Below are 288,358 nucleotides of genomic sequence, written 5' to 3'. Positions count from 1 at the left end.
AAATTATTACTTTCTCAGGTCCCAATCTTTAAAACGTTCAACCCATCTGAATCTCTGAAAAGTGAACTTAAGGTATGTGCTCCTTTTCTATCAATATTCTTTTGCTGTGGTTACTTGGAATGGGACACCTTCTTTGGGCATCTAGCCTTTATAGTACCGATTTTATCAGTCACAGAAGGACACTCGCACCTGACACGAGCTTACAGCTCATGCAGCGACCCTTCGAGAAAATTAGCTGTCAAGTTCATTGGTGCCTGAGAGATATCACCCATGACATTGGCAGGGGAGCTTAAAAGATCAGTATTCTTTCTTAGTCGTTGAATTAAACACACTTCATCAGTTAAATGACAGCAATGTGTCAACAGAAGTTTCAGGATCAGTACAGAAGAAAATTTTATTTTCAAGCTCCTGCAAAATGGCCACATAAATGTACATATTTACTAGGAGAGGGGGATTAGGCCACAATTTTGCTTTTTCAATGTTTAAAGAAGTTTTTAATGAGTCTTTAATGTCTTTATAAGCGCAGCTATGTCTTAGGAAAGCTACAGCTATAATTTTTTATGAACAGTCACATTCATAACTTTTTTGCTGATATAAATCTCTTCACCAGCGCATACATTTCCAGTATGGGACAACAAGCAGAGGCTAGGGTTAAGATTAGATGGCAGAGAATGTTAACCTTTTCTTATTTTATCCCAAATATGGCACAAAGGCTTACAAAGCTCTTTGCCACTTTATTGTTTTGATTTTCATTTCACATTCATTCTTTCTGTTTTTTTTTTTTCTCCTAACTGCTTTGTTTAGATGAGGGTCATATTCTACTGTTTACCCATACGTATAGCTCCCATTGATGCTCTATTTATCAAGACGGGACAATGTATTTAAGAGTTAAACAACTGAGATAACGGTTATTCACATAACCTTCCTGCTCACTGGCTACCCCCACACCCACACATAATTTTCCCCTTCTCCTTCCCTGTAGCTTTTCCCCTCCCTCTTTCTTTCTCCCCAGTTTTCCTGTCTGATTCCTTTTATTGTCCCATTTTACCGTTCTCTCTCACTCACTCTCAGACTTGTTTTGTGTCAGTGACTAGTGAGAAATTATTTGCTGCTTATCACTCAGGTGCTTGTACCTTTGACTTCAACAGAGCCTTAAACTACCAGTGGCCACTTGGAAGAAATAGAGACTTTTGGTGGAAGAGGCTCCTCAGCCACTGTAAGCAAATGTTCAGCCCACACAGTCACCACTTCATATCAGTGACAGATTCAGGCTTATATTATTAAAAATTACTTTGTTAATCCAAAACTGCTTGCCCTCCCAGAACTCCCAGTCCAGCAAAGCATGAAATTATCCAAAACAGAGAGTCGCACAAAATAGATTCGCACCGCCTAATCTCACTCCTTAGGGCTGGCAGCAGCCACTGGGAATTATCTCCCCATACTCTAGCTACTATGTCAGTTATTTCTTCACTGAGTGCTGAAGAACCAACAGCTGTAACTTGTGCATGAACAGCTCTGAGGATTTTTGTTGCGGAACTTAGAAATAAAGGGGTGAGTCGTTTTGGTCAACTATTTTTTTGCAAAAAATAGACATCTGCAGCCATAGTAAAGTATTAAGTGACTTTATACTTCATAAATGCGATCCTTCAAAAATAAAAGACAAAAAAACTTAAAACCTGAAAAAAAAAGTTTCACTTTTAAAAATAGTATCACTACACCTCTATGCTGTCCCCTTTTTAACGATTAAGCATTGTAAAATTTCTTATGTTTCTTTTTAAAGGTTTGTTTTGATTTTGATGCTCAAAACCTGGCAGATTCAATGACCATCTGAGCTTGTCTCAAACAGTTTTGGTTCTTCTATTCTCAGATAAATTTCTTCTCTTCCTTTCATTCCACTCCACAGTTTTTGAATTCTTAGCAGTTACAAAAAAAAAAAAAAAAAAAAAGGTTACATAGTACAACCTGGTAAGTCTGTGATTGCACTGGAAGGAAATTTGAGGAGCAAGGTTCTGCCCTGTGCATGTGTGCATGGATGTGAGCCTCTCACCATACGTCTGACCAAAAGACATCATGTCTTAGCCTCTTGAGGAATTCAGCACCCTCACAGTAGTGCTCAGCCCTGAAAGCTGTATAAATAGCAACACACACGGGGCTGTCAGCGACCTGGAAGGACACGAAAGAGGTCTTGGGGCAGGAAAAGAGACAATTCTGTGCTTGAGTCAGAAAAGACTGTAAAGGAATGAAAGAAATAGATATTTTAGCAAACATAGGGCTGCCTCTGGTGATTATGGTTAGAAAACAAGCATGGGATAAGTAAAAATAGCTTTCATTCTGTACAGCTTTCCTAAATACAGGTTTTGCCATACCCAAAAAAGGACTGAAAATTTACCTCAGTCACATGTCCTGTTCCCTGGTGTTGTACATGAAGGGCACAGGCAGAGCAGGAGTGTATATGTTTTGACCTGTGAACTCATTAGTCAAGCAGGGCAAGTTGCTGGTGTTTCTCCCTCTCCCTGCCTACTTCGTGACAGCTGAGTAGTGTAAAAGTCAACCTTTGTACACCATGTAGGGTGCTGCTGCTGATACTGATTGTGAGAGAAATCACAAGCACAGCCAACTCTGAAAGAACAAATTTCCTACTTCCATGGGTTATGCTAACCACCAGTCTGCAACTATCACTGTCTATGCAATTGCAATGTATTTATCTGTAGCCTTTTCTACAAAAGGCTTCTTTTCCCATTCTCTTAATGCATTACCAGGTTCATCACTGTCATCTTCTCCTGTGAACTCATACCACAGCCTTTAGCTTATATGTCCCTTCAGTGTCTATTCCTGTCCCAACCCAAACGTTAACTCTTTCACCCGGGTCACCAATCGTCTTCACTCCTTCTCCTCCCTTCTCCTGAACAATATCCTTCCGTGGACAGAACCACCCCTAAGCTCTTTTCTACACTGAAAGAAATAAAATCAGCTGGCATCCAGCAAAGACAGACCCCAACTGGGGCTGCACTACCTCAGGTGTTCTCCGCTGGTCGATGAACCCCTGCTGGGATTTAGTCACAAATTGCAAAAGCTCAGCACTTAGGTGTGTGGGGATCATTAAGGTCTAGATCCAAAGATCATCAGCCAATTAATACAAGTATTTCCCCAAAGATGCCCTGCTTTTTTTCAAGCCTGCCGTTCTGTTGTGGTCTTATCGGAAAACCTTCAGACACGTTACAGGATTGGAGGTGCTCCTCATGGGGGCCCGCTCCCTGTTAGGGTTCATCAGGCTGCCACAGAATTCAACTCCCCTGCTATGCTGTCTGCCCAAAAAATGCTGCCTGAGGTCAAGTTTCAGCTGAAATGCTTGCCAGAAGATGAGCAGAAGAAAAATGTGCTCTGTGAGTACATTATGTTTATTGGTTAGATTCAGGTTGCACTAGCAAAAAAAAGAAATAGCCCCAAAATCAAAGATAAGATTAATCTTTATATGTCTCTCTATATATGAAATAGATTTGAAAACTTCAAATATATAATGAAAGCTTTACACAGGTTGGACAGTATTATTTCTAGTCTTGTAGACTGCTTTCATACTGTAAACATTTGCCTCCCTTGTTGCGTCTCTGACAGTAAATCACTTAAAATATGACATCATCTCCAGCGTTAACAATCCTCTTTTTCTATTGTATGGATGGGAGGGATTTCCTACATTTGATGTAACCACATGCAAATTTGAGAGCTTCCCCTAAAATCCTGCAGTAAACAGGATATATTTACTCTAAACAGATTGAATCCAGTAACAATTCACTATAAATTCTACTAGCATCAACAAACTGTTATTTTCCCTTAGGTTCCTCTAATTAATCTTTTTCCTGGTGTAGGACCACAGGAACTTGTTCCTCCTATTTGTACCCAAACTGTAGCGTTTAAGTAAAAGCCACTACCTACCAATAATGTAAGTAAACAACATTCTTTTTAATTGTAACAGGAAGGTAGTAAATGGAATTACAATTGGAATAAATTTGGTTCAGTAAGGGTACTTAATAAGTATTACAGAAAATTGAAATAGGAATAGGTTTTTAGAAGTTTATTACTTGAGATAAATAATAATTTCACTGAAGTTATGTTTACTAAAGTGCAGTAGTAGAGTGTAGGTAATACAGACTTTTTAGTACATGCTATAAAAAAAAATGCAAAAGATTGACCCTGCCACTACATTTGAAAAGCAAGCAAACAAACAAACAAACAAAAAACCCCTTTTTCAAATTTAAAGTGAAATTAACCTACATATGCTGAAATTCCTACCTGTTAGCTTTCAACGCTGAGGATAGGGATAATAAAAGGATAAGGAATCCATAAAATTAGGGGAAAGAAATCTTCACTCAACAGGTATAATGCCATATAAGTTTGGGATGTGACAATGAGTCTCACTAAGCATTTACATAACACAGGTTAAAATAAATGCTGTCCTGATTCGTAAGCTGCTTTGTCAAGAGAAACACTCCTAGGATCATGTTTTTAGGCATCTGAGTAATCCTAGTAAGAGGTAAAAAGGCAGACAAAGTAGATGCTCAAAGATAAATGTCAGCACTGACTTGGGCACTAAACAGGCGCCACTCTCAAATGGTCTGAGACTGGGATCAACAGTCCGGGGAGCAAAAAGGACGAAAATACAGCTTGCTTTATTTTAAGGAAACCTAAACATTGTGTTAAGGTTGACAGGGAAAACGGTGCTGAAAAGGGAGTGCGACACACGGAGGTTTTCTCGATGGCCACAGGATGTCCTTGGAACAGAGTCTGCATCTCAATGAGCTTGACTCCACTCACAGTGCATTATAAAGAAATTAGTGAGGGCTGAACATAATTATAACGTCAGGGTAGTTTCTAGTCCAAGATGCATCGTTCCATTTAGGAACCATGTCATACTCAGGAAAAACTGGCTTGCTTACAAAAGCACAGCAGATCATTTCCAGACCAAACATGACTCTCCCCTCCACCTTTTTCCCTCCTCCCACTCTTTTCTTTTTGTTTAAAGCACAGCTATAAAGATTCGCATCTCATCTCAGCTGCTTTTGTCAGGATGGCTAATGAGCTGGGGTGGGACTAGAAAAAGACACAGTAGAAACGGGGTCACAGAGAGGTTAAACTCCATGAATTTATTCATTGGGATTCAGCTCATGCCCTCCTGAAATGAGTTGTCATCATTAAAATTGTGGATGACACTGTTGCACAGTACTGCTTCATGAAAAGCTCTTAAAAAGACATGGAGGAAATTGTTTTCATTCAGACTTTAATACATCACTGTGAGCAGAGCACCAGCCCATGTTGAACAAGCAGTGTCAGGAAAGGCCTGAAAACAGTCTGTGTCCATGTAGGATGTTTGCAAAAGAGAAATGCTCCAGTTCCATGAAAAAAAAGGTGTCTCGGCATTCTTTTCTTTCTTTCTTTTCTGGAATTAGCAATTATTGTGAGACACGAATACTACCAGTTTCTTGGAAATAAAAGGATTGTTCACTTCACCCCAATACTTTTGATATGGCAAAAATGTTGGCCATGTGCTTTTTTTAACAGAAGTGGAGAAAATATTTTTTGAAAAGGAAGAAAAATAGAGTTACAGTCAATTCTGACAATGAAATCTGAAAAATACGGGCTAGTTGAAGTTGTGATCAGAAGCTGAGCTAGCCTCTTTTCGAGTGTGGGCTCACAGTGCTGAAAGGTGACTCAAAAGACCACCGTTTCCCCTGACTCATGGTAGAAATTGTCCATATTTGGGTCAATCCTGACAGATGCTCTCAGGATTCTTCTTAAGGACTCAGCATCCTCTCCTAAACATTTATTTCAGTGCATCATTATCCTTTACTATTAGATGCTTTTCGAATGGCTAAATTAAATCTTTCTTGCTGTAACTGAAGATCATTATGCTTTGCCTTATCTTATATTTGTGTAGTTGGGCACTATCCTGCTTAAGTTAAGAGTTAACTCATCTCTGTTGAACATCCTCTTTATTTCCTGAAACTATACATCCACTTTATGAAGAACATTTTGAATTCTAATCCCATCCTCTAAAATGCTTGCAGCCAGCTTGGTGTGCCCTGCTAATCTAATAAACCTGCTTTCTATGCATACATCTAGGTTATTATAACTGGATGTCTAAGTTATGAATGGTATTTTTCCAACTATCTTTGAAGACTGCCTTTTTTAGAGAATTTATGAGACTCTGAAGCTAACCAAGTTGCCCTCAGCTAGGTTGCTGGCTCATCAGTGAGATTTACAGTCTGCTAACTACTCCATAATAAGATAAATACAGACCTGCTGGGCCATCAGGGTGATAGAAGAAAATTGACGGCAGTTTCTGCTCCTTTCCTCTGTCCTTTTTTTCCCGATCTGAAAACATGCTCAGTCTGTGATTTGAAAAGGGAGTTATGTTGCAATAAATTGGAAACTTTCCCTTTTAAGATAAAGCTCAAGCTTCTAGTGCTGCACTCAAAATGTAGTTAGTTCCATTAAAGGAAGTCAGGTCTGAATAAATACTGTGGAACTCTAAACAGGATTTCTATCAAACAATAACAAAATACCCTACAGAAGAAAGCCAGCTCTCTGATTATTCTCCTGTGCTGTATAATTACCATCTATTTTATCATAGCTCTCCAATTTGGAACAGCCTTGATTTTACAACTGAGAAAACAATATATAGGAGAAGGCAAAGTCCCATGTGATGCTGATTGTGTTGGCAGGGAAGGGAAGCATGCACATGTGCAGTAGATAAACTGAGTTGTAAATTAATTTTAATGGAATTGAGATTTCCTGGAAAAATTCTTATCTTTTTCTAGCAGAACTTACAGCACTTTCTCTGCTATACATATGCAATATCTTTGCTTCCACTTTTGCATTGCTCTGGAATAGATTAACCTTTTGGATAGCCCTCATCACCACATTTCATCATGTCACAGCATTTTTGTAATACTAAACTTTCAAAGACATTGCTGTACAACTACTGCTGAATCTCTTTTGCTCTAATCACTTCCCAAATACTCAGGGAAAGTTGCAGACTGTAAATAATTTCTTCTTTCCTCTAATTAGAGTCAAAACATATCTTAATATGAGGAAATTAAACTTTTGTATTCATCTATGATATAAGCTACTAAATGATAATGTATCTAAATACAGAAGAAGAAGAAACTTTTTAATCAGAGCCCATGTTAGCAGAACTCCAACACTGATAAGTACAAAGTACGGGAATGATCAATCCTGCCTTTGGAAAAACACCACCCATTGAAAAGAAACTAATCTTTTCCCATCTCATTTATATGCAGCTATAATTGCATAACCTTCTCAGGTAAGACAACCACAGTGAGGCAGGTGGTAGTATTCTGGTGTAGGTGACTTTTTCAGAATACTATATAATTAAGGTAGGTGATTGTTTAGTCTAAAGTAAACAGACCAAAAAATTTGACGCGGAGAGGTAGAAATAAAAACTGACCTAGAAAATATCACATAAATGGAACTGCAAATACTGCTCTTAGTAAACATCTGGAGAAAATGTCAACCAGAATTACACATTACCCTAAAGGAACAAAGCAAATATATTTTCCTAGTACTACTGAAGTACATATTCATGACCTATAGAAATACGAAGTGTTTTGTATCTGAGTTGCCCTCAGTTCACTTGCTTCACTACTAAACTAAGACATTCCATCTGCAATTTTTTACATACAGGTGGATGAGTGCAAGCAATAGAGTTATGCTGACACCGACAAATTGGTTCATTTGCTTGCAGTTGCCATTAACTATTACTTGGAGGTTGAGGCAGCTGGAAAGCGGAACGATAGGGATATTCCATGTAAATGGCAAAAACTTGCACACAGAAGAGCACAAAAACTGGATTTCCAGATAGTAATAGTAGACAAACTGATATTCAAAAAGCTGAATATAACTAATACTAAGGAAAAGGTCGTGTGGTGAAGAAGAAAACAGGAAGGAAAGCTGAGGCTGATTTTCTCTTGGAAGACTAGTTCTGCCAAAGACTCTGCTCGATGCGGTCATCTGTGAAGTACTGTTTGAATCAGAGTGATGTACAGATATATCATGAAATTGCTTTACTTTGAATAATTCACTGTTCACTGTGAGGGTGGTTGAACGGTGGTTCACCATTCCCTGTTAAACACTAGAACAGGTTGTCCAGAGAGGTTGTGGAGTCTCCATCCTTGGAGATATTCAAAACCTAACTGGACTGGTCTGGGTAACCTGCTCTAGGTGCCCCTGCTTGAGCAGAGTGTTGGACCAGATGATCTCCAGAGGTGCTGTCCAACCTCAATCATTCTGTGATTCTGTGTGATTCTGTGAGTAATATCCGTTTTGCACAAAAATGACAGCATTTTCAGTGCAGCAGGAACTCCTACATCTAGTTAGCTCTGGAGCTGCCAGTTTTCCCAGAAGCAAGATTCTGCCAGTGAGCGGACGGGTGGTTTCTCACCTCTGGGAAAGCGGCAGCTACAGGGTCTGTGAGCGCCGTGCCCAGCACAAGCTGAGCCGCTTGCACAGGCAAGGCACCAGGGATGTTTTGGGGCTGGCCTCTGGGGGAGCAGGAGTTCAAGACAAGCGCTGGTGCATGGGCTGCTGCCCCAAACCAGAGCAAGCTGCAGTCAGCAATAGCCCAGACCCTTCTTCTCTGAGAAAGGCAAGATGCTGCTTTTCATAACCTAGTATAGTCACCATCATCTTGTCTCTGTGAAGACTTTTCTTGTTTCTTTTGCATATGAAACCATATTCTTATATCAAGCGTGGGCTATGGAGATAGAACTAAGGCATCTGTGCTGAAGGCTGTAATGGTAATGCTGAGTTACTGTTTTCTGTTATATTGCTTGATTTTGTCAGTTCCTTGCTTTCGTGCATTGGTATTAGGCATGGAACATGTATACTAACATTAATTGTAACTCTTTCACAGTAATGCCCTTTCATACATCGCTAGAAATTACATCTAAAGCTCCTGACCTGAATCCATAAGCCTGATATGAGTTTCCGCAACAAAGGAAAAATGTTTGCTTAATGAAGATATGTCTGACCTCAGATCTTAATCTGGAGAGACATGAATCAAAAGACAGGGCTCTGGAATGACAGGAACTGGGTTATTTTCTCTTTTTTGCCAGTGGTTCACTTTGAAATCTGAGGGAGTCATTTCTTTTCTGTCCTGCTTTCTCCGTGTAAGCAGAGGTAATAATCCTTTGCCTGACAAAGGTAATTTGGGGTCCATCAACAAAGGCTGATATATGGATTTATAGCTGCCTGGGAGAGGGGTTTTTTGTTCGATTTCCTAGATAAGAGTCAGGATAGCAACTTCTGTGTAGGTGTGATGTATTTACATTTGGCCATCCAAATCAACTCATTGCTAAGAGAAGAAGGGAAAGAGAGGTCTGAGCAAGGGCACAGTTTCCTACAGCCCTGCTATGGCTCTCTGTTTTCTGCTTTTTTTCTCTATCTGCTTTTTACTTGTAAGGTGAGAAGAGTCTCAACATTCAAGATATTAAAGTGCCACCTTCTTCATCTGTTCGTGCCCTCGGCTCTGCTCTGAGCACCACGCTGTGCTCGTGGCACAGGCAGCCGAGCCGAGCTGAGGAGGTGCAGCTGGGCATACAGGCTGCCAGCACTCATGGCAGAGGCTGATCCCCAATCCCATGCCGTTTCCTCTGCAATAAGAAGGACTTCATGCTCCAATGCCCCAAGCCACCTCTTTCTAAGTTTCACTAAATTATGGACCCTCTGGTTCCGTTTCCCACTTGATGGCTGCCTGACAATGCAAGCACTGTAAGATAGAGACTCCGCAAAGGCTTTTCCATGTTTATACACTTCCGTCAAAGTCACAAGCATACGAAGATTAGGAAAAAGTAACAAAAAGTCTGAAAAAAATGTTCTTCCTAACTCTAAAGGCCCTTTAAGTTTACAGCAGTCATTCCAGAGCATCCATTTTGTATATCTCTTTCCTTACTCAGTCTTAGCCTTTGGTTTACCTTTTATGTTGAGATAGACCCCCCCTTTGTAAAACTTTGCAGTGCCTTTCCTCAGATAGGACACAGTCATTGCAAGCCTGTTCAAGTATTCCAGAGCTTGGTTGCTGGTGGGGAGGGGGGAAAAAAGCAGAGAAAACCCAGCTTCCTAGGGACACATTGAGCAATACTGACACATTTGAATATGCGGTCTTCCAGGTTCATAACTCTTGATCTCAAGCTCCAGTTCACGTCCATAAATAAGTCGAGGAGTCTAGTCCAGCAAGAAGAGAAAAGAAAATGGAAAACAATATAGCTGCCCAATTGAAATACTGCTCCCAGACCAAGATGGAGCTTTTAATCCAAGGTACAAATGTGCAGGCAAATACTAAACCTGCTGTATAGCAGGTCACTGTTTTTCTAGCTGTTCATCTAAACATAAGGCACCACCTCTATCTATATAGTTAGTATTTATTATTTGTATTATTGTAGTGCTTAGGGATCTAATCATGGACCAGAAATGCTATGGTAGTCCCTGAGCAAATACACAGAACCACAAGGATGCTTGCTGCTGCTAAGAGCTGGTCATAAAGGCTCAAAGTTAAAAGATGAAAACCAATAAATTACATTTTATTCAGGATCTAACTCTCTTCTAATTCCACTATTTTTCTCATTTAAAATGTATGAGAACTGGTCTCTTGTTTTATGTAGCTGATTCGTAAGTGTTTCTACCACCTTGTAATCAGTGATGTGGTGTAGATTTATATACGAGAATGCTGTACATTGGCTTTGTGCAATCTATGTGCATGAAAGCTTAGAGTAGATTCATGTACCACTGGAAGATCAAATTGTCTTCAATAGGACTAACAAGCACACAGTGACTAGAAAATCATTCCACCTGATTTTCGGGACAGTCAGGTTTTTGCACATCATTTTTCTCTCTTTCAGTCTGGTTCTTCTCCACTTTTTTTTCCCCCCTCCATTCATTAGCTTTCCCTCCTCCTGTCTCCTTGTCCTTCCCTCAATGCATTCTGTCCTCTCAGCTTTTCCTATTTGATGGCTGAAATACCACAAGGAGCAGCTGCTCTTACTGTATTTCTGACAAGTAAAGGATGATCAGGCTTCAAATAACAGCCACCAGTGTGAGGTGATCTTTTATTTGTTTGCTTGTTTCTCTTTAAATCCAAATCAAACAGCCCAATGCATCAGCATTCACTCAAAAAGAAAGCCAGGTGGAAAGACACTTATCCAGGGTAGCATGGACATAGCTCCACTTGCAATATCCTAGATCCGGTGCTGAACAAGGGCCGAAGATTGCAGACAAACCACATACACCCTTCGTTGTAGAATTTCACAAGCGATGCTGTGTCCTGGGGGTTGGACAAGATACTGCTGAAAAGCGAAAACAAGTCACAGCTAGTTTTCCCATGCCAGTGGCTGCTCGGTGTGGCGAGGGAGGTAAGGTGGAGCGATATGGGTGGTGGTGCTGTTCGACACCTCTGTGATACTTCACAGTCCTCGCTGGGACACCCGCTGAGACAGCCCTTACTTGCTCTGAAAGGTTAAGCCTTCTTTATCTTAAAGGTCCTCTTGGTGAGAGATGTCTCTTCTAGCAAGATCATTTCTTTTACTATGATACTGAATTACTATCCGTGCTCCTCTAATTTGAATGTATTTACTTAAAGAATAAAAACCCTTAAGGTTCAAGTGCTAAATGAGCTAGAAGACCAGAAAGCTTGCTAAACAGAAGAAAGTGATATCCTGGTAGCACTGAAGGTTTCTTTCCTGCTGTACAACGAACATGGTAGTTTTTAATGTTCGGAGTCCTGGAGGTTCACATCTTCTGTTCACCAAATGGAAAACGTATCTGGAAAGTTACCTGCAGCAACCTGGAAAAACTCTCACATACCTCCACCAATGGACCAATCTTGGTCTCCAGCAAGAAGGAAGCGTCTCCAAGCACAGCAAAACTAGTTTACAAGATGGCCTGGCATGGCTGTAGCTGTCACTGAACAGCAGCAGCCCTAAAGCATTGTTCTGGCTGAGATCCAAGGTCCCTTTTAGAAAGCAGAGATCAGCTTACCATTGCTACAGGCTATTCAAACCCAGAAATATTGTATGTACAGCAGGGGCTGCCTTCAAGTACGAATTCAGGGCCCCTGTCCTGGACCCACTCTGCTGTCTCTTATCCCAGGAGGACGAAACTTTGGTCTTTCTGCCTGGTTAAGCCCCGTATGCGGAGGCTATGTGATAACTGCTTCCATGACTGAGCCTGGGTTTGCCTCTGATATGCAAATGTTTCTAGGGTTTGAACCATCTCGATTACTAAAGCTGACCTTCCAGTCAAAACCAGCCACTCAGAGCCATAGTGCAGCAATGAAGAACTATTTATTACAAAACCACATTTTGCGAATGCTCTGACTGTATTCTTTCCAAGGCAAGGAGGCTACTCATCTTTAAACGGGACTTTGAATTGTAAATAATGTCACTTGTCTTTACAGAAAAGATGACACTCAGTTAATAGGATGGTGAAGTTCATATGCTACCCTATAATTAAAAAACAAGGGGAAAGAAGGACCACTTAAAAGGGTTTCCTGCTGTGACAAATTCTGTGGATAATAACGCTTTCACACAGTTGTAAAAAGCTACTGCTTTGGCTGTAAATTCTCCAGCAAGGCTAATGAGTAATGCAGTTGCCCTTTCATTTGTTTTGTAGTCTGATGCCCAATCTCTTTTGAAAATGAAAGCACAGTGTCTGCACAATTTGATCAATTGATCCAAACTATATCTTGAAGAAACAGCTTTGCTTCTCTTTCAATGTCTAATTTCACTTGTCTAATTAAAAGAATATCATTTGCTTTTCTGAGGTATGTGACTGTTGGTCAGCACAAGTAAATCTCATGTCCATGATTTATTCTAATCTTTATTGTCTAGTGGCTCACTTTTCATTTCTTTCTGCACATTGGCCTTCATTTTGTTTGGTTTTGGTGTTGGTTTTTCTGTTTATTTTTAAATTGAGTGTCACAAACACTCCCATTCCTGCCTTCCATCATAAATTACTGTGGCAGGGACAAACTTCTTTCCTCTGCTACCAGCAGTCTCTTAGCAAACAACCCTAGATGAAGAGCTCTTCACAGAAGATAGCATTTCAAATCTTAATAGGCTCAACCTTTAAATTTCTGTTGCACCTTTGTTAAGCTCAGGACAGAAATAGAGTGAGTTCACAGCATTTTTGTCTCAAGTATAATGAAGGAGACCCCTCCTCCCGTCTTCCCATTTCCTCTTGAGATTAATTGAAATGCAGCCCTCTAAACCTCTACTAATTTGTTTTGAAGTCAGCTATTTCCTCAAAGAGTTGCAGACGATGAAAGTTGTTGATAGGAGCTGCAAATTTTGGTTATTCCATTGCTACATGGCACTTAAATCCCTGGCTTTTCTCCTGGATCTCTTGACACATGTATCTGAGCTACCCTGGATAAACACCACAAGGTTCAAACACATGCTCGTTTGACCCGTGAGAAGCTTGGTTTGTCCTTTTGCTGAACGCTTTGGTAATGGGCTGTGAATGCAGCAACAGAGTAGGTGGGAGCAGGGAGCAGGGAAGTGGGGGCTTTTGCATTTAAGGTTATCGTTTCGTATGCTACTTCAGAGGTCGGATTTTTCCACCCTTTCTCAGCCTGCGCACTTCAAAGCAGGCAATGCCTTTGGCTTTCGAGTCAGCACTTGCAGAGTCCAATGCTGTTCTGCATGTGTGAAGCTGGCAGGATGGAAGATTTTCCACGCGTTTAAGTGTAAAAGAAATTGCAAAGCCCACTGCTATTTGAGCTGTGGAACCCAAGGCAGCGTTTATATGGAATTGCTTTACCAAGTCATTGATCAGGAGATTAAAATTTTCCTTTAATATATGCATGGTAGTACTAGTTAAACGTATTCTCCTCCTGAAGGCTGCACATGACTGGCTTGTTCAGCCAAAGCTCTTGCTCTTTTTTTGGCACTACAGTTAACTTGATTTCATTGGGGTCATTCTCATTCTTTGGATGTCATGCTCCTTGTATGCTTGCTGGCAAATCTACATCTTAAGATAGTTGTGTCACAGCCGTCTTTACAATTTTGTTCTTTCTCAAATGTCAACGTTTTTTTTCTGGGACTGAATGCCACTATCCTTCTGGGTATTGTTGTCCTTGGTTTCCTGCCTGTTTGGGGAGGGGGAGTTTCCCCTGTTCTGTCGGTGCTCAGCTGGAATCGATCTCATACTTGACTGATGTACTATATTTCTATTTCATCAGCTTTCCACACAACTGACCATGCAATTAAACCTGTATTTCTAAAGCCTTTCAGGGAGTTGTAAAAATTACCCATTATGACTTTTTTTTTTTTTGTGCTGATGTAGTACTTTGCGTCCCGATGTTCCTGTTAGTAAAACATGAAAGGGACATGTAAGGGCCACATAGGCAGGGAAGTGTGTAGCCACCAGGCTCTGAATCATAGGGGTTTGGGGGTTTTTGTTTTGTTTTGTTTTGTTTTTTGCTTTTGTTTCCACTGGCATTGACAGTGTTCATAGCCCAATAGGGTGTGTAAGAAAACGTCTTCAAAGTGCACTTCTGTTGCTGCTTGACTGCATTTGTCTATGGGGTTTTTGGCTGTCACTGAAGCATTGATTTAAGCATTACTGAAAACTACCATCATTTTTTAATGAGTAAGACTTTGCCAAGCAGGTATTTAAACAAAGAACAACAGAAAAACCTCACTTCTCTCCACCCCAGCTGCTCCTGATCCTATTGAATGCTGTCAAATGAGTTAGAGGAGTCATGCGTGAAGCTTGTCACTTCTGAGTTGCTGACAGTACCTACCTCAATGCTGCTGCACGCTATGCATTTTAAAGGGTATTTTGCTGAAATAAATTGAAATTTGTGGAAATGTTGCCTTCTGTTATGTAACACTATTCTTTCCACTAGCAACAGGGAAAAGCAAAACAATGCCTCTACATTTTGCCATTGGAACTTTTGTTTTGGGGAAATGTGGACGTTTCAATGGCTGAATAAAAGCAAAGTCACTATAGTATATTCAGCCCATCTATTCCAGCATGAGTCTGGTATCAAAATATAACCTCCCACTTAGGGCTGGCTGTGCTCTTACATGCATACGTATGAAAGAGGAGTAAATTTTCTGTAGGAGAATTATCAAGCAGAATACTAGAACTCTTGCCAGAAATCAATTTTGAGTCTCAGAAATATGCCTTTATCACGTATTGGGAGCAACGCTTACTATAAAACACTGCACCAAGCCTCACAGCATCACAATTTCAAAATGTGTTTTAGGCCATTTTTTCTAAGATATTGCCATAACTAAGAAAACATACTCATCATCACTGAGATAAGATTTTAAGTGGAGTTACTTTTTGTTTTGCTTTTAGCCATCCAAACTTTCACTGCAAGTCAAGGCATGATATCAAGTGTCGAAACGGAGAAGGCCAGCTGACAATGCACTCAGCACAATTACATTTCTTACCCCTGTGGCTCCCTCACCTAGAAGCTGTAAATCATATCTCTGAGGCATATCTCTTAGGATTTATAGTCCAGTAAATAAGATATTTTCCACTGCTGCTAGGAGATTGCAGGCTTTGTCCTGGCCTGGCAGTACAGGGTTTGCAGTGGCTGCAGAGCTAGGCAGCACCTCCCCTGCAGGTCCAGGGCTCCGGCAGTGTCAGCAAAGGATAAAAAGCCCGACAACCCTACGCAATAAACAATTTAAATTGCATTTATGATTAAGGATTTTTGCATTCGTTAGGTAATTTGGACAATATGTGCACAGCACTTCAGCTAGACTTATAGTAACTGTTAGATTACTAAAGCACTGACTGGTATAACAAGCAATTTTTAACTCCCTGTGTAGGGCTGTTATCTTTCTTTCCATAACAAGATTTTGTGTGAAACACGTTGAACTAGGGTTTTGAGATGCCCCTATTACTCTGATTGGTCCACCTGATTGTATATTTTAACACGTTTAATACTCTGTTTTGAAATTCAGGCCTACTACTTCAAAAGAAAATGGCCTAGAAAGACAATTTAAATAATGATTAGTCATTTACCATTCATTATTCAGGGGAGACTGTGGCACAGAATATATCTGAACACCCATAGGGTTTGTATAGCAAAACTATTGCAGCAATAATATGATCATGACAAAACTGCTGGTTAACCCTATTTATTTATTTTTCTTACTATAAATGCATATAAACTAACACTTTCCAAAGATCCTCCATGTGGCTTTTATATGATGTGACTTAACCATATCCTGCCTTTACTGATTAGCAGATACTGATTTGCAGCTCTACCATATTTAAACTTTAACTTTTAAAAGGTTGTCTAGTGTATCTGTGAGCATGTTCACTTAATGTGTTTTTATCAGACAAAATTAGCCCAAAAGAGGAATCGCAGGAACAGCACTCTTGGCTCTCGCAGTCATTAAAGCTTGACCTATGGCACTGTGGCTCTCCTCCCGCCGCTTATGCAGTCATCGCTTTGCTCCAACACAAACTGCTGGTTATTACGGTAGCAATGGCCCATGGCTTTGGTCACCTGCCTTGCAGGGCACTTGCTATATATTATTTTGCACACTGTTCCGGCACAACTACCTAAGGAAAACTTAGAGTTTTCCTTAGCCTCCTCCCAGATCAGTATTCTAGTCCATGAAATGAAAAAAAGATAAAAGTTTGGGCATTATTATGACAATGTCTGCAGAAGAAGGAAGACGCTCAGCTGGTAGGAACCATACGCCTGCCTCCAAGGCACAAGGACAATGACCAATAGGAGGATTTGCCTCACAAGCTAGGGATTCGCAGTACTATGTTACTGTTACTACTACTTAGTTGCTCATAGGAAAGGTGATGATTATTTGTTTTTTTCTTAAACACTGCAAACAGAAATCCTTGTTTCCATTCCTGAACTGATCGCCTCTAGTGAATACATCAGTTTCAATTGAAAGACTTATCCCCACACTTGTACCTTATCTTGTGTTACATTTTTTGTACTTCTAATTTATACTTTTGAAATCCTTCATATATTTGCATGGATATTTACCATATAGTAATTTATTTTTCATAAGCATTTTGCTTTCATTAATTTTTTACCAGTACCAGTTAGCTCTGGTACTTCATTCCATGAACAAGATCTTATAAACACTACTGAGAAATAAAGCAAACCAAAACAAATTACATTAGAAACTGGATTTTAGAAGTGCGTTATCTGTCTATTATTTACTATTTATAAAGTAGTAGACTATTTTCTGCATTGCACAGGCAAAGTTTTCCTAATTAATTAAGAACAAACACCCACACAGCAAAACGAGTTTCCAGAACATGAATTTCAATTCCTTAAAGCTAAATAAGACCAAACAAAACTGTTCTTTTGTTGGGCAAACTGCTGGGAACAAATGCCCCCGTTCCTCTTTATTTCCTGGGATGAGTATCTGCTCCTGCCTGCACTCCTCTCTGTGTCAAAGGAAATCTTTTGGGACAGGAACCGCACCCCACCCTGGTTGACCAAGGCCCAGTCTCATTTTTTTACTATTTTGCCATTGTAAGGTAGGACTACAGCAGCTTTACTTACAAAATCCCAGCTCCTACAGTGCACTGTAGTACATGTCTGCAACAGTGCAAGCTACCACAGGACCTATGACATGCCTGTGCTTTATTTTCTTCAACACCTTCCCACAGAATTTCAATTCGAGTTCAAGACCCTGGTCCGTCCTGGTTTTTACGTGTCATCTGAATACATACGAATACATAAGAATGTACATCTGAATACATAAGAAACAGTGGAGGATCTGCCCCAGGAAACATGATGCCTTAAAAATCTTGTAGCAATCATCTGCTCCATTTTTCTACTCTTGCCTGTACTATTATGTATCCAAAAGCATATTGTCTAATGACCTGAAGACAGATAAGACAGAACATGACCATGCTCGTGCTTTTCCTCTGGGTAAGAAAGCCAAACAGTATAAGATGGATGAATATTAACACTGCTCAGTAATCTTCTGGAAGTCATCCATATGTGTGGTCAGGAGCAGAGGAGAACACTGTACATACAACAGAAGAGAACAGGCTGTTCACTTCTCTTTTTTTCCTTCCTAGTGTTTCTCCTATTTCACGTACTGCAGAAAATGCTCACTCACATTTATATATCAGAGGGAAAACAAAACTTTGTTACCCTAAACATACAAAAGCACTGCAGAGGAAATATAACAACCTTAAGCTGTTGCCAGTGGTTATGTTTTCAATATGACTGACTACCTTATTTCTTGGATTTCCTTTTTTTCAGGAAGTTCTTTATATTCAGACCACCCTTTCAGGTACAGTAACCATGAAAAAAATGAACTGTCCTTGCCCACAACCCAAATACTCAAGCTACTTCCCCTACAAACTGGGGCAGAAGAAAGAAATGGGTGATAGCGGCTGTTATATCCAGTTTTTAACAACTCAGAAAACTCTGATATTTACATGATTTATAAAGAAGAAAACTTGTATTAGGTAATTTACCTTCGCTAGATTGTCTAAAGATACTATGCACAGTATTCTGTCCTGACCTTACAAACACGTATGTTGGTGGGTCTGTATGATCTGTATGATTCATCCAATAACCTTCTTCCTTTTCTCTTTGTCTTAAAACTGAGACCTATGGCTGCACCTCTGAATTACAAAATTTAAAATTAGCTATTTTTGTCTACTTCATTCTCATTTGTAAAGAGTTCACATTCACTACAGATTATTGATGCATACAATTAGTGAACTGAGTCTACATTTTTGAAGAGCTGCAAATAGTTGCGATTTTTCTTGATAGTATTTAAAAATATATTTACTGAACCTGTAAGCTGCCCATAAACAGAGAAAATATTGCCACCTTTTTTCCCGCAAGCCATATTTTGTTATGCTCACACTGAGGCTAAGGAAGGGAAGTGGAGAAAGCAGAAGAGCATCGTGGTTTGAAGGAGTGAAGACTGATGAAGGCCTCGTGGAGGTTCACTGCAGCAAAGGACACCGGGGAGGTGGTGCAGGGAGAGGCGCTGCATGCCATGAGGGCGCATGTGGAAACACGCTCTCAGACACAGCCATCTCTCCCTGCACAGCCAGTCTAACAGACATGTATCTGGCTAAACTCTAAACAATTTTTCTCAGCTAAGTACAGCTTTGAAACCTGCTGGGTTTATATTCAGACCTGGAAATGAGCAAATAAACCCCCACCTTTGCCTAAACTACACAGGGTAACTATTGTCATGACTGGAGATTTGCTGGTGACCTTTCTATTATTTCGTGCCTGAGCATAGTGAACATGCATTCAAGATACTTTGGCCTGCAAGAATTTTGCATCTAATAATTAGGTACAGTTCGAAGGCTAAAATGAATGAGCAGGGGAAAACTTCTTTCACGGTACAGTATCTTCCTGCTGTCTACGGAATTGTTTAAGAGCTTTCAATATAGGTTTTAGACTAGCCTGGTATGTAAAAGCAGTTCACAGCTCTCACTGAGAGGTGCAATCTGCACAGAGGGCTCTTCAGGTCAGACACAGGGTCCTGGGATGCAATAGGCTTTGGCCCTCCACCCTACAGCTCCCAGCTACCTTAACAAATAGTGCCAGAGAGCTCATTTCTATTGCTGCTAGAGCTCAACTGTTCTCCTGAAGCAGAACATCTGGCTAGACTGTTTGGAAACTCAGTTTTCATGATTTGATAGAAAACGTTACTCAAAGTAATGCTATTTCCAGAGACTTTTATTACATTCTGGTTGTTTCTGTGCTGTCACTTGAGAGACTAGCTGAGATTGTCTTTGATGGATGAGCAGAGGTTTATAATCCAGGATCTGCATTCCCTTTCAGGTTTGAAAATGTCAGCAGTAAAATCTCCTTGGAAGTCTGTGGAGCCATTCCAAGTTAATATCATAAAGGCAATTACAGTATAATACAAATTTACAATATAATACAATATTGCAATAACCCCACATTGCCAGGGTTTATTCTTAAGACGTTGCCATTGCTATTTCCTCCAATGAGCGGTGATGGCAGCGCACCTGCCAGCCGCACAGCGACTCGCAAGGCCTACAGCCAGCAGCAGGACACACCAGGGGACGTTTTTGGCCTGGGATATTGCTCCCTGGTGCTCTTGGTGGCTCCAATTCCCTTCCCTGTTTCCCACACGGCAGCACGGGCCAGGTAGCTGGTGTAACGCTACTGCAATCTGAAAATGGCTGTTAATGTTTCCTCGTCGAAGCGTGGGTGAATCGTGCATGGAAAGGGATGTAGCTATGGCCTCTTCTCATACCCCACGGAGCCCCGGCCAGCACGGTCTCTGCCAGCACGGGGCACTCAGTAGCAAACTGGTGGGTGTAGGGCAAGCAGTGCGTTCACAGAATTGGCATTGGCATCACGAGGGGAGCGAGGCTGTCGCCTGCCAGTTGTTACCACAGACGGTTCACTGAGATTGGAGGAAGTTTCAATGCCTGAGGAAGAAACACCAGCCACCAGGAAGCCTTGCTACCAGATAACGTTCCTATAAGGCAGGGAGACAAGATGGTCCATGTGAACAGTTTTGAGAAGTTAAAGACTAATTTCCTCACAATATAAAAGAATTACTTGCATATCCTTGAGAAAGGGGGTGTTTAGAATGGGGAACACAGTAGTTTGCCTAGGTATCTTGCAACAATGAGGAAAAAACGAACCATTTTTTTTAGACCAAAAAAATAATGATGTCGGCTTGGCTCTCGATTTAACGATCACACTAAGAATCAGGAACCTTCTGTATTTCTCAATCTCTTTTAAGGCTCTGTGCGTTTGTCACAGGGTCAAAGACACTTTCCATGATTTGATCCTGACGTTGCAAACCCCGTAGCACTCCCTGTAGCCAGTGTTACCTGGGAGGTCAGACATGGCCATCACAGCCATCCCTTCTGCCTTCATAAATGACAAGTCAGTGAGGCTGGTGATGTGAGACACAAGTATTTAATCTGAGTATTTAATCAAAATTAATTCTCTGGTTGACGCATTAAATATAGATTCCTAAAAGCAGAAGTACAAGATTTCCTGAAGCAGTAAAAGAGATTGGCTCTGAAAGTGAGGACTAAGTATTTACATAAACTCACTCACAAACACGAGTTTGCTCACTCGTGTGAATAGCTGCTCGTACGAATACACGTGAGCTTATACACCAGCATACATGCACGTTGGCATATACTGTGGTTGGTGTCTCACACACTTGGCTGCCCAGAACAAATCGCTTCGGCATTCTCACAGTGGTTGGTGATAACCGAGCCGGGGTGTGAACCACTGATATACAAATACGTAGCTCGAAATTCTCTCCCTCGCCAGTAACAGAAACAAAATAATCTAGTTTAAATAATTCACCGATAGCACACAGGTCATGCGCAATGACCTGTTTGCATACTTTCACTAAACCACTTTTTGCACAATAAAATACATGTTTAAATAAGTTGGATTGCTAACAGTTAACAGAAAGTAAAATCAATAATAATAAATAAAAAATATCAATAAAATTATTATGAACTATTCACGGAACTTGGGTTAGGAGAAAGGACACAATGAAGAAAATTTTATTTGAAAAGAGGACTGGCTGTAAATATTTGTGGATATCTTTGGTTTTAAACATCAGGTTATCTGCATTAACTTATATTGGAAAGCTGTTTAATTGGTAAAATAAATATTTTAATGAAAACAGTACTAGGTGTGATAAAAACATGAAATTTTATATAGAACCCAATAATACATTTTTCCCCTCAGTGAAAAGGAAACAATGCCTGCCAGAGGCCTGTGCTGAAAACTGTTCAGAAAAGATGTAAAATTCGTACCAGCTTAGTGCTTTGCCATGAATGCTGCGATTAAAAAATAATAGAGGATTAATGATCTTTGCTATTTCAGTACCTGAGAACATTTTATTAACTGAAAACATTAACTTATTTATGAAGTATGTTACAGAGGGACTATCTGTCCTCAAATTAAACTGATGTGTGAGGGATTCTGTTGTCTAAAAGCCAAAACCCATTTCTTTTAACCAAACTGACGCTTAATTTCTATAGAGAGAATCTATTTAAACCAGTTTCATTTCCATTTCTCAGTATGCTGGTCACAAGGGGCTGAACTTCTGTAGTGTTGAAAAGCTGGTAAAGGTGTATATCTCTGCAAAGCTTGTCACTAGAGCGTATCATTATATTGGGCATGTTTTGCAAATTTTCTACCTCTTAATCTCTTCCTGTAATTGGGGGGATAATTACATTTGCCCTTCTCTGCACAGTACTTTCAGACCTAGAAGTGAAAGTATTGTAAAAATATGAAGTATTTATTATATTATTAGAGGCAGGTGTATTTAAAATTACTTCAAATCTTGCATTGATGAACTATTGCCAAATTTGAATGTAATTTTTGTTGTATCCCCTTCACACTACGTAGGAAATAATACATCTCTAATAAAGCTGAGACGCATGAACTTTTTCTTTTTTTTTTTAGGATGCAATTTTATAGCTAATCCCACCGTATAGCTCAGGAAACAAGCAAGAGTGACAATAGTATCTAGTAGTTTTACCTTCAGCAGGCAAGATGTGACAAACATCAGCGAAGTGAATTTGTACCCCCCGAGACTGCACACAGGCCACAAACCCCTGGTGCGGGTCGCGTTGCCGGAAACGTCGCTCTGGCCTCGCGCGGAGCCTCCCTCCGAGAGCCACGTAACGCGCCCGCGACGTGAGCTGCTTGCTTTTGGGCTGCTGAAAAGCGGGAAGAGTTGGATGCGGACTGGAAACGTTTCCAAGAGACAAAGTTAGTCGTAAGGAAGGTTTCAATGTGATAACCGAGAGGAGGAAAACCTATCGGTATGAGCAAGAGCTAGAGTAAACAAGTCGCTACAAATACTTCTTTCCCCTTTAATAAATATTTGGCTGAGGTCATCAGCCTTGCCCACGCTGGAGCCGCGTTTGGCAACACAGGCCGTTCCTCCATCCCAGAGCTGAAAAATGGGTTTGCTCATTTTGGAAGTCAGAGCTTTCATATCTGCTGTTACTTAGGTATGTCATCAAAATCTAATTATGTCGCCTTTGTTCTTTTTAATTAAAGCTACTTAGAGAATACTCCTTGTCTATGTGGCCCGCCCTGCCACTCAAAATAATCTCCGAAGAGCAATGGTGTTCAAAGCGTCCACAGACACGTGCCCGGAGGTACAGACAAACTAAACTTCGGCAGTCTGCAGCTAAGCCACAAGCCGAGCTTGTCATAACGATTCAACAGAGCTTAGGTGACTTTCCTCTTCAGTTTATTCATCTCAAAGACTCTATTTTCTGTATAGGGAATAACTGATTCAATTATTCCTCAGTTCCCAAGTTCTCATTTTATGTTTAGGCATGCTCACTATCTTAAATATATAAGACAAAGAATGAAGACAAACCTGAGAAGCACTGAAAATGGCTATTAACAGTTACAGTGTATTTCCAATCACTTTTGCTTTCTGAGCTTTCTACCTGAACAACTGGCTCTGTTCCCTGGTGTTCTCATTACCTGCTATTACAAAGGCTCTCTGGCCAGCAGAAAGCACCAGGACCTTTCCAACCCACACTTGGCTTTAAAATATTTTCATGCATAGCAGCAACTTTGACGTTAGCTGCATGAGCATTCCCTTGGACAACATATCTAAAGTGCTTGGTCTCACTGTACTCTGTTGCAAAAATACAAATATCAGAATATTTGAAGCCCAAAACAGGCAGCACTGTCTGTCTCTGGAGTTTGGAGGAAGATGTGTTTGATTTGTAGGACAATTCCTTTTTGAATCATGTAAGTTGACATTGCAAGTGCGCAAAATGTGCTCTGCTTCACTGCTGCATTTCCAAAGCAGCTGACACCTCACACAGGAACTGTCAGGATGCCCTGTAAATAGCAGCCACTGCTGCCTCGTTTGCCCCACACTTGATGCTCCTGAAGCACCCGCTTCTAAAAGTGACAGTTTTCCTTTCTGCAATGCAACGTTCAGCTCAGCCATCTATTTCATGGAAAACGTGACACAACTTTTGTTAACTCTAATGTTAGAGAATGAGTGAAATGAATTATGTCCTGAAGGCTAAACAAAACAAATGGCATGTATTGCTTAGCTGTCTCAGAGCCAAGGTGTGCAGTCAGTTTCTTACCTCAACTCCGGTCCTGTAAAATGGGCATAAAAAGGACTCAGAGATTATCAGAGAGTGCAGCTGAGCTTATAGTGTCACTGCCATTTACCATCGCTCCTTTGGACCAGTCAAGGGAGCGCAGCAGGCAAGCTCCCAAAACGTGAAAGAATATCTGAAAATATACAACTCCAAACTTTCACTAAGTCATGCATGTTTCAACCGCTGACATATCACCTACCGTGTCTGGCCTTCTCCAAGCCATGGCAGCATGCCCACAACTGCACTGTTTGGCTACTTGAGTCACCAGTAATATACATACGGAAAAATCAATACCTATAAGGTCGCATAGAGAGACAGTGGCATATATCTAGCTTTCTTTTTACTAAAGCCAAAGGAGGTTTGACTTCCACTGCCTGTGGCACATGCGTAGATCTGGATGTTTAGGAGAAGCAAGCTTTCTCAGGTATTTTTCCACTGTTATATTCATCATCATTTTCAATCTGTTTCTCAACATGTTCCCAGTGCATCTGAAGAACAAGAGCAAAGTCCTTCAGTGGCTAATCTGGTAACTATAAATTCTCAGGCTGTAATGAAAGCTTGGGTGACCTCATGGATAAAGCGTTTGCCTCATATTTTGAAGGTCATAAATTCAAATCCTGTTAAGAGTCTCCCTTTATTAAAATGTCTCATAGCTTATTTTCATCAGTGTAATTACATAGTATGTCAGTTAATTATTACTGAATTCCTCCAGCAACAACAAAAAGGGCGAACTATCCACTAAAAACAACTTAGAAAATAATACTTACAAAATGATTAGCTATTTAAACAGTTCAATTAAATGAGACACAATTAACTTTAAGTAGATTCCTCATTAGAGTAATTTTCTATACTCATAACTGTACAGGACTCTTATAAGGCTTTTTGGGAACTGGGGAGTTGGATGCATTTCCATGGATCTAAGTGTGCCATGTTGGAACTCATATGTACGTATCTGATGAAAGAATTTGGCTGGGAGATTTATAAATGCGTGTATGGGAGCTCTTGGTCAGAAAGAGAGATCCAGCTTTCCTTAATACTGTCTTGTTTACCTTATTGAAAGATATACCACAGATATACCTAATAAACCTGAGTTTATTAGGAAGAAGTGTCCTAGTCTGCATCATAAGAGCAAATGACTCCATAAACTTGTTTTGAACTAATATTTTTAGGAAACATGAAAATATAATATAAACAGAAATAACCCTCTGTGGGATTTTATGATTATGAATCAAAATTAAGGTACTGCTTCATTCAGTAACTGCAATATTTTGAATGGAAACACCTTGCCCTTCCTGACTTGGGAGAACATCAAGGCTCAGTGATGATTCTCTTGCTTACATTGAATAGAACCTGGCACAGTAAATCATAAATAAGTCCGTAAGCGTCTTTGCCCTTATCCTAAAGGAGCGAAGCTCTGCTGGCAGCACTCCTGGCCCCTGGCAGACATGGGCACCTGCAAAACGGGGACAGAGCAGGGGGTGGCACTTGCCTGCAAAGGCAAATAGCGAAAGAGCTGGCGCAAGTTTGAGCATTTCACTGTTTCAACGGCACTTTGGCAATCCAGTGAAGGGAGGACAACAACTCTGGTTTTAGAGTGCCACCTGTAAACATCGGACCACCCAACACTGTCAGTTTAATGATCATGCTGACAAAGGGCTGAAAAAGCATAAAGAAAGCAGGAAAAGATATGCCCTCATCTTTACACTGCTAAAGAAATAAGGGTTTTTCTCCATTCCTTCTTCCTCCAATGGCTGGAGTGCCTTTTTAATAGTGTTCCAAATAAAAATCATTAGCATATGCTGCATAAAAAGCCAGTAAAAAAGTATATGGTTTTGTATTTGAAGTACAGGGTTTGATTTGACAACTCTATCTTAACATGTCAGAATTTAAAAGAAAAAAACAGTAAGAAGTGACGTAAATTAGAAGACAAAGGAATTGATTCCGGAGGTGACTTTCAAACTAAAGCCAGGCCGTTTGTCTTGACGCTCATTTCACATTACGATGTGTGTATCACAGTATGTTAGGCCCTAAGGGGATGCTAGAAGAAAAGTGTTTTAATTATTTTGTATGAGTTAAATAAAGAGACTTGAAACTTTATCTCTGCTTTCTACAGTTACCCATGCATGAAGCAATAGGAGTTATATAATACACAAGCAAGAGACATAAAGTACCAACAGTACAGCTAAGTTCAAATCCAGCACAAACTTCAGCACTGGGGCAGGCAGGCAATAGCTTTTATATATAGAAATAACCCCATAAAATTCACTGGGAATGTTTGTGTACAAGAAGTTACACAAGTGCATCTTTGCAGATAAGGTATCCTGTAAAGTACGGATAAAATCAATTGCCAATAGCAGATATGAATATATCAGAGCAAGCAGAGTGTGCCAGTGGTTTCACACTTTTTTGTCGATCATTCCAATGGTGATGATTTATTTTCCGAATCTGCAATACCATTAAAGTCGCATAAAAATGCACAGCTGTCACCCCCATCATATGCAACATTATATCTGAGGCTAGCAAAGACATGCTATGAAGTAGCCTGATGCGTGCTTTTCTTTTGATGAAAAATGGATCTCTGTTATTGTCTCATTTCACCCTCCAGTAGAGCTCTTGCTAAGGTATGACTAGTTGTTTCCTCCTTGGGACCACTAGCCAGTTTGGCAGTTTGGATTGACCTTATACATAGAGAAGAGGGTGAAATAACACTTTACAAGCGTTTAGTGATGAAGAATTCATCATGCTGAACTGTGCTATGGAGACTGAGGTCTTGATTTGAGATCTAGAAATAACGGCAATGGAATAGAGATGGGGCGGAGGATACTGAGCAACACTTAGGAGAGATCTCTTGGAAGAGAGACACGGATTTTCTGACACATCTCTGTATCCTGTCATACGTTACTCTGCAATCAGTAAAGGCAACCTTAGTGTTGTATTTTCACTGCAAATTTGAAAGCAGCTGTTATATCCCACGTGGATAGAAAAGAGCCTGTGTATCTGATGAGGATTTATTTAGCCTGTGCACTAACGTGCTCTCTGATCTCTTACACTTAATTAAAGTGTAGCTTTATCAATGAATAAGTTATTCACAAAATCCACACTCTCACAAATTTTAATTTACAGCGTGCTACTTACCAAAGGAGTTTTCTTTGTTGCTTACGTGGTTGAGTGCCTAAAGATTGCTCTTCAGTTTACAGAAGATGATTTAAAAGGAAGAAATTACAGGTGATAGGCTAATAACTAAATAGTGTTCATGAGTAACTACAAACCAGAATGGTGCATTGGGACATAAACTGTGAAAATTATTTATCTAGTTATTTTACTGGCCATTCAACTATTTAACAAAACTATACAAGGTTTTTTTATATTCTGTTCCTCCATTTTATTCCTCTTGCTTCTCTTTTTTTTCCTAAACTATAATTCAGAAAGGCTTAAAGTAAGAAAGTTTGGCAAAATTGATATGCAAGCATATTATACAGAAGCATTTTGGAGTATTTCTGGTTTCTTTAATTTTGGCTTGGATGATCTTGGCTGAGCTTATAGAACTTATCAGCCACTGGAAAAAGAATCTAAAAGCTGTAAATTGGGAGAATAGCATCCTCTCCCCATTCTTCTCCAAGCTCCAGAAAACCCAAGTAAAATCCAGAGTCACCGTATTTTCTTATGAAGTAAAAGTCTGAATATTGGTTCTATCAAAGTCAATGCTTATACTCCTCTGTCAGACTATGGTCATGATTAGGGCTCCCTGAGAATAATTTATTTGCAGTTTTGTATAACCTGTGTTTATCTGTGAATTCACTTTGAATCCGGTGAATGGTTTCAAACAAATACAAAATTATAAAAAGTTAATTAGTCTGAGCAGTGACGAAAAGCAATTATCACCCCAGGGCTCCTTGCAAAAAGAAAAGTAGCAGCAAATTAGAGTTTCTAACATATTTACCACATAGGGAAAGAAAGCACACCCAAACAGATAATATCAATGCTGCAATTCAAAGAATAATTGCATGTAGGCTTTCCAACTGTTGCTCTCCTTTATTGTAGGTTTTTATTTAGCCTGTATCCACTAATAGTACTTAAAATCTTCTTGCCTAAAACGTGGAGACAACAGTTGTCATGTTGATGTGGGACACACTAGATGGAAGCAAAGAATGCAAGGTGGGAGAGGATCAGGAGCACTGTGCTTTACAGTCGTGGTGCAAATAAAGGTAGAGGGACACCTGCATATGCAGGTATGAGCTCGGATATGCCCGCTGCTTTAAAAACATTGACGTGAATGAATACAAGATGATAATAATGCCAACTACTGTGCACTGAGCAGAGCTTTGCTCAGGCTAATTATTTACCCAGGGATGTGGACCCATCGCATTTCCCTTTTGAGACTGACAAATTGAGCAGGTCTCACTTCTGTAATCACCTCCAGGTTTCAACCCCAAATCAGTTCTTTTTTCTTCTTTTCATTATAATTGCTAATCCCTTTCCCTCAGTGTTCACAGTTTTCAGGTATTTGAAAAACTTTACAGGTGCCTGACATTAGTAAAAGAACAGATCTGTAGACAATTAGTAATTGTTGTACTTGAACTGTTTATTTTGTTTCTGTTTTGCTTACATGTTTTGCTTACATTTGCTTATGTGCACTGCTTTGCTTTGGTGCCACCCATAGAAATCTCTCTCATCTGCCATCCCTGAAGAACCAGCAGTGTAGCAAAGCAAATATGTAACACAAGAGGAAAAAATGAAACTGGGAGAGGCCACAGACATATCTGATATAAAAAAGTGATCTTGAGCTGAATTTCAGTTCAGTGAGAGTACTGCTTGCCTAGCAAATGCCTCTGACATGGTGCAGTGGATTTTCAGTCTAAAAGTGGCCACCTTTCAGATAAACTAAACTCAAAATCTGCTAGAGCAGTAATTCTGCAGTGTAAAAATGAACTGTTTATAAACTAAACTCAAAATGTGCTAGAGCAGTAATTCTGCAGTGTAAAAATGAACTGTTTAAGACGAACTAAGAGTATGTCCAAAACAACAAAGGAAAAAATAAGGACTGAAGTGCACAGGACAGGATGAGAAGCCCCCAGAAATGGGAGAAGCAGATTGCCATTTTCACGGGGAGCGTTTACATGCTACATACCTGTAGCTACATGGAAAGCTAGAGGTGAAGGTTTTGGACCCTGCCAGAGACTTTTGAGGGGGTCATACTGGGCCAGCTAAAATTTCCCATATGGGCATTTGTTCCTGAAAGCCTCATGCTATCAAAATTCCCAGTAGTTTCTATAGATGTTTCAACAGTATGGAAACTATAGGATTAGCTACTCAAGAAGTGAGAAATCTTAGTTCTCGCTTAGTTCTCAGGAAATGCTTTGGGAGCCAAACTGGGTGATGTTGAACCTGGGCTCACTACTAGCCTCAGAGGCAGAGTGAACTGTATTTACTGCTGCTAACTGATGAAAAAAAAAATCCCAAGAAACAGGCAAAACACCCATATAAATGGGCCCTAGGAGTCAGGATAAACTGAAATCCTGATAAAACTGCTCCTGAAACTGATAAACTGCTCCTACTGAAATCAATGGGCTTGATGCCATTAACTGTATTTTGGACAGGTCTCCACTACTAGAACAAGGGAGTTCAATCTACTTATTGACATAACAAATATTAACTACTTAATTATATTAATGAATTATATTCGATTATATTGATGTTCAAGGCTCTATTCATGGAAATAAGGATTGTAAAGCAGCTGTATCTAATGTTGTTCATAACTAGAGGGTCCTAAGCTCACTAGAAACTCACCGTCCAGGCACATTTAAATCAGCAAGAGTCTGTAATTGCACCGGAGCTCTCAGTGGGCTCTAAATAGGCGAGAGGGAAGCACGTAGCACAACCAACAGAGCTGCCTTTTTGTAGTTATGGTATTAAAATATTCAGTAATGGACAAATAACAGAAATTAGGGTAAATGAGAGTATGCATTTGTAGAGGAATGTACTATGTGCCTCAGGGGTGCTGTGAAATGCAGAAACGAAGTTCAAGTGACTCGGCACGTGAGACAAGCGTACTTATCTCTGCGACTGCACACACTGCTCATTATGCTACTTGCACAATAGCATTTTTGTTTGAACTTATATTGGGAAGGCCATAGTATGGTGGAAGTACTTAAATGCTTTTAATATATACAGTCCTTTCATGTAGTAAGTATTTCATTGTTTTTGTACCTGACAATGAATACAATTACTTTGTTAGGATTGTTATTTCTCCGTGGTGATCTATAGTTCAGTTTTGAGTTTCAGTACATATTTCATGTAGCGACTGCATTCAGTAGTATAATCAGCTTCTTCATTACCTCTTCATTAACTTTTAACCTTCAGTTTCCTATTTCCTATATATCTGTCAAAGAATAAATACCAACTCCACGGCCACGTCTATGTAATAACCCTGGCACCTTTTGGTGTGCGCTGCTAAAATAAAAGAAAATATGTTTTTAACTCCTGAAGAACTGAACCACTGCCACCCTAAGAAAGAGTAAAAAAAGTTAAAAATCAAAAGTAAATTTACAGAGGCACAGAGAGACTACAAAGCAATGAACCTGCTTAAGAAATGAGAGAACCTAGAAAGACCGACATGTCAAGAGGTAGCACGGAAAAAACAGCTTGAACAAGGCTGTAGCAGAGGAAGGAAAACAAACCAGTTGAAACTAGTGTTTTCCACATGCCAATTATGGGAAAACTGCTTTTAGAGGACTGCTTTACTCAGGAAAATTTTAAAATCTGATGCACTTTAAGCAACAACCATTTAAAGTAAACTTGAACTAGTAGTTGAAAGCTGAGGAATGTAGAGGCCCAAATTAAAATTTTGGAAAGCATGTTAGACTAGGTCAATGACACATTGGCATCTAGAAGATACACACTGCTTGCAGATATCTGTTGCAAAAGAATAAGCATGATGATAGCTTGCAATAGGGTACTTCCATAGGGGATTGGAAAGGAGGCTTCCAGCCCCAACTCCTCAAGTTTTTCAGGCATTTCAGTCAGTGACCATTTCATGCAGCCTGGGTGACTGATCTTAGAGAGCACAGGTCCTCCTCTGAGGGCTGGGACCCAGACAGTAACATACAAAATCATCTTCTCATTTGCTTTCTTTCCAGGTAAATGAGTCTTGGGGAAAGAGCACGCAAAGGAACCGTTATTGCTGTTGCCGGATTTTTTAAGCTTTGTAGAGCAGCTTCAGCAGTAGAGCTCTCCTAAGTTTCAGAAGCCAATATACACTTTTTGAGCTTCACTTCAGAGTTACCCCAAGAGCACTATTATTAGGTAGAAACAAGTAAGAGAGACTTGCTTTGCTGGGCAGAGTACAAGCCACCGCTAAGAAGCTACATAACTCCACAAGGAACTTGCTTACTAGTCACTAACAAGAAAAAGGCAAGAAACTGCCTCTGCCCTGAACGCTCCTTTTAAGGATTTTAACTTCCCCTCCCTCCACCCACCATCCCAGGTGAAGAGAATAAATTCTGAAGTCACAGAGCAGCTGTTGTGATGTATAGTGCACCTGGGGAGGGTGGGAGAAAGCATGGCACTTATGCTGAGCAGAGAAGTTGGAGATGTTTTACTGCATAGTAATACTTCCAGAGACAGGATATAAGGGGATAGATGACATTCTGCTGTTTTAACAGCAGGGCAGGGGGAGAGAGAGAGAGAGTGTGAAAAGATATGTATTTCAAGCCACTTTTTCTAGCAGGAATGAACTTCAGGACTGGAAGAGGGATTTTATATTTCTTGGTGTGTAGTAGTAGCAGCAGCAGTAGTGAGTATTTAGTGAGACTCAAAGTTGTCTTAACGCATTGAGGAGTACCTCATGCAACTGCTTTCTTTTGAGGGAAAATAGAGAAGAAGCAGGGACTAGTAGCAGAATGGGGGTGAGACTAGTAATCTTTACAGCTCTCTAAACTCAACTGATAGGTTTGTGCTTAGAGGTGAATGTAGCCTCAGGCAGTGACTAAAGACTGTTCTGCAGATCCAGTCAATAATAGTGTACCCTACCATAACTATTCTTAGGCTATGCAATAACTTTTAAGGTTTCAGCCAAAATGTAAAAAGATTAAATGTGGGAGCTCACTGGTGTAACAAAGGGCTGTACTGCCTCTTCATCGTTCCACTACTGATTGCAGTTTGCCTCTTAACTTTAGCAATGAAACTGCTTCTGTTACAAACCGGGATATAAACCTGAGGAACTGCAGGAGAACAAAGCCATTTCTGTAACTTTAAATATCTGATTTTTCTGCACTGTGCATAAATGGTTTTTTTCTTATGATCCAAAACATGTGTGGAATAAAAGATGACAATTATGGGAAAGGGCCATTCTATTAAAGCCACACTTCTCCAATAAAATATTTGCATAAGCATGCCAGGAATTCAGTGAAGTTCAAATGCATATGATCATGAACAGAGTAATTAAACTACAATTTAAAATATGTGAACCATCTGCACTGTAGTGCTACATTGGGAATATTGATGATGAGTTTTGTATTATGCAGTAAAATAAAATCTACCAAAGCTCTGCCTATTTTCCAGTCCCTTCAACATTTCCTATTAGTAGGGCATTCCCCCTGGCCTTGTCTAACTCTTATTACTGAATGTTACACTTGTACTGCTCCATAATTGCTTCAAAGACCTCACAATAGCTGAATCTAGCACATTTTATCATGGGTATGTCTTCTCTAAGTTCACAGTCAAAATAAAAGGAGTATAAAAGATAGTGGGGGAGCTGTGCGAACTTGCAGGAGGCAGCTTTAAACTAGGCAATTAAAGCATACTGGAGAGTATTCAAAATAAAATAAATGTTCCTACTGGATTGTCATTTTTAAGTTTGTAACAAATATATGAAAGAGTAGCAGCTGAACCTAAATTAGAAGTCCCTTGGAAATATGAGTTTGTCTCTGATGCTTTGATGATGAGTTCTGATGGTTTTTTGAGCCTGAGAGAATGCTGTAGGAAACACTGGGGAAAGATACCTGACTAAGTAACCCAACAGGTGTTTTAATCTCATCTATTGAAAAACACTGGTTTGGGTTAACAGAGGAAATATGTGAAACTTCAGGGGTAATTTTCTCCCCTACTAAAAATAATATATAGCAAGATTCCTGTTGCTGCTGCCTTCAGGCCAAAGATCCTATGAAAACTGATGGGATTGGGCTGGGAGGTTAGGAGGTTATGCTGTGGGGTGCTCCAAAGGCCCCCCCTGCCCAGAGATGCTCTTCCCAACCATGCTCCCATCCAGACCTTTTCCACTGAGTGGAACAGAGGATGGGGCTCGCGTTGCTCTTGCCACCACCCCGTGCTCCTGCCTTCCCATGCCCATGTTGTGCAAGTGAAAGGGAGCTGAAAGGTCTCCTACGGTTCATCCTCATTTCTTGGCTCATCCTCACACGCAGCATGGAACAAAACAGCACAATAACAAAGCCTCACTTAACGGTGAAGAGCTGTCACTTCAATGCACGGCGTAGGGCTCAGGGAGAAACCCCAGCACCTAGGCTCTTGCAGTGGGGAGGAAGAGATGGACAGCTGTTAAACGTTAGCTGCACTAAACGCGCTTGGGTTACCACCCCAAAACCATGTCAGCTGAGCACATTTCTTCTAGCTTCCTTGCAGGGTTCCCTACCTCCCAGCTGGCAACAGCAGGTTTGGGCTTCCTTCCCCGCGGCCTGGCCGGCTGCCTGCTGGCCCCCTCCCACTGCCACCCTGGGACAAGGACAGACCCCATGCACCAGTCTGTCAGAGAACACTGCCCCGAATGGGCTGAAACACTCCACTATCAGGGAATGAACCTTTCTGTTATTTCCTCCTTTGGCGGATAATAGCATGCTGCCCTTTGCAGTTTTGCTTGGGTAAAAGCAGCTGTAGAGGAGTGAAATTCAGCATAATGGGGGTCCGGTGGCACGTTGCCCAGCAACGTTACAAGGGAGCCTCCTGCTCCCGCCTGATCCTCCTGCAATTGCACAGCTGATGGCTCTGAGCTGCTGCAGCAGTGGGGTTTCAGCCTAATTTGTGGGGGCTGGGGTGGAGGGGAGGGGAACTGAAGGGCCATCAGGGGTCTGGCAAAGAGAGACAGAGGAAATTGAATGGGAGCAATCTCTGAAGGGAATAATCGAGAAGTGGTAATATAGGGAAAAAATATTGTTTAAGTGTTCTAAGAATGAAGTGAAAGGGATAGAAATAATTGATTAAGCAGAACGAGCAATGCCTTTTGAAAGCCTGTTAAATCAGACAGATGGGCAAACTAAATTGATATGACACAGGATATTTCAACGTAATTTCTCATTCCCTCCTGTATTTTCCCTTTAAATATGACCATAAGAAGACTTTGTTTCTTTACTGACCAAGGTAAAGGGAGGAAAACTCTTGATTGTTTTATATCATTTGTGTTTTGGTGATACGAGTTCTCTGGAGAAATGATGTCTCTTCCTGGACAGTGACACAAACAAACAGGAGCTACATGTCTGTTTAGCTCCTGAAAATCTGAATACACTTAGGAATGGACTTGTCATCCCACGCTGTTGTAGACTTAAACCAGGGGAAGGATTAAAAGTTGGGCGGAGGGGACAGGGACAGATGGTTTTCATCAGTTTCCCTTACAAAAAAAGGGCTTTGCAAAGAAAGAATAAAGCAAGAGTGAAGAGCTGTATTTGTTGGACATCTGATGCCAGCATAGTTTCAAAAGGAAAGATGATAAAGAACGAGAATTCTAGAGAACATGTCACAGCAAAATGCAGTAAGAAAAGAAACTCAGATTGGCTTGCCCAGGAGTGAGGATTTTTTTGCCTCATACTGTTCAGAAAAAAAATTAGTCTGTGAACTTGCATAGATTTTTCAGGGCTAAGTAACCTTATAGATGCAAGCGAGATCTTAATTGTGCTGAATGAGCACACAATCTTTTCCAGTCACTCCCATCCGAAAGAGACCTCTTGAGAGGACCCCCACTTTCTGACTATTCCCAGAAGGGTGAAAGGAAACAGAGTTTTTACAGGATCCATGTAAACTATGTAAAACAAAGCATGACTTTTCAAAAAAATTGGAAGTTGGCACTTAACTGAGATACTGGATCAGATATCCTTCTGTCTTATGCAGTAACATTACAGGACAGCCTTGAATCAAGAAATTTAACACCAAAGCTATGAGAACAATCCTAGATGACTGATTCTCTCTCAACTGTGGAGACTGCATCTGGATCAAAACTTCATCTCCATTCAAAACCTGAGCAAAAGAGAAATGATATACTAGGCAACTTTCTCCTAGTAAGTTTTGAGTACACTGAGCAAAATTAGTCACAAGCAGAATTCTACTGAAGCGAGAAAATTGCCATAAGATACTGCCAGTCCATGAATAGTGCTGCGTTGCTAGTGCAGTTCCTTGAGCACGTCCCTGCAAGAGGCAGCTCCAGCCCTGCTCCCTGCGAAGGAGCCCCTGCGACCCGCCTGCCTGGGGGCTGCCTTACTCCGGGCTGCAGGGCCATTTGGGCTGGATCTGTAAACCACCCATGCACCTTACAGAGAAAGTTAAAAATACTCTTCTACGGAGAAGCCCAGGTACATAGCTTCTTGTTTAGAATCAAAACAATAGCATGTGTGGGCAGATGTAGGATGTGAAAAGGAGTATAATAGTTATTGCTTCCTACTTCCTATAGAGTAGTATGTTGGCATGAAAGTGTATGGTTGTGGTAGGGTTTTTTTTACTAGTTATAGTCCACCTGATGTTTCGTCCTCTTGTATGCATTTAGAAATATTCGCAAAAGTGACCATTTCCTTACACCTAAAAGATTCTATTTTGCTGGAATAAATGTTACTTCCTAGGAGTAGGGGTTGTAGAGTAAGTCCCATTCGTGTTATTTCTCCTACTAGAGTACCCCCAAATCTGCATTTTATCCATTCTTAAACATGAGTTGCGTGCTATATATTTAATATTCCTAACCTGTGAACATCAACTAAATAATAATAATGATACTACTACTAATAATACATTGAATTGGCTGTTTGAAGTCTCTTTCACTATTATACCCAAAGAATAAGGAAATCTGATGCCATTCTTCAGCATGAAATATGGAGATGTTGGTCCAATTTTTAGTAAAATTTATTGTGTTTGTCTTGCGCAATTATACTTTCTATAGCTCACTGAGATTATCATGCATGATTTGCATGGCTAATAAATAATGCATATTCCACCTAATCTCAGTTGATGAAACTCCCAGAACAAAGACGATAAACTCCCAGAGGAGGACTGCTGGTAGACAGAAATTAAATACGAAAGATATATAAAGATATGTCATGTAAGGAAATGAGGATCATACCTTAACTGGGGTATCTGAATGAGGTCCACAAATGCCATACTTCTTGATGCTGCTCAGATCTCACTTTTCAACATTTCTCTGAGCAAAAGTAGCAGTGTAATATAGCTCTGCTTGACAGAAATTCAGGATTAGTTCCGTCTGTTTTCCCTAGGTTTAATATTCAGTGTAATATTAAATCATGCAATGATGTTTGTTATCAGTTCAGTTAAAAGAAATGGAGAGGAAGGGAAGAGAGCTGCTGAGGCTGGCTTATGTGTGCTATTCAAATCATAAGTTTTCTTTTCCCATATCTGGGAAATGCACCTCAAAAAAAACACAAGGGGCCAGGATGTGTAAATACATGGCCTCCTGGGCAGGTCTAAAAGCATTTTCCATACCCTGGCTAGGCTTTCATATGGAGGTTCATATCATTTCTTCCTGCAGAGCCCAATCACAGCAGGGACGTTCGGTTGTAACACAGTACTTTTAAACCGTTTTTTGACCAAGGCTGTTATTGCACCTGCACAGGGAGGCTGAGACATCAAAGGCAACACATGAAAGGGAGAAAAAACAGTAAATGTAGGGATTTGATTATTCATGTAAATCATCATAGATACGGCATCTTTCTTTGATGTAGCCAGCACAGCCAAAGGTTGGGGGGTCGTGTTAAAATGTAAACTGCTTCCCAGGTGCCTGCTTTGGTCGTCCTCTACAACAGGATTTGGGTGCAATACAGTCTCTCCCCCATTCACTTTTTTCCCTTTTTGTAGTTTGCATACAGAGCACTGGCTCATTCGTTACTTGTGTGACTGCTAGAGCAAGCAGCACCAAAGGATGTTAATGCACAATGCTGTTTCCATTTGCTGGCTCTCCAGCTAGGGATTGTGAAAGCGCATTTCAGTAACGCTGAATCTACCTGCTGAAATCTCCCGGAAACCGGGCCGGAAGCGCCGCACTAGAGAGTGATGGCCCTTGGGAAACGGGGCTCCCACTGCGGGCACCGAGACCGAGGCGAGCGGGGCTCCCGCCGCGCGCAGCAGCAGCAGCGTAGCGCTGCGCGTCCCTGACGCTCCTCCGAATCATCACCTCGCCCACGTCAGGTTGGAAATACCTGTTCAGCTTCAATAAACTGTAAAATTGAAAACCCTCGTGCTACTCAGGAGCTTATATAAAAAGCAATTGCTGTTTTAATGGTATTGACCAAGATAACTGTAGCTCATTTCCTACAAGCCAGTTAGCTGGGGTAATGTTAAGAGCGTCCAACAAAGGGCAGGGAGCTCTGTATAGATGAAGACGTCCGTCAGAGGAAGTAGGGAAATACTCACACAGCTGGTTCACCCCAAAATAATACTGCTAAAAGTGCCTGACTTAGCAAGTTTGATACAAGTATGTTTACATGAGCTGCAGTACTTCTTTCTCTTTGGCATTGCATCTGGCATACGATCCACGAGGTGGGAGCAGATTTGCTAAGGCAACCTTAGCGAGCAACAATCTGAGACTGCAACTGGGGCATACCTTGGACTGACTCCTGCAAACTCCTGCTCTTTAAAAATTGCAGTGAAATGAGGAGGATTAATTAACTGAAACACAGGCTTTTCCCATGCATATTTTAGTATTTCAAGGCCAATCTTGTCTGCCATTTTTCCCCCAGTAAAATGAGGAGAGGATTTTAGGGCTGTGGACTTAAAAGAATAAAGACGTTCATAAAATGGGACTCTCTGGCCTCTGCTGTTGTCATTATTGGAGATAACACTTCTTTAAAGAGGGAGATAATCACTTTGGAGAAGGAGTATTTCCAAGCTCCAGTCAAACTGTTTCCGTGAACTGGGCAGGCAATTTGGAGAAAAACATAGGCGTACTGGCAAATTACCCACAGAATATCACAAAGTGATCTATCCCATGGGGCTGTTGAGTGGATTAATTAGTAATGCTTGGTGAAATAGTCACAATTAGTGTATTTTATTAGCTTGAGTCCCCCACCTCCCCTTTTTTTTCTCCCATGAAATTGCCTGGGAGAAGCCTATGGATTTTTAAAAATGCGTGTAATTGGGATAACACTCCATCTGGATTTCAAATGCTTATCCAGCAAAGCAACCTTTCTGTCTGTTCCCTTGCATGAAGATCATGCAGGCTGCAGTCTCAAAGCGATGATGAAAACACGTCACTTTGCTTCTTCACCTTCCGAAGATGAAGGTGGTGGTCTTCCGCATTAGACGGCTAAACAGGGGAGCGGCTCTACCCTATCCTGGATTATAACAGCTCCAGGTTTGGCCAGCTCCAGGACACGCTGTGAGTGTGTGCCTCACTGTCGGAGAGGATGGTTGTTCATTCACCCTGTAGAGTTTGTCGTGCAATGCTCTACCCCCAAAATTTGTGCTGTCAGGGGCTAGAAAAGTATTTGGGCAGCTTGTGCATCAGAGACAGGTTTTTGCCTCCAGCGCATCAGTGATCGCCTGTTGCAGGCAACAGCTTAAGCATTTAACTCAATTAAGATGACTCGAAGGAAAAAAAAATAGCAGTGCTGATTACTTCAGATAATAATCTTCATGGGATAGTATTTGAGTCTATATTATTGAGGGAAATAAATGATCTTTCAGATCAGATTATTAGTAATTTAGAGATACCGTCATGTTAAAATCCAGAACTGCAGACAGCTTCAAGAGAGGAAACTGTCATTTCCTATGCCGTAATAGTGCATGACTACTCTAAAAATATTTCAAATGCATCCTGACACATAGAAAATTGTCCCATATCTTGAATATAGATAAACTGTATAGAGTAAGACAAGAAATATGTGTTCTCTGTAAAGCATGTTTCGTATGCTTTTGTTTCAGTGAAGAAACTAGATTTTCTGCTCTTCGGCTTTAATTTTAATTATGCTGATCAATAAAGATTGCAATGCATATGGAAGCTTGTAATGCTCTAGTGAGACAGAGGAGAGTTAAATTACATTTTCTTCATAGGCTTGTGGTATTCTAAAGCACAATACCAAGAAAGAAAGCAATTACACCTACATCACAGATTTTATATTTCATAGCTGCAAATTGGGGCTCTGCAGTGTTCATTGCACTCCAGGTTTCATGTGGTGGAGGAACGAATTAAATGATATGCATGAAAGCAAACCAGTCGCTATCATTTCAGAAAAAATATCCATGATGATTTAAGAAGGAGCCAGACTCTCTAACACCTATGGGCAGGTGCTGTGTCGGAGGGATTAAATTCTCAAATGAGTCAACTGCTCAGGATTAGCTTTTAAATTCCATGAAAATTACATCGAGGAGAAATGTGATATGGCATGTTTGTTTATTTCTGGCAAAGCCATTTACTCTCATGCGAACGTCTCATTAAAGGTAAAATCCAGGTATAATTCCTGGAAGATTGGAAAGGAATCGGCACAAATAAGGCATCTCGCAGGCGCGCTCTGCCCCAGCCCTAGGAAACAGCGAAGCGGCGCTGAGTGTGCACGTTCGAAACCCTTCTTACTTTCATCAAAAATCATCTGACTTAATTCATCATGGTGCATTGTGCAAAACTGACAATATCAAATAAAGTTTTTAAAATTATGTTAGCTATACTCCAGGTAGCAGCTTTTCAACTCTCCAGTGACTGACACGTACAAATGACTAAAACCATTAGCCTTTCCTGCTAATATTTCCACTAATGATTTCCAATAGTTTTCGCTAACAAGGAAAGCCACAAAAGGGAAGCGAAAACAAAACCATTCAGTCGGTCTGTGCTATCTAAAGCTCTTCAGCTGGAAAAAACATTAGTTTTAATAATTGGATCTTTTTTCTTTTTTTTTCCCTCAAAAAGGATACAAGACAAATGACAAAAGAACCCAAATAATAATTGGCTTTTTGTCAGTGTTTTGCATGTAGCACTGAAGAGACAAAATGCTTCTTGAAAGCCGCAAGGCGAGCTGTGGGGATGCGGCAGAGCCACTTTGTGTCTGCTCCCGCCGCCCCTGGGCCGGGACAGCAGCTGGTACCTTGTGCATCTCCCAAGAAGCCTTTCCCAGCTAATGGTTTTGCATAAACACAAAGGGCATTTCCCTCAAATTCCCCCAAAGGTCGCCTTTTAAGAGCTGGCAAGAAGCCCACCTCGGCACCGCAGGCGACGCTTTGTGGACCCCCTTTCGGCTCCGCCAGAGATGTACTTGTCCAGCCCGGCAGCCCTGTGCCGCGTCGCTGCGAGAGGCACCTCGCTAACCTAGCTCCGTTGTGACATCTTTGGGGTTTTTTTGTCTTTTTTTCATTCAATGAAACTCTGCCAGCTTCGGAAAAATGGTTTGGTCGTGGTTAGGTCTGTGTTCAACAACTAACCGTACAGTCTGCTCTGCTGTGGGACTTTCTAGGTGCAAAAATGCTTTCAGAAACACCTGTGTATGTATTTCTGTCTCTAAAAAGCTATTTTTCCAAAGACCGGCTTTTATTTGTGCTTAACAGTATCGCAAGCTGAGCGTTGTGTTTGTGCCTTGCATATATTTCTGTACAAAAAAGCTGTATCCAATTCCTTTCTTCTCATGCAGATGTAACAGAAAACTCAGTTAGGAGTTAATCTGCTCCATGCAATGCCTGCTTTCCGAGGTAGCAGGTGTCGAGTTATTTTTAAGTGACTACAACGTTCCCTTGAACCCGCAGTTTCCCCCTGGAGAAGCCTGTGGCTTTTCTGAGGCATCCTGAGGGTTACGCGGCGGTCTGCAGCGCTAGCCGAAACATCCGCATCGGCAGGTTACGGGCTTGCTTTTCCCCAGGGACACTTGTTGCCTCTGTTTTTCTTCCCGGCTTGCTGCTTCCCCTTGAGCTTTGCCAGAGGGTTGTGGGGCGACAGGTTTGTGACCCTGCGCTGATCGGGGCTGTGCTGCTCACAGACTTCAAAGCGAAATACTACGCACTGCATTTTTTCAGGGCTCTCCGTTCCAGGAAAAGCCCAACCAAACAGAAAGTGATATTTAAGTATCTTAATCCCAGCCTGGATGAAAGCAAATATAGAAATGCTGACGTTTGAGGCAAGGCGGCATTTTTGACTTCTCCACCAGCTGTACAGCGTTGACCATGCTGCCGCCACTTCATAACCAATAAACTAAATGTTAAAATGCCTATCTATCTCTTTCACGCGACCTGGTATCGTCCCAGCCTGCATCGGTTTGCTGCCCTGTAGTCCACGCACGCACAGGACAGCCAGATCTGGTAGCCACAGGCGGCGAAAACGAAGGCCCTGGCGGTCCGGGTCTTGAAGCAGGGCTGTTCAGCAGCTCGTCACAGAGGACCAGATCAGGGGGAAATTAAGGGGCGTGCGTGAGAAGCAGTGTGCTGTCCCGGGGAGCTGTGGGCGTGACAGGCGTGAGACCGGGGGCACAGGAGCACAGGGTTGCCCTCTCGCCGAGCGCTTGGGCTGCTGCCCGTGGGCGAGGACGGGGTTCGGAGAGGGGAGCGGGGCTCGGCTTTCTGCAAACTCTGCCCCGCACAAGCAGCAACCCGCCTCCGCTCCGTGCTGCGCTGCCTTCACTGCTCCCACCCGCTCCTGCTCCCCGGGGCCTCTTCGGCAACTCATTTAATTTTGCCTCGCAAGCCAAAAGGAGGCCTCTGGGCTGCTGCCTGAAGAGCCCTGTAATAAGAGACTCCGTGATACTTCTCCCAGGAGCAGGAGGTGGCGAGCCAAAGGGTGCTCTGCCTACCCTGGCTTGAGAAGTCACTTCTGCCTCCGCAGAAATGAAGGAAATGAGGAGTCTGAGTTTTTCTGCTGCTCCTAAAGGTGCTTGTGGGGTGTACTTGACTCAGGTCAGTGCTTTATTTTCTCTCAGGACAAATACTGTTGAAAGTCGCTGCGGGGCAGGCGCTCTGCAGCTTGCGCAGCTCTTCTTTTAGGAAGGAAAGTGCCAGACGAGTGCCAAATTATTATTTGTTTGCCCGTGTGATAGGTTTAATTATCCTGAGTTTATCATCTGGCCCTAGTAGAGGGAGGTGGTTTAAAGTTTCTACCTTAATCAGCCATTCGTTAAGACAGCCTTCCTTTCTGACAACAAAAGGAAGTAAAACCTTCCCCGAGCTGCGAGTAGGCAGCACAATATCAAATACACTTTGGTAAAGCCCGCGCAGAGCTGCACACTCATGCGCGGGGCGCAGGCTGCAACGGATACTCTTGTAGTCTCCGCGCTGTTGAACAGATGCTGCTCTGAGAGGAAACTTAAGAAAGGAAGCGATATGGATCCACGTAAGACGCGAACGATACGGCAAGTGCGGAAACGCTAAAGGCCAAGCCCCGAGAGTACATTAAGGCCCACCAAAGCGGCGCCGGGCGCGCGCGGGGCCAGGCCCCGGCGGTGCGGCCAGGAGCGCAAGGCTGCGGCGCCGCTCTCCTCCCAGCCTCCGCTTCCTCCTCAGGAGAGACGGAGAGCTCCTCGCGCCGCAGCCAGCCGGCACCGCCGCTGAACGGCCCTCCGCCTCGGCGGGAGGAGGCGCGGGCAGGCGGCGGGCCCCTCTCGCCCCGCTCCCGCAAGTATCGCTGCTTCCCCCCGGCCGGGGCAACGCCGTCTCCGCGCCGAGACGGGCCGCCCGCTTCTCCGGTTGCCCCGTGTGCGTGCGCTCACGTCTCGGGAGCTGCCGTTTAAAAAAGCGCCGGTATACGTATCCAGTTCATCTGATAAAATGTCAAAATACCTCTGTCTGCGGGATAATCATCTTCATGGTGCCCACGAGCGCTCTCTGCGAATAATGGCGGCCTTGTCTGGAGAAGCAAGCGGGAGGGACAAAGCAGCGCCCTTCGAGGCAGGTGATCTTCGGGAAGACGCTCTGATAACACAACCTGTACGTTAGAAGTGAGCGGTAGCTCTTAACCACACCAAACTCCCCCCGCACAAGCGTTTGCATACCAGCATCCAGCCCCTGAAACTAAAATGAGCATCCAGCTCTTGGCGCACGTCAACCGATGCAGGCTCACGGCCTCCAGCACCGCCGTGTCACCCCACGCCAGGCAAGGCTGCGCGCTGGCGCAATTAAAAACTGTGCCTCGAGAGGCGCTTTTGGGCACGGCCAAAAGAGATGGGTGGTCGCGCTGTCTCTCCTTACGTTTGCCAAGCGCCTCCCATTCCTATGGTTTTCCTTCCTTCTAAGAATATCAAACTTAGGAAAAGAGCTGAGGTTTTCCACGTTAGATGTCACCTTTCTGGTGGTTTTATTTACTATTTATTCCAATAGAAACACTTCAGCCGCTCTGAGCGGGAGCAGGCCAAAATGCAATATTTCACCTTTGTTAAATACTTTTGGCAGTCCCCTTAAAAAAAAAAAAAAAAAAAAAAAGACTAGCAATTTCTGTTTTGAGGCAGAAAATTCACAGGATGAATCATCTTTATCAGAGGAGTTTGCTAACAGGGAAACTATTCTATTTTGACTTTACAACATCCATAGTATTACAATATATCATATTATAATGTTATCTATATAGTATTTATAATACTATTATCATAGTATTATTTCACTTCCATTCAGACTGTTTCTCTTTGCTAGTTTTCGGCGCCTTCTGGACAAAAAGCTACAAGGGGACAGGCATATAGGAACTGTAAGCTGAAAACAAGTCCTTGCTGTAAGGCATAGATTCAAACATGACTTCCTCCGTTTCAGCCTCAGACTGTTTTCATCCCACTTTTTCCCTACGCAAATTGTTAACAAGAGTAAGGATAAAAAAACAAAAAGAAGGGTTTCAAAAAGAAGTGAGCGTTTTGCTTCAGGACATACAACTCTCTCTAAAGCACAGATCGCCTCGCAGGCATTTCGTAATTGCCTGTTGTGGGTTTCTCCGCGCCCTCCTCTGTGCCTTTGTCCCCCACCAGAGACAGGGTATGATTGATCAGGACCAGCAGGATGATTGCATTAACTGTATTTTGAAGCTCGGTTTGAGCTGGAAGTGGAAACTCCAGACAATCCTCAGGTTATTGAGAAAGCAGGTAGAGTCAGTTTATAGAACTTCAAATTGAATTTCAACGCTGGTCTCTTATTTTTTAAAATGTCATTGTTCCCACCACTTCTTTTTTTTTTAAGGAAAAAAATGTTAGGTGCTAACTCTTAGTATTCAGCAATGATTCTAGAAGGATGATATTTCAGTGTCAAATTTACTACTCAGAAGTAAAAAATATACTCCAATGAAAAACCTTATTTTTCAAATTAAAAACAAACCTTTCCCTGGACACTTGAGGAGGAATGGCTCAATTCATCGCATGGGAGAACAGCATCCCTTCGGTATTTTAGAGGTACTTATTAAGAATAGATTACGAGCCTAAATCCCACATGATTCTCACACCTGTGTTATTAAAGATGAAATCTCTCAAATCAGAGGCAGCAAATTCATAAATTTCATGTGCGCTGGAAGTTTCGGATAGTCTGGCCTAGATGCAACTTCTTTTTCTTTGTAAGAAGAGCTTTCAACTCGTGGCTGAGGGGAAAAAAATTTCACATCTTTCCCATGCTGTTGTGGATTTTCTCTGTTTCCTTTTCGTTATCGCGGTCACCTAATTACTCCCCGTACACGTGTGCTTCCTCTTCACACCCCCACCGTCTCCCGGCTGCATCCTTTCTGGGTTTCGCCCGACTTCATTTGTTTTCTGCTTCAGCCCCACTTGTGGGCCTGCTGATCCCGATGTCCTTGCCCTAATTTCTTTTCCAGACTGAACTCATTTCCTTTCTTGGCCCTATTTCTCCTGACCCATTCCAAGCTTCCTTTACACCTGCCCGGAGCTATTTTCCTGCCAAAACCAAAAGTACAGTAATTGTGCTATGAAAGTCTTTTAGCCAGGCCAGACCCTGGAGGATGCAGAAAACGGGAGGGTTGTGTGTGTTGTGTGCTGTGCTGCGCTGCCTTCTGGACAGCTGCTGGTGACCAAGGCTCACGGGTGCCAGCGAAGACCCTGTCGGGCGCTGGGCAGCATGGATCTCATACATATTTCTGAGCATTATGGGAGAGATCCAAAATTTCAGCAGATTTGTGTAGCTCAGTTGAGTGAATAACATGGTATTTTATGCCAGCTGTGAATTGGAGCCCTGGAGCGCAAAGATGTTAGAGTTTATGAAACAAAACACGCTGGTTTTGCTCGTTTTGTTTGTTTTTCAGTGCGGTAAACTCCCAGACCCTTGTTCTGCATTGCAGTGACATTGCTGGCACGTCTGTCCTTTATCCCATGAAACAACATCTGCCAGTCTGTTCGGTTTTGTTCTGAGCAAGAGATTCCCCCACTGATGCTGCCCTTTCTTGTTTCTTGTCTCACGCTTGGCTCTTTGGTTTCTTTACTCCCGTTAATTCAAATGTCCCCCGAAGGCTGGTCCAGCCCTGCACATCAGCCCTCTTAAGATCCAGGTTTGGGCAGAGCTTGTAAAGGTTCATTCCTCACAGCCTTTCTTGCTTTAAAATTAGCTAGCGCAGGGTTTCCGACATCGCCTCTACTGAAAAAACATGACAGCGAATAAGTTACTACCAGGCTTCATGGTGTTCACACTGTGAAAGGAGTCTAAAGGCAAAGATTAACTTTTGTTTTAAAACTGGCTGAGCTAACACAAATACAGAGCTAACAGACACATAGAAAATAACCCTTTCCACCCCCGCATACTCTACTGTATATGTAATGCAATGAGTGGTGATGGCTGCAGATGGTAATGTATGCTGCAGCCGCGCTGTCTCAGGCTGCGATCTTGCCACATCTTAAAGTAATGTAGCATTCAGGCCTGGTGTGCCGTTGGGAAACTTCCAAAGAAAACCTAAATGTTATAATAAGTGACGCTGGTGATTTAGGAGGTGGCATTTTCCTTTCTGTGTTAATGTTAGACCAAAGCCCCAGTATGATGCTAAGCAAATTATGTTTCTAGAGGTGTTACGCCTTGGATGAAATGCAAAATCAGGATCTGCTGCACCTCTTGATTTTCTGTCATTGTGTGATGCCCTGTGTAGAGGGTCTGCTCCTTTAAAAGGCAGCTTAGAAACAGTTATATTTCCATAATAATTTGTTTCATGCTCCTATTGGGTCTTTGGAATGTGTTAGAGAAATGTTATTTTCTTACAATATGTCCTACACACTAAATGTGGGTTATTGGCCGCTGTTTCTTGGTGATTTTTAATAAAATAGGGAGAACCATCAAGAAGACTAGCTTCCAGAATGCTGGCATGTAACCAAATGCTTTTGCTACCCTTACCTTTTATTCAGCAAGCTGAAGTTTCAAAACTTAGTTCTTGCATTATTTTCCCAAGGTATTCATGAATGCGTGCGCAAACCATGCTTCTGAATGCAAATAGGCATTTCTACAAGGAAGTGGTTATTTTGACTTGGTGCACATAAATGGTCTTTATGCACTATGGTTTCAAAATGTGCCTGATAGCTTTGTCTGGGAATGCATCCTGGCGCATTGTGTGTGTCTAGAGATGGATACGCACAGCAAAAACACAGTGACTTATATAAGGAGTCCGGTAACTGTTCCCTGAAGATGGCATCCGTCAGATACAGATCTGGGAAACAGCAAAAGGTCCTAGCTGATTGTGGCAGAGGGATAATGACAGAAATAAAGGTAGTTACAAGCAAAACATTGCTTTCGCTGTCTGAAAGGATGGAGTGTACTACTGGCAAATACTGAATGACAAAGTCGGGGAGACACTGATTTCACACTTATTTCTGGCTGTCATATAACATCGAACATGGTCACGTTTTAAGTATTCTCCTTCCCCACCTCTCCCCCAAATACATGTTGAATATCTTCTGCTGGATGGCACGTTGTCCTGGCACGTTCCCTTAGCTGCATCGACACCTCTCTGGTGAAGATCAGCCCTGCCGGTGCCTGGATGACTGATTTGCCAGCATCTTGCTCAAAACTCCATCCTTCCTCTTGGCACTTTGAGGGCCAGGGTATATTTTGGAAATTGCTTTCTCTCCCTCAGATTACAGATGAGCAATTCTCTTCCAGTGCTTGGAAATCTAGTTTTTCTGAAGCTAGAAGTCACTGTAGTGAGGGGAAACTTTAGCTGTAAAACCGCAGCCGGCCAGGGGCTTTGTGTGCTTCATATTGCAGAGACTTCCCCCCACGTTAGGGTTTCCCTGGGCTAAGGGCTACAAGAACAGGGCAAGGCAGGTCAGAAGGACAAGCAATTGCAGAGTCAGCTGTAAGATTAAAAAAAAGAAAAAGCAGTGCTGCAGCAAAGATTAATCAATCAGCAGGCAGTAATCACAACTGTTATATATGAATGCAGTTTGCATAAAATGGAGCCATGGCAATTAAGCCTGCAGCTTCTGGGTTTTTTTAATGTGGCTGGAGAAGAGGTTTTAAATTGTGGTATTCCAAAAAAAAAAAAAGTCCTTCCGTTTTTAACACATTTTCTTTCCAAAGCTTTCACTTCTTTCTCCAAAACTGGGTTTGCCTCCATATGTCATAGCCATTCCTGAGGAAAGATGTCTGATAGTATTAAAACGTGTATATGAAATATTTGGGCTGTGATACACATTTGAGTATCATACAGTTTAATACCTTCAGTCACCATGCAAAACTGTGACAATACTTTGTGATGCCAGAAAGCCACAGTACAAATGTCGTTTTATTGCCCTGCCCCAGGAGCAGAGGCCACTTTGTCACCTCTTTTCCTTGGTACAACAGCACTGAATCTGTAGCTAAGAAGTGCTGTGATATACTTACCCAGATCTACTTTCTGTTGCACTGCTGGAGGGGAGTAAAGTCCTACTCTTTTTTCTGGTGTGATCACCCCTCTCCTTACTGTCCTTATCTCTCTTATAATGCAAGAAGGAAATACAAAGTAGAAATTCACTTTTGCACACTACTCTGCCAGCAGAATGGACAGGCCGTGGTTAGACACTAAAATAGACATAGCACATGTTATACTTAATAACTAAAAATGTTATGACACCTTCTTTTTGCCTAGAGACTTTAATCTTTTGGTTCTCAAAAGTCTTTACAAAATGAAGGTTTTATTTTGAGTGCCAACCAAATCACATAGAAACACTGGCTGTTAATATAAAACAAAATGTGATGTAAAATATTTTATTGCTTCCAAGATAACATAATAGCTATGTTTATAATAGTAACACTGCTCCCCTCTCCCTCAAACCCTGTGTTTATAAACCTATGGCTAAAACTGAGAAATTTCTTGATCACTCTTAAGGCAATTGCAGATATTCAGATGTCAGCCTCCTTTATCCTGTTTCTTTTGCTGTAGGAAATTCCACTTACATCATTGACTTCCTGCCGCTGTGGAAAATAGACCCTGGTAATGACTTAGAGTCAGAATTAGCCCTGTCGTCTGCCTTGGTCTCGACCGTGTCAGTTTAGTTACGCAGAAATTATTAGTGCAATCTTCTTTTTTTCCCCTTTCTTTCCCCAGCGTCTCCCCTCTGTTAAACAAAAGCAAGCTTTCGCAAGCCCGGTAAAAGTAGGATTTAAAGCAGCTGATGCTGCTCAGAACAAAAGTCTCCCTCAGCCTCAAAGCTACAGTAGATACAGGGAATCCCAAAAGTGCAGGGGAAATCACTGCTTTTTGCTGTGAAGGAGGACGGCAGTATGGGGTACGTCAGGTCAGGAAGGCGACCGCGAAGGGTCAGAGTGCCGGGTAGGAGCTGCCCGTCTCTGCCGAGCAGCTTCAAACCGTTCCCAGGGGCATCGAGCTGCCGATGCACCGGCGGGAAGTTTCTGCTGGTTAAGGATAAGGCGATGACCTTCAATGGACTAGTCTGGGTGGTGTTTTCAGTCCCTGAAGGACATACGTGACTGAGACTCTGGTGTGGCTCAAGCATCTTGAATTCCCACTGGTGTTTTAGGTCTCGCGCTGCATCTCATCTTCCTCCTCGCGCTGCATGCAGCAAGGTGTATTTGTTGCTCATGTCTGACAAGCATAGGACACAGGAAAGGAGATGATCCCTATGCTGCTGGCAACAGTGTGCACTTTCTGATACGTTTTGCATATTTTCACTATGTTATCAAGGATATTATCCTAAGACAATACAACAGCAAGGGCAGCTCATCCTCTTATCTCTTTGTCTGTTCAGAATGCAGAGACGCAGAGTCTGAAATGGTAACCATCTTTTTTTTAGGAGTAATTGCTTTATTGGCTTTACATTCGTGCCCCTAACGACGTATTTCAGGAAGGTAATGGCTCCTACCTTAGCTCTGGAATATATGTTTGTGGGTTTTTTAATGAGCTTTTTAAAAAGCCCTTTCCTCCTTCTTCTCGCTCCCAAGTGAGTGCACTTCCATAAGGAGGAGGTGTCAGCCTCATCCATTTCCACCCCCCTTTTTATTTTCTTTTTCATCTGACATGCTTGCCAGAAGCTCATTACAAGGGCAGAGATTTCCAGTCCAAGGTAAATTCTTGTTTACTCAGATTATTTTGCTGAGAGAAATGCCCTGCTGTGATATCAAAGGAGAAGAAAACAGAACAGGAGATTTGATTAATGAGCTGCCCATTGATATGCGGATGCACAGGCAGATTAGTCACAAGAGTAAAATTAACCAGCTAAACCTAGGTGCTGTGAGGGCTTCTCATAGTGCTAAGATGTTTGCATGGGTTTCATTCCTCACAACAGCATCTTAATTTAGGCTCTTGGATGCAGCTCATTAATAGTGAAACTGGGAGGCTTTGCCATTTGTCAGCTTACATGGGTAGTAATTAGCCATTAGGGCGCAGTCCTATTTTTTGCAATTAACTTCACGTCAAAATTTCTTTGTTCATTATCTATGGAAAACACTCACAAAACAATCAACATCCATTTCACTACAAATGCTGTTTGATGTCCTTGTTTTCTTCTAGCTATTCCTTTCTGATGTTACCACAAACCACCCTATGACTCGCTATCTCCCTCACCATATTGTGCTTTGCAGAGACTGGTTGAGGATGGCATAAGTTTGAGGGCTTGTCCTTTTTTATCATCTCTTTGACCACACCTGATTGCTTACCAAATCTCATCAGTGCAAATAAATAATACATAACTTAAATATCTAATATTTGTGCTTATAGTCATACCTACAGGCTTAGCATATATCTGTATTTCAATAACATCAATATATGTTATTGAAGCCTCGATATAGGAGTTGGTTGGGGTAACATATAGCTCTTTGTGGTCTGATGTACCCTGCCTGTTGATGTTACCCTAGAGAACACACAAAGATTGTTACCTTCAAAAGGTGAATTGCCAAGATGCTGTTTTGATCCAGACCACCCTCCTTGTTTGACTGCGGGGAGGGGGAATAAAGCTTCGTTTGCAAGACCTGACTGAGGGTGATGTATGGTAAATATTTTTCTTCCATATCTTTTGATTCCCAGGGAAGAGAATTTAACACACTAATTTCAGCTTTCATACAATGCTGTAAACACAAAGGAGGGAATGAGGTCTGTTAGATATGATGATCACAGACAAACACTCATGGGAAATGCCTCTTTCCAGTGAACCTCCTTCCATGTCCTCAGGCATTGGGGAGGTATAACATGTTTTTAGGAATTCAAAAGACAGCAAAACCCATCTCACTCTCAAACTTTATTCTTTTCACTCCACTCTCACTAGCTGGAAATAGATGGATCGCTAGCTTTGATGTGTAGGTGGTGGGAAAATATCCAGCTCTGCAAATACAGACAGGGACAGACCTTCACAGGAAGACATGGACGTTCACCACCAAGCAAGACAGATCAGTCTTCTCAATGATCACTCTATGGCTGGAGAACAAGTGTTTTACCAGAAGAAGGACTCAGTGACAAACAAGACAGAAATGCGCTAAGGGAAAGTCCTGTTGTCTTAAAGGACATTATTCTTCTGCCAAATCTGAAATGAGCTAATGAAAGTCCCTCAGGAGGATTCCCTTCCATGCAGAGACGTGTGTACTGGGTGCTATAGCAGGACACGGGCCCACGGTATCCACGGCTGTGGATTGCACTGCCTCCGTTTATTCAGGATCGCGTGCCATTGCTAGGCGATACTTGGAGCAAAGGTATATATAGAGATAACTTCTGTGTTTTTAACAGCCCCACACGCAAGAGGGCATTAAAAGAGGAGGCAGTTAGTCAGGTAACGTTATTTCCTTCAAGGTTGCTCAAGAAACCTGCATTGCAGAGGTGGTCCCTAAACACTCAGATGGGAAAGCCACAGAGACTTGGTGCTGCACTTGCATAAAGCCCTGCAAAGCGTAGCGACTTCTTGTACGGTACAGGTTTGCTGCAAACACATATGCTCAATGCAGACCTTACATTAGGCTAGCCCTCTAGTGAGGTTTTAGCTCCTTCCACGGAGCAGCTGTTTTTCACTTTTCATCCTAAGAGCGACTGAAAAAGGTAGAACATAGGGAATTTTTGCTTTCAAGCAAATATACCATCTCTTTATGAAATCAAACCAAATCTGTCATAGAGCTCATCCCCTTTTATTTCAACAACAAGCAGCTACCAGGTACTGCATTACTACTTGAGTAACTGCAGAAAAGCTTGCATAGTATAGCATAAATTGACTTCCAGGCGGCGCAGGGACTCAACGCCATGGTCCATCAGCTTTAGTTTTCTTAGAAAGTGGTTGGGATGGACTGCCTTAGAGGAAGGAGTTAACAATCCTGCATATACGCAGCTGTATTGGTAAGAAAGGGAAGCCTCGCTGGCCTCCCTTACTTCACTCATCACCGGCCCCAAGGCACTCGCCTGCTCCAGGTGTGCCCCATCTCCCTGTGACCCAAATTGCTTTGAAATCAGAGTGAAGGAGCAATTTCTTCTCATGCCTGTTTCTCAATCTGTTCTTCTAGCCAGCATGACATTTGAAAAGAGAAGAATCACTTCACTTGAATTATGGCTTTTGAGGTGAGTAATATACAGATTATTTTGTAAAATAGCACAGGAGACCATAAAGCTTTAGAACAAGTTTTCCTATTTATTGCAGAACACCTTGTTTTCCTGTTGCTGCAAACAGGGAAAGAAACAAAGACACTCTTTCCCTCTAATCAGGTTACGGCATCACAATATGGCTCTCTTCATAGGGGTCATTGGGTCTTTTATTTGGGGAAGAGAGTTCTTTCCATTGCCTTGGTGAATTAACTCTTTTGTCTGTAACAGAAGGTGCTTCCCTCAAGTAAGCTTCTTTAGGCTCTGCAAAGCCATCTCAGCTGCCTGCAACCTGCATATTTATTTTACTCCCTTTGTTTGTAGAAATATTTATTTTTCTGAAGAAAACACCACACAAACTTCAGGCAACTTCAGGTGTCTCTCTTTAGATGCTGGAATGCTGTTGATATGCCATTAGACCACTAAAGACTCTTAGAAAAACTGTTACAATATTAAAATTGTAAAACTTTTCAGGAAGGCTACAAATGAAAAACTCTCTGGTGCTTGTTACCTAAATTCTGTAGAGCAAAAGGCATGTGTTTGAATTTCTATCCACTGAAGTATCAATCCAGTCCATTAAAGCATTATCCAAATGAAGGAGCTTTTCCAATTAAGGGCCTGTATTTGTTCAGTTGTATAGACCATGTATTGGTCAAAGTAATATGGGTATGTTTCTGATTTGCATCCTCTTTTCACATCAGACTAGTTGCCACAAGTGCTGGCATCGCCTCATGGCTAGTGTCAAGCTCTAAAGCAGAGATATATACATATTTATATATAAATAAATTTATATATATAAATATGTATATATTTCACATTAGGGGAAAATCCCTTTGCTCCAGCTTTCAGCCAGGGAAACAGGCAATGCAAAGTTGTTATTATCCAGCTCACATTCATTGACTTCCCCTGTCTGAAGAACTCCTCTACAAAAACCGTTGTTGCGTTGAGAAATGTTAAATATTCTTCTGAGTTGAAAGATTTGCATACTCTAGTAAAAAAATCTGTATTCTTTTCATCTCAAGGCTCATTCGTTGCTGAAGTGATGTCTCCCCATGAAACAAAGTGCAACAGGGAAGCAGTTCCTTTCCTAAAAGACAGGAAACAATAATGCGATTAAGCCAACAAACAAATTGTTTGGAGTCAGCTGCAGCGACCTTGGGATATGCTGTAGCCTAAAGGAGGGAAACAATCGAATCATCTCGCCAGCACGTGACTGTGGCAATTAACAGATTTTACCATAACCCCAGATGTTATCTACTGTGGGAATAATAGTTCATTGTATTATACCCACTGGGTATAAAAATTAACTCATGGCATCAATGCAAGTTCACTGTAGCAAACAGGGGAAGATTCAAGCTGCTAAAAATCTGTCCCTGTGGACTGTTACTTACAGAATTTGTAAGCAAACTGGTATGGCCCCAGATGGTGAGGAAAGGGGTGCCTGGGGGGGTGAGGGAGAAGGTTGAGTGCCAGGAGGTTACCCTGTTCAGCGCACAGGAGGCATGAAGGGGTATCATCACTGCAGGACCATGACAGTGAACAGGGCTGGGCATAAACATGCAGGAGCCCGTCCCTGTCCTGGAAATCCCGGATAAGGGAGTCTGGACATGCCTGCCCATCCCAGCACCTGCGCCAGCTGCCCTCTGTGCCTCTCTTCCCTTTACAGTAACAGACCCAGGCACACTTCTGAAGAGGACATGCAAGGATCATTTCCCAGGAGTACCAGGCTCTTAATTCCCCTTTTTCCCCCCTCTCTCTGGCAGGAAAACCTTCCATTGCTAGTTTCTGCCTATCACATTTTATCTGTTAGCCTTTGCCCATGGCAAAATAAGCCAAATGCTTCAATCGCTGCAAGAGACCAGAGGTGAGAGGTGCCCTGCCTTCGTCCCCGCTTCGGCCACCCGGCAGGGACAGTCTGAGATGCTGGCAAGGAGGCTTCACAGCTGCCTTGCTGCGGACCATGGATGAGTATGAATGAGTGCCGGTCCCCTCTCGGGGAGGCGTGCAGCCTAGCGAGAAGGCAGCAAGCTGCAGACAGCAAATCTGCCAACTCCTATTATAGGTTCATATTGTTCAGGAGACAGTAAATAAAGGGTTAATTGTACCCAAAAGAAGATGGGAAGGTAACTATTAAAGAAACCAGCAAATCATTTATGTATTATTTATGAGCAGAAGATCGTGCCCACCGAAGTGTTTTCCACAAAGCCAGAGCAAGATGATGGCTTCTAAATTAAAAACTAGTAAGGAGCCATCATTTCAGTCATAAAAATATGTAAGGAGATCCCAGACAATTGTGCTATGCTACCACGTGTGGGACTGCCACTGGCTACAGTGCGCATGATCCAGACAAGCAGCCTGGAGGGATCAGACCTTCAATTATCAGGGTGGGCAGGTCAGGTTTTTGCAGCCCCCACTACTTTTTCAGGTCACTTGGAGTTTATCTGGCTCTGCCATTTTATTTCTCTTTTTTATATATACATATATATATATATAAACAGAGCTTTAGAAGTTAATCGTCATTCCATGTCCCTAGCAAAATAATTATGGATGTTAGAAGAACAAGAATAATCAGAGTCCACAGACTGCTTTTATTTTTGCTGACAGCACTTGGCACAAGTGAAATCTTTTCTCTCTTTGCTTTTTCTCTCTCACTCTTTCTTTCATACACACACCTAATGCATTAGAAAAGATTTTCAGTGTTAAAAAAACCTTGAAGAATCAGTTGATAGTACAAATAGTATGTAGGGTACACATCATTACTGGAGCATCATGACATTCCAGAAATGTTTTAAGCTTGTGAAAAGTATTGGCTTCTACTCAATATTCTGCTCAATTTTGGTACTGCAAGCAGAAATACATGATTTTTCTTCCTTGAAGCCAGTCTAGTTCTACCTGCACTTTATAAGGTATCTTTCCTCCAGGAAACTAAACAAGAAATCTTTGTTCTACTTGTAGAGGAAATTTTCCCCTTCCCAGATCATACTAAAAAATTTAGTGGGTTCTAGAGAATTCCGGGCTCCTACTGCTACACCTGAACTTGAATTCCAGCAATTCCATCAGCTTTCCTCTTTTTTGTCAAGGCTGCAACATCTCTCCTTGTTTGTTTTTTAACTTACTCATTTGAAGTCTTAAAATCACATTTTTAAGGAACATCAGGAGAGCCTTTTTGTTGTTTCTCTTTAAAATAGCTTCATTACAAATCTCCCAATTTCCTCCAGCCTTCCAGGCTGGTGAGCTATTTCAGCCTTAACCAGCCTGTTTCATTTGGGTCATTTCCCATGTATTTGCATTTGCTAAACTGTCTGCATGTCCTCATCTTAATCAGCAGTTTCTGGGCCAAGGACTCTCATAGTTTAACTTATTACTCCTTATGCTTCAGGACTTTTGATGCTGCCTTTCCACGACAGCTGACCTGTGACTCTGCTGTGCACCTTTACAACTAGGGAAAGGATGCTATCCAGATTGTATTCAGGAAGGTAACATACCAGTAGCACCTAGAAGAGCTAGCTGAGATTGAAACTCGTTGTAGGCATTGTTCACAGGTCTCTAAGATGTCTTCAGTTTAAGAGTTTAAGACTGCAAGAGCTGGGCCTGTTCAGCCTGGAGAAGAGAAGACTGAGGGGGGATCTCATCAACGTGTACAAGTATCTGAAGGGGGAGTGTCAAGAGGATGAGGCCAGCCTCTTCTCCGTGGTGCCCAGCAACAGGACAAGAGGCAATGGGCAGAAACTGAACCACAGGAAGTTCCATCTGAACCTGAGAAAAAACTTCTTCACTGTGAGGGTGACAGAGCATTGGAACAGGTTGCCCAGAGAGGTGGTGGAGTCTCCTTCTCTGGAGATATTCAAAAGCCGTCTGGATGTGATCCTGGGCAATATGCTCTAGGTGACCCTGCTTGAGCAGGGAGGTTGGACTAGATGATCTCCAGAGGTCCCTTCCAACCTAAACGATTCTGTGATTCTGTGATTCTGTGAGTTAAGCAGATACATCGTATTAGGAAACAGAGGTAATAAGTGATGTGATTCATGGTTTATTATTGTTTCGGTGAGGAACTGGATATCATTCTCCAGGCGCCTAATTTTGTACCCAGTCTCTTGGTCGCACTTCCTCCCATTAATGGGCTTTGCTAGCAAACAATATTAATTATTATGTCATAAACTAAGCAGCCCAAAGCAAACAGAGCAGATCCAGCTTGGCAGCAGAAAATAAACATGAAAGTCATGGCAACACAACTGAAAAAGTAGTGGGCTGCTCTTCAAAAGTCTTTTTAAAACTGATACTGCCCCGTTGTGCTCATTCCTCATGACCTTTTAAAGATCAATCCTCTTTTGCCAAATATTATTTTGGCAGGAAAACTTAGGGAATAAGTTAATAAATCTAGCAATATCTAAGAGCCTTTTGAAGAGCATTTGCCGCCATTCATGTCTCCTTCTTAGCCCACTCTCTCAATTTACAGTCCTGGCTCTTGTTTATTTCCCATAATAAATAATAGGGTTAATTGGTAGCATGTTATTAGTAACAATTTGATACAGCATCAGGCTGATGTGAGATGTTGACTCAAAACACCTGCTGGATGGAGAATGAGCGGCTCAGTTTCTGGAAGCCCCTCAGAGTCTGCGTGTGCGTGGATGGGTGGTTGGGTGTGCGTGGGTGCATGTGAGAGCATCCCCTTCGTGGTGCGCATCGCAGCTTACGGCAGTGCGTGCTGCACTGGCTTGAGGCTAGCATGTATTGCAAAAATAAAACTACACTGGTCTCTCTCTCCTTCAACACGATGACACATGTAGGGTTTTTTTTTTTCCATTCGTAAAGACATACATTTGTCATTTATATATAGCGTACTGGATATATCAAAATACGTCAAGTACCAGCCACAGCATTTGGAGTCATCCAAGAAATTGAACTGTAGTGTGCAACTGAATGTGAAACACATCCACTCACAGAGAATTTACGAAAAGTCCTGGCACGGGGACAACGAACGCTCGTTCTCCGACTTCCAGATTTCAAATGAAGGCAAGACCACAATATGCATTCAATTCATGAACCTGCTGATCTTCACAATGGTTGCAAATACAATTACCCACCCTGAGATGTACTGCTAACCTTTATAAAAAAAAGGAGAGTAACTATTTCTCATCAACTTAATTACTACAACAAAATTAACTTTAAAGCTATCTTTGAACTTAGGATATTTGACCAGACTAAATTTGTATAAATAAAATATCCATGAAAATATCCTTGAGTGAGATATGTTAGCAATAGAGATTGTTGCAAGGCATGTGTTTTTGGGCTAATAACCTGTTTCAAGAGTTAGGCCAGGGTAGAGATTTCTAGGTCTGAGATTGAGCAGTAAAGGGCAGGTAGAGGGGAAAGGTCTCATCCTGGCGGTAGTTTAACATTGCTTTTTTTGAACAACGCCACACTGAATTGAACTGCGCCCATCTTGGTTCTCGATTGTGGTCATCCTTTCTTATGCTCTGCAGTTTCATACTGTAGTTAGCTGAAGACAGAAATTATCTCAAGATTAATAGGCCTTCATTCCACAGTCCTAGTTCTTGAAACTTGGTTAGAACACAGAAAACAGAATATATTCTACTTTGTACCTGAAAAAAAAAAATCAATTCAAACCAAAGGGAAATGAGCATGCTTTCCTTCATAGCTGCTATCCTCTTTCTCAGTGAGAGAGTTTTACTGTCCCAGTTTATTGAGTTTATTATATTTCCTTGTTTCCTGACTTTCATTCATTAACACAGGTAACCTCAGATTTACCCCGGATGATAATGAGGCAAGCTATCAGAATACCTGGAAAAAATGACTGATCTGGACTTATTTCTTAAATGCTTCTTACGAAATCTTTGCTATTGGTGGCTTTACATCTTTTTGGGAGGAGCGTAAAAATGCACAACACTGATATAAATCCATATTTATCTACCCATCATTCTGAGTTTTTATTAATATAAATAAAATGTTTAAGTGATAGTGAACTGATTTTTTAGCTGATGCGAATAGTCATAGACTGAATTCTGCACAGCTGTCGCTTTCGAAGCCAGCTAACATGCCTGCAGGAGTCATATGATGTGACAGACCACTCGTGAGCTCACGTCTTGGTGCTGACTTAAAATCAGCTGTCCTGTACTTGACCTTAGTAAAAAGATCAAGCAGGAAGGAAATTCTTCACAATCTGGTCAAAGCTTCTGGGTCTGTAACACATCTTATCACCATTCATTTTCTTTGCTCTTTTCTCTCTAAATCAGGCTTACTCTTTCTTTTTCTTCTTCTTCTCCATGAGCAGCTAAAAGCACACGCTTCCTCTCGGGTCCAGGATGGCCGATATTCCTTTTCTGGGGGAACTGCCAAAGTTGGTTACCTGAATTGCGGCAGAAGAGCTGTAGCTAGGAAGAAGATAGTTTTTGATAATGGCTTCTTCTTTATATACAGTATGAATAAAAGATTCACAGCTTCTATTACAATAAAAGATATGTTTGTTGATAGACAAGCAAAAGAGTATCCTTAGTCTGGAAATAATATAATCTACTAGCTATTCTACAAAATGTTACACTAACTGCAGACAGGTAATTGACACTTTGTCTAAGATTTGCAGAATAAAGCAGTTATATTAAAATAAGTACGATATTTTTTCAGATATTTTCATTTTGTTCATGTTCCTTCAATATTTGGTGCCCGTAATTCTAAGGATTCAAGTTAAAAAAACAAAGACGACCAAACTGGAAAGAAGCTAGACAGTAAGTTCCCAAATTTCATCTTAAAAATCTGCTCTATAAAAATAATGTATTGTCCTGCTGAATTATGCAGATGTTGAAAATATCGCGAGTCTTTGTGGTTCCACTGCGTCCTGCTAGGCTGCTTGGGCTCACCTCGGCAGGACTGGGGTTTGGCCAACCTGCCTTTCTTGGGCTCTTTGATGTTCGTATGCTCTGCTGGGCTTCCTGGGATTTGCTCCTTCCTGGTTAGAAAAAATAAGCACTTTCACAAGCCCATCAGTCCCTGGTGCTGCTCTGAGCCGTGAGTCACAGGAGGCTAACTGGAGCCACGGTGTGTGGTCGCCTCCGCGCCGAGACCTGCCGAAGCCAGCGCCATCCTGGCGGATGGCAGCTGCAGGCTTGAGGCTGAGCACTGCTGCTGTGCCAGGTACGTACGTGACAGAAAAAGAAGAGGAAGGAGCCCACGTGAAAAGGAGCGAAAGAGTGACATCTGAGTAAACGCTTAACTGCAAAGAATAGAATAACACACATTTATGAGAGCCGTTCTTTGCATTTTTTCAGACTAGGACAGACTTCGCACCTCCTTGTTTATAGCTCCTTTCCAGATATCTTTTGCAGCCTTTGCCTGAGCATGCCGTACCACCTCCGACTCGCCCTGTCATCCCTCCCGCTTTGCTCTGAATGAGAGAAGAAGGTGTAACCCTGCCAAGAGCAGCCTCCGAAAGGCCAGCAGGAGGCTGGGCTCCAGGATGCACCGAGGTGCGAGAGGCAGGCGAGGCAAAGCCTAGCAAGTTCTCCCGAAAAGAGCAGCTCAGACGCAGCCGGCGGTGCCTTTGCGCGTCAGCCGCTTTTCGCAGCTCCTGGGGAACCCGTGACGCTTTTCGAGAGGATTCAGCATTCCTCCGTCTGGAGACCGAATCGTGCCGAGCCCTGAAGCGGGGACCAGAGCGCAAGCCTCCACCTGCCGAGCCGGGCTGTAACCGCTGGTGGAGGAAGTCATGCTCCTTCTTGCAAGCGCCTGCTTAAGAAGGGAAGTACAGAACGGTTTTGCAACACCTCTGATTACAGTTTCCAAAGTTTACAGAGGAGCCAAAGCATACAAAGCGTATTGATCTACAGGAGAAGCAGAATCTCGATGTTTACTGTGAAGTTTGCGTTGGAATTGTATGTCTGGAAGGCAAATAAGAACTTAAGCATTTTGTGAGGGTGTGTCTGCTTAGCACATTTCCTTTTCCTTCTACAAAGCCTGATTGCAGGGATTTACCAGTCTACATGCAGTGGCTCAGCTTCTTTTTACCGAAAAGCATAGAGGAGAGAAATATGCCAGCTGCGACTCTCTGAAGAAAAGCCCTATTGATTTACATTTAAATGCAGCTGTCACTTGCCAGCTATAGCCAAGGCAGTAGGACACAGCACAAAAGCATTGCCGGGCATTAGTATTTTTATGTGCTTGCAAAGCACCTTGCTGTGCTGTGGACCTATATGAATAATTTGAAACTGTAGGAAGAAAAAGCATGAGAATGAATTTCACCCGTGCAGGAGCAAACACGCAGCTCTCTCCTCTCACCTTTCTGATGGGTATGAGGAAAACCCATCTAGGTCTGTTTCCACTCTGTGGCTCCCCGGACGCTTTTTGTTCAGGCAAGGGTCACTGCCGTAACCACGTGGCCCTCCTCCCCCTCCTCTTCCTCTTCCCGCTCCTGCCCACGCATACACACACGTGCACGCCACCGCCTAAAGCCACACGCGAGAAGAGGCGTGGGGAAAAGCGCTGCTCTCTCGAGGCTGCCCTTCAGCAAGCTCCCGGGAAGCAGCAAAAACGCTTCGTCTCTGGAAGGTGCGGGAAGCGCTGAACCCCTGCCCCCTCCCCGCCCCGAGCGTGTGCGCGGCTGTGTCCTCCAGCTCGTACAGAGAACCTGCGTAGTGTCCCAACGAACAGCTGATATTAAACCATTCGGCTAATTCGCCACGTTTGGTGGTTTCTTTGGGGAGGAACGCCTGGATTTCTCTGTGGGTTTTCGGACCTGCTCCAGCACTTCTGAGCGTAGCGTCGCATGTATTGACAACCAGAGGGAATACTTCCCAAGTGCTGGTTTTTACTTCTGTGTAGAAGAAACATTTCTTTTTCTTAGTATTTCTCTCAACTCCGTTTCTGGAGGTGATTTATACTTGCCTCATTTTTCTTGCTGCAGTTTCAGTCTTCTGGCTTAAATCATGTTCTTCGCCAAGCCAGCCTAGTCCACATGAACCCCATTAAGCCGTACAGGGAGAAGTACATGTTTTCTGGGCTGAGCTTTGTTTGCCAGATCTGGGCCTGTTTTCACAGATAACGGTTTCCTTTTTTCCTCTTCTTCCCTCTGCGTTCTTTTTTCCACATGTGGTCTTTTCAAAATGTAACGTGAACCTCATACATCATTTTTATCAACCTTCAAAACTCGTTATAGCATTGTCTATGATGTATGTAAATTCATGCATCTAGAGACAATAAGAAAAAAAAAAATCCTCCTTTAATTTTCTGTCAGGAACAGTGGATACCTCTATGTCATTTAGAGTCAACTTTTTCTATCAGCTAAGCTATGAGCTTCAACAATACTACATTTAGGACAAAAAATAGAATTGTCTTCTTTTTGAGATATCAAAATGTATTTTTACATTTTTAGAATGGTAAGTTTTTGACATGCTCTTTCAAAGTCACTTTTCATTTTTGAATTGTGTTTATATTATAAAACATGAAATCAAAATAAAAAATTTTCACTGACCATAATAAAAGTGTGTTGTTCTTTTATCTTGCAAAATATTTGGAAGCTTTAGCCAATTCATCTAATTGGTAATGAAAAAATATTCTGGAGGGATGCAGAAATGTACTTTGAAACTAACTCTTCCTTTTTTTTTTAGTGTTCATATCTGTAGTCCAGCCTCTGTGTGCTGGATATAGAGTCATCACCAATGAAATCTCAGTATGCTGACCTTGGCCATTAATTAAACATTAAGCTTTGCAGCAGTAGGCAGTGACAGTTCAATTCTGGAAAAGAGTTTTGTAAGAAGGGAGCTAGTTTAGTTAAGGGTCCTCCCGAAGAATGATGGGGAATTTTTAGAGGCAGAAATTATTCTTTCTCAGTGTGCTGTGAAAAGGCCCATGCGCCAATGAAGAGGAAAAAGCATAGCGCATTACACAGAAGTGAACGGTCCCACGCTGCCAGCAGGTCGTGCAGTGCTGCGCAGAAAAAAATGCGGCTCTAAGTGCTCCAAAAGCACCTACGGCGCACGTGGGGCTATGAGGTTTCAGTTTGTTATGTTACACTCCTGTCTTTTGATACTCCCTGATAGCATCTGGGATTTCTGAGCACTACTGGGACTTCTGTAAATGAAGTAGCCCCAAAGATGTTTGTCCTAGACTGAATATGCTGAAGCAGACAACTGATAAGGGACCTACAAGCTTGACATCAATACACAGTTGTACTGCCATAACAACACAGCTGTTACCTCAACCTCCAGACTACAACTTCCCAGAAATAAGGAATGTTCATTAACACGAAGCATAACTGGAAGCGGTTTCCTGGAAAGGAAAGCTGCTCCAAGAAGCTGCAACCTAGAGAGCACACGTTTACAACAATGGCATTGTTTAGAAGCCATTGGCATCCGCAAACAAAAATCTGCTTAACTCTGTGTTACGGTTTAAGGAAAAAATGTCAGAAAACTCTTCCCTTCTCTAAACAGAGTTGACAGAGATTCAGCAAAGCTATCTACCTTTGTAGATAAAACAGGGTTACATTTCTAAAGGCATTAACGTGAATGCCACAGATTTCTTTTTATACATTTTTGCTTCCTCTAGTAGATCTGTGACTAGAAAATCTTGGCAAATATCAGAAGTCATGTGGGGCCACAGCGGTAGAAATATGTTTCCGCAATGGCTGTAGTGCAGAATACCATGATATCTTTTCACGTTGAAATATTTATATTTAGGTTTAATTTAAAAACATTTGTTTGAAATGCTCCTAGTCATCATTTGTCTCTCAGATTCCTAAATTTTTATAGGTGCAAATGAAGCCACTTGTTTAAAGAGCGCCTACACAGAACTGAAAAAAAAAATCAACTTATAGACAAGGATCTCTACTTATACAGATGGATAGATATGTACTTCTCGCTCAAGAGCTCTTCATTTTAAATCTAAACAGCAAAGTCTCAAAGACCTGCAAGCCAAGCAGACATATTTCAGAGGTTTCATTTTTATTAATAACGATTTTTTCCAGCACTATAGTGGGGCTCCCAGCCTCATCCTTTGGGCCATATCCTGCATTCCTCGTGGTGACCCCATGTGGCTACCCAGGATATTAGATCCTTCACTGTGTGGAAGTCAGAGAACAATTTACATTTTATTGTTGGAAACTTTATTGGCAGAACATATGATGGATGTAAGCTGTTATGGTGTGTCCTGCATTCATACAGATTGCATGAATCAGGGCATCAGTGACAGTATATGAAGTCTTTGACCTTTTGTGTCATAGTCTGGGTCAATACTGACCACAAATTAGCACCTTTGGGGGAAGTTTGCACCGAGAGAGCAATTACAGGGATAACGGCTCAACGCAGCTGCTCTGATTGGCCTCTCCAGAACCTGGTAAAAACATATTTGTGAGACCAGCGTTGACATTGCCAGTGACGCTCCCCATGTTGCACACCTCCCATGAACAGGCAGACCGTCCAAAGCAAAGCAGCCCATTTGAAACTAAGCTGTTTTCCTTTGCCACCCTTGCTATTTTGGCAGAGCAATATTCTTGCCTCATTTCTCATCTCCTACCTATGAAATTTCCACTGCAATCCCCTCATGATTTCTGTTTGAAAGCTCAGTGAAATTCCTTGCTAGAAAATATCAAGACAAACAAAGTCTCTTCACAGGCAGAGGAGCTAAGTCCTGATTCGTGTCCTGTGGTAACGGGAGTTGTAACAACATCAATGTGTGTAACTAGGTACACAGAGCACACGTTTATGTAGGTCTGCTCCATTCTTTTCTAGTTCAGGTGAAGTTGTATTTTCTTCCCAAATGAAAAAAAAAAAAAGGAAGTTTAAAATACACCCATTTGTGTCTGTATTTGTTCTAACTCTTTTTTCTGCTCTTTCTCTGCCTCCTGCTTTCCAGCGTCTCCTCCTCCCCATACCCAAATACTTTCTCTCTCTTTCTCACAAACACGCACGCATGCGCGCACACACACACACATTCGTGATGGCCACAAGTGAGAGGATAGAAGTAAAACAAGCTATAGAATAGTTCTGGACATTTCAACTTGTAAAGTGAAAGGAATTTGGTGCCTTTGTGGAACGAACATGATTTTCACTTTTAAAATTGTAACATTTGTGGATATGTAAGTGTTTCCTTGTCAGCAAAGAACTGTGCAGATGAAAGAAAATCCTTGATAGCCACTGGTTGCTTATCTGTAGCTCCAGTATGTTTATGCCTGAAAAACAGAGAAGTAGAAGTGAGTTGTATGTTGTCCTCTTTTTATGACGGAGCCATAAACGTGAAAAGAAAAGATATTACGGTATTTATGCAATTCTTTTATTTTCTGTCTCTGGGGTGATTTTTTTCTGAAATGAAAAACAAAAAAAAGAGAAAAAATAGTACAAAAGGAAATACTTCTACCTCTTCCTTTCCTTCTAATCCAGTCTGTGTAACACACAATAAATTACTTAAAGTAGTTTATATCTGATATGACACTTTTTCGTTCTTGGGCAGAGAGTTCTGTTGCCTGTGTTGGATAAGGGGGATTTTCCTCTACGGTTGTCAGAGCATGTGCTGACGTTGCCTTACAAAGCCTGCCAGAACAGTGAAATTTAATTCAGAGATAGCTAAAACTATATCTGGAGAAAGCGTATTTTTTGCATTCTTTCAGCTTCCCTTCTGTTAATTATGGATTGCTATGGACTACTGTAGCTAAATCATACTGCTCTTTATGAAAAACAAAGAGAGAAAAATAGGTCCTGTTGTATCCCCAGATGAATTCATCTGAAGAGGTGATGTGTTGAGCGGCAAGCCGAGGAAGCACGGTTTGCCCTGACTCTGGGCCTCCGGCCGCTCCTGCAGTCTCTCCTCCTTGCCCAGCCGCTAGCAAAACATTTTCTTCCAAGACTGCTCTATCGAAAGCAAGGAAAGACTCAAGCTGGAAGACCAATGACACGAAAATGACGCAGACGCCTTTCCATCATTGTCTGTCCCTTAGACTTAGACTGATTTCTCAATCTTCTATCAGCTATCCCAGGAAAAATTTTAGATTTTACCTTTTTTTTTTCCTTCTCAGGGAGTATTGATGGTTACAAAATGGAATGGTTGTTTTCACGGTAACATTGCATTGGAAAACCCTCACTTCATACGTTTCTGAGCAAATCTGGATAGGAAAGCAACTCCTGTCTCTGCTATTTCACCTCCTATTCCCTAACTGCTGAGATAGTCCTCTCCCCTACTGGTTTTATAGCACACACCTCAGCTGGCCATACGTTATTTAAGAGTTCTCTGGCTAAACAGAGGCTACTGCAATCTCCAGCTATACAAAAGACTTTACAGAACTGAAACTGCTGTGACAGCAGCCAACTAACTCTCTTCATTTCTATTTCTGATTCCTACCTGAACGAAAAAAAAAAAAAAAGCCCTTATCATAGCTACAATATTCATTAAGGATATAACCTGTGAACATCGATAGGCTTATATCTCAGATTCAGGAGGGTAATCAAAGCAAGGTTTTCTGTCTTTAATGATGGCTTTTACCTGATCTTCACTGGCCATAAATAAATGTAAGCTGGGCATTAGAATACTCTTACACTGTTTAATGAGACTAGAGACATGCTTAAATCACCTTTTAATCAGAAGAGACGAGGTGAGGATGTGCAGGCCTGTAACTTCTATGGTGTCTGTGACAGGAGGAGATGATAGGAGGAGTTCTCCAGGCTTTAGATAGCCCGCTCTTCAGACTTAAGCATGGCTCTTCCAGCTCAATAATTTAATGGAATCATTGTATTTTGTTTGGCTTCTGCACAAACAGTCAGCATTTCAGCACTGAAGAAATCAATGTCAAATGACTGACAATCAAAAAAATGAATGACAATCAAATGAGTGTCAGCCACAGAAGGAAACTGCAAAATCAGAACCTCTTATGGAGAAAAAAATGCATGTAGATACAGTTGGCTATCAAATGGGAACCATACGGTTATCCCTTTTGCTGTCTCAAAAGAGGGGAAATGAATAAGAAAACAAATAAAAATAAATATGCATCAGTCTCAGCTGACTGTAAAACTGATCAAAATGACTATATTTTTGTCGTTATCTACTGCTGCTCGAGGCTGCATAACTCTTCTGCATATGGCATATGAGCCAATGGACTGCAAGTTTTGTCTAGTCTTTGCTTCAAATAAAGAGTAGAGTATGCTCCTTTCTCGCTGGCTCTCACAGTAACTTAATATGGTCTGGTTTACTGGTTTACAGATGCGTTTTGGTAACTATGAAAACCTACTGGATACATAGACAAGGTGAAATCCTGGGAAATTTAATTTAAATAAAGCCAAGATTGACCTCCATTCAGTGCAAAGAAGATAAATGTTTTATATTCTTAGGCATTTCTCTGTCTTTTGAAGCTTTGCTTCTATCTTCTAGTATTTTACATATACTTATGTACAAAATTTGATGGTAAGCTTGTTAAACATATCTGTACTTTTAATTCCCAATGATTGCATTTGTGGAAATGCTTGGAAATAGATGAACTTGCATAAGTTCAATGTTGTTCCAATTTTTCTTCATGTAATAAATAATAGTGTGCCCATCAAATTCATGTTCAAATAGTATCTGCTACTTTTCTACATTGAAGAAAATGCAATACTCCCTCTCCTATCTCTCCACAGTACAGACATTGATTTCATGTTATTCTTACAGCCTTTATCACTGCATAAGGCAAATAAGGTTTGTCTTCCAGATTCTGAAGCCAGATGCTTTTATCTTGAAAAGCATTTGATACAGATATGTGTAACAGCTGATTTTATAAAATATTTCATGGGTTTTCCATATTTCAGTGCAGCATTGATAACATTTTGCTAATTAGGAAAATCAGTTTTGCCCAGGGAGGAAGAAAAGTTCATCAATATTAATAATGGCAAGATCTTTCTCTCATAATCTGAATCACGTATCAGATAATAAGAGACATAAAGGGATACTTTTGGAGGATAGAAAAAAAAAATCAGTTTTGCCAGGCATACACTGAACGAGGATAAATAGGTGCTCTGCAGAATACGATAAGACATAGTATTTGTCATCTGAAGTGGACATATGGCAGCATAAGCTTTCAGATATGATTTTAGGCTCAAAAAGGAATTATCAGAAAGCTCTATGCTAAAATACCAGTTAATATGGACCTTGTGGTGAGTATGACAGGGCTTTTCAATTCTGTGATACAGCACTCCCAAGAATATTGGAATCCAAGAAGAAATTTGGCTCAGCAGGATTAACTCTAAAATGAAAAATGAAAGGAAGACGCTGATGTCCAATTACCAGACGTGCAGAGGAGGTAGCTGTGTAAAAGAGTAAAAGTCAGGCTGTCCCAGCAGCACAGGAGCTATGCCAGGAATAACAAGGCAGAATAGCAGGGTAGCGCTTTGCAGGGCTAACGGCTGCGAAGCAGAACATCCACAGCGGTGTATGATCATTGGCTTTTTTCTTAAGAGCAGAGCTATCACATGATATTAAGAAGGCTCTAAGGAAATAAGCCCGCTTGGCAAGCAGGCAGGTATCAGGACGCGCTCAGGATATGACACCTTGTCTTTGCAGACGTTTTAGGACGGGTATGAGCAGCGCAGACGGACGCCAAACAGGAGGAACCCTAATGGCAGCATTTCATCCAGCGTTTGCGGAGGAGCACAAACAGATCTTGAAAAATGTCAGCACCTCCCCAAGTAGAGGCTGTTGACAGAGTAAGGATCCGTGCTGTTGATTACCTCCAGACTTCTTTGTTTGGAAACAAAGGGATGTCGGAATTGCCGGATAGCGCTGACACAAAGGCTGCTCTTCACGGCGCTGACGCTGAGTTAGGAGTACCTCTAGTGGACGTGAGACGGAAGTCTTCAAATATTGCAAATGCAGGCAAGCTTTGCGAAAAGTATGGATACGCCGCTTCAGTGGAGAAGATGGCAGTTTCTGCGGGCGCATACAAATCAGCTTGCACCAGCAATCGCTGAGTAAAATGCTATCTGAGTGTGGAGCGTATCAATTTTATGCCGCAAATTTATTTTACCATGAAACAATGCATATTTAGATAACAGTTCATTGCCGTTGCACTTTCTAGCAAAAAAAGGAGTTAATTAAGTCCACAGTAAACCATTATAGTCCAAAGATAATGGGAGGCCTTTTAAACTCCTAACCAAGGATTATAAACTATTGTTCCAGTAATCAGTTATGAATTACTATTTTTCTACATTTAGGCACCGTTCCTTATATCTTGCCTTTTCCAGAATATCACATTTTACAGTCTTGAGAAAGCTGGTGTTCATGGATCTTGCTTGCCGAATATATAATTGTGCCTTCTGGGGATTCCCTTCTGTTAGTGGTTAGCTGGATATTGATCCATGTAACAGGAGGACCTTTTTATTGCTGTTTTTCAAATAATTGATCTATAAGCAGGTATTTGAAAGAAAATGCACTAGGCAAGCACCGCTTTCATCCTTCAAAATTCTGCTAGGCAAAAAGCATATGAACAGCCTGCGGACCGCGTCCTTGGCCTATAGACTAGGTCGAATGTTATTTCAGGGAGCGAGCCGGAGTCAGAGCCGCAATTTCTCTTGGAGCTCAGGTACTTGCCCAGCGCGGGGTACAGAAATTAGCAGCTGACGGGCACCAGTTGTCAGTAACCGCAGTATTTTCGCACGATGTGCCTAAAGACTACGGTAACGGATTCAGCGTAATTCACTGGAGAGCAGCAGGTCCCAGGCAGCTCCCGCCGGCAGTGGCGACGAGGGCGGGCAGCAAGCGCCTCGCCTGCCGGGGACACGTGTCCTTCGGCTCTGCGCGTGCACCGTCAGCGAAAAGGGGAGACAGCGCTAAGCAGTGCAAGAGAAATGACCCTTAGCTAGGTATATGCATAATGGAGCCACCTGGACGATATTTGGACACCTAATTTAAATGACGGCTATTATTGAATTTCTGGCTGCCAGTCAAATATGACTTTTCTGAGGGAGGGGAGAGAAATGGAGAGCCTCCATTTTATCCTGTAGCCGGGGAACGTGCTGAGATGCGGTTGCGGCAGCCAGGTTTCTCCCAGCTGCAGCCTGAAATCACCACACAAATTCGGTTCCCTAAAATCAGGAGTTATTAATCAGCTGGTTTTTTTTTTTTCACAAGAAGTCACTTTATTCTTGTGGGGCACAACAGGTGCAGGGAAAATTATGCAGCCTAGGGCAGAAAGACCTAATCATTGGGCTGTTGTTTAGCCAGTACAACCTTGATTATCCAAATGTCAGGGGGACACTGAACATGTTTGCATAATTAAGGCCTTGGCTAATGGTAATGCTTTTAGATGTAATTAATAGCTTTCTGGGTATATGATTATTTTGAAAAACAGGGAGATCGTGGTAACTGAGGTTCAGATAGCTGTGGGAGAACTAACAAGAGCATGAAATTAGCGGAGAATTAGGTGAAATAGCAATTATGAAGAAATATGAAGTTATCATTCATGTTTAAGGATATTACCCAGGCGCATTAGCAGAAGATTTCCAGTCACATTCTATGTGAAATTTAACAGAAAGGATAAAAGCAAATTTACATTTAAAAACAATTAAAAAAAAATTTGAGTGCTATGTTAGTTCTAGAAGTGCAACAGCCAAATTTATGTCATCGTTTAATAAGACTATGCAGCTTTTGGGTTTTTGCGTGGAGGTCATTCTCATTTTCTTCAAGATTCCTTCCTGTATTTGTAATGGAAATAGGATGCTTTCTAACTAACAGCACAATTTGCATTTTTTCAAATTACGCACATGCCCAGGGTAATGATTCAAACGAGCTTTTATTGTCCTTCTTCTCAAATGTCGGGTAGACTTAATGATAAATATGCAAAATACAGTCTTCTATTAGAAAAGTAACACTGTATCTGGATCAAAACCAAAACAGGGTTGTTTCCCTGCTTGACTAGAAAACTGCAGGACAAGAGCGGCCTCCAGTGCCGCGCGAGTGGCACAGCTTTGCCTCAACAGGGCCGATAGAAAACCTTGGAGGGGGGGAAAAGGCAGCTCAACAGAGCACACTTCTCTGCATCAACAATTGGAAAAATGGCTTTGTGTCTGGAAATATAGCTGAGCTTTTCATATACTTCGCTTTAGGCAAAGACAATTAAAAGGAATTAACATATACATGCCAAGAAAATACTAAGGGTATTAGGTTTTTTTTGCAAAATCTTTAACTTTTTTCTTTGAAAAAAAAAATAACAGAGCGCTACTGTGCCCTGCTGAGACCAACATCTGTGCAGACAATTAAATCCTTTTAGACTCCGAGCAGGGGAGACTCGGAGGAACTGGCCCTTTCTATTACATCCTCTGAAGGATTACAGATAAATAAAAGATTTTGCAAATAGCTGAGCACATGCAATAATTACAAAGAGGTCCTGCTGATTTATTTTTAAATAAATTTGGTTAACAATGTAGTTTTATTTTCTCAAAATACTTCCTGGGGGATATTGGCACTTGGATCTGAAATGCAGCACTGGCATCTTTGCAGTGTTCCACGCTTCAGAGCAAAGCCAGATCCAGCAAGACGGAATAATCAACTGAATAAATCTTTGGGTTTTGTTCTTCCGTTTGCACAGGAAACTTTTTTCACGGGAAATATTTTCACAAAACTTGCCTTGTGATGATATGATACCTCAAGCTCTGTACAGCGTTCTAGCTTTCTTCTTCTTTCTTCTTTTCTTCTTTTTTCGTCTTCTTTCTTCTTTCTTCATTTCCTTTAGCCTTTTCTAGCATTTAGCTGGAGCTGGGCGAGTAATGCAGAATATTTCTGCAAAATACTCTCACAAATTTAAGTACATACCTGGGATTACAGTTGTGACAGGGGACTGTAAACCAGAAGGGATGCCTGTGTGCTATGCACGGCTTGAGTGTGCAGCAAGTTCAGTCCCTGCTCTGAATGGCTTAAAAAAAAGGTGAATGGCGAAAGGGGAAAGTGAGATGAAATGTTCTGTAAAAGGAGGTTTAGTGGAAAAGACACAGTTGCAGACAGCATTTTAATGGCACTTTCTGAAGGAAAATGCCTCTGCTGGAATTATCCTGACCCAGGTTCGTGTATCAGCATAATCCTTAGTGCTGATCACTGTACATATTTCTTAGTGCAGCCACCATTCTGAAGAAACAGAAGTCCATACATTTAATGAGCAGCCATAATTGCTGGGTGATGCCCACCAATAATTTGCAGTTTCTAGGAAAGAGACAAATAGCCGTGGTTCCCCTTTACTACAACTGTCCTGCTCTCCTCACGCCCCTGGCTCTGTTGCAGGAGGCAACTCCACCACTTCTGGGGGCAAGTAACAGGTGAGCTTTCGCCACCCAGTTATTTTGACAGTGTTTGGTCTGCTCTGATATAGAAAGGTAACATGAAGAGAAAAGTGTGCCATGGGAAATATGCATCACCTGAGATGGCAACATGTGACAGACATAGTTCTTACTATAGAGAAGATGCCTTAGCAAAATCTGACCTGTCAAAGTTTAACCTCTTGGCATACAGACAATGAAAGCTGCAGATGTTGCCTCTTATGACACCAACTTAAAAAAAATGCCTGTAGAAATGTCACAGCACCAGGAAACAAGTATCATGCTGTTTCTGAACTGTCAAAAACAGTACAATTCTCTACACATGACTTCATATGACTTCATGCCTGTAACAGCTAGAGAAGCTCTGACTAAACTGATGAGACTGCAACAAGGGTTTGCCTTCCTGCACTCTCTGAACGGAGACTCGCAAAACAGATTTACCCTGAAACGCCAGAAACACAAACATAGCAATGCAATACCAACAAAGCAAAAGGATTCCTGTATACTTCATGCAGAAAACAGAAAATAACAGACGTTAGGACCAGGTCAGGCTACTTTTTGAGAATTTTAAGAAAAATGACCTACAGCTGGAGTAGTTCTCTGCTGCCATTCCAGTGCAAGGGAGTTTTCTCATAACCGTACAACTACATGTTTTGATATTCCCCAAATTCTCTCTTCTAGACAGATTCCTCCAGCTGAGCCTTGAACAGCATGACTCTACTTAAAATTTTATCTTTAAATAGAATTTCTCACAAGTACGAGATATGGCATACTACACTGTGTCTGCCTCTCTCCCACAGAAGACTTTCCCCCTCATCCCAATACCCACATTTCCAGGCAACAGAAATACTGGGGCAGAAGCTAGGAGAGAGCTACAACATTCCCTGGCCTGGGCCTGGGTGACCAACACACCGTGGCCACTAGGTACACCTGTAGCGTGCTTGTTTTATCCTCTGGGCATATGTGGTAGACAGTGGGTGCCTAACCAAAGAGGGCTTCTCTACCTTAATGGGTCTTCTGAATCCTTTCCAGCACCCTAATTAGTCTTTGCCTCCCATGTCGAGACCATCGGTCCGTCAGAGGAAAGTGAATCTGAAGGCAGAACATAAGATAACTAATGTTTTGTTATGTCCATCACGTAGCCTGAGCTGTCACCTAGACAGGGTATATTGTGGGATACTGCTGGCTGCAAGCCTCACTGTCCGCAAACATCAGCTGGGGAGGTCGGAGCACCTGCAGAGACAGCGTAAGTGCAGATAGGAAGAAAGGTATGTTTGTAAACAGGGAGAGACGCCTTCTGTTCTAGAAATATGATTCTGCTTCATATTTAAACACGTGCCCCAAATCCAGCCTGATGTGCATTAGCCCGTAACCAGTGATATAACCAGCGGTTAGTTTCAAGAGGCACTGAAATTGCAGGGATGAAAATACTCATTTCACCAGGCAAATATGAGCTTCCCTACTTTTCAGTGTGTTTTTAAACTTTTATTTCAAAATGCAGCTCATGTTACAGAGATAGAGAACTTAAATATTTGAAGGACAAATAATAGCTTAATTAAATTTGCAGGTTAACTTCACAAAAAGATTTATGAAACTTGTAAGTCTTCTAATACATAAGCATGAAAGAGTGCTCCTGCCAAAGTAGAAATAAGTAAAAGTTAGATACTTGTAGTGCCTCTCCGAGGTTAAGCATCTGCTGCCCATGCTCCTGCATAGGACTTCACCGGCCAAGGGGTCTTCTGCTTTCAGGTACATCAGTGTATGAAAGAACTACGTTTGTTTTCACGAAGGGACTAAAACATGCTGTCCCTTTTTCCTCCTGTGCCTTGAAATAGCGACTCTTAAATCACATACGAGCTTCGGCGCGATGAGTGCGTTACAAAGCAGGTTTCAGTAAGTTTGCTTTGTAAGGAAGCCAATCCTTCTGTTTGCTCCACTGTAGTCAAGCCTCAAAGAGGCCAACAGAAAATCAAAGTCAGTAGAAAAATCTCCAGAAATCGGAGTCAGTATGGCTCCAAGTGCTGCGCGCAGGCCACCGCTCGCTGCTGCGGTGCCAGCTTTTATTGGCTTTCGCCAGCAGTTAGCAGGAAATGGGAGCAGCTTTAATCTTTTCTGTCTGACCAGACTTCAGAGCCAGTTTTGTGTTACCAGTTCGACTGACTCCAGAACCTGACATAGTCAGGAAATGTGATGGAAAACGTCAGGAAAAAATAATAGTAACAGAAACGTCAACAGAAACCTTTTAAGGGGGGGTTTCATTCTCATTAACCCAAAATTAAATTGAAGCTGCTAACTGTAAAACAGAGGATGGATCAAATATAGTGGACAGCAACTCTTCCATTGGATAATGATCCTCAAGAAACTGAAGGAGTTTAGCCTCAAATACATCTTGGATAAAAATCAATTAAAAAGTCTTTGCTAGCGTAGACGATATTGCACCATAGCAAAAGCCTCAAGACAGCATATATTCTGGAATTATGCAAAGAATATCTGCTGAAGTCGGTAAATAAAAAATTCCTTAAAGAAAATCAATGCAGAATTTTTAGCAATTACCACTCCAGGAACATTTCAAATAATGAAGAGGTGTAAAAGAAATATTGGCTATGCTCATTCTCCCTTTTTCTGGTTTTCTCTTTCTGTTGCGATTTCATTCTTTAACAGAGACCACCCAAACTCAACTTATATGTTTTGACTGTTCAAACTGGAGAAATCTCAGCTCACTCTTAAAGGAACATGAAATGTCCATGGTGCATGATTAACATACAGAAGTGATCTGACCTCATATAGAGAACTATGTAATTTCACTGTCATTGATTGCCAAAAGCAGCACTCTCAGCGTGGGAGAAAAGACGTATCTATAAAACACACACACACACACACACACACACACACACACACACACACACACACATATTTACACACATATATATAAAGTGCTGTGCACCAGAGAGGCTTATTGTTACAATATTTAACAACCTGAAACTTGGCATTTCAAAGAACATTAGATGAACTTTGCTCTGTGTTCAACGGCATACTCCGCAATGAGGACTGGACTTATTGCTGAATTTGACACTTCTGCAAGAAGTGTGTGTGACTGTGTGTGTGCGTATGGAGAGCAGGCACTAGACAACACATTAAGAGAGAGGTACCTGAATGCATGAAATCAGCCCAAGTATTCTTTGGTTATGCTTGATTGTAGTTGTGATGTAAGGCACTGAACAAAAGATTGTCATTTTACATATAACAAAAAAAAGTGTCAGGGACTCAAAGAACATTTGCTGGACATTTTGCGAGTTGATGTAGTAGCAGGAATCCATCTGCTGGAAGCTCTGCTCAGTGAAAAAAGCAAACTGGGGTTATGTGCTGCCTGTTAGGACTAAGGCTACAGCAATGGGTTCAACATGTAGAGAGAAAAAGTGGTTTAAAAAGAGGACATAAATACAAAATCTAAGTGCTTTCTTTATGTTTTCTTGGCTCCAAATGCAACTTTTAATTCTAGGTGATTACGCTTTCTCAGACCCTTCATCTGCTCTGACAACCTCAGGAGGACGTACATGGTTTTTGTCGTCTTTGTGTTCCCAATGATGGAAAATACTCTCAGATCACACGGATGTGATCCACATTGCCAGGCCTCGGGTGGGGATGTCACGTGGGGAGCGCGAACGCCTTTGGTTACTAGCTGGGTAGTGTGGCCAGTGCCCTGGAGTTAGTTGCAAAGTCCTCAGAGGATTTCAAGGCTCAGCTAATGGCTTTTCCTGGGAGTTAATGAGTTAGTCTTAACGCTTGTCACTGGATGCAACATCCTGGCAAAAATCACAGTCATAAATGAAGCTGGGGAAAAGTATGCACATCCACTTAATTTTTGCACTCAATCATAATTAAGAATGCATTTCCTGGTTGAAAAAACTAGTGTGACAAAGGAGCTGATTTAGTATAAACACTGGGGAACGCAATCCTGGAGAAGCTCAAAATTTCACAGGAAATTCAAATCCAAATATGTGGGAAGCAGAAGCTGCTTCAGTGGAGGATGACTGATCCTATAGTCAGCAGAGAAGGGCATGTTAAGTGTTAGTACTTTGTGCTTGATGTGGTTCCTTCGGTGGTACAGCAACACTTGACAAAGGCGGGGAGGGGCTCATTACGTACCTCAGATCTCTATTTCTTTGTAATATTTCAATCCTAAATAATATGCTCCAAACCAACATTTTAAGGGCATGCCTGATTTGCAGCGAATACTGCTCCTGAATTTAGTAGCCAACTTGCTGTACTTGTAAGACCCTACTCATAAAACCAATGGCAAAGCATGCTTTTACGCATTAGTTTGAGAGCACGGACCCATTTCCAGCCCGGCGTTATCAATATTGCTTGGGTCACGTCACCGACACACTGAGCTTGAGAGGAGTTAGTCTTGTATCACCGCTACCCGTTGCTGTACCAATAGGTCAGCATGAGCTCATTTATTTGGATTTATACCAGGCTGCAAATAAAGCCCTACAGAAGGGCTAACACAGTGATTCAGACTGCCCTCCTGCTTGAGGAGTTTTACGCCGTTCTCTGAAGCGCCTGGCCCGAGAGTCGCTGGGCGCCGGGGAACGGCCGCCGCTTCTGGCTCGGCAGCTTGGCGAGGCAGTGCCTGGTGGGGACGGCCCTTGGAAACGCATACGCTGCAGTAATGTGTGCCAAAATTATTTCTTTTTTTACGACTAGACTTCTTCCCTGTTTTTTTTTTTTTTTGCTTTATCCTCTAATTGCAGCTATGCTGAAATAGTTGCCATTGCAGGCACGGCTTATACCAAAATTTTCTTCTTCTGAGCTCCAAGTCCTTTTGATATTAATGGATTTGCTGTTTCAACCACTGCGTTGTGGCTGCATTATTTCTCTTCCTTGAAGAAGTCTCATCACGACAAGAGTTAGAAAAGTACCACCGAGCCTCAGGAAGACTTTCAATAAAGCCACAGGACTATGAGAGTCGTTGATTTGCAGAGCTGTTTTATGGGATAGTTGGCTGTATTTCCAATTTAAAGGCAGCTTTTTCATGAAGACAGGGTAAAAGCCCAGCAGCTCCATGGTGACTGACGTACTGAGCAGTATTACAGATCACAGCCTTACTAGGTTCAAGACAAATGGTCTGTTTACTTAACAGCCACCTACCAGAAGTTGCATCCATCAGATGAGGGAAGCCCATCCAGCCGGTATCGTACGCGGGTGCCTGAAAGAGTAATGAGACGCGTTCATTAAGGTGCTTTCTGATGGATAGCAAAGGCCAAATAAGTAAGGAAGAGTCCTCCAAATGCTGACACCAAATATGCAAAAAAGGTTAAAACCGTTCGAATTTCTGCATCATCAGTAAAATTAATTGATAATTACCTATTTAGTTGAGAAGGATACCCGTTCAGGGTCCAGGTAACAGTAACGCTGTGTAGCTCGCGCTGCTTCCTAATTGAGCTATGCCATCTTGTGGGTACCCAGGAAATTACAGTTTCCATACCAGTTGCATCTTCAGTAATTTTTTCAGTCTAAAATTGCTCGCAGCATTGGCATGTTTTACGATTCAACGGTATGCTATGAGCAGATCACTGTTACAGCTTTTCTGTAATTTTCACTCTCCAGTTGTGACTTTCCAAGTCCCAATGATATATGTACTTCTTACTTATGCCAGGATTTTCCAGCTATTTCACAAACTGCTACCTTGATCTGTGGGAATTTTACAGTGAAAATAGAAAATAAGAGCGATACAGCCATTTCTGTTGTTATTCAGATTCGCTAAATGTTGCGACAAGAACATTAAAGCTTAAAGGAAAGAAACAAACAAAAAAGAAACTTTATCAAGTAGCTTGAGAATTCCTTTCTTTCCACTGGCCAAGTACGTTGTAGTCAATAAGTGCTGCAGATCCAACACAGTCTTTTCTGGGAGCTGCAGGATTACTACTTGTTTAGCGCCTTTTTTTTTTTCCTGGTAATAAGAGACGTTTGACAGTAATCTGACTTTGAGTGGGATAATGCTGAACTTAACACCTGAATTGCAGAGGATGTCTTTAAAAACCTTCAAAAACGTGGCAGCTGCTGACTTCAGCAGCGTTTCACTAATGGCCAGGCCACGAGCTATTAAAAAAACAGTAATTTAAAAACAAAAATGCCACAGCCACCATACACAGCTAAGAGCACTGCTGAGTACTCTTGCCGTTAAAGGAAAAAGAAAACATACTGTTGCAGACAGATGTTGAAAAATAAAACTACTGGGTTCAGACCAGTATGTTTTTAGGCTATAAAACATGGATGGAAAAACATTTTCATGCCTTTTTCCGACCACAGCTAGTCTAGTAAGTGCTAAGTATCAAAAGACCAAATCAGCTCTCATTAGTGTGACTGGGAATTAAATCAGACTGAGAAGAACTGATTCTGCTGTCCTTACCTAGGATGACATGAGCCTCATTAATATGTTACTAATTAGCCCAGTCTAAGAGCTTAAATGTCAGAGCGAGTAAAACTTGAGCGTTACCAGAACTGAGGATGGCATACGCACAAGGGGGCTCCGCGATGAAATGCCCAGGTCGTTTTTTAACGGACACCTCCTGCTTCCAGTGACGTGTGAGCCACGGGAAGCTCCTCCGCAGCCTCAGCAGGGCCCAAGGGCGCAGCCGGCGGCTCCGCAGGACAGAGAGGAGAGCAGCGGCTGGGGAAGCGACAGCAGAACCGGCTGCCGTCTCTTTCCCCTATCTGCAGTCTGCAGAAAGATGTCCTGCGGTGAGCTCGTAGCTTTGAGCCCCACGGAAGTACTTACCAGAAGATTTTGAGTAGAGCTAATTATGACGACCTGAGCCCCAGGGAGACATCTGTCCCTTTATTTTCAGGGAAAAATAGTAATCTCAGATTTTTTTTCACGTTTGCAGGTTTTTAGCTATTTATTTTAACCTATGACTTGTGGACCTCAGGAGATCCATGAATGACTTCTGAAAGTCCCCACCGAAGATAACTTAGGAAAAGAAAGAAACCTATCGTCAGGAGGCTGAAATTATCTATAGCTACATCACTGCCTTATTTAATCTTGGCTACAGACTTACCTTAATTCTAGCTCACCTGTCTCCCCTAAGTCGGCCACCTGTGCTCAGACCCTTGACTTCTCCCGTTTTTCTGTAAAATAATAATGAAAAGGCTGGGTTACGTTCACACTGATTTAAATCAACATGATTCTGCTTCAATGACTAATAACCTTCTTCCTGAGAAAAATATTACATTAATATTTCATTCATTGACACCAAAACAGAAAGCAATGGAGCAAAGGTTTCTTCTACTGCACCTGCCCCTTGCTGAAACACAGATTGGTGTTTCAAATTTGAATGCGGTTAGTAAAATGAACCAACAGAGGAAAAGCTCGGTAAAAGCTGAAGAGAATTAATTAGATTTATTCATTGGTTAAAGCAGATGCTACCCTCTCTTAAGAAAGAAGTGACTCAGATGAGGCAGGGGCTGAAGACAAATAAGTCCCTTCGTTTGCTGATAAAGAGCTGGCAAAATATCCTGGGAAATCAAGAAACTGAACAAGAAGCTAATAAGAATAGGTGGGAAATTCTTAAACTTTGCAATTGTATATTTAACAAAATGGATTTAATAAAACCCAGACTTGCCATCAAGTTTTGTAATGGGAAAATCACCGTTCCATTATAGGGCCTGGAGTTGTCGATTACCATGCTAGTCTAGGGCCTGAAATAACACTTTGAGGGGAAGCCGATTCCAAAACGCGCCTGTGATAAAACAGTACGAAATCCGATCTCTTGGGCTGTTTGGAGGACGTTCACAATTCTCAAGCAATTTGGTTGTCATAGCACCTTCAATAAAGTTCTTCCAGAACATAGAAATATCACCTCCGAGGGGTTTTATTGGCCAATAAAGCAAGCTGGCTTCTACTGGCACTAAGACAGGGAGCGTAGGCTTTAACAACAACAACAGAAATAATTATCAAATGTTGTTTTACGTGAGTAATGGCAAAACTGGTCCTGTGGTAAAAACCCCTGGAAAAACTCACATGAGAACATTGATGAGGAAAACATCGGTTTGCTTCAAACACAAAAAAGAAACATAACAAAAACAAATCTTTGCAGTACAAGTCGAGAACCGTAAGCTCTGCTCTTGGCTGCTGCAAAATGTCATAGCTTTGCAAAACACACAAAACCACAGCGAGTTACACCAACTGGCAATCTACCCCCGACTGCCTGGAAACATTCCCTCCCAACACTGGCAAATAAAAACGTAGGTAATTCTGCAAGGGAGCGCTCATCACTGCGGAGGACCCGCAGCCTTTATCGCCAGCCGAGACGAAGCGCCAGCGTGACACGAAGCCTGCCTCAAACGTAGACACCTACAAGTATGACTTGAATCCTAACTCAGATATTTAGTACTTGTCTAAAAGCCTATATCGTATTTTCAGATCATAAAATTAGGCCTACTGAATCCCCTCACAGCACAAAGACTCTAAGAGAGCACGGCTTGAAGAAATGAGTGATCTCAGCAGGTATAAGTATATGCACTGAATTTTGACTGAAGTATAATTCTGTCAGGAAAAACAAATATTTTTGTTAACTGCTTTCAATAGTCTGGAAGACAGCCTCAGTTCTTGGCGGCAGCAATGGACTCAACATTTAATTTGCCTCTTTTCCTTCCATCCTGACACCTGGGTATAGCAATGTCAGCAGAACAGCTATTTGGGGTCCTGAGCATGTTTTAAAGGAATGAAACAAGTATATTAGAATAATGCTCTGCATCCAGGGCATGCAATGCTCATTAGTAATATATCCTTGAATGTATCAGGTGAAATACCAAAAGATAGTCAAATAATGAATACTGTGCACGTACACAGGCTAAAGAGGACAAACCGGTTAGTCCGTTGTCTATCATACAACCACAGGAGGCTGCTGTGGGATGCAAGAACAGAATTAAAACTACAAATGCCAAACTGGCTTGCTGAAAACTATTTGAATAGGCTTTATCTAAAGGAACGAAACAAAAAGTTCAATAAAAATTGAGTTTGATATTGTTTTTGTGAGTAGTGATACTAAGGCTCTGCACACTATTTGGCTTAATCCCCCATGAATTATGATAAAACAGCATGATTCAGAAAGCAGACATGTTCAATAGACTAAAACAGGTAAACTGATAGGCCTAAAAAAATAAGAGTTAATGAGGTGTCCTCACTCTACTATGGTGTCCTCAGTGATTCTGCTAGAAACCACCCACTCTTGGTCGAGTGCTATTCCAAATCTTTGGCAGTGGTCTAGAAGGAAACGAAATTAATTTTGATAAAGATATCAGAGGATAGAAAAAGGTGGAGTATGGCAAAACGATGAGCACAAGTCAGCTTTACAGATCGACCTGGAATGCTTTTTGACCGAGGTATAGCATAAACCACCTGAAAACACAAAATCAAGTGATAATATCCTTGTGTGAGCTGCATTGGTGGCTATCTTTGCTTAGTAGGAAGCTGAACTCAGAGCAACATGCATTTTAATACAGCACAAAGTGGTGTATCTAGGAACAAGGAATGTAAATCACACTTACAGGATAGCTCTTGGTTTATCTCTGAGACACACTAATATTTTAAAAGTTACCTACATAACTTCCTGACTGCAAATTCTCCGGTGCAATGCTAATAACACAGCAACGGATTCAATTACTGCATGTAGGAGTACAGCAATACTGCCTGGAACCGTGTGCTGAAATTACCTCCATACAGCATGTTAGTGAACCTAACACCATCACCGCTCCTGATAAACACACTTCTAGCTGAGGAGCAGCAAAGTTTTCAGGAAGAGCTCCAAGAGGACACTAGCAGAGACTTGATGAGTGTATGCAGAGCTTCAGTCAGGAAGATATTTCTGAGAGACTAAGGTGCTTAAATCTTGCGGGAACACACACACACGCCAATTATTCAACAACTGTAAGTTAAATCCTGAAAATTTCAAGCACGAAATAAGATAAATATTAACAGAGCTCATATAGGGCTGTAATTGCTTGATTTAATATTTCCATACAGTGCATGTGATATCTCAGTTGAAAGTCATGAGCTTAATGAAGAAGTTATTAGTGAGCTCTGCGGTCTGTTATTCTGGGCAGGATAGCTCATTCTCTGCCAATTCTCTTTTAAAGTCTAAATGTCCTTTAATCATATTAATATGAAGCGAAGAAAGATCTATGTCTAGAAACTCAGTCCCGTGAAAGAACAACCTCTTCTCTCCCCAAGAATCGGGCAGATGCCAAGTCCTGGCTCACTGAGGAATGATGCCTTGGTACATCTCCACGATGCTTCAGGTAGATGAGGCTTTTGTGATCATTTAGTCTCGCCTTCGGCACAGCAGTGGCGAAACACAGAGTGCCATCCACCAAATTGGTTTAATTCATAATTGGTTTCTCTTGCTGCTGCGTAATAAAATTCTGTGCCTACCATAACGTCTGTTTGCAAGCCTGAGACCTCTTAGGACTGTGTGGGATAACAGCTATGCACCTGACTTTCTCTTTAGTATAGAAACAAGCTAAAAGAAGTAAGGAGTAAAAAATTGTACTTAAAAAATTCTTACTGTAATGTGTTACACCCAACTGCAAGTGCTTCACGTTTCATTCATCAGCCCTCTTCTCGCTCCCACACTTTCTGTGCGCTCTAGCGCAACGTTTCGGCAGTATCTTTGGCCCCATTGAGGCAAAATAGAATTGGAAACACATGAAACGTGACAGCTGGACGTGTTGATCTGTTGAGACTGGACACTGGGAGGTCACTATTAAGATTTTGCAGGGGACTGTGGTCGGATGGGGTTGGGATTAGATAGTTTTTCTGCATTGGGAGGCGAAAGCCTGATGAAGTGTTGGGCTGCTATCTACGGAATTGCAGGCAACATGAAAAGTGACAGGATGACTCTTTCTTGTCTTTATTTCTGCACTTACAAGGCTATGAATGGTGACACTCTTCCTAGTACAGCCATAACGGTGTCTACATTTATTTGTGCTAATCTCAAAGGGGTCAAAAACTCTGCTCACATTTTTGCTGATGCACCACCAGAATAATTCCCTCGACCCGAGCAAAGCCACTCTGGAGTTATGCTATCACGTGAAGTAGAAGTTGGCTTAGGATGTCCCTCCTTCAGCCTTTGCCGTTGTACTCAAAGGATCAAAGAATTGCAAGGAGAAAATAGATGCACGTTTAAAGCTTGCAGTGGACTTTGGGGAAGAATTTTGATCGTTTCCCCTGAGTTTTAAGACCTCCCTTCTTCTTTCTTTCTTTCTCTCTTTACTTCATTTATGCGAAGCAAAAACTATGCTATCCTGAAGTGCCGAGCCTTTTACTTAGCTGAGTCAACTGAGGTAGCAGCTCCACCGGAGATGGTCATGATTTTCACAAGCTTCCGTTCTTTCCTGTCTTTCCTACGCCAAGAAAATCATAGGCTTGTTTTTCTTGCAGTCTAAATAACGGGGACAAACGCGACTACTGCTTCCTACCTCTTAACCCACTTTTTTTCCAGGCACGATGGGAAGCCTCCGTGCAAAGGGGGTCGTTCTCGCCTGACCTGCTCCGAGGGGCTCCCGCCGGCCGCGGTTCTGCCACGGCTGCCAGGCAAGATTTGTCCCGTTGCCTTTACTGCTCTGTGTCACGGTCTGGCCTGATACCACCGATGCAGAGAAGTAATGCAGCGTTTGTGACATTCACATCCGACTCTTATGATAAGCAAATTGTTCGCTTTTCAGGAAGCAAAATTAGGCATGGCGACAGAGGAGACTAGTGATCCCAAGGAAGTTATTACCTTGTTCCGTTAACTAATTTAAAACACATCTTGATGACAGCAGCAATGGCCAGCTCAGGGAGTTTTGCTTTGCTTTATATCTAGCTTCAATTTCAGGGGATTTTTTTGCTAGCCATTAAAATAACTTTTATTCGAAAATGAAAAAGAATAAAGGAAAATTGTTGTTCTTAAAACATTTCATAATTTTGACGACATTTGAATTAGAAGCTATCACTAAAAATATAATACAGCTGTTATAAGAATGTGACTAGCACTTTGTGCCTGAAATTCTTTTGGTAAAATGAAAATTGGCAGTATTTTTTTATAATTTTTCATGAACATTTTGATTACAGAAACATTTTCTGAATGCTATGAAATGGAATTTTGATATACTAAAATACTTCAGGGTTGTTGTTGTTGTTGTTGCTGTGGGTGGCTCGTATCTAGCAATAACATCTAGGGTAGCTTTACATCTAGGGATACAAAAGGCTTAAACAAATTCTGTTTCTGAAACAGCTTGCAGATATTTAATGTCATGTTAGATCAGTAACATAATTCCAAATATTAAACTAAAAGTCCTGTAAACGACGCATAGATATTGTGTGATGTGTTTTCATATATGAGTTGCAGAGCTTTGCAAAATATCATCTGTGGTTATTCTGATAGCTATATGACAGGGACGATTTGCTAGTTCCTAAAATAGCATAAACTTAATGCCTTTAACACCTACTGTCTAGATATTCTCCTGCTTTCTAGTTAGCCTACTTTCCTTCCATTTGCTTTATCCACACAAATGGTAGAGTACGTCTTGAAATTAAAAATGAATTTCATTCCCTGTGCTTACCTCAGAAGTATGGCATCTAAAAGGCTGATGTTGCGCTCTCGTATATTTGGATTTGCTTATTTTTGCGGCAGTGTTTGAGAGAACAGCCCAGAGGACAGGGCAAACCGTGAGCCCACGAAAACTGGACCGATCTTAGAAGGCGGCTGTGTCAGTTCCGCACATAAAATACTAGGTTGATGCTTCATGGTAATGTATTCACTTAGCGCATCCCTAGCCCATCGTCTAGCCCACCCTTAGATGGACCCCAGCCCTTCCAGGGGGCGTCAGAATCCACCTCACGTTTCTGAGCGCTTGCATTTCCTACCTGGGAGTTCAAATTTAGCCGTCAGATGTGACAAATCCCGTAAGAGTTTTCAGGGAGAAAATTCTCTAGTGATGATGCTGTGGCGAGCGCTTAAAGAGTTATTGTGCCGAAGGCAAATATTGATTTACATTTGTAATATCCCCCCCCCAACCCCGCACACACGCGCGCCCCGATACACTCTTTCTCCTTCGCTGCCACGACAATACTGTTGTTTTCTGCCGAGTCTAAACACTTTGTTCAAACTGTCCCCCTTGGGCAGGAGGGAGGGATTTTTCTCACGCAAAGAAAGACGCAGTTCTTGTGGCATCATTCATCTCCTTCCCTTGAATTTTCTTCACCCAGCTTCTCTCCTCTCTTACTTTTTCATTAATTTCCGTAGCGGGAAGAGCCGCTAAGCTCCGTATCTGCTGCTTGGCCGTGCCAGGCGGTGGGGGGGGGAGAAATTGTGCAATTCCCAGGTCCCCGCCGCCGCTTTCTCTCTCGCCGGGCAGCCGAGAGGCGGCCGCGGTGCACCAGGTGCCTCCGGCCGCCCGGCGCAGGCGGCTTTCGCCCGGCAGAGGGACCCCTCGGCCCGCGCCTCAGCCCCGCGCCGCCGCCGCCGCCGCGCAAGTCCGCTCCCGGCACCGCTCAGGATTTTCCCCAGGAGAAAATGACCCGACCACCGCGGCACGGCCCTCGAGTTCCTTCAAGAACTCGTTTGAAAGAAAAAAAAAAAGAAAAAAGAAAAAAGAAAAAAAAGGAAAAAAGGAGGGGAGAAAAAAAAGAAAGAAAAAAGAAAAAAGGGGGGGAGAAAAAAGGGAGGGAAAGAAGAAAGAAAAAGAGAAGTAAAAAAGAAAAAAAAAGGAAAAAAGGGAGGGGGGATAAAAAGTGAGGCCAAAAAAAAAAAAAAAAAAAGAAGGGAGCAGGCGGCGCCGTGCCGTGCCGTGGGACCCCGCGCTGCCCCGCCGCCTGCGCGGAGGCGGCCGCGGCGCTGCGCGGGGGCGGTGCTGCGCGGGGGCGGGGCCGAGGGGGCGGGGCCGAGGGGGCGGGGGGCGGGGCCGGGGCGGGCGGCGCGGCCAATGGGAGGCCGAGGGGGAGCGGCGGCGGGGTGAAGAGCGCAGGCAGCGGCGGGCGCGGAGCAAAGTTTGAGCCGGGCGGCGGCGGCAGCGGGAGCAGCGCGGTGGTGGCAGCGGGTCGCGCCGCGGCTGTGGATTACAAACCGAGCGGACCCGGGAGGAGGAGCAGCAGCAGCAGGCGGCGGGGCGTGCGGGCAGGCAGGCAGGCAGGCAGCGGCGCTTTCCCATCGCCGCGCCGGGTATGGTGGTGGTGGCGGAGCGGCGGCGGAGGAGGCGCGGAGCGGGCGGCGGAGCGCGGGGCCGCCGCTGAGCGGCGATGCGGAGCGGCGGCCCCGGCCGCCCGGCAGCCCCCGAGGAGCAGCAGCGGCGGCGGCGGCGGCAGCGCTGCTGAGCGGGCTGCGGCGGGCGGCGCGGTGAGTGCGCGGATGCGGGGCGCGGGGCGCCGCTGAGGAGGAGGGCGGCGGCGCCGGGCCCCCGCCGCGGGGGGCTGCCGCCATGGGCCGCCCCCCTCCGCCGCTGGTGGTGGTGGTGCTGCTGGTGCTGCCGCCCCTGGGTGCTGCTGCTGCCGCGGAGCCCCGGCAGGTCTTCCAGGTGCTGGAGGAGCAGCCGGCTGGCACCTGGGTGGGCACCATCGCCACCCGGCCCGGCTTCACCTACCGCCTCAGCGAGCACCATGCGCTCTTCTCCATCAATGCCACCTCGGGTGCCCTGCACACCCGTGCCACCATCGACCGTGAGAGCCTGGCCAGCGACGTGGTGGACCTGGTGGTGCTCTCCAGCCAGCCCACCTACCCCAGCGAGGTGCGGGTCCTGGTGCTCGACCTCAACGACAATGCGCCCATCTTCCCCGACCCCTCCATCGTGGTGACTTTCAAGGAGGACACGGGCAGCGGGCGCCAGCTCATCCTGGACACAGCCACTGATGCTGACAGTGGCACCAACGGTGTGGACCACAGCTCCTACCGCATTGTGGCCGGCAACGAGGAGGGGCGTTTCCGGCTGAACATCACCCTCAACCCCAGCGGCGAAGGAGCTTTCTTGCACCTGGTTTCCCGGGGTGGCTTGGACCGGGAGGCCACCCCTACCTACCAGCTGTTGGTGCAAGTGGAGGACAAGGGAGAGCCTCGTCGGCGAGGATACCTGCAGGTCAATGTCACTGTCCAGGACATCAATGACAACCCACCCGTCTTCAGCCAGACTCTCTACCAGGCCCGAGTGCCTGAGGATGCACCTGTTGGGGCCAGCGTTCTCCAGGTGGCAGCAGCTGATGCTGACGAAGGCACCAATGCTGACATCCGCTATCGCCTGGAAGGAGGTGATGGTGGTGGTGGGGAGGGGGTCGGGAGCCTCCCGTTTGAGGTGGACCCTGAGAGTGGGGTCATCCGCATCCGGGAGCCTTTGGACTACGAGGCGCGGCAGCAGTACTCACTGACGGTGCAGGCTATGGACCGTGGTGTGCCGGCGCTGAGCGGCCGGGCTGAGGCCCTCATCCGTTTGCTCGATGTCAATGATAACGAGCCCCGGGTGAAGTTCCGCTATTTTCCTGCCACCTCCCGTTTCGCCTCTGTGGATGAGAACGCAGCCCCCGGCACCGTGGTGGCCCTCCTGACGGTGAGCGACGCAGACTCCCCTGCGGCCAATGGAAACATCTCTGTGTCGATCCTGGCAGGAAATGAGCAGCGGCACTTTGAGGTGCACAGCAGTAAGGTACCCAACCTTAGTCTCATAAAGGTAGCAGCCGCATTAGACCGGGAGCGCATCCCAGCCTACAACCTTACTGTGGCGGTGGCTGATAACTACAGGGCCCCACCACCACCTTCTGGCTCCCCTACTTCTTCCCTTGCACCTGACGGGGCAGCAGCATCTCCTGTGAGCCGCTCATCAGTGGCTAGCCTGGTGATTTTTGTGAATGACATTAATGACCATCCCCCAGTCTTTGGGCAGTCAGTGTACAGGGTGAATATCAGTGAGGAGGTGCCACTGGGCAGCTATGTGCGGGGCCTGAGTGCCACGGACCGTGACTCTGGCCTCAACGCCAACCTCAAATACAGCATCGTTTCGGGCAATGAGCTTGGCTGGTTTCGCATCAGTGAACACAGTGGGCTGGTCACAACGGCCGGCCCTGCTGGCAGCACAGCTGGGCCTGCTGCAGGCACGTCCGTTGCCCGTGGGCTGGACCGTGAGACTGCTTCTGAGGTGGTGCTCAACATCAGTGCCCGTGACCAGGGGGTACAGCCCAAGTTTTCCTATGCTCAGCTGGTGGTCACCATCCTGGATGTCAATGACAACAAACCTTGCTTCAGTCAACCTGAGGGCTACCGTGTATCCCTGGCTGAAAACTCCCCTTTGGGAACTGAGCTGCTGATCCTGAGTGCTACCGATGGGGATTTGGGGGACAACGGGACCGTTCGCTTCTCCCTACAGGAAGCTGAGTCAGCAGTGGCGGTGGGTGGCCCCTCTGCAGCGGCCCCTCGCCGGGTCTTTCGCTTGGATCCTGTGTCGGGCAAGCTTAGCACCGTTTCACAGCTGGACAGGGAGGAGCAGGCTCACTTCTCCCTGCAGGTCCTGGCCACTGATTTAGGTTCTCCTCCTCTTTTTTCAATAGCTCGGGTTAATGTGAGTCTGCTGGACGTGAATGACAATAGCCCTGTGTTTTACCCAGTTCAGTATTTTGCCCATATCCAAGAGAATGAGCCAGCTGGAACCTATGTGACCACCGTATCTGCCACTGACCCTGATTTAGGACCCAACGGGACAGTCAAGTACAGCATCTCAGCTGGAGACACCTCCAGGTTTCAGGTCCACGGCCAGACAGGGGTCATCACAACCAAAATCGCCCTCGACAGAGAGGAGAAAACTGCTTACCAGTTGCAGATAGTGGCCACTGATGGTGGCCATCTCCAGTCACAGAACCAAGCTATTGTCACCATCACTGTCCTGGACACTCAGGACAACCCACCTGTTTTCAGCCAGGGCATGTACAGTTTTGTTGTTTTTGAAAATGTTGCCACAGGTTACCATGTAGGTACTGTTTTTGCTTCCACCATGGACCTCAACACCAACATCAGTTACCTTATCACGAGAGGTGACCAAAGGGGCATGTTTGCCATCAGCAGAGTGACAGGCCAGATCACCACAGCCAGTGTTATTGATAGGGAAGAGCAAGCGTTTTACCAGCTGAAAGTGGTGGCCAGTGGTGGGGCGATAACTGGAGACACTGTGGTCAATATAACTGTCAAAGACTTAAATGACAATTCCCCCCACTTTATCCACACAGTGGAAAGCGTAAATGTGGTTGAAAACTGGAAAGCTGGGCACACCATATTCCAGGCCAGAGCTCTTGATCCTGATGAAGGTGTTAATGGAATGGTCCTTTACAGCCTTAAGCAAAACCCAAAGGGCTTGTTTTCAATCAATGAAAAAACAGGTGCCATAAGCTTAACGGGGCCCCTTGACATAAATGCTGGGTCTTATCAGGTAGAGATTCTGGCCTCAGATATGGGGGTTCCACAGCTGTCCTCTAACTTCATCCTGACTGTCTCTGTTCATGATGTAAATGATAACCCACCTGTGTTTGACCAGCTTTCCTATGAAGTTACTATTTTGGAGTCGGAGGCTGTGAATTCCAGGTTTTTTAAAGTGCAGGCATCTGACAAAGATTCAGGTGTGAACGGGGAAATAGCTTACAGTATAATGGAAGGAAATACTGGGGATGCCTTTGGCATATTCCCAGATGGTCAGCTGTATATAAAGAGTGAACTGGACCGTGAACTTCAAGAAAGATATATTTTACTGGTTGTTGCCTCTGACAGAGCAGTAGAACCACTCAATGCTACTGTGAATGTTACAGTAATTCTGGAGGATGTAAATGATAATAGGCCACTGTTTAATAGTACCAACTATGTCTTTTATTTTGAAGAGGAGCAGAAGGGTGGATCCTACGTAGGCAAAATAAATGCTGTAGATAAAGACTTTGGGCCAAATGGCGAAGTCAGGTATTCATTCGAGCATATGCAACCAGATTTTGAGCTAAACACAGTAACTGGTGAAATAACAAGCACTCATCAATTTGACAGGGAAGCTCTAATGAGGCAGCGGGGAGCTGCAGTATTTAGTCTTACAGTAATAGCAACAGATCAGGGGTTGCCAAAGCCTCTGAAGGATCAGGCAACTGTACAAATCTACATGAAAGATATCAATGATAATGCCCCCAAATTTTTAAAAGATCTCTACCAAGCTACTATATCAGAATTAGCAGCAAATCTGACACAGGTTCTGAGAGTTTCTGCCTCAGATGTCGATGAAGGGAATAATGGGTTGATTCACTATTCTGTAATCAAAGGAAATGAAGAAAACCAGTTCACAATAGATAGTAGTACAGGCCAGGTGACATTAATAGGCAGACTAGATCATGAAGCTACTGCGTTGTATTCGCTTGTCATCCAAGCAGTAGACTCTGGAACCGTTCCCTTAAGCTCAACTTGCACGTTGAGCGTGCATGTGGTGGATGAAAATGACAACAGTCCTTCCTTCCCTAAATCAACTTTGTTAGTGGATGTCTTGGAAAACATGAGAGTTGGTGAACTTGTGTCCTCTGTCACTGCCACTGATTCAGATTCGGGTGACAATGCTGACCTCCATTATAGTATTACAGGGACAAACAATCACGGGACCTTTAGCATCAGCCCCAACACCGGTAGTATTTTTCTTGCCAAAAAATTGGACTTTGAGACACAGTCTTTGTATAAGCTAAATATAACGGCAAAAGACCAAGGAAGGCCACCACGGTCATCTACGATGTCAGTAGTAATACACGTTAGGGATTTTAATGACAACCCTCCTAATTTTCCTCCAGGGGACATCTTTAAATCCATTGTTGAGAATGTTCCTGTTGGTAGTTCTGTCATTTCTGTAACTGCTCATGATCCAGATGCAGATATTAACGGGCAGTTAACGTATGCAATCATTCAACAGATGCCAAGAGGTAACCATTTCCGTATAGATGAAGTCAGAGGGACGATATTTACCAATGCTGAAATAGATCGCGAGTTTGCTAATCTCTTTGAATTAACAGTCAAAGCCACCGATCAGGCTGTTCCTGTGGAATCCAGACGCTTTGCTCTGAAAAATGTGACCATTTTGGTGACGGATCAAAACGACAACGTTCCTGTGTTCGTATCACAAAATGCTCTTGCAGCTGACCCTTCAGTCGTGATCGGTTCAATCCTAACTACAATTATTGCTGCAGATCCTGACGAGGGCGCCAACGGGGAAGTGGAATACGAAATAATCAATGGAGATACCGAAACTTTCATTGTGGATCGTTACAGCGGAGATCTAAGAGTAGCGTCAGCTTTGGTGCCTTCTCAGCTCATCTACAATCTCATAGTTTCTGCTACGGATCTTGGCCCCGAGCGAAGAAAATCTACAACCGAGATGACTATAATTCTTCAAGGGGTTGATGGGCCTATTTTCACTCAGCCGAAATATATAACCATCTTAAAAGAAGGTGAACCTATTGGGACTAACGTCATATCCATAGAAGCAGCTAGTCCACGGGGTTCGGAGGCTCAGGTGGAATATTACATCGTGTCCGTGCGCTGTGAAGAGAAAAGTCTGGGACGGCTCTTTACCATTGGGCGCCATACTGGTGTGATCCAGACCGCTGCCATTTTGGACAGGGAGCAAGGAGCACGTCTCTACTTGGTGGATGTTTATGCCATTGAAAAATCATCTGCTTTGCCCCGCACACAGCGAGCAGAGGTAAAAACTTTTGCACAGTGATTATTTACACGTTTCCTTCTTAACTACGCCATTTTACATATTTGTTGTATTACCTGACCGCTTTAAAGATCTTAGTGCACAGTAGAAGTGACCTGAAAACTAAGTCTCTTGGTTCATTGGTTCAAGATAACCTTTCAGTCATGCCTCCAACTGTTTCCCTCAAAGCTGCTTCTCTAGAAGTTTGGGAGAGGTTTGGGTGTAGCGCGTAAGTTTTGCTACTCCAGGCACAGCATTGGTCAAATAGGTTTTAGGTACAAAATCTTTTAGCTTTAATCACAGGCATCTCTGAGTTTTGCGTGCCTTCTCATTTTGGCAATCATTAATTAGTTTTAGTCTTTCTCTTCCTGTGTGAGCTATTACTGGACTACTTTTATTACAGTCGTCATGTCAACATATGTCTGAGAATGAGCCAATAGGGGATTGCTGTCTGAACAGTTCGTTTAGTGTCCCAGGTCTGGACATACTTATTCTCCCCTCCCTTGTGGTTTTCCTAGTTAAGTTCCTCAAATGGATCTCCTCATATATCTCAGCTCTACCATTATTTCTTTCTTTATGTTCACATACGAGAATGAGAATGGTCTTGTTTCTGTTCTCAGATGTGCCTGACTTAAAAGTATTAACGCTTTAGCAAGAAACTCCTTATCAGAATGCTATTTGCTTTGCAGTTGCCTGAAAGGTCTTTAAGTGTTCTCTGCGTAATTAGCTTGAGCAGCAAAGGGTGGAAAACAGGTCTGAAACCTCAGCTGTGAGGTGCAAATGTTGTAACTGCCACTTCTCAGTGTACGTTAATTGAGCTACAGAGCTAAAAGCGTATGCCGTTCATATCACCTTCCAGATGAAGACTGAAAAAGCTGTTGTGAAAGGGATCCCCGTTCAGTTTAACTTGCACCGTATCTGGAGCTGCCTTCCGCGTCTTGCTATGAGTCATTTAACTTTCACTGCCTGGCAGTCTGGAGCCGGCAGTGTTGAGCACGTCAACCAGCAGGGGATGCCGGCAGTGCGCAGTGGTCCAACCCTTTTCCTTCACCAGCGAAGCGCATTACCTCAATCTTGTGTAGCCTTTTGCACCCCAGGCCTTACCCCTGTATATATTTCCACTTCAGAGTTAGGTCTTTCAGTTCTGAGCCACCAAGGATGCTGTAGGCGTTTCTTGCTTTGTCTTAGTGAATGTGGTATTTTTCGCTCTGGCACTTGGCATCTGTAGCCTTTTGTTTTAATCAGCACTTTGTTTTAATGCGTTTTGAGTACGATCTGTAAACGCGTGTAGCCTCACTTTCTTGTAGTGGTAGTACTTGACACTCTACAAAACGATCGTTTGTTTTAGGTTGGGAATTTGAGCAGTGCTTGAACTCGGAAAAGACTTCTCGATGTAGATGATGGAGCTTATTTTAATGGTGTACATAGTGTTTTTAGTGGATTATCATGTGAGGAAGAACCATGACATATCTGAACGCTGCCTGTTCTAGAAGCGAGTGCTATTAGTTTGTAACGCATGTTACTTTTATGATAAAAGGTTCCTGTCGTATAGATCTTTGCACCCTTTCTAGTAACTTGTAGAAGATAATCAACTTTTATCAAATTTTGCTTTTAATTATTGGATCATATTTCGTCCCGATGAACAGTTGTTTTGAGGATTAAGCCTTTCTCAGTGGGTGTTTGGGTGACAGTCCCACCACAACTTTGACTGCCCATGAGTGAAGAGCAGCTTGACTGAAGGGCTTATAGGGGACCCTGTGGTTGGTATAATTTCACATATTGTAAAAGTATTTAATAAGAATATTTGAGCAATGGAGAAAACCATTGAAATGTTAAACTAATTTTACATTGTTGAGCACAAACCACTCCTGAAATCAAAAGCAAATGTTATAGTCTGTAAAGACTATTGAAAGCAATAGTCAGGAGCTAGGATTTCATGTTACTATTGGTTGCATCTTTATAGCTTCTAGAACACGTTTTCCCCCCAAACAAACATTAGTTTACTGTGCTGCTTTGAAAGCTGACTATGACTTACAATATATTTCTAACGTTAAAAAAAAAAGCCCATAATCACATGCAGTCTTTATCAACTGATTTAGTTTCTCCCAAATGGCTTTTACTCTCTCACTTTTGAAGAACTACTATACTAATATTCTGTATACCAGCCCACTGTCAGTGGGTGCTGAATGAGCTGTGCAATTTTTTCCCATATTACTTTTAAGCGATAACTTTTTTGTTTGCTGAGTAGTGGTTTGAAGTATTGAGTGCATGCAATTCAGCCTTAAGTTTACTGCCACTCTCCTTTCATGAGAAACAGCCAACGCCCAAGTACATGAGCACTACTTCTTTACCTTTAAAACCCCACCCTAAAAAGCACTCATGCTAAAGTCTTTGTGCATCTGTAATTCAGCAGCTGTAATGTTTTCCTTTAATTCTAATTTGTAAGGTGATGAGTAGAAAGGTGGAACGGCCGGAGCGCTGATTAGGGACAATGAACGTACATGCACCTCTGGAATATTTAACGCCACAGCTCATAAGTAATAGGTTGTAGAGACAGCGTTATAATTCCGTGTTCATGTACACATACATGGACAAGCTAGTATGTCAGGTACCGCTGTATTTGAAGTTGTCACTGTTTTCTGAGCGGATGAACTGTGTGGCCATGAGTTTTGTTAATGGGGAAAAAAAATCGACTCTCTTGCATTTTCTTTCTCCTCTCTCTTATAAAGAGCATGCTAGGTTTTAGTTTTGGATCTGGTTAAGGAGGAAAAGAAGGCTAACAGGATTTACCTAACATCTCCGTTCTTCTTTAATGCCTGCTACACCTTCTGCCTTGACACCCCACATCCACCTTAGTTGCACTTTGGCACACAAGTGAACCAGAGAGTAACAGGAACCACTCGCTGCGAAACTTGCCAGCCAAGATCGGTGAGAGAGCAGCAGAAGCAAGGAAAGGTTACTGAATCTTTTTTCAAACTTAAGCTTTAGGAATGGTTATAGATATGAGCTAGAGGGGTATTTTCAGGTGCGGAAGCAGTTACTAGGCATTGTCTAGCCAGCAGGCACTATAAAAGAGCAGCAAGCTTGTGTGAAACCACTTATTTTATAGTAAGTCTAGTCCATGAATCCTTGTCCTTGGGAAGTGGTATGATGGGGAGCTTTTGCTAGGCTCTGGCACTGAACGCGACTTCTTTTCTGTAGTGTCAGCATATCAGTGATCCACCCAGTGCTCCAGCTGAAAAGGAAGTCTCTTCCCAGTCTTTCCCATCCCTGGGGTTTGCCATATAGGATCAGACTAGATTCATTTATTATGTACCTACTAGGGTTGTATGCTCGCTCTTTCTAAAGACAGAATCCAAGGTTAAGAGCTACGCAATGACAGGATGGTGAGGAAATCCCCTTCTGACCCCGAGCAGTTGACATATGCTCTGAAAATGAAGGCTTACGGTATATTTTCACAAAGCAATGCCAAGTAGTTTAAAGAAGTAAGAGCTGCTTATTTAAAGCTTTTTTTAAAGTACTTGTTTCATACTTTTGTATGTTTCCATGCTTATGATATGTACAGTGTGTGTTTTCTTTAAAAAAAAAAAAAAAAAGCCATTAGATAAGCTTCATGCTCAAAGTACCAAATAGTGCAACATTTGCAACGAAAACCTAAGGGCTCTTTCCATTTTATTTTACTGCCAGATAGTATACTTTTGGATAGATGTGTTATAGACTTGAAAAGATCTGAGTTTTGTTTTTTGTTTTTTTTTGTTTGTTTTGAGTCTTGTAGCCTATTGCTCTCTATGGTCTATGTTGACTAAAACCAGATTATTTGCCCCTCTTCCACTTGTATTAATCATTAGATATCACATCGTTCTTCTGCGGTAAGAGAAAATAAGTGTCTTGATGGGAGACCTTCTGTATTGTTTACCGCTTTGTGTATCTTTGTTCATGTTTCTGCTGGAAAAGAAAGTGATTGCTTAGCTCCCTTCTCTTGGTTCTCCAGCATAAATTCTTTTTTAACCCCTTCAAGCAGGTGTTTGAGGGTTTCACCATCATAATTATAGTTAAGGTAGAAAGACTAATGCATATTGGGATCACACTAAAACCACACAGTTTTATTCAGTCTGGGTTTCCAAAACGAATAAATTCATTTTGTATGATGGCTCAGGTGATGCTATCTATGCCTTGGAACGCTATAGTCACCCTCTATTTCTGGAATGGCCGTAATGAATAGGAACATGAGCACAATACCCAGTCTTTAATCTGCTAGGGATTAAAGAGAATTAGACAGAATCTCTAGTTTGCATGCTTAACCCTTAAGTGGATACCCTCTTTCAAAGGAGCAGCAGATGTGCTAGGGACCAATGGTGCTAACATGTGTACAATCTATGAGAAATGAGAGGGTAGCAGTTTGGGAGTTGGTCAGTTGGACTATTTATTTAAAACATTTAGAAGACATTTAAGTTCATAGCTTCCAAGGAAGGAAGAAAATAGTATAATTTTAAATCAAAGATTGCACACGCAGTGGCATTAGATGCCATCAGGAGCCAATCTGTGCATAGGGACCCCTTGCCTCTTTAGTACTGCTACAGGTGTAGGTGGAAAACGGTAAGGGACTGGATACATCCGTTCTTAAAATAAAATTGGTTTATTTCAATCAGATGTTCATCTTGCCTGCCCTGTCTGTCTCAACCAGTGCCTTTCCTTTGTTCCAGCTTGACTTTCTCTGGTCTAGCCAGTTCCTCTGGGTTGCAGCTGTACAGATTAGACTGCCTGCATGCCCACCCTGCCTTTTCTTGATTTATACAGTCCTCAGCTCCAGCAGCTCAGCCCCTGCTGTTTACCCAGCGCACGTTTTTGTTGCGTTGGCACCTGTTCTTTTCGTTATCCTGTTTTGTGGCTTCACAGCTCAGTCCAGCCTCAGTCCTTTGGCTCAGCTTGCTTTGGGTATCTGAAGTCCCGCGCCACATGGGTCTCTACTTGACCTAAGAGCGAGATGGAGGTATTCCAAAAAAAAGTTTCCTCCGCTGCATGTGTCCAGTGCAGAGCTCCAAAAACCCCGAGTAAGAAAGGGAAGGTGATCCCTACTACGAGTACCGGAATATGTCTGGGTGTAGAGTCGCTGGAGTGCTGTGATTCCCTGGTGCTGTGTGCGCCAGGTGCCAGCCTGGAGCCACGTGGTACCGTAGGGGTTACGTGTGGCAAAGCCTGGCAACATATGGCCTAGGCCTAATGTCACTTTGTCCAAGAAGTGGAATGATGTGGTTTGGTAGGGCAAAGCATTTAAGGTATTATTTTTTTCTAACCAATCTGGGTAACAACGCAGAGCTTTGAATTTAGTAAGAGAACCCGAAACACTTTAGATAGTAAAAGACATACCAGATAAGTATTTACCAGTATTATAAGCACGAACAATGGAGCACTCCTTGTGTTCATGCTACTTATGAATGATTTTGTGTTTTAGTGATACATGCTACATTAATTGTGGCTTGGCAAAGGGAATTACTTATGAAACATTTGAGAAAACAATGAAAATCTGCCTCCTTGTCAAAGTTCCAAAGCCAATTTTTTTCTTAGTGCTGGTATTATTGATTCTGAGAAATGGGTAATTCTTTAACTTATTGCTGTCACTTGCACTCGTCTGAAAAGAAGCTGTGAGCTTTCCGTGAATTTGAGCAGAAGATGAATGTGACCTGTGTCAAAAACTGTTCCAAACCAACTTGTGCTGTTTCAGATAGTTCAGGTTGTCCCTATTTTCATCAGTTTTCATTTCTTTGACTGTCTTGCTAAACACTCTTACTATTTAGAATTTTTCATTTCTTTATTTTTGAAGCCTTATGAAATGACCTTACATGCAAAAATGCACAATTTCTGTTAAGTTGCTAGATCTTTAAAAACAACATTCTTTATTATGGAAAAATATTATTTTTTTCATATATCTCTAAGGCAAACATTAGGAATAATTTCTCAAAAGCAGCGAAAACTTTTCACATGCTTAATTTTGCCAGGTATTAAATTCTTCATAAAAACCTCTGAATAATTCTTAGGTTCTATTGATGTTAATAAGCAAGTATTTTTCCAGGTAAAATGATATATCCCAGTTTACTAGAGTGCAGGTTTCTTTCTACGCTTTAGTGTTACATGAGGCAATCAGTGGCTGCTCATTAAGTTAAAGAACTTACTTCAGACCTTGGTCACCAGAGTTCGAACGGTCTTGCTATCTACAGGTATCATCATTAGCTTTTCTGCGATAAAACTGTGTTGTTGCTGACTCCTTAAATCTTTCTTTGGCTTTTTCCTGTGTGTTTCTTGACCCTCCAGCCAGCCAGTCCCACACCCCCTCAGAGGATGTTCATACCTTTTCAACTGATGGAAGGAGGCTCCAGACCCTTTCATGGTCTCTTTTAAGAGGTTGAATATTGTTGAAATACCTTTTAAGGGTTGTTCCCTCCTTCCTCCCTACCTCCCCCCCCCCCCCCCAAATAATAAACTGTCGGTTTAGCTGATATGAAAGCAACCTCTTGGCATGACAGTTATACTGGTCTAGTTTGTTTTAACTGTGTCTAGACTAGGGAGTAGCATTACGGTTAACTCAGTTGGGTTTGTTACCAGTATAATTTTGTCTGTGCAAAACCTGTGTGTAGACAAGCTCTAATACTCTAGGGCTCTAATTAAAAATGAAATTTATTGCAAATAAAATTGAAGTAAAACAAAGAGTTTTCCTAACATACTTGTAGGCAAGAAATGTGATGCCAGATCAGTATGGTACATCATATGACCTGCTTCAGTAAATTTATAGCCTTACTTTGCTTTGCCAAGAATAATACCAGATATGTTAGGGAAACTGTGTCTTTGTTTTACCATGATGTTTCTCTCTATTCTAATAAATCTTATTTTTAATTAGACCCCTTAGTCTAGACTGTCAGCCAGGTTTGTTTTTGTAGTGATCTATTTTTGTTTACTTCCTCAGAGCAATAACATACCAAAAGGGTAGTTGAGCAGATGGAGACTGATAGCTGTGATTATGCTGTAAAAATACATATATTCACATTAGTTAATGCAAAGGAATTTCAGGGAACCTCTTGTAGAAGTGGTAATTTATGTGCCAACAGCTATGCAAAAAAATAATGCAAAGGAGCGTTTGTCTTGGTATTTAATGTTCTGCAGTCTTCACACATACACACGCTGTTAATAGGCTGTTGCTCGTATTGACATAGTAATCTTGAATTCATCTGTAAGGGTTCTCCTGGACTTAACGCAGCCGTTCAGATCGCCAGAGAGAAGGGCGTTCTGATGTTACCTGGTAAAAACATTGAGCAGAATCTAAGGTTTAGATGGATGGGTGGAGCTGTGAGGGAGGGCTGCTTTTGGAGAAGAGCGTCTTCGGCAGAGTAGTTTTTGAGATGTGCCGTGTACCCAGTATGGAAAGTATCGTCAGCATTAACATGAAACTAAGTTGTTGTTTCAGCTATTGACATTATTCAGGCTCACCTAACGGCCAGTTACTCTCACAGAGGTACATGCGCTTGTAAAAATAATGCTCTCCTCGGGCAATCAGTTGAATGTACTCAGAAGAAAACCAAACTGCCAAACATCGCTACCGTTTTCTTTATAGCGTCTACCTGTGCTTTTTCCAGTGCTCACAAGGTACCCGTGTGTTGGCTGCTCTCAAGCAGCAGTCAGGCCCTAATTTGCCATTACAAGCAGAAGTGTGTGACGGCGAGGGAAAGGGGGCAGTGTGACTCAAGGCTATGGTGTGCTTTCCCTCTTTCTGCTGTTCTTCTGAATCCCCTAAAAGCAAGGGAGGACACAATTGCTTCTTGCCTAGTACCTGTGGCATAAAGTACTTGATGAAGGTTCATCCCAAAGTAGTTGCACAAAAGTTGTCCTGGGTGTGGAGCATCCCACAAAGGCTATGTTACGGCGTAGCATGTCCCCAGGAACCTGAAATCGGGCACGTTCTTGATAAATAAGGCATCGGAGAAAGAATAAAAAAACTACTGTTTCAAGGGCTGATGGTGGTAGGCAACTTCTGGGTCTCTCCTCCTGCTCCAGCAAGGTGAAAAGTAAAGTCAGTCTCCATCTCGCAGAGGCCAGGGCTTTTGTGCTGAGAACTGTACAGCGCAGCCCAGCCTGCTGCGCCCTGTTGGCATGGAGCATGCTGCTCCAGTATTTTTTGCTGCTGTCGTTCATCTGGGAAGCCTCTATTCAGTTTAATATATTGCACGTTCATACCCTCTCCCATTGTCAAGCTATTTTAACTTCAGAGGGATAATGGTGCAACTTACTTCTTATTTAACTGTGTATGAATGGCATTGATGAAACTGATGAGCTGGAGTCTGTGAGCATCCTACAAGGTACTTGTGACTCGTTTCCAGGCCCCTAGTTGGAGTATTTCATATATATGTATGTATATATTTACTGAGATAGCTTATTAGTGTGGACCATAATAATCACTCCTGCTGACTGAGATTAAGAGCGGATTTATGAAGTGTGCTGCAGGAACGAATGAATGACAGTGCCTTTCATGACTTGGAGTTTTGTTGCTGCGCCGCCTCGGAGAGGTGAGGTGGGACGAGCGCCCCGGGGAGCACCGCCGCACGCCTGCGTCGCGCGCTTGGGAGCAGGACCTGAATGCACGTGTACAGTTTTTTATCAGATGTCAACTGTAAAACTGCCCTGAGCCGATTCACAGCTCTACTTTGATATCGCTGCTAACAGGAATTTAACATCTACCATGAAGAGAAAAACGAAGAAAATAGTTTTCACCTAGTGAGCTGTGCTTATTGGTTTCAGTTATAAAATCCCTTAAAGCTTTTCCTGAAGGTTTCCTTTGCAGGTATATTCAATTTTAATGCTTTTGAAGCCTTTTCAAGATTTTTTTTTTTAATTAAAATATGAATGAGTATATTTACTGAAATTTGTATTCATTCTTTTTTGGTTTGTAGCCAGAAAGTATACTAGTTTTATTTCTGGTAGTTGCAACATTTCTTGAAGTTTAATCCCTGGGAAAGCTATTAATTTGGAGAATGTGTATATGATGTTTCACCTACCCAGATCTGTAGTTTTCTTTTTGATTTATATCCTGCTTGTGTGGAATTAATTTAAATAGCATCCAAAACTAGATAATGCTAAATTAAACTCGGCGATAGCAATTGGCTATCGAAACAAAGATTTGATGTGTAGCGACTGGAGAGAGAAAATATCACGTTCATGTCACAAGGTACATAGAGAGGAACACAAATGCTACTTAAAACTTTAGGCTAAAGGTGTGGGTTTGCCACAGGCACTGTATTTGTGGAAATATGTAATTATGTTTTCTTCATAGTGTACCAGGAGATGAATTGTTCCTTGGAGAACCAGAGAGGAAACTCTATGGGGTGAAGGCTGTTCATGTAAACTCCTTTTGGATCATTTTTTGATTAAATTAAGAGAATTCTACTGAAATAGTTGAGAGGAATAAAAAAGATGTCTGAGCTATGGTATATGTCTGTAGTATATCTGCTTAAAGCTTGGTATTTTCCACAGAGGTTTTTTTGTATCACATTACATTGCAGGTTCCCTGGTGCTTTTCCCCATTCCACATTCTTTATTCTTTTCAATGCAACAGATCTCTTTAATCCATCAAAATGTCATGCTGTCTGAAATATGAAGACATGTTGCAATTACAAGACTGGGAGCAGAAGGCGAAGTCTGTAGTTTATTGCACTCTTAGTCTTTAGAGACCTGCATCTGTGTTTATGTGTATATTTACTTAAATCACTGTTTTTTTTCCTTGTGTTTTTTGTGGTGGGGGGTGGTTTTGCATAGCCTCATTCTGTTCCCTTTAAGTCAATGGAGTCTTTATCCCTGTGTTTGGGAAAAGAATTTGGGCCTTCCTGATTTCAGTGAACAAATAAAGGAAAATCTAGGTTTTAACCCTGGTAGTGTTATGTCAGGTGATCTGAAAGTTAATTTGTGGTTGTGGTGGTCTTATGGGAAAGAGAGGTCTTCCTTCCACTGTGCTTCTCGAGCAACGCTCTCAGCTCGTGCATTTCTAACTTGCAGAGAGTCACAGTTTGCTTTATTAAGTGTAAAATTCTTGCACCAAGTGATTCCTATGATCAGCACTGAGAGTTGCACTACTTTTATCATCTGTTTGTTTCTCTGCGCAGTGTTATCAAGTAGTGGGGTTGCAGTTACTCACTATAAGGTTAAGTGATCATGTGGAGATCATAATTAATTAAACATAAGCAATGATGCCTTATTATTTTAAGTCCTGCAACTGACAGATTTAGCACACTACTTGACCCATGTACTGACGGAGAAAGGAGGAAGTGGGAGTGAACATTTTCTTTACAGGGCAGGATGATATTGGGTAGGAGAAAACTGCGCACACGCCTGCCAAAATGCTTGGATCAAACTAAAGGAACACAGATGGCTGAGGCTGATAAAGGTGTCTCTTATTGTGTTGTTTTTTTTTTTTTTCTTCTGCGCAGTACTGTTTTGAGTTTGTGTATAAGAGAGAGGTAGGAAGGGAGGAAGACGACTACATGAATATGTTTATTTTGATACATTTTATAGTTCAAGGAAAGTTGTATTCAATAATCCTGTATGTCTGTGCTCAGTAGGAAGATGCACATTGTGGAGCAAAGCCCTCCTTTTAGGTTTTTATAACAAAAGAATATGTCCTTAGGGACTTATTTTGCAGTTCCAAGTCATGCTGTCTGACCTTCGGTTCCTAGCTGCTAACACAAAAAGTTAGATTGTCATGCTGGAAGCAACCCGTACGAGTTTGACTGGGGAAGTCTGAAAGTACACAGGCTCTGCAGCCAGCTCCGGCCAGCTCGTGGTCAACCTAAGAGCCAGCTCTCCTCTTACCCGGCCCCGTATGTCTCCTTGTTGCGCAGGTTTAGCGTTGCCCTGACTGTTTGTTTTACGCAACAAGTGTGTGTGTGTGTGTGTATACGCATTTACACGCCTGTGTAAGTAGTATCTTGTCCCGCAGAGGAGGTGGTAGGTAGGACCGTCTGCAGCTTGCTTGGCCCAGGCGGAAGCCAAGACGCTGCAGAGCAGGGATGTTTAGGGGAGCTGGTAAGGGAAGAGCAACTCCTGTCCCTACTCTATCTGAGCAAAGTCCAGTTCTTTGTAGCATTTCTGTTAGCTTTTCCATGGTAGAAATCAACCAGTCACCACCCCTAAAAATACCATTTCTGAGCTTTGAAGCACAAATAAGTCATTTTTGCCAGAAGTGGCTGTCCAGATAGGTTGGATCTGTTACCTCCAGAAGCAATGCCATTCATCAGCGCAGAACTGATGAGAAGGGAGCAGAAACACCACCTTTTAGTCTTGCTCTATTAAAGCAAAGTCTTAGAACAGGCAATTTCTTTAAAAGGCATTAAGAAAGATTCTTGTTTTGTAAATGATGGCACTGAAATTTTCCTGCTAGTGACAGCTGGAAATCCACAGGATACTCTTACTAGTGAACATGAAAGAAAAATGGTACTTTAGACTTCATGGCAAGGCAAATCAATTTCATATAGAATATGTTCTTCAATTTGCAGTCATTAAGTTGATGTTGCTGATTTTCATAGAAATGAATATATTCAAAACACAGTTGCAAAGTCATCCTACTAATGGTATACTGTAACTAGAGACCAAATATTATCCCCAGCAGTATTATTTTGGTCAATGGTCTTCTAAATGCTCTTTTCTTCCTTTCTTGATTGTCCCACATATGTTTTTAGAACAGATGCTGAAATAATCTGTTTTTGGCCATGCAAAGCCACCCAGAATTGAGGGAGACAACATTTTGTTCTAAAACTTGATATCAAATGAATGTGCTTTCTGATACCTTGACGTCTCACGTGTGCAAACATTCTAGTCTGTAAATAGAGCATGTTATTATGACTGTTAATTGTAGCTACTACTATAAAAATTGGGAAATAAATGCAGCTCAGCCATGTGCCTTCTGAAAAAAGCCATTCATGTGTGAGGCAGAAAGGATATATTTTCATGGAAAAAAGCAGGATTGTTATTAGAGCTCTGGCTCTGTAAAGGACTTACGTTCATAAGAATCTGGAGTTTGTAAGAGAGAATTATTGCAAACAGTGGGCTGGATTTTCTTTTAGTCATACGAGTTTTTCCATTGCTGTAACTGTATTTTTTTAATGGAATTAGTCTTCATTTACATTGGTGTAACCAAGCAGAAAATGAGGCCCAGAGTAAATCAGAAAAGCTTCTACTTATGCGAATTAAAATCTGTATTAAAAGTGACACAGGATAAACACTAAACATTTCTTTAAGAAAAAATTTGTCTTTGTTAAGGAAATTAAAAAAAAAAAAGCATTCTACTGTCTATAATTAGGCCCTTTACATGGATGAAACCAGTAAAAAGGAAAATAAGGCAATGGTATTAGCGTAATACTCTCTTGAGAAGAACTAGTGATAAATTGTAGTACTAGGGAGGCTACAGTGCAACTTAGTAGAGAACATTTCTATAGAAACCTCAGTCAAGAAGTCAATTAAACTGTAGAAACTCATTAGTAAACATATGTAGGGCCCATTGCACACATGCACACATAATTTAAAAATATGTACATTTATCTAGTATTAAAGCGCTTTTCATCATCGCATAATTTTAAAAAGACAAAAATTAGCTTCTCATCTGACAAGTCAGAGGTTTGGTACTCAAATATTTGCATAAGCTGGAAGAAGGAATGAAAGGCCATTTTAAGTGGTTTAGTGGGACTATATTAAGTTTCTCTTTAAAGAAAAGAAAAAATCTATTACCAATAGATATCACATCACACTTGAGAGAAGCAAAGAACAGGAATAAAAAGTGCAGCACTAAGGGTTGTGTTGATATTTCTACCTACATAATCTTAGGGGTTTTTCTATCTCAATGAAAACATTATATAAAATAATATTTCAGAGGAGAAATAGAAGAATGGGTTTCTTATCGCAGAAGGACTTTAAAATGTTATCATTGAGAAATTTGTTGTGTGCGTGCATAAAGACCTAAATATAAAATCCTGCTCCTCTAACTCATCTGGCTCGTTCCTTGAAGACCAGGAGGAGCACTAGTGTAAGGCAGATAGGATTTGACCTTTTGATAACACTGAGACTCTTTGCAGGCCACATCTCAATTTGCAGGAAAATAAAAGATTTCCCAACTAAAATAAAATGGACTCTTTACTAAAATGAGGAATTCTTGAAAAAATGTTTATATGTTCACTTGGTCGAGAGGAACTCTGCTGAGGCAAATCTGAAAGGTTATTTTTTCCCTTTTCGTTGCCCTCAGGACCCGTGGTCCTTTTGTTTGAGATGATAGTGAGCTTTGGAGACGTTTGCAAGCTCTCATCCTAAGCAAGGTTCCTCTTAGTGTTTGCTTTGCGTGGTATCCGTAGCATTGTGGCTTGGGTATTTCTCTGTTGTTTGGCTCTCCGGATGTGTCTCGCGCTTATGGCTCAATTCAGATCATGCAACTTTATCTTTTTGAGGCTCTAGGCCAGTTGTTCAGCCATCCAGCCTCTCCTTGACAAAGGATGACGGATCCCCCAGAGACCCTCCTTTTGAGGGGAACGGGCAGGGAAAGGCACCCATCTGTCGCGGGACAGGAGAGCACCCTCTCAAGACGGCCTCTCTGGCACAGCGGGGACCTGCGCACCTTAAAGCAGACGCAGTGAGTCCCATCGGAGATGTAAGTTTCTATTTTCATCACAAATAGCAAACAAATGCTTATAGCACTTTATAAGCCGCATTGGTGTTTCCAGCTCTAGTTTATTATGGCCTCCATATTCAACTGCAAGTTGAAGTGCATGAAATAGGCTATATGTTTAACTGTTGGAAATATTTATCCAAGTTTACGTGGTAATTTTCTCTTTAAAAGAAGGACAGTTTATTAATGAGTCTTTCTTTCTTTTTCATCTAAGTTTTATGGGAAATAAATGCTTTTAATAGGCTGAAAAATACTGTTTTCTAGCACTCCAAAAGACAATTTAACATGATTGTAACAAATACCTAGGCATTTTTATCTCTTCATTTAAAAACTTGAAGTCTAGTATTTAGAATAAAGGATTTTGGAACAGAAACATTGCATTAGAGTTCCTTTGTGACTCCCACAGACACTGATTAATTGGGACAGTCAGCATGGCGTTCTTCTAAAAGAAAAAGCCTAATGATTAACTAAGTCTTTTTTGTCCCTCCCACTGAGCATATTAAATGCCTGTAAAAGAATGTAGAAATGAGGAACTTAAAGTTGGTTTTGTGCACAATAGAAATGCAGCTGAATATTTCACAATATGCTATATATAACTAGAAACATTAATTTCCATGTGATAGCTGTCAAGATCTGAGTATAATAACGTATGCTCCAAGTCATTTGGTGTTTTTGGACAGAAAGCTGCCATTCTCCCAGAGGTGTAGATAAAGTAACACCTCTGCTGGACAACTTACCAACAGTTGTTTTTACGTGTGTGGCAGACTTTGGCATTGAAAACCAGGAGTTTGATAAGTTATTGTAGATTCTAAGCCGATTGCCTTTGCGCTAGCTTGACGTTTCTGAAAGCTTAGTGGGAAGCAATGAGACTCGAGACATGCCTGCTGTCAACATGCAGATCCTTTCATTGGTGTCATCTAGGGAAATAAGAGATCTGTACTACACGTAACAGAATTGCAAGTCACCCGTGGCACAGACTGCCATGTTCAACTCGAAATCCCATGATGGTGGTGACAACCAAGAAATGGTTTTCACATGCAGCAACATGCAATTAAACATCTCTTGAATGGTATCTACAGAATATTCATTCACTTACCTAGCTCAAAGTTTGACTCAGTCATAATTGCATTTTCAAACTAGTGATATATGAAACTTGTGCATATGCCTTTACAAAAATGTTCTTGATACTTGTTATATCAAAATTTCTCTTATCTGTCTCTGCATATAGGGATTTTAGCTTTATCTAAAGGGATAGTTGGAGGACAGCTGACCTTCTGTCGTGTTTTAGGAAATGCTTTGCTTTCACATTGTACAAACCGTATTCCAAATTATGTAAGTATGCCTCCTTCATGTAACAGAAGCAGCAGAGTCGAAGTGCCCTCAGGAGGGAACGGGAATGTAAGATTTGTTGAGAGAGAGTCAATGGATTGAATTGGAGTCACTGAGAACAGCCCAAGATGCATAACAGATGCAAAACTTTCAGGGATATAATAATATGTGAGGCACTGTAGTTGGTTTTGCTCTTGTTCGGTGAAATCAGCTGTCCTCTCTCTGGTCTTAATTTCTGTCAAGACTGCTGGTTTACAGTCTAGACATTTAATCTACTCCTCTGGGGAAGAATTTTCCTTGTATTAGCTGATAGCACTTTGTAAATTGCTGTGTTTTTTCCCAGCCATGTGAAGGATAATATCAGGGTGTAGCTATATGATTTGTCACAACCTTGAAAATACTACAGTTTATGCAACATTGTGGTCGTCTTGAATCCCTTTAACAGATGTTGTTTATGTACTGGTGTGAAAGTTACAGCAGGCTGGTGTCAATGTGATGATTTAATTTTAATTTATATATTTTTAAAGTTATACCCTTTGTAAAACTGCTTTGTAAATACGGTTTTTGTGGGATTACACGTTAGTTGCTTGTTAGTGGCTTCCAGATCAATGTGCTCGTCTTACAAATTCTCTAAAAGTAGTTTTTCCTCTAAACTATTATACTCGATCGGGGTGATTTCATTTGCACAGAGGTATCCAATTTGCACATGTCTTACCATTTGAAATTCAGTTTTATCTTTATGGATGCTGAAATTAGTTCTCTTATGGCATGTGAGCAGTGTTATAAAAATTTACAACTTCAAGTTGCAGCCCAACGTATACTTTTGAGGGGGAGTGGTGTTTGTGCTAGAGACTAAGTTTTGTCTGGCTCCACTGGCTTTCTAAAACATTGGTGGGATGATGGTGCAGTGGTGTGATGATCGGGCTGCCTCTTTTCTTTTTTTGAGGACTTAATCTCTTGTGAGGAACGCGAGTTCTGCTCTAGGCTGTTTTTATTTATTTTCTTTTATCGTGATGGTGGTTTTGCTTTCTGAAAGTGGCCTTCACTGCATTTTTTTAGGTCTTTTTCAGAAGAACCTACGTATCATTTTTGAAGGAGAATATTTAAGGATGTGGGCTGCAATTACTTTTTTGGCAATGGCCTATCTGGTTACTGCCCCTCTGCTCTTCTGCCCTCTAGCTGCTCCTTTCTGCCCTTGAGGTGCTCATGTGAGCATCGGCAGAAGCAGTTGAATCAGCATGCTGTAGAATAGCTTGGGAAACTGATCTAGCTGAAAAATAGGCCAGGAAAATAATAATTTTTCCGCTGGGTCAGTTTTCCTAATCCATGTTACAGTGCAGTGATGCAACTGCTTGTGCTAGCTGATGGCAAGGGGCAGCGAGGAACTGGGGATGAAACGCCAGGACCACCAAAGAGGGAGTAACGATGGTTTAAGCGACTACAGTTTCCGGAAATGCTCATCACCTTGATGATTCCTCCCCACCCCAGTGTGTTTTATTACTATTGAAAATTTTACATCTTAGTCTGAGTACTGCTCTCAAAGCTTTTAACAGAGGTGGAAGGTCAGGGCATCTTCAAGGATTTGATTTTGTTCCTGTGTGCCTATTTTGGATGCGAAGGGGTGCCTCTGTAAAGCTTTAGCTTGCTCTGCTCTGAGTAGGAAGGCTGACTGTAAAGCGTATCCTTGAGATAACTGCAGCTTCAGAACATAACCCCATTTTCTGCAGAATGTTCTCTGTACTGTCACTTCCTTCTTTATATTTTTCTAGAGAAACTATTATCTGCCCTTATTTTTTTTTCTTTATAGAGGCTTGTTATCTTTTTCCAGCTTTTTCAAATAGATCTGTCTTTAAAAGCCAGATGGAACATGGTTAACTTCTGGATTGAATTTCTCCTGTTTCGGAGTTGAAAATGCTGTAGCAGTCAGGTTTTTAACTGTGGCGTCGGACTTGCACGGTGGCTTGCAGCCGATCTGCCAAAGAAATAACAAGAAGTGTTACCTAAGGATTACTTACTAGGCAAGCGCTCCCTCACCGCGGATGCAGGCTAGCCTGGGTGAATAGTGGGCTATCGGAACGAGGGGCATGAGCAAACGCAGCCAGAGCCCAGGGCTCCCAGAAGCAATCGGCCTCGTCCATACCGAGGGTTGCAGTGGTCCAGAAAATCCCCGGAGGCACTTGGCAAGTTGCAGAATGGTCTTCCCCGCGCACAGAGCTCCTGGGTATTGGGAGTCCCCATTTAAATACAAATAAATAATAAAAAATTTTTGTTCCCACCCTCTGTGCCGAGGCCACGAGCGAGGGGTACGGAGTCGCTGTATCCGCGTGCAGTGGTACTGGAGGGTGAAGGAAGTTTCCCCAGGGCCTTCCACCGCTGCCTGGCTCACTTTCTCAGCCTTGTGAACTCCTTACTAGAGCAGTTGCTCAGAGTAGACTCAGTCTAAGATAATCTCTAGTGTAAGAATTCAGGATTTGACTCAAGAGGAACACTGGAAAACAGTAAGATGATGAGCCTTTATTTTGGTGGAAAGGTGCTGGTTTTTTTACTGCTCTGCTCTAGTTTTCTCTATCATTGTCTACACCCATGGGTACTTTACTTCTGTGTTAATTTCCAAATGTAGAGTGTTTTTTTTAGTACATAGTCATCGGTATTGTTTTTATTTAACGCTTCATCCTGCTCTTTTACGGGCAGCAGTATTTGATTTATTTCTGTGATTTAATTCTTATCCCTTTTAGATCCATTGAGCCCTTAAAAAAGAAAGAAAAAAAATCTTAACAATAATAGTAGCATTCAAGCTCTTCTATCTTCATTTTGTTCCAGTGCAGTGGTGGATATTCCAAATTCTCCATGGTAATGGCAAAGTATTTCAGAAGCAAATATCTTGCCAGATCTTTGCATTTTCATTACAATTATTGCTAAGGAGAAAGAGTACTTTATCAGACATAGGCTTTGTAGCGCTAGAACACAGATGTTTAAAGCTGATGCAAATTAGTGTTCTCTTTTCACTGCGAGTTTACTGCTGAAGTAGTGCAATTCTTTAAGAACCAAAGACCTTTTCTAAGAAAGACTTCACTGGCATCTCTTTGGTAAGCAAGCAGTGCAATGCATCCCTGGGGTTTCTTACAGGCAGAGCAGAAAGATCTCCTTTACTCTGCCTATTTTGTAACTTGCGGATTATGCGCATTAGCTGTTATCCCATTATATGGTACATTCATAACTTTTCTGTTCAAGTTCTGAAGTAACCCGGTTGCAACTGTATATAGTCCTGCTAACACAACAAGAAGAAGAAAGACCCACAGAGATGCATAGCGGAGTTGGGGGCGAGGGGCGGGGGGCTGAGTGTGTTTGGCTACTGTTAGGACAAGTAATTAACCAAAGATTTTTACTTAAAGCAGTCCAGCATTTCTTTTCTTGTATGTTTACTTGCTGGACTGGTATTCTTAGGCAACTATCTCCTCTCTTTCATTTTAGCGTATCCCCTCTGACTTAAGCCGCAAACAGGGAAATAACTTTTTTTTTTGATGAATGTTCTGCCTAACCTTACCATGGGGCACACAGCGGTTTGTTTCTATGCTGTAAGTCATGTGAAAACAAAGGTTAGAGACTGCAGAGGCTCTCGAAGTTCATCAAAGAACCAGTTGCCGTTCTGTATTGTGGAAAAACAAGTTCCCTAAACTGTGCCCAGAGAGCCTGGTTACTATGATTATTGGATCAAATGTGGAGTGCCCTTGAAAAGCTAATGCAGTGCTCCCTGCTGGAGTGGCTATTGGGACAGATGCTCACCATAGTCAAGCAGCAGTAACAAATACGTTTCTTTTCCTACAGTAATGCTGTATTTTTACTTTGTTTCATTCTCTTACTTAATTTAATCCCAAAATTGAGGTCCTACTTAAGACCTAGTATAAATTAGCCCTTGCAATATTAAACAGTTCTGGGAGCAAGTTATTCTGCTCAGAAAACTTATAGGATGAACAGGCTACTCTTTCAACAGAAATAACTTTTATTTTTGGTGGAGTTTTTTTTGCTTTTTTTAAACTAAACTTTCGTAGATCAAAATAGTTCTTTTTGAATAAAGGGTAAGAATGAATGCAGCACTGTCCTTGTTCAGACTAAATCAGTGAACGTTTCAAATTAAGGTTTTTTAGTGAGTAAACTCCATGAAAGAAGTGATCTAATTAAAAAAAAAAAAGTGTTAAAAAGCTTTCATCTCCAGTGAGATTACTTGCATGAGTCAATCAGAAAACGCTCATCTTTGTCCACTGACACTTAAGAAATTAAGTAGCTTGGAGCTACTCACTAGTAGTAGTTACTTGATACTTGTTTACTTACTGATTGATGCATCTATAATATGTATAATTAATTCCGGGGAAATTATAAGATAGCTACTGATTTGATATTTAAGATTTAATTATTGAACTATATTAGGATTATCCACAGTGAAAAACACTAATGACAATCTTAGTTATCATTAGGAAAACCATGCCTTTTACCTATATAGTACGGTGCAATACCCTATTAACAGTTAGTCCGTCTACCACACTTTGCTTGCAAGGCAATGAAGATTTGTGAGTCTGGGGCAAACATAGGATCCAAGCACAGAATTATGTGTTGGGCAAGTATGAGAATAATGCAAGACAGTGCATGGAATAGTCTGGACTTGAATCTATTTATCAAATGCCAAATTTTTTTTATTAGACTGCTCTCTTCACCAGAGTTTGTTCATTTCCAGCAGCGTTTGGGTGGGAAGAAGGAAATAAGCTATTTCGTGCAAGTCTAAGAGTTGAGCCTAGATTGTGTCATGCTACTTTTGATGCATTATAAGTGTTTTTGAATAAAAGCTGAATTGTTGCTACCTCTTAGATCTCCTTACTCAGTAGCTAAAAGTACCTACTTGGTGCTGATGCATATTAATAACTTGTAAATTAATTAAATCCATATTACTAGATACTGTGCTACTACTAGATATCGTGCTTATAACAGAGGTGGTTCCCACACCAAAAAGCTTAGGAGCCGATATAAAAGAAAGTAAAGTAAAGAAAAGGTCAGTAAACAGGATGAATGGGAACATAATAAACCCTGGTTTCACGGCATCACTTACCATGCCAGTGCTGTGTGGCTCTCAGAGCTTCTATGTGTTTTGAGAAGAAGATGAGAGACAGACGTAGCCCTTTGGTGGTGCACCCAGATTTTTTTGTAGGATGTTTTCCCTCTGCTGCTCCACCCTTGCTGCCTTCAGCCAGAGCAAAGCTTTAAGCAGACAAAAAAAATAATGTTGTGTATTGGAAGACTTTTGCAAAAGGAGGTGTTTGGAGAGGGCAGAGCCTGGTATTTGCAGGTTCCTAGCAGGTGACACAGTGGGTGGAGAGAAGCCCTGCACAGCGTGCAGTGGGAACACAGCAGATGAAAGTATGAATGTGTATGTAGGGATATTTGTGCCATGATGAATGCAACTAGGATAGGTAAGAGGGATGTTAGCGTCACTCGTTAGTACTAGCTTCAGCCTATCAAGAGCATGGGTCTAGTGGGATCTTAGTATATGCTTATCAAGAAGAGCTGCTCATCTTCTCTTGTTTTCAGCACTAACTGAATTCAAGTGTGCAAACGTGCATCTCTGCTGGTTCATTTTGCTGTGCAGGAAGATGTATAAAATAGAAATAAGTGGCTTATTCTTGCTACAGTGTGTTTGTGTCTCCTTATATGAGGAGTAAAGCAATGGTAAAAATTATTTCCATAGAAGTATTTACAAAGACTTGAATAGATGAAACAGGTAGAGGATGCACTAATTAAGATGCAAGATGATGGTGGCCCTAACAACAGTTCTAGCCGTATGAAGGGAGAAACGGCCAGAGCTCGAGGGTGATGAATTGGCAGGAACACCGAGCTATAGGCAGGGTGGGCATGGTATACCTGTGGAGAGAAAACCGAATTGGACATGATGCCTGCTTTATGGACTTGCCTGATAGGAATGGTGATGTCTCGGATGAATGAGTATATTCAATGAACTGGAATTCAGATAACCTTCTGATTAATGATATGACGTTATGTAGATGTTACTTATTTTCAGTGATTGTTTCCAGAGTCTGCCTGTGCCCCCTAAGTCCTGCCTTGGGCCCTCTGATTTAGAATAAACAACATTTCTTGATGAAACTCTTAACGCCATTTGTCCTTATCCTCATGTTTCGTGACTATGATTTGTGGAGGTTAATTTCAAATGAATATTTCAGATCATTTATTTAAAGTTTGTGTGACTTATACAATAACAAATAAGAACAAGTGCTTGGTTGCCCTTTTAGTGGGTTGTTGTAGGTAGTCCTTAAAAGCTTTGTCTTTTTTTTTGTCTTCTGTGAGCCATATCTTATTGTCTTCAGAGTTATAGTTCAGTTGTGTTCTTATGGGCTGCATGGGATTACTAATTTCTTAGAGGCAATGAAGTTTTTCTTATTTAGCTTGCTGTCGACAAGGCTTTTTTAAAAGTAATGCTCTTAGAAGGTCATTTGACTTTTGAGGGTTATTCACTTTGTTAGCCCAAACACTAAAACCTTGTGTCTTTGGGTTCTGATTAGTGACACTTTAATAAAGTCATCTGAAGTTCAGTAGACTGAATTTTCCACCTTTTCTAATGTTTCTATGGTCACAGGGAAGCGACCTGTATTCAATCTTTTAAATGCAAATCTTTGAAAAGTTACTGTGTAATTTTGTGTACCAGAATTCTTCATTGGTTACAAAAAGTGCTTTTTTTTTTTTTAAACAGCTACAGCAGTGTCTTTTCTCTTTCTTTTCTGTTTTTCTCTCCCCCCCCCCTTTTTTTTCTTCCTCTCCTCTTGATGTGACAGCAATTGACTGAACTTGGGTCTTTTAGGATAACAAAGGATTGAGGAAAATCTTAAAGGTTTTTATTGCTGCACTTTTTTTGGCTGGGCCAGGACAGACAAAGGCCTTTCCACTTGATTAGATAATAAGGCTAACCCTAGGCTTTGAGTGAAAAATATCTTTGCGTTCTCCTCTTTTTCTTCTTTCTTTGGTTGGAGGAAAAAGGAAAACTATGCCTAATCAGCCACAATTAAATCTTTCATGGTGAACTCACTTTGGAGGAATTAATGCATTTTGTATTGCCTAACAACTCAAGTGAGCGTTTACAGCACGTGAGAACTGAGGGGAAGAAAAATTATGGTCGCCTTTTGGTTCACAAGAAGCAAGGAAGGCAGGTCATTGACTTGATTTTCATGGGAAGATTGACTCTAGACCGCTCGCAGATTCAGAAGCTGAACAACCTGGTATTGACAGCTGTGGTTTGGGGAGGGGAGTGCCGGAGCATTGTGCCATGGTTTGTTGGGGAAGAACAAGGGAAGATTTAAAACAAAGCACAGAAGGGGAACAGTAGGTCCAGTGTCCCAGGGCTGACTGGCTGCCTCCTGTCAGGGGTTCATAAGTCTTGCTCTTTTACTTCATCAGTTATGGCAAGCTTGTGACAAGAGAAATATTATAATTAATGTGGTGGCCTTTTAAGTGAGAAACAGTTTACTCTTAATTAAAACTGAAGTAGTAGTGCCATTCTCCTTTGCTGTATGCTGTACAAGCGTATAGGAGATGCTCTTTCTGCCCTTTTGTCCTCTTCACTGCTGAAGAACATCTCCTGCGGAAGAAACTTGGAAATCCAGATGTGTTTTCCCAAGATAATCTGTAGCCTATGTTAGAAAAGCAGAAATCGCTAAAGGTTTTTTTATTGTTATTCTGAAGATTTGTTTTTCTTGACACCTGTTTTGTTTGTATACTGTGTGGTTAGAAAATTTGGACAGTTTTACTCTTATATATGCTCACATAAATCTATCAATCCATTCAGTTCACTCACACTCTAACACACGCACACACACACATGTATCTTGGACTTTATCTTGCATGGACATCCAGAGAGACCCTTAGACATCTGTGGAAATGCGAATATTCCTACTTCCTTTTCACAGCTTCCTCTGAGGGAAACTTGCACGCCCCATCCTTGGCTCATTGTGCTGCCCTGCTGCTCCTCACACAGGTCCCAGGCTTTCTTCCTTCTCTTCCTCCAGTCATGCATGCTTATTCCTAAAACAATCACCATCCTATTCACTCACCCTCAAGACCATGAGTCATCATTTGTCTCCTTTTATCAAATTAATCAATTGTCTTTTTCTTCCCTCCCTCTACTGTTTAATTGTTTCCCATGCTCACTGAATGTCAGCAGCTCTACCTGCAGCTAAGTTTCCTTCTAATGCAATAGTCCAACTTCTTGCCTAGTAAGGTGTCAGTCCCATTTTAAGTGTCAGGATATAAAGCTTGTTGTTTAAAGTAAATACACTTTTCCATTAAAAAAAATCCATTTAAAGTGCAGTTGCAATTATGGCAAACTGTTAAAACCTAATCTCATGAACTATTAAAATAACTTAAACCAAACAAAAATGGAAATTGCTTGTGTTCTTGCAGGTAAAGGAAACAGATGACAAGAGCCAAAATAAACAAGTCCAGCTCTTGACTGCTCTCCCTGGTCTTTAAGGCTTTTACCTTGGAACTCCAGTCCCACAAATACAGTTAGCACTGAGTCAAGGCCATCAGCTGGGTCTGAAAGACAGGTACCTCTACATAGCAGGCAAGCTAACTCCCTGTTCAGGCTCCTATAGCTGGTCTTGAAGGTTTCCCCACTGTGTGGGCAAAAATCACCACCCAGAAGCCGAGAACCAGGTTAAATGCTTAACCAGGTTTTGACAGTAGAAGCTTTTTCTGCCACAACAGATGATGTTTTTCTCAGTTCATTCAACGAATCTAAGTCATTTGAACCTGGTCAGAAGTTTGGAGAAAAAAAAAAAAAAACTAGAAAGTATTCTCCTCTCCTTTTCTGAAACTAATGATGAAGTTGTGAGAGAGTTAACACGTGCTAGATTTGGAGTTCTGGAGTGCAGCATGACAAGAAATTGGGATTTTCCTTCCAGTCTGTGAGCCCAAAGGAAAGGTAACTAGTTAGGTAGCTAACTCATTACAGTCTACGCTATAGGTTTGTATTGGACTAGCAAATGAGTAAGTAGATTTTTTTATATTCCTTTGTATTTATCAAACACCTTTCCAGGATTACAGGATTATGACACTGTCAGTGACTGTGACTTCACAGGTGATAACACTGTTAAGTCCATCTTCTGGTCTCCTCTTAGAGCCAAATTTGCATGGATTCATTTAAATATGCATACATATATTTAAAGTTGTCTATCATCCAAGTTGTTTATCTAGGTACATATATGATGTTTCTGTATATGTGAGGATTTTGGATTTTTAGGGGGTGAGGAGGAAGTTATTCTATTTGGCATGTGTTACTTAATTTTCCCCTCATTGCAATACTTATTACTGTTCTTTTATCTGGTTTTCCATAAATTACTAGCTGCTCTTATGCAATTACTTTTTTTAAAAAAGTAACCACTGTTTCTTAAAACTTCTGAAGTTCATCAACTGAATTCTCTTTTTTAGAAAACTTGAATTTATTGCCTATGCGTGTAACCTTCCAAAACAATTTATACAGTTGTTTTGCATTTGAACTGTTTGTACAGTGAATATAATAATTGTCCGAACTAAAATAATCAGTTTTGATGCTGGCTGAAAGCAAATCAACCCACGCTCCCCAGCCTCCAAAAAACCCCAGGGTTAGTGTTGCACAAAGATCACTATAGGAAGTGACTGAGCTTTTTTTTTTTTTACCATTGGCTTTTTATCTGAATCCCTGCTTTGCTGAGCTTTAGAAGTCAAATGAGCAGAAGAAATGCAGTAGATAATTTGAGATGTGTATGGGAAGAATGGAAGCTGAAAGATTGGCTTTCTTAAGGCTTCACTCAGTTCCTGCCTTCCTAAAGAGAAAGCAAGGATGTTACTCTTCCTTTCTTCCTGACTGCGTTTCTACAGCGAAAGAATTGCCTTGAGGATGGCTATGTGGAGAGATACTTATTTCAGACACAATTTATCATTGTTTTAAGTGGGGGAGGAAGTAGAGGTAGGGAATTCGTGTGGGTAAGTTAGTGCTTTATGCGTAATTTAATAATTGAGTGGCATCATTTAAATAAGATAGAAATATGAATTCCTGAACGTGATGGCATTACCTGACATGCTTTATTTTACGTGAGCACATAGCAGCAATGGGGAGTGCTGGAGTGTAGCTGTGCTTTGCAAGCTCCTCATCCCTCACAGAAGGAGGACTCGCTCTTTTTATGTCATGGGTAAAATCATGCCGTTGATGGAGGCGGTTAGATATTGGGAGGTCCAGGAGCACAGGGAGCCGAAGGCAACCTGGCAGGCACCACAGAAGCTGGGCTCTACCACTGACTCTGGCAGCATGTGACTTCCTCCCCTCCTCCTGGTGGTATCACAGCTCTCCTCCACTGCCATCCCTGCTCCCCCAGCGGCTAGCGCGGGTCAGTGCGGAGGTGTGGAAATCCCTCAGTAGCACCATTGGTTTCCTTATCCTGCAGTGTCTTAATCAATTTGTCCTGTGAAACAGTCCAAAATGTAATTGGTTCAATCTGTAATCTTATCACCTCGCCTAGGAGATTATCCATTTTTAGCTATTTGTAGGACAGCGACCTGCACATCCCAGCAAACCAGTGCTGTCAGTTTATTCCTTTTGCTTACAGCCTTTCTGTAGCTGCTTTTTTCCTCCACCCTTAGCATTTCGGTGCCTCTCTAAACCAAGAAAAGAATTGGCTTAAAAGGAACATCGGGTCACGAGAAGGTGGCGTCTGAATGTTCAGAGGAAGCTACTTGTTGTTACACACTCAAGCAAAAAGAATGCACTTCCATTGAATTCAGAGCCAGTGCGATGAGATGTCAAATCATTGTGTTATGACACAGATCAATGTAATGTAGCAATAGTGCATTAAATACAGCAATATCTATAAAGAACAACTGAAGGCACAAAAGGGAAAATTCTTCCTTGCTAATTGACAGTGGCCTGCAGAAATATTATCTTAGTTCCAAAGCTATTTCATAGCTTTGTAGCTGTTACGTTAAATATTTATTAAGTTACCGCCTTCTTGTCTAAAGTTAAATGGAAAACTTCAGATTTACCCATTGTGCGTATTTTAACAAAATGATTCCACCATGAGAGTAGGGTGGAAAGTCACTCCTAGGCATGTTTTCATCATCCTGAAGCCCTGACAAGTAAGTCCAGTTACTTGCCATACCTTCATTGCTGTACTGATACAAAAAGCATGTGAGAAGACACTGTCATTTCCAGTCCACCAGTCTCTGGACCTTACTGTTGGCCTTTCTTCACAGCTTCTGCACCCCGCATTGTGTGCTTATTTGGAAAGTCTGGGGATTTCGCGCTTCTACCCCTGTCATCTTGACCGCTGAGGTGTGATAGCCTTCCCCAGTTGTTTGCCGCTTTTATTAGTGGCTATATGACTGCATAGTACAAAAATGGAAAATGATGAGTTTCTAACCTTACTGAAGGTAATAATAAAAATCCCATTGTCATTAGTTGGGCTAAGATTTCATTATCTTCAAGAGCAGGCTTGGATTCTCCATGTAATTTCTTAACTTCTTCTGTGTACATCCTTGGTATAAAGGCACATATTTAAACTTGCAGTTTGGGATAGACGGTGTTTAGATGTAGTTCTTCTGAGTTAGACTGCTTTTATTTAAAATGCATGCAACTGATTAAGTGGTTTGGCAGCCAGTCAGAATGATTGCTTAAGTACATCAGTTTCACAGTTATTTTAAAACGGAAAAACAGCCAGTAATTTAGTGATATCATTGAGAAACATAACATTCTTTCAGAGTAAACAAAGGGTTTATTCACGAGGGACAGACATTTTTCTGCATCTGCCCATAGTTTTTATGCATTCTTATATATTATTTTGCTCTATGTTAAACAAAAATGAATGCTATTTTCTTTAATCTACTGCAAACTTTACATTTGCTGAAGCTATACAGAATTTTAAGTGCGGCCACCCTAAAGATACTAACTCTTATTTTGTGCTCAGTTAATTGGATTAAATTGTTAATGTTATCTCTTCAATAAGAAAAGATAAGCTCTCTCACAGTTATAGTATGGTATGGTTTGTTAACGTGGAGTGGCTGTGTTTTTATCATCAGTAGGCTAACAGGCAACTCTGGCTTGCTAATGGTGATGTTTCTTTCCACTAACAGAAAACAGTATATATTCTGATCCAAGAAAATATACTGTTCAAGTAGACAAGATCTTAGGAAAGATAAGTAGCAACACGGGAAGATACAAGTACAGAAAAGTGATTTTTTTTCCAAGTCTCACTCCTGTGCTGTCCCCTGGATTACTGAATTTTCAGTTCCTATTAACCTTTTACTAAATGCACCGTGCAGACCAATGCAGTGTAGTCCAGGAATGGTTTGAGATTTTTCTGGTTTGGAAAAGCGACGTGGTAGGTCTGCAGCATACTCTAGTTGCCTACTGTTCATCTCCAAAGGTGAAATGAATCACTCTCAAGCTTGCAAATAATTCCATATTTTGTGCTAACGCAGTAATTGCAGGGTTTGCCTATAAAACGGATAGTTTTTTTTATTGGTGAAATGTGTTTTCTTAAAAATTGATCAAGGGGAAGCTAACAAACCATGGCCTCTTCCACTTTTCTTCATAGAAATACTGATTTAGTCATACAAATCATCTTTTAGGAGCTACTATCTGGAGGCATGCATCATCATACAGCAGTCTCAAGTTTCATACGCTTAAAGGATTGCTGCTGGTATAAGAACGAATGTCTACAAGCATTTGGGGCTGTTGGCCTACTCTTTCCTTTGGCAATGACGGTGCACAGTAGCTTTCCCTAAGAATCAAAGTGACTTTTAGATTTTTGCCTTGCAGGATTCTTGGGTCTCGTTATTCCAGCAACGGTAAACCTATCCAAAATTGGCATGTGTAAGCAGACAACAGCAGGACTGCTTTTTTTTTTTTTTTTTTTTAAAAGAGCTGCCTGCATCACAGCTGCATCCTGTGATTGACTCAGTCATATCCGGAGAGTAGTAGCCCTGCTGTGTTGATCGTGTTTTGTTTTCTGTCCGTCATGTATCGCACACATTCTCCTCGGTGGGCTCAGCAGATCCTGAGCGCAGAGCTGAAAAAAGCTGCCTTGTCACCGTATCTTTCTGTGAATTATTTCAAAGGCCAAGGTAGCAGCTGTGATTGTGTTCCTACAGGCGCGCGTGGTGGTCTGGTGTCTGTGCCCTCTCCGCGTACCACCCCTCCTCTCCCGTGCAGCCGTGCCCGTCAGTAACTAGCATCTCCACCACCCCTTTGCCCAGCAGCGACTGCAAATAGGAATTACTGGATAATTTTGCTTTGTTTGGGGGGGATAATGGACCAGGCTATTAGGTTTTGTGATATTGGCACTAAAGGGAGCTATGAAAGGAATGCCTTTAGGTAGGTCTCATTTAATGTGAATTCAGATCTGCTGACTGAAAGCAGCAGCTCGCTTTCCTTTTCGGTAGGGCTTCCTTGGAGATGGAGCACAGCTCCTGTCCAGAGTAAGGACTTTTTGGGTGCTGGGCAGGCAGGGAGGCTCCTCACCTCCCTCTGTACCAGCCAGGAGAAGTGGCCACCAGAGGGGAGGCTTGCTGCATCCCTTTGAAGTGATACCAAATGTGGTAGTACTGTGCTGTGGGTGTCTGGAGGGTAGGATTTTTCAAAAGCCTCTGAATATTGCCTAAACCAGATCTTTCTGAGGTCGGAGAGAATCAGCGGTAAGTGTTAGAAAATCCCACCTAGGAGTTCCCATAAATCAAGCAGCTCTTTGCAGCCCCAAGTATAGGAGCCAGCCTGAAAGCACAAGTGAGCCTAGTGTTTAATAAGGTGACAGTTGTGTAATTAAACCCTCAAATCCTGCTGAATGCCACTCAGTGTGCTTTTGGTCTATATTATTTGATAAAGAATTTTCTTGAATTAGATCAAAGGCACTAAGACAAAATTTTTTTTCTCCCAGTGAATGAAGGTGTTTCCTGAGAGAGTGCCAAAAAATAGTATTTGTTTGATAGCATTACAGAACTTCAGCTTTAAGGATTCAACACTTGTGAAGAACAGTTTCCCATTAAGATTTAGTAGAATAAACTATTTCAATGCTTACACAAATGTCCTTAGTAATGACATCTTAAGAAGAAAAATGTCCAAATTGCATAACTGCAAAACAATTTAAGCATCAGTCTCAGTTTTGGGAGCATCTGAGGCCCTGCCCTTCCAGCTAATGATTTGGCGGTAGTCAGTGATATTAGGCAACCACTACCAGGCAGCAGCGTCCTGAGACCCAAGGCTCTAAGGAGGTCTTTTTCATAGTACTGCAGATTATACTTGCATGCTGCATAGCTAATGCCTCAGTATTGAACTAAGGCATGAGATAATTTGTTCAAAAGAATATCTACCGTATACCTGAGAGAGAAATGGGAAGGAAAAAAACCCACTACTTTAAAGAATAACTTTTCATCCTGTCTCACAGGTCAAAAGTACTAACAGGATGATTGAGTAAGCATGGATCAAGAAATGTTTTATAGCCATTTCTACTGCAGCAAAAAAAACCACTTGGTTCAGCAAACTTTTTATTAATTTACTTAAAAAAAAAAAAAAAAAAACTTGTAATGCAGATCGGCACTGCACCACCTTTGTCATTCTGCTTTCCATTACTAAAATAAAATCTTTAGACCGTTCCCCCATCTCATGTTATTCCTCACATGGCGACATTCAAAAACCCATTGACAAGCTGCAAATGATGTGTGAAGCAAACTCTAGGATTAAGTTTATAACCTTTCCCAAAGGGAAAGAATTTGGAGACGGGAATGAAACCAGGATAGTAAAACAAAAGGGCACAACTGAGATGGATCGCGAGAACTCTCATTCATATTTACCTAAATGAAAAATACCAGCCAGTCTTAGTTTATGTGATATCCTGGGGATTTTACACACAGGTATGTAGGACGTTATTTTACAGCTCCTTCTCACAAGTTTTACTGTTCTCACTAATGAGAAACTCCATCTCTCTCTCTTCAGCTTTGCAGCTGGGTGTTGAAAGTGTGATAAATAAAATGTAAATGGTAGAATACTAAGGGCTTATGTCCTGTGGATATGGTTGCATCTTGGGTTTAGAAAGGCATATACCTTCCTCCTGGGGGGTTGTCATTTACTACCAAGTTTGTTGTCAGATGGGTGTGAATAGCATTTTGGAGCACCTTAGACACTGTTAAATTGCACATGTTAATGAAGTGATGGAGCTAGGGACCTCCTTCCATGTAGTAATCAAAGAAACAGCTAGTTCCTTCACATATCTATAAGATTATTTCCTTTTATCCGCTAGCATTAACTTCTTTTGAAGTCATTTAATCTTTGCTCCATATAAATTGAAGGAAAGTTATTTTAAGCAGCTCAGTGGGCAAAAGAGCCTTGTGACTGAGTGCTCACAAAAAGGGTCCGACTCCAGGAGTTAACCCCTGTCATCCTGGCATCGGTTACTTCCCAAGGCTGCATCTATTTAATTAACCGTTGTTTCTGGCTGAAAGTCAGGGTGACCAGTGCTTATCTAGCTATGCTGCTTTACTGGAAATATGTCGTGGTCCTGTCCTTAATTATGTAAAGCAGTTTAAGGCTTGTCAATATTGCCATTAAAAAAAAAAAAAGGACCAGTGCATGCAAGTCCTATTGAAGGAACAACAGTTTGACTGGTGGAGCTAGGTTCCCAGTGCTGTTCTGTGTGCCTACATTACTAAACAAAGTCTGATGCTTGGGCTTTTTGTTTGTTTTTGTTTCCTGACAGTATACATATAAAAATGAAAAATCACAATGCCTTGACAATGGTTGCCAAAAATATGGAGACCTCCTTTATATAAAGCTGAGAGCTATCAGCAGGACAATTGGACCGAACAAATTCCTGTTGCCAAACCCAGATATATGTTTGGAATGAGAGGCCAGAGCCCTCCATCATTATTCTTTGTCTGTCGTTGCATTTTCACCAGTACAATAAATTATAGTCCTCTTTATAGCTAGCTGTGGAGCGTCCATGCCATCTCTTCTAGATTTTGGAGTTATGGGTCACGTTTTTGTTTGTGTGTCTAGTTTTAAGGTAAATATCACTTTTTCTTCTTCTATTCCGTGCTTTTGACTTCCTTCTGTGTGGTTCTCTTTTTCAGGAGGGACCATAGTTTAGAAAGAAGAGAAGTGTTTTCTTTCAGGAAATTAATACAGAAAATATTTGGCAAGGTTTTTTGTTAGGTATTTTTTTTGGAAGCAGGCTAATTCAAGTCCAAATACGAAGAAATGAATCCAGGATGAGGAAAAAAGCGTAGTAATGACTAGGCAGTCTTTTGTGTGTAAGAGTGAAATTGAGTTTGTATAATTTTTTTTTTTTTCATTGCAAAGAGTTTAAAGCATGAGCGCGTGTCTGCCCTTCTACAGTTTGGATCTTGGGCAACCCCTCCTTCTGCGGGTGCGCACACCAGGAATGACCAAGAAAAAAAAAAAGTAAAGGGTAATGAAGTGAAAGACTGCCAACAGGAAAGCCAAGTGAAGGAGGAGGTGCTTTTATTTAGCCCTCTGGAACAGTCCAGCTCTCGGCTTCTCGCGGAGCCAAATCGCCTTCCTTTAGCCAGAATCAGAGTCTAGACGTGGCACTGCGGTCGCACTGAGTAAAGGCCGCCTGCTCATAGGCTCGGTCTTGCTGAGTAACAGCTTCGTGTCGAAGGAATTCGTCACAGAGCAAGATGCGACTCACTGCGAGTAAAACCCCGGAACTGGCCTCCAAACGAGGCAAATTCACGTGCGAGTTAATTGGGAGTAGCATAGTGATGTCGATAGCGACATGGATCTCTTCGTATAAATGATCAAGTGCTTTTCAGGGTGGGTAAGAGCTTCCAGTTTCATGCGTTTCCGTAGGATTACCTCAAATGCTCACTCATGCATGCTTGCATTTAATTTCCTTATTATTTGCAAGGTGAGCGCCACTTTTTCCTTTTCTATATTATTGTGATCAAATGCTATGTGTTTCCTTGTGGCTTTAACCTGTGATGCCCCTTAAGTGCTCCCTTATGCTTACATAAGCCTTTGCAGTAGAAAAAAGGTAGATTCCTTGGGTTTCGGTATTGTTGCACCTGCTGCTCTTGTCTGAGCTGGGAGATAGAGATGGCACAAGCGGGTGGAGGTCATGGAGATGTCGTGGCGGCCAGCTGTGCAATTCCCTCAAGCCAGGCCAAGAAGCTCGTGCTGGATGTTTGGCCTTGCTGTCTTCAAAGAGACTTTATTTTTCCTTGCTGGTCTCTGTAGCCCTGTTCTATAGGTAGCCAACAGAAATGAGAGGGAAGACGACCCTTCTCTGTCAGGAGAAGGGAAGCGAAGAAGAGAAGAGCTTTGCAAGGATCATATTTGGGGGTTATCTCACCTTTTTCTTGAGATGACCATAGAAGGGGAGTGTGCCAGCAAGTTAAGTCATTGCTCCCGTGTCATATGAGACACTTCAGTTTTCCAGAATATTTGTATTGTGTGTAACACCCACATCTGGGACACCGAGCTCTGAAATGTTCTTCCAGTGACCTTGCAGCACTTTGATGAGGAATAAGACCTTCTTGAATTACAGGGATTGGTCAGCTGTCTTTTAGAAAAAAATTCCAAATGGTCTTTGTTAACCGCTATATTATAGGTTATTGTGGCATAAAATAGAAGTCCACTTACACTGCACATTTTTTGTTCTGAAATCGGCAGGAGGAGGAAATGCTGATATGGGTGTATGCATAGGAGGAAGATTTATCAAAGAAGCATACATTCACACACCCACTTTTTTTAAAGTTATGGTCACTAAATGATAGGCTTCCTTCCCTTGTTTGAATGTCAAGTAGATTTCTAACAAAATTATTTATATACACATTCCTTTTAAAAATATAAAGCATCACCAGGTCAGTGCAAGGCCTCAGTGCCCAGTTTAAAATAGGAGATTAGGAAAATTCAGGCACAGTCTACTGGCTTTCCTGTTCGCAGAGCTTCTCTCAAGGAAAGAAAGAAGAATAATATGAATTGAGCATTTTATTATCAGTAGTCATGTAGCAGTTTCTTATTGCTTTATTTAATGTGTATTGATTGCAGCAAGCACGCCTCAGAGTTGACAGGTTTAAATCTTACCACTATAACTTTGACCATCTTTATGGCTTTCCTGTTGCTTCTACGTTAAATGAGGCTAATGTTATTAATAGAAATAAAATTATGTTTATGTAACCCTGACAGGCAAAGTCAGTGCCTCAGTACAGAAGCGCTGGCGTTAAGCAGTGGGCGCGCTGCTGGCTGCAGTGTTACGTTGGGCTTCTCTGAAAGGAGCTGTTGTCTTCTGCCGTGGGCTCACAGTAGCTCAGCACGGTCCTCTCATATCTGGCCTTCTCTTTCCAAAAAGTAGTTATGTAGGTTGTTTAGAGTCACTTCAAGGGTTTTTAAAACGCATAATGTGCTCGTAATGTCTGTTTCTGAGCAGGTAGGATATTAAGTTGAAACACTGGGGAGTGGTAGCAGTACTGAGGCAGCATGTGGCCCTTTGACTGGTCCATGGGACCATCTCTCACAGCTGCGTCTCCTTCCTGGACCCCCTTCCTGTCTGCGTGGGAAGGAAGGGCAATGCTGACAGAGATGAGGAAAGATCTTTCCTTGCCTCTTACCGTTTTGTAGGTGCCCACCCAACATAGGTCTTTGCCTGTTCACCTTTCTGCCGTGTTTCCGAGTTAGCACCTTCCCTTCCAGTTGTCGTTTACTTTTGACTCTGGCTTAACAAGCCTGGTGTCCGTTGGTCATTGCCCTGGCTAGAATATGTTTACTGATCTAAACAGAGACTGTAGGCTTGAATTCAAGTCTGTGTTTTAAGAACTTAAGGGAAACTATGTGTATGTATATATATATTTTTAACAGGCACACAAACACAGAAAAATCAATTATACAAGCTGCGATCCCAAAACACTAGATAGCGAGTGAAGTATTTTCCCAGACCAAGCAAAAGTATATGTATAAAAAAATTGTGCTTCATTGCTAGGCATACACTATTTATATTTTTTGAACTCCCTGCGACAGTCAGGATGTAGGTTTCAAAGTGAATAAATGTGTGTATGTATGCTTGTATAGTCTTCCTTCTTCAGGGACATTCTTCCTGTTTCCTTTTCAGTATTTCTCCTAAAATTAGCTTGCTTCTTACAGTAAATGCAATTGGGTACTTTATTCACTATTATAAAATATTTGAGACAAACACTAGTATTGTTTTTAATAGTCTTGCTGTGGATCTGAGTGATACTGGTAGCTATTAATTAGTACCACTTGTTGCCTTACTTAGCGTTGTTCAAATTGTAGAAACCGAGGGCATGCTTAACCATAAATGACCAAAGCATCTTCTAAAAGGATTTGTTTATAACTGTGCAGAATGATCTGTAATTCTGAAGAAATGTTTCTTTCTTTAGACTTTATTACCAATCTTTATATTTTAATGGAAAACTATAATTAGTTTTATTGTTCCCCTAAGTCCAAATACTTAAAACTTCTTCCTTCTTTTCTGCCCTGTCCCTAAGCCTGCGATCTGGAGATTGGGCTCAGCTCTGGGGAGCTCTGCCTGGTCTGGAAGGAAGGGTTTCCAAAGGCAGACAGCAGGGCTCTACCTTACAGCTGTGGAGAAACGTGCCTTTCAACTGCTGTGGCACCTCAGCAGCCTGAGGAAGACGAGCTACAGGTTCACGTAGCTGTGAAGTCTTTACGTTTGCATGCTTCATTACTTTGTTTTAAAATCTGCTCCTCTAAAACCAAAGAAAAGAAAAATTGATGAACTAGAACAAATAATATGAAGCAAACCCAGAAGTTTTTAGGTATGATCATGCTATATTTTGCTATACTGCAGCAGGGGCAGCAGAGGGAGCACAAGTTAATGCATAATTTCTTTACCCAGAGCTGTGCTGTCAACACTGATGACATTTGCTTGATGGATGAACATCAAAAATTGAAAAAAATCCAGCTTAATGTGTTTTCCATAGGACAGGAAGATAATGTTCTCTATACTAAACATGGAAGGAAAGCAAATGAAAACATATCCCGTTGCAGCTTCTGTTTTAAATTTCACTTTCAGTTATTTCTATGCAACTCCAAGTTGCATGATGTCACCATATTCTCCTAAAAGATCTGATATAGCGAAAGAATAATCATACGTATTAAAAAGGAAAAGAACGATGGCAAACAATTGGCCACGTTACGTCCTGCAGGAGAGGCCAGAGCGATGAGCTGATCAGCCTGTTGAAACACAACCAGCTTGATCTGGGCTCTGGATAATATTTAACGAGGAGCCCCATTTTTCTTTACTTCACTAGCAAGTACAAAAAATCTTTTATCTTATTAATTGAAGTTCATTCTGACCTTTCAAACCTGGAAATTTTGGACCCTTTTGCCATCCTTCCCTCACCACCCTGCTAATGCATGCACGTGGACTTCAGAGAGAATTGCTGTGAACAATGTCACTAGGTCCCGTTGGTCATTGCAGTTCCTCTTCTTAAGCCTTAGGCCTGCAGTTTTGTCAGCTTGTTTTTCACATAACTGGAACTTTTTTGGACAGGACTAGATTTTTGACTTTCAGTCCCTAAAGCAAAGACCGAAACAAGGTCAAAGAGGAGATATTTTTCCCCAGGAGTTTATTAAAACAAAATGCAAGCTTTAAGTTTGTCCTTCAGATTAGAGATTGCCAATAGCAAATCCTTGCTTTGTTGAACTGTTAAGCAGAACTAAAGGTTATTGAAACGCGCACAGATAGATGGCTGGAGACCCAGAGCTATAACTGTTTAAAAAGCACTGGCACCGCCAGGGGCATAAACCATTTTCAATCTCAGAAAGAGCGGGAACGTCTTTGTATGAAAAAATAAACTGCCAGTGTACTTTTATGAATTTGTCCTTTCCACCTTGCTGTTTTATACAACAGTCTACTTTGTTTCTAAGGCCACTGCTGACTGTACAGCAGAGATAGGCATGGGCTGCTAAGAAATAAAAGGTTATCTGAGCAGGTCAGGCAGTGAATTCATTGTTTCCCAGGAATACGTCTTAACATTCAATTGTGTAATGCTCAGAGCTACAGCGTAGAAGTTCAGTGCACAGATGGTGGCCTTTCTTATTCATTACCCATGAAATTAATTACCCACTCCTTAGTTTTTTACTGTAATCTCTGTTTGATAGCTGCTTTTAAACATCTTCTGTAAGGGGCTATTTGTTCTCCTAAGTAATCATTTTCACGTTCCTGAAAAACCTCTTTGGATTTTTTATTCATAGTTTTTGCTTAAATTTCCACAAGTATCAGCTTGACCCTGGGCACGTAAGCCACGCTTCCCAAACGTCTGCAAGGTTTTCTGTGTGTCAGAGCACTGCTCTGCTGCCGCCCAGTAATCCATCTCCCTTGGCCATGGAGGAGCAGAACGAGCGAGCGGGAGATTCATCAATGAATAGCTTCAGCCTTTAAAGACCAAAGAGACCCCCGTGATGCCCAGCCTGATCCCTGCCCTTCGCAGGCCACAGAACTCCTCCAAGGCCACTTGTTAAAATGCATCTCAAAAATATTCGGTCTTTTCTAACAGTTGCCTCGGCACAGGTTGAAAAACTTTGCCTGTTTTTCAGTGGCGGTTGCGTTCTTCTTGTGCACGGCGCCATGATAGGTTATAACAAGGTGAGAGAAAGTTACTGATTTGAATTGGCAGTCTGCTTATAAAGAGCGTAGGGTCTAATGCGAGACCTCTGTGATTGTGCATCTAGTATAAAACAGGTTAACCTAAAATCAGCCCAACAACAGTGTGTGTCGTATCTTTTTGAATGACCCCTTCCTTTATCAGGAGCAGGGAACTAGAGATGAGGAGTCACAAAAACAGGTCACCGTGGACCTCCCTGTTACTAAGGATGGATAAAAAGGTGGCTTTATCCAGTTGACATTTTTGCATTTAAGAGTATTAGGTGGATATAGTTTGAAGGAAAACCTCCAGGTGCTCATGTTGGAGAGAAATTTTTTTCTTTAGAATAGCGTTGGCTATAGTTCTGCGTTTTCCTGCTTACATGAGTATCGTTTATCCCGTGTCCTAGTTTAGCGTCAGCCAGCTGTTTTTTATTGAAGAGCTGATCTTGTTTCACCAGCAGGAGAGCTCAGAAGTGATATAAGTAGCACCTGAAGTGCAAGCAAATATAGTCGAGTGTTATTTGTATACTTCTAGCACTGGGGTGTTATCTCTTCTAACCTTTCCTCTTTGTTTAAAATAGAAGTTGAATATTGATTTTTTTTTCTTCTTTCATGTAAGTGAGCTGCGAAGGTGGGTAGTTCTTTTAACTTGTTCCTCTGTCTTTCCAGTATCCTTCGTAGGGGGAAAAATGTACATTCACAGCAGGAAATCATAATCAAAGTAATTTGTGAATAATTCATTTTTTTGAGATAGAGAATACTAAAAGCAATATGTGAGCATACACCCTATGCTGATGTACAAAAATACAGGATTTCAAGACTGGATTTACACACAAGTTTTTCTGTGCAGTCAAAATGACTCTCTACAAAGGATGAGAGGCTAACAGGGTTAAGTTTGTCACTTTTTCCATTTACAGTCCTTTTTTTTCCTGAGGAACAGGATTTGGCATCCCGGACTCTTGCTATATTCAGTATGGCTTCAGTGTTTAACAGTGTTGTCATACTTCACTTCTGGTTTTTGTAAGTTTATCCGTTTGTCAGGTTCCAAGCAGAAAGCAGGTAGCTAACTTAAAATAAACAGTGAAGAACTGAGCAGCCACCCGCCTAATAGATCCATGTCCCCGTTTTCTCTGATCCAGAGAGTCAGATCCATGGAGTCAGTTTGCTTCATCGTAATTCTGTACTGAGTTAGGACGTTGCCTGAGATATTGATCCTGCTTCAGAAATCGTTTGCCTGGACCTTTCAGGATGGAGATGTCACTAAGATGAGTGCAGGACTACTCAGTCTATTGGAGTGACACATTATGTAGGATTGAAGAAAAGTCTGACCTAAGAAGCTAGCAACTTGTTTGATCTTTAAAAGAAATGAAAGGAGGTGGGTCTCCAAGCAGTGGACAGCTGCACTGCAGAACTCCCTGCTAAAAAGTGTTACGCTAAAAGTCAGCGTGGGTTCAAGGGGAGATTGGATGGAAAATGTATTGTGACTTACAGAACGCTTAGAAACCCCATCCTGCTCACGGAGTCCTTGAGCTGAAAATGCCTGGAAGCTAGGAAAACGTGCGGGGAACTGTCCCTGTATGCATGCCCGTGCTTCTGTATTTTCATGTTTTTTTGATTTGCTTTTTCAGCCCTGAATTAGTAAATAAATAAAATACTTTTCACTTAATATTTTCTATACAATGTTTTGATAAATCACATCTTTCACAAATAATAACTGTATGGAGTTGGAGTTGGGCTCTTGCTTATGGCAGTGTTGGAGGCCTGAGTAGGTGGACCTTTGGTCTTGACCCGCTGCGATTGTTCTTTTGTCCTTACACAAGGATGCAGGCAATTAAAAGATAAGCAGGCACAAGAAGATGCAAACTGACAAGACATTTAAATCAACTGCATGACTTCTAGGGCACCTAGAGAGCGTTTTAAACCAAAAAAAAAAGTCAAAGAGCTTTTAATCTTTATAGCTATTTAAAATAAGAACTACCTCAGTGCTCTGGCACAGGGACATTCAAGTAACTGTTGTTGGGCTGTTTGTATTGAAACAGGAATGATTCCCAAGACTGTTAGTGGAGGGGGGACTGTTTGTGTGCCCATTGCCTAAATGACTGCAGAGATGTGAAGGGCAGACTGACAGGCAATGTAATGTACCCGTCCTGAGTACGAGGAGGCTCCTGCAGTTCGTTCTCTTCATTGGATGATGCAAAAAACTATTAATGGTTTGTTGCAGCAAGGGAGGGATTGGTTAGTCTATAGCAAGGTTAGTAATGCCTTGTAAGGCCATGTCTAGGGAGTTGTAAAATCTCTATTAGTATATGTTTCTTAGAGCAGTTACAAAAATGTCTGTCTGGAATAACAAAGGTAAAGGTGATCCTCTCTCTGAGCATGGGGATGAACTAATTAGTTGATTTGCAGACCTCCCAGCCTTACTCTTTGTGTTTTTTCTAATACAGAAAAAAGAACTTGGCATCATTTTTAGTACTGTTAATCCTCTCAGGGTTCAGTAACTCAGAAGTACCAAAATTTTAGGCCAAGCTGAAACATAATAAGATGAATAAATAGTAATTCATCTACATCAAAGTATGGCACCTGAAAATAGGGACAAATGTATTCTGAGCTGGAAGATGACTGAACAAAAGGAGTTTATGCTTCCAGTAGCAGGAAACTTGCATAGGGTTTCTTACCTTTCTACTCACTAACAACTATTAATCTTGTACGCTTTCCAAGATGGTTTAGGAAGAAATAGCTCTAAGATTCACCCTTTCTCTCCTCTAGATTTTACAGAAACAAGCCCTTCCTTTCAATGACTCGTCTTCCTCTAGAGAAGACCTGCCTGAGGCGTTCTGGTGGGCTCTTAAGGAACGTGCTTTCTCTGTAGACCCCAGGGCATTACATTGTTCTTGTGAGAACAAGGGCTGCTGAAAACAATACCGGGTTGAGCTTTCAGATTTATAGTTCTTACCCACTCTTGCCTTCTTGATGTGCATCCCTTTGTCATTTAAGAGGATGTGTTTCACAGTGTCAGGAAGGGCAGTGTTTTTCCGGCCCCTGTCTTTATCGCTGAATGATTTTATCATAATTGTTTTTAATAACAAAAGTTTTATGCAAATAGATATTTCACTGCTCAATGTGTATGGAGGAGGAAGGGGACTGTGATTTGTGGTGTGTGGAGGTAGGACAGAAATGCACCTTTTCAAAAACGAGGGCAGGACCCATTTAGCCGCCTGCCTTTCTTAGTGCATCTTCTTGAGAGTAAAAGACACAGCAGGGGTTGCTAACATGTGCATGGAGCAGCGTAACTCTAGGGAGCAGAGTAAATCACCTGAAGACATCAAAGTGAGCATAAATAAGTAATGAGCGTTCGGAGTTATTGCCATTAAGTGGAGGTTGAGATGACCACAGGTGTATTCAGCTATAATGAAGTTTTGTATAAAATCTCTCAGATGTAAGGCGGTAGATCTTTTGCTCTCCGGGCTTCGTTAATATTGGGCCAAATCATATAATAAAATGTTGATTCCATAGTGTTAACATCTGCTTTGTTGACCATTTGGTTTTGAAAATATATACAGAAAAGGCTCTTGGGTAAATATAAGAGCAAATAGATTCACACCCCACCCCCCAAAATGACAGAAAATGCTGAGGTACAATTTAATTATTCTTTTTTATTTTATTTTAGTCTTTGATTATAAGAAATAATTCTCCATCATGTATTTTGTCATCTAAAATATTCTTAACAATCTTCAACTCTAAGTAAAGTAATAAATATGGAAAATCTCTTATTTTTCTGAATGATTTGTCATGGATATAACTATTGCTTATAAAAAATAATAGGAATCTTAAAATCCTAATGTCCTCTACAGGTGGTTTGCCAAAATGGATGAGTACTATTCTCTGAACTTTACAGATGATATTCTGTCTAACAAAGGCAGATTTCATTAGAAAAATGATGGGGGTAATTAGAATGAAGGACAGACTTACAGAAATGGGAGACATTTGTTACTGAGAGCCCCATAAAAATATTTCCTTCTGTAAACACAGCTGCTGTATGAAATGTTGTTTTAAAATATATTGTGAACGTCATATAAATGTCTAATTGACAGCTGAGATATCACAGAATATAATCTCTGTGTATAGGTCAGGAAAAGAAAGTGATAATTCAACGACGCTATTGCTTTTGACACAAAAGTCACAAATTCATGTTTTATGTATACTTTTCGTTTACAAAATTAAATATGTACCTTTCTCTTCCAGGATATTCCCCCTCCCCATAATCCTAGTTTCAGCTTTATAAAAAGCCTGTTTAAAACATTATATTAGTAGTTTACGGAAGGGAGAACAGCAGTCTTATTTCCCTGTGTTTCAGTGGCCAAGCCTGGCACAGATTTCTGTAATTGGCCATGTGTAGGTGGCAGCATTTACCTTTTCTGCTTTCTTCAGGCAGTAAGGATGATTAGTTCTCAGAGCTGAAATAAATAATATTTCAAAAAAAAATAAAGGTAAATAATTTTTCTCCAAGCACTGCTCTTTTTTCTTAAAAATGAATAGCTAAATGAATGGCTTTAGCTTAGAATGGGTAAAAATAAATAGGGTAGATGAATGGGGTAGAAAAGAACATTTATGCACATTTGAGGGCCTCTTTATGTTTGCCAGAAAGACAAAGTCCTGCTACTTGGGGATTGTATTTTCTCTACAGGGAAAAGGTTAAAAGAGGAGGTTATGTTTGAGGGTTTGACTTTTTGGGCTAAAAAAGAACAGTTATGAGTGTTCATTGGTCCTGCTAAAATGCTTTGCCTCAGCCATTATACGTAAACTGGCAACTCACCTATTTGAAGTTTGACTTTTTTTGGTTTTTTTTAGATAGCTTATTTCTCAAAAGCTTTGAAGCTTGCATTGAATAAACAAATGCAAATAATGTAGGAATTCTTAGAGATCTTTCTGTAAGATTTTTTAATTTAAAAAGTTTTTAAATAACTGCATGCAGAAGGATTAGGCAAAAAAAAAATTCTTGCCATGAAGCCCAACTTTTGGACAAATAAGATACATCTTTTGAAAAGGGAACCACCTGTGACACAGAATATGAATAGCTGGAAAGCACCATACGATGCAACCCTCTTCATTTTGCGGCATGATATTTTTAAAGGAAAATTTTCCAGTTGTGTCCTGTTTGCTTTTGACCTTGTTTTTCCCATCAACACTAATAACCTGTCAAACTATTACTATTATTCCCATTGCCTTACACCTAAGCAGCTCTTTGCAGGCAGCTCCTGAGCAGCAGATCCAGTGTATGAGCACACGAAAGTGACAGCTCGTACAGGTGTGATGCTGTGAAAAATGCTCTTGACAGGCTGGAGGGATTCCTTTGACGGGTAGATTGCAGATTCAGCCTTAGTTGAGGACAACATTTAGATCCAATGATAAAACGTAAACAGTGTGCGCTAGCTGGAATCCCAGTTTAGTATTCTACCTTTTTCTGTAAACTCAAATTGAGAACGTGCACTATAGACTGCCCCTGGCCCAGAAAGTTAGCAGTATAAATAAAATCAGAGTAGAGTGCACTGGGGAAAGCCAAAAGGAAATTCCTAAGATTAAAAAAAAAAAAACCCTTTAAATTATTATTGTTGACTCATATTTCTGGCTATTATATTAAATATAAAGTGAGATGAGAACAAAAACAATACCTGGAAACCCCACAGTGTCTGAAAGTAGGAGGAATCTCAGTGTACAGGGTTTCGGTATTATAAGATTTTATAGGAGTCCATGACTTTGCAAGTTCTGTTGCCATAAGGATTGGCAGTGAAGCATAGTAAAGTAATAAAAGGGCAGGGCATAGAGCCAAATACTTCTGTTTGTAATTGTGGTGGTGATGTGAAGAGCAGCAGGAAGAACAAATCAAAAGCAGATGTTTTTTGTATGAAGCCTGGACTTTTATTGGTGATAGTGCTCAAGGTGGTGTTGATACTGTAATATTGCTAAATAAAGACTTGTGTTATATAGTATTTAAAACGGATATAGATGAGTATCCTTCACACAGTGGATAGTGCTATGCTACAGGAGACTTCGTAACGGTCTCAAGCTTTGTTTCGATTACTCCCTCGGCTTTCTTGCTCACGTCTCTACCAGAGTGGTCTTATCAGCGGCTTGTAACAACTACTCAACTAAACTGTTTCCTGAACTGTTATGATATCACAGAAAATAGGGTTGGAAGGAAGCGTAAGTCGTTGCATGCGTATTTTCCAGTGCTGAGGCAGGACCCGGTGTGCCTTTGTTGTTCCTGGCAGTTGTTTGTCCAGCTTGCTTTACAGTCTTTCTAGACCATCTCTTCCAGCACTAAAGCATTTCCTCCAATTGCTAACCTAAGGCACTTTTATTACAGTCTAAGCCCGCTGGTTTTTGGCCGTGCAGAAAAACTTAGTCTTTCTCTGCACGCTTGAAGGCTATTTCCATATTTTTTCTCTCAGTCCTCTTTTCCTTTTTTTGGACTAAATCTCGATTTTTTTCAATTTTATTTGTGGGTCATATTTAATGACTGTGGTCATTCTTGCTCCCCTTTTCTAAGCTCTTTCCTTTGGATCCACACTGTTACCAACGTGTGGTACTGAAATCTGATCTGCGTACTCTAGCTAAGGTGTATCTGTGAAGACGTTAAGGATTATTTCTCATGCCATATGTATGGCCCTCCTATTTTTATGCCCTTGCATATTGTTTGCCTTTTCTGCAGCTGGGGCACATCATTGGCATATGTTCAGATGGGAAGACCCCCTCTAATAGAAAGATGTGACATCTGTGGCTTTTCTCCTATACACATGGTCTGTTGTTCTATCACAAAAGGAAATTGGGTCTGCTTGATACAGTTTGTTTTGTGCTGCTTATCTCCATGTTATCTTGTCTTAGGTGCCTGTGAACCCTTTCTTCGGTTATTTAGGGGTCATATCTCTGCTTTTGCTTTCCTCTGGAAAAGTCTCCAATGTAAAATCTTATGCAGAAGGCTTGGGCAGGAGCAGGTAATCTTCCCTCCCTCCCTCCCTCACTTCTCCTTCAGGAGTAATCAGTCATGTCTCGGAAACAATGCAGAGCAGTAACTACTCTCAGGAAAGGACGTATTAAGCAGCTAATACCTCCCATGTCAGAGGCAGATGTTGGAAGGTCACTTGTAAACATGAGGATATATTGACTACGCGTAGCTGTCACGCTGCTTCCCCCAGAATGCTGTCGGCTGTATGGTTCCTGCTGGCTCAGGAAGGCTATTGAAACGTACAAAGAGCAATAAAAATTATGGAAACGTTAGGGATAGAGAATAAGGCCTATGAAGAAAGCCTAAGGGAGCTGGTTAATCTTTTAATGGTTGAAAGACAGACACCTTAGCCAGTATTTAATCCGCCTATTTATATATGGAGAGAGGCATATGTACTAAAGGCAAAGGAATAAATAAAAGAAGTAAGGTTAGGAAGGGACAGTGACCTGAGACAAAAGAAGAAAACAGGCAGGCAGATTTTTGCAAAAATGTGCTTTCTGTGGTACCATCACTGCTCTTAGCAGCTAGCTAGGAGAGGAGAGACTGAATTCTGGGAGAAACCAGAATAGATGGCTATCCTTTTCTGCCTCTCTTTTCTCTGATGATGTGATAGAACCTGCCAGTCTCACGTTTGGGTTTGTAAGTAGGTGGATGACTCTGCCAAAGAAAGCAGTCTTGGGCTCTTTCCTAGAAAGCCAGATTTAACTGATATTGTGTACCCACGGTCACTGGGTAACTGAACCCAGTTAGCCACTGTGCAGCTGCGTTTTGACCGGGATACAAATGATGGACGAGCTCTCAAGGAGCGTCCCAGAAGGAGTTAACGTTGGCAAAGAAAAGTTCCAGTCGCTGAGATACGTACAGCCACTGCTTCGGGAGGATAAGGGTTCACAACGTTTGAACTTCGTCCACTTGGTTCACGTGTGCTTGGCGCCACCAAGGCTGGAACAGAGACGTTAAGCGCCCGTTTGCCAGGTCTGAAATAGTCTCAGCGGTGGGCACCCAAAGAGGGGAGGGGCGATTTGCACGGGATGCAGCGCTGCGTAAAGCTGGCGACAGGGAATGAACGTGCAGTGTCTGTCAGCACCTGAATATGTTTTACCGTGTGTTTGAGAGGATCTCAGTGAGACTTTAGGCAAGGCTTTGGGGATGTTGTGTAGCATTTCACTTTGAGGTATGTCACGCTTAAAAACGCCCGCTGAAGTTACTCGATTGCCACCCCTCCTCCTGAGATCCTTCTGCAGCTGGTCAAGGTTTGTGGTGAACCTAAGTGTTACTGTTATACCTTTAGACACCTTCTTCCTAAATTTTTTTTTTCTTTCTCTTTATAATGTTAACAACTCTTTGGTTTAAAATCTGGGGCTTTTCTTTTCCCGAGCATAAACTTTTTGTTTTGAGCAGACTTTCTACTCAAGTATATTTAAGTGAATGTATTTATTAAATTCTTTATTGTTAGCCAAAGAACATTTGTTATGAAGCTCTCCAGTGGAGCTTTTCTTTTGCTAATAAATTCCTGGAAGGAGGCTCTTGGTTTCACACCTACCTTCTTTGTTTAAAAACATAAAGCCTCGTTCTACTACCCAGTTCTTTTTTAAACGGGGCATGTGTCCAGTAGGTTCAGTTACTTTAGTCCAATCGGATACTCATATCCGCTAGATAAACGGAATTCATTTGCTCCCTGGGCTTGAAAAAGTTGGGAGATGTTGATATTGTTAGGAGTCTGGTTTACTTTTTAACTGTACCCTCCCAGTGCCATTGTTTTGTGGCAGGGTCCGCCAAGAGGATGGTGCTCTCCGAAGCGCTGACCTCGGGGTGAGTTGCACTTCAGGGCTGTGTCTGTGAGCAAGATGCTGCAGCGATGTGCTTTTCTCCCGCGCGCGAGCCCTGCCAGCGTTATCTAGGTTATTGGAGCGTCCAGCGCTTGGCAAGAGTAATCTGGCAGTCTGCCACGTGAGCCACAACGCTTTTGTTGCTGTGGTGCATCAGTCGTACAAATAAGATGTTTTTATGCCTACAGGAAAAAATACAGCAGTTGAAATTCTTAGTCACCTTTTCTCTAAGTCGTGTTTTAGAGAAACAAGATGGTATCGTAGCTATTGTACAGGGCTAGACAATTCAAGGGGCCTGTAGTTAACGGTAAAATAAATCTTTTTAGTTGGCCTTATTTTGTTACTTAGTCATCTGCTGCAAAACAGCAACTAACATAATGGATCACTTTCTGGTGTCGTCACTGAAGTCAGTAGGATTACATTGAATTTGATTCCAGTTTCTATACCAGGAAGTAAACTCAAGTTTGGGAAAAAAAAAAATTAAATTAAAGGACTGTTCTGTTTTTCTGTAGTCTGCTAATATTATTTGGCAAAGTGGTTATAGATTTGAGAGTGTTAACAGAGACACTCTTAATAAGATGCATGCATAAAAGTACCAAAAAAATCAAAGGAGCTGTGTTGCTGTTGCACATTAACTAGCAGATACGATTAGCTATTATGAGTTATAGTATATGTGGTACAGAAAGCTTGGTTGTGAAGCGTCAGTGAGGTCAGTGGTTTTGCACGGTATATAAGTTGGTGCAGAATTTGACATGCTTTCTGTGAAGACTTTATTAGTTCAGTAATGCATTTGCAATGTTGTAACTGTATTTTTTTCCGAAGTTAAAGGGTTATGACTACTAGAAACTGTGGTTTGCAGTGGACTTTTGAAATCTGCAAACTATGAGGTTATTAAAACAACATTGTATACTAAGCACAAGAGCTAAAAGATTAAAGTTTGTCCAACTCTGAAGTCATATTTATCTGCTGTACTTCAGTAAGAGTCGCTTGCGTGTCCTAGATGCTTTTTTGTGCCAACCAGGTCTTGATAATATGCTTCACGAGTTGCTTCCTAGTGATATCCTGAAGTCTCCACAACAAGGCCTTTTACCAGGGACTGCCAGAAACGTAGGAAGACTTTGTCTAGCATTAGCAGAAGAAGGATGTCTTCCTGTGTGTCTTAAGTACACCTCAGGTTATGAAGTCCCACTGAAAGGTTTACTCTGCTTCGTAAGGTTTTCCTTTGTTTGGGACATTTTTATTTTTATTCTCTCTTTGCAGTGGTTAAGGGTCAAGACGAGCAAATTCTTAAAACTAACATAGGATGTAATTATCGTAGGCCTCAATTGTGGCTTTGCTGCTATGCTGCGTTAAAGGTGTTGCACTCCAGAGCCTCCGGCTCGCGGGGGAAGTAAGGGAAGTTGCCTTTACTTGGTTTCCTCCCGCTCCAGGTCAGATGTGTTTTGCAGCAGCCTTATATCCAGTGAAGGGTAATTTTTTTGCAGCTGGTCCTTCCAGGATGTGATGGAGAAGGGAGGCAGAGGAACAGCTCGACAGCTTCTCCAGCTGCAGGAGAAGGCGCTTTGGAGCCGCTTTGCCATCTGAACGTCATGACAATGTTCAGCAGAGAGAAATAAAGGATTCCCTCAGCTTTCATGGCCCCTTCCACAGGCATGACAGAGCAGGGTCTGAATCGTAACGTTTTCTACTCACAGCGGTGTTGTGACATCACTTCAGTATACACAGAAACTCCTCTTGGAAACCTCCTGCCTTATGTGTTTTGAAATTACTGCAGAGAATCAGAAGGATTCGTGTTGCCCACTAGTTGCAAAGAAGGGAGAGAAAGGAAAATGCTAGCTAAAAACGACAGGACAAAATTAATACTGGAAAAAGCCTTACGCCTGCTACTTCTTAAACATCTTTAATAGTGTTCAAAGAAACAAATAGGGAAAAATAATTGTATTAGTTATTTAACTACCAAAAATCAATACAGAGTGAAAGTCATTGTTTATTTTGAACTTGTGCAAACTATTGTAATCGTTTTTACTCCACTTAACGTTTAACAAAGCACACAGTCCTCCTTATTTTACAGTACCTATTGAAACAAGTGGATAGGCAGTAAGTGAATCGCTTAAACTGTCAGCTGTTAAACAAAAGAACATTGCAAGTATTTGTTTTTAATACTTCTCATGAAAGCAAAGTCTGCTAAAAATAATAGCCTTTGTAATAGTGTCAGCTTCCGCATAGCTCTAGTCGTTTAATTCGCTGTATACTCTTTCCTGTCTGTAAATGGGGCCATTTTGGCTAGCAGGATGGGTGATTTTTCTCCCCATCTTCTCCGTGTTTATCTAGCAACAATTCCTCAGACTTTGAGGCTTATTATGACTGGCAGTAAACCAGATTTGCTTCTTGTGCAGTTACGTTTGTATACTGCTTTGTGCAAAATCAGGTTCTGTGGATGTTTTTTTCCTATCACATCACTAGGCATCCGAGATTTTCCAGTGTTTAATCTTCATTAGTTCAGCAGACTCCCGTTGTCCTTTTTCCGCCAATTTTCTTAGAAATAGAGAGAGCAAAAGAGGACCTACTTAGCCATACCCTGCATAGTGTTTATTACCTCATTTAACTGATTATGACCGGATGTGTTTCTGTATCACTTGGTTTCCAGGTCCTGCATTTATTTTTCTTTCAAAGTTAGCACTAAAGTTCTTCCTCTAGTAAATAACCATTGGTGCAAGTATGCCGATGACTGGGATAATAAGCAGCACTTTCCATTTGCAAAGTGCTTTTGCTGTAGTCCTTCTCCAAGAGGCTTCTTCACAAATTGGAGGCGAAAGCTAAAGTTATCTTCCCCAGGAAAAAAAAAATGCAGAAAGTAAATGGGCATTTATCCACTTCTGAAGCATGCACCGTTGTTAACTTACTAAGTATCTCTTGGGGATGAATGTGTAAGGTCTGGACTGAACTTCTTGCAGTCTAATGCTCGTTTTTTTCTGGACCTCACCTCTTTTAAATGGACAAGTCGTCCTTCGAGGTCAAAAAAGAGTAGTTTTTCAGATGGAAGAAATTGATGGAACATGTGACTTTTCCCATGGCGTTTGGTGTTTCACTGTCCTGGTTCTAGTGCTGAACGTTTAGGGCAGCATGGGCTCTGAAAAGGCAGCAGTTAAGTCTGGGAGCTGAGCTGGGCTGGGGCAGGCAGCTTTGAAGCGCTGGGTCAACAGAGCGAGTTGGCCGGGTTGATTGCAGGGTGCAAAAAGCTGGCATATCCTGTTAGATATCAGCCTTACCCAACAGGATGAAAATGAGGAGATATGTTTGCCGGTGCTACGTCAGTGGGGATGGGAGAAGAGGTAAGAGGTTTCCGTTTTTGCTGGTAAAGTAAAAAGAAAGTTAATAGGCCAGATTTGAGTTCCCTGGGGTTCAAGCTCCCACTGACTAAAGCAGAAGCCGCTGTTCTAAGTATACAGCAGATAAATGTTCTTATCTTTAGGTAGCTTGTTCTTCTCAGTTCAATTCACTTCTTCATTTTCAACATATAGAATAGGTCAGAAGATGTTCACAGCTGAGCATGTGTGCAATTAAAACTGTATTGTGATGGCAGAATACTAGCTAATGGCATCTCATCTGTTTTATCAGTGGAGGAGACTGGCAGAATAATAACTTGCCATGAAATCCTTCTTTTCACACTGAAATATTTATATTCATCAACCTTGCTTTCAACAGTAAATGCCAGAGCAGAACATCAAGCTATTTCAGTGTAGCATGTAAACAAACCACAAGTGGAAATACAGCGTGAGTGGGATATCTTTCTGGTTGTGAAATTTCTCAGTTGCTACTATATGTAGCCATATAGAAAATTAACATAAAACCACGTCCAAGTTAGGTCTTTGTTTTGGACGAGTGCGTTGTGAAGCGTGCTGTTGACTGCACAACAGTTTTGCCTTAGGGCGCTTGCTGAAGTGTCGGTAGATGGAAGATGCTGGAATTCAGGGGTGTATGCTGGTGCCAGCCAAATACTAAAAAACAAAAACAAAACAAACAAACAAAAAACACGGTTCCAGCTATCTCCCGTCTGCTTCATCCTTTCTCAGATAATAGCATTCTTCCTGTCAACTGGCTTTTCCCATCGGTTAGAAATGAAAAGAGGAAAGGAGATGACTTCAATTTCTGTCACCGCAGGTGAACCTGAGAGTTGTGTATGCTAATGAGCATTTTGCATGAGCTTCGAAGTTCACGGTTCAGCCTTCAGAGGAATACCCAATTTCTTCAAGCCTCATCTCAGAACTGGGGGCCTCAGGGCTGATTGGCAAAAGGGCCAAAAGAAAGAGCTGAGCTTTCTAGGAAACGAGACGGTATGTATTAGATACCGGTTTTTAAGGTTAGCGCGTTCTTTCCTTACTGTGAGAACTTTTTCCATGGATCGATTGTTTTGAAATGAATATCCATGACTGATTCCTAGCAAACAGAAAGTTTTAGGTTCTGTCCCTAACACCAAATAAAGTTATTGCAGTCCTGTTTTGACTCTCTTTGAAACGTTAGTACAGAGCTGTGTATGTGCTTGTCTGTTTGCAAACTGGACGCAGGCTTGAGTTTTCATTACTTCTCTGTGCAGATATCTGTGGAACGTTATTAACAAGTTTGGAATTTTACCGTGACCTAAAGATCATGAAAATTGTGGTAGATTCCATTGTTAAATTAAATGCTCTCTGCATTAAAAAAAAAAACCTATAAAATATAAATACCACAGCCAGAAAAAAGGTATTGATTTTCTGTAGTGTTTATTAATATGAGGCAGACTGTAGGTTCTGGCAGGCTAGATGGGAGAACTGTAATGTTTCTTCTTGCCTCCCTCATTAATTTTGACAGATTTGAGGAGTTTGCATTTCTGCACAAACAGGTTTCTTTTAACCCTTTTTGCTTTCCTGTATCATAGACTCATTCTTTGAGCAGCATTTAGCAAGTACATTAGTTTGTGCAACATGTGCAGAGAAAAGCACTAATTTCCTGGGGTCTTTCGAGATGTATTTTGAGGTAACTGAAAACAGAAAGTGAATTCATCGTCAGTTAGCACTGCTACAATTATTTCTCCCTCATTTCTTCTTACTTCTGTTCCTTTCACCTGAATTACAGTATTCACAACCTGGAGCTTTCTCGCTGAATACTAGCAGCACTTTGCAAAGGGGCGCGCAGTCTCATGATGGAGAGTTAACGGGGTCTAACAGTTGGAGAGCGTGCATGAATTGCTGGAGTCCGAGAAGCAAGAAAGCTGTTGTGCGCTGTTAGGTGATGCCTGTGTAAGACATACACTTGAAAAATGCCTAGGTAATAGCCATCAGGAAGATTTGTTTTGAACGTACTAGCAACTTTTAATGGATCACTTTAAGAAATATCTCCTGCTCATTTTGAGGTGGAATATCAAATGTCAGCACACCGCACGCACCAAGGGGTGCAGCATTGACTCATAAAAATAAAGGAGATGGTTTTTTCTTCTGAGGTTTTTCTACCTTGACCACCAGAGCATAGGCGTAGTCTGATCCGGAGTGTTGTGAGATGAAGCTGGGGAGTGTGTGTGTGTGTGCGCGTGCAAAAATACAGGACAAATGCTTTGTTATTCATAAAACTAAGTCTGGACACCTTTTCTGTGAGTTTGAGCACAGATTATTTTGCTATTTCATCAGTTCAGTCTGTGTGTTTATTGTTTGTCCCAAGTGTTAAGTCATCTCACAATTGAATATTAAGGTACTGAGCCTCTCCAAGCTTAGCTGGCACTTCTAGAAAAGCTGCATTTCATTATTTCGCTTCTACAATTGCGGAGGGAAAGATGCCTTTAAAAATCCATTTAAGTACTTTTTATAAAGGGATTTGAAATTTCTGTGAAATAAGCGGATATAACCCAGAAAGCAAGGTAAGAAATACGAAGTTAGGAGAAGTGTATGTTTCCCTTAATTTTTGTAAGTCAGGAATATAAATTCCATTTTTAATGTTATGTGCACTACCTGCAGGAGATGCACAAAAATCTATCATCAAATATTTGCTTCTGTTACAGAAAATAATTTCCTGACTATTTTTAATTTCTGCATCATTAAGTCTCATTTTCATGGGTTTCTGGTCGGTGGCACAGTTGAGCCCATCATAAGCCCAAATAACTAGAAGGCTGAGGATCAGGCTACAAATGATAAGTTTATGCTAGTTTCAGAGTCATCTTCTCCCTTCCTGCTTCAGGCTCAACCAGCAGTCGTTGCATACTACGAAATATCATAAATGAGTATATTTCTACAGTATTATAAAAAGAGAGCGGCAATTTTAACTCCGTTATCTGTAGCAATCAGAGATCCTCAGGGAAAGTTATTTTGAAGTAAGTTGACTTAGAAGATGAAGGCATTAGGACTTAGATTATATAATATAAAGTATAAAAGAGATGAGACGCTGCTTTACCAGCTTGGCCCATGCTTAACTTTTGCCACACTATATGTTCGCAGAGATATTTATGACTTTGAGCTGTCACTTCAGTTTCGTCCATTAGATCTGAGCAAATTCACATACCTCTCAATGATTAAGACTGATCCTCTGTCACACAGAAATCTTGGTCACCCCATGGTCAGATCTAAAAACTTCCACAGCTTCCAAGATGCAACAGACAAAACTCATTGAAATGGTTAGCTGAAATACGCTGAGTTCACAAAAGTGGTGCTTGTTGTCAAACACTATTAGGGTATCTAAGATGAGATGCAGCTTGATTCTTAAAGGCCAAACAGAAAATAACTTTTTAAGTTTGATTTTGCTTGTTTCCATAATATATTCAGCCAAACGCCAACCAACCATCCATCTGAAATTGCTCGCAAGTCTTGTGCCAAAATATTCTGTGCAGTCTGAAAATGCATGGCTGCTTGTAAATCAGTATAGTTCGAGTTAATGACAGTTTCATTGTGTAATCATCAGTTTTATTCTTCATCAGATTTTACATTTAAGTCCACTTGCAATGTGATATTCATTTGTTCAGCTATTAAAGAAAAATTACACTTTCATATTATTCTGTATTAGCAGAGTTCAAAATAATCACTGGGTACACTTTGTGTATCTGAATTTATTATTCTATAACTTGCACATGAAATTAATTTTAATACAGTATTTTATAAATTGTCATTCAAGACCGAATTTATTCGACTTTTATCTGCAAAGAAAGCAAATCTATCAGTCTCTTAGGATTTTGTATTACATCTTGGTAGGCAGGAATAATACTTTTGCTTCTGTACCTACTGATTTCAAGGCTTTTAATATTATTGATATATTTATAATTCAGGGTTTATGGTTTTAAATGCCAGTCAAGTATCCAGGAAGAAATGAAATCCAGCAGATGCTGTACTCTTTCTTTGCTCTTTGAGGAGTCTGATAATTTCATTTGAATGCTTCAGGCTTTGATTCATCTGTTTTTGATAGCTGGGCTTGTGATACAGATCAAGTTACAGAACAGCAGTTGTAAATCACTGAATGCTAAATTCGCAAGGAATTTTCAAATACGTTATACTCCCTGCTTCCTTTCGTTCCTTAAGAATGGTGTTCATCTTTCTGTCAACGCAATGTGGTAGCAGGTAGAAGTAATGGTATCTGTGTTTCATTATTGCTATAAAACAAGGTAATTCCAGTCTATTACAAATGGAGATACGGGTTCAAGCCAATGTCTGCTATTCAGTTGGTTATTTAGGTCAATATATGTTTGAGAAATAAGGAAACTATAGCTAGATTATTCCACTGTGATGGTCACCGCTGTAGCAATAGACGGCAAATAAACTTTTGTCCTTGTAGTAGTACATTTTCATGGCAGTTTTACGAATCTAAAGTTACTATATGATTGTTTTCTAATTTCCCTGCTGATTACAAATTGTGGCTGTGATTTTTGGTTTTTTATTTTTGTTTGTTTTGTTTTAAGAAGATATATTCCAGGAGTGCAAAACGAGGACACAGTTTATTTTACCATCCCTTGAAGTATTTTATGTGTTAATCTTTTTAGGGCCACAACTGGCTTGACATATCCGTTCTGTTTGCTATGTTAAACTAGGCTAACTATTTTTCTGAGAAAAATCATACTTTCACGTGCTGTTCAGCCAAGATCCCATTTGGTGAAAGTGCAACAGTTATAGTCAAGAAAATTACACCCAGATCACTAAGATTCGCAAAGATACTCATTAGACCAAGTTTGGAGCATGTTTCCTAGGACGTGATTTTATGTTCAAGCAGCACCTTTTTCAAGTTTCTGCAAAATTTTCTGAAATCTGTTAACGTGTAGAGATGTGAAACCTTGCGAAACATATGAGCAGTGAAATAGTATCGCTTCTCAGATTGTTCACATCAAGGAAAGGAGACAGTTATGGGGAAACTTTTTCTGAATTTGTGTACCCTCTTGGACTATTGGGCAGAGAATATAACTGACCTTCCACCATAAATACCTACGCTCTGGGAGCAGCTGTTACTCTCCAAACACACCCCACTATGTAAGTTCTGGCTAGAGTGCAGTAAAAACGAGGTAAGAATGAACAAATACAATTATAAGGGCATTGTATCTTTAGTGATTTCCAGACGTTTACCAGGAGCATTTAATGAGTTTGTTGTAATTCAGCAAGAGCTGTTAAACTGCTTTAATCGCTTAGCTTCAACCTAGACAGTCTGTTTCCATTCCCTGCTTATGGTCTTCTGTTTTCATTTATCTTCAATACAGCAGCCTTTGCATTGACATAAATAACTACAGGATCTGGCCATGAAGTCTTGCACTTTTTAATTCCTGTGTCTGTCTAGACTGAAGAGTAGAGTATAATTTTATTTCATATTAAAAAAAACCAAAGACTGGTAATCAGTCATTCCTGTATTTTTTCTCCCTTGGTGAATGCTGAATGATATGAGACAGATGAATGGGACTGCTTGCCGTAGGTATGAGAGAAGGGAATTTGGCCCATTAGATTGCTACTAAGAGTTTGTTTTTAAGAGTTAGGAAGAAAGTGAATTGCATGTGCGCACAGATCGTGATTCTCCCCTCCTCCTCCCCCAATAGACTATGTATTTAGAAGCAACTTCATTAATTCCTTGTGTTCACGGTATTTTGCCATTGCGGTTAATGAACACCTAGGCTTTGTCCTTCCAGCGTGCCAGCAAAGTAACAGCGCTGATCGGTGGATGCAATTACGGAGGCATCCAGCCGGGAAGAGAGTCGGCCCCTGGGCTCGTCCGGGGGCTCGCTCAGCCCTGGGCACGGGGCTGGCCCTGGGCACCAATGCGGCGGTCCTCCACCAGCCCACGGCTGAGGCTTGTCCCGCGGTGGCAGCGCCAGGGACGCCGCAAGGAGCGTCGCAACGCCAGACCGAAGTGGCTGCCGGCTCCCGTCTTAGCGAGTTTTGAATTAGCTTCTCTTTCTCTACGCCGTAATTCAGCAACAGAAATAACCGCGTTGTAGACGTGCGTTGGGGAGAACTTAGAGCAGAACAGAGGTTTCTTGTGAGAGATTTCCTTCTTTTGTTGTTCGTGTCCATGTAGCTTTTGGGTAATGTCATGTTCTGACTGCGAAAATGAGGAATGATTAAAGGTTAGGCCAGCAGCCAGATCTGCCATAAGTGGCATGATACCGATCATATCACCTTATTTCTCTGTCCCTTGTTTTTCTTCCCTGCGAGATGAATACAGTAGTAATCTTACTATTACAAAGATACATTTAATCATATTTGAAAAGCGTACTGAAAGTTCATAGTAGGAAGTGATTGAGAAATGCCAAAATTGATGATGTTTTTAATTTCTAGTGAATGATAATAGTGCTTTTCAAACAGTACATTTCTGTTTACATAGATATGCATCTTTTCAGTCATAGAATATTTTAAATCGTAGCTTCTCCAACCCTACTTCCTATGTAATTACTCATAGTAAGAGAAATGAATCTGTATAAAACATACTAATATGTCTTTGAGGCATATTCCCAGTTGCCCTATAACCAAATGTTCATTGTGAAGTTGTAGTGGCAATGATGTTAGTGTCAACATTAATGCTGTGAGCCAGCAGAGGCTTTGGGTTGTTGCCATTGTTTTAATTATTCAGAAATCTCTTTGATTGTCTTTCTTGATTTCTTTCTGCCCACTGATGACTTTTTGAGAATGCTTTAAGGGTTGGTACGTTCATAGCTAGAAAATGATTTCAATATAGGTGTTGCTCTGAGATTCTTTGTTATGTTGGGAGGGGGGGTAGGGAGCAGCATCATACTTTGTGAAAGGACTAAAAGGCTGAGATTTGGAATTTTTGGTGAGGAAAAATAAGAAAAGGAAAAAGCCCAGCATTATTAGCCAGTGCTCTCTATGATGCCCAGGCTTGATCCTGTAATTTTCTTACTAAGAGTCAGTATGTGATATTCTTTCTTCTCACATACTAATTTTTGCTACCATCATGTACCCTTTAATATAATTCAATCATCATTTTACTGTAAGCCATTCAGTTTTTATCCTCCAAGTACTTCTTTCTTGATCACTTACAAAACTATTGAAATGTTCCAGTTGTGCAAGTACAATGAACTGTCCTCCTCTAATCTGTTCCACGTGGATGGTGGGCCAGTTTGTACATCCAGTATGCTCAGCTTCTTAGTTCAGATAAAAACATGCGAGACTGATGCTGCTGCAGTTCAACCTGCAAGATCACTTAGAAAAAACGGACATTTCTTAAAACTTATAGTATGCCACAACAGAAACACCCTATTAAACACATGGGGTATATTATCACTTATGAGGAGTGGAAAAGCAAAACAATAGATGAATACAAAGAAATTGAACTTAGGGTTGGTCTTCCACAGAAAGAAAAATGTCTTTTTAGTCCATTTATTCATTAGGATGCTTGAGCTCCATGAAGATTTTCAGATTGTTTCATAGTTGCATTTGGACATTCATTCTGATTCTTTTTTTCTTTTTTTTTTTTGTCCCTAAACTTGCTGGGGGAACTACTGTATGATCAGAAGGGAACTGGGGATTATCAACACCACTAAAATTCTTCCCATACATTTTTAAAAATCCAGAGGCCTGTAGTAATGACCAGTGGTGGTGAACTTTCAAAGGATCAAAGATTTGGCATGGTCAGGATAATAACTGAGAAACCCAAGTGCTATAATACAAGGAATAGCTGAATCGCTTTAGTTGGGACAGCAGACTGGAACCTGAGCAAGAAAAGCCTCTTTGGTTTTACTTGTGCTGGAAATACCATGAGAACTGTTCTCTTGCGGTAGTTCTGCTTCCTGCCACACTAAAATTAAGATATGCAGAAATGGCAGTATACTTCTTTCTTCTCTTTTCTTTCTTCCCCCATCCCCTTTTTTTTTCTTGAGAATACTAAGATTATCAAAGCTCAAAGTTAATTTTGACCTGATTGAAGGGAGGCTTTGATTTGGTCATTCTTTGTCTGGACTAGCTTGACTAGCCTAGCCTTTCTTATGTCTGTGGTTGTAGCGTAATTGTCAAGTGCTGGTGATATTTCTAACTCGGTAATCAGGGCTTGTTTAAGATAACTCCGCAATAATACCATATTCTTCTAGTGTCAGCTGGGAGCAGGTGGTTGTAAGCTGTCCCCAGGCTGCTGTCCCAGAGGAGGGATGCAGGGCAACATGAGCCCTGTCCCCACACAGTCCTGTACTACCAGGCATTAACTTTCGTCCTTTCTACATAAGCAGCCCAGAAATAGTACGCTAAAGCTAGAAGAAAAAGCAAGTCAGTAAGCATTTGGAGAAGAGAGTTAACCACAGGAAACTGCTAAACAAGTTCACTCTACTCATATGTTGTATATACATACGTCTACAGTCTCCCTTCACACTTCCCTCAAGACATCATCTTTGAATATATTGAAGTCGGTAAGATATTGGCTGTGGTGCAAAGTCACTGGTATTGGGGGTGAGAGCCGTAATAGAGCACTTGCATATGCATATAGGTTATGGATTATTAAAAGCCCTTATTATTGACTGTAGAGGCCACAGAGTGTAACTTTATGTGTTGATGTAGTTTCTACACGTAAGGAAAGATACAGCAGATCTGTAGGTACCTGTAAGAGTCAGACCTCAAAATTTATGTTCAAGCAAAGCACTTCATGTTCCTTATTAAGAAAGATGACCATAAGGATCCTAAATGAGCGCTCTGTTCCATCTAGTCCTTCCAACTGTTTCTGTGAATGCCTGTTTAGCTTTAGCTTTCTTCAGTGTATGAGGTCATATATATGAATATATATGTATGTGTATGTATTTACAGAAGTATAAAAAAGGTTGGAAAGGTACCTTTTTATTAGTCTTTAATGCTTGATTTTTCTAAACCCTTCTATATCAAATCCAAATTCAGACAGCTGAGTGGGAAAAGTCAAAAGATAAGAGTGGGAAACAAAATTTGGTTGTTAGTTGACATGAAAAATGTATAAACAGAACTTCAGCCTTCTTCCACATTCCCAAGCCAAAAAAGCGGGTTATTCAGCTCTTCAGAGCATTTCTGGAGATCAAAGAATGCCAGACTTGTAATTACATGTAAATTTGAATCTTCCTCAGCTTGTTAGCAATGCAAAATAATAGTCTTTATTCAGCTTCAGGAAGGGTCTTATCACAAAGCCTCATCACCAGAAAGAGCAGATTTTTAGAGGGAGAGGGAGAGACTCCAGACCACTTGAATGTAGTTGGGCAGAAGAACAATTTTTGAGGCGTGTGGGACTGTTTGGTTCTCTCCCACCCAAGTATGTCAGTTGATCTAATGTAATATACGCACTGCGCCAGCTCTACTGCTATTAGCAAGAAGGACTTTCTTGATAGTTGTAGTAGAGGTGGTGTAGCCATGTTAGTCTAAAAGATAACGGGCAAGATTTATTTGAAGTTATAGCTGTCTAAATAAAGATGCGGATACATGTGGGAAAAAGTAGATAAAGAGGGCTTATGTGCACAAAAGATTGAAGTTACTCGCTATTTTGCTCAGTTTTGATGAGGTCAGCCAGAGGAAAGCAGCACAACTGTATATTTTGAAGATGCAGGTTTGGAAAGAAAAGGGAAACAAGGCTGCCGCCTCTCCAGCTGTGCTCTGTGATATGACAGAAGGGATTGCTGTGCAAACGTGAGTGTTTGGTTCCCCAGACCTGCAGCCACGCAGGCGCAGTGTTTCTCATGGTCTGCAAGAGCCTTGCGGAGCCCGGAGGGCCTTCAGAGTAGTGCGGCCATGACACGGAAGTGGAGTCCGGGGGCTTGCCTATGTGAGCTCTCCTCCTCCAGATGTGCTGCTTTTTCTTTTTCTGGAGTTACTATAGTCATGGAGCTGTTATCCTTCTTGGGAGGAGAAGAGGGGCCTTTCCAACCAGTTCTTTGGCTGTGTGACTCCGCTGGGGAGCAATGCTCACACTGCCTTTTGTGCCTCGGGGGACAATGACTCCATTGTCCTACGCCGAGCGCAGCCTGCGGACTCGCTTGAATACATATGTTCACGTTTCGAGGAGCCAAATAGCTCTGGTTTACTTACTGTCATAGCCCTCGTAAAGCTCCCCGTCCTGGACACTTGGAGGCTGTTGTTTGGGTCCCACAAATAAAAAACACATGCTTCTGAATTTCCCCTAATCTGATTAGGCTGAAGCCTTTTCTTTCTCCTTGGCAGATTTCCTTGAGACTCTTAAGTTAGTTAAATCAGTTGTAGCCTTCCCAGGTCTAGTGTTTGCCCCAAAACGTTCCAGCATGTAAATAGCGCGTGGGACTATAAATGTATGCAAAAGATCTGTACGCCTTTCTTTACAAGGCTTGAGGTTTATTTGAGTTTGTCAGAAGTGTCTTTTAAGCACTTCAGCATAGTAACTGACCCCAATTCGCACAGTCTGTTCTCCAGGATACAGAGATGGCGATGACTCCTGAAGCAAGCTGTCTGCTACCACGCTTCTTCCTGCTCAAACAGCTGATGAGAGACTTCCTCTTATAACGTACAGCCCTCTGACCCTTGCCAGTCTTCCCTCTTTTTCCTGACCCAGCTTGTCATATAATTATTGACCCACATATTACCTGTCGCTTAAGAGACCAACTCACAGGGACATATACCTGCGTGAGGTATATGTTTGTTTGAAAGCCTCCACTGATCTGCTCGTAGCCGTGCACAAGAGGGGAAAGGCAGGGGAGTGGGGTCCTCAGAGTACAGCTGGAAGGTGCAGACTCGCTGGCAGCTGAGCAAACTCTTCTTAGCAAACCTCTTTGATCCTCTGAGCACCCAGAAATGTGCCTCGGTTCCCGTGCTGGCAGAGGAGACCCGCCGACGGGCAGATGGGTCTGCTGAGGGCAGCCACAATTAGAAGGTTTGGCTGCAGCCACATGAAAGGGCTTTTCAGGCCACAAGTGGCCCATGGCCACAGTTAGGGAACCCCTACGCTGTAAGAGCGGATGCCGAGCTACTTCAGGAGAGCGCAGTTCACAAACAGGGTGATGAGAGGATTCCCCTGAGACTTGTACGAAGAGGGTCTTTACATGAAGGATGAGAAAAGCTTTGGAGTTTCTAGGCCTGCAGTTGTCCTTGTTGGCAGCCTGTTGCTTCTGTGAGGGAAAAGCCTTTAGGCATTTCTAGAAAATGGCCCTGTTCTTCTAAATGTGAAGCTAGAAAATAACACTTTAGTCTGTGTGTTTTATTTACCAGAATCTACGAAGACTTTCAGAATTAGGCCATTATAAATCCTTGGCAGTGCTGCAGACATCAGTCAGCATTCAGTCCTGTATCTTTAATTCCCTGCCACTACCAGGAAAAAGAAGCGTGGGCTTCTAAGTGACTGTGGCAATGCTTTTTCTACCTTAGCTCTTGTTAGAGTGGTTTTGTTCTGTTGTTTGGGCGGCTTTCACTGATGGAGCGGATTCATCCTGTTGTCCTGATGGTTGATTGTGTCTCATGATTATTTGATGACACGCTTGTAAGTTTAATTAGGTGATTTATTTAATTTAGCGGTGTGACATTCCCATCCTTGAATTGCTAATGCTTTCTTTTTCTTTTTTCTTTTTTTTTCTTTTGCTATCATGAACTAGAAAGTTCTTACCAATGCGATCCATTTATTATTAAATGGCAGTAGACCGCATTCAATTAAATGCCAAGTTATAAACTAGATGGTTCCCAAACGTATAATGTTTTGAGTATTTAACAACAAAAAAGAAACCTCACAAGGAAGTGTTTGCCAAGCGTTTTTATCAGTTTGGCAGGTATCTAGAATGGGTTTGTAACTAGAGGTAGTGCTAGATGCAGAAGAATTAATGTGTTTATGAGAAAATCTCTGCTTTTATCTGAGGAAATGGCCTAGGACCATGTTTGTGCAAATATGTCGCAGCTTACATAGGTAGGCAGACAAAGAAAGGGTGCAAGAATTTTTTTCTGGCCGTGCAGCTGCCAAGCAGAAATGCGTGCTGCCTGCTGCACCGTTCAGGTAGGGAGGGAGCTGCCATCTCCCTGCTCTTCTAGAGGTGCCCACCGCCCCAAAGGCAGTGGAAGAAACGGTTGTACCAGGGTTCCCTTGTTTTAGTGTCATGATAAATAGCTGCTCATGGTAGACCGACCAAGGTGAATACCTCCGTGGCGCTCCCACAGGTCAATACGTTTCTGCTTTGAGCCGATTCCGAGTTGTACCATGTGCGTGCAAGCTGGCCTGCACTAGTCGAATGAAATACTACCGCAGCTGTAACTTGTGCTCTAAACCCCTGTGCGAAGCCGGTCCAGCGCGCGCTGGGAAACGGATTCTTTCCCCGTTGCATCAGGCGTTGTGGTTCATCCCAGGCTCTGCCTCGCTCCCGAGAGGGCTCGGTAGGCTTTGCTGGAGAGGACCGAAGTGCCGGCTCTGCTGCGTCGTCCCTCTCCCTGCGCCTACTCCGAGCAAGTAGGGTAGCGTGGCAACCTGGTGTTTGAGGACGGGGAGGGGGAACAAGAAACAACCCACCCCCCACCCCCAAATATATTTAGAGCAACACCCCAGCTTATGGTCCTTAGTGCTGGTCCCAGTAGCCTGCTGTTTCTGGGCAGAGCTGGGAGAGCTAATAGGATGTTAGTTGGTCCTATTGAAGTGTTTCAAAAAAAACCTTTCTGAACAGTTATTCTCTCTCTCCCTTTTTTTTTTTTTTAACTGTAAGAATATTAACTAAGCTACACATGTTACTCATCCAGCCATACTGACAAAACAATCTGTATTTCATTGTGGTTTTGTTGGTGAAGGGGGAAAAAACACGACTGCTTGTGGCATTTCTTATCTTCTTGATTCCTTGTACCACTTTGGTGTTTATCTCCCACTTATAGTTAAATTGGGTTATTTCTGTTTTCCATATATGTTACTGTGTTTATTTTGATGTGTTTTTTAAAATTAGTGTGCTATAGCTTTCTTAGATTAGGCAAGCTTTGAGTATTAAATTTCTTAGCCTGGACTGAATTTCCCGTTGCATGTAAGACTGTGCCTCGTTTTTTTTTTTTTTTTTCTTTTTTTGAGGAGGGAGTAGTAAGTTATGTAGCACTTAAACAATTACTTAAACAATATTGATTTCAGGAAGAGCAGGACTGGCAGCATGATTTGCTTTGCCTTTAGAAAAATATTTGTTCTGTTCTAACTTTTCAAACAACAGAGTTCGCCCACAAAGCCCTACTCTTTCTTATGTCAGTGCACACTCAGGGAGCTTTCGCAGGCTTTTCAGTGTCAAGAACGGAGCTAACTATGTCTTGTCCTCACTACTGGCCGTTCCTGGAGGGCCTGGCAGCCCTCCAGGCTCGCTGCTCGTTCAGGCGTATTTCCCCCGTAAGAAGTGCGCTGCAGTCCCAGCAACACGTGCTGCCGACTGCTAGGAGACATTTTGTGGTTTAAGATTAATAAAAGTAGTCGCCTTTTGTTTTGAGAAACACAGTCAGTCATGACTGCATGCATGTCACATGCATGAGTAATAAATAATTAGTAATTGAACTGTAGCCTTAATTGTTTGCTTTACTTGGCCTTTCTAAAATAAAGCTGAAATGATGCTTAGATTTCAATAGCTGACCCTTCCTTTCCCTGTGCCCCGGCGTACTTAACAGAATTTCATAACAAATCTTTGCATGGACTGACCTGACAGAGTATCTAAACACATGAACGACTTGGTTTAAGTCGTGGGAGTATGTTTAGGAAGCACAGAGTGCATCTTTGTTTGTGATTCCTGAGCAGGAAGTATATACTGTAACTCAACAGTTGGGAGGAATCCTTGAATCTAGTGTTTATGTCATTAACTGGTGTATCAGAATACCATTTTTGTCATCCACGACGATTTATGGTAATCACGCTAGGATTAAGTGGGACAAATAATAGTGTCTGAAGTTAATTTTGGCATATGCTCTAGTGTTTGTTTATTCGTCTGTTTCCGTGGCCATGTAGAGGGATGACATTTATCAGGCACATGTATTTACTCGGTGGCCAGTAATGGCGTTTCCTACCTCACTGCTTTTAATGAATGCTTTGCCCAGATGCTGATGGACCTATAGCCTGAACAGATAAATCGGATTGTATGTCTGCTACAAATAGTATTAGCAGCTCTCTCACAAGAACGAGCCAGTCCTTTGCTATGGTGGTATCATCTGGACTTTGCAGAAACGTTAGATGCAGCCACAGTAGGTAACGCGTTTCCAGACAATGCGTTATTGTCTGCATAAGCAAGCACGTGCTGGACTCGGAGACCTTGCATACCTACTTAAAATCAAGATTAAATTACCAACCTTTTTGGCATTTTTATGTAAAATGTTCTTTATTATGGGCTTCTCATAGCTAAAGCATGAGTCACTTGCAAACCGTAATAGATCTTGGCTATGCTGCATGATGAAGTGTTCTGGATGCAGTGAAACATTTAATCAAGACTCCAGGCAGAGCAAGTCCCAGTGGTCACCTTAAAAAAAGGAGAGAGAAAAAGAGAAAGAAGAAACAAATTATGGCACCTTCTCTTTGTAGCATTAAGCTTTAGTATTTGTTAGAGGCAGAGCACAAGAAAGTGACTTCTTTTTAACTTCAAATAATGATCAAAGCAGATTCGTGTCCAACTTTTCTGACAGTGTCAGTTAAATCGCTGGGTTTGTAAGAGCCCTGTGATCTCCTAGTGTTTTTAGAAAATACTGATACTTTATAAAAGCGAGCTGGCTGTAAAACATCAAATTGCCTTACTAAAATGTATTTTACAATGTGATTTCGACTGCAGGCAAGTTATCCAATGCTAAAATACTGGAATTAGAGCCCACAGATCAAAAATTACCTGGGAAATTACCACATTACTTATAAATCTTATTAATCATGTTTCTGAGTGTGTTTATTTAACAGAGAAAATGAAATATGCTGACAAAATATGTTGAGTCGTATGCCTCCTAAAAACATCAGGACTGATGGTCAGTAGGAACTGACGGCTTTTGTGAAGGCAAGAGAAACGTTGTCATAATCTGATGGGCTCTAGATGGGCTCAAATGTTCGCTTTTCCCTTGGCTGCTGTTTGCACTAGTGCAGCGGATGTGGGCTTTTCGTGATCTGCACTGGGGTGATTGGACTGGGCTGCTGAGTAGCCCGGGCTGCCTTTCAGGTCCCCTGCTTCATCGAGGTACGCTTTGAAATTGGGCCCTTAAACCCAGACATCTGAATTGAAGCCTTGTGCCCCTGGCCACCTTCTGTGGAGAGATCTGAGGTGGGATGCGTCGCCTGACACATCTGTGTATTGCCTCAGCGCCTCTCAGCAGCACCTAAAATTAAGGACTTCCCCTGAAGTTTACTGGCAGGAGTTTGGGTTATATTCACTTTACTGCTTCCCCCCTTCCCCCCCCCCCCCCCCAAAGATGTTACCCTGAGTCTCAAAGCTCAGAGATCGCGTGGCTGCTGCTGTGTCTGGGCACTCAGGTTGGTCTTTTTTCCAGCAGTGCCATTTTAGAGCTTGTTCACGTTTTCTCCACAGCCTCGATATTCCCAGCATTAATAGTGGGATTCTTATTCACATTTAACAGGTTTGCTGGCCTGCAGCACAGTAGCATAATGTGATTTTTACTGCACTACCTTGCACTTGGGTTGTATGCCTTCTGGAAAACGGAATATTCACATACCTCGTTCATCTTCTATCTAAGCAAAAACTGTTGACTCATCCCAAGATGTTTTCTTTATAAGTGGCCTTTCCATCCCATTGTGGAAATTGTAAATATGCACAGTCTGCAGTTTGTTTTCCACCTTCCTGAATGTTGGTGGTATTGCTTATTTAAGTAATTTTACAGCACAAACCTTTGTTTTTCTCGATTGGGCTTATTGTTTCCCAGTATTTTCCCTCTATGCAGACAGCCCATAGAAGTGAGTTATGTGCAAACTTTTTGGCCTTCCTGGTTGTATTTCATAAGGTATAGCTGCCATTCTGCATCAGCAAGACCTGCAGAGCTCCACTCATCTGTAGGCACCTTTAGTTAGAACAAGCTGGAAAACTGGTTCAGTTTAGACAATGAGGTTTTCAGCATGATTAGAAATATTTATTAGGGAAGATTTTCCTCCTTTTTTTTCTGGAAATCCTTTTTTTGCTTGTTAGCATCCTAATACTTCTGTTCTTTTGCCCTCACGGTTCAGAGGAAGCACACAAGCGTTGGTCCTGCAAAACACGCACCACCGTAACTTGACTGATGTGAGTAGCCAATAGGGTTACTCGCTTCAGTAGAAGAAAATCTATGCGTATTTGTGTTTTTCAAGATGAGCTGAAGAGCTGACTCCTGTATGAGCAATAAGGCCAAAGTGATGCAGATAGGAGAAAAATAGCTAGAGGTGGCCAGATTCATGTTAGTCACAGGCATGTGATAAATTAAAACTTGACTTTTTTTAATTGTTATTTAGAATAATATTAATATTTAGAGTATTCATTAGGGGATGGGGAATAGAATATTTTCACTTTTATCCTGGTAAAATTAATTCTGATGGTGTACTACCACTGTCTCCTATGGAGAATAAGCTCCTTAAGTTTTCCAATAGAATAAGGATCATATAAAGGCTTAAGCATAAGCAAAAGTCTTCTGTTAGCAACTACAGCAATGTGTGATAATACTGTCTTAAGATTAGATGATATCTCTTGAGACACCCAGAGAATACCACTGCAACAAGCAAAGGAGAAAAAAAAGAATGGCTCAAAAATATATAAATTAAAAGAAAATCTGTTGCCTTTCCACTCTGTTTGATCTTTATTTAAATAGCTCTAGTGTTTGAAGAAATGTTGAATGCATGAGAGACATCTGGGAGTTCCTTTCTTCTTAGATCATATTCTCTCCATAGATCTCTGATCAAGCATGTAACATGGATAGGGTGGCTGGGAGCAAGAGTTACTGCACGTGTGCATGGACTCCCAGTGAAACTTGCTGTAGCCACATGAGTTAATTCAAGTTTTCTGTGACATCTTTTTTTCCCCCCTCATTTCTATTGGAAGAAAAGTATTCTCTCTATAAACCCTCCTCACCTTGAAATAAAAGAAAAATAAATGTTAATAAGTGTAATAAAACACAGGGCTAGATTCTGGCCAAATGAGTCGGTAGGTTTATAGACGGTGTTACGATTGGATAGAATTTGGCTCTTTGCCTTCCAGTGCAATGTTTTATTGTACATACCTTTGTAGCTCATAAACCCAGCAAGTTTGGTCACTAAAATCATTTCTTACTCCAGAATAAAACTATCTCATATTAAGGCTTATGTCGAGCATGGAATTTGTCTAGCCTGTTCAGTAGTAATTGTCTGGGGTACTAGTGTTTTTGATGTGGGTTGGTTGTTTTGCTCTAAGAAGTTAAACTTAGCCTTTTAGCAGTTATTTCTTAATTCAGCAAATTATTTTAAATACGTATAAGCTTATATTATTCAAGTGCAAACTCTAATCTAATAGCACCCAGATACTCATACTCATTTTAGTTAACACATTTTTTTTTCCTTGTTTTCCACCACAACTTACTTTCTCCTTGCTCTCATAATACATTGTTTCTAGACTTAGGCGCAAAGTATGAAGCTCTTGAAGACCTCACCCTACAGTGTCACTCTTTGTAAAGAGTCACTTTCATTCACATATACCCTTCGTAAATGCTATCAGTTAATTCAGAGTGTATTTTCTACTTTATTCCGAGTGAAGACCACGTTTTGAAACACCAGACTTGGTGAGAGAGTCTCACTGACTGTATTGTGTTCAGGTTCACGCCCTGAACACTTAAATAAATACCATCTGATTGCTCTGTGAACACTTAAATAAATACCATCTGATTGCTCTGTGAAGTGAGCTCCTAGTATGATTGATTATTTACATCTCTTAAGGTTTGTTTGAATGGCTAAAAGAACTTTCATATTATTCTTATATATACATCTGAAGAAGTAAATCAAGTTCATTTGAGAACATCTATTCGAGATGAATAATGCCTTGCCTCATATTAGCAAACTTAATGTTGTACACTCCCACGAGGCATAATTTGCTCTAAATTTGTTTGTGGAGGAAAAACACAAGGGACAAATTTGAGCAGCAAATCGGAATCCTAACCAGATCCAGGTAGTTAATACTTTCTCCGCTCTGAAAATGGCTTAGATAGCTGTAAGGATCAAATTGACACAGATGAGGACAGGTCGGCCATCGGCGCTAGTGGTGGGGCATCGCGTTGTTGTAAGAGTGTCACTAAGCCTGGAGGATGAGCGATCTGTAATTCAAACACAGGGTGACATTTGTGGTTTTCAGTTGACTTTGCCGTTTTTGCTGATCTAGGCTGTTTGTTGTAGTACTTTTGTATTTTGGAGCTTACGTTAATGTGGGCTGAATGGAACCGAAAAAGACTCGCAGAGATGGTTTGCATATGGGTTGAGATGCAAAACAATTGTTTATTTTGCAAGGTACAGTAAATATGCAACCCTTGTTTTTCTGCAACATAAACGTGAAGCAATGCTTCCATTTGCAATGCTTTCTTTCCTAGATGCATTAAATGTCTGAGAAAGAAAGCTTTATAGTAAAATTCAGAGAAAAGTAGAGTAATTTCACGGAGACTTACGCACCCGTGCACGCACGCATGCACAAGCATGCATGCAACAGGGCTTTATGATTTTTCCATTTCTCCCCAAACGCACGCGCGGGCAAACAAGGCTTCATCAGTCCTGCTGAAGCTGCATTTTGTTATGTTTGAGCCCTGTGAGTGACAGCATGAAGTTTTGGCTCCTGTGCTATGCAGTATGACCACGCACGTTACAGCGTGCATGAAGTATGCTGCTGGTATAAAGGGGTAACGAAGAGTTGTGGGAGGGCCTGAAAGCTGTGCAAGCGCTGGGTGAGGGCCGGGCCACCGCACAGGACTTGGAGCGGTCCGGGCAGAGCTGCCGGGTGACTGGTTTGGGCGTCTGACTCGCGTCCTCGCAGCCAGACTGATCGCTGGGCTACGGTCACGCATGATTTTTCCCCAGTTAGGCAGACTTGGGTGGGGGGCTTATAAGCACTTTCTGCATAGCCTTGACCTGTCACTTCCTACCGTCGTAAAGACGTTTTCGCCTAACGGTTCCTTCCTGTTTCGGGGCCAAGATTTTGACAAATCCCTTGAGCTCGCTCTCTTTCTTCCTGGGGCATGTTTTCAGTTCTTGAGGCCTTTGGTTTTCTGAACCAAGTATTTCTTCTAACTCTTGGTGCTGTTGCTGGTGGCTGCTTTGCAGCTTGACGTGAGCCGGGAGCAGAGCGCACGCCGCAGACCTTCCTGGCCGTAGTGCCTGTGGGGTGGCTGCCTGCCTCGCCGATGGCGGGCAGCGCCCGCGTGGCCTCCTTGCCCTGCCTGCCCTGCGTCGGAGGCAAAATCCCACCTGGTTATTAATTGATGGCATGTGATGCTCATCAGATCATATATTTCAGGAATCTTGACGTCTGTATGCAAATGTAAGTGGGGTTAGAAAGAGGCAGTTGGCTCGGGAAAGATTTGGCTTAGCTCTTTGGTTAAAGCTTTGGGGATTATTTTTCTTCTTCCCCAGTGCAGACGTGATAAGATGTGTTGTTCGTCATCATACTTGCCCTGTGAGCTTCTGCCTGGGGTCTGAACTTGCAGAATAATTTCAACAGTGAACTTAATTTCTTAACTCCTGAGTAGAAAACTGCATGTTAATCTCAGGTCCTGACTCATTTTGTGTGTGTGTATATATATGCATATATATATATATATGTGTGTGTGTGTGTATATATATATATATATATACTTTTATATATGTGTGTGTGTGTGTGTATGTGATTAAACTGGGCCTTCAGGATGACATTTAGCAACTGACTTTTGGGGAAAATTTGTGAGGATTTCTCTCAAGTCTTTCTGAGGAATGCATTAATTACTTAAGTGAAATCACTTTAAATAGACCCATCCCAGGATCCTATTCTTTAGGTTAGCAGTACCGTGTGTGAGCTGAATTAATAAGCTGTTTACTTTTGCTATGGCTTTACACAGGGCTGCTAATTAGATGTTGCCAAAAGTTAATTATAAAGCTATATGTATTGTTTCAGACCCATGGTTAAATATTAAATCATGCTATAAGTGCTTTTTGAAAATATTGTTGTCTCTTTCTAAAAATTTTTCTTCCCTGTTCATGAATTTGTTATTTTTCCAAATTTTTAAGTGGGTCTTCAGTATAAGATACGATGTTTTTGGTTATTTAATGAGTGAATTTTTCAGGATAAAATTACATTATCTGTTATTCTTCCTTCTCTTTTTCTGGTCATTCGGAATCTAACCTTCTATATAATTAATTTATCTCACAACCCTTCACCATCTGTATTCCTGGGTTCTCACTGTCTTACATTATGCAAGCTGTAGGCAATGCAGAGCTGCTAGCTCCAAAACCCAGAAGCTATCATATATTCTTCATATGATTTTTACAAAGGGTAATCTGTCATCATGAAAATGGGTTCTGGTGCTGAAATGTCACCTGCAGGTGAAACATTAGCTGTGCATGACATATATGGTATTAATAAATAACTTGCCAGAGCTGCACAGCTGCTGGTGCCTTGAAATGGTATCGGGTGAAACGTAATACTTTCAGTGGAATAACAGCATGCTTTGCTGTGCCAGTTCAAGGGGTGCGACCCGCTTGGCAAGAACGAACTCTAATAGAATCCTTCATCTGTCATTTCTATTGCGTCTTTCCCATTTCTGGGATTAATTGTCACTGTTGTGCAGTAGTCACCACGAAAACCAACATCTCAGGTGGTTTTACTCTTTGAAGATTCGTGCCTGGTTACTCAATTGTTGAATTAGAGTTTGTGAAGCCATAGTTAGTGCTGGGTCAACACTTCTTGTATTGCTGTTGTCAGAGATGTAAATTGGACCATAAAACCTTGTGGGTTAATCTCTCTCAGGCCATTAAGTATTTTATGTACCATTTGTGAATGATCAAAGGAATTAAATGTGATATAAATTAATTATGGCCTTCTGTAAGAGGTGATTTAAGTCTTTCAGGCCCAGAATTTGGTCTACACTTTTAACAGTTATCTCTATAACGTTAATATAATGTTTCCTCTGTTTTTAAAGATGCTTCAATTCTCTTTAATGCTGCAAAAAAGTTCTGGCAGGTTGACAATAATAATACAACCTACTGTGGGCATAAATACAGAATACAAACCAAAGCTGGAAAGAAGACACGACTGAGCAGCCCATCGCTTGGGCTTTTCATCAGTGAGCTCTGTGTGGTGCCTGCTAAGGAAGCTGAACTAGTAGGTGCATGCTGAGTGTACCTAGTAGATCAGGCACTTCCCGATAGCACGTAGACGTAACAGCGTTGTCCTTTTATCCAGTATCCCAAAGGCTAGAGTACCATGCAACCTCGCTTTAATTTCTTTATCTGACTTGGGGAACTCAAAAACTCATTTATTCAAGGTGATTGTGGGTGGCTTAGATCCCCTGGTGGAAGACGTTTCTGTGTGTGGAGCAGTTATTGATCAGAGACCAACATAGCTATAACGTTCACAATCATCTAGGTCTCTCCACTCTCTGAGAAGAAATTCTGTTGGAGGACATATACTTATCCTTAAGGATTTTAAGTTACACAAAGCTGGACATACTGTTTTTTACAGAGGAGACACCTCTGGTCTATGGAAATGCTATGTGCCCGGGAGAGAGGGCTGGCCTGCACAGGTAGTGCTAGGCTAGGTTTTCTCAGGCGTTAAAAAAGGGTGAATTAGGACCAAATATGGCCTAGGGAGTTATACCCTTAGGGTATTTACAAATCTACAGCAATTTATATTTTCAGAGTCTGAAACGAAAAAGCAGTAACACCACACAACAAATCTGTTCCCGTTGCAAAGTCTAGCACTGGTGGAGATGTTAGGCTATGTGAAGCAGTTGCCTTCAGAAGGAAGGAAAGGTGAGACATCCTTAAATATACATCTCCTCGCCATCTGAACCTTCTTCAGAAACTACATCAGAGACGAGAGGTGACCCCGGCTCAGGAAGTCCACAGAGGATTGATGACTTTCAGGGGCGGCCGTGCTGTGGTCACCCTGTCACACACAGATTTGCCTGAAGAGGAACGAGCAATATCTGGGATCAGCTGCAATGCCATTCCAATTTCTGATAGTGTGAGGGGAAACGCACAGCAAGAGAGCCCAGGTGACTTGGTTATTTTGCAGCAAGCCATGCCTTTGTCACTTAAATGCTATCTTCCAGATCCGTGATGAAATACAAATGGTTTGGCAATTGGTGGCTTGTGTGAAAACTGAATATAAGAAAAAATTGTGGCAGGTGACCAGAAATAGTAGAAATCATAGCCTTCAAATCACCAGAGATGTCAGCATTGATTAAACCCGGAGGAGACTAACCCATATGTTTTCAACCAAGTACAGGGAAATCCTTTGTAGACAATGGGGTGGAGGTACTGCAGTATAATTATTATTTTGTCTGTTGACCTAGATACCTACTTTAAGTCATCCATCCCTCTGCACCTCTTCCTATCCACCCCATCTACCCTTCTCTCTTTCTTGAAGGGCAATAAAGAAAGACTTCAGCTACTCAGTTTTCTCTTTAGTGAGTCCTCAGGTTTTGGTGCCCGTTTAATATTCTGAGTCCTAAAAGAAGCCTTTTTTTTTTTTTTCCCCTGTGGTAGATAAAAAACGGCTGTGTCCTTGATTTCTTTCTTTCTTTATTGGAGTATTATGTGTCATACTCAGCAACTAGAGAAAATGAAGCTCTACAGCTTTTTAAATTGGCATCGGAAGGGCTGTGAGAACCAATCTTGTTTATGGAGATCTATGAATAAAAAACACATCTTTCGGACACTATCATTACTACTTGAAAAAGCAAATAGATATAGCATATGAAAAGAATGCTTAAATGTGTATGGGCAAGGAGAGTAGATGTTAGTGGGTGCACCTAAAGTAATATTTGTGTTTGCAATTAGAGGAGAAGTTTGAGAGAGGGAAAACCAGAATGTTTTTAAATATAAAGTGCAGGGGTGTTTTTTCCTCCCTCAGAACTGAGAGTTGCCAATACATAAACATTTCAGAGAGAATTTTACACCACCTCATCTTTATGTCAAGCAGCATTTAATGGTTGAATGATCTCCTGCCCCGGGTCTTGGCAGCTATCCTCCAGGGGCCAGCTTTGGGGATTACAATGACAGTTGATCAGTGGATCTTTTCCAATGTAAACTAGACTAGGTCCACTTAAAATCAGTTGCTATCAACAAGTCAAATTAACTTTATTTATGTTAGAGCCTTTCCTAGGAGTATTTTATAACAATGTGGAATTTTAATATCTGGAGGGGCTTTTCCTGTTGGTGTTATTTGGGAATGTTCTAATTCATGTGATTAAGCATAATTTACCTGATTTCTTTCAAAATTATGTGATTTGTAACATTCAGGTGTAATCAATGTCTAACTCAGAGCAGTCATGCAACTTTTTTTTTTCTTCTTGCTCTACACAGGTGGAAATAACACTTCAAGATATCAATGACAACCCACCAGTATTCCCCACAGATATGCTTGATCTGACTGTAGAAGAGAATATAGGAGATGGATCTAAAATAATGCAGCTGACAGCCATGGATGCTGATGAGGTAGGAGGCTTGAGGATGGCTTGATATTTAAATAACTGTACTAAAAAATGCTAATCTGGAAATATATATTTTTTACCTATTATTTTATTTCTTTAGTAAGAACTTGGACTTGAGAATTATTGTAGGATCCAGTTCTTTATACTCATTTAGCCCATTCACAAAACTATATTTAGCAAGTATCACAGTCACACACAAAAGAAACAAAGGCCTTATCAACCGAAGGCTGCTCACTGGCTTGTATATAATGAGTTAATGTTTTCATAACATCTCTTAATGAGGAGTTCCACTAATGAAAAAAAAAATACCTTCATGTTTTGATTCTAGATGATATTATTTTTATCAGTCTCATCATATACTGTACCCACTGACTTGGCAAAGGTCCTGGGCTGGCCAGCTTGCAATAAACTTTTATTAACTCATTCTGTTTAAAACCACAGCTTTAAATCTAACCAGCTTTAAAGCACAGAGATGTTATATTCAAGCCCAATTCAAGGTTTGCAATAAAATTCATGCAAGACAAGCCTTAGAGAACAAGAAAAGTTTTGATAATGCCTGCTTATCCTTTCCCTAGAACTATTTAATGCCACTAGTATCCCCTCTTGAAAGAAAGTTTTATTTCACCGAAAGAGAGGGTAAAGAAAATAACGCTCAAATATCTGTTCTGTACATGAACCTGTCCACAGAATGTTTTTGCCACTGTGGATTCAGTACTGTGAGGACCTCCCAACTGAGGAGATGTAGAGAAACTAGCAAAAGGCTTCTGAGCAACTGATGTTAAACAGTTGGCCACTTTGCAGTCTTGTTGGATGTGTGTCAAGCAAACGTATCCAAATATAATTTATTTGTTTCTTTTGGAATGTAAGTTACTAAAATATTACTTGCATTGTTCCATTCACTTGAACTGATTTTCTGTCAAAGCCTAAAAAGTCGATATGATTGTGCTAAGAAATTTGTGTTGTCATTGACATATAGGGTTACTTTTAAAAACAACAAGCAATTCGGCATTCAAATCATAAGGTAATTCAATCCCATTAGGAGAATTTTATTTCAGGCCTTTTTCGTGTTAGCTTAGTTAGTCCTCCTGCGATTGTTAATTGATCTTGCTACTACATAGGGAACTATTGAAATGCCTCCAGTAACGTTAGGAATATGTTCTTGTTCTTTCCTTTACTTTCCGGTAGCAGTCTGTCGTAGGCACAGAAAGGAGGACTTTGGGAAGGTGTCCATCAATAAGAAAAATTGTAGCTGTGTGTCTTAAAATGCTTGTCTTCAGATTAGGAAGAAGTAAATGTTAAACTAACGCTCTCTGCTATGATATGGCGATCAGAAATCTAAGATTTTAGCAATGCGTTAGGCTCCAGCCTGTTTTTGACTGTGCCTAATACACAGTTAGCATGTTACCCGTTCCAAAGCCCTCATTCCAGTGAGAATTAAGTTGTACAGAAATCAGCCAGTATTTCTGTGAAAAGGAAAGGTTGCATTTCAGTTTGGGTACCAGAACGTTTGTGACTCAACCCTTTATGAAGACACCAAGATTTTTAGCAACCTGCAGTTGAGAAGCAACGTAGCTGCCTTTCTCCCTCCCTGCACTCTGGCTTTGAGGTTGAGGCTTAGTGTATGCTTTCCCCCTACCCCCCCCCCCCCACACACACAATATTCCTGCTGTGTTATGCTTTTCTGGCTTCTTTCTTTGCACATGCGACCTGTTTTTGCAGCTCAGTGAGCTGTGGGTGTCTGAACACGCTCACCTTTCTGCACCCATAGCTGCTTTCAGAATCAAAGCTGTAGCATCGAGACACCGGTGAGTAACAGAGCCCTTAAAAGTCACAGGTGAACTGTGTACAAGAGTCCCTCTGACAAATATTATTAAATGGTAGTGTTTAGGCAGCAGTTTTCAAACGCTTGCCTCTTAAAATAAGGACTTCATAGAGATCTGAGAAAAGATGTAAAGACATTATCTAGGCACAGAGTGGTACCGAAGGTTTAACAATTATGAAAACTTTGAGCTCTTTGCAATTTTTTTCAGTCAGTGGTAGATGAGAAATTTCTGTCTGTTGCACAGCTTTTTAAATGGTTTTTACATATCTGTATTTCTCTTTACTTCTCAGCTAATTCAGGTAAAGATACTAATTCAATTAGACCAGTATCAAACGTAGCTGCTGTTTTAGCTGTGCTCTATTAGGAGAAAGCTGGCTAGTCAAACAAGCCAAACGAATGTGGTCACTTCTGAAATCCTAAATTCTCATCAAATGTTTTTGTTAAGCCACACAATTACAGGAAAATGTATTACACAGGCCAGGTACACCTGAACATACAGCTTCTACGTACGCTGAAGCGCTGCGTGCAGCTGTGCAAGGCTGGGCACCTGCAGAACGTTGTTTGCTTTCTACATTTTGTTTTGTTGGTAGCTGAATCCTACTCTTTGAAACAACGCTCCAGAGAAAAGGTTTGGCGTGAGGCACTGTCATAAGGTCAGGTAACTAATGTTTTCCTCTCATCTCATCAAACATGAGCTGGCATTTATCTCAGTTAATTTGCTTTTTTAGGCCTGAGTGTTTCAAATAGCTATAGTTTCTCTCTGTTTTCTTCAGTCTGTTGTCTTCTGCAGAAGTGCCACTCACATGCTAGCAGTAGGTTTCAGCCATGAAATTAAGCTTTGATCTGGCACCAGGTGCAGGAACGGCACCAGTACAGAAGATTGGGGGGAAATAGCAAGCCGTTACTTGGACACCAAAGCTTATATCCAGGCATAATCAGGCATGCGGAGTACGTGTACATGTACCCAGTGTTGGAAGATGCCAAACCTTTGGTTCAGATAAGGGCGTTTTGGAAAAAGAGGGAGGAGAGCCCAGAGTCTTGGGTCTGTTCTTCCTTTCCCTTAAAGACCAATGTCCAGCTACTGAGATGCAAAATGTATAGCTAAGTGCTGCCTTTCTGGAGAAATGTCACGCAAGCCTGGGCTGGCCAGTGTAGCCAGCTGGTTACATCCTCTTGAATCGCACTTCTGACCCCGTTGTCACGTTAGCCAAACCATCCTCAGGAGCTACCGGAAAACAGAGCTCTGGTAGCTGCCCTTTTTCTGGGGAAAAATCAGTACTTGGCAGAGCTAGTATCCTTAAAGCTGAGTGATTTTCTTTCTGCTAATTGATGATACAAACTGCATCAGATGAGTTTTCTTAGCATTTGTGATAGGACAAGGCTGAGGCAAAATGCATTGTGTCGATATTTTTAAAATGAAAGTTTCCCTTTTTTCCCCCTTAAATTTTAATGTTAACTTTTAAGGAGGGAAAAAAAAAATACTGGCTGAGCAATTACTCCTTTCATTTTCTTTTCAACCAAAATGCTTAAAATGCAAATGAAACTTTTTTTTTCCCAAGATGGAATGGAATATTTTGTGTGAAACCAGAAGCAAATGTTTTTGACTTGCGGGGGCTGCCAGCGTAGCCTAAAAGGTCAAAACTGTGATTTTAGTGACACATGATTGGTCACTTTGAGGCTATTTATTCCTGTGGGTAAATGCATCCTATGCATATACGGTCCTTTTAGGGGCTGCAGCAAGGCACATATCTAAGTGCGACCCCGTGAGTTTCTCCTGAGCTGCAGGTCTCGCCACCTGTGATAGCTGATGGTGTTGCTGTTTGGCAGCAGGTCTTTCCTCTTCCTTCCTGCCCTCTTCTGCTGGCTCTGCATCACCTTCCCTATCCCCAAAGGCAGTGAGCAGAAAGGGCAGAGCTGTACGTGGTGCTAGGATGCTCGTTTAATTGAACCTTCAAACGTAAACCAAGAGTAAACACTAATCCCTGTTACGAGGGAAGACGTTACAGCAAACAGGTTGTTCAGTGAAACAGGCTTGGCATTAAAACAAGTAGCAGAGCTTTGTTTTATTGACAGGATGTGATCTTTTTATGAACGCTCCAGCAAAAAATATTCAAATAGTCTTGTCATTTCATGTCTCATAAATAAAAGATCTGTGTAAATACATCTTTTTGGGGGGCCTGAAGCAGAGACTGGAAGGCAAGAAGATTTTATTAAAGGCAACTGTTCTGAAAATCATTCACCAAGTGCCTTTACTGGAACAATTTTTGTCTTACTGGAAAATTTTGATGTGATTTGTCTGGCAAATAACTTCATTTGACCTCTTTTGTTTTTGCTTAGGGAGCCAATGCCCTTGTCACATATACTATTATCAGTGGTGCGGATGATAGCTTCCACATTGACCCTGAGTCAGGAGACCTGATAGCCACCAAGCGTTTGGACCGAGAGCGCCGCTCCAAATACTCCTTACTGGTTCGTGCTGACGACGGCCTGCAGTCCTCCGACATGAGAATAAACATCACTGTTAGTGACGTTAATGACCATATACCCAAATTCTCCAAACCAGTGTATTCCTTTGACATTCCCGAAGATGCCACTCCAGGTAAATAAGAAATGGTCCTAAAATTGACTGCAATTTTCTTCTTGTCAATCAACAGGAACTCAAGGAGGAGAGGGGGTAGCAATCCTGTCTGACTTGTGCACTAGGCAGCAGCTGTCAAAGGTAGCTGTCAGACCATCCGGAGGGACAGAGGCATCACATCGTGCTGGAAGTTTGCTTGCTAGGACATCTGTATCAGTCATGTGCTAGCGAGGTGAAATTTCTCTTAAATTTGGAAATAGAGAAATGGTTGCCGCTCAGGAAAAAAAAAAATCATAATTCCTAGAGGGGGAACAGGGATTATGCCTGCATCCAGATGGAAGCCTCTTGGTATTGATACTTAAAAATAATAATAATAATAATAAGCTGAAAAGTAATAGGAGGAACAATTTGCACGATAGAAACAATATACCCTATCATGAAGAAGGTGCCACAGGGATACTTTTATTGATTTCGAGAACAGTCTTCAATGAATATAAGTTATTAGACTTAATTCATTGAGGATAAGGTCATAAAATTAGTGACGATGGAGCAGCCAGTAATTTATACATTAATTTCTTAATAATATTTCCTACACACACTCAAATACTAACCCTAATATTGCACATTCCCTTGATTTATCTTTCACTCCAATCTCTGTTGTTATTTTACAAGGTTTTTGCATAAAATTTAACCTCTCGATAATTAATTCTGCTTCCCAAACACAATCACAGACCTCAAGTTGTTGCTTTCCTCTTTTTAAAAGTTTTTCATATACAAGAGTATTTTGATATTTAGAAGTTCAGCCAGTAAGCTAGAAACTACTTAGAAATTTCTTTTTTTCAGAAACTGTGCTGTTATATGTCTCAAGATGAGAAATGAATGTTTCCCTAAATAAAAATTTTTCAATATTTTATACAGAGCGTTAGTTTAAAAAAAAAAAAAAAAAGCACTTTCTGCTGATAGTAGTAATTACTGACATCTTAAACTTAGTAGTAACTACCGGTATCTTAAACGCTTCTTCTAAAACATGAATAAACACCAGAGGTCTAAATGGCATAGTAATAGCTTTCAGGCTTTTATTAGGGCGTTGACTGATAAGCATGTGGGACCTAGCTCGGGACAGCCAAAGTGCCCCCATGCCTCCACCATCCCTTCTCTGTCCCACCCTGGTTGCAGAGACAAAGACCACGAAGTTTTGCGTTAAAATACTGTACTGCCGTCTGCTGTGGTTCAGGAGTTTGAATCGGGAGCCACCAAGGTGTCTGTGTAGCAGGGGGCAGCCTGGTGGTTTTGTTGCTGACCCCTAGCTACGCCGTTGTCCCTTGACGGTGAGCGTCCCGGGGCTCCGTCGGTTGTAGCAGGAAGATCTCTGTAACGGGTGAGCGTGATTGCCTCCGTGCTGAGATGAGGCGCCTCTCTTTAATCGCTTATCAGTGTAAGACTGCAAACTAGTTTTTCACGTGGTAGGCTCGAATATTTGAGAACTCCGGATTTAGACCCAGAGCAAGGTCAGTTTGCCCTGGGCCGCGTAGGCTATAGGTTTGCGCCTTCTTCCTGGCTCAGCGGTGATGGATGCAGAAGGAAGAAATAGGCTGATTCTGTCCTTGAGGCGAGGCAGCTTCTCCCATTCTGTTTTCCAGCAGTCCCAGAGCGGTTGGCAGACTCCCCTGGAGGGGAAGCAGTGCGAGGTTTTCCCTTTGAGTGTCCGTTTTCTATCCCAGGTGGTCCATAAAGAGAGTTTCCCCATTCGCCTTGCAGTATAGCAGCTGTGACTGCAACTGTATGTTGCTGGGGCCTCGGAGAAGCTCTGCAACACTCTTTGCTTCAAACTCTCTGCAGAGTTGATAATCTGATCCACCTTTAGGAGAGCCCTTTTAACGAATTGACATGCAATCAGAAACGCTAAAACATTAGGTGCGTGTAAAAGATACCAGAATATTCAGCTTGATTAAAACAGTGGCAGCACTAATTTTCAATCTGCTGATGAGTAGTTTTTATTGCCGCATTGCTCAAAAATAATTTATCATGCTTGAGCACATATAATTTTATCTGGTTCCATGAAAAAGAGATTGTTTTCTTTCTTGGAATTGATTTGATCTTAATTATAATTAGCGTTCAAAATACTAAAAACTGAAAGTTAATTTACAAACTTGAGTAAGACAGGTCAGTTACGTGAATGCAGCTATGCAGAGTTAAACTAATGGCACAAATTCACAGGGAGCTGAATTTCAGAATGCATTGAAGAATGGATGCCTATAAGCTTTTTTTTGTTTTGTTTTCTAACTGCAGTTACCCTGAGAAGGCAATTTTTTAAAAGTGGGGCTGGGATACTTAGCTTGCACTGATGTTTCAGAGTCTGTATTTAAGAAGGAACATATAGAAGGTTTAAGAACCTGTACTTGTCTCTAGGGAGAATAGGGTCCTTTGAGCAGTTGAAAGAAAGCTTGTAGTAGTAAGAAGAGGGTATTTTTGCCCCAGTTTATATCTAATCTGAACGCGTTCCCGTTTGAAGATGAAATAAATATACTTGTTCGTTTCCTATTTTTTAAATAAGCAACATACTGAATACTGTTCCTGTCAGTTTTGAGAAAACTTTCGTGTCATAAAATTAAGACAGGAAAGGATACCTTGTTCAGACAAGTGAAGATCACTGTAGTTCCTGGTGTGACTAAAGTAGTTAGGCATGCAATGTTGAGGCTTGAATTTTTACAGGAGGACGCCCTTTGTTCTGCAGGAACGCCTAGGAGTTCTCCCCAGCCATGTCAATGTAATGCCTCTTGTGAACGGCTTATTTTGCTCTTTCCCTGTGTAGGTTCTTTAGTGGCAGCCATTTTAGCTACTGATGACGATTCCGGTATAAATGGAGAAATCACATACACTGTCAGTGAAGATGATGAAGATGGTATGTTCTTCCTGAACCCGGTTACTGGAGTCTTCAACCTGACTCGCGTGTTGGACTATGAAGTACAACAGTATTACATACTAACCGTCCGTGCAGAAGATGGAGGAGGACAATTCACTGCCATCAGAGTGTACTTCAATATATTAGACATAAATGACAATGCACCAGTATTCAGCCTGACCTCATATAGCACGTCTTTGATGGAGAACCTAGCTCCAGGATCTACTATTCTCAACTTCAGCGTTACTGATGCAGATGATGGTATGTACTTCCTCCTATTCTAAATTTCTGATGGTAAATACTCACATTAGTAACATATTAGAAGACCTAACAGAAAGGGCAAATTAGGCATATCCTTAGGATAATGTCATTTGTTTTAGTCACTGTGTAGACAGCTTATTTGCTTCGTATTTCCCATTAGATCTAAGAAAGTGGGTTTCTTCCGTGTTTTTATTTGTCATAAATTAAAAATGCAATCAAGTAGTGTTTCCTTGATGTTGCTGTTATGGAAATGAGTTGTAAAGCAATATTATGTCTAGAGCATGCTAAAAGAGTTAAGCACTAGGAGACAATTCTTGAGACATGTTCATGTTGCACATTTAAATTAGACCTAAGTATTCTTTTGGATTTCTTTTTTCTTAAAGTGTACATTTTAAATAAGGTTCAGTAATAAAAGACTTCATCACAGCACATCTCCTTAAATGTTCTGTAACTTTTAGCTGTGTCGTGAAGAGAGTTGTGATCTATAGGGTATTGATAATGGAGGTTAAAAAACTGATTAAAATAGATCATGGGAAAATTTCTCAGTAAAATAAACTTTAATCTTCAGATTATTTATAGTATATAAGAGGTGTTAATGTGCTGGAGCGTGAAAGATGCAATCTTTATAGCTTAAGTAGTCTGCCATACAGTTTATATCCAAAAAAGAGTAATTATAGAATATGGCCATAAAATACATTTAAAAATCATTCTGTACAGTACTGCATTTTCTTAGATGTCCACAGAGATTAGTCAAGGTGACTTAATACACAAGAATTTATAAAAGTCATTCTGACGTTATAGGTGGAGGATATTTTTGTGACGTGTTAAGCAATCTTGTCTCCTCTCAGTATGATGCTGGCTTAGCAAAGCCCTTAGAAATTTCTTACTCTGAAATATGTGCTTCAAGTGCATGGTTTGAAAAATCCCAGGTTATACACATAAAGCAATTGAGCTGATGAAGATTATTCAGCCTCAGGAAAGGCTTGGTTGTCCAAACTCAAAACACTTTTTGTGGGAACACTCTCGTGCTGATGGATAGAAATTATGCAGCTGGTTTTGAGGTCAAACTCAGAAAGTGAGAGAGAAGAGACTCCATGAGATAAGCCAACGAGCTAGCAATTATAACTTAGTCTATTATAACCTTAGCCTATTCTTGTATTGTTCTCTCTTTCATCACTTGTGTTAAAGCTTTTATTTTATATAAACTCGTTATAAATTGGAGAAGGAAGGTATGCTTGGATCTTGCATATCCATGATTGTTCCTACAGACTGGTAGATAAATGGGTTTGTATCTAATCTATCTCCTCTCTTCCTTTCCTATCCAAATTTTCTTAATTTTGTCATGATATACAGTGGGAAGAAAATAAAGAATGAAAAAAAAAAAAAACCCAAACCCTAACAACAACAAAGGTTTTAAAAAGTTAGGAATATAATGCTTGATATCAAATGTCCTAAAGGTGATCTCACTTAACCATTATGGGTCTATTTTCCTTTTTCTTGCACATCATACATTCATTGCCATCTGTGTACAGCGTACCTGAACTGTTTCATAGCACTGACAGATTGCTTTACATTCATCCTACACTCAGTTATGAAGGAAGGAAATGAATACTCAAGGTGCAATGCATTGAAAAGTCAGATATCTTACCTTTTATATTTTCTGGCACACGTACTTTTTCTAGTGAACTAGATTTAAAATTAATAGGGCAGAAATTTCATTCCAAGGGCGTGCCAAGTTGAGTTCCCCAATAAGACTGCAACTTCAGCAAATGTTATGATCTGTGTGTGTTGCTCTTTCAAGCCCAAAACTTGCTATCCATGTGTTTTCTTATATTTACCTGGAGTACGGATATAATTAATAACATAGTCCTCTGTGTGTGACTCATAGATAGTATACCCAATAGACATGAATATAATGTCATTGATTATTTATGTTAAATGATCCAATAGTTTGTAAGAGCTCTGCAAAGACATTGCTTCACAATGAGATAAACCTGTTGTTTTAGGATAAGCACCGATAAAGAGCGAAAAGCACTGTGATAGCAAAACAACTCCCATTCTCCTTTTTGTCTGACACACCCAGAGGGAAACAATAGCTGTTTATGTCAGCTTGAATAGCGTTATATACAGATGAATAGTAAATATCAGCGACAGCTCTTTTATTTACAGAAGAATAAAGAATTCCGTTTCCTTGAACACTTACACATTTATTTCAAGGTTCAAATTTTAATTTTTTCCACATAAAATTAACAGAAGAACCCATGTTTCTTCTCAGGGTAAAGCAAGCTCTTGTCTGTTTGTTAATAAGCATAGCAAAATATTGGGAGTTTCCCAGTTGGACTCTATAGGTATTTACGGAATGGAAAAACATGTGGGATTTTCTTTTGTTGCCTCGTTATTAAATAAATGAAAACAGGAACAAAACCCTTAAAAAAGCCTCGTGGTGGTTGGTGGCTCCACTGCTGAGCTGTCTCTCAGTTTTACCGGATTAACCCCTGAGACTAAATAGATCCAAAGCTCAGCAAAGAGGAGGAAGCCCCTCCGTTCTCAGTAAGAAAAACCCAGCTCCCATGATGGAGAGGGGATGCATGAGGTGCACGACTCTAGCTTGGTATACTGTGTTTAAAAAAACTATCATTCATGCCTTGTCTTCATTTAAGTGGAAGTCCCAGCAGCTCCACTGATGTTTAGGAAAATCTCACACTGCTTCAGCAGAGCCACAATTTGATCTATGTAAGCATTAGCAGCGTCGAGACCTAAGAGACTGTAAGGCAAGGAACGGAAAGGTGCATGGAAGTTGTTTGCCTCCATATACCTTTGTCAAAGAAAAAGAAGTAATAAGTTGCAGAGGGAGCAAATAGCAAAGTACACCATAGAAAACAGCAGGGGAAAGAAGTATTTACATATAATAAAACAATTTTGCTCCATAAAATCTAATTCCTCCTCATTTCCAAAGTCAAACAGCAAAATATTTAATTGCGAAATGTACTTCACTGAAATCAGAAGACTTCCATCCATATAATTATTTTAAAATACAGATGAACAAAAATAGAATAGCATTACACTTTCAGTATTTTGCTTGATCAAAGTAATGTAGAAACACTAATATTTGGTATATAAATATATTAATATCTTTAATTACATTAAAATATTTTGTCTTTCATGTTTCATTCTATTTACTTTATAATTAAGTTCCTACAAGAGAAGGAGAGGGAAATGTGCCAATTAGAGTGGCCAGAGGGAGAAAGGCAAGCAGAACTAGTTTCTGCATCTGAGCATAATAAACAGTAATGATTAATAAGTTGAATGCAGGAATAATTTTATTATCAAAACAATTCAATCAGAGGGAAAAGAGGGAGATTCTAAGTAAAACTGGGAAAATGCAAAACAAGTAATTAGCTACTCAAGCAGACAACTTTGGTTTGCTTTGCATGAAAAAAGTGAATTTGAAGGGTAAATCAGTAGGGAGAAGTGTCTGTTAATCCACTTATTCTAAATCACAGTCTTTATGACCCAACATGAGAAAACAAAATTTTCAACGTTATTTAAAATGTAAGTAAGGGAAATATATATGAGAGAGAAAAAAGATTTCAGTTAGGTCTTTAGAGCTAGTTCTGAAATTAAAGTGTCAACGTATATTTGTTTGTTATATGGTATATTTAAGGTCATTTCATAGCCTTGTCAGGGTTCAGAATTCATTTCCCTTACCAAAATTATAAATCTTTTCCTTGACCATAATTGCTAGTTATGTTTTGATCACAAGATGAAGGCTGTTCATCTGAGATTTTTGAATACTATTCCATATATGGTAAGCATACCTCTCCACAGTATTCACTCTTGGCCTGCTCAGTCTAGGCTTGGGAGTTTCTGGTTTGGGGTTTTTTTAATCGGCTGGAAAAATTCATGAAATCATTACATCAGTAAAGTTTCTTACCAGAAGTGGAGGGGAAAGAAGCAAAAAATCTGTTTCATAAGCAGCAGAATGACTGAATGTTGGTTTCTGAAGGATCTGTGTCCTTCATCCCTAAGCGTTGTCTATGGGAAAAACTACACTGTGCTCCATGAGTAGCTCCCACTGAATGAAATATGGAGTTGAGCTTGGTTTGTCTTTCTCTCAGTGGCCGATCTAATTTCTCTCTCTCTCTCTTTTTCCTCTCTCTCTCTCTCTCTCTTTTCCTTTTTCTTGCTCACTCTTGCTCTTGTCAGAATATAATTATTTCAAAGATTTTTCATTCCTGTATGAAACCTGGCTGTTATTAGCTAATAGATTAAAAAATTAGGAGGAGGCTGAACAGGCAGCATGATCATGGACTCCTCATTTCTGTCAGAAATCAGGCTAGAAACCTTTTATATCTAGGTCAGTGGAGTTAAGTTAGAGTCTCTACCTTTTTTCTCCCCCTCCTCCAGGCTCCAACTCGCAGCTCTCCTTCAGCATCGCCTCCGGGGACAGCTTGGGACAGTTCAACATTGACAAGAATGGGGTGCTGAGCATCAAACAGCCTTTGGATCGGGAAAGTCAATCTTTCTATAGCCTTGTCGTTCAAGCGCATGACATGGCTGCGCCCCCAGCGTCCCGATACACAAGCACAGCTCAAGTTTCAATTATTCTGCTGGATGTGAACGACAGCCCTCCTAGCTTCATCTCACCAAAACTGACCTACATTCCAGAAAACACGCCAATAGATACTATTGTATTCAAAGCCCAGGCAACCGATCCAGACAGTGGTCCAAACAGCTACATCGAGTACAGTCTGCTTAGGCCTTTGGGAAACAAATTCAGCATTGGCACTATCGATGGTGAAGTAAGACTTACTGGGGAGCTTGACAGAGAAGCCGTGTCTAACTATACGTTGACTGTGGTAGCTACCGACAAGGGCCAGCCATCCCTTTCTTCATCTACAGAAGTAGTCGTTATAGTCCTTGACGTTAATGATAATAACCCGCTTTTTACACAAAAGCTTTATAATGTAGAAGTTGGGGAAAATACTTTGACAGGGACAGATTTAATCCAGGTGTTTGCTACAGATGGAGATGAGGGTACGAATGGGCAGGTCCGCTATGCCATCGTCAGTGGAGACGCCAGTAATGAGTTTCGGATCGATTCTGTTACGGGGGTGATAACGGTTGCCAAGCCTTTGGACAGAGAGAAGCAGCCCTCCTATATTTTGACTGTTCAGTCATCTGATCGTGGAAGCAGCCCAAGGACTGATACCACTACAGTCAATATTATTCTGAAGGATGTTAATGATTATATTCCCACGTTTGAACTTTCTCCCTACTCTGTGAATGTCCCTGAGAACTTAGAGATACTTCCAAAAGTCATTCTTCAGGTCAGTGCCTTCAGAAAATAAATACGTATTTGTTATCAGTATACCTTAGTATATGCTATTAATATATAGTATCTTTCCTCCAAAACTAAAAAAGTCTAAGACACAATTTAAAAGTTGTAATCTCCTATGCAGTTCTTCCTGGTTTCTTTTCCTTTTTTGTTCTTTTTGTGTGTGTGTGTGGGGGGGGGGGGGGGAGAGGTTGTTTATAGAAATTTACATTAGGCTTTGGTGTTTCATTTTGTTTTTCCTTCCCATTTTATGCATACATTGGGATTTTAAGTTTGCTGTATTATCTCAGAATGATCTCAACTTTCATGCAACAAATTCCTCAATCTGTGATCATTGGCTAGAGAAGGTGAGGCTCTGTTACAAACAATGAAAGGCCATTAGGTGGATTCAGAAAGCAGGAGATGCAGTACGTACTTAGATGTGGAGCTGAGCCTATACCAAGTCATCTCTGGTTTTCACTGACTCCCAACATAGCCTTTACTGTGTTCGTGCCTGGGAAAAAGTAGTAATCAACTATTTAATATTTTCAAACAACACTTTTAAGTTCATCACCATTCTGTTAAGTCATTTTACAATTACAGCTAATTTATAATAGGTCTTAAGGCATTTGGATCAATTCAATCCATTAATTTGTAACAGTGTCATGGATTTTCTCTATCCCAGTAAAATTATGAAGACCGTGCACTCATCAGTTAACTGATATTTCTTCCCACATGTTTGCATTGCTTTTGTAGGTTGTAGCAAGGGACGATGATCAAGGCCTGAATAGCAAGCTTACTTATGTTCTCATGGGTGGAAACGAAGAAGGAGCCTTTATTCTGTCGGCCAGTGGAGAGCTCCGCTTGGTGCAGAGCTTGGACCGAGAGACAAAGGAGCAGTATGTTTTACTGATCACAGCTGCTGATTCAGGTAAAGCAAATGTGCCGTCTCTTCGGGTTACGTTTTGTTTTTACTTGAAAACATTGCGTTCTGAATATAAAAGAAATATTTTTAGATCGTCTCAAATTTAGTGCTTAGAGACTGGTACCTAAGTTCTAATCTAGATCTCAGTGGTAAAAGCTAGGCTGACCTGAAGTCGAAGGGGGCTTCAGTTTCATGAAATCAGGGTTTCATCCTTAGATATAGATGCCTGATTTCAGTAAGATTCGCTACAAATTTAGGTGGGTTGTTTTTTTTCCCCAGTAATAAGTGGTCCTAGCTGGGTCATGAGAGCCTCGTGAATGGCGATACAAAACAAATGTGATGTGCAGACCCATCCAGCTGGTGACTGGAAAGCTGCTGAGGGCTACTCAGTTAGTCTCATTGAAATGTTACCTCTGAAATGGGATGACAATTAAAATAGCAACATTTTAGTTTGCCCCTTTGCTCGACATCCAGTTGTGTATGTTTGCTCTAGAATCCCAAATGTTTTCCAAGTTGTGTAAGTATAAAACACAGACATGACTACTACTTAGGAAGTTTAATTATGCTTTCACTTTAGGTGTCCAAGCGTGAAATTTGGGTTGCAGATTTTGGTATGAATATTAGTAATGAAGACAAACTGGGTCATATTCCACGCTGATTTTCAACCCCTTGGAGTCTGATGGGATGTTACTGCAGAGCTTGGTGTGACTTTCTAATAATAAAAATAGAAGTAAGCCCAGCTTGTTGACAAGTTGATGCAGTTTTGATTTCTGCCATATTGCGTGCAGTATCTTATGTCAGTGACAATACATTGCCAGTATTGGCTTATATTTCCCTATTGCAGCAGTGCTCATTTTACAGTCTGAGCACAGCTGAAGTTGCAGGATGCAGTTTTAGGACTTGACATATTTGTCTTGCATTTTGACTAGAGATACTATATCACATTGCTTTTTTTATGCAGGCTTTCCATTGCTGTGTAACTGCAAAGGGCTCACTTGTGACTTGGACTCACTCAGACTCAAATGTCCTTACGTTCCTGCAGAAGCTTAGGCTGGATACATAAGAGAAAGCAGACACTGGACGTCTGTTTAATCTCCCAATCTGAGTTGGCAGGAATCAATTAGGAATATACAGAACTTAGCCTTACATACAAATTACACTAAGTCTGAACTGATAAGAGACGTGTCATGCAGCAAGCAATTACTGTCTTTCCCAGAAAAAGGAGGAGAGCAAGAAGTCAGTTTTATTCCTCACCTAGCATTGTGTGTAAGCCAGAAGTTTGACAATAGCACAATTTTTTCCTAAGCTCATTTTCCTAAGAAATGTGAAATCCAGGAGAAGATTTACCCAGCCATAGCAAATAAAAATATTTATTTGTGTTGGGAGACCTCTGAGTTTCATGGGAGACTTTAACACGTGAAGTGTGCATGGGGCCTTTGCCTTCAATGGCTAACAAGAATAGCAGCACGTTTCCTTAGTTCCTGTGTTCAAACAAGTAAATATTATGCTGATTAAACATTATTTGAAGCTGTTGCTTTAAATTTGCGATGTTCTCATAAAGCTAACTCACAAATAGTTATTCCCTCTTATCAGTGACAAAGGAAACTTGCAAAAGTGTTCAGAAACAGATGTTAATAGTAACTTCAAGCTAAATTTAACTGTTCTGCTGTGTTTAAGTTTACAATCTGACTAATCTACAGTGATTTGGTATAGTTTTAAACCAACCATATGAATAACATTAGATAATGTCTTTTGGTTAGACTGGAGACTTATTCTAAATTCATACCATCAAAGGAAACATTTAAAACTATGTTGAAGCGTATTCATGATTTATCTAAACTAAACCTTCATAGGAGAATGTCCTACTCCTGTAGAAGTCAATGCCAAAATTTCCCTTGATTTTGTGGAGGCAGGATATGGACCATAGTCATAATAAATCCTTTAAGTACTTTAAATATATTACATACTTAAGAAATTCTAGGGGATCCCTGTTATGTTTAAATTAGTCATACTGAGTGCAAGCGAGGTAGGTGGTAAAGACGACTCTGGCATATCATTTGTTTGAGACCTGTTAAAGAATGATGTTTGTCGCAATAGCGTGGAGCAAAGGGACCAAGTTGTGGACTCTGCTATGTCTGTTGAGCTGCCTCTCAAATTTTATATTACTGTATATTACTTTAACATATGTGGAATGCACATGTACTACTGTAGACGTTAGGCAACTGAATTAGAAAAATATTATGGGGGAGGAGGCCTTTCTAAAAGAGTCATAGTTCGTCAGAAGAATGCATTGCTTCCGTTAGAAAAGTCAAAAACCTAACAAAAGCTACTAGTGCCGGTTATGTGGCACATACCCAGGTGATAACATACTGACCTTTGCTAGTCTGGCATTTGCTTCATGAAACAAAGTAATTCTGGCTATACTATCAGTATGGCCATGGCACTATGTTGAAATAAGTAAAGAGTGTATTCTGAGTGTTAAGTTTTTGAGCAGCTGATAAACGTTTACCAGCGCAATTCTCAAAGGTATATCTAGTTCTTTGCATACTGTAGCTCTGTTTTTTTCAAGTGTCTTAATTTGTATTTGTTCAATGTTGCTTCTGGTTTTAGCCTATCTCCCGAAAGAAGGTTTTTGCATAGAGAAAATTCGACCAGACGCTCATACGCACACATGCCCGCATGCACGCACGCACGAACACACGCTTGATAATGCTTTCCTGTTGGAAAGCATTGCCTGCCAAAATATTGAAGAAAGCAGACTTTCTGAAATCATTCTCAATCCTTATTATCTCTGAAAATAAATCAAGGGAAAGGTATTATCCTTTGCGCTTTGAGTTTGGCTTTTATTAGCGGTAAAAAAAGGTCTTTCTGATTGCCTATAGCAGACCAAGCAACAGTCTTGCCATATATGGTGCATCTTGTTTGGTTTTGTTACTGATAAAAATCACAGTAGACGTCCAGATGCAGTTAACTCTGGAAATGTCTGGGTAGCGCATGGAGGGCAAAATTCTGGCTGTCCAACCCTTTTCCCATTTTCCTCAGGATCTCTGTATCTCTGTTTTTATAGGCTACCCTGACTAATTTGAAACATTAAAGGATAATATCCTGCCCCTAGGGATGTCGTCCCCTTTTTTCAAGGAAGCAGGCACGATACGTACTTAGAAGCACCTTAAGGCATAAGGAAGTGATGGGTTCTCAACTAATTTTCTGCTGTCGTCCTGATCTCCCTATACATAATCAAGGGTGTCTTACTTTTCTCATGTTTATTATCACTTTATCAATTTGAGACTGCACTTTTATAGCATTCTCCTATCCTGTTTATGATAAAATTGATGGAAAAAGAAAGATTTTTCATTTTCCATTATTTTTATCTGGCCATGTCAGTCCAATGTATAGTCCATGACCTCAGAAGTTGCTTTGATCTGGGATCTCAGAGAGTTTCCCATCTGGTTTGGAGGAGGGAAGAGACTGATAAAAGAGTCTTCTGGCACTTCGATCAGGGTGGCACTTGGCACAGCGATTTGTGGCCCCAGCGGCTTTTTCATGTGCCATTTCAGTGAGATGGTATCATGATTTTCAGCCTATTTTTTCATTGCTCTTCCTTTACTTTTGCACTTCTGGCCTTCTCCAACTAGTGCGTGGTTTAGGGTCTTAGAATGGTTGCCTCTCTAAGCAGTAGGGATTTATTGCAGGTCCCCAAGTGTCCCTCCCTAGGGACATTCAGCATCTTCCAGAGCTGTACACCTGTGGCTTTGATCAAGAAATGAAATATATTTCAGCTTCAAAGTTCACCCGTTCCTGTTTAGAGCCCCTCTTGCAGCACATACTGTAGGCCAAAATGTGTGAATTATAAAGACAGGTCAAATGATGGAGTGTGGAATAACATGATAGTGTTTAGTTTGCGATGCTCCCCCAAAATATCTGCTAACATAAATGCCAAGAAACCTATGTGCAACTATTTGAATGTATCTTTCTGGGTCTGTTTCTACCACATAAATCATTTGTTTTGCTTAGCTGTACCCTTTTTTATGGCAACACTGTTGGGAAAAGAGGCTTTCTAAATTACTTTTTTCACCCCATCTGGTGGGGACTCAGAGATGGGTAAACATTCAGTTCTGGCAGCATGACAAGAACTGGTGCTGCTGCTTTTATCATATATGTCTTTAACTCTTTGAGCAGTTTTCTGGAGAAAATGTTAGCATTCCAGCAGTCCTCCTCCTCGTATTTATTGGTTGCAGGGATGTAGAGTAGCACATCTGGAAACCTGCTAGCTGCTCAGGACTACTGTTTAAATGCACTGCAACCCCCATATCATGCATTGGTGGGTCAGGAAGACATGTTGCCACAATACAGCCAAAATCAAAATAAGGCGTTTCTAATTAGAAAGCCATGTTCTTGTGGAGGTGTTAGATTACTTTTAAATGAAATAAAATTATTAACCAAATGTGAAGAACAGTTCTGAAAAACAAATGAATCAGTAGACTGATTATTACAATTAGTTAGCTGTTCTTCATATACCTCTCTGGCCTGTATGAAAAACAACCATATGTTTTTTCTTTAGAAAATGTTGGCCATCAGCATATGCATTCTTTCCCTCAAGAATGTAGGAGGGCAACCAAACACCGGAGGTTATATCCTTCTCAGGAATTCTCTTTTGAGATATGCTTTGGTCTACTTCAGTCTTAAAATCAAATGTAATCTGACAACTTAGTTTTATTGTGTTTCTCATTGTTAACACATTTTAAGATATTTTCAGTTTTGAGGTCACAAGTAAAGGACGACTCTGTTTTCCTGCTGGAAAAACTGCAGCCTCTTTATTTTCTGGTAACGGTAGGAAAGAATCCCAAGGGTTAACGTTATGTGAGATCTCTGTGACTGGGCTTAAAGACATTTATCCTCATCCTGTTTTCTTAGCATGTGCTGTGCTTCTACTTAGCATGCAGTCTGCAGTGTGAAAACGTGTTGTCTTAAAACAAATTCATCTACTTTCAAAACAAATTCGGCTATTGTTAAACCTCGGTGCTGTCAAAACAAACAAACAAATCACAAATTGCAGTTAGAAATGTCCTATGTTCCATGTTATCTGTATCATATCTAAATATATGTATCCCTTATACAATAAATGAAGCTGACATATACTTACCTCAGATGCTTGTCAGTTGACATAATCATTGTTCTTCTCTATGTTCTGCTTTTTGCCACAGCTATTTCAAAATGAATGTGGATTTCAGTCCCAGGCCAGGTAATTTCCGCACCATTATGGAAGCTCTTCCTGAATACTATCTCCTAATGCCTAGTTTTACTATTTTACTATTTTTTCCACTGGTACCAAAACTACTGTTTTAGTAGTTTTGCATTATTTTTCTATTTCTAAATCATACGATGGGCGAAATTAAATGATGACAGACTAAACACTGAGCTCACAGGGTTAATTTTGCCTTACCGTCATCTAAAATCAGGAGAGGAGCGATTTGAGAGTGACTTTTTGTAGCTGAGAGAGGCTAATAGGAGGCTCTTACCCCTTTGCAGAGCCTAGAAACTGTTAGCAGTTTTTAATTTTTCTGCAGAACAGCTCAAAAAGACATTTAGGAAGTGGGATTACCGCAAAGTCAGTTTGATGTCCCCTAGAGAGTAATTGTCAAGGAATAGAGCGTATCCATGTCTATGTGATGTGACACATTTACTCCCCAAAGGAGATGAAGCTTTAGCCCATCCCTTCAGAGGACTGCCCTACGAGATGCATAATCCAGCTCCACAATAACATTTGAGGGATTTAGTCTTCTATTTGGAGTTAAACCTTAGTTATTAGATCACTGTTTTCAAAATAGTTCAGTGATAGCCTCTGGGCTAAATCCAAGCGTATGTATTCTCGGGGGTGAGGGGCAGGAGAGATGTATATTCAGATTGGCAAAGGGCTCAGGCTGGCCAGCACAAGCTGAAATATCTGTAAAAACACTGAGAGTTAGGTTTTTTGGCTTGTGTTAAAATCATGGACAGAACTCGTGCTTTGAGACAAACTTAAATGCATTGCGGATTTTATTTGGACAAGGCTATCAAAGTTAGAAATCCCAATTAAAGCTTCTATTCTCTTTAGTTCAGGTATACTTTTGCAACTTCTAGAAAAGAGCTCAATTGGAGTGCACATCTTTCCATTCAGATATTTCTCCTGGTGTAATTCCCGTTCTCTTCTCTGCTGTGATTGTGGAGACTCCAGCAGGTATTTGACAGTCTGATTTCCGATGGGATGAACAGCTTCTAGGTGCAGCTTCTTGAGTGACCTGTTCTCCATTTCCTCATGTTCAGAAGGAACTTCCTGTGTTTGAGAATTTCAGTGCATTCAACAAGAGAAAGGGAAGAGAAATTATTTTAAGTAATTTAAGATCTTCCAATATACTGTTGTTGTGTATGTAATCCACCAATCACTAATCGGTACCTTTTAGAAAGTGGTGTGCTTTGGAAACAGATCTTGAGATAGTTTGCACTGACAGAATCGGAAGCAAGGAGGTTCAGAAACTGGGGTGCTGGAAGAGAGCCAGATATAGCAGAACTGAGATGGGAGAGGGGGATGTCAAGTGCGTTTATGTTTCACAATATAAACACCTGCGGACTATCCATATGAAAATGTTGCTCGGGTCCAAATGTGCATATTTGTAATGCTGGATTACAAATTTATCTGATTAAAGATTTAAAAATTTAAAAAGTGGGAAGTGAACTTGCAAAATATTCTGGGGCACTTTAGTTTTCATTGAGTTTTGCCATGGTAGGGTAAAATGCTGTACAATATTGATTCAAAAGAATGAAGGCCTGACTGTCAGATCTTTAACTGTAAGCTGTCTTCAGTGTTGTCCTGGCTTTTATTTGCTTTACTGTTACTATTTCTTAACATGTTGTTGCCAGTTTTAGGAAAGTAAAGCAGTTGTATCTCTTTGAAATTTTTTTCTCGTAGACTTTTGGAAACCAGAAAACAGGCCGGAATATAATGTTTAATATTGTAGAATTTAGTAGATTATCAAAAATTCAAGGAAGAAAGAGCTATCTGTAAATTCTCAGGCTGTCACAGTCTTTCTCTTATCTATTTGATCATCCATATAGCTCTGCTAAGTTTGGAAGTCTTAAAAAGATTACTGTCCTCCTGCTTATGTCACCTTTATATGAAAATGTACCGCGAATGTGTTGATGAGTTTGCTGACTGCAGGTAATTTGTTCTTGAGAAAGAATAAAGAGTAGTCATTATGCCATGCAAGGAAAGTTTCTCAGCCTGTGAGAAAACCTAAAATTTTCCAGTGATGATGATCTTAAACTGTTGTTTAAATAGAATGTTACACCTAATAAATTGGAAGTCTGTTAGCTGATTCTTCAACAACAAAGCTACAATTTCAGAGGGTCTTAATTATAAGGATAAAACCAGTAAAACATGCACATATGGCCTGAACACTTATCCTGATGGTTGATCTTCACTGTTTGTAGAGGGTGTTTTTAAAGCATAATTCAAAATCATGCGTTACAGGAATTTCGCTGTGGGATATTCAGGAGTCATAAGCACTCAAAAATTGACTCAGTCAGCAGACCCTGCAGGAACCAACTTTCCTATTTTTTCTGTTTACAGCAATAACTTATAACAAGGATAAGTAATCTGTGGTTTTAAGAAAATATTTTTTTAACGTCTACGCCTTTCTTTTAAGTTGCTATTCTGTTTGCTTTAAATCTTACTACAGTCTAAGGAGGCTTTTGCAGTGTGTACGGTCATGCCCACAAACACACTTCCCCGTTGTGTCCTCTGAGAACTGCAGGCAATATGGACACCTGTAGAAGCGTGCTTACGTCCAGTCATTTGCCAGTGTTTGTTTGGGCATTATATTCAAATGTGAAAAGTTGGCTTCCGGGATTCTTTTTTGAAACGTATGCAGAAAAAGGCAACTTCTTGCTCTGGACCTAAATGCAGTTCTGGCAGAGAAAGTTGTGTCTGCGCGATGCCTGCACGTCTCTTTTCTAGGACCATCTCCAATGGCCTGTGCCTTAGGCGTTGTTAGATTATACGTGTGTGTCAAGGGTTACGTGGCCCACGAGATTAAAGCTTGTGCTGTTCATCGGAGGGGAACAGCATTTGACAGCCACAGGTCGCTACCTCGCATCTGCTCGTGGCAGAAACCCCGGATTCAGCTTGTGCTGTACACAGTGTACCAGGCCTCCTTCAGCCTCACCTTCAGGAGGTTTAAAATTTGCTGAAGGAAAACAGCAATGGGAAAAACTGCCCTACTGGAGGAATATACTATCTGCTATTCCTCAGATGAATAAGTGGTCAATTTAGCTGTGGGTGTGTGTGTGTGTGTGAGTGTTACTTGAAATAGCTTGAAGTTGTTGTGGTAAATATATAGTATACTTGTGCTTTATTGTAGGTATTTTATTCTCAGGCTGTGTCTGTATTCTGGTGGGTCCAGTTCTGTAATAGTGGAACAACTTTTTTCTTCTTTTGATAAACAGCATGTGAACAGAAAGGAAGGAGGAACACGTGCGTACACCAAAGAACTTAAAACTATTTGTGTTTGTGCAAGTTTCAGCCTTTCCGTAACACATTAAGTATAAAACTTAATCTTAATCTTGCTCCTGTTGTGAAGCTGCAAAGCTTGAGGAATTCATAGAGAGCATTCATTCAAGCAGGGAAGAATCAAATTTTAAAAATCGTTTGGATAAAAAAATTAGAGATCCCATCTTGCATCAGTATTTGGGCAGGGGGTTCTTTTGCCGAGAAATTGAGGACGTTCTCACAACGCGTGCGAGTACGCGTGTTGTGCACGAGCAAGTCTGCTTGCAGCTGGAGCTGTCGCTGCTTGAATGAGGTTTGACTCTGTTTCATGAAGGGTTTTTGCATTTGACCATCAATTCGTCCTTGCACGTGTGCAGGTTTTTACCAACAGTTGACTTGTTTTCTGCAATACAAGTTGTGTAAAATCATGTTTGGGAGCTCCTAGGTGTCACAACTACTCCCGTACCTAGCCAGCTACGTGAAGAGCTCAGATTTGACACTTGCTCAGAGATTTCTAAACTGTTGGTTCCTGCATGATTTTATTCACCTGACACCTATTGAACTGAAGGAGATCAGGGCTGGCTGCTAAGCTTTGTATTACATTTGTTTATGAACTACTCATTTCATCTGCTTTTATCTCAAAATATGCTAAGTTTGCCAGTTTTTTAAGATTTGATATGACAGCACATAGCAAAAAATTGAGCTAAAGGAAAACAAAACAAAAAACGATCAACATATCCAACCAGGATAAATTACTTGTGGTGCAATCTTGAAACAAGAACTGCTTATTTTTCTCCTTTTGTGCATGTGCGCTTTCTTTTAGCTCCCTGGAAAGTAAGTTAATTTAAACCCTTCCGTATTTCAGGTCTAGCTTCGTGGGCACTAAAAATCAAATGTGTAATGCAAGCTAGTTCCGTTTTAACTTACTCAAACTCCATATTTATTTTAAAACTCACCAGTTGTGTGAGGCCCAGCACACCCTATCTGCATTTAAATGCATGGAGAAGGATTGGCTGCTCCGTTGTGAGAAAGGCCTTGTTTACTTCAGTGAAAAAGTTAATGCTGTCTAATAGCACATACAACTTCCAGCCCTGGGACTCATTCACCGAGTGTTTGAGTGCAGAAATGAAATCCGCTTTGTTGCAAAGCAACACGTTCCAGCGAAGCAAAAATTCCATTTCTGTTAAATCGCTTTCCAATTTTCAGGATAACGATGTGTTTAATTTACCACAAAAAAATGGTAAACTGCCTACAGTATGGCTTTTGATTAGTCATTTAGATTCATTTTATTTAAAATTATTCCTTTTTTTTTCATTTTAGTGAAACAGGTATCTGTACTTTTTATTTAAAAGCTTATTATTAGTTTTCTAGCACTTAATTCTGATATTTTAGTACTTGCAAAAACTTTGAATTCTTGGTTTCTGAAAAGAATAATAGTTTCTTTATTTGCATTATTAAACATGGCACAGATAAGACCCAGAATCTGTTAATACTTCAGATATGTGGATATCATGCTGAACACAGACTCTCATTTCTTTTTTTTCTGTAAGCCATACAGTACTGCACAGCTGAGATGATTTCCATTAACATCTTTTCCTGAATTTTCTTGTAGCATTGAAACCGCTGTGTGAGTTTCCTTCAATTGTTTTCTTTTAGCACTCCAGTTCGCTGAATACTTTAATCATTCCCCCGCTTATGCTGAAATGCAGCTATGTGCTGAGAGCTGACCATATGTTAGAGCAGGCCGTGTCATATATTTGAGGATTGTAGGAAGGAAAGCTTACTCTGCCCTGTTTTCCGGAATGAAACCGGATGAAGACAGCAGGTGGTGTTTCCCCAAAATCATAGTGTGTCAGGAGCTGCGCCTACGGCAGTTGCTTCTTTTGCTTCTTTCCAGGGCGCATACGTGGAGAAGAGCGGGCCAAGGTGAAGGCGAAGCAGACTGTAGGTGCATTTGTTTCCTGTGAATTCGTGACACATAGGCAGTAGCGCAAATTAGAGGAATGAGCAAATTGTGATGAGTAACCAAGAAACACACAGTAGCAGGTTATCCTGGATTTGCGACGTAGAAACTCTGTCAGATGAAATCATATTTTTCCCATGATGCTGTTTAGTTTCTTTTCTTCTCATTGCGTCGGTGGAAGTGGTCAACGTTCGTTCTTCCTCCTTCTGCTGGAAGGGAGGAAACAAAGAGGTTAGTAGGACTAGCCCTGACTTCTAAGGGGACAAATTCCCAATTTGGTGATTATGTGGAAATCGGCTGTAAATGAGCAATGGTGAAAGGGGCAGAAAGCCGGGTTGCAGATCTCTCTGCCTTGCAGAAAGAGGCAGAAGCGGGCTGTTTGAGGGGAAAGGCTTCCTGTCGTGTCCACATTCCTTAATGCTGTTTTTTCATGACAGCTCCTAAACTTCCCATGCGGAGAGGGGAGTCACAGCACGACGCTGGGCAAAACCCCCGCCGGCTGCTGTAACCTTGTCTTGTGGCTTGTTCTCCAGAGCAAGGTCTGCGAGTTCTCTTCATCCCCAGACACATGTTTACTTGCACATGTAAGCAAAAAGCTTAAATTTTTGGAGGCACATCCGTGGGAAGCAGTTTTCTTCCTGAACTCAGCATTACTATTTTGACACTATCCCAGGTTAATCTCTATTTCAGCAGTGACGTGTGGATGTTTGTGAGGCTCTCTGCTTAATGTATATGTACAGCTGTCACCTAGAAAATAAACTGTTCAGTTCACAAAGACAGAGCACAGTAGACAGATATCTGCAGTTCAAAATAGTAAATAATATATTAATATGATCTTTTAAGTTTTAAAAATTTGACGTTCACTGAACAGTCAGTCTGAAGTTTTCCTTTTATTTAACTGAGTTAACTTTATGTTTTCAGATTATTAATGACTTATTAATGATGGTTTCATTCCTCCCACTTTCTAGAATAGTGTTTTTCAACCTGGATATTCCCAGTCTCTGTAGACATGGTATTTTGGGATTTGAAAACGTTAGTAGTACAGCACTAGAGAAATGCTGCGGATAAGAGGTGTCTGACATAGAAATAGTCATTATGCCGAAAAATAATTCGGAATATTACAAAAAATTGCTTGAAATTGTTGTGCAAGTTCACTAGAGGAAAAGTGTATGTTTCTTTGTGGAAGCAGCCCTGTGGAGTATGCAGATTCTTGGGTGGCTATGTACAGCAGTCTGCTCTAGATTCTGTACATAGCTGGTTTATTAAAACAGGTAGGAGGTGTCTTGAGTATTCTGTTGTTATGGCAGAATTTACAGAAAGTTTGCTAGTCTTATTTATGCAAAATGTTAAGTGCAGTTAAAAAAAAAAAAAAAAAAGATTGATGCACTTGCATAATAAGAAAACTGACTTGAGGAAGATTTGCTATCGAAGCAAAACTAAGAAATCTGGGAACACAGCCTGACCATGGAAACTAGATTTCTTACCACAAATATGACATCTACATTTTATGAAACCTACTTATTATCAGGGGCCAAATTCTGCGGTCCTTATGCAAGCAGAACTTTCACTGAAAGTTCACTGAGGACGATAGAATTTGGCCTCAAGCTATTTCTTTTCCATAGAAAATTACTTCATTTGTAACTTCCTCTTCTTATATTTCTCAGTAACTGCAGAAATGTGAGCTAGTCATTTAATTTCAAGCGAATAAAAGCTTTGAGGGGCTCACTGTGAAACTGTAGCTTTATCTGTCAGTGTAATAGAATAAAGGAGTAAATTTGTGGATGTGATGTTTTACTCAGAGGAAAAAAATATATATTTGGATAGCTATGTAGGAGGGAAACCAATGTAGATGCGTGAGTTTTTCCATCTAAGCAAAACAAGAATGATTTGATTTTGAACAGAAGAATAGTGACTTAGAACGTTACAAACTCCTGAATTAATATTGGCGTTTGTGAATATTTCTGCAAGCACAAAGCAGCCACAAGCTAGCACTGACTCAGATATGAACTGCTCACATTACCCTAGGTCGTTTTGATAGTATAGTGCTCAATCTTGGCTAGTATATACACTTCTCTAGAGGGAACATAAATGTGTCCGTACTGCTCTGTAGACATAGCCAGTGGGGCAGTAAAATCAGAGAACAACGGCACAGAATATACAGGGAGCTAATATGCCCCATACCACCTGCACAGGTGAAGGCTTTCGTCTTGCACGGGGTACCACAGTTATGCCATCAAGGCCTTAGGCAGGACCAATTTCGGACTCATGCAAGTACTCTTATTTTGGCAAGCGTGTTGTATGAGTAAGGAATATGTGTGCACGTAACATTTGCAGAGTCAGGCCATAAATGAGCAGAAAGCATACAGGGCTGAAATAAAATCTGCCCTTAGTCTTCCCCTGCATTGCACTGCTAGGAAGTGTTAAAGGTTCATGTGAAACAACAGAACAACAAGAGGGGAAAGTGGCAGGGTGGAAACTTGAAAGATAATTGGATATATCTAGACTTAAACTACGATCAAGTGTGAAATACCAGTCCTGATTGTTGTCACTAGCTAAATGTCCTTTGCTCTCGGCCGGATCAATATTTGACCCTCAGAGCATTTGTCTGGTGCCGCACAACTGCGGATTCCACGCACGTGGAAGGGGATCAGGGCTGATCCGACTCAAACAGCTGAAGCAAAAGCTGTAGTTCTGAGTGGGAAAATAGCCATTGCATATAAGCGACTATTGTATCTGGCATCCATTTGGACCATTTCTGTTATAGGACCAAAGATTTAACAGCCATGCAGGGAGGGGAAGAAAAAAAAAATCCATTACAGCGTTTTGCTGTTAGTGTATGTCCATGTGGTATTTTGCCAGCAGACATGAGCGAACTCTTCCCATTCTTCTCGCTGATCGGAAGTCTTGTGAATGTAGTTAGCGTGGCACAGCGCCCAAACTAATATACCCTACGTCTCGTGGCTTCCAGTGGCTTAGCGCTTGGACAAAGCGAGCTCGCAGAGTACCGCGTAGACGTGCACTTGAGTTAGTCCCATCAGGTCAGTGTTGAGTTGCGTTTAAAGGAGCGTTTCGGAGAAGCTAGCATAGCATTTCATGTTGTGAATAAACTGACCGCCTCAATTTTCCAGTGTTGGCTCTTTGTTTTAGCAAATACATTTAAATCAGTGCATTTCAAGTTTTAACCAGGAGTTAAACTTTCTTTTCCAGGCTGAATCACATTACTGATCTTTGATTATGACTTATCCTAGATTAATTGCTGAATTATGTATAAATTGTTTAATCACCTGTGAAACTTAACAATTTTCAGCTTTTCATTTCGTTAGCTGTGAGATGAATGTCGATTAAATGTGTTTGGAAGGCCGGAGCGTGATGACACATACAGTGAATACTGCTGAGGACCCTGTTCATTTAATGCAGTAATAATAAACACTCCATGGGCAATATTTCAGCAATCAGGAACACTTTTGCAGTCTTTTCTATCTATAAGTGTTTGGCTAAATGACAAAATTGGGGAAAAAAAAAAAAGGCTAAAAAAAGATAAAAAGTCAGACTTATTGCCTTAATGTAACCTTCCTGGCTGAAAGTATATTAATTGGCAAAAAGAATTACCTCAGAATAGAGCAGAGAAAGAGCTTCATTGTGTACAGCAGCAGTGTGAAATGTATACTCCTTGGCTTGCAACTTCTTTCCTTAGCGTTGTGATCCGGCCTGTCTAATCAGCAGGCTTCAAAGCGAACCTTGCAAAATTTATAGCGCGTTTCCATTTGAATCTCTTTTCATTCCGTCCGCTTGTGCGTTATGCCAAGTTACTCTGAAGCGTTTTAGGGCGAAAAACATTCTTCCCGTGCAGAAGATTCTTCCTGTGACGTGGTGTGATCTTTCCCCAGCCTGCAAGGGTTAAAATTTGGAAAAATGTGTCGTTAATTTCTCTTTTATACAGTAGCTCAGCGCCTGGTGCACTCGCCAGGACCGCATGAGAGCTGAGTTCAGAGCCTGCCACATCCTCAGCCTCAGAGGGGTCAAGCCCAGAAATAAACTTATATAGCAGCGAGCCGATCTGCTGCTCGGTGGAAGGATTAGTGCGGTCGCACGGGGCTGCCTGTATTTTATCAAATGACACCTTGCTGGAACATAAGTGCCTTTCTTGCAAGGACTCGTACCAGTCTCCCTTTGGGTGCTGACCCAAAGCTTTTCATTAGAGTCTGTCTTTCGCTGGTCCAGCAGATGATGAATTATTGTAGCTCTTCAAGACAGAAGGGGAAAGGGATTCAGCCTTAGGGTACACCAGGCATGGTCGTCATCTGTCTTCTGAGTAAAAGCACCATAACTGCTGTGTTTCATGCGCTACTGTCACTCTCTTTATTTTTGGCTATGTATTCAAAGAAAGGAACGATCCCATTTTTTCGGGGGCCCTCAGCTGAACAATTTGGTTAGCTAGTTCTTGGCTCAAAATAAGTGTAAGAAACTGGGAAAACTAGCATGAACTTGTTAAAATGTCCAGTGTCTTTTGGGGGGGAGGGGAAAGGAGCTTAAGAGAGTAAATACTGAAAGAGCGCGCACGAATACCCATACTCTTTCTCACTTGTTCATACTCATCAAAGTTAAGTATTAATTAGAATAACAAGACGAGTGAAAGCCGTGGGTTAAATTAGCTCAGTCCAGTTTCCTGTAAGCTAACACCCCACCAGAGTGAGCAGACTGCTTCAGCATTAGTCGCTGCTATGGACTGTTTCTTCTGCAAAGAAATCAAGTTTGAATGAGTCTGAAGATTGCACAACCATCTCGCCCGTTCAGAGGTCTCCCCAGGTCAGGGGTGTGTAGTGCGGGAAGCTGGGCTTTGCCGCTCTTCCCACTTTATTTGTTTTGCGGATAAATAAATTGAGGGCTTGAGTCTTGGAGGCTGTCAGCCTGCCACCTTTGGAAGACCTTCTCTTAGAGAAATAGGAAAATCAACCGCACGTTCAAATTGGTCTTAATTGTTGCAGGAAGGCTTCTGTGCGATTCCATGACCATCTTTTTCCACTGAGCTTGTGTTACAAAGTCTTTCTGGAATTAGATTGAAGAAAAAAAAAAAAGCTTTTTTTTTTTTTTTTTTGCACAACTTTCGTAGTTTATGTCGAGATGCCCTACTTTGAAACGAGTGTCTGACCCTGTCCTGTATGTTGAATTGGCTTTCGTGCTCTGTGAACTGTGACATGTTCAGACATTAGGCTTTAAATTGGGAATGGCAGACCTTGGATCAGCGCTGTGGTATTTGTAACCTCTAGCATTTTATATCCCACTTTCCCCCAGGATCTCCTGCCCTCACTGGCACTGGAACGATTGCTGTCACAGTGGATGATGTCAACGACAATGTCCCCACGTTTGACTTTAATGTGTATTCTGCCACTATTCCGGAGGATGCCCCTACAGGGACAGATATTTTGCTAGTGAACTCCTCAGATGCGGATGCTTCTACAAATGCTGTTATTAGGTAGGTCAGTTGCTGTTGCTCTGTGTAATATTGCCTCATACCTTGCCTGCAGATTTTTTTTTTCCCATGATGTCTATCACCAGTATGACGTGAGAGGACAATGGCGTGTGTGTAACTAAATTATATAAGGAAACCTAGCTTTTTTGATAAACTTTTAGAATTGTATTGAGGGCAAATATTGTATTGTTTTTAATTTTTTACCAAGTTAAAAGCAGATGAGATTTTGACCCACACCTGAGTTTAATTCTTAATAGGTTAAATGCAATTATTTTTGTTTATGTTTCTCAGTAAGTTTAGAGGTAAGCAGAAATTTACAAAAATTAAAAAAAACCAAACCCCCTTAAATTCTAAAGAATGTCATACATGGATTAAGCACTTTAACTTGCAGTCTTTGTATGTACATCCTCTGCGTAATGACATATGATACAGGCTGCGAATACTCTGCAGTACTGCCTCTCATTAGCTAGGGTAGACCCTGAAAAGGTTTAAGCCGTATATTTAGTATAGCTTTTAGAACTGAGGCCTTGTAATTAAAGACATAGTTAATATGTATAATACAGATTTTTAAAATGTATTCCTGAAGGAGCTAGAAACCATTGTTCTTGGAGGCTGACAAACTTCTTAAGCATTAGGTCAAAAGAGGTTTAGGGAAAGGCTTGGTGGGGGAGAAAATGACGTATAGTTAGGTTTCAGACGTCATTAACGTACCTGACACAAAGGCCAATTTTGGGGCAGGGCTCAATATATCTAACCTATCAGTTACAAACCTAAAAACATGTACAGAATGTATTTTGCAAACCCAGTCATCTTTGACTTTTAACTGTTAAGCCAGTGAAATCTAGAAACCAGTATCACTTAGTGAGCCCGCTCTGATTTTTGCAGAAGAATTTTGAAATTCCGATGGCTAATGGTTTTCTTGTAATACCATACACATATTTGGCAAAGGCTACAGTGTCTTATTTTGATATTGATCCGTCATACCTAGCTGTAGTTGATATGACTGCTTATGCAGACTTGGGTGTATTTATAATAAACAAGATGAGCAGCTAAAATATCTCCCAGTGTGCAAATACATAGTGCTTTTCTGTACTGTGGGAGACACTGCAGACCATTGAATGTTAGACAGGTGGTAGATGAATATATTCCGTTACTTGCCTTCGAGTTGCATTCACATTTTTTCATGAAGTCAGAACATTCATTTGAAGTTACTGTGTTCATCAGATAAATTTGCAGTCAATTAATGTCTTCAGTTTAGAGCCCAATTTACAGAGAGAAAATTATACAAGGCAAAAAGTGAGATTTATCCCACTCAGAAAAACAGTAAAAAGTTAAAATTCAGCATTTTTGCTTTATCTGGCAAATGATTTACACTGCTCAACTGATGCAACAGCATTTCTTAAGTGGGCACTGTGCTGAGCACTCTGGACAGCTTCAGAGACAAGAGTAATGAAGATGCTAAGTGGCAATGACAAGCCCTTACCCTGATTTATTGCTAATGGAATACAAAGCAGGCTAGTATTAGTTATTAATCACTCCTTGGTATTCCCAAGGACCAGTAGGTAATCGCTTAACGTTTGACTTTTGTGCATGCAAACACCTATATCTCTTTTCCCAACCATGCACAAGAGTATAAAAGTAGCTTAACTTAATCTACTTTTGTCGTTTCATCTCGGTTTATTCTGCAAAGCGCAGAAGAATGTCACTATGATCATAATTAAAAAAAAAAAAAAAGGTAGTGAAATAAAATAAAATAGTTATAGCCAAGCGAGTGTATGTGAAATACTGTAATCTTTTCTTTCTGACTAGCTACAAGCCTGAAGTAGGAACTTTCTGTTTAGGCATCTTTAAAGATTTGAAAAGTGTCCAAACTTACCATTTATTGAATAGTGAAACAATGGAGCTTTTAATTCTGTTCACTCTCACCCTAACAATCGTTTCTGGAAAGCTTCTTCAGAAAAAAGATTTCCATCCAAAGCATGAACGATTGCAACGATTGCATGTTATGATTAGAAATTATCAAGAGTGCTCTCAGATTTCTTTAATGTGGTTGAATTGCATGTCTGTTTCTGCTATTAGTCTTTATCATTCACTCACTACATCACAGTAGAATAGTTGATAAAAATGGCTCTTTTATAAGTAGCCGTTTAAAAATTGTTTTGAGGCTTTGCTTTGCACTTTTTTAGACTGAGGAACACACTTTATTTTTCTTGGACGGAATTTGTTCAGATTCAGCATTTAGAGTAACGTAAATCTTAAAATATGACGGGTATTACAAAACTGGCAAAAGCTAGATGGGCCAGAATACGTACACTCTGCTTTTCAGAGGTGTTGAACACTCAAAACTCCTTTTCAGTTTTGTCAGAGCCCCTTTCAAAATCCAGTTTTTGGTTTTCAAAGATGATACGTTAAATCTTACAATAAGATTTTCATGTAAAGTCAAAAATGGACTAAATTGTGCAATAAGTAAACAATCTTCTGTAAAACGGTTACCTATCTATATCTGCCAGTTCCTTTCCTCCTAATTCTGATGATAACCTGTAACAGTTATTAAAGGGGGCTGATGAGGTTATTTATGGTAATGCACACTTGAGTGGCACTGTTAAAGGTAGTATAGATAATACAGGTCAGCACAGACTAGTAGAAATGACCAGATTTTAAGTGCTTCAGTCACAAAGTAATTCCTTTTGTGCTCATTATCTTTACAAATTTTATTGGTTTTTTGTTCTTTTGGTAAAGGGTTTTTTTTTTTTTAAAGTATGCTGGGAATCTGTCTGGAAGCACACTTAGGTTGTCTAGTTGGTTTACATGAAATTGTACTCAGATATAACTCAGAATACCCTATGGCTCATTGTGATTTCAAATGTAGTTTGTTGTTGTTTTCTTTACAAAATGTTTTCGTGGCATCTTTTCAAAGCTAAAGCTTGAGCTGCTCTTTATATGTGGAAGCACATAAGGGAAATGCTATCTCATATTGGGCACCTTGTGCAGTTTTAAAGCACTGTAGATCACAGATGAAACTTGCCTGTGCTACTGATATTTAGGGAGATGTAAGTGGTGCTTTAGGCTCTGTGCACGTTCTTTCAGCCCTAGATGCACATTTCTTTAGCTGGAGAGTAATAGCATATGGCCATCATGTTAAATCATAATTAAGCAATTAAAGCATGCTCGTGGCATTCTGCAGAGATTAATGACTGAACATGAGAAGTTGCCACAGTTGATTACACAGGCTGGCTTTCAATCCTCTAGGTAAAGCTTCTGGCCTGCGTTAGTGTTTCTGTCATAACCTCTTTGGATTTTAAAATGGTGACGATATTAACATAACTATTCATCTTTCATAACCGTTTTCTTTTGAATCATATATAGAATCATATACTTCAAAAAAGCTGCTGCTATGCTGTATTGGGATTTTCTGAAGAAGAGAGAATCACAATTGTGTGTTGTTTTTTGTCAGGGTTATAATACTGAACATGAGAATTCTTCATTTTAGCCAGTTTTTGTCTCCTTTGTTTTGTAAAATGGCCATTATCTGTATTAATAGAAATGTAATTTTAACTGATTACCCCCAAAATACCACACACTGCTCAAAATGTCTTTGGGATGCGTTCTGTACTAACATAAGCTGAGTACGAATTCGAAGAGAAAAGACAAATGCACTGTGCTGATAAGCCAGAGGTAGCCTGTACACAGAGCTATAGTAAGCAGACAGTGAGCTCTTACCAAATCTTAGTTTCATGCACGCACACAAACATGTGGATGCGTGCCCATACATACACAACAGTCAAAGGTCAAATTCTGCTCCCAATTAGTCTCTGTTAACGTAGTTCTGTGGTTAGTGATTCTATCTGACTTACTACAAATTAAAATTGACATCTTGAATAGCAAAACCTAGCTCAGTATCAGGAAATAACATGAATTATAAATCCTCAGATTATTCTATAAAACAGTCCTCTTATTTCAGAAAGTATTATTTTTTTCTAAGTATATGCTACAGATCCGTGTTAAGAGTATGTCAGCTTTGTGGAGTAACACCTAATGCGTTATCCTAGTTAAATCAGTATTAGAGACTTTCTCTGGCGCTTGCAATTTTGAGAGAATGTCCAACTGTATCTCTAAGTGTACTAAGGCTCAGTCTGCTCCTCATTTACTAGAAGTCTATCTATGTTAAGCAGTTACATTTGGAAATCCCCAGAAGTATCACTTGTGACAGGCTTCAAACTGGAAATGTGGAAGAGGAAAAAGTGAAGGCAAATGGGCAAGCAGAAGAAAATCTGTGTATTGGTATACGTCAGCATGGTGGTCTAAACAATCTGAAAAATTGTTATTAACTTAATTATAGGCTGCCTTTTGAAATACTTATTGATTTTTTTTCCACCCTTGTTTTTTCTTTCAAACAGCTATAGGCTTATTGGTGGCAACTCGCAATTCACGATCAACCCATCGACAGGACAAATCATCACCAGTGCTTTACTAGACAGAGAGACCAAGGAGAACTACACTTTGGTGGTTGTGGCGAGCGACGGCGGCTTTCCCAGGGCGCTCTCCAGTTCCGCTAGCGTGCTCGTCACTGTCGCCGATGTAAATGACAACCCGCCCAAATTTCAGCACCATCCCTATGTCACTCACGTCCCGTCACCTACTGCTTCAGGTAACCGGAGCTGCGGCAGTGCTTGGGATATTTCCGGTTGCACAGACATCTTACCGAATGCCAAGCCGTTCCATAAGGAGTGTTTCTGATATGTTCCTCTATAGCTGCTTTATAGGCTTTGTTATCCTTGCGTTGGATGGGATTGAATAATGGCAAGGCTCAGTACGTGACCTGCTTGTCAGCAATTTTTTTAGTGTTTTTTTTGTTTGTTCCTTCCATCCAATCCATAATGCTGCTACAATTATGTAAAAAGACTTAGTATAAACGAGTATCAGACTTTCAGTCTGAAAGAGAAACGAGTAATCAAGTTAAGTTATTTGGTCAGAGTTAGGAAGGCAATTCCCTCTTTTCCCCTTCAGTGTCTCCTCCTGTTTGTAAATGTTCTTTTGTCACCCCAAGCAATTCTTAAAGAGAATCTTGTCACCATCTTTGCAAAAAAAAAAAAGCTGTATCTGTTTTAAAGGTTAATGATGTTGTCTGTCTTTGAGCTGAAGTAAAGGCAAGCAGCACTGCTGCGTTGGTGGAGCCTGCACCCAAAGTACAGCAACTTCACTCAGTGCAGGAATCAAATTCTGATTCTGTTTATGTTTAAATAATCATGATAAATACAGAAATTAGAAACAGAAAAGTCCAAAATACTATTATTTTCTATTTACAGAATGGGCATTGCAAGGGGAAAAGAACTGGAGCACAGGTGTATTGGTATGCAGATGAAGATAGTACACTGAAAGAGTTTACCGTTCTGGGGTCTTTCCAAGATTTAAAATGGGTTAATACTGGGACCTCTGTTATCTCAAATCTTATTACTGCACAGGTCAATCTTTGCATATTCTGAGTAGCGCACAGTGTCTTTGTTCACATGGGTTTTAGGGAGTGTTTTTTTAATGTGTATATGAAAGACTGCATAAGTTTTACTGACATCTTCTAGCAATATCTTTTCAGGCACTTTCTATATGAAGTCCTTTGCAATTAGAAATACATGAAGAAGCCAAAGCCATATTTACACTGGTTGTAACTAAGTGCAAATCTAAAAAAATATGCATTTTTTAATTGCAGCTTCCTAAATTGATAATCCATGTGCCTACTATGATTTAAAGGAAATGCTAATTTTTTTTAAAACTAGCTCAGAAGGCTGTTGTTAATTATATGCCTAGCAGGCATGGAATCAATTAAAAAAATACGTTGCTTTCCAATACAGAGTCTGAAAGAGCTTTTCCAAAAAAGAAAAAAAAACCCTCAAAACTCTTCATTTTATTCCAATTACAGAATATCTAGTGTGTAGTTTGAAAGAAAACAAGGCCTAATTTCCTTGTATTTTTTAATCAAGATTAGAAAGGGGGACTGTTAATAATAATAATAATAATATAAGATGCTTAACCACAGCAAAACTCTAATTTTTCCCTGTCCTATTTCTCTCAAGGTTTTGAATACTGTTCTTTTTTTAAATATTCCTTCCTCTGGAGTGCAAATCAGTGCACATGACAAATAGTGACAAGAATTATAGTTTTAAGGGGACACTGTCAAAGTCATTCCTGCTTGTAACTGATTGTATGTACCTTAAGAGGTTGAAAACAGCATGATTTATATACAAAAGCGATGTTTCCTAAGTTTCAGTACCAGTAAAACCATCAGCAGAACACTCTGCAAATTGGTTGGACAGTGTCAAATTTGAAAGATGTGCCATGTGTAAGATCTACAAACTCCAATGCAAACGATCACCCTAGATTCTCCGTACAAATAGGCAAATATAGATGCTAACACGCACTGTGTCCGTATGGTGGAGCTCAGTGTGGAACATACATCTGAAAGGTCTGAGACACAATATATGCGTGATATTGCACTAGTGTGCAATAGTTTTGTATTTCTATATTTCTCAGATGACTAGCGTGCTTTTAAAAGTGTGGTCCCATTAGTTATCATCCTCAGAATACTCTCATAAGATCAGAAGCAGGAGTTTATTGGGGAAAAGAAGCAGCATCTGGGGGATAGGAAGAAAAAGGGCTCCAAGGCAAGGTGGGTACTGCCTGTTCACTTCTATAACCTTAACAGTTGTTAAATTCTGGACAAATAAAAATAATTAAAAAAATAAAAAGAATATTCAATCTCATTTGGTTTATGGTTTTCATAATGGGAATGGTCTAGAAATGGGATGCTAGATTTCAAAAAGTTCTAGGTCAATTTTCTAGTGCAAATGCATATGCAGCTGTTGTTATCTGTACAGGCACTTCTCTGAATGCAGTGACCTGTCTTTCAGACCAACATTTTTTAGCTACTTGCATGTTTTATGGGTATACAAACTCACCTACACGTTGACTTTTTCATCTTGTGGAAAAAAAGTTGATTCTTGAGAACAGTAGAAGATGCAGGGTTATCCCTCAGGGAAAGTACTGGGAGGGGCACCTATGCTTCTAAGTTTTTTAGATTGAAAAGTTGACAACACATTTCTCGTGATCAGTATATTCCTTAAGGAGGCGCCCTGTCTGTGTTCTCCATTTCAGGTTCGTTTGTGTTTGCAGTGACTGTCACCGATGCGGATTCTGGCCCCAATGCTGAGCTCCATTATTCCCTCATGGGGAAAAATTCTGAAAAATTCCACATTGATCCAGAAAGGGGAGCAATTATGGCTGCCAACTCGCTGGCAGGAGAGTCTGAAGTAACGTTTTCTGTCCATGTGAAAGATGGCGGCCTGTACCCCAAGACAGATTCCACAACTGTAACTGTGCGATTTGTAAACAAAGCAGAGTTTCCTCAAGTTCGAGCTGAACAGGAGACTTTCACATTTCCTGAAAGCCAAGCAGTTGGTACACTTGTCACCACCGTTTCTGGGTCTTCAGCCAGAGGAGGTTCCTTGTCTTACTACATCGCGAGTGGTAACCTGGGCAGCACGTTCCAGGTTGATCAAGTAACAGGACAGCTTTCCATCAGTCAGTCTTTGGATTTTGAAGCAATACAGAAATATGTGGTCTGGATTGAGGCCAGAGATATGGGCTTTCCTCCCTTTTCCTCCTATAAGAAATTGGAAATAACAGTGATGGATGTCAATGATAATGCACCAGAGTTTGAGCAAGATCCCTTCATTGCTGAAATAATGGAGAACCTGTCACCACGGAAGATACTGACGGTCGCTGCTGTGGACCGGGACAGCGGTCTGAACGGGCAGTTAAATTATGAAATAGTTGATGGCAATACAGAAAATAGTTTCAGTATAAGTCGAGCCACTGGTGAAATCAGAAGTGTCAGGCCGCTGGACAGGGAGAAATTGTCTCAGTACACACTAACCATAAAAGCTTCAGATAAAGGCACCCCACTCCAGAGCACGACTGTCAAAGTTGTCATTAATGTTTTAGATGAAAATGACAATGCTCCTAGGTTTTCCCAGATATTCAGTGCTTCTGTGCCTGAAAACGCACCTCTGGGTTTTACAGTAACACGAGTCACAACTTCAGATGAAGACATTGGTGTGAATGCTGTCAGCAGGTACTCCATAAGGGATACAAGTCTCCCCTTCACCATAAATCCAAGTACCGGGGATATTACAATCAGCAGACCGCTAAACAGGGAAGATACAGATCGCTACAGGATCAGAGTCTCTGCACATGACTCTGGGTGGACAGTAAGCACAGATGTGACCATATTTGTCACGGATGTCAACGACAATGCCCCGCGATTTACAAAGCCGTCCTATTACTTGGAGTGTCCTGAGCTTCCTGGGATTGGATTGAAGGTCACCCAGGTTTCAGCCACTGATCCCGATGAGGGGTCTAACGGTCAAGTCTTCTACTTCATAAAATCCCAGTCCGAGTTCTTCCGAATTAACGCCACCACAGGGGAAATATTTAACAAGCAGTGTTTAAGGTATCAAAACTCCAGTGGTTCAAGCAATGTCAACATTAATAGGCACAGCTTCATAGTCACTTCTTCAGACCGAGGCAGTCCTCCTTTGCTAAGTGAGACAACCGTCACAATTAACATAGTAGACAGCAATGACAATGCACCACTCTTCCTTGCTAGGAAATATTTTACTCCTGTTACTAAGAATGTGAGAGTTGGTACCAACTTAATTAAAGTCACTGCAGTTGATGACAAAGACTTTGGCTTGAATTCTGAAGTGGAATACTTTATTTCTAATGAAAGCAATACTAATAAATTCAGACTAGACAGGAGTACAGGCTGGATTTCTGTGTCATCCTCACTAATGGCTGATTTGAACAAAAATTTTCTATTTAAGGTAAAAGCAAAGGATAAAGGTAATCCTCCGCTCTCATCTGAGGTAACCGTTGAAATAGTCATAACAGAGGAAAATTACCATACACCCGAGTTCTCTCAAAGCCGTATGAGCATTACTATCCCGGAGAGTCATTCTGTTGGAACAGTGGTCAGGACTGTTTCGGCCCGAGACAGAGATGCTGCTATGAACGGATTAATCAGATATAACATTTCCTCTGGAAACGAGGCTGGCATCTTTGCTATCAATACATCTACTGGTGCACTGACACTAGCAAAACCCCTTGATTTTGAGTTATGCCGAAAGCACGAGCTAACTGTTACTGCCACAGATGGAGGATGGGTGTCCAGAACAGGTTACTGCAGTGTCACTGTTAATGTCCTTGACGTGAATGATAATTCTCCGACCTTCAGCCCTGAGGACTACTTTCCTAATGTATTAGAAAATGCCCCGAGTGGGACAACTGTTATTCGTTTAAATGCCACTGATGCTGATTCCGGAGCTAATGCTGTGATTGCATATGCTATTCAGTCCTCAGATAGCGACCTCTTTGTCATTGATCCCAATACAGGAACTATCACCACCCAGGGGTTCTTAGATTATGAGACAAAGCAAAGTTACCATTTAACGGTTAAGGCGTTTAATGTTCCAGATGAAGAGAGGTGCAGCTTTGCTAGCGTCAACATCCAGTTAGAAGGGACAAATGAGTATGTGCCCCGTTTTGTGTCCAAGCTTTATTATTTTGAGGTTTCTGAGGCAGCCTCCAAAGGTACCATTGTTGGTGAAGTCTTTGCAAGTGATCGTGATATGGGGACTGATGGAGAAGTCCACTACCTTATCTTTGGCAATAGCAGAAAGAAGGGCTTCCAGATAGAAGAGAAAAGTGGCCAGCTCTATGTTTCAGGGCCTCTCGACAGAGAAAAAGAAGAACGTATCTCCTTGAAAGTTCTTGCAAAAAATTTTGGAAGCATTCGTGGTGCAGATATAGATGAAGTAATTGTTAATATCACTATATTGGATGCCAACGATCCTCCTGTTTTTACTTTAGGAACCTATAATATACAAATCAGCGAAGGCGTTCCTCCAGGCACCCATGTCACATTTGTGAGTGCCTTTGATTCAGACTCTGTGCCTAGTTGGAGCAGGTTTTCCTATTTCATTGGGTCTGGCAATGACAATGGTGCCTTTTCCATCAACCCGCAGACAGGACAGGTAACTGTGACTGCAGAACTGGATCGTGAAACTTTGCCTGTGTACAATCTGTCTGTGCTAGCAATTGATTCAGGAACGCCATCAGCTACAGGAAGTGCCTCTTTGTTGGTAACTTTGGAAGATATCAATGATAATGGCCCTACCTTGTCCACCAGCCAAGGAGAAGTCATGGAAAATAATCGTGCGGGAACTCTTGTGATGACACTTCAGTCATCAGATCCTGATCTCCCTCCAAATCAAGGTCCTTTTACGTATTATTTGCTCAGCACTGGCCCTGCAACCAGTTACTTTAGCCTTAGCACTGCTGGTGTTCTGACAACAACAAGAGAGATTGATAGGGAGCAAATCAGTGATTTCTACCTATCGGTGATTACGAGAGACTCTGGCATTCCTCAGATGTCTTCCACAGGAACTGTGCAGATAAAGGTAATAGACCAAAATGATAACCCCTCTCAGCCCAGAACAGTAGAAATCTTTGTTCATTATTATGGCAACCTCTTCCCAGGTGGAATTTTAGGCAACGTAAAGCCGCAGGATCCAGATGTGTTAGACAGCTTCCAGTGCTCCCTTACGTCAGGCGTTACGAGCTTATTCAATATTCCCGGGGGCACCTGTGACCTGCACTCGCAAGCACGGTCCACGGATGGAGCCTTCGACCTGGCCGTCCTCAGTAACGACGGGTTACATGGCGCCGTCACTAGCAGCGTCCGGGTTTTCTTTGCAGGATTCAGTAACGCCACGATTGACAACAGCATCCTCCTCCGCCTCAGTGTCCACACTGTGCGAGACTTTTTAACGAATCACTATCTTCACTTCCTGCGAATCGTCAGCTCGCAGCTGACGGGGCTGGGGACTGCCGTGCAGCTCTATGGCGTGTATGAGGAGAGCAACCAAACCTTCCTGATGGCAGCTGTCAAGCGCAACAACAACCAGTATGTGAATCCCAGCGGCGTGGCCACCTTCTTTGAGAGCATCAAGGAAATCCTTTTCCGTCAGAGCGGGGTGCGGATAGAGTCCGTGGATCACGACTCGTGCCTGCCAAGCCCGTGTCAGAACGGAGGGAGCTGTATGAGAAGGCTCGCGGTGAGCCCGGCTCTGAAAAGCCACGAGAGTATCCCCGTCGTCATCGTGGCCAACGAACCCCTCCAGTCGTTTGTGTGCAGGTGCATGCCCGGATACAATGGGAACCTGTGCGAGACTGACATCGATGAATGCCTTCCCTCCCCGTGCCACAACGACGGGACTTGCCACAATTTGGTGGGGGGCTTCTCGTGCAGTTGCCCGGAAGGCTTCACGGGCATGGCCTGCGAGAGAGATGTCAACGAGTGCCTTTCCAGCCCATGCAAAAATGGTGCCGCCTGCCAGAACTTCCCGGGAAGCTTCAATTGTGTTTGTAAAACTGGATATACAGGTATGTTTTTACTTCCCTTAATCTTATAGTCAAGATGAGATGGTTGGTGGAAACATACCTTTTTAGCTCAAGATATGTTCCAGCTATGATTATCTGAATATGAGTATTTGAAATAAGTAAAGAGGTTATCCAGAGTAAGATATTGGCAGTAATGAAAACTGAGAAGACAAGGTGCCCACAGTATTATTTTCTTTTGGTTCTGTCCTTTGGCGAGTCTTGCTTGCCTGATTTGCGTTAGAATAGAAGGCTTTTACAAGAGCTATTTTAATTTGTTAAATATGTAGAAGCCATTTCCAACGTTTAAGTATGATTTTTCTGTTTTTGTTATTGTTATGCATATTGTGGTAGCATTTCAAGTCTGCTAGGAGTGTGCCAAGCAAGAAAGTCAGCCTCTGCCCCAAATTGCTTACAGTCATACAAGACAGAAAACAGATGAAGGATGTGGGAAAGAAAACAGAATTCAGGCAAAATGATGAAGCGTATCTGTTCCGTATTTTGTCCCTTTGTCAATTATTTTTTTCATTAACAACAGAAATGGCTGCTGCGTTCCTACCTCTTCTGAATATTTCTTCTCTAGTATTTGTCATGCATTCAAACATAGCAGCATTTTATGCCTAAAAGAACAAGCTGATGTTTGCTTTGGTCTTGGAAGGCTGTATTTTATACTGCCATGTGGGAAGAATATGTAGTTTGTTTGCAGTCATCAAAGGGCACAGTGATCGCGCAAATTAAATTCCTGGCTCCCTAGGAAAAGGTTCTGAATGCTTTCAGTCATTGTAAGAGAAACATGAAAAGATTTAGGTTGCAAAATCTCTTGAGCCACTTTTGCCCTTGCAGCAGATCATGTTAGGAATTGGATGACCATACAAAGATGTCCTCTCAAGGAAAAGAGGACTGCTCGGTTATCCCGACTAGTTATATAACCAAAACTTTGGCCCACTGATTTTGTCTGGTTGAAATCATTCTGGCATGTCTGTCTTTCAGCCTTAAACTTCCTTTATTATTTGGACTGAAATCTGTGAAAGTACAAACAGCACGCAAGTCTTAAGATCGCATACATACGTGTTTTGTTCTGATGTGAAAAAATCTGTATTAGGAAGGTCTGGTTGGGTTTTCCTCCATCTGTGGTTCCTGCATGCATTAGGAAATTCGTACGTTCACTCTGCAGTGATTTACACTGCAACAACAGCAGTGATCTTTATCTGTTATCAGTGAATGTGATGAGCTTGTGTGAAAAACTCATTTTTTTAGAAAGTTAGTAAAAAAAAATTCAAACAAGTTTACCACAGTATTTGTAGAACATACACTTTCTCTAGAAAAATGTTGCTTTAAGAGTGAATAGGGTTGGAAGCTAGTAGTGTCTGGCATATGTTTTGCTAGGATTCATCTCACCTGCCATCAGGTTTTTGTAAGGTGGGTGGCTACCTTGGAAAGAGGTGTCTTGGCTCCCGTTGTACTCAGCGGAGATCTACTCTCAACAGAGATTACAGAGCAATTCAGCTCTGTAACATTTTGATTTGGGGATGAACTCCTAATCTTTAATTACAATTTCTAAATGATACCTTCTGAAAACAAAAACGGAAATATGGACTTTGCTATTGGATCATGGCACAGGGTTACATCTAGCCTCTTTTACCACTGCTGTGGAGCGCCACATTTATAAAAAGTATGTATCGCTGTAGTGAACCAGACTTTTTAGGAGTGACCTTTGAATAAAATGTAAGTTCTAGCATGGTCTAACATCTATTCAGAAAAAGAAAAGAAAGACCGAAATAAAAAGCACAATTTACAATTAAACTTTATTTAGATATGGAAACATCTCATGCAAACGTTCCTATCATGCTTAGAGCCCTCTAAGTGAACAAAAGAATTTAGAATAGCCTTTGTTTGGCTGAATAGGATTCTGAATCGTTTGATGGTATGATATTTAGAGAAGGTTTGAATAGACTTAACCGCTTTTTCCAAACATAATCGACTAACCAGAGAAGTTAAGCTTTCGTTACCTCTTCTAAGGAGTGTTTCTGTATCTCAGGTGCTCCAGGGCAGCCCAGCCTGGCGCAGCCATGCTCGTTATGGTGCGGGTATTTGGGCTTGAGGAGTTGCCCCCAAAACTCGTTTGTAGCCAGCGGAGCAATCAGAGGGGTTGTTCCCCCCCCGCCCCTTAGACAAGATTAGTGCAGGAGAAGTCATATAGTTTATTGCAAAGGAAAATGTTAATCCGTTTCAAAATGCAGGTTGAGCTACTTCATTTAAAGCATAGCTAGCAGCTGATACGTGTTCAATGTGAAAGGTCTCTTGATACAGAGGACACTGATGGGATCTTTTGTGTAAACCTCCTGAATGTACTACCAGGCCTCAGGTCAGTAGCAATTATGGTTAATGGACAAGCAGTTCTAATTAAGTTAATGATCCAGGATTCTCTTTCATGTTGTATTAGTACATCAGATTATTTTGCCAGGAGCAGGGCATAATAATCCTAGGGCACCTGTCCCCTGTAATTCTTTAAGTCATTAGCACCAAAGGTTAAATGGGCATATGTTTGCTGTTGCAACTAAGGAAAGCGCTTCATTAGCTCTAGCAGGATACAGTAATATATGCCTGTAGCCTGTAATTTGAAACATTGAAGAAACGTCCAGGTTACTTTTTTTGGTACTAATGCTCATATCTTAATGCTTAACCCCTGTATCAGCTAAAAATAGTTTTACATGTGACAAACACTTGGAAAAAATAAGAACATTTAAACTAAGAAAATGTGATGAGAGACTCTTACGGTTTGAATGTTGCATTTCTTTCATGCTGTGAATTAAATGTGGCATCTGATACGAGCTTTTTTAAACTACTTGTCAACATAAATGATTTTAAAATAGAATACCACTGAGGTATTTATATTTGACGTTTATATTTCGGAGTCAGCTCTTTTTAAATCAGTTGGCCATAGAGGAATCAGGAGTTATTTAAGTATCTGAAGATTAATTGGTCAAGACAGAAAACAAGTGGCACCAAAGTTTATAATTTAAAGCTAAAATATCTTTGGAGCTGAATATCAATAGTACTTTTTAGATGAGATCACGATCAATATTCAATAAATTTACTTTTTATGTCTGCAAAGGCTAAAAAGCATATTTGAACTTCTGCAAATTACTATTCACTAGGTTCTGCAGAGATGTCAGAATACAGATAGTTGCTGAATGCTGGTCATAGAGAATTATTATGTCATTACTATGCTACCAACACGAAGAGAACACAGCTGTTTGTTAGTTTAATCCTGATTCATATATGACTAAAGATAGTCATAGTGAATGTAAAAATAAAACCTTGAAACGGTTTCTTAATGCAGATAATCCCCAAGTGCCTCAGCAAAAAAAGAGACAACTAAAACAGAAAAATTTTAATTCGGTGTATCATATACATAGCTTTGCTGCTTCTCTTGGAATGAAAATACGGTCTCATAATTGAATTTGCATGCTCTGTAAAAAAAAAAAAAAAAAAGATTAACACTGTACTGCATACAAGTGGAAATTGCTATTTTCTGAGACAGACTCTCTGTTCGCTATAAATTAGAGTACATGAGCTGTAGACCTTTATAACAGCTCACCTCAAAACTGAGTAGTCTTACTTGATTTATTATGTTTTGTCAGCTGCATTTCACTTCATCACCCTGCAAAGGTAATTTAGTTCATTTCACTGAACAGTATTGTAAAGACAGATTACCTCAGAGCAATATCATTAGAGTTTAAAAAATCTGTTATAATTACATCTGTTAATGATGATTAAGTTTTGTTTTTAAAATAATCACTTTCTGAAAGGAATATGCTTTGTGATTTACAGTAGTTGTCTGCCCTTCCTATGAACCCTTCATTTCCTGTTTTCCAGGACTCATTAAGATGAAGGAATGTAGATCTGTTAAATTGTTTCAAATGCAAGATTAAAATAGTGAAAGAACTACTGTAAAAGATGGACATATAAAACCACCAAAACTGGAACTCCCAAATCAGCTGAAATCTAACCCAAGAGCATTCAGCTGGTATCTGTTCCTGTTACATTTTTCAATTAAAAAAAAAATGTTCTCAGGAAGTTCAATTTTTATGTAAGCCTCTGCATCTGATAGTATTAGCTTGAGATGATGAATGATAAATGCTATCCATTATCAGTTATACAGCGTTATCCTGGTTTTCATGGTCTTCAGGGTATTCATCTTTGTGTCAGATCTTTTTTTAAATCTTTCAATATGCAAAATGAGAAGAGAGCTGTACGCCACACTAACTGCATCATTCACACCCAAACCAGACAGTTACTGGAGACAGCTCTGGTTTGGAGTCTCTTTGGTTCACAAAACTGACTGGGACATTTCCCTCCCCTCATTGGACTTGATACCCTGAAACACTAATCAAACATATATAATTAGGATAGTTCATTATTCTATCCAAATAAAATGATTCCCCCGCTCAGAAACGCATAGTAGTCCAAAGCTGTGAAAATGCTTCTTGAAAATTAAGTCGCCTAGGCAATAAAAACATGTAAAGCTCATCATTTTTCAAAGCAGAATACTCAATTAAGATAAAGGTCTACCAGAATGTTACTCTTAACTTTATATATTTTAAGCCTTAAATTGGCAAAACGTTGTGGAAGATGACCTAGGCAAACCAAAACTACTCTGTTTGTGAGATTTAACAAAACTCACTGGATTCATCTTTTTGCAGAGCAGTAAAGCTGCGTCCTTAGGCTCGGGTGAAAATTCTTTTCTGCACACTGGCAAACAGTTTCTTATCCTGTGCAGTCCAGTACGATTCTTTGAGTTATTTGCTTTATCTGTGCAGGAGAAAGTTTCCAAGTAACTCGTACTGGTGTAAATTCTCAGCTCAAGAAAAACAGTCATCTTAAAAACTCCCTTTTAAAGGGAGTTTCAAAGCGGTGTATAAATATGAGCGTATAGTCTCAGGCAGACCAGGAAAATAATGGATTTACATGTTGTTCCTCCCCCGCCCACCCCAAACCTGAATCTTTGGTAGACACCTTACTGTGTCTGTAATCCATGAAACAGGTAAGCCACCAGGTAGAACTTGAACCAAATGCACTTTATTCGTATCAACTCTTCACAGTTGCAGTTGACTGAGTTCTAGGCTATTAAAGAGTTAGGAATATTTTCTACAGTACTGTTAATAAAATACTAGAAAGCTAGTATCAGCATGCTGCAAGGGAGATAGCCAAAAGCAGTGGGGCAGCCCGTTAATGTCCCGGGTGACTATAAAGGCTATGACAATAAGGTGTTAAAAGAAAAAAAGTAGAAGCTTAGTAGAAGTTGTAGGACCAATAAAGTTTAACTGGCATCACAGCAATTTATTTAGAGGAATCCCCGGAAAGAATGGAAGAGTGTAACTCCTTCAGGAAGGACAAACAAAATAAAGCCCTGAACAACCTGAACTGCCATTGAAATTTGCCTTGCTTTGAACAGGAGGTTGGACATCATGACCCCTGAGGTCCCTCTGACCTAGTTTTCCCCCTGATTCTTAGAGTGTACGTCCTTGTTCAGAGGTCAAGAAAGATCCACTTCTGTTGGTGACATCTGGGGCAAAGCTAAAAAAAAAAAAAAAAAAGGGAGAAAAATAGGGATATAGCAGGAACATAGTTTAGATAAGAAAGGAGGAATAGGAAGGTGCATTTTGAACACCTAATGGAACGTGCAAAAACTACAACCTGATAGAAACTATCTGGATGGATCTTGGTAGTAACCAATACAGGCTGCTAACAGTAACTTTAAATATGGACGCCTTCCCTTTAGAGGGTGGACAGGAAATGTGAGAGTTGCTCTCTTAGAAAAGTCTAAGGCAGGACTGACTGAAAATATGAAGGTGGAAGGAAGTTCAGATGAACTGCTGAAGTTCAAGATTCTGCAGAAAAGAGGGAATGAGGCTAGTAAAGTCACCTGGAGGAAAACACCTAGGGAAAGAAATTCAGGAGAGTTGAAGTTTTTTTTAGAAGAAAAACAAGTACAACTAAAAACGATCTTAAAGCAGAAGAAAAGATGGATGTCTAAAGAGTTCTGGGTAATCACAGCAGGAATTTTATGAATGAAAATGAGTTATATGCTAACTAGAAATAAAAGTTTCTCTTGTTTTGGTGCATATGTAGCATTTATTATTTATTTATTTATTGCTCCTTCTCTCAATTTTTAGTCTGTAACTCTCATCATCTGTTTACTAATATTTTTCTAATGATCTAGCTTTGTCAAAGTCATTTATTTTAAATCCTTATATGGAACAGCCATAGTGATAAACTGGAATAATATTCTCAAATTCTACTTTTGTTCCTCTGATATCTATCTTGTGTTCTAGGATAAGCGTGTTTAACATATGTTTGAAGAGGAAAAGTGAGCTTCAGAGATTTCTTTTGTTAGATCATTATTCCAAGTGTAAACAGATGCATTTTTCCCAGGTCTTTAGCACTTCAGTGAATGGCAGGGAATAGCCTAATTTTTTTTTTTTTATTTTAAATAAATATTAGTTTTAATAGCTCTGATGAATTGTTTAATCAGAGTATTAGTCTTTTCCTGTGTCAAAACAGCTGGAATAAATGCAAACACACTTTTATTGGTTTCATGAATTATTCAAACAATTGTTAAATATGAAGATGTTGTTACATGCTGTTTAAAGTATATGCAGCTAAAATAAACATCCATGTTCTGTTGCTGACTCAGCATATATGCTAGCTTTAATGATGGCTGAGAAAAAGACTGCTTTGTTAGGTTGTCCTGACATAGTTTTAGTAGGCTTTTTTAGCTACGTTTGATTTCTGAAATCTTAGAAACCTCACTGAGCTAATTTAAGCATCTCTACCTCACCCTTGCTCCACGTCTTCTGCTCAATAAGTTGAAGAACAGCACTGTAATTCTTAAATAAACAGAAAAATCTAAAACAAAAGTTAGTTCATCCTTCAGTCATGTCAATTAGAAAATAAACTATAAATAAAAAAATAAATACCCCTGAAGAGTAATTAGTTACAGATACTGGAAATGTTTCCCAGATTTATGGTCAATGCACGAGTTACGTGTTAACCACAGGAACCCTCCAGTACTCCCTTTCCACCCTCCTTGTGCTCGCACATAGAGAGCTGGTTGCTCACACAGGAAAACTGGCTCGGGACTTTCTTAGCTTAAATAGACAAATAGAGGAGAAAAAGTAGTTTTCTAATTAGGAGACTGAAGCCATGAAATTCTTGAAACGCTAGCTGAATTAATACAGCACAGTATTGATTTTATGCAGTTTTAAAGAGACCAACAATCTTCTAAAGCCTGAAGACTGCATATTCTGCTTCACTGTCATGTGATGTATAAAAATTACCTGAACGCTCACTGTGCAAGTTTATGGTGTACTCTGCCTTAAACATATTTTATATTTGCATGGTGCTAGCAATAAAATAATTCATCGTCAGTGCAGAAAGAAGTGTTTACAATACTCCAGCTTCCTAGCTCTTGCTGTATATTTGTATTTATCATGGCCAAGATGAAATTCAAGGAGAGATCTGGAAGAGCACAGTTGATTTTGCCAGTTTTTGCAGAGTAACATGAGGGAAAAACGTGATAATACTTTAGAGATTTTGATGAATTGGCAGTGAAAGCTGGCACTGCTGACAGAAGGGAAAGCAGGTACCAGCAGTGGCGTATAACGCAAGTGCAGCTAAACTGGTAGAAGCTAAGCAGTGAAAAAACCTAAAAGTGAAGACAAGTAGTTTGTGGTTATTATTTCCATACAAAGAAAATTTTGCTTCTGTTCTTATACATATATTTGCAATTCTTCTTGTGATTTTGCATATTTGCACTTATTGAAAAACAACAAAGAATCCCTTTGCCAGTATCCAGCAGCTGTTAAAATCTTCACTTTTCCTTTCTGTTCCATTCCTTGTTGAAATGAATTATGTGACTTCAATTTATTCTCTAGTGAATAATATTTACCACATGTGACAATGTCTGCTTAGAAAAGGGCTGTATCCAGGGTAGCATATTCTAGCTCCTGAGGACTGTAGTCCCTCCAAGTCAGGAAGGGGATTGTAATTGATGAGGAAAAATAAGAAAAATCATATAATGTACAATAGCTGCCTGTGTTCGACCTGCTGTGTTCATACAGATTCCAGCAAGGGCTGTCTGTATCCTTTATCCCCTTAATACTAATGAATACCTTGCACTCAAAAAATAATAGAAAAAGAATTATTTTAGTTCAGTAGCTCCTTTCATTTCATAATCTTTTGCAGACACCAGTTAATAAAAAAAAAAAATCACAGCAGTAGCGCGCGGTAACTACGACGAGATGCTTGAAACGTAAAGTGGATTTCTCCAGGTTGGGGTATGCCCACGTCGGGGCCAGGAGCAGCATCCTTCCTCCCGAAGTCGCCAGGGGCCCATGGGATGATCTCTCCTTCCTGACGCACAGCATTCAGCAGTAGTTCATGAGCTAGTTATCTACCTGCAAGACCGACTTTGAAACTAACTGGAATACTCTGACCTAGAAATTCGTTTTATTCCCTAACTGCAGGGAAAACGTGCGATTCAGCAGTCAATTACTGCGAGTGCAACCCATGCTTCAACGGCGGGTCCTGCCAGAGTGGAGTGGACGGGTATTATTGCCATTGCCCCTTTGGTGAGTACGCTTTTCCTCTGCCATTCTTTATTTTTCTTTCCTATGGGAATATTTTTCAAACTCCCGTGTTCACGCTCACCTAAAACGAAACCTATGCCTTGAGAGTACGCGCGTAGGTCCCTACCCACGTTGGTCGTCTCCTGGCCCCATGGTTCCCCTGGGTACCTACAGAGCTGCAGCACGGGCAGGGATGTGTGTTTTCCTTCAGGAAGGCTTCCTGCCCTTCCAAGGGGACAGCCTGACGTTTCGGGGAGCGCAGCTGGCTCGCCCAGTCACTGCGGCTGCCATAGGTGATCCCTCACCCGAGGAGGTGGTGGGCTCCAGAGCAGGGCCTGCTCTAATTCCTAAAGTTAGACAGTTTTAGGAGTGCTAGAGAGTAAGAGAACCTGTAAATGACAGCAATTTTCTTGGTCCCTACACACTTCTAAAGTGCAAGGAAGGCATCGGTGCACGCCTTTGGGTGATGTTTCTGGGGTTTTTTTTTAAGTTTTTCTTTTGAGAAATTAAGTGATTTCACATGCGCAATTCATCAAAATATCTGTAGGCAAAGAATTGGTGAGTAAACCTATTGTTCTGCGAGTGAGGAGCACAGCATTAGATATTGGCACTTACTTTTGTATTTAGTAGATTTCATTAAAGAGCGTTGGAGAAGCCTTGACCAGATCGAGACAGCTTTATTAGTCCACACCAGTACCTGCCCATTAGATTTATTGTATGCTAATAAAGTTTTACGTTCCAAAGCCAGAATACAATTCCAAGAATAAAATCTGAGAAGCATACACGGTACTGTCAAAATAGTTTAACAATTACTAGAACTTCATTATCACAAATTTGTTTTGTGTAGTGAACCCAATTAAGATATAAAACAGCACAGATATTGTAAGGTATCTTAACATAGTTGCTGCAAGGTTGGTCCTGAATGTCAGAGTTGTCATTGTTCATATAGAAAACCATAAAAGTGAGTGGAATAGATAATTCAAAAACCAGATAAACCTGAGAAATCATCTACAGTGTTTTAAAACTACTAAAAAACCTTGCACAAAAGAATGGTTCTCAGTACACATTTGTAACTACCTTTGTACATATTTTTATATCTAACACATGGAATAAGTTCTTTATTCTATTTCATTTTCGACGTTTTTCTTTTCCTTAGAGTTTATTCGTTGCCTATATTTATAGTTGTAGTCCATTGTAAATGTAGCTAATGTTCAAAAATTAAGCATGTTTTTTTTTCTCGATGTGTCTGCAGTAAAAAAAACAACAACAAAGGAAGGTAATTGGCTAGAGAGAGCTGAAAAGAAACATATAGAATGCATCAAAATATTCAGATTAATAAAAATACTGAGACGGCATAATGGTTTTAGCACATATATGCTGTATGCTTATATCACAAGTATCATAACTGTATGTCATAAATTATAGCTAGTGATTGGGAAGCAGTTCAGAAAACACCCATATAGGGAAAAATAAGCTCAACTTGCAAAATTATTTACATACCTGGATTAACAAATTTGACGTAGTTCTCAAACTTGGCTTTTTGGTTTTGTGGAGAAACCACAGGGTCTAAATGACGTGTATCTTGTTTTTTAACAAAAGTAACCGTCTTTTTTTTGTGCATTGTTAATCATGAAATAGAAGCTTTTTAAAGAATCTTTGCATCATGAACCTGTCTAGAGCACATCAATACTTAGCTTGTTTCTCAGAGTACACTGAATGAGGCCGGAACTAACAGATGCAAGAATTTATTTTTCACTTTGCAGGTGTTTTTGGGAATCACTGTGAACTGAACAGTTACGGTTTTGAAGAGCTGTCCTACATGGAGTTTCCCAGTATGGATCCAAACAATAATTACATCTATATAAAGTTTGCCACTATAAAAAGTAATGCCTTAATGTTATACAACTATGACAACCAAACTGGAGAGCGGGCAGAATTTCTGGCCCTGGAAATAACGGAGGAAAGGGTGAGATTCTCCTACAACCTTGGCAGTGGCACGTACAAGCTTACCACAACTAAGAAGGTGTCTGATGGACAATTTCACACAGTTATTGCCCGGAGGGCTGGAATGGTAAGAAACGCTAAAATGATTATTAAAAAAAAGTTCAGCCAAGTCATTTTGGCTTCTGCACGAATTCAGAGGAACATAAAATTACTAACGTTGTATTTGCTAGCTGAATCTCCAACTTTGGATGAAAACTCCCACGTTTCTGTCTTATCCCAGCTGACTTGAAGACCGATAACGGTTAGTTTAGAATAATAACTAAAAATAATTTTAAAACATGCAGTGCCCTGCACTCTAAATGTGAAAAAAGAGAACCACAAATAATTAGTGAAATAATTTGCTACCCATGCAGCTAATTAACTGCTGCTGAATGCAGGGATGATTATTAGAGAAGACTAATTAACTGAAGTAACTGCACAAAGCCTCAAGAATAATTTACCTTAATGTTTGGAGAACAGAAGAAGGCAAACTTTGCATTCTAGGGATCTATGACCTCCTTAAGCTGGTTTACAGATTTTATAAATCTCGTCAGACTGGAAGCCTTTTTTTCACTCTATAACATATATGTAAAAATTAGGAAGGTGTTTATGGTGCTAAATTGAGAGGGTTTGGGGAGGGGGTGGAGGGGTTATTGCTTTTCTTTTCCCCAGAAAGCATCTGAGGGAAGGAATTCTGCCAAAAACTAGCCTGGGACAACTGATTGCCATATGCTTAGTAGTCTGACCCTTCTCCTGCCTTCATATTTTTTCCAGTAAATGTTTTCTATTCCTTTTCTCTCATTTTTTTTGATAATATTTCCAAAGCAGAACATAAACCAAATGCTCTTTGAGTTCAAGCCAAGCTTTTGGACTGCGCAGTGTTTGAGTTAGAAATGAAACCAAATATATTTGCCGCCCGTAATCTCATAACTATTGCCCAGCAGCTCCGTTTTCAGACAGATATGGCCAGGGTGTATGGAATCCTATATTCCTCCCATGTTTGAAATTAAAGTCACATAAGAATAATGTATGGCTGGGGCTCCACGCTTTGTTTTACGATTCAAGCCAGAAGTGATGTGGGGAATAAAAGAATAAACTGTTCTGCCCGGCTTGGCTCCTCCTGAATCCCAGGAGAGATTTCCCATCGCTAAATGCTGCAGAAGTCGGTGCCGCTGAGATGCAGCCCTTTTATAGCCGTAAGCGGCTGCTCGTAGGATGCGTCGCGCTGAAGGGCAGAGCATGCTCGCGTCGCGGCCGGGCTAGCGCGGCTGCTGCGTCAAGCTACCGTCGGGGCGACGTGTCCGCAGCCACAGATGTCCTCAGCGGAGCAGAGCGCTGCATTGCCGAATGGTCATTGATTCCCTATAGTAACGAGGCTGCTTTTCTCCTGGCTTTTCTGAGTGCTTCTTTACTCTTTTTTCTCCTAGAGAGTCTTGAGCCTGAAGCTGCATTTCAGCTAAATAACATTAGACCTGGTTTATCCTCTTTCCCATGTTTGACAGGGATGGTTCGGTCTTCAGCTGGATATGCAAATCCCGTGGGTGGGTGGGTGTTTATAAGGGTTATATATCCAAATAAGGTGAAGGATAATTGTGACGTTGGGTAATGACTTTGTTTTAATGTGCATTAACACCAGATACTTAATACTTTGGGATTCCAGCTTCCTGGTGGTAATGCTCAAAGGTGCACCTAAGTCTTGAAAGGCACCAAGTTCACATTTTAGCAACTAATTTGATATGATATTTGCATGGGAAAGGTTTACGTGCCTAAGTGTAGGAGTGCATATTAAAAATTGCAACAAATAAATGAAATACACTTAAGAGCAAACAGATCAGAAAAATGTGGGTGTGCCAGAGTTCTGGACTTCAGAAGAAGAGATAACATAGAAAGGACTTTTTAAAGAGATTTAAGGTATGATTGCCTCAAACTGAAAGCAGTCAATTAAGGCAAGCTTTACCTTTGTGTGGCTTTTCTGTTTAGACCTTCTCAGTAATGTCGGCTGTTTACAAACAACAATATGTGAAAAGAATCGCCTTTGTCTTAGACATTTTGTCTGCAGCAGAAATATCTCCCAGGTGTCCAAAAATGTATAAAATAACCCCCCTTCAGGATTTTAAATCTGTCATTTCCTACAGCACAGTGGGATTTTATCGGAAACTGGTAAAATCATTAAGTTGTCAGTCCTGAGATATTGCAGAGTGACAGGATAGAAACTCTCATAATGTGGCAAGGTAACCGTAGAGCAATGCCTAAGTAACAAGCAGGAACATTTGACTAACATTAGAAAATAAATTGTATGAACTCTGGTCCAAGTAAAATATATTCTCAAATATCTAGACCTTCAGCTGGGGTTGTAGCTTGGCTTTCAAAATGCATAGCAGTGTAAGTTAGGGAGATTGCATTGATTGAGCTAAGAACAAAAAACTCATTTCATTTTTGTTGTTGATATTCTGAAGGAAAATATGTATGCCTGTGATGGCATACAGACCAGTCAGCTTATTATTCTTGCTATGAATTGTTTCATTTACACAGGGCATATAACGAGCTTTGGAACTGCAGACTGCCACGTCTCAGAAGTAGTCTGCTCATTAGATATGAGAGAAGTTCAAGATAAACGTTCATTAAAAATGTAAAGCGAACAATTTAGGCATAGTGTAGGACATGGTTTAGGACTGAGACCTATGAATTCATTTGGTCAATGCGACGCATCAGCTCATGGTAGATACTTAGAAATAGCATGAAGGCTCTGGAGGGATTCCAGCAGGACATTGTTAGTAGTGAGTGAACTTAGTTGCAGGCAAGAAAAAAAGCCGTTACACAATAATGACACCCTGATAGCTGTTGCTGTTTGTTCAGCTCCTGCAGAGTTACCTACACCAAAATGTAGACCAAAGCAGTTTTGAGAAGTAATGTTTGATTTAAATTTGCCATAAAACTCTACCACACATCTAGTTGTAACATGAGAAGCTGATATGTACAACTTGCGGATTATGTTTATTTTTTTTTTGAAAATTTGACTTGAGGAATAACTACCCTTCAGTTTTGTTTTTCAGCACATCTGTTATTAATAAATTACTGTGGGCAAAATTCTTTGCTAAATAAAAAATAAAAACCAGTTAAAATCACCAGGAATTGCTTAGTGAAAGCTTTGGTTAGCCCTTTAGTATAGAGATTACAAATAAATGTGCCATGTTTCACTGTAGTGTATGTATTACTGAGATTATTAATGAGGCAAGTCCATTGTCTTAGGATTGATGGTTTTGAGGTAATAATAAATTGAAGAGAGAGACTGCTCTGCGTACTCATGATGCCCAGTACTTCTGTGAACGTTGGTTTGGCCCAAGCGTACATATCCTCGTCTTTCACTGCTATCAGGGTAGGAGAAATACGTCCCTTGTGACGTATCGGCCTCAGGGGTTGCCTTAGTCCAGCACACAGAACAGGTACAAAAGGAGTGGGAAGACTGTAATAGATCTCAAGGTAGAAATTTCAGAGTTACAGAAGAAATTCAACAGAAGAAATGTTTGAGATGGTATCTATGACCTAGTAGGACATGAAGGAGAACTTCCTCCTTGTTCTGGTGCCCTCAGGTCATCATTTCTGTATGTTTGCTCAGGGTTTTTTCAGGCAAATGGAGCAAGTGAGATAAGATCTCCATTCAGATATTAAAAACTTTTGGTTTTAGGGGGATTTTTTGAGGGAGAAAAAGGAGAGGGAGGGAGAGGGAGAGAGGGGGGCAGACAGAGAGGGAGGGAGAGTGATCTGTTTGGGTTATTATGTCATTTTTAGCTAGTAATCTTAGTGTTTGTACTCCCAGCTTTTGTAACATGCTGTTTATCCAGTTTGAACAATGTTTTTAATGCCATGATGAGACCCATGAAGGAATGCCCACTGTCTTAGGCAGGAGTAATCTCTCTGTTCAGATAGAGAGAAGGATACAGTATGAGCCAAAATAACTGCAATTTCAAAGGGTGAAGCCAACAAACACACAGAAACTCTACTCAAATCTGAAAACTGACTCTTTGTATGAACCCACTGATTAACTCTCTGTCTATCAGTATCCATATCTCGGTATTTGCTCTGTTAATGCAGAATTTAGTTGATCAGTGTCTCTGGAGTGCATTGAAATCATGAGTGACGTATAAGTGCTCCGTTCTAGCCAAGCCTTTGGTACAATATATTTAATCATAGATGCTTAATATGATTGGGATCTACAACCTTGTATTCAACATATTTGCATGTATGGCTTTTGCAGGCGGCATCACTGACAGTGGATTCCTGCTCTGAGGATCAGGAGCCAGGCTATTGCACTGTTAGCAATGTAGCTGTTTCTACTGACTGGTAAATAATAATAATTCTTTTTTTTTCCTTCTGTAAAATAAAATGTAAAATGAAAAATCTCCCTTTAAAATCAGAGAAAATTGGAATAATGATTACATGCCCTTAGCCCAATCCTGAGCAAGGGATAGATACATAGGCTTTAGTCCTTCAAGAGACATTTAAAGGTGGGTGTCATTTCCTCCCATCTTCTTTGCAGAAGCAAATTAAATTCTCTACATATCCTGCTACTCCTTGCTACCCTCCAATTCAGGCTGTATTCCCATAGTGCATAAGGCAAGGATTTTATTCAGAAACCCCTGATTCCTGAATCCCTCTCTGTCCCCAGCTCAGGGAAAACATGAGAAATGTACAACTCTGTTCAGTCTGCTCAGAGATGTAAATGGGACTAGGAGGATATGACTTAGCCACAGACCTTAGCTGGTACTTACAGCTCCTTTGTTGTCATCGCTATCTTTTGTCTGATGTTAATTAACTGATTTTTCTGGCTCTTTTATAGGACTCTTGATGTACAACCAAATCGAGTTACTGTCGGTGGCATCAGATCTGTAGAGCCAATCCTTCAAAGGAGAGGACAGGTGGAAAGCCATGATTTTGTGGGCTGTATAATGGAGTTTGCAGTCAACGGACGTCCCCTGGAACCCAGCCAGGCTTTGGCAGCTCAAGGAATCTTAGATCAGTATGTCTGCTATATATGGTATCAAATGGACAGCGTTTACAATAAAGGAAACTGGCAGGAAAGTTAGGTGCTATTCAGTTCAGACACCTTCAGATATTTCTTGTAAAAAACGAGTGTAGAAGTTATTCTAAAGAATGACAAATTTGGGAAGAAACTGAATTTGGATAAGAGGTTCACTAAAGATTTCAAAGACTTCAAAAAAGCAGCATCGTTATATTTATATTGCAATTTGTTGTTAATGTTGCTTTCCAGGCTGAAATAGAGTAGCCCTGTTATTCAGTTTCTTTATAAATTCCACCTGGATTTGAGTGTACTCATATGCTTCACTAAACCTCCACCCCCTCTTATTTCTTTTTAATGCTCAATCTCTGTTCTGTCACTTTGCCTCTCAAGTATCACTGAATTTCCCTCATATCCTCCAAGTGGTCTTTCAGAAATGATTGAATGGCTGAGTCATCTTGGTTTTTTCCGTCACAGTATTTGAAGTCACAGTTGTAGCAGTAATGTCAGTCAGATGTCCAAATTTGCTAGCTCACCCTTCCTCTTTTTACTCCAGGTTCGCGTTGTTCTTTCTGTGAGGTCTCCTGAGGTCTGCAGTGTAGAGAGCCCTAACAGAGTTGTTTCTTCTCTTGCATAACAAATAAAAATTTCACTCTCCCTGAATTCTTTTCCCTTTCAAAAATTGCAATTGACACTGGAAACTGGGATCCATTTAGAAACATGAGCTGTCTGAGGGGAAGAGCCTTTCAGTTTTTGCATCTCCGTGGGAAAGAAAGGCGCTATCGTTCACATGCATGACCCTTTTCAGCATGTTTGCTCTGTTTATTTGTACGCACGTTCCTCAGTATCTGATTTTCTGGTTTGTTTCAGATGTCCAAGATTAGAAGGCGTTTGTACAACTAGCCCTTGCCAACATGGTGGCACCTGTGTTGATCACTGGTCATGGCAGCAATGTCATTGCAAGGATGGACTGACAGGAAAGCACTGTGAAAAATGTATGTGGAGAGTTTCACTGTCTTTCTGTTCACTGCACAGCTAACTGAATGATTTCACCAAATGCAGTTAGAGTTTTTATGTTCAGGTGCACAGGATAATGAATTTTATAAAATAATGAAAGCGTGCAGCATACTTGCCTCTTAAATAACTATGAAAGAAAAGTCCATGATGGACTGCTGTCCTTACTTGAGTTAAAAATAACAGCATGTACATATACCATGTTTTCATGCATATATATTGCATTTCAGATAACTTGCATGCGTTTAGAACTACTGTTTCCTGGTAATATGTAATCAGTAACCAGGGTAAGGCTATCCCATAGCAGGAGTTAGTCTGCTGTGGGGAGGTAGGAAGGTAGGAGAAAGGCCCCTGGGATAAAGAAATCTTTAGGGAAAATTTTCCCGTGTGTGAACATTGTGTGCATGTGCCCAGGGTTTCTCTGAACTGTAGGCTTTCTTTTTATCAAACGATCATCAGATTATATGCATGAAAATATAGTAAATGTGAGTAAGTGAAAGCCATTCATACTTTTAAAGATATCTATAATTATTCTGGGGTTATTAACTTGCATACAGATAGCTCTATAAAGCGATACAGGATTGCCTAGGAGAGCAAGGTTGATTTATTTACGTGTAGTGTAATGACTGTTCTTTAAAAGTCATTTAATTATGTTCATGTAATAGGCTTTGTTTTCTCACATGTTCCATTATTGTTTTGCTGATTTATGTGCTTTTATTGTACTTATTTACAAAAGAATTTTGCCATTATTTTAACAGTATTTGGTAGTCGGTGCTTTGCCATTTTCGCTATTCTTTTTGTGCCAGACCTAAAGGTCTGCTAATGTAACAAATAGTCATTATCTCTGCCCTGAAGAGCTTACAGTTCAATATATCATGAAAACCCTGCCTGCAGTAATGGAAATAGTAACATCCCTGGGAAGGAATTGTAGTTCGGAGAGCCAAATTTTTTCCCCTACTCCCTCACTTGTTCCCTAGCGAGTTTTAATTTACTATTGACTGATACCAGCAGTAAATTATTAGCACACTCCCACTCTCAGACACATATTCTGGTTCAAGCCAAAGAGTAAAGGGGCTGAAGTTGTCATTCAGTCCTGCTCTCCCCCACTGACCTGTGCTGATCTTGATTTCTTCCCTGAAGAAAATAGTTATTACTAGGCAGATAGTGACTGTAGCTATAACGCACGGCGTACTCAGTGCTTTCCCCGTCTTTGTCCCAGACGTTACTGCCGACACTGCCTTATCGCTAGAAGGCAAAGGACGACTTGACTACCACATGAGCCCAAATAGGAAGCGAGAATACGTGATGAGGCATGGTACTAGAGGTGCCAGCCTGGGACCCCTGAACGTGGACCGCTTGGAAGTGAAATTCAGGACAAGAAGTGAGAATGGAATTTTAATTCACATCCAGGAAAGCAGTAACTTCACTACTGTGAAGGTAAGATTACAGCTAATGCTAAGTTTGGGTTGACTGGACAGCCTCATGGATAGTCATCAAAATCACATTTTTCCATTACCCTTGCTGTTTCCTTTATAAAATATTAGGTCTTTAACTAAGGCTAGGCACTGCTCCAGTATCATTCATCTTCTCAACAATTCCCTTGCTATTTGCCAAGGTATCAGAAGATCTTGATGGTTTTGTATCTAATCAGTTTTGTCTAGGCTCCAAATGGTGACTGTTTTAAGGCAGCTGGAACGCTATTCATTGCCATTCTTCTTATCGTCATTAAGTTACACTCTGCAGAGCAAATCATTTCATTGTTGGCCTTTTATCTTTTGATTTTTCAGGCCTCGAACGCAAACCCTCCTCAAGCTAGCAAACAAGTGCCAAAATGTTTTCAGGAATTCCTACTAACATGGCTCGTCCTTATCAAATTAGGAAGTAAGAAATAACCTGAATTCATTAAGGCACCCATAGACCAATGTCAATATTATAATTATTTTGAGATATGTAGCTAAATTAATGCTTCAAATGCCACACAGTTGTTTTTCCCAAGGGTTCATTGCTGCAGAAGTTACCTTTCTTAGGAGAAGGCGATGGTTGAGTTCCTGGCTGTGACTCAGCCCACTTGCTCATAACTCTAAATGAGTACAGCAGTGATGTTGGCAAGCCCCTTTATTGGGTAGGTGTAAGCTCCAAGTTTCCTTGACTGCTGTAAGGCTTTCCAAGTTTTTTTCTCAACTGTTAAAGAAACTCATACAGAAATTCACACTTTATAAGCTTCAGCCCCACTGATACTGTCCACCTGCCTGATTCCTGTCCTGATCAGAGGTACGTAGCTTTCCTCACACACTAGCTGCTTTTAAGAAACCAGCCTGTGTTACTTCAGTGGCATAAACTTTTACCACATCATTTGATAGGAAGGTTCTGTCTCTTAGTCATATTATCTGATAAGATCTCATTATTTTGAGTTCTTGAGAAAAAAATACTACCATTTTCTCCCTAGTAAAATTTGCTCCACAAGTGTTAGTAGGGGGAAAAAAAAAAAAAAAAAAAAGCCCGGCTCTGTAAGGACAAGTTGCTGAGGTTAGTCTAGTAACATACGTAGCAGTTTAAGAAAGGAGAGGTAACTTCACTGTACTGATTATTGCCGAAAAGTTCCCAGTTGATGCTAGTCAAGGAAGCTGAAGGTCTGTGTGACTACAGCGTTTGCCTGGTTGTCCAGTCTGTTATGGGAATTTCAAAACAGTTTAACGTACGTGCAGTATCACCAGTGCCTATTTCTCTGAAAATGGCAGATTTAGAGCCTGACCTTCAGCCTGTCAACCTCCAATTTTCCTGTGGTAGCATGATGCGAAGGCATTTCGGCTCTCAGGCTGCAGAAGGTGGGAGCTGGGGATGGGGAGCCCTCGAGTCGCGTCCCATTGCGAGGTTGGGACGCATCCGGGGCGCTGCCTGCACCCGGTGTGGGAACGGAGCAGGGGAGGCCTGGAGTAGGCGTCACGGTGAAAACCTTCCACCTCAACACAGAGCCCGTAGACTTCAGTGCAACTAGCTTACTCTTAGGGCTCTTTGACATCTCAGACGGCTCACGGTTCAGAAGATCAGCTTTAGGGACTTCTGTTGACAACATTTTTGTTCAGCTTCAGAACAGACAATTTTGTGTCTTGATTTCTGGGTCTTCTAATACACTTGTTATTAAAAATGTGTGCATTCAGTGAAAGCCTGCATATGTTTTTAATATTAAACTGCACTAAAGAAAAACTACAAGCACTGTGACTACCTACCTGACTCCATTTTTTTTCCTCTTGTAGTTAACAAGTTTCCTCTTGTAGTTGATATAACTGGAATTTGGATAAAATTAGAGAAGCAGTAATAAATTAGACATTTTGAGCCTGCAAGTAGATAATTTATTAAACAGTAAATGTAATTCCCTTCCCCCAACCAAGAACTCCAAGCCCAGAGAAATGAGCTTTTCTTTATAATATAAGGAGTTCTTTAATCCAGTGAAGATACAAAAACTGGCAGATTAAAGAATGAACAAATTCAGATGGGAAATGACAAAAAAGTAGAGGATTCCTTATTAATAAAGCTTTTCAAGTCACAGCTGATTTTCTTACAAATAATACATGTTGCAACTAATTCTGACGGAAGTAATGAGATAAATACGATAGTTTAAAGGTGAAATTGTTTGCTTTGTCTTAACTGAAAATCTTATCTGAAATCAGGTCACGTTATCATAATTTTAGCCATGAGATCTATGAATCTTTAGGCTAGAGAATGTGGATTACTCCTTACCTCATTAGATATGCTAACATAGACACATATCAAGTTGCAGGAATGAACTGGAACACACTTCACTTGAAGGGTATCTTAGCCAATGCACTATAAATGTGTGAAGGCTAGTGCATGTATTTCAGAGCAACAAGAAGCAATTTGTTCAGTAAAGGAAACGCAAATTATTAGTGAAGTTGAATCATCCTTGTATTTGGGAAAGTGTTTGCTTTTGCTTTAGTAGTTCATGCTTTTCATTAAATCCCACCTATCGATTTCTCTGTCATTTAAATAAAACCTGGAAATGGGTTTTATGCAGTATTATCAGCATCAGCCATTTGTTTCAAATTTAGAAATAAGTTGTGCTTCAAGGATCCAAGAATAACATTCCTTATTTTTTCCTGGTTGAAGAAGTCATGAACCACTCTTCTCTCTGGAAATTTTATTTTCTAAACACCACTAGTATATCTTTTATGAGTCTGTTAGCATTAGCCATGTGCAATTGTAAAGAAACAGAGCTAGTGCTTAAGAGCCATAAATCACTATGGAATGGATCAGTTGTTGTCCGGTAAATAATCATGCGGTTCTTCTACAGTGTGGAATTAGAAGTTACAGTTTTAATCTTTCCATAGGCCTAGAGTATTTTGTCCAATATGGTTTATTTATTTTTTGCCTACATAACAGGCCAAAAATAGAAGGCATTATTTTCATGAAGCGCGAAAGGCAAAATAAAGCTAACAGAGCAGATAAAAAGACACAAACATAAAAAAAATACATATAGATACATATTCTGCCCAGCTACTCTTTTTACAGATACTTTTGATCCTGTAAATGGTGTTTGATTTGTTATAACAGAGTCTGTGCGGCTGCATTTCCAAATATGGGATTCTCTTTGTGCAGTGTGATACTTCAGACATGTGCCACCTGTGTTGGCCAATACCAAAAGCACCCTATCTTTTAGGGAGAGCTTTATCAACGACTTCCCAAATAATACATTTCAAATACTCTGAATTATGTTGTTTAAAAATGAAGTGTATATGTATCTTAACCGTTGTGCTTCTTGCTCCAAATGGAATATGTACTAGATACATGCAGTACAGGCTGCTGCCAAGACATGAGCACGGTCTTAAAGCCGTATTAGAGCTGATCTGTATGACCAAAGTCCTTAGCTTCCAGTACTAAAGAAGTAAATCTAGAGCATTTAGCAGTTTCTGGCAGCTAGAGACAAGAGCCATTGTGTCTTGTAGCCATTGTGTCACCTCGCGGTTTTTCCCAGGTGAAGATTTTTCTTCTTGGAACAAAGCATGTGAGACTTGCAGAGCTTTCAACCAGCCTCTGGCTTTAACCGTCCCTCGAACATTAGCATCGTGATTTGTGAATGGGTATGATCAAGCATGCAGACTAACAGGGACAAGTATGGAAGGAAGTAGGCAATAAGTTGAAGAACCACCCTAGGAAGTGTATTCTTCTGTTACTCTTGACACCTAGCATGCAGCTCACAAGTTTGTACAACCATTGGGAGGTCAGCTAACACAGCAGGCTGTTACGTGGTATATGAGAAGTGTGCTTTTCTTTTTTGAATGAAGTTTCACTGCTATATTTTTCACTCCTTTATCTTAAATGTAGAATTTGCACTAATGAGTTCATTACTACCGAGCTAATAAGAGGTTGAAAGTCCTGCATGTCATGAGTCAGTAGGATCCTGTGGCTTCATTCATAGAGAAAGAGCTAAAAATTTTATCGTGGAATTGAATAGTGCCTTTTTTCTAACAGTTTAAAATGAGGTTGCTCAAATAAGCATCTTTTGAAAACTCTCACAAAAAGATATACCTAACAACTCTTTGGAAAGATTTCTAAAATAGACATGTTTTTTTCCACAAAATGCAGATTAGAAGCAAAATCTGATAGGAGACTGGAATCTTGATCAAATCCTGACATTCCTTATATGTTCTCACTGTGTCATAATGAAAACTAGATGCAAGTTCTTTGGACAAGGACAACATGTATTTACTGTGCAAAGCACTTACCACATGTTGTTAGAGAAGAAGATTAAAGATTAATCTCATTAAAGAAGAAGGAAGAATTTGTCTTTTTTATTGGTTAAAATGTTGTGTGCATGCCCAATTTCTGGTTTCTCAGTGGGTTTTTCTCTTATGAAGTGTGACTGGATGGCAAATTCTAAGTTTTCTAAAGACTGGTTGTATTTAATTTAGGGTGTATATTTAGTGCAAAATAATAAATTAATATTTTTAGTACAAAATAATTTGGCATGGGGGAAAAAATACACCCAGGCTTCCTCTTACAACTGAAGCCATGTGCTACTGTAATGGTATTGAATAAGCCATTATATTGGTCATATGTATGCATGGGAGGAAGGGAATATGTGGAGTATGTCAGTATAATTTTTAAATGATGCATTTTGCTTTTTCCTGATCAGATAAAAGGTGGGAAAGTGCATTACATATCTGACGCTGGAATTGCTGGGAAAGTGGAAAGGAATATTCCTGAGGTCTACACGGCAGATGGGCAGTGGCATTCGGTGCTCCTTGAGAAGAACGGCTCCAGCACGCTTCTGTCTGTCGACAGTGCTCATAGCCGGGACATCCTGCACGTCACACAGGACTTCGGTGGGCTAAATGTTCTTACAATATCTTTGGGAGGAATCCCACCAAGCCAACCTCTCAGGAACACAGTTTCAGGTATTTTTTTTTTCCTTAATACATTGCACATAAACATATTTAAATAGATAAACTCATGTGTATTATATGTATGTATAAAGGATCTCTGTTTGCTTAAAGGTAGAAAACACTGTAATTCTTTATCAATAACTCATATTCTTCCATGCTTAGTCAAGAAAGTTCCAATTTGAAATTACTTTAACGTGGCCGAGTAAGGATTGTAAACTTTGTGCAATCTTCTGCGTTTAATATACGCTGCAGCCTTGTTACTTTCAAGCGCAGCTCTTCCGTCTGAAGGGTTTTTTGGAGAGGAGGGTGGGTTTGCTTGCTCGTCTGTTATGTGAATCAGTGGTTGTATAGTTCTGTTACGCTAGTGACAGAAGAAAGGATACGTTTTTTACCTTGGTCAGAATCTGGAAAATCAAGCCAAATCTTTTACTCAGGCAAAAATGCTAAACAAGAACTTTGTCTCTGTAGGGATTTGGTAAGTACTACAGGATTTAGCCTGTTATTTATATGATTAAAATATTTTCTGAATCTCTACTTCCTCCTGCTAACTGCCATCAAATCAAGAAAATAATTTTTTTTTTTTGAGCAACAGAAATGAAGTGCAATAAGGAGCCAGCCACCTTCTGAATAACATCTAACTGCTAAGAAGTAAATCAGTCTCCCTTAAGAGTTGAAGCAACTATCTTAGGCCCTGGCAAAAGTAATAGATAACATTGACTTGATATTATTCCCCCAGTCATAAGTAAAGATGGAGATGATTTTCAGCTACAAACTGAGATATTCCAGACAATGCAGGCAGAGGTTCTTAAAAAGTTTTTATATTGAAAAATCTTCCTAACTTTAAGGATTATCACCAGATAAAGTAACTTTCAATGGTACAGATTCACAGTTCACATTTTCTGACAGTTTCCAGTGTAGACAATGTTATCTGTGCATTGTGAGTTAGTATGAAATGTGGTATGAAATCATATGAACCCGATGCTTACCTTTACTCTTTTTACATGTATATTTTATGAGCAGCATATGCACAAAGAGTAAAAGAGGCTGTAGCAAAGCTAAGACAAAAAAAAATTGAGGACAGTAACTTCTCACCTAGTGCCTAGCGCTGCAGTAGACAAATTATGAATGTCTGGCTTACGTTAGGAATGTACAATCCAAAATCTCTTATTTATATGATGTTTTCTTAATATTGGATTACATTGTGTATGACATACCAAGGATTTACAAGAGGGAGATATAAAACTCTGCGTGAACTCAGATAGTCAAAAATGTCTGAAATACTATTAAAGGCAGACAGAAACGTACATGGATCCCAGTTTCAGGGATGTGAAACCAGTCTGTCCAATAATGTCTTCAAGCCCAGATAGACTTGACAAAATCTCAATTGCTGTGTATCGTATCACTGGTGAAAAGAGACCACCAAGAGTGATGCAAGCTAATCCTCCGTTTTGCGTGGTCTCCTACCTGAGCCTAAATCCTCAATTTCCTCTTTATTCAGAAACGCAAGAACAGGAGAAAATGAAAATGTAAGTAATGCTGAAAGAAAACACACCTCTTTCAGAGTGGAAATAATACAGAAATAGCATGCTTGCAAAACTTAGGCCCTTGTATGTCCCCTAGCACTGTTTGACTTGCATCTCTTAGCAAAACGTATCTGACATTGATACGCGCTACTATTTCACTGCTGACGTCAGAGGTTGGTCACGTTTTAAATCAATATCCTTTAAAGATGACAAATCCTTAATACCCCCTCAAACAAGCTGAGCGTATTTGCTATTTCATGACAGAGTCAATATTCATAGCATTTATCTCTGTGCTGAGCATTTTTATAGACGTTTCCACAGTTATTTATGGAGTTAGCATTAATAGTGGCTGTTCTTCCATTCCAGCAATGTGTTGACACAGATGAAACTGTCTCCGACACGAATGTCGCATGGAATATTTGCTCCTTTTTATTCTTTCACCCAAGTGCAATGCTTCAGAACCTGAGCAGTGGCGTTTTCCTTCTCCTTATCAATTATATGTATTGTGTTATGTCTGATACAATTTGGTCTTGAATAGTACCTTCCTGTAAGCCTGGCATCTCCCGTGACGTTCAGTCAGAAGCTAAGGAGAAAAGAAAGATGCTTCTTACACCATGTGTTGTGCCTATGGCAATTGAGAGCATAATTTACGAATGAATTTGTGCGTACCATTTAGTCGCAGCTCTGAGTAAAGGTCAGCAAAAAAGTGGCACTAGCCTAAAATCCTTGCAGAAGGGATTAAGTCTCAGGAACACAGAGAATTAGAGTTATTAAGCTGGCAAAAGGCTCCATTTTCCTGAGACCTCACACACAACTACACAAAGGCCAGGGATAATCCACCTCCGTGTGCTCTCACGGCACTGAAACTCTGGGTCACAAATGATAGGGGACTGCTGCAATCAAACTATGGGAAGTTTAGAAAAAGGTCATTTTAGATTCAGAGACATGAAAGGATTGCTGTGAACGTCGTGTTTCCTAGCGCAGTAAGACGTGAGGCTTAGCTGCAGCACAATAGACAACATCAGTTCAGAAATGGGGAAACTGGGAAGAGCTCAAGCAAAGGAAAATGGCTAGCTCAAATTTTTTGCTGCCGTGGCGGAGCCAACCGTGAAAAAGATTCTCTAGTCTGGATGATAAGAGTTTTTAGAAATATGGCAAAAGTAGGAAAAAAAATTGAAGTTAAGCCATTTGAGGGAATGTTTGTTCAAATTAATTTAAACACTTTAAATACCAATTAAATGGATGTTTTCCTGCAATGACCATTTGAATTCCTGGCTTATTTACTGAGGAATGGGGCCTTGTGTTTAGCTTCAGTGAAATGGGGCTCTAAATTGAAAATTAATTGAGTCAGTTTAAGGATATATTTTTAGAAAATATGTTTCTGCAAAATCCAACTGTTTGCTCATTGGACATTGCTCTTTGGCAAAATCATTACTTAGCATTTTGTCAAAATAATTTTACTTTGAGGGGAAACTATTTTAAAATCAAGATCTAACGACATAAACCTTCAGGCTTCCTTTGATGAGTCTAAGTGCCGGAAAGGCAAGCTACAATCACAGGAATATCCCTTTGCATTGCAAAACTCAGATCTAGTCTGGTCACTGAGCGACAGAGTTGAGTTCATGTGCGAGTGACCTGTTTTTACCCAAAATGCATTTTTTTCATTTTATTTTGTATTTTTTTAATTGATTTGAACTTTATTCCCAGTTTCTAAGCTTGAGGTAGCTATTTCCTAATCTGACCGTCGTTCTCCCTCCCATGCAGCATCTATAATTCTTAAGTCAGATCAACATTTCAAACTACATGTAGGTTTCTGCTTAAAATTGCCTGGTTTATTAAATTTAGTGAAAGCAGTTGGGGTGCAAAATGTTTTTTGGGGCTTCTAGAAAGCAGGACGTGTTCATTTCAGCATCTTCAATCCAATTTTTGGTACGTTTTATTTATTCGGCTAAGAGTATTTTTGTGGCTTTGAAATGTTACTAATGGCCAGCTTCAGAATTCTTATTTGGCAAACTTAAGAGAACTAAAAGCTTTTTCAGGATATTTTGGTATCGCTTACGTAAGCGTCGTGCATATATCTTCAGAGAAATTACTCTGTTAAACTACGATCAAACTAATTGTGTATTAATCACAATGCAAAGTAAAAACCTGGGGAAGCAACGGTATGCTTAGTACACCCAAGATTTACTTGGGGAAACACAGAGGCTTCCTGTGTGTGACTGATAGCTTATAGCATGATTTATCCTGAACGCTGATTAAAACGCGTCACCAAATAAAGGCTGTAGCCTCCACTGTAGCCTTGGGTTTTCTGTTTTGTTGTTTCTGTGCTTGTATTTAACCTTTCGTTTCAGGGGCCAAGATATGTGCTCAAATCTTCTATTCTGCTGATTGTACGATTTTCCCTTTCGCGTAGCTGCGATGCCCTGAGCGTTTCCTTCACATCTGTTGACTGTGAATACTCTGTGTCCAGGTCCTAAAGTGGCTGTTTTTTTTGTTTTTTTTTTTTTCCCCCTTTTCTCCTAGGATTTGATGGCTGTATTTCCTACATCAAGTATGGTGGAGAGAGCCTTCCCTTCGCTGGCAAGCACAGCCTTGCCACTCTATCCAAAACAGATCCCTCCGTGAAGATTGGCTGCCGAGGCCCCAGCGTGTGCGCCAGCAATCCCTGCTGGGGCGACCTGATGTGCATCAATGAGTGGTACGCGTACAGGTGCGTTCCCCCGGGAGCCTGCGCCTCCAGCCCCTGCCAAAACGGCGGCAGCTGCGAGCCCAGCGGGCACGCGGGCTTCGCCTGCAGCTGCCCTGAGGCGTACACGGGACGGACGTGCGAGACGGTGGCGGCTTGCCTGGGGATCTCATGCGCCCCGGGCCACGTGTGCAGAGGTGGACTCAACGGAGGTCACGCGTGCCTGCCGTCCCCGCACCCCGCCGAGCTGTCCCTGCCCCTCTGGGCCGTGCCGGCTATCGTGGGCAGCTGCGCGACGGTCCTCGCGCTGCTCGTTCTCAGCCTGATCCTGTGCAATCAGTGCAGGGGAAAGAAGGCAAAAGCGCCAAAAGAAGAGAAGAAAACCAAGGAGAAGAAGAAAAAAGGGAGCGAGAACGTCGCGTTTGATGATCCTGACAATATCCCACCCTACGGGGATGACATGACGGTCAGGAAGCAGCCTGAAGGGAACCCAAAGCCTGATATAATCGAAAGGGAAAACCCGTACCTTATCTATGACGAAACAGACATCCCGCACGCGCCGGAGACGATCCCCAGCGCCCCGCTGGCCTCCCCAGAGCCCGAGATAGAGCACTATGACATTGACAACGCAAGCAGCATCGCCCCGTCGGACGCGGACATCATCCAGCACTACAAGCAGTTCAGGAGCCACACGCCCAAGTTCTCCATCCAGCGGCACAGCCCGCTGGGCTTTGCCAGGCAGTCCCCCATGCCCTTGGGTGCAAGCAGCTTGACTTACCAGCCCTCCTACGGTCAGGGGTTAAGGACAACTTCCCTGAGCCACTCGGCGTGCCCTACTCCCAACCCCCTGTCTCGTCACAGCCCCGCGCCGTTCTCCAAATCGTCGACTTTCTACAGACACAGTCCGGCGAGGGAGCTGCACCTTTCGATAAGGGAGGGCAGCCCGCTAGAGATGCACAACGACGTCTGCCAGCCCGGCATTTTTAACTACGCCGCTCGGCTGGGGAGGAGAAGCAAGAGCCCGCAGACCATGGCAGCTCACGGCTCCCGACCGGGAAGCCGCCTGAAGCAGCCCATCGGGCAGATTCCTCTGGAGACTGCTCCTCCTGTGGGGCTGTCCATCGAAGAGGTGGAGAGACTGAACACCCCTCGCCCGAGAAACCCCAGCATCTGCAGCGCTGATCACGGCCGCTCGTCCTCCGAAGAGGATTGCCGCAGGCCTCTGTCGAGAACGAGGAATCCGGCCGACGGCATTCCCGCGCCCGAGTCGTCCTCCGATAGCGACTCCCACGAGTCTTTCACGTGCTCGGAAATGGAGTACGACAGGGATAAGCCCATAGCCTACACCTCCAGGATGCCCAAGCTGTCCCAGGTCAACGAGTCCGACGCGGACGACGAGGACAACTACGGCGGCAGGCTGAAGCCGAGGCGGTACCCCGGCCGCAGAGGGGAGGGTGGGCCTGTGGGCGCGCAGGCGGGGGCCGCTGGCGCTGCCGAGGGCGCGCTGCCCGGGAAGCTCGGACAGCAAGCGGGAAACTTCAACTGGGATAACCTGTTGAACTGGGGCCCAGGCTTTGGGCATTATGTGGATGTTTTCAAAGATTTGGCATCGCTCCCCGAAAAAACAGCAGCAGCAGCAGCAGCAGCATCTGAAGACAGCAAAGGTGGTACAGCCAAGGCTCTTCCCAAGGATGGGGAAGCAGAACAGTACGTGTAGGCTTTATATCCGGGTGTTGTCCCAGTGCAGAACCGCGGAACGGTCGAACCATTACATGGTTGTAGGAAAGCCGAGGTCAGCATTCAAACCCCAGGCCAGTCCGGTTGGAGGAGACTTTAAAAATAATAACCATTATGCTGCTGAAACAGACTTAAAACGTTTTTAATTTAATTACGCTTGGATGAATTTATTTCTCCTGCATGCATTGTATTTGAAAACAAGATATCCAGCATGCAGCTTTTTTAAAAGGGTTTCCTATTTACCATTGTTTGGTTTTTGATTCTTAAATTAATAATGCTTTGTTCTGAAAACGAACTAATTTTTTTTTTATTGTGAAGGATGTGCATATTGTCTCCAGCTACTAACCTGTTTTACAATGCAAGAGTATTGAGGGATTTCATTTTCCTTAAGAAGTGCACAGAAGAAGGATGGCGAATGAAGGAGTTACAGTAGTAAAGTGTCTCTGAAAATGTAGTTACCATATCCTGCAGTTGCTCATATGTAAATTTTAAGGAAGAAATCAGCTTGAGTAATTGCTGGCAGCAGTGCTGTAAGTCTTATTCCGTACAGGAGGTGCTAGAAGCAGCTCAAGCTGGTCAGCACTTTAGGAGTTTTTCTCTTTTCAGCTTGTTTGTTTTTTGCGGGGGGAGGGGGCAGGCCTTGGGGTTTTTTTTATGTTTTAGTTTGTTTTTTTTTTTTGACAAAGTTGTGTGAGAGCTTCTGAATCTCTGTGGAATATTTTGGGATGCTTAACTCCCCCCCCCCCCCCCCCCCCCCCCCCCCATCCCCAGTGCCTCCAGTCGGAGTGGAAAGATTGGCATTTGTCAGCTCGGATCAGCGGGGCAGCCTGGCTCACAGCAGCAGTGTGGTCAAGGGGAGCAAGAAGAAAAAAGCAGGTAGCCGCATCTGTTGGCCTCTAACCTTCACTGTGCTGCTGACGCAGTCCGTGTTTCTCCCCAGATTTCGTTTTCCCATCTGTACTATGGAAAGGTAGTAATAACACTTACCTACCTCACAGGGGTGTTGTGAGGACTAATTAGTTAACTCGTCTAAAGTGCTTAGACATTATAAAGCACTATAATAACTATTATCATAATAATTATTAAAGCACTGCCTAGCCTTTGTGACCTTGGAGTGGCATTTTTCTGCATTATACGATTTTCTATGATGGAAAAATTATTTATTGTATAGAAAATTACTGCACTCTAGCATTTTGGAGCGGATATGAGGGAAAACTACTTGTAGACTCATTAATGTAGCTTACTATTTGTCCCGAATTCCCTAAAGTTTTAGGTTACGTAGAACTTCACCAAGTCCTTACATCTTCATGCAGACCTGATGAACCTATCATACGGTGTAAAAACGTCAAATTTTTTTTTTTTTTTTTTTTACCTAAGCTGTGTTTTTTATATCAATATTTTCCTATGCTGAATAGTTTTCTTACTTTCAGGGAAGGTAAGAAAAATACTTTTTTTACATTTGTTACTTATGTAACATCCATATTTTTCACATTTTGATAAAATTGTAACATACTGTATGCTTTCTACTTGTAAATGCCAATAATAGAATTAAAATATTTATTTAAAATCTTTAGTGTGTGTTATTGGAAAACTTTTTTCTTTTTCTTCCTCTGTTTTCACTCCTCAATCTTCACTTTTACTAGCTTTTTTTTTCCCTTCAGAAAATGGGCCTTAAGTATCAAGTTGATGGTGTAAAATACACATTCAGAGTTCAATCATGGTGAAGCCAGCACTTGCATCACTGTAGAAATTAAATTAATCTCTCTGCAGTTTAGTTAACTCAGCAGTGCACAAGCCCAGTGCACTTCTTGAAGTGTGGTAGGGCGGTTCTTTGCAAAGGAACAAATTTTGGCAGGGAAGTGGGAAGCTTTCACCATGTCCCTCTTGTGTTTCATCAGTGACCTTGATGCGTTCAAAAAGAAGCAGCCTTCGCTTTTCTCCGGGAGATGGAAAAGTGGTATTTCTGCAGCACTGTGACGCTGTTGGACCTGAGATAATGTCTAGAAGTATTAAATCTGGTCAAGGGAGGTGATCTTCCCCCCCTACTCAGCCCTGGGGAGGCCTCACCTGGAGTACTGTGTCCAATTCTGGGCTCCCCAGTACAAGAGAGACATGGCACTCCTGGCGAGAGTGCAGCGGAGGGCTGCTAAGATGATGAAGGGACTGCAGCATCTCTCCTATGAGGAAAGGCTGAGAGAGCTGGGACTGTTCAGCCTGGAGAAGAGAAGACTGAGGGGGGATCTCATCAATGTGTACAAGTATCTGAAGGGGGAGTGTCAAGAGGATGGGGCTGGACTCTTCTCCGTGGTGCCCAGCGACAGGACGAGAGGCAATGGGCAGAAACTGAACCACAGGAAGTTCCATCTGAACCTGAGGAAAAACTTCTTCACTGTGAGGGTGACAGAGCACTGGCACAGGTTGCCCAGAGAGGTGGTGGAGTCTCCTTCTCTGGAGATACTCAAAAGCCATCTGGACACAATCCTGGGCAATGTGCTCTAGGTGACCCTGCTTGAGCAGGGGGGTTGGACTAGATGATCTCCAGAGGTCCCTTCCAACCTCAACCATTCTGTGATTCTGTAAATCTACTTTCAAATAGATTTCTAATAACATCATAATACTGTTTTAGCCCGTAGGAGAATACAGGTAACAACTGGTTTTACATTTGTTAACCAAGACTTCCAACTCCTTTCAAATCTGAAGGTTTCCCTGTGTAGATAGTTTCGAGTGTGAGAACAGGCGCTTTCTTTAATAAAGCAGCGGTCGTACAAAAGTAACTACACATTCTTTAATATTTATCAAAAAGCAAGTCAAACTTGGACAACTTGCTGGAGAATGCAAACAATGAGAAACTCAAGACTGCAGGCAAGAGCTGAGCTCCGAGGTTATCATTTGCATTAGTGCTATTTTATTTAAAGACCTTAGAAAATGGTGTGCAGTTCTGTACAAAGAATAACAATGCAGGTTTTCCTTGTTTGTTTGAGAGTTTTTTGGTCAGCTTGTCTCTGAACCAGCAATGAGGAACTGACGCTCTCTGGCTAAAAACGCTGCTGGCTTCATCTTGCCCCACAATAGTGAAAAGAAAATGGGCCAGAGTAGTGCAGATTTGTATATAAGTAGTTTCATCTGAAATAACAAGAGATCCACAAATGATTTCTCAGTTTCAGAAGCTGCTGTAATTAAACATCTGTTAAAAAGCTGTATGTTTAGTTTGACTATTATACTTTAATACAAACTGTACCACATCCAAGTAGTGATTTTAATAACACATGAAAACTTTAACAAATGGAATCTTTTGAATGTACCCAAACATACTGAGAATTGCATTATGCCCGTTAAGCATTCTGAGTTTATCAATATAGTTTCTTGAAGGAAAATAATATGCAACGTGGGCTTATATAAAATTTATGGCATACCAATTTGTAGTTATCAATTTGTAGTGCATTATTCTAAATTCTCCTTTGGCACTATGACAGACAAAAGTCTATTTTGCTGATTTCCTTCATTCCCTGTTTCTGAAAAGCACAAAGATGGTTTTGACATTTAACTGCATGATCCGTTTCTGCCTTTTTTTAAATTCTTTAATTAGGTGAATTAGAACAGGGCTGCAAGTGAATCATGTGAAACACTCATCCGAAGTTGTTAGGGAATAACTGTGAGGAACGCAGAGGGAGCTGCAGAATTCCCCCAGTTCATCACCAGAACCGCACAGTTCTGTTTGGAAATCTGGGACAGATTATAAATCACAAATAATCTGGAAACAAAAACAGTCTGCGCCGTTGTCCTTTTCTTCTCACTTCAGTGCTCAGGCGCCTTCAAACACATCACATGTCAGTAATTTGACTTAAAGTGACCAATCTTCCTGCAGTCAAACGAGATCATACTGTTGCTAAAAGCTGTACTCTCGCTTGACTCTTTGCAGGACGTGGTTGCTGGTTCACGTCATCAGCTGCATAGAAGAAAACTTATTACTGGATGTTGTACACATGTTACTTGGGGCATAGAATCTGCACATCTGCCATTTTAAAATTGTCAAAAGAGGCTTTTTAACTTCTTTTTTAAATAGAAGATGCTAAGGTAATTTACAAATAAGAAGTTAAATATTTTACAGTGAGCAGTGAAATAATTTTTGGATAATCTAAAAACAGAATGACTGCAATGTAAAATTAGTGTCTTGTGTAACTCTCAGAGGTAAGGAAAGTTACTCCTTATGTCTCTCTATTTCCTATCATTAACTCAGCGATTAAGGAACAGTAATTCAATGCCAAGGAGATCGTTCCTGTCCTGTCATCAACCATACGTCTTTCTGAATAAAGTCCTTTGTGCATCTCCACAGCGAGCTTTGAGCTCACTTGCTTTTGGTTTTGCGTTCATTGCCGAGGTGAGCGGGCGAGAGGATGCTCCCTGTGCAGTAAGGCTTCCCGCAGACCCGGGCAGGGCAGGGCTCCCCTGTTGCACCCGCCTGGGAGTTTTGGCCTCGTGCTCCCCCGCAGATGGCATTTGGGGAGCAAGGACTGGCTGCCATGACCACGCTGCATGGATCGACTAGGATTCGGGTAAAGGGATTCGCATATTTTTCTCCCTGCATCCTCGGGGAGAATTATCCTTCAACGGGAGTACTTCCTTTAAAAATGTTGCCATGTAAAAGGCATGAAAAGGCATGTGAAATCTGTAAGAGCCTCCTAATTAATGTTTGCTGTTGTGGATTTTCTTTTGAAATTTGAGAAGGGGAATGAAGAGAAAAAGAGTATTAAGGAGAAAGGTTCCTATTTTTTGAGGCCGGACTGAGGAAAGAAAGCAAACAGGTCAGTTTCTCTGCTTTCTCGTGCTAGCATTTTCCTCTTCACCCTTTTATCCTTTTCCATGTCCATCTCTGTATTCATTCAACAGTCTTTGCTCTTTGAAGTCAGTGCTTTGTTCATCCCAATGTCTTCTCTTTGGATTTGTATAAACAACACTCAACGGGAATGACTGACAGCATGTGTTTATGGTGGCAGTGAGCATCATAGCCTGTCTTCTTAGAAAATTCAGATATTTGCTCCCAAATGGCCTTTCCTCTGTTTTATATGAACCTCACCTTTCTTTGAGCCCTACATAATCTTTCTCCAACCAGCTGGATTCACAGTAATTTTTACAGCTTTTCCTTTTTCTGAGTGACTTCCAGTTTTCATCATCCTTCTGTACTGAGGTGATCAGCAGTGGATAGAGTGTTTCTGAGTTGGATTTTCTGTTTAAAAGTACCTTTATCTTTGTAAGAGGCCTTCATAAAAAGTAACTTCTCTACAGAATCACTCTGCAGTTTTATGGCCATGTGTATTTCATTTAGGAGCATGTAAAAAAAATAAATAAAGAATAGTGTTATAATAGCGGCAGGCAAATTTTGAAACAACTTCTGAATATTCAGGGGAAGAATGTACAAGTGTAATGCCAGAAAGCTTGGCAAGCTTAAACAAAAGCACAGGACTTTTGGGTTGATTGCATTTTTCACTGGGAAGAAAATACCGACAAGCGTGTCTCTCTAGCGATGAAAATTGCCCAACATTTAACCAACTAACGATGAAATACCCTGTGCAGAGGCTTCACAGAGCCCTCCTACCCAAGATATCTGCTGGACCTGGCCACCTTGCAGGCTTCAGCTGGATTCACTTTGGAGATGACCCCAGCCCAGAGGTTCTTGTAAGCACACTTTGTTTTTTTTTCAAAACTTGTAGCTCAGGGCAAGTTCAAAAGTGATACTAACTTCTACCTCAGACCTAAGCAAAAAGCTGATTTTCAGAAGTGGTCCCACATGAATGACTGACTTCTCTTCCTCTAATCTGCCATTTCTGTGAGGGGAAGAAAAAGGCTCTCAATCCACCATTCCAAGGAAGTATTTAGTTTTGGGGGATGTAATTTTCAGAAGTTTCCGCTAACTTGGCTTGAGTTCCTCAAGCCTTTTTTCAGCTCAAAACTCAGCAAGGGCTGTTAACAGGAACGGTCTGTACAGGGCCTTATGCAAGGGAAGTAGGGGCCACGCTCTGCCTGTTTTTGTGGTGGTTTTGGATCATACCGTGGCTGATCATCCCCTATCTTTCACAATCTTCCCGCTTCTCTGCTTTCAGCTCGGGGCAAAATCAGGATCCAGAAGTATGTTGCTTTCTCCCTCTCTTACAATTGGAAAGCAGTGCTAGCAAGAGAAGGGAGAGCGGCTAGAAACGGCTCCTTACCCCTGGTAAACAAGAATGCTAAAGTCAATGTGTTTTACTTTAAATTAAATCCTCTCAGAAGGAGCATTTTCAGGGAGTCAACAAAAACTGTCAGTTAAAAGAAAATCAAGATGAAAGTCCCACATCCTGAAGTTTGTTTCAGAGTCAGCACAAATCAACAGCACACCCATTAAAAGCTGGAATGACTACAGTCTTCCTCAAAGGCTGTCTGAGCCCCAAGGACAACGTGCAGCATGTCAGATAACTCGCACTTTGTGGCAACTGCTGTGTTAAAATTGCCAAGAAAAGAGGGGGAAATAGCTTGGGGCTGAAATCATGAAGCAGTAGTGACTGAAGATCAGAAACTTCAGTGTGACAAGATGTGCCAAAGTGGACGTGGAGATGCAGCAAGCAGCAGCAGAGCAGCGAAGGCAGTGATAGTGATGGAACGGAAAAATCTACATGTTTTTCTGAGGAACCTCCGCCTTCATTTCACACCCCCATTTCCACAACTGGCCTAGGGAAGGAGACAGTTCAGGTGTGCGATCAGTAACAATTTGTTTAGCCTCGATTTGCCATTGCTGAAAAATTATGCCAGTAGAAACTGTCTTTACGAAGGAGGATGGTTTTGTGCACATGGACATAGGAGGATGTGTACACATAGCAACATACGTATGTACACATATATGCGCATGCTTTCCCATGTGGCAATTAATACCTTGCAAATTTCCTGGCAAGGTGCGTGATTGGAAAACAGGTTAGTAACCTCCTTCTCTGCCAACAAAACAGAAAAACAAGCCACTGTTCACAATTCGGTCTAATTCTGTGCATTCTCTTAAAATATTGGGTCTTTTTGTGCAGCCCTTCAGCCAAGTAGTAGGGAAAATAAACAGGTCCCTGTCTTCACATTTGTTGCTTTATTTCCCCCAAGTCTTTTAGAAGCCAGAATCTGATTTAGCAATTAGAGTTTGTGCTTGCATATCTTGTGCAATTAGCTAAAATAGCAAATTAGGGAATAAGAAACAAACATTAATTTAAAAAACAAACATTAATGTAATAGAAAACACGCCAGATGAAAAATACATGTTGTTGAGTCATTCAAAAAATGTACTTTGGTTTTAATAATCCAGAATACTGCCAAATACACATTGTAATTTCCTTTAAAATAATACTCCTTCTTAGTAAGTCTTTATTAAAACAGTTTGTTAAAGCTTTGCAAATACATTACGTGACAGCAGCTTTTTAATGAGAATTTCTTGCAGTTTGCAGAAAGCTACGTGAGAATTAGAATGGTTCGGCTCTTTTAAAGCAACTGCCAGTAAGTGTATTAAGAACCAAAAGGAATAATTTTTACACGGAACATTCAGCAGGCCTAGACTAAGTTAATCACTGGCTGGGTGGTGCAGAGCCACATGATGTTATGGCAGAAAATCACGTTTTTGTAGCTGTGCTGCAACAAGGCTGATGATGCATCTCTGTCTTGAGCAGGGCGCAGAAACGATTTCCACCCCTAGGTAGAAGGGAACAGCACTTGACAAGGCATATTACTGGGAGGGAAGTTACTGTAAAATAGCCCCCGAGGCAGGAGGCTAGCTGAAAAGCAGTGGCACGCTCCAACGCAGACGTCCCGTCCTCGGCGTCGCAGCCCTTGGAGCAGCCCCTGTACCGCAGGACTGTGTGCAGCCACGGCACCCGCCTGAGGGCTGCCACCACCAGCCTTGGTAGCCACCTGTGAAGTGCTGCCCAAACGTTACATGGGAGAAGATGCTTTTGCAGTGTGACGTAGACTGACGTTTCAGTCTGGACCCGTTAGTGTTACTGAGGAAAAGGGCAGGCAAACGCTTTTCATCTTCTGGCTCTTGCAGGTACCCTTCCCCTTGCCCATGCGCTCCCACCAGGACTTTTCGATTTACGAGATGAGCGAATAACACTTTGAGCGGGCAAGGAAGAAAAGCAATTTGCCCTGCTTGGCTGCAGGAGCAGTGACAATCCATAAGACGTAGGTCCTCTCTTTAGGACTCTGCTAGAGCATGTGAACGTCTTTTGCAGAAGCAAGGGGTGGCTATGAAGGCGGTGGCATATGATGGCTGAAAACTTTCTATGGCCCAGTCGAAACTGTGCAGCCTGGAAACACTTTCTCACTCCACGGTCCAGGCATTGCCTAAGCCCATGTCAGGACACAAACCATTCTTCCAGTTGCAAACTGGTTTTCCAGTGTGTAGGCAGGAAAGGAGTCACAGGGAGTCCTGGCGAGGTACCTACCCATCCGACCCGTATAACCTGGGAGTGCAATGACAGCCAAGGCGGTGTCCTCATTGCAGAGGTACCATCGCACAGCTTGATCTGGCTACTGTTCTGGTTTTGAATTAGAATATATCTAGGTAACCTAGGCTAGCAAGTAGATTTTGCTTCTAGATTGGCGTTTAATAAAAGCTGAAAGCACTTAAAAGCAACAGCATGTAAGAATGCAATCAATAAAAAAGCCAGCAGTTCGTGTTACAAGAGCATCCAATCTACAGGAACACCCAAACATTTGAACAATTGCATTATGAAATTGCATTAAACTCTGGCTTCCCAGAAGTGCCGCAGGAAAACCACATAACAGATTTTGTTTTATCCATAGCAAATATACTTTTGTTAATATTACCCTTAGAATATACAATGTGTCTATGATCGTGCACGGGATGGGCTACCACCACCCTCTTTCTCACAATAGTCTCAAAGCACAGTGGGTAGCAAATAGCTCATGCTGGAACAAATAGGCCCCAGGAGATAATAATTATTCCCCACTTCTCATGAAGGCTCATTTCTGGCGCGTGCCAACGATGCTCAAAACTTTCCAGACTCATGTCAGGCCCTTATCTGCGTGTCGCTGAGCCCACACGTAGAGGGCCTACAGCAGGCACAACGTTTTCTGAAACAAATTCTCCGCAATGCCCGTCTGCAGTATGCCACCACCTGGGAGTGATGCACGCTTTTAGAAGGAAAGTGCCACACCTCACAGGGTGACAAAGCAGGTGAATGGAAGTGGCAGTGAGGGCAATGTGGTTTCCTGGCACTTTCCATACTCGCAAATGTTTTAATTTCATGTAATTTTAATTTCAACCTTGGACTGGTCAAGCAACTGGCTCTTCTGAAATTCGTAGATGCTACAAGGGCAGGAAAATGCCTATTAAAATCCTGTGAGGCTGAAAGGGGTTTGAAAAGCCTTTAAGGTTAGCTATATAAACTCTTCCTGGTTGACCTACCCCAATTTACTTTGCTATTTATGGTCATTATTTTACAGTAAATTATTTGGATTTTAACAAGCTTGGGTCTACACTGGGGCATGACCTGATGCCCTGAATTTTATTAGGAAGCCACTTTTCAGATAGAGTAATTCATGTACTGTAACTGATATCTTGAGGTTTTCTAATTCTGTTATATTTATGCTTTTGATCCAGCCTTTTTCCGGAGTGTTCCTATTACTTCAATTAACTGAATTTTTTGATTTAGTTTTTAAGTGCAGTAAGCAATAATTGATTACAAGGCAGATCTTGGATTACCTTGAATTATATGTACTTTGACTTCTTTTTGTAGTGGTAGCAGAGATTCTGCTGCTGCTGTTTGGTTTGGGGAGATTTTCTTGTAACCATTTGGTTTTCTCAATATTGTGCACTTTGTTCACTCTTTCTTAGCATTAAAATCTGTAGCAGATTTTAGTTAGCTACCGCTGCAGATAGTGATAGATGTGAAACGTTTCAACTGTTTACCAGACTGTGGTGAACGGGGGCCCTCCTTATTAGTTGCTTTGTGTACACTTACTGAAAAAGTGTATCTGATGAGTTTCTGAAGCTTTGTCAAAGTTTCCTTTGCTTTCTGATTTTGGTTGCTTCTGTTTTGGTTTCAGGATGTCCGTGGATGTTTGTCACAGGAATTGAACTTGGCTGTTTGTTTTAAGTGACATTCAATACTCTGAAAAAAGAAGTGGAATATGACAAGCTTGTAATTTTGTCAATTTTTCTTTTTCCATCCCCGAAATAGCTAGACGTGTACGTATCTAACCATTCTGCTGGTGCAGTACAGTATGTCCTGGATTTTTAATAGGACTTCTCTGCAGCTAGTTTAGGAGGTCCGGGCTTTGGGTTTTTTTAACATTTGTAAATGAAGTTTATTACTTTTGAAGAGTACTAGGAGTACTTAACCTGGCAAATGTCAGTGACAACAGAAAAGCTGTGGTATACATAACAGCGAAGTGAACTTTTTCCACATTGTCTCATCAGCGTTTCTCTGCCCTTTGTCAGTAGACACCGTCGCTTTGTCAAAAACAAAGCTGCAGAGTCTATAATGTCTGAAGGAAAAAGGTAGTAAGGAAAACCATTGAGTTCATTCACAACGCACAACGGCTTATGAAATTTAAATCTGCCCTTAGTAAATGTTTCTAGTAAGACCAAATAGTGCAGACTCCTGGGTTTAACTGCCTCTCTCTGCTTTGTGCTCCGAAGGCTTGATAGTCCTGGTGCAAAACTGGCACCTCTCCACTAAAAACAAGGACACTCTGCTGATTTATAGCAGCTGAAGAGCTGACTCTTTGTGGCTAGTTAAGAAGAAAAGAATAATTCCCAAAACATCTGTGAGGCAATTTCTATCCCCTCAGTTACATGTGTGCAGGGTCCTGAACTGGCCGGCCTGGGTAAACGGCGCCAACCAAAATAAATGCTCCTCCTCCGGCCTACACGGGCTGTCTTTGCACCGAAACACTGCAATACCAGCTGCACTCAACATGGACTCCGATGAGTAAACCTCTCATATTGGCAATTAGCATGGCACCGGGTAGACACTTCAGGCATTTCCCTGCTAATTACCGGGCGCCGTTACCAACACCAATGCACGGACACGTGTGGGCATTGCAGCCCTGGACGGGATGCTCCAGCCTCTTCAAAAGGAGCTGCCTTGGCACAGGCACAGGATCCACGTCTGTAAGGGACCTTTACCTTCCCCCCCCTCCTCCCATGACCAGATGTTTAGTATGGTATTTACCATCTCTGTTGCCACAAAGGTGTAGTAGAAGTTGTGTAGCAGGTCTTTCAAACCAGAATTTACTAAAACTCACAAAACACCGTGTTTCTGCAAGCCTGTGTTTTATGCGGCATTTGTCTGCTCAAGGGCTTATTTTATTTTCTTTTAAACATTAGCACTAAAGCCTAAGCTGATTTATATCCACTATATATAGCCACTAGCTGCTCCTGGTTTCCGTGGATAGATTTCAATAAGTAGGTATTCTTGACAAGATAAGCTGAGAGATTTCCAAGGGTGCACATGAAATTGGATTCCCAAGTGACATGCATCAGTGGTCCATAAACACTACCGTTGTTCACTGAGCAGCGATGGGGCTACACGGATAAAGAACTTATTTTGGTTCAGTGCTGCTACCCGCCTGTACTGCAACGGCACAACAGTATCCCTAACTCATACCGGAAAAAACAGCCTTTTGAAGCTCTCTAACAACTCTTTTGCTCTCTAACAAAGGATTTTGCTTCTCTAATCAAAATGATTTAGGAGACTTCTTCTACATGGTCAGCTAAAAAGCATAATATGCAAGACTTCAAGGGATGAGGCAGGCAGTGTCCTAAGCAAACAGCATCGGCCCCGGGTGCAGTGTCCAGCTCGTGACATTTACGGCCCCCCAACACCTCCGTGCCTCCATTGGCTCCACTGGGGGGGCCCTTTACTTGCATAACTATAAGGAAGAGATTAACCCTCCCCGCCCCCGACCCTGCTCTGTATTTCATACACCTACAGCTGCAGGACATCTGCTGAGACAGAAGAGTCTACATAAATAAGACGTTAATGTAAAAAACGTTATTTACATTACCTAAAAGGAGAACTGTTAGGGAAATGTCAAAGAGGCTGTGTATCTTCACTGCGGCGGCTGGATGGAGGTTCCTAAACAAAAAGCAGCAGGGAACCTACGATTTGCAAGGAGTCCTTTACATTGTTGTAAACTCTAAGGGTGCCGTGGAAAAAAATATGCTAAGGTTCCTTTTTGACAGCCCTTTATGGTCCTAGTTGTTCTATTGTGCTTTCCTTTTTTCCTTTTTCGGTTTCCACCACCACCACTACCTACTGGGCTTTACAAAGTTATCGGGTGCGTCACATACAACTTCTCCATGACCTGAAATGCCAGATGAAACACACATGGAAGAAAAAGATTCCTTGTCCACCATCGGAAAGGTTCAGCTTTCAGAGTGAGCATTTTCTTTTGCTTTTTCTAGACCCAATTTGATGCTGACAGATTCACCCCCTGCACTGATCTGTTTTTTTTTTCTGTTTTTTCCCTTTTTTAACTTCATCCTAGGCACGTCCAGAGACTCGGGCCACCCAACCCGCTTTGCAGAGGACACGGATTACCTGAACAACTATTTGCATAAGGTTACGCCGATTCCCCGGCCAGCGAAAAAATCAGCCGGTTTCATGGCTATGGGATCATTAACTGCAACAGCTTCTGAGCTGTCGCAGGCAGCCCTGAGCTGGGAGGCCGTGAAGGAGCCAGCAGCTCTGTGCTGCCACAGCTGCAGCTTCAGTAAAAACGCCGTGCCATCCTTTTCCTTTGCTTTTTATTTTCCAAAGTCACCCAGCTTTTCAGGGTCCCCCTTTCTTGTTTCCAGTGATCCCTTATCTAGACACAGGTGACACACACAGAGTTGCCTATTGATTATCGTCTCTTCTGTTGGGTGGAAAGCATTCGGGGAGCTTGCCGGACTTTGCCGGATATGGCAAAGCACGGTCAGCAGTGGAAAAAATGCCACGTCAGCAGTGTAATATGAACATATCAAACCAGCAAATTATTTGTGGTTGGATGTTTGTGTCATGACTGTTTGGTCACTCAGCTGCCCTTCTCTTCAGCATGCTCCTCTCTTTCCTGCTGCGCTCCTTGGGCGCATCTTCTGCTCTGTCCACCCATACACATTGCTGCCCGGGGAGCCCCGGGGGCAGGATGCATCCTCTCCTCTTTTCCCCCCCGGCATCTCTGGCATTCGCAGCCAGGGGACGTGGCCCTTGAGAGCATGGCCTGGAGCTCAGTGACCGCTCCGCTGCTCCCAGCATCCTTTTAGAGGGACATAAGTTAGCATTCAGGACCCATTTAGTCACCACAGAAGTAGAGCGAAATAACAAGACACCCGTGCGCAAAGCTGGGAAGTCTCCTCCCGATGGGGTAAGATGTGAGGGTCTGGTGTGATTGTGCTGTGTTGCCAGAGGGTGTTTTCTTGCTTGCATAAAGCCTGATCATTTCCAAAGCCTGTTGCTCCCAAATGTTTAGATCTTTAAACTTCCACGTGGTATTCATGACATTTGAGGTTATTCTTGACAGCTGGAGTCCAGCCATCAGCTATCTAGAGCCTCTGTGGACCGTGACTGCTTGGAGCCGGGGCAGGACTCTCTGTGTTCGCTGCCCGGCTCAGAGGGGATTTACAGCACTGCTGATAACTGTAATACCTTTGTTTTCCAGATCGCTTCCTGGAAGCTAATCAAGCTGAAGGAAACAGGATCTGTTTTTTTGTATGATCCTGGGCGCTCACTGCAGTCCGAAAATTGGAACCAGCAGTGATTCCTGTGAAAATCACCCCAAATCACTGCACAGACTAACGTGGAAGCAGAGGAAGGTGGCGGCTGACAAAAGTTAGCCCACGATCAGCTGTGTTTCCAAGCTGTGTATGTGGACTGTAGCCACAGGTGCCATCACCACAGCCAGAAGGGCACCGTGGAGTCATTAAGTATTTTAGTAATTTATTATTTACTCACTGTGCACAGTCATGAGACATCTATTATCATGAAATCTAAGTAAGCAGCATTGAATTGTATAGCTGTGGGAGGACCTCCAGCAATTGAGCCTCACTTGCTTGTAACTACTGACAACAAACAAATTGCTCATCTCCATGGGTTGTAAGAAATCTGTGTTTACGATACTTGCTGATCCAAGTTTTAATGTTTCCACCAGGTCTGTGCTGAAAGATACACCATGCTCTGCAAATGTCTCTGCTGGATTCCCAGTCCTGCAGAACTAGCTAATGCGTTTCGTTGTGTACTATTTTTCATTTGGCTCTATTGCTCTGACAGCTGTTATAAAAAGAGCCCTGTATAATACAGTACTCTAGGTTATATGCACAAGAAAAGATGTATGTGAAACATGGACAGAGAACTTTTGTTAAAAAAAAGATCCAATGCTATTTTTTTAACCCTCATTTTACCCTGGATTCTGATGATTCTACAAATTCATCTCGTCCATGTCGGGTGCCCCCGGGTCTGCGTTTTGGATGCCTGTGGCTGTCCAGGGGGCCTGGCAGCATGCAGCGCTGCGGAGGGTACCGCAGCTCAAACCCCGCTCACGCGCCCGGCCTCTCCTGCACGGAAATCAGAGGTGCGGGCAGGGGCTGAGTTTCGTGTCCACGTTTCGGAGCTGGGAGGCACCTCTGAGTGCAACAGCATCCCCAGAGATCCACAGGCTAGCATGGGAACACATGCACAGTCATACTGGCTTCAGCGGTTGCGTGTGGCTTAAAACATTGAAACTCTCTCCTTTCTCCAAAATGCTGCACCAAAATGCTGCAGTAGCCTTGATTAATACATCTAATGAACTAGATTTTCCCTGGGCCGGTGGGATTTGGGGTCAAGAACAAAGAAAAATATACAGAGACTTTCCTTAGGACCTCCCTGCTGCAGACTTCCAAGCTCCTTTTTTCCCCAAAGGACACCAGCTGTGGGCTGCCCTCTCCTCTCCTCCCCTCCTGGCCCCAATTAAAAAGCACTACTTTCTCGCTCAGGTCTCCTCTCCTAAGCAGAGAGAATTTCTTCATTAGAAACCCACGCTTAAAAAACACCAAATCTTCCTTGTCTGACCCTTATGTCAATCAATGCTATATGGGTCCTATAGAGAGTCTCTCAGGTAAAGATTTTTTACTTCCAATTCTGTGCTCCAAATTCCTGGCATGAATAGTGATAGGTGGGCAGCGTTTAGGTCCATTTTCTAGTCCCACAGTCTGCAGAGTAAAGGACCCACGTTTTCTTGTTCAGTCTTTCCTGGCTTTGGATGGTTTTTCCACTTGTTTATACTGCATTTCTTGTGGCAGTTTATGTGATCTGATATGGCTGATCAATTATAGCTAGAAGCTGTAAATCTGTAGGAAAAACTCCAGAGAAAATGCAGCACTTAGCAAAGCACTGATGGGGCACACCCCAGCAGAAAGTTAACCCTCTCTTTTCCACAGATCCACACTGTGCTCAGCATTGCTTGACCATGGAAGAAGAAGAGGTTGTGTTTGCGACCCACTTCTCCCCCCCACCCCCTGTGCTAATTAAAGGCAGGTTTATTTGGATGACATGCTTGTGCTGGACTTTTTGATTGCAATCTGGTGTGAATACCCATGGTGGACCTAGGCTGGAGAACAAGCCCAGGAATCTATGCATTTTCGAAACAGTGATTTCAACTTATCAGTTTCATTAAAGTCATTATTAATATATGAATATTAATTTATTAAGTTAATTGATTAAAGCCATAATTTATTGAAGCCACTCATTAAAGTCGATAGCAAGTCTCCAGTTTACTCCCATGATACTGAAGTATGTGACTACAGGGAGGCAGCGATCACTGTCTTCTGGACTGTAACAGCAGCCCCACGTCAGTCCTGCGCCCTGCCCGCACGGCCCCCCATTACATAGAGGAGGGCCCTTCCGTGCCTGACAAGTTATACTGTTCCTTGAGCAAACGTGGGGGAAAAAAAAAGGGGGGAGGGGAAAAAAAGGTAAGCCAATACCTAGTGATTCCAATATATGGATGTATCAGAACCAGGAACATTTCTTTTGGTTTCATAACAATGGGAAATGCAGCAGAGGCTGCAAAAGCCTGGCCTTACAATAAGAAAAAAAATCACAGCAGTGTTCTTGCTCCCTGCGCACTGGCTTTACAAGAGAAGTCCTCTTCTTTGTGTTGGTGGGTGGTACTTTTTTTTTTTGGTGGGGGGCAGTGGTATTTTGAATGTTCAATGATCAAAAAATGGACCTTGAAAAAACAAATAAGGTTGCTGGGGTTGCAGGCAGCCTTCAGGAAACCCTGGTGTTGCAGAAGCTTCACTCTTGAACAGCCTGGCTATGGATGTGTTTATTTTTGTATTATCATTGTATATACGGACAGCCTGACCGGTAAAACGCACCACATCCAGAGCGACTGCCCCGTTGACCAGCGCCACCAGCAGCTTTCCACAAAACACAGGGGAGGAGGGGGAGAGAAAGCAGCAACAAACGGGCCCCAAAACAGGACTTTCTGGAGCTGTTTTCATCCGTCCAGCTGCTCGACAGGGAGCACCTCAGATCCTCGTCCGGCGCTGCTCCCTGGAGCACCCGGGGACCCGCGCGAAACAAGCCGGGAGAGCTGATGTCTGCTGCGAGAGGTGACCTCTCGGCCAGCAAAAGCGCCCCTTCTGAGCTTAAATACAGTATGCGGCGGCGCTGAGGTCCGGCGCTGCCGTGACTATATACGCTGCGTTGCGGTGTATCTGCACCTAGCGTCACTGAGGTTTGTTGGGGTTTTTTATTTTTTATTTTCCCTTCCTAAACGCTTCAGTTGCACCGATTGTGTTATCCTTGGGTAGGAAACCAGCAGCGCCCGGACGCAGCAGAAGGACGGAGAGGTGCGAGATCGATTGTTGTCAGAAGGAATGAACCGGCCTGAAGAAAATAAGAGGCGATACGGTTTTTAAACACAGAATGCCAAATGTTATTCTTTCATTTTGAAGATCTGCCCTAGGTAAATGCAAGAGTGTATTATAAAAATAAGTCCATGTACATGCACATATCTGTCTGTGCACGCTGTACAGGCGTCAGCTGCTGCTTCTCCAACGTTTGCAATGACTTCAAGCTTCCAGCAGGACAACCTTATTGAAATACAGCAAGAAAAGCTGTTCCCGTGCCGGTTCCCAACTGCGCAAGGCCTTGAAAGTGCCAGAAAGCCTTCACGAAAGCATAATCCAAAACTTACCTTTTAAGGAAGTTTGAGGATGACTCAGATAAGACTGGGAAGATTATCCCAACTTGCAGGCGCTTCCCCGTTCCTGTAAACGAATTCAGCACCTGAACTCTTGACAGCTTACTCGGGGGTTCACCAGCTGCACGTTGCCGCGTATCGGGACGCAGTCCCGCCGTGGGCTGCGGGTAGGCGACGGCGTGAAGGTGTGGAGAAACTAAGATCTGCTGCTTCATTTCACGGTGGAAGCCGGAGTGGCCCGTTTAGGTGCATATTTCCTCCACGGTACCTGACCGCAGGGCTAGGGCTCAGCCAGGGGAAGAGCGGGCTTGTTCCCGGGAGCGTTTTGGGGAGCCCTGGGAGCCTTCTTCCCGCAGCCTTAACCATACAGCGGTGTTTCCCAGCAGCCTTGTGTGGCAAGGCTGGGAATGTATTTAAACAATGTACGTGCGCAGGACGGTACATGCGATGCACAATGAAGAAGGTTTTTAAGCTGATATTGCAGGACCTGTTCTGCAATAGGACCCAAAAGGTCGTGTAAGCCAGTGTTGGGCTGCCATTTCCAAAACTGTTGAAGGGACGTTGCTAGGAAAGTGTCTTCTCAGGAAGACAGATGTAATTCCTGCTAACACTTTCAGCTGGACACTTTTGAGGGGGAAAACAAAGAAAGAAATCCTGAGTGAAGCTTGCAGGCGCTTCTCAAGGGAGAGCCCAGCCCAGCAACAGCCTTTCAGCTCCAGAGGCTTTGATCTTCTGTAGGGAGCTTTAAATAATGCAGAAAAAGGGGGAGAAAGGAGCAGAAGGGGCAAAAACTGTCACCAGTTCAAATGCTCCTAACTTTTACGCAACGTGCATGGTGCTAATTGCATTTCTCGTTTCCAAGCAAACTCATCATTTTCTTTGGGGTTTTTCATAGATTGATGTAAAACAGAATTTCATATACATCGCAAGCCTAACCAAAGTAATCCTTTTGTTGTTTGGCACTTCATGGGAGGGCAGCCCTTCAATTCAAAATAGAAGAAAAGAAAAGATCGTAACCTGCTAGGAGGAAAGAAAGAGCATCCTGCATCTAATCTAGCAAGGGTCACTAAAGTAAATAGCTACAGCTTGGAAACATATTTTGCTGGTAGTTAAAAATCTGGCAATCAGTGGCTGAGGGTCTGAGCCCCTGTCGGCTTCAGAACGGGCTGAGATCACATGCAAGGTTTCTCACTGTTAAATAAACGCCGATTAACTGCGACCTTCTACCCCGCAAGGCAAGGCGCTGTGGCAATACAAACCAAAAAAAAAGTGGCTGCCCTCATAGGGAATATTTGATAAGCACCTAATTCATCATGTAAGAATGTATTAATAAAAATTTGGATATCCAGTGTCTGCTTCCAGCAAGGGAGTTGCCACTGGATATTTTGAGGGCTTGACGCGTAGCAAAGTATGTGGCAAATTCTTTCCTGCTGTGCCTCTAGCAGGACTATTGATTTCAGCAAAGCTAGGCTGACTTATGCCACGTGTATGTGTAAATATATAGGACCGCCTCAAGCTATCAGATGGGCTATCACAAGGCTGATATCCTCTTACCCTTTTATAAGCATGTCCAACTCCGTTTTAAAAGCAGTTAGGTTTTTACCGCTGCTGTTTTTTTACGGTGAGCAAATTTAATGTGAAAATTGCTGGAAGAAGTTAAATACGGAGTTCCGCAGCACCGCTCTGACAGACACTTTGCTAACAGCACAGGCCGCGCTCTGACGTTGCTAAAATGTTACTTGCCCCCTTTTTTTGGTATTCTGATCTAATTCCAGCTTCCCCGTGATGGTCGCATAACACCGGGCTAATTAGAATCAGGCAAATATTTCGTGTCATGTGTAATAGGTAATATAAAGTACATATGCAACGATTTAACTAAACATCTAAGCTTTGGATAAGGAAAAGTCTTCATCTGGAGTTAGCTTCCCCAGGAGAAGGGAGAGCAGGGAGCGCGGCCAGTCCTGCCGGCGCCCTTTGTTGGGTCCCGCGCGGGCAGCGGCTGCCCTTGCCGAAGGAATTAATCGAGCACAGCAAAAAGCAAGATTTGTTTATTTATTTATTTATTTTACCCTTGGCTTGCGTGGGAAAGTTGCCGCCAGTAAACTAGCATGATAACAGAAAGAGATAGAGCGCCAGCTAATTTTTGCGCTACTTCTCTGAGAGCGGCCCAATCTAATCTCCGCTCGGTTAAAGCAGCTGGGTTAGAAAGAAGCATTAGCCAGGCAGGTTGGGCCTCGGCCTCTCAAAAACAGAAACAAATATTTAGCCTGGCAAAGAGTTTTTCAGTAACAAACCCTCAAAAGGCTAAGGGAGAGCAGATCTTTAAAGACTTCTAAACTGAAAAAACACGCACGTGGCAAGAGGGGATGGCCAAGTCGGTCAGGGACGCTCCACTGGAGGAACAGGCGAAGACAGCTGTTTTATTACTGCAAGAATGGTGCTACTATTCCTATTAACTCCAAAGTGCATGGCTCTGTAAATCGCAGCATAAAATTATAAATCCCTTCCCGTTGTTTTCCAAACCTGTATATATATGTATCGATGGTGTTTGAATGGCGTGTTCTGTTTTTAAATCAGTTTGCTGCTATTTCTGGTTTTCTTGGCTTATTGCAAAGAATCATCTAACGAAACACAACTACAAACCTTTCAAAACGTAGAAAGTACACACACGCGTGCGCGCACACACACACACACACATACGTGTGTGTGTTTGCAGGTTATAATAAATACGTGAAACTCATCATCACAAATTATTGCTGATGTAAAGAATGTAACGGGAGTCAGGAAAGTTTAGGCATTCGTGTAAAAATCATGTTTGCATTACACAGGATTGAAAAGTAAAGCAGGCTTAAAAAGAAAAAAAGGATATAAATCCTCACGCTTTCTGGAATAAGCCAAACGTCAACTCTCGGCGCTTTCCCCTGGGGACCTTCTTCCCCCCCTGTATTCCCTGCCGAGGCCTCTCCCGCTGGCTGTGATGTGAAGCAGGCGACAAAGCGGATTACTGCCCTGAATCAACGGGGAAATTCCTGTGCGGATATTGAAGGTGTCGCTCCCACTCTCCCTGCCCCGCGGTGGGTCGGGCCGGGACAGGAGCGGAAGTTCCCAGGCAGTCCTGCGCGTGTGACACGCGCTGCCCTTGCTAAGGCATTGTGTTGTTATGTTAGGGACTGAAAAACATTAGTTTAATTTGGGGGGGGGGGGTATATAGAATGAATTTTATACTTCACATTGGTCATTCTTTCCTTAGATTTCCGTGATTTCTTTTCTCTTAAAATTTTAGACAGCTAAGCTATTAAAAAAAAAAAAAAAAAACTCCACTGTAAAGGAAAACCTTTAGCATTTATAAATTGGAAGAATTTAAACAGAGAATATTTGGCAGCACCAGGGAGGATTATTTGTAATTTTCCAGAATTACATGTTTTCTTCTGTCCTAAAGATGTGGTCTGAACGCAGAGTCTGTTCTCGGTCTTGCCGCATTCCTGCTTGGTTAGCTGGGCAGGGATGTGAGTCAGGCAACGCAGTACCGGGCTTTCAGCAGAAAACCCTCCAACACCCTCTCTCGCGGATGGAAAATAGTCCGTCTGCGTGCCATAATCCAGCCAATCCAGCACAGCGGGGGCGTGAGGTACGGAAAATAGAGAAGTTGGCCTCCTCAGCTATGGGGGCTCCTTCAGCCCTGGTGCCTCTGGGTACATCAAGCGCCGCGACCTGAAGCAGATCCCTCTAGACGACATCGATTTGCCGGGATGAGGCTGCTGCCCTCCCAGCAGGGCAGAGCTGGTGGGAACCGGGGTATTTTTCAAGCCTCCTCCACCTCATCCTGGGCTGCTCGTTCCCTCATCTATGCTATAACCCAGTTGTTCAGGCTTTGTGGGACTGTATGGAAAACTAGACCACTGCACTCAGATGAGATAAAAATAGCTTCCCTTTTCGGACAACGTTGTTTTTAACTGAGATAGGTTCGTCATCCACCCCCGCCGGAGCAGTTGCATCAGCCCCGCTAAGGGGGTGGCTGGGTGGGAGCGAGCGGCAGGGGCTATGCCATGACCTGCCCTGGGATGGCTTCGGGCTGAATACGTACAAAAACAGTGAAGAAATACAATTACCAAGAGCCCAGTTCTGCAAAGGCAAACATTTCTTTTTATTAAAAGCTATGGACTTTTAACCCACCCTGAACAGAGTTTTAGAAGTCTCATTTGACTTTCAGGAACTGTAAATTGCATGGCTTTGTATTTAGCCAAGGCGCCAATACTTAACTCCCAATATACCTGAAATTATGCTCGCAGGCATGGCCAGTCACTCTTGTCACGATAAGCTGTTTGTTTTGTTTTGTTTTGTTTTTTATGGTCAATCTGGAATTCCAATTTCAGCATTCCTCTTCCTATCTCCTTGATCCAGATCTTCCTCTCTCCCCTCCAAAACTTGGTTGAAACTGTTCTTTTTTGCCTGGACTAATTGCACATGCATTGAAGCAGAGCGAGAAGCTGCGTGGCCAGGCAGCTCTGCAGCGAGAACCCTTTCCCAGGGGTGGGAATCGTGAAATCCAATGAATTTTGAACACTAAAAAAAATAATCATTGGAGAAAGGTATTGAAATCTAGTTCTGCCCTCCAGGCATATACCCTGACACCTGCTTTATAGAGTTGCACTCACTTCTCCTGACTGAATAATTAATTCCATGTAAAGTGGAAAAAACTGCAGCAAAAGGGACTTTTCTATCCCCAAATGCCAGTGGTTTAGTGTTCAGAGCACTGTTGAGAGATAAAGCCACGGGGCTCAGTGCTGAGCTTTGGAGGGCTCAGGAGGAGTAGTGCAATGTGCAGCCAGTGGTGGCCTGTGACATGGATGTGCAGTGGACTCCTGAAAACTCTGCCATTCATTGCACTGTCGCTTCTGGCTGTGGGGACAGGAAACAAGGGGCCGGGTGGTGGCTTCCAGCCTGCGTTACCCAGAAACACAGGTTCCAGAAAACAGGACGGGTTAATTTACTCTACTGTTTTATACATGAGGTGGGATCTCCTAGCTCTTAAGTTGGCGGCAGTCACAGCTAGACAGTTTTGGGTTGAGGAAGAGCCAGGTTGCCCAGAGGCAGCTCCTGTTGGCGTGGTGACTCTCCCCATGCTCCCTACGTGCATAGCATGGAGCTGTCCTGGGCGTCCTTCAGGGCATGTAGTCTTAACTCTTCAGCTGATCACCATTGCCAAGACTTAGCAAGGTCTGTAGGTGCTCCAGAAATATTTGCACACCAAAGGAATATAGTTTGTTCCAGTGTCAGGCAGAGATTGTTTGAGGCTAGACATCGGAATTTAGCTGCCTAAAGGGATGGTCAGACAGTTCTGCAGGCCTTTAAGGCCTTGTTGCTAAAGTAAGCAGAATAAATGCTAGAAGGTCGCCTGCTTCCAGTTTCTCTCTTCCCTTTTAGTTCTGCCTGGTAGCTCATTTAAGGAAGTGGTGGGCCAGATTCCTTTTCAAGGGGGATTTGGCAGGAATGGGGTTGAAAGGTGAGCCTTTTGCAGGGAAATACCCTTAGCAGCAAGAGTTTGTGTTGCAAACAGCAGAGCCACCTGTAACCCATTTGCATGGGATACTCTGATGAGGGCTGATGCTCATCAGGTGGGAAAGCTACGCAGCCCAAAGAGATTTTAAAGCAGAGCCGGGGGGAGGTCTGGATGTTCATAATTGACCTTTAGAGAGGCTTCATGAAGGTAGGCTGTTTTTTCCCCCAATTCTTCTGGGTGTTTTTTTTGCTTATTTTCCCTAAGTTAGATATTTTCTTGAACTCAACTCTTTTTGTCTTCTCATTTCCTTACCTTTTTTCAGATTTCCTTTTTCTTTCTTGCAAGAGGTTAGTTGAAGAGAAGACTTTGCCATTTAACATTTGGAATAGGGGATATTTGAAAAGGGAGCATAGCTCTGTAGGCTTGTGTGATAGCTGATTTAAGCTGAGCTTGTCTGTAGCCTTAGTTAAAGTTAGTGCATCTTTATTCAGTCAAAACAAAGGAACTGATAAGGCACAGCACTTAAAAAAAATCAATAGCCTAGTAGTTTGCATAAAGCATATGTCTTGCTCTGTGTTTCTTTCTATCAGCTATAAACAACTGTAGGTGGATAATAAATAACCTACTTGTCATTTTAATTCAGCAAAGCACTCAAAAATCCTGTAGATTTCAGGTCTAACTCAACATATTGCCCTTCATGTCATTTTATACCTTTATATTAAATCTAATGACTGGCTTGGATTAGAATGGAACATCTCTGTTCTTGGGAAACATAGCTCTTGCTCACAGCTATGGAGAGGCAATCCCTCTCCAGGACTCCTGTAAGAGCAACAACTTTAGCAGCTGATCTACCCCTTTATGATCCCAGCCCTGTTTCTCACTGCAGGGAAAGAGTGGGGAGACAGGGTCATGTTTATGCGACCAGTGGATAGTTTCTCCTGTGTTTCCGATAACCTCATTGAGTGGATTAGATATGTCAATTAGAGACTTGCTTCAAAGTCAGCATTGTGAACTACGTCCAAAGAATAGGAGCATGGAGGGAGAAAAGTGTAGGGCTTGCTTTGACTACTGTTTTCGCAGCAGTACAAGCTGTATCTAATCTGCTCTAAAGGGCTTTTATAGCCACCATTGCCGACAGCCCTCTTCCCTAGCTGAGAGGCAACTAAACTATCCAAGTGTTTGGGTGGACCAAGTATTGAAAATATAAAACCAAGAAGATATTTGGCCACTTTTCCTACTGCAAATAGTGTTGCCAGTCTGAGACAGAGGATTTCTCTAGAGGAAGGAAACCAAACATTTACTGATGCTGATTAGTTTCTGAAAGGATTAAGAAATCTGTTTATATATGGGCTGATGGTGATATTGCGTTGTCTGATGTCTGGAAAGAACCAAGACTTCCCAGTTTGCTTATTTGGATATTAGTATCTAAATGGTGAACAGGCGAGCCACCATGTTGCCTCATCACTCTAGGCAGAGAATTCACAAATGAAACAAAAGCCAAATAGTCTAGAATCAACAAGAACAGCCTGAAACTGTATCTATGACTCCCTCTTTAAGCAGTTGTCTTTGAGGGAAACTTGTAATGTGTCTGTTGGGTAGAGCAAAGGCACAGAAAGCAGCTTTCTGCAGTGGCTGAAGTGCTATCTGTTTGCTTCCCTCCTACTTTTAATCTGCCAGACTGTTGGAGGAAAGGGTTTTAAAAGCAGTCCTTTACAGTGGAACCGTTTTCCTTTCCCAGGATGCAATGGCTGAACAGGCAGACCAGTTTGCTGGTGAGTGGGGAGGATGCTGAGGGCCCCAGGGCGAAGGTGTGTCATGCTGAGATGCAGCATGTCCTGGGGGGCCCTTCTGAGGCTGAAGCAGGGGAGGCTGGCAGAGAAGGGTGACATGCATGGCTTTTAGAAATAATGCACTGACTCCTGGAGCGGGTTGAGAAAGCTGGGAGAGTCTTACGGTTTGCTTCCTTTTAAAAAGGACATGGGTTAAAGTATATTCTTTACCCAGGGAGTCAAGCCAGACATAAGGAGGGTTATAGGAGGAAAAAATTGCTTCAGCTTTGGTGTTTTGAGAGCTTCATACCAGGTTAGAGAAAACATTGCTTGTCCAGAGTCAAGAGGCTCATGGTGGCGTGGGGTATAGGCCCATGCAGAAAGCTCTAGGAGGGGGCAGTAGCAGTGCAGGTCAGAAAACTTGGGAGATTTAGTGAGGGATGAGACTCTACAGATATGTTAGATATCAAAAAAGCTAATCTAATGGTGAGATTTTAATCCAGACCTGGCTAGGGGAGCAATTCAGTATTTGCAGATGCTGAAGGGCAAGGAGGCAGGTCTGGTTTGCCCAGAAGGTAGAGCTAATGTTTCAGCACTTAGTCTTGAGTTGGTATGAAAGCCTAGCCAACACTGTGCAGTAAAACACTGATGAGCATAAACTAGGGAAGTCCAAGAAAGTGATTTAGAGCAACAGCTACAAGCATCCCTGCATGCCAATTTTCCCACGCCACTGGTGGGAGGCTGAACCACTGGTTGCAACTGAAGCTGAAGGTGCTCCTCCTGCAAACCTACTCCCACAGAATATGATCAGTGATGGTACGTAAAGGGACATTTTCCCCCTACAACTGGGGACAGAAGCTGATTGTGATCTTTAAAGTTGAATCTACTTCTTTGTTTTCCTATGTGTTACTTTGGGTTTGCTTGGTGTGCACTTGCCAGTTTTTACCTTGGCTGTCTTTTTAAAATGTAGTGCTAAAGAGGGGGTGGAAATGCAAATCACTGTGGGAATGTCTAACAGTCAAAAATGTACTCTGTATCTGTTTGTAGTATCTCTTTCATTACATAATCATGTACTTAACATGTATCATCTTCAGCACCTCTTCTTTAGGAACGTCAGACTAGCAATAGTGTGAAGAGAGCATAATAAGATATGAAATATAGAATGAAATGTCAATATTTGGGAAACTTGAGACAGTAGGTTTGGATTTAAGGGGGGAAAAGGTGATGGAAGGAATCCTAGGGCCTGAATACTTTTTAAAATGCTGACTCAATGTCTATTACACTCTTAATTATATCCTGATCCCATCTGGCTTTATGCGTATGTTTAAGTGTCATTGAAGCCAAAGGGGTTTATGCAGACTGCTCAGCACATGACTTTTTGCATTGTTAAAGTTGCTGCTTGAGTTAATGAAGAGTTAAACATGTTAGTAAGAATTTGAAAAATTACATATTTGATTAGTTTCATTGCTTTATAGGGTTCTTTAGTGTCATGATGAAATGTGGTGTCCTGAGGCGAACAAAACGCTGCTGAAGCTGCCTTATTCAAAATAACACCTTCCATCCCCAGTAGATCGTGGATGTGGAAGGGAGCAAATGCAGAATTAAAAAGCTGCAGTTTTTTTGTTGTTACAGAATCAAAAATGTTCTCAATGTTTAAAGGAAAAGTCCAGGTCTAGCTTTCAGATAGTAAACAGCCGACAAATGGAAGCTAGAGATGCTACAGCATCATTGATATTTTAAAAATCTTAATATAAATGTGAAACCAGTGAATGATGTATAAATTGTAATGACCCTTTAAGGCTACAATACAATAAAGTTTGATTTAATCTTTCTTTCTCTCCCTCTTTTACTGGTTTTGCATCTACTCCTTTGACCTGTTTACAGGAAATTGTTTTTAAATCTCATGTGTTTTTAAATGTGTTGGGAAGATAAAGATATCATTTTTTCTGAATTATATCTGCATGATACCTGTAATACTATTTGAGAAGGAGCATGTATTTAAAGCCATATGTACAGCAGAATGGTGACTAATTTGAGGGAAATATATTTGACTTAAAGTACAATAAAATCTTTTAGTGGTTCCCATACAAGCAGTATTTTTTTACTTCTGAATCTGACTGTTTTTGCTTATTTGGATCAAACACTCCTGTGCATTAGTGTGAAAAGACACTAAAGGGTCAGCAACAGCAGCAGGTAGGGTAAATACCCTGCTCTGGGGTTTGGGCACAATCAGCTCTCATTGGCGAGTTAGGTGAGCATAGGCAATTCAATGTGTGTTGTCCTGTCTCTTTTTTTCCCCCCTCTAGAAGAGCATTTCCTCTTGCTGTCGGTCTGAGCTGGTTGGAGCTTCCAAGGTCTCTGGGATATAAGTAAGATTCGTGTGTGTCCTGAAGCCTTGTAGATGTCATTGGATACCTGTGCAATTGCAAGGTTCATTTGCATTGCTCTGATAGCAAGCTGTTGGGTCCTTACCTCATGGAAGGATGTGTTCCCCATGATATTTTCAGGCTGAAAATATTTTACCAGACAAGTCTTTCAAGACTGAGAATTTTTTCTACTTAAAATGGTGTACTGGGAAAACAATGTTTTATAACCCTAGTGCATGATTTCCAAAACAGTATATTCATAGGACAAATGCCAATAAGCTAGAATCTTACACAAATAAGAATACTATAAATTACATGTGGGCTATTTACATAAAGACTTCATTTTGACCATCTACACAATAATTCATTTTAAGTATTTTACAGTATATTCAGTAGAGAAGAGCAAGGTAACATAGTTTAAACTCCTTTTATGGCTCAGAAGTTTAGAAAGCAAGATTTATTGGTTGGTCAGTCAAATTTTGTCATGAACAATAAACCATAAAGTTATTGCAGCTGTGGTTATTTGACAGAAAAGACCATTAGCTACCATAAGCCAGGGACAATAATTGTCTAGTTGTCACGATCACTGTAAACAAATGTTTCTCAGTTAAACTCCAGTGACTAGAGGAAGTAATTCTGGAGAGTAACAGACTTTTCTTGAATCATATTACTACAGCTGTATCTGAACGTTTGAAGGGAAAATGTTACATATCTCTTTCTGACGACAATACTTGCCCAACTAAAATTGGACCTCAGCTCTCGATGCTTTTCAAGTTGGCAAAGATGGCCAACAAGGAGCTCAACTCTGAAGTTTGTCTCCCTTGCTGCTGTGAGGGCTGCAGCTGGGTGTTGTTGATTTATGAACCTTTTTATCCACAAAATTGCCTTCCCTTTGCTTGTGCCTTACTTCTGTTTGCCTGCTCCTGCAAGCTGGACTAAAGGAGTCTGGGGTAGGGATTTCAGCTGGATGATTTAAGACTACCACACTGCAAAGCTTAGGCAAAAATCTGAAGAGCAATGTTGCTTATGGAACAAATTAGTTCTGTATCTATCATTGTAACTGGAAAGTGGGAGCAATGTAGAGGAAGCTGGCAGAGTTGCAGAGCATCTCATTTTATTTTTATCTGGCTTATTCCTTTTGGAGTCAGAGCTCCATCAGCCATTTAATGTCTTTGACAAAACCTGTTTCATTGCAATGCTTTTGGACAAGGATGTTCAATGTTAACATTTGCTTTAAAATTTTAACACAACTTATAAAGGTTGCCTCAGCCTTTGTCAAAAGCTGAAGGAAGTTGCAGGGAAGGAAGTTTGTGGGCTGAAATTTAGGATCCAAGTTCTCTTAATGAGTGGAAAATGTTTCTTGATATCAGTTCTGTCAGTACTTAATGTTATTTTATAGAAAATATATAATGTATTTTACAGCTGAAATAAAGCTTTCTGTGTCCAAAATGGATATGCAAAGCATTTTGCTGCTCGATGTGTAATAGGTTCTATTAACAGATGTCTTTTGGCTAACAGACAAAGACAAACTTAGTGTATACCTCTCACCTGGCACAACAGGTTTAAGCAAGTTATAAAGAAACTGCTACTGTGGTGATACACTTAAAGTTATTAGATAAGGAGAGAGAAAAGAGCAAGTTTCTTGTTAGAACACTTTCATTTACGATGGATACTTCAGAACTTATGATCTAATGAGCTACTAGAGTCCTTCTCTTTTTCTTCAACTGAGTGGCCATAGCAACCCAACAAAATGTAATTCTAAACACTAGTCAGATATGCAACTTAAAGTCTCAGTTGGAAGGAAATGCAATCTTCTTTTTGTGGTCAAATGAAGTTGGTCTTCTCAGTCTTCCTCTGTTTCCAGTCTTTGTTTAACCTGAATAAGTGTGAAGATTTTGAACACTTAATATTCTACAGCTTCCCAGCACTCATAGTGTTAAGTGAAACAGTCAGAAATATCTACTCCCTCCCTCTTAATATCCCCCTGAAATTGTATTTATCATGTGACTCTCCTAAAGGAGTGGTGTATTGTTCAACATCACTTCTACTCAGCCCAGTTTTCACAGACTGTACAAGAAGTGTAGAAATGCATTTTTAAGAGCACTCTTTACGTTGCTGTCAAATCTAGTTTACATTTTAACAAAAACCCTCTGGGAGTCTCCCTTCTTATATGGAAAAGAATGGTTGGTGCATTCCCCGGCTGTATAATTCCTGGTCTGATTTTAGACCTCCATTGTCTGCACAATGACTAGCTTACACGTTTAATGTATGGGCTGTTAATCGCATTCAATAACTTCTACATTTGTAACTTGACAAAAATGTGCTTCAGAGGGCGGTGTTCCAATTCAGTTCATTTCTCTGGAGATAACATTGCGATGCTTGTGAATAGTATCTCAAACAAATTAAGAGATGAATGAATTCTAAAAGTCAGAAGCATGACTTTTCTTTCACCCTTCAAATATAGGATTTTATTCTTTTTTGTTCTATCACCTGTATCAGAAGCAAAAATACTAGCACCAGTGAATCTGCGCTTGAGTAGAATGAACATTTTGTTTAACAGTATCAGATTCCCAATTTGTGTTTTTATATATATATGTGTGTGTGTGTGTACTGGGAGGAAAATTAACAAATTTTTCTGAACATGTGACAGACTAAAAATTGTTGTTTGTGTACTTACATGCATCCAATTTGGTCCTAGGAGTGTTTAGGTTTACATATGTCAAGATGACTGGAAAACTCATCAGAGCCAAGAGCTGGCTCCTGCTGAAGGCATGTGTTAGGAAAGAAAGGCCAACTGAACTCTAAGGAGACACTTTTTCTAATGTTAGACAGAATTGATGGTCTAGTGATCCCTCGCGATATTTTTCTTCCAAAATGAATCCTGTTCTTGGCCACTGTTTTGTAGCATGCCATCTTGATTTAATGTACAAAGTGCTTGAGCTCTTGGTTATGTCCATAAAGCTTTTTACCTCAGTTTGAGGTTTTAAACTTTATCTCTGTAATAAGCACCTTCGTTTCTTTACAAGCGAATGGGACTACCTGGCTATAAATTATTGTGATTGTTTCTACTTTCTCAGTACGATGCGTAGACTTCAGCTTGCTCTGCATCACTCAAGCGTAGGGGCGGGACAAGAGAAAATAGTTGACTTGAGTCTCTGATATAAATACAAAGCCATCTTCTTTGGGATAAACTTTAGTCAAGGTTAATCCAAATTTAAGTCCGTCTTTGGCCAGCACTTCAGTACGATTTTAAGTATAGCAATTATAAATAAAATTCCAGAAGAACAAATCATCTTGAATGACATCTCTCTTAGTTTGTTCCCTGGAGTTCACTGCCCCAGCTCTGAAGTATAACCTCTTTGTTTAAGACTAATATGTCACTTTTAAAGTGGTAAGCATGCATGGGTACAGCTGTAGTTAATTAGTTCCCCATTGGCACACCTTTCTGTGTGATGTCTGAATCCTGGCTGGAGTAAAACCTTGAGGTGTTGGCAGCCGTGGTGGAGCTCTGTCCGAAGAGTTCCTCCATGAGGACATTTGTGTTTGATTTACCATATTTCAGCATTTGCTTTTCTTCTGGGCTATGTGTTCTCTGTCCAAAATTTTTCGGTGTTTTATGGCTTTGTCAGTCAGTCTAATAAAAAGATATTGGATCTCCTTACTAATGATTCCTCTCCTATGCCCTTAGACCATTACAGCTGCAACAATACTGCTGCTATTAAGATCTTTACGTGAATCTCTTCTGCTGTTGTTGTTACTAGTGGTTCTAGGAAAAGAATTAGTGTTTACTCTGATAAATACCTTTTTCTTCAAGAAAACAGTAATTCTGTGAATATGTTAATTATCATTTTGTGCAGAAAAGATGTAATGCATTTTTATATTTCTGGGAAGTCTAATGAGTTTCAAACTAATTTATGCAAGGAAAAATCTTTTGTATAGCTTGCTATGCCTTTTTAAGGAAGAAACTCTAGTATAGGTAATTCAATTTAAGTGATTACCTGAACTTTGTATTTTAAGATCCTATATACCTGATAAATATCAAAATGCTACCTTATCTTATGTCAAAAAAGTTGTCACCCTTGTTTTTGAAAGAATCTTTTTATCTGCAATACAAAACTCTATTCAGTGGATATTGCAGTTTGTCTCTTCCTTGACCACTACTAATTGCTTTTGAAATGGCCCTAACAGTAAAAAATCTGAGGTTTATATAATGCTCACAAAGTGCTTGTGCTATGCAGGAAAAGACTTGGAGATAAATGTCCCTGCTCTGCTACTCCGTAGTTGAGTTCAGGAGGCTGCCTGAAGGTGCCAGGTTTGCAGCAGTGGCTTCACTAGATACGGAGTCTTTTAGATTATCACCTGTGACTGAAGGGCCTGTTAAATCCCAGAATGCCTGACACTAGTATATTATCCTCATTACCACCATGTCACTATTAATTTTAGCTCCTTGATTTTTTTTTTATTTCTACAGCTTTTTCTCCTTTTAAGGTTGCAGCTTTTTTTCTGCTCCTATTTTGTTTGTGTTTTTTTAAGAGTCAGTAAATCAAATGTTACGCTCCATGCTGGAACATCTGAGGTGAACAATAAAAGCACATGCAAATATCATTCTCCTCCTCCATCAGATATCTACATAATCACATCTTAGCAAGATGTTAATTTGTTAATATTGCTGTTAAATAGTTTAGCTAGACTTGATCAGAATGTTGAAGCATTTAAACCCACTCAGCTTATGCTAGTTTAGAGGTTGCAACTTAAATGATCTTAAAGCTAAGGATCTTCTGTGGATAATGATCAAAGACAGTGCTTCTGACTGCATTTTCATATAGACATTGTATTTCTTTGACTTGGCAGTATTCCCATTTTGTTCAGCAGTATGTACAAAAAGGAGGGAAGGATGAATGATGTTAAGGAAAATAACTAAGGCCCCGTCTAGCTGTAATTCAGCATCATTTCAAGGTTCTTAATATTTGTTGAATGACCTGTAATTACAGAGCACTTTATCAATGAGGTGACCTTAAAACATATAAATGCTGAGTCAGATAGTGATATTAATAAATTAAAAGGATAATGTCTGTATGTAATTCCATTGTTATCCACAAATATTCCCACATGGAGCCTAACGTTTGATTTATCCTTCCAGCTTTCCCCTCCTATTTTGTCTTTTGAACCTTACTGGTAGTATCCATCTATCTCAGAAAACAACTAAGTCTCTTTTCTCCCTTTCTACTAAGTTGTGCACTGTGAACCCAAAGCAGTGTGTGGTCTACTGAATTATAATCAGAGGTCCAGGTGAAAGAAGGGAGATAATTGGAAATCCTTAAATTTATATATAATTTTAAGCTCTACAAAGTTAAAGCTTATAACTATGTTAACTGTAGAATTAAAGACGTGAACACCAGCCATCAAAAGTCAAGCTCAGCTTTTCCAAACTGTCCTGGTGACCATGGGGGTCACTAGCAGAGCTTCAGGTGCTTGTGTGCTGTGGGACAGCATTAGGCCGATCTCTGCACTTGTCAGCAGTCCTATGCACTCCCTCCTGCCACAGTCCCTCCTCCCTTAGATGGCTAAAAGTCAGTTTTGTCCACCCTGACTGTGTGATGGGATAGTTCAGCATGCTGAAATGATTTTTTTTCTTCTACAATGAGTGGAAAAATGTGAGGGGGGAATCCAAGAACAAGCGTTAATATGTAATATGTTGAGTGTATGTCACCACTATGGCAAAGAAACTTTAAGATAATGTGAGGTTTCAAAGTATTTTTGAACGTGTCAGAATTCTGTCATGTGATGCAGAAACTACAGTAAACGGTGTTTCTCTATTTGGCTGTGATTCACAATTAACAGCGATGCGTCAAAGTGAAAAATCTAGCTACTTGGGATAGTCCTATTACTAGGAAGACTTCCATTGCACTCTTGGATTATCAGCAGAAAGCAGGGTAGATGTTTTTTTTTTCCCTTGGATGAAAAGAGGAACGGCAATAAATTGCAAGACTGTCCTTTCTTATCACAGTTTGCAGTGAGGAAAGCATACATCAGTGTGTCAGGTCACTGCTTTGCTGGTGTGACTGATGATTGAGTGCTGTTGCTTCTTGTGGGCCTGTGAAGGTTTCCTAATCTCCGCAAATAACCCACAGCGTACAACTGAGTCAGTTGGTTGGAATGATAGCCATTAATGAGAATTTTGCATAATTAACTTAGGAAATATGTTGACTGCAAAAGTTATTTTTCCTTTTTGTGTTCAAGACTGCTAAGAGGCTATTGCTAATTAATGTCGTACAAACTGCTCTCAAACTCAAATGGGCTAAACCACAGTTCAGCAGAAAGAGACAAGCTTTGAACTTTCACTATCCCTTTTGAACTTTCCATAATACGTTTTTCAGTGACTGGCTCTCATTTTATTTCAGGTAATCTCTTTAATTTCCTCCCTTTCCCTTCTTGGTCTCTTTACTAAAACTCGTTGTTTAAATACTATATTTTTACCTGCCTTAATGGGCCCTCTAGAAAAATGTGATTAAAGAATACAGCTTAAGTATCATGTTTAAAAATATACTGTATTTTAACATGATTTGAGTCATTAACCTAATAGTTGGGTTTTTTCTCCGGATACTTGATTAGGCTTTAGTTTTAATTTAGACATCTAACTTATGCATGGATAACAGGACTTAATTTGGATGAGGAACACCTCGTGAGCACTGCAGCCTTGTCCACTGCCCAGTCCGATCGCCATTCGTGACATCTTTCAGCAGATTCTCTTCCTTCTCTTGTGCCTTCCTACCTGCCCAGCACATCTAATGCCAGCAGTCAGAAATACGGTGCTTTTAGCACATGAGAGCCACAGCAGTGGGAATCTGGACACCTCATCACAGCTTCAGTTCACAGCTTATAGCTAGACACTTGCTGTACTCTCCCACTGCGATAAGCAGCATTATCTTCCCTGATGGCATTTGGCAAGAGGTTGCTTTCTTCCTATTGCTCCTGCCCGCTCTGAGCAGGAGAGAGGCACCCAGGAGAAGCAGCCCTGAAGTACGCCTGCAGTGACAAACAGAGGGAAGCTGGATACAGGAACCAGATGTTTCCACTCCTACTTATAGCTTCTTATCTAGTCTCCAACAATGCGTCTTGCAGAGGGGGATGCTGCTTTGTGGGAGTTAAGGCTGTGTCTGAACTACCGGTAAGACTATGCCTGTGTCCCAGCCAGCCAGGTGGGGGGCACGTGTGGCCCAGCTCTCGCTTTATGTGGTGCTGGTGTGGTGCAATGGAGTGTGTCAGAGACAGGTGGAAGTACTCTGAGGTTCCCTGGTTTCTTCCTGGGCAGTCCCAAAATGCTCCAGCTTTGGTCCTTGCCCTTCTGTAAAATGAAGTTCTGCATTAAGTGCTTGTGTTGCTCATGCAACATGCTGCTTTCTCCCTCCAGCACTTTCTTGTGTGGGTTGCTTTACTCGTTTAACATGGAACAGATGTACTGGCCCCTGCTGGTGAAGGACTAGTGTCCCTAGGACTTGCTCATCCCAGGATTAATGGTGTAAGTGAGCAGCACCTGGTTGGTCATGTACCATTTAACTGGCCTCCAAGCCATTCAAAAGCATCCCCTGGTGCAATTAATTTATTGAAATGAAGAGACATCTTTCTGTGATTTGGTATCACATGGATCCTGTGCAAACTTCTGAAAATGGCATTGCAGCAAATGCATGTGGCTTACAAGAGTAACAGTGTTCAGCCAAACCCTTATGAATCTGTTTAATTAGCATCACTGGGAAAGGATGCTATAAATGTACTGTAAAGTGGTGTGTGTATATATGTTATCACAAGTACTTTTTACAAAGCTTTAATTGGTTTCCTTTCAGTGGAGAAAACGCTAAGCTCAGAACGTTATGAACAACGTAATTCAGCAGGGCATGTGATATTCATGAGGAACAGATAAAAACAGATTTAATAGTTTCAGTCCTTGGCAGTATATTTTGTTCCAGTAACCACACAGAACTCAAGCCGTTTGTGTTAAACTTGAACAAAGCTAACCAGAAGAAAAGAGAGATCATGCTGGCTTTCGCAGCCTGTCAGAAGAATCCTTTTGGAAACTTACAAAAGGGTGAAATATTCCTGTCCCCAGAATAATCTCTTCGGGGTGAGTAAGCTCCCATTTGTGGGGCTCCTCTGAGCTTGCTCAGAACAAGAGAGTAGCTTTCTTCTTGACAAGCCGAGTGCTTGTGAGGTACTGAATGCCAGCTACTCTAAAATAAACAGGTTTTTTTACTATTAATTATTAATAGAGCTATTTAGAAGTAGTAGTACAATTTCAGACATGATGCCAACCATCAGCATACAAACAGGCTTTCTGGTAATTCCTGCAACCTGAGCTTTATACAAACTGCTTTATAAGCCTTTTTCTACCCTCTTTTGTGTAAGTATTAGACGAGTTTCCAAAGGCAGTGTTTCTGATGTTCATGTTACATCTTTTGCCAGGTTTTTTAATTGCACTGAGCCCAAGTTATCTGTTAGTAAAGCAGAGAGAATAATTATTTGAGAAGGTATTGGCACCCCTAGACCGTAACCTGGAGGGTGCCTTAGAGCTTACAGAAGTGCTAGAGTACAGAGGCTGAAAATGTGAGGAATATTCTGGGCAACCAGAAGAAAAATAATAGCTGAGCAATAAGCTCACGCTGTCTTGGAGCTCCTCTACTCTGATAGCTGAATTCGGCCAACTACACAGGAGAAAATCATCTGAGCAGCTCTTTTCCTTCCTTGCTTGCTTCATGTGAAGTTGCTGGCTCTGCTGTTTGTGTAACAGAATTAACCCTTTGTGCAGAAAGGAATGGCGGGAGAGGTTTTACAGTAACCCTATGATCTACCTACCCTGAAAGCAGTTAGGAGATCAAGAGCAGGCTCAGTCTTGATCTCTCCTCTTTCCCTTGATCTTACCTCTTTCACAGTGGCACCCTGCACGTTCTTCCTCATCACTTTCGGAGCAGAAAAGTCATGAACCGTGGCAAAGATTCAGGTGAAGGATTTCCAACAACTAAAATGTGAATTAGCAGACAAATATAATCTCCAGTCAAGTGTTGGTAAAGAAATATTGTGAGCTTGCTGGACTTCTCAGCTTCTATGCTCTATTAAAGTCACTTGAAATTAATCTCTTCAGTGTTATCTGGCTGGCAGTTGAGGAGCTTCTATAAAGATGATAAATAAACAAGGGAAAAGCTTGCATCAGAATATAATGACATTATAATTTGCACAAGAACATTACTCAGGAAATTATTACTAAGCGCTAAAAGAGAGTCCTATAACAAAGGAATTTGAGGAAATATTCAAGAGGTTTTTTTTATGGTCTGTTTTCTGTTTCAGTACCTGATGTAACAACTAGCTCTAATGTGCATAGTCAAGGTCATTCAGCTGAACTTGAGCCAGCAGCCATTTATTCTAAAAATCCTTCTATTTCTCCTCAGGTCTAGCTGAACTCCTGACAGATTTTCCTCCCATTGTTTAAAAGAAATTGTGTGAGAGCTAAGAGTCATCTCCTATTGTCCAATGCTGCCTTTATAATTTCTTGTTTTGTTTTCATTACCCCTACACATTTCATCTTCTCTAATTCTCTATGTGTAAATTCTCAGTGTCCCAAAAAGATAAAAGCTGTAGATATAGGTGCAAAATTTTTACCTTTTCCCTATATTTTCACTGTTTTATTCATCTTCAGAATGAATTGCTCTTGTCTGAATTTCTCTAGTGTGCTCTAAAGCTTTCTCTAGCTCTGAAATTTTCTCAAGCCAGGAAAGTTGGCTAGAAGACATGATGTATTTTGCCTCCTACTTGTGTGTCTCCACACCTCTGAGGTCTTACAGTACTTTGAGGTGTAATGTTTGGGGATGTTTAAGACAATTCAGCATCATCACTTTGACCAGAAGTGTTGAACCTTAAGATCGCTTTGTCTTTTTTCAGGGGTAAAATATGGGTCCACTATACCCATACACCCACTATACAAATTAATTTCAGAAAAATTCCCTCATTGTAGACGTGTCACTAGCAGTTATTGGAGGCAACAGAAAACACCAGTGTGCCATTTTGCAAACCTACCAAAGACCCTAAAATCAGACCAGTGGTTTTGAATTTAATCCAGAGTCGGACTCTTCCTTTAACAAGAAAAAGGGACTGAGAAGTGACTCAAGCCCCAAACCGAGCCCTGTCCTGTGGGAGCTGGTTTCCGCCTCTACAGCCTCTGAGGCGACCAAAGGGAGCCCTTCATGGCAATGGCCATGAGAAAGGGCTACTGTAGGAAGCAAGAGACTGAATTCATACCCACAATGCCTCTCTGTGTAAGCATGCACTAACTGAAAGAAGCAATGTTTTTGAGTATCTTGAGATACTTGGGTCACATGATTGAATCCAAATTCTTTTAATGAATGAGTTGCACTAGAATAACTCTGTTCAATTAGCAAAGCACATTTTCTTTGCTAGTTGCTATGACTGCCTATAGCCAGTATTTTGCTGATTGTGAATAGCTCTGATTGAGATATGTTAAAAGAGTGGTAGTTTCGAATCTTAGCTACAGAAATATTGAAACTTTTCAGATTTAATCAGATTAGCTCAATCTTTATCCAGAACTTAACTTAAACAGACCATCTTCTGTTTCATTTTCACTTTCCCTTGAAAATATCCACATAACTGAGGAATCCTCCAAGCCACTGACATTTGATGCAATTGCACACAGAATAGGTAGTTTATAAAAGTGTCTCTCCCATCTTTAAAAATTAACTACACCTGTTCTTACCCAGGAAAGTAGGTGCTATTAAATCATGAAATTGCTTATGATAAAACCAAAGAAAGTGTGAGTGAAAATGTTAACACAGTGAAGACTTGGTGGTGCCAAAATTAAAGCTTATATTACGCCAACCGATAGCTAGCTGGAAGTCAGAAATATGATACATTAAAATAAACAGTTTGAAATTGATCTTTAGCTATCTGGCAGAGGATGAATTAAAGCACACTTTAACTAGTGTCAACATCGGTTTAGTTCTCTTTCCCTTATGCCCTTTTTCATTCCCTGCCTTTACACACATGTTTTTAGCTGAATTACAAAGGAGGGACAGATTTTTCAGCTGGTAGCCAGCGAACCCACTTTCACATGGCCTGGGTTGCCCAGATGTGTGGTAACACACAGTTTTCACAGGAAATTCCCCAAACCACCTGGAAAAGGAGAGGGGTTTTCTGTCATATCTGTGAGACTTCTGAGTTGCTCAGGTTTGTTTCTGCATCTCAATTTACAGAAAGCAAAAGCCGTTTAGTTTTTGAAATTCAGGTTTGTCTTGAAGCTTTAATTATTATACATCACCTACAAGAAAGCTTTTTGTTTTTATTGCCAAGAGCTGCATGCCAAGCAAAACTGAGTCATGTTTGGATTTAATATTAGAGCAAGGGCAGATAATGCAGAAAATAAAAAACACTCTCCTGTTGTGCAAGATATACTTATATGGCTCTGTTCACTTGAAAATCTGTTCTCGTTGATCTTAGTCTGACTCTCTGCAGGGTTTCCTTGGTCAAGGAGGCTCAAATTGATTCAAGGCCCAAAGCTCTTCAGCGCAGTGTTGACAAAACCTAGAATCCAACGTTCTTGTGTCAACATGCTCTGACTTTCTTGGATCTTCAAACCACATTTTGCTGTATGACCAAAAATGGAAGGTGGATCACAATGAGAAACATATGGCAGAGAATGGAATTTCAGGCTGGAGGAGGATGAAGACTGAGAGAAAAAGAGCAGAGGGAAGTACAGAAAGAAAAGAGAAATTAAATTTAGGCTCTCCTATTAGGAAGAAGAAAAACAAGGCTCGAAACTCTTCTGGTGACCTTACATGGGAACCTGATAGAGCTATATTTTAAGACTTCTCCCTCTTGCAATTATTTCCTTTCACTGTTATTTCTGTAATATGCTAGGCATTGGATTTAGAGATAAGCTGGAGAGCTACAAATTCTGAATTATTTACCTGCTTTCAAAGGTATTCCAAGAGGGTGAGGGCTATGCTTGAAATCCCATACAAACGCAGGAGCAGCTTTTAAAACTGAGAATTTTGGCTGCAGTGCTATAGTTCAAGACTATTCACAGAAACATTTGAAACAAACTCATCCAATTAGTTCACACTTAGAGCTGACTAAAGGGCAATGTTTCTGTTATATGGCAACTTGTGAGGTCTGGAAATTTGATTTTGCTCAAATATGGCATTGTCTACTGGGGATTTTAAAATTTCCACTTTTCATTCTGACATGGAGCAAAGTTTGGGGCTTTTTATTTGCTTTTTGCAAGCTGCCTGTGTACTCTTGCGGAAGAGGGAGAACTAGCTTGCAGTGAGCTGTGTCCTAAGGCTCAGTCACAGGAAGGCGAGTAGGAGGGCAGGATGTACATGTGCAAGGCACAGGCAGTGCCTGAGGATGGTGCTCGCTCCCTGGGTGCTTCCCAGCCATTGAGATTGCCAATTGAGCACAAAGTTATTCTTTCTTACCTACGCTGTCATCTGTGCTAGCAGTGCAACTTTCTTCAGATTGAAAAAGAAACTCAAATTCTAAAATTTCTTTCCAGTAAAGCAAAAATCACATCTGCTTTAAGCATCTCTTCCTGTTCGCTAACTGTCTCTCAGTCGCCAGCAATCCACAGTCCGCTGCAACCACGTTGAGGTTTTTCCATTAATATTAGTGGCTCTAATTTAAATATGATCATTAGGAAAGCATTCATCTTTAGATCCAGTGTCAATTGGAGAAATAAATAATATAATTACAAGAAAGATATTGGTAAAGTAATATGTTATACTATTGTACGATCTAACAGTTGCAAATTGTAACTTGCAAAACTGTGTGATAAATGGAGGTCCCTCCTGATAAATTCAGAGAGGTAACAAATAAATGTAAGTGAATGCTCATCTTTATATGAGTACACAAGACAAAAGCCTTATCCTTTTCCTTCATGTGATACTTGTCAGGTGTAAATTGTTAGCAGCATTCATGACTTTGCGACACCTTTTCTCCAAAGGTAACCTTTTTTTTTTTTTTAAACAGAGTACCTTCATATTGCTAAATAACTAATAAGCCCTTTTTTGCTACTGTTCACATACAAAATAGGCATATGAAATCTAGTTTAAACTATATCTCTCTTTATATTTCTTTTAGGAACGAGTACAATGAAAGCTGAAAATTATTCCTGTCTACTTCATTTTGTGTTGAAACTGCATTTTTGCCAGAAACAATTCTGCTCGAGATATTCAGAGTGCAAAGGCTGTTTCCAATATGGATAGAAGCTTTGGGGAAAATGTTCTGTGCTTATGGAGGCCTGGTCATGCTGGCAAAAATTCAGGAGCAGCTGCAAAAATTACTAATGCAAATAGGGGCAATGCTTCATAAGGTTTGAAATTGAATACTATTTCAAACTGTGGAAGCTGGGAAGAAGATAATTAATGAGCCCTCTTTTAAAAGAGATGTTTTGTCCTGCTGAGCGAGTGTGGTCCCTGAGGATGCTTGCTGTAAGGGACTTTGGCTGGCAGGGCAGAGCCTGGGCTGATCGTGTGGCTGGTGTCCAGTGCATCTTGCCCTGCCTGGCACCGGGCTGCACCTGAGTGCTATCGCAGGGTGAGAGATGCAAAAATAGTGATAAGGCTGCCCTCCAAGTTGAGGCATAGCAATGTGCAAGTGCATCATGGCCACCGCTGCCGGTTGGGGAGGAGAGGGATGGAGGCTGCAAGAGGGCAGCAGGACACACGGGATCACTTTCCTCTCTGGTTTGAGTACTGTCTCAAGGTGTTTGGTTACAGAACAAGGGTGCCAAATCATCAGAGGGAAGAGATGATGATGAGAGCCATAAATCTATTTAGATTAACTGAAATTTTCACCATTTGGCTCCAAGTAGAAGACCTAAATATTTTTTCTTGCAACTAATCTATTTTGACTCTATGAAAAACATTTTCATTGCAGTAAAGTTATTAAAGTCTTAGCACTTACTGTTTTGTAGTTAATATGGGGACTTTTTTTTCCTGCCTGCTAGTTTCTTTGCAATAAATTTCTTTGCACAGGTCAGCTCCTCACTCTAGTTCTCTTATTACTTCATTTAAGAGAATAATTTATTTTAAACCCCAAACCAAACATAGGATTGAAGCGTAGAGGTTAAGAAATGGAATAAAAAGAAAACAGACCTTCACCTTTCATTATGCTTGTCTTAAGTATCTGCTTTATTAAACTTACTCAGTGTTTAAAGCTGGTTTATTAAAAACCATCTATGTTTAGCTTATGCTATTTTTAAAGTAGTCTGTACTGCATAGCGTTTAATAGACTGTCCAAAATAGATGAGTTATTTTATTTCTTTTTGGAAAGCAAATAAATGCAGAATGCTCCAAGATACCCAGTTGTATAAAACAGTTAACATTCACAGAACCTTGGCCAATGTCATATCAAATTAATTTTATAAACCAAAGTCTTAAGTGGGTTTATTCCATTTCATATGACTGTTCATGAAATATGTTTTGGTTCCCTATTAGAAATTTTAGCCCTGACTCACGCTTGCCATGCTCCCTCTCTCTATAAAGCCTCTTTACGCTGTCAGGATCATGTAAAGAAGCATCTGTCAGTGGCAACTTGATTTTCTGTTCTACCTCTAAAATATCAGCTGACATACCAAGAATCACTTCTAATCTGCTCAATTATCACCACTCAGTGCCTTACAGTGAAATCAGTGGGAACTGTGTTATCAATTTAAACAAGAGCAGGGTTGGCATTTGGTGAATTCAGAAGCATGATCTGGCAGTAGCCACTGCATTTAAAATGTTACCTCATAGGCATCGTTCCCATGATGTTCACAGGGAGTGTTGCCAAAATCAGGAGCGTGATTTTGGCTTTCAAATATCATCAGGCCTGAAGTAGCTTAATTGTAGTACGTTCCCTGTTATTAAAAGTGACAATACAGTGTATGTGGTGTGAACTGGGTGCATCTCCTACTCAATATCGCTTCCCCTTTTTCTTATATGACACAGTTTGGAAAGCTACAGCGAAAGACATAATGCCTCAACCCAGTCAAGAATGTCTTAATTTCTATGGGCCTCCTAAAAATTAGAAGATTACTTAATGCGTGACAATAGTGGCTATATAGGATACAAAGCAACCATTCCCAGCTCTGAGCCCTGGATAGCCAGCCTAACATCCTATTCGATCAGCTAGGGGACACGTGTGGACCATACAAATAGATTTAGCCCAGAGCACAGGCCTGGGGTGAGAAGCATCTAACTTTAACCATGGACCTACTTAAAACATGCAGATGCTCCGATGTGGTGTATAACTCTGAAGACAATGGACAGCACAGGAGCAACTTATCTGTCAAAACACAGACGGTCTTGTGCTGTTTTAGATGCCTTGGGACATGGCTGTCCTGCACCCTTGTTGAAGATACAGAGCGATTTTGGGAAACCAGTAGGGTGTCCCTGCTCAGCCAGCAACGGTGTGGAGCTGGGGCACTTGTGTGTTCAGAGCACCTCGCATGAAGCTGCATGCCCCAGCCCTCCTTGAAGAGGGGCATGACCATGTGCAGCCCCATGGCCAGGATGAGTGTGGGGCTCCTTAGCCACCTGGCCAGCCCTGACCCTGCGTGGGCTCAGCCTGGCTCTCAGGTTGCCAGTTGTGTTAATGGAGAAAAGAACAGCAAGATGCAGCAAGCACACGGTGGAGTGGAAATATTTCACTATGGGGTAGCTCTGCGAAGAGACTGACACGGAGAGCAATGTTGATGATACAGCTGAAGTGTAGGGGCACTTTGGATAGCCAGAGATGGCAAGGACAGAGATCCAAGCATAGTTTTGTTCAGGCCAGGACAAGGAAAGAGGAAGATGGACACAAGTTTGGGGGAGCCTGGAGAGGAAAAGAGACCACTAGCCCCAGAAAAGTTTACAAAGCCTTCTCTGGCCTTGTAACTCAAAACTGAGCGAGAGGAACTGCAGACAGAAAGTTCAAGGCTTCTGTACATATGTGTATTGCTTGGGTTTTCCTAGACGTGCCAGTGAAATCTGTGTCTACAGAGGTGATGTGATGCCTCTGAGACCTCCCCTGCCCCCTTATATCTCCAATGTCATCGTGACATCAGCCTGACACTCAGCATCCCAGCAACTGGCACTAGTCAGTCTCCAGGGTCATGGGGAGCCCCCTGGTGCACTCAGGAAGGGTGAATTCAGGTCTCTGCACTGAACTGCCTTTGCAGCTCCAATCCACAGTCATTTGCTCACCTGACTGGTTGGTTTCCCCAGGTCCTGGGGTGATCATCAGACCATACTCTCTTTACGGGGCAGCTTACAGTCCATGTGCTTTTGTCTTGCACAACAGCTTCAGCATGAGTTGGCTTTGGCCACACCCAGCCGCTCAAGTTCCTTGATCTTTGGGCTGAATTTCCTAAAATTGATGACAGTCAGTGAGATTCTGTGCAGTTAGTCAGTGAAATTAATTAACAAGGTTATCTATCACCTTTTTCCAGTCATTAAATTTATGGATTCTCTTGAGCTTTCTCAGACTTAACCAATTTTTTCAGACGAAACACTTCTGATGAAAACAAATCAACAAACTCCATAAGTTCCATATGGCATTCCCTAGATAGGATCTCCTTTATTTGAGTTTAAAAGTTACAGATATATGTAAAAAAGGACTTGTACATGTTGGTTGGTAGGACAATTCCTATGAATTTTTTGGTTGTTTTTGCCTTCCTGAAAGAAGGTATGTAACCCCCTTGTTAAATATCCTACATAAGTTTAGGATCTAATGCCTGATGATCCAAGCATAAAGGTTAATCAAGTTTTTGAGAAAAAATAGGCAGCAATTTAAAAATCATTCACTTTCAGTTATAAAAGCATCGTTACTATATTTGACTGAAAGTTGCATTCTGTTTTTCTTCTGTGCATAGAAAACCTTTTTCCTGTGTTCCTGCTATTAATGGCGTGCTCCAAAATGTCTTGATATTTTACATAGGAACATACGTTGTCCAAGAGACTGTATTATCTTTCCTGAGACATTTCACCTGTTCCCTGTGTTTTTCTGAATTCATGGAAATAATTTACAATTACCATTTTCATGAAATAGGAAGAGAACCTCGTTTTAAGAAATATAAACTCTCTTGTCAAGCTTACGCAAATAAGACAATGGATGACTTTTCTTTTTACACACAGGGTGAAACACAGATGGACCATTCCCAGAAAACACTGCTCTGATCTAAACTGTGAACAAGAAATCATCATTCTTTTTTTTTTTAGTGCTACGCTAAAAAGAAAAAAAGCCTTTATGCTCTTCCAGCCACAATTTTGATAGGTAACTGGGAAGTTCTGGTTACAAGGCAGCAGTGATTTGGGGAATTTCGTTTTGTTTTTTATTAGATCATTGTGACAACGATCTTGATGCATTAGGGAGTGGGTCTTGTTGGAGAAGGAAACTTTTTGGAACTGTGAAAATGTGAAAGTCCTGTATAATATCACTGTATTGGTTCAGACACCACTTCTGACAAGACTAACTATGATAACATGCAGAGATGAATTTCAAGTGACTGTTTATCCAAGATAATCTTGTAGCAGAACATTAGAAGGACATGACTCCCTTCCCAGCCGTTCACACGCATTCCTGGCCTCTTCCAAGCGGGAGCTCGTTTCGTGAAAGTCTAACTCTCCACTAGGTGTATCAGTTATTTCTGCCACTTTAGCTGCAACTTCTAAATTTGGCATGTGAGACCTTAAATAGCTCCACTCCTGATCCCTCTTAACCATTGAGAAGACTCAGTACAGAAGCCTAGATGTTTTGAGAAATCAGATGTCATCTATTTCTTTGGGTTCCCAACTTTTCTGTACATGTGGAAAAGTTAAGCTACTTTTGAGTATGTACCCACTGTGTTTTAGAAGCCCTAGTGCTTGATAGTGATTTAACCTGCTCTGTTTCCCCAGCTTCTCCTGCTCATAGCCCCTGTGAGATGCCAGATCCGGCACGACATCTGAGTGACATCATGCAAAATCACCGCACGAACATGGCTGATGATTTCTCCCACCCATTCTCACACAGGTGCAATGTTCCAGCAGTGTTCCACAACCTAGGCCCCATCCGCCTCTGGTGTCCCTCTTCCAGGTGCCTGCTGTGTGGTTCACTTAGGAACCAACTCAGGGGAACTGAGACCTGAGGGTGGCACGAGTGCATTGACCCTTGTGCCAGGGTTGGAGACTGCTTGCACAGAGACGATCCGCTCTTCCTGCTCATCCTAACAGCAAGTTTGTCATGGGCAAGATTGCAGCGGGGGCAGGATGCTCAGGAGATGGAGTTTGTCCTCCCTGAGGATGCTCAAGACGTTTCTCCAGGCTGGATGTACATGTCTACTCTGTCTTTGCCTTACGTAAATGGAGGAATGCAGTGGCAGCCCTGGGCAGGTGAGTTGTAACTGACCTCATGCATCTACTTCAGGAAACAGAAGTAGCTAGCCTTAATGTTAATCAGATAAGTTAATTGTTTATTTCCTGGATTGTTTTTATTTAAGTACCTTGTTGCTTGTACCTGAAAGTAACGCTAAAATATCGTTCTACTTATTCTCCTGTGATGGCATATGTAACAAAGCTATGCCTATCATGGCACGTAAGTTGGACATCAGTTGCACCAGGGACCCTGATCCACCGGTTGGTGAGGAGAAGGGGCGATTGGGCTGATCTAATTTAGGTATTTTGAATCTCTCTCTCAAGCTGTCTTTTAGGCAGCATAGCCAAGACTGGGGTGCCTGAGAGACTGGGAAGTTTTCTTCTCCGTAGTATGAGAAACTTAGTTTGTGAGGAACCCTTTTTTCTTCCTTTTTGCAAAAAGCGTGTCTTACTATTTAAAGCCTTTGTAAAGAACTCGGTCATCTTGCAACGTAGGCAAAGAGCTATTGCAAACTGCGGCTATTTATTATCACTTAGCACATGCCTCTTGAAGAACTGTTCTGAGTAGCTTTAAAGAGTTGCTGGAAAAACCCCCAAATGGCTGTTGACTGTAGCCACACTTTTTCTTGATTGTGACATTGAGACATTTTATTCAGTGCAGCTGGACTGTAATATTGGTGGAGGTATGGCACGCAGCTGTGCTGACTCACCATCGGCGCAGAAGCCGCGCTGTGACGGCCACGCTTTGCTCACAGGTCCCTCCCCTCTGCTGGAGGAGCTATCCCCCGAGGTCGGAGCAGGCACTTTCCCCTCTCTGCACCAGCAGCAGTGGGCCAGGGACAGCAAAAAACCTCGGGAGCTTCCCCGATTTCCCACCTATTCATGCAGGAGAGTAGCAGTGTCTTGCAACAGCGCGGGAAGGCTCCTGAGACGGAGGATTTACCTGCACCACGCAACGGCACGGTGGTGGTCCACGTCCGGGAGATGGGAGCTGGCTCCCAGGAAGGTTGTCTGCCACAAATGCTGACTGCGGTCCTGAAATGTAAAGTTGCACAGGCGCCGTGGTGCACTCAGGCTTAGCAGTCGGCGAGCGCAGCCCTGCCGTGTCCGATCCAGCGCCTTCGCTTTCGTGGAAATGTGTTGTGCGCTGTGCACGAGCTGTCTGGTTGCCCTTTATGTTTTGGTCTTCTGCATGGGTGCGTTTGTCCCTCCCGTTCCTTTTACGATTTTAGTTTTGTTCGCAGGCCCCGTGGGGTTTTTTTCCTCTCTTTTTTTTCCTTCTTAGAAAGTTAGGTTTTTTGTGGGCATAATGGAATGAGTTAAAAGGTGCCAAATTAAATTAGTTCACAACTCTGGAACAAAGCCAGGCAGGAAACAGCAACTGTTTTTATAAGAAAGCATGAGAGAGCGAGAAGGAGAAGGGGAGCATCCATCTGCGGGTGTGCATGTGCAGATGGAAACCTGTACCCAAAAAGAAAATCAACGTAATTGTAAACACTCTGGATTGGTGCAGCGCACTGCTGAGTGATTTCTAACACTTCTTCCAGGAAAAATCACTTATTTGTTCATAGAAATAGCCAGGTGTACAGCACTCTCTGGGAGAGGATTAATTTCTGTGTGGGTATTTTGCATGTTTAAAGGTTATGTTGCCATGCTGATCAGTGAACCACCTACCATCTATCCCTTATTAATTTGATGCAAGTGTGTGTATGGTAGAAAGTGAAGTACAATGTGTTCAGTCCGGTAACTACATGGCAATGATCTACATCGCTTTAGCTCTCCTCTGAGTTTAGTAATGCAGCCGTCATGAGGAAATCTTTCCAGCTACAGCTTGCCTTTGCTTTACAAGTTGATCTCATTTCATTTGCTCATGTGACTTCCAGCAAAGTTAAATCTGTGGAGGCTTCTTCTCACTTCATTTCGTCCTGAACTTAAAATAGTCAAAAACCTTTTATATGACTTGCAACAGAAAACAGCCGTGGTGGCTTTCAACCAATTACATCATGATTATGCGGTAATCTGTGTTTTCTCTATGTTCAGAAATGTATTTTTTGCCACAAGTGCCTGTTATAGTAGATTTATGGAAGAAAAAGGGGCATACTTTCTGCTTTGTAAACTGAATATTTTATTATATTAGAGGCTTGCCAAAGTTCTCCTAATATATTTTGTGTCAGGCTGTTGTGGGAAATAGTAGAAAATGGAATACGTTTCTTTCTTTCTCATGATTACTAATCTCTGAAGAGAAGTCTGGACTATGCTCTACCGGCTCATTCTTAGTGCAACTGTAACATCTCTACAAGATTATAACTCTTTCATAAATTCACTGTACTATTGAATTCTCTATTATCAACGACACACAATGCACTGAAATACATTACTTGAAATTAAAGTGGTTACCAAACATGTTTTGAATCATTTGCCTATATGTGCTTCTACTTCAGAGTCTTTACAAATACTACCATCCATATCATGTATGTTTATTCTACTTTTATCTAATGCATATGACATATATTATGCATCTTATATATAATATAAAAAACAAAATAAAGTTAGAAACCAAGAGAAAGTAAGTGAATGACTGGCCAAAGCCAGAGAACAACTATTTAGCGACGTCAGCAATAAAACTCAGGAACTGCAATTCTTGGCCCTTTATTCTAACCATTAGGCAGTAGTTTTCAATTCTACATGTTTTTTTATAAGGGTTGGTTACTTCACAGAAGGAATGCATAATGAAATTGCATTAAGGAAGCCCTATTCAGCTTCCCAAATCTTTAGTATATACTTTTGATTAAAAGTATCAGACGATCATGTCTCCTTTACAGAGTTGCTGCAACACGGTTAGTGCAGGTAAGTGAATGGATAGGATAAGCCACTCTATCTCCCGTAAGAGGATAGGCAGTAGCCAGAGCAGTAGTTATCCTCCTTTTTGTTCCTTTCTGTGGTCTTTTCCAGCTTTCAACATCCTAATGACATTAGTCACTGATGATAAGAAAAAAAGAGAAGGTCACATTCTTCATATGAAAATGGAAATTCTCGTTAAGGCTGAGATGAGAGGGAAAGCATAGTTGGCTATTCAGGCTTTGCTTGTCTTTGCTCATAGCATAATGAGTTAAGCAACACATTTCAGTTACATTTGCAGATAAATCTCATAACCAAAAGTAGGTACGGGTGAAGGTTTCTGAGTTTAGTTCAGATAACAACCTGCAGGCTTAGGAACTGACTTTTAGGAGCAGTAGAGTGCAGATTGCTGAAAAGCTTCTTTGCTGTAAAAATGAAGAGGGCCATAAACAAAATACCAGGGACTGACTGGATGGAGGAGCACCTGCTGCACTAACAGGAGGGATCAGAGAGAAATCATCTGGAGTTAAATAGGGGACCTAACATCGTTGGGTTCACCTTAGATCTTGGCTTTCAGCTCAGTGTTTGAGAAAAAGCTCATGCTTCTCCTCATTGTCCTTCTCAGTCTTCTTTATTTATCCAATATGAAGATCACTGTTGGATCTAAATGCTTAGTAATTTTTAAGTCTAAATAACCCACTAGTCTAGCACTCATTTGCAATGGTTATAGGTAAAATCCTTTCATGAATGACTCCAGAGCTCACGGCTCCTGTACTTAAAGCAGGAAAGAGCTGTAAAACAGACTGTATTTCAAATGAGACATCTTTTATGTTTCAAGAACTGAGACTCTTTTAATCTACTTAGCCTTGAAAAGTCATTTATCTGTTTCATAGAGCTGAATGACCAAACTGTGGACCCTTTGAGATGCTTCTCCATAAGAGCAGCCTCCCTCAGCAAGATCAAATACACCACTTCCATTTAGGCTGGGAAAGCAATAAAGCAATTCATCTGTCTTACATGGTACACGAAGCAGCTTGCTAAGCCACAGTGAGGTAACGTTTTGTGAACAGCATCTTGTGTTTTAGGTTGCCTTTTCCCCGCTATACTCGTGTGTTTTTTCAGATGTGCTCATCTGGAGGTGCTGGCTGTTCTGCAGCCTACACCACCTATCTGACAAGTGTTTCTAGAGTAACTAAATGGTGTGTCAGAGCATCTTGCTTCAGGTGAATCCTAGGTGAACTGGATTCCTTGAAGGTGTGCTTAACTATGAATAAAAATACGTAGTAGGATATTCCCTCTTTCTGAGGGGAAAACGGGCCCCTGAGTTTTTGAGAATTTGAAGCAGATTGTATTTCATTTAAATGAACACTTTGCCTTGTTATTTAAGTAGACAATCTTGGGAAAAACCTCATATTCTGAGCTTTATTTCAAGTTCAATTTAATTATTCATGTGATTATTTTTCTTTCCTAGGTACCTCCTCTCTCCTTTCCATAGTCTGAAAATAAGTAATGTATTTAATGGGCTTACACTTTTAAATCAAGAAAAACTAACTCAGCAGTGAACTTGTTTTGCATATGGCAATCAAAGTTCAATAAATATAAAGAATTAATCTGTTTGTCATTTATACAAGCACAAAAATGTATTGAAGAAAATTCAGCTTCCTTTATATTTTACAATCTTTAAACTCCAACTTGGCTTTAGTGACTTTTTTTTTTCCCAACTTTAAACCTTGTTTGCCAAGATTCAAACTGAGTGAATTTTTATTGCACAGTTATAAACCATTGGTGGTGGTGGGAAAATTATATAATGGAAAAAAGTTGAAATAGCCTAATTCGAAAAGTGCAAATAACATACAACACCCATTAGAGAGAAAAAAGGTCATCACTAACATTTTCATCAGCACACTCCCATAATGCTTTAAAATGCACCCAGGGTGCATTTCACAGGTGGAATCGATGAACGTAATTAAGGAGTAATGACCAATGGGGAGGGCATTTCCTGACAGCTAATGACTAGTTGGGGTAAAAAGTATGGCCAAGCCACCAGGCCTGAGCTTCACAGGTCGTTAACTGCCAGGAAATGCCAAACCCGAAGGTCATCATTACAAATGCAAGCTGTGAAAATCCACAGATGTAAGTAAAACTAATTAATATTTTTATACATTCAAAATGTAGATATGGAACCATTCATTGCCTTGGATACATGTTTCTATTTATCGAGCAGGCCTTCTGCCTGTTGGTTGTAGATTGATAAAGCAAAAGTGCGGAGCAAAAGGAAAGCATGGTTTTAATTGCCCGCATTCCTCTGAGTTTACAGTATGGTGAAAACCCCATGTTTCAGTTGAGACTTTCCTTGTGGTCATCACGCAAGAATGCAGGCAGCAACCCATTGGTGAAGAAGTTAGACAGGGAAAAGCATGTACACTGTGTTTATTAGCTTCAGCATTAATTATGATTAGACTGATTTTGTCAAAATACCTAAAGTTTGATTTCCAGTCTTGAAATCAAGCTCAAGTCCTATCTGTCAGTACCCTGTTAATGCTCACCTGCATGCAAAATAATCTAGTCACCCCTCTGACTCCCTTTGACTAAGTGCACCAGGTGCAGGTGGTAGGTGCAGGCAGGACAAGGATGTTTTGGAGAAGAACATGATGAAATATTGGCATCTTAACTACATTCAGGGCGCGGTGTATTGACACTGGTACCTGGACGAGCGTCCCACCACTCCTAGTTGCGCAAGAGGAGCAGGCAGAGGAATGGGCTGAAATACCCAGGGGAAAAGTCAGCTTTACAATAATCATCCAGGAAATGCTGCAAGGTTTTTGGTCTCAATTAACAACGGTTCAGGTAACCTTCCAGATTTTCTCATTTTGAGCCAGTGTGAGCTGCCAAGATGTTCACCAGTTGCTACTTTGCATACAGGGATGCAGGTCTGAGTGATTATTTAACCCAGCAGAGCACTGCCCGATGTATGTTTCGGCATAACCTCTACAGTCAAGTGTTCAGCTCTTTCTATTATTTAAACAGGAATATCATCAGGCAGCAATATAAAGTCCAGTGCAATCATTGATACTGGTGAGAGGTGAAACTGAAGAGTTGGAAAGGCCTGAGAAGAAGATAGAAAACATTTATTTCATTCATATCTGTAATGCTATCAGGGCACTGCTATTGTCAAGTCACTCTTAGACTGTCAGGGTTAGTCTAACAGAGTCCGTCCTATGTTTCATTGGTTCCTTTTCATGTTTAAGTTTTATGAGGGTACTGTTTGTGAGATGCTAAAATACACAGCTTTGAGAAAAAGAACTAGTTTTCTCCATTTGTAGGAAACTATTTTCCTCTGGTGGAAGGTCGCTATTCCCACTTACAAATGTGTAATAAGGAAAGCAAACAAATAAAATTCATCATAATTCTCTTAAGCCAACAATCAGAGTCTGTTCAAAAGTCAAGTGTCCGGCAGTGCATAAATTAGGTAGAGAGGGAATTAGGAAAATACTATGGAAACTGGAAAAAGTACAGCAATAGAGCTAACAGTGTTTTCCCATTTCATACTCCAGCACGTTTGTATAGTTTTTATACATCAATGAAGCATTGTATAATCTGTGCAAATCATTTCTGAGTCCTGGGAGCTCCTAGAGCATGAGGTGTCTGGAACCAGAGAGAAAATTCTGAAGAAACAGCTATGCTCTTGTGATGATGGAGAAGTCACCACATATCTTAAAGCTGTAAAATAGAAAAATGTTTAAAAACTGTTACAGAAGAAATAGAATTATTATAGTGTATCCCTTTTTCACAGCTTTTGAGGACGGTATTAATTTTGTTGTGATTTTAAGTAACTGTGCATCAATTTGTGCGCTAATTTCTTACAAAATTTCTAACAAAATTTCTTTTAAGTGCTTTATTTTAATTCCTATTTTTCTGTTGTCGCTACATGCATAGGACAGCAAAATATTGCCATCTCATATAGTTCCATGTGACATTTGTTAATACTTGATCTCTAAATTAGTAAAATTCCACTTGTAATACATCTATTTCCTGTAAATTTTGTTTAAATGAATTTCTTCAGTCTTTACAGACCTAATATTTTAAATACAGATTTCCTACTGCTTACTGAGTGCTGAATGACAGTGGTCAGGGCAGTAAGAGCCTTAGGTTTTGTTCTTTAAGTGATGAAATCCTGAAAATGCTTCTGCTGTTCAGCATGTTCAGAAAGCAAATACCCAAAGGCTGCATACCCAAAGCCTGGGGAAAAAAAAAAACATGGTAAACTGTCTCAGGGTACAATATACAGAACCTTTAAATAAATTAGACATCCTTCTGTAACAAAATGGCCCAAATGTAAAGGGAGTTTCTACCTGAGTGCCGCTGCCCAGGCAGTTTGAAGAGCTATTTGTTTCAGAACTGAATCATTTGCCAAGGTGTCCTCGTCTCAAATACCTCGTCTCAAAAAAGTAAAAAATCCAAATATAGATACTACAGTCTTGCACAGCAACAGGATGGATCCTCAGTAAGTTTTGACATGCGAGTATTCAGAAGCATAAGTTTATGTTCAGTAAATTGAACTAGCTTTGCATGGCGCAGACAGAGTGAGACTTAGCTTGAGAAGAGAAGTGTGAAATGGCTTAGAAAAACAGATTTGGAGGAGGGAATTGTCTGACGAAAGAAAGGAGAGGAGATATTTAGGGGAGAAATGGATGAAATCGTTATTAGAGGCCAACCAGAGTGAAGAAGGAATAAACACTTCTTAAGGCTTGCTAACCAGCTATCTTGTCTGAAGGCTTTCCTTTTCCTTGGATCATTGCAGCCCACTGTTCATACGCTGACATGCTTTTTGTCTGACAGCCGCAGCCTTAGCAGCGGGGCAGGCCTCCAGCACAGAGCAGCAGAACAATAGTTTGCACGGATCGGTAAATAGGGGCACCCAAGCTGAATCTCGTTGCAGTGAGTGAACTGGTGAATCCTTCCCTGGCAACGTGATGGTGCTTTAGTCCCTAATAAGACTCACCAAAGGGTTACCTGTTAGCTTTCAAGACTAAGCTCATTCAAAAACCTTGTCTTCCTGGATATCTTCACAGTACGTGCAAAGACCAACCACTTTCTCCAGCTTTTGGCTAAGTATGAAGTACCACTATTCGTTTCCAGGCGAGGGATATGTGAAACTTAGTTGTTAATAGCCCAGTAAAAGATTTTTCTCTTGAAAAATGTGGACTATCGATCCAAACTGTAATCCACGTTTATCCATTAAGTGTGATTCCAAATCATCATTTCAGTGCTCTGTCATGGCTGTAAAAAGCTGCCTCATGGTTATGAAGCTCTTGCTAAATTTTGCTATGGTGCAGATATGAATCTGGCTTGCTCACTTGCTCCTTTTTAAGCCCATAAAGAACTAGGGAACTAGTTTCCCTAACTGATTTAGAGCTATGTTTTCCACAGTAGACAGCTGCTGAAACAGCAGCAACCCACCCATTCAGTGACCAGAAAGCAGGTTAATCAAGGGGTTATATATATATATTTTTATCCCTTGACATAAGGCTGCACAATCTCTGACTCCAAATGTTAGATAGGTCAAAAACTCCTTTTCCAGTTAGAGTCCCTGGTTGGAAGTGGGATCAGCATAGGACAGAGTGGTCCTGCAGCAAGCAGGAGAAAACTTCAAAGGCAGCCTCTCCTTAGAGGTTTGGCAAGTAAAGCATGAGAAGCCTCTGCCAGGCATGCCATATCCAACAGCGTCTAGCATCCTATGCAGAACCAAGTCTAGTGAAACTTCTGATACCTTAATGAGCTAAAGAGGCCATGAAAGAGTAGTATTTATAACATGTGCAGTGTGCCAGAGACCAAAATGAATCAATCCACTTGCTCTCTCCCTGTGCAAAGGATAAAGAGGAAATTCATGGCAGAGAAATAAAAGAAATTACCTCAGGCTTACGATATATATGTGTTTTTCTAATCGGAAACTTTTTTGATATGCCTCATCAATTAATTACTGTAATGTAATGTTTATCTTGTTACATTTCAGTGGCAATTCTGGATCCTTGTGATTTCATTCCAAGGTAAATGTTTAGACCTTTTTCTACCAGAATGACAGAATATACCATTTCCATTCCATTCAAAAAAAAAGTCATGAAAGTCATGTAAACATCTTTTACACACTCTGTCATCACCTATAGATGCTTCTATAACTGGACTAATTGACGCAGAGCTCAGCGAGGGCAGAAATATGAGAAGGATGGGGATTCAGCTTGAGATCAACACCCAGACACCGGTGTCTGCACTCCTACTGGG

General features: G+C 41.3%; 1 protein-coding gene and 1 long non-coding RNA gene across 2 annotated transcripts; one reads left to right on the top strand and one right to left on the bottom strand.

Moving 5' to 3' along the window:
• Positions 1-19,708: 19,708 nt before the first annotated feature.
• Positions 19,709-22,776, bottom strand: LOC104149491 (uncharacterized). The gene is made up of 2 exons (XR_695345.2): positions 22,545-22,776; positions 19,709-20,501 (listed from the first exon to the last, which is right to left on the bottom strand). It is a non-coding gene; the product is annotated as an uncharacterized lncRNA (long non-coding RNA).
• Positions 22,777-86,013: 63,237 nt separating this feature from the next.
• On the top strand, positions 86,014-235,602 carry FAT4 (FAT atypical cadherin 4). Its single transcript, XM_068941030.1, has 17 exons — positions 86,014-91,281; positions 163,657-163,788; positions 167,944-168,205; positions 170,997-171,347; positions 175,755-176,677; positions 177,421-177,595; positions 193,369-193,549; positions 197,944-198,194; positions 200,693-205,042; positions 213,568-213,672; positions 215,433-215,740; positions 219,908-219,993; positions 220,490-220,669; positions 221,540-221,664; positions 222,903-223,120; positions 227,835-228,096; positions 232,131-235,602. Exons 1-17 carry the CDS (start codon positions 86,014-86,016, stop codon positions 234,008-234,010), a joined length of 15,057 nt encoding a protein of 5,018 aa, XP_068797131.1. The 3' UTR covers positions 234,011-235,602.
• Positions 235,603-288,358: the final 52,756 nt, after the last annotated feature.

Source organism: Struthio camelus, chromosome 4 (assembly GCF_040807025.1).
Source record: "Struthio camelus isolate bStrCam1 chromosome 4, bStrCam1.hap1, whole genome shotgun sequence".
Classification (NCBI taxonomy): Eukaryota; Metazoa; Chordata; class Aves; order Struthioniformes; family Struthionidae; genus Struthio; species Struthio camelus.
The sequence above is the reverse complement of the archived record's forward strand: the minus strand, read 5'-3'. Positions and strand labels throughout refer to the sequence as shown.

What these genes read in the sequence shown, in the direction of transcription:
- FAT4 (XM_068941030.1), top strand. Translation starts at nt 86,014, where the DNA reads ATGGGCCGCCCCCCTCCGCCGCTGGTGGTGGTGGTGCTGCTGGTGCTG. An exon ending in TTGTAAAACTGGATATACAG is followed by an intron (nt 205,043 to 213,567) that starts GTATGTTTTTAC and finishes CCCTAACTGCAG; the next exon opens with GGAAAACGTGCGATTCAGCA. An exon ending in GCTCAAGGAATCTTAGATCA is followed by an intron (nt 220,670 to 221,539) that starts GTATGTCTGCTA and finishes GGTTTGTTTCAG; the next exon opens with ATGTCCAAGATTAGAAGGCG.